The sequence below is a fragment of the Phyllobates terribilis genome, unplaced genomic scaffold, assembly GCF_046119375.1.
Source record: "Phyllobates terribilis strain yellow unplaced genomic scaffold, ASM4611937v1 Scaffold_5__5_contigs__length_657084704, whole genome shotgun sequence".
In the NCBI taxonomy this organism is placed as follows: domain Eukaryota; kingdom Metazoa; phylum Chordata; class Amphibia; order Anura; family Dendrobatidae; genus Phyllobates; species Phyllobates terribilis.
The window spans coordinates 417226606-417477109 of record NW_027362765.1 but is presented as its reverse complement, the minus strand read 5'-3'; the positions used below and the strand labels follow the sequence as shown (position 1 = coordinate 417477109).

At 45.2% G+C, this 250504-nt stretch overlaps 1 protein-coding gene across 1 annotated transcript; it reads right to left on the bottom strand.

Annotated features, from left to right (window-relative positions):
- Nucleotides 1-37161: 37161 nt before the first annotated feature.
- On the bottom strand, nt 37162-175119 carry LOC141273403 (alpha-2-macroglobulin-like protein 1). Its single transcript, XM_073685172.1, has 36 exons — nt 174811-175119; nt 171419-171602; nt 168281-168440; nt 167258-167310; nt 166285-166305; nt 165768-165921; nt 156942-157026; nt 154672-154792; nt 153657-153771; nt 149070-149188; nt 146156-146323; nt 143264-143494; nt 143005-143068; nt 139812-139957; nt 136482-136631; nt 134261-134428; nt 132328-132433; nt 101395-101536; nt 101041-101266; nt 95278-95404; nt 94674-94795; nt 88792-88843; nt 85837-85920; nt 74601-74777; nt 73886-73967; nt 73443-73602; nt 72404-72478; nt 67863-68025; nt 65137-65351; nt 64833-65051; nt 64596-64720; nt 62664-62754; nt 46824-46892; nt 46633-46735; nt 43454-43495; nt 37162-41172 (listed from the first exon to the last, which is right to left on the bottom strand). The coding sequence occupies exons 1-35, from the start codon at nt 174876-174878 to the stop codon at nt 43455-43457; spliced, it is 4386 nt and encodes a 1461-aa protein (XP_073541273.1). The 5' UTR covers nt 174879-175119; the 3' UTR covers nt 37162-41172; nt 43454.
- Between the last annotated feature and the right edge of the window lie 75385 nt (nt 175120-250504).

Sequence of the window (250504 nt, the reverse complement as noted above, 5' to 3'; positions counted from 1 at the left end):
TAAAATTATTAATGGGGGTTATTGTGACGAGGGGCAGTGTGGGGAAATATAGAGAGGGGCAGTGTGGGGGATATGGAGAGGGGCAGTGTGGGGGATTTTATGGAGGGGGCAGTGTGGGATATGGAGAGGAGGAGTGTGGGGAAATATAGAGAGGGGCAGTGTGGGGAAATATAGAGAGGGGCAGTGTGGGGGATTTTATGGAGAGGGGCAGTGTGGGGGATATGGAGAGGGGCAGTGTGGGATATGGAGAGGGGGAGTGGGGGATATGGAGAGGGGGAGTGTGGGGGATTTTATTGAGAGGAGCAGTGTGGGGGATATTATGGAGAGGGGGAGTGTGGGGGATATTATGGAGAGGGGGAGTGTGGGGGATTTTATGGAGAGGGGCAGTGTGGGGGATATGGAGAGGGGCAGTGTGGGAGAGGGGGAGTGGGGGATATGGAGAGGGGGAGTGTGGGGGATTTTATGGAGAGGGGCAGTGTGGGATATGGAGAGGAGGAGTGTGGGGAAATATAGAGAGGGGCAGTGTGGGGGATATTATGGAGAGGGGGAGTGTGGGGGATTTTATGGAGAGGGGCAGTGTGGGGGATATGGAGAGGGGCAGTGTGGGGGATATTATGGAGAGGGGGAGTGTGGGGGATATTGTTATGATAGGCTACAAGCACTAAGGAAAGACAGGAGATCTGTCCCTACAATAGAACTAAGCTAGATCCCTACGATGTAACGGGGAACCTGATCCTGCGACCCGCTAAAGTCCTCAGCTAGTCTGAACGAAGACCTATAGATGTGAAGGAGGGATCCCTACAAGAACTAGGGACTGGGTGAAAGATGGACACCTCCTAGCAGAAATTGTAGCAGTAAAAAGACAAACACACAACAAAGAACATAAAGGTCAAAAGACCTAGCTAAACTGACTGAGAAAGGTTACAAATCACCTGGCTAGCTTAAGAGTAGAAATTACAATGAAGTCCAGCATGGCCAGAAGGGCGGAGCAGGATTAAATAGGCAAAAAGGTCATGTGACCAGCAAACTAGAAAAAAACTAACAGGAGAGTTCTAACAGTACCCCCTCTTCTAAGAGGATCCTCCGGATCCCCTAGGCCCAGGCTTATCAGGAAACCTCTTGTGAAACGCTCTGACAAGTCTGGAAGCAGAAACATCATCCGCCCTCACCCATGAGTTATCCTCTGGACCGAAACCCTTCCAAGCGACGAGATACTGCAAACTCCCCCTATACCGTCTAGAATTAAGGATGGGGGAAATTTCATATTCCCCGTCCTCCACCCCCGGAGGAACAGTGGCAGTGGCGTCTCTATCTGATACATCAGCTTTTTTCAATAGAGAAACATGAAACACCGGATTAATCTTCCAGGAGGTAGGAACCTCCAACCTAACAGCAGATTGGTTAACTACCTGAAGCACCTTAAAGGGCCCTACAAACTTGGGACCCAATTTTTTAGAAGGAATCCTCAACCGCAGATTCTTAGAGGACAACCAAACCATGTCACCAACCGTAAACAAAACCTCTTGACGTTTCCTGTCAAAGTACCTCTTAGATTTTTTGTTAGCCTCCTGAAGATTACCACGCACATCCGTCCAAACTCTCTCCAAATCAGCGGAAAAATTCTCCTCCTCAGGCACAGCCGATACCAATTTGGAGAATGACCCAAAAGACGGATGTCTCCCAGAACAACAAAAAAAAGGCGAACACCCAGCAGAAGAGGATGTATGGTTGTTAAGAGCAAATTCAGCAAGCGGCAGAAACTCAGACCACCCCTCTTGATTGTCTGCCACAAAACAAGGCAAGAACTGCTCAACATCCTGATTCTTCCTTTCTGTCTGGCCATTAGACTCAGGATGATATCCAGATGAAAACGACAAATGAACTCCCAACCTGTCACAAAAGGCACGCCAAAAACGAGCCACGAACTGAGGTCCCCTATCAGAAACAATGTCAGTAGGAACACCATGGAGTCTGACAATTTCCTTGACAAAGGCCTTAGCGAATGTCTTAGCGCAGGGCAGTTTGATGAAGGGAACCAAGTGACACATCTTGATAAAACGGTCCACGACCACCCAGATGACCGTGAAACCCTCAGAGGAGGGAAGGTCAGTAATAAAGTTCATAGCCAGATGTGTCCAAGGTGCACTAGGAGCCTCCAGAGGGCAAAGCAACCCCGCAGCAGGAGTATGAGAAGACTTAGATCTAGCACACACAGTACATTGATGCACCCACTTAATGACTTCCTTCTGCCATCCAGGCCACCAAAAACTGCGACCCACAAGTCTCTTGGTCTCAGAAATTCCTGGATGACCTGCCAACCGAGACTTATGACACTCATCAAACAAATCTCTCCTAAAGGTCCTAGGCACAAACAACCTCCCATGGGGAGTGTTAGATGGGACATTCTCCTGTGCTTTAAGAATCTCATCTTCCAAAACGGAGTCCAATGCAGCAATCACAACACCTTCTTGTAAAATGCTCTCCTCCTCCTCAGCACCGACCATGGGAGAAAAGCTGCGAGACAACGCATCAGCTTTAACATTCTTGGTACCCGGGATGTAAGTAACGGAAAAATTAAACCGCGAAAAAAAAAGTGCCCACCTAGCCTGACGGCCATTCAAGCGCTTGGCAGCATCAAGATAGATCAGATTTTTATGATCAGTGAAAACCTGAATGGGAAATTCAGCACCTTCCAAGAGATGACACCAGTGTTCAAATGCGAGTTTAATAGCCAGCAATTCCCGATTACCAATATCGTAATTAAGTTCAGTCTCAGAAAATTTTTTTGAAAAAAAGGCACGGGGATGTACTCCATCCTTGTTTTCCTGAGACAACACCGCACCGACCCCCACAGAAGAAGCATCAACCTCAACCAAAAACGGCTTAGTCACATCAGGCTGCATAAGGATGGGGGCAGAGCTGAACCTCTCCTTAAGAAACACAAACGCTTCAATGGCCTCAGTAGTCCACTGAACCGTATTAGCACCTTTCCTGGTGAGATCGGCCAGTGGTTTAACAATAATTGAAAAATTTTTAATGAATTTTCTGTAATAATTGGCGAAACCCAAAAACCTCTGTATCGATTTCAAACCAATAGGCCAAGCCATTCCTGCACAGCTTGAACTTTCACCGGGTCCATCTCAAAGCCCTCGCTGGAGATAATGTAGCCCAAAAAACTAATTCTCTGTACAGCGAACTCACATTTCTCTAGCTTAGCAAAAAGCGAATTGTCAATTAATAACTGTAATACCTCACATACGCTCCGCCAATGAGACTCCAGATCAGGCGAATAAATCAAAATGTCATCCAAATACACAACCACATTTTTGCCGATCAAAGGTCTAAGGATGTCATTAATAAGATTCTGAAAAAATGCTGGTGCATTGGTAAGACCAAAAGGCATAACCAGATTCTCAAAATGACCCACAGGAGTGTTAAAAGCAGTCTTCCATTCATCACCCTCCTTCATGCGCAACAAATTGTATGCCCCCCGGAGATCAATTTTAGAGAACCACTTGGCCCCCACTAACTGGTTAAACAAATCAGGAATCAATGGCAGTGGGTAGGGATTACGTACAGTAATTTTATTAATCTCGCGAAAGTCCAGACAAGGACGTAAACCGCCGTCCTTTTTTTTAACAAAAAAAAATCCAACCGTCACAGGTGACTTAGAGGGTCTGATATGACCGGCGGCCAAGCTCGTCTGTATGTATTCCTCCAAAGCCTTTCTCTCAGGAATAGTAAGATTAAATAAACGACTTTTAGGAAGAGTCGCTCCAGGGACTAATTCAATGGTACAATCATAGTCTCTATGGGGAGGCAAAATTTGCGACTCCTCCTCAGAAAGAACTTTCCAAAAATCCTGAATAGGTACAGGTAATTCCCCTTTATCCACAGCAGCAATGCGCCCGTTACAACACTTGTCATAACACTTAGGGCTTCAGGACTTAATTTCATTAGTAGACCAATCCAGTACAGGATTGTGCAATTTTAACCAGGGTAACCCCAAAATTACTGGAGAAGGCAAATTATTTAATACTACCAAATCCAAATTTTCTTAGTGAACACCATTAATAGTGAGGGGAAATTCATAAATCTTGTGAGTAACACATTTCAAGGGAGAGCCATCGACAGAAACCACGGCAATAGGGGATGACAAAGGTTTGGGTTTTAATTTAAGTTTTTCCAAGAATCCCCCATCAATCACATTCAGAGTAGAACCACAATCCACAAATACCCGAAATTCAATTAATTCTTCCTGAGCTGCAGTAGTGGCAGAAAGAAATACCACCTTAGTGTTTAAACAGGCTATACGGGCGTAACTGACCTTTTTTTTTTCTTTGTTCATACGAAGCACACAGTTCTTAATGAAATGGTCAGATTTTCCGCAATAAAAGCAGAAACCTTCAGAAAACCTGCGGTCTTTTTCCTGAGAGCGGGGTGACATCGCCCCAATCTCCATCGGCTCTCCAATGTCAGTACAGACCCTCTCAAGACTAGGAGCTGACATGGCAAAGGATTTACTCTCATTAACCCTTGCACGCAGTCTTCTGTCCACCCGTATAGCTAATTGCATTGCCTCCTGCAAGTTTCCAGGTGTAGGATAAGCAATAAGCAGATACTTAACCCTTTCACCTAGCCCAGCAAGAAACAAACTTTTCAGAGCTGAATCGTTCCACCCCACCTGAGCAGACCACCGACGGAAGTGAGTACAATAATTTTCCACATTACCTGATCCCTGTCTCAGAAGTCTCAGTTCGGTCTCAGCTGATGAGACACGATCAGGATCATCATACAACAACCCCAAAGCAGAAAAAAAACTATCCACTGATCTAAAGCACGGATCACTAGGTTGGAGAGAAAAGGCCCATCCCTGAGGTTCTTTGCGCAAAAGTGACATTATGAACCCTATGCGCTGTGATTCATCACCAGAGGATCTGGGTCTCAAACGAAAATACAATAAACAAGCATTTTTAAAGGAAAAAAAATCTTGTTGTTCACCAAAAAATAAATCAGGCAATCGTACCTTTGGCTCCACAAAATGCGCTCCAGAACAGCTATTCACGTGTTGTTGGAGCTCGGCCACCTCCAGAGAGAGTCCCTGCAGGCGTTGAGCCAAATCCTGAACCGACACCATGATGGAAACTGGAGGTCTTTCCTTAGAGATATTTTTTGGCTGGGCTTACTGTTATGATAGGCTACAAGCACTAAGGAAAGACAGGAGATCTGTCCCTACAATAGAACTAAGCTAGATCCCTACGATGTAACAGGGAACCTGATCCTGCGATCAGACCCGCTAAAGTCCTCAGCTAGTTTGAACGAAGACCTATAGATGTGAGGGAGGGATCCCTACAAGAACTAGGGACTGGGAGAAAGATGGACACCTCCTAGCAGAAATTGTAGCAGTAAAAAGACAAACACACAACAAAGAACATAAAGGTCAAAAGACCTAGCTAAACTGACTGAGAAAGGTTACAAAGCACCTGGCTAGCTTAAGAGTAGAAATTACAATGAAGTCCAGCATGGCCAGAAGGGCGGAGCAGGATTAAATAGGCAAAAATGTCATGTGACCAGCAAAATAGAAAAAACCTAACAGGAGAGTTCTAACAGATATTATGGAGAGGGGGAGTGTGGGGGATTTTATGGAGAGGGGCAGTGTGGGGGATATGGAGAGGGGCAGTGTGGGTGATATTATGGAGAGGGGGAGTGTGGGGGATATTATGGAGAGGGGCAGTGTGGGGGATATTATGGAGAGGGGGAGTGTGGGGGATATTATGGAGAGGGGCAGTGCGAGGGATATTATGGAGAGGGGCAGTGTGGGGGATATTATGGAGAGGGGGAGTGTGGGGGATGTTATGGAGAGGGGGAGTGTGGGGGATATTATGGAGAGGGGAAGGGCAGGGGATATTATGGAGAGGGGCAGTGTGGGGGATATTATGGAGAGGGGCAGTGTGGGGGATATTATGGAGAGGGTGGAGTGTGGGGAATATTATGGAGAGGGGCAGTGTGGGGGATATATTACGGAGAGGGGGAGTGTGGGGAATATTAAGGAGAGGGGCAGTGTGGGGGATATATTACGGAGAGGGGCAGTGTGGGGGATATTACGGAGAGGGGGAGTGTGGGGGATATTATGGAGAGGGGCAGTGTGGGGGATATTATGGAGAGGGGCAGTGTGGGGGATATTATGGAGAGGGTGGAGTGTGGGGAATATTATGGAGAGGGGCAGTGTGGGGGATATATTACGGAGAGGGGCAGTGTGGGGGATATTACGGAGAGGGGGAGTGTGGGGAATATTATGGAGAGGGGCAGTGTGGGGGATATATTACGGAGCGGGGCAGTGTGGGGGATATTACGGAGAGGGGGAGTGTGGGGGATATTATGGAGAGGGGCAGTGTGGGGAATATATTATGGAGAGGGGCAGTGTGGGGGATATATTACGGAGAGGGGCAGTGTGGGGAAATATTATGGAAAGGGGCAGTGTGGGGGATATATTATGGAGAGGAGCATTGTGGGGAAATATTATGGAGAGGGGCAGTGTGGGGGGATGTTATATGAGTGGTTGGGTGTGGGAGTTATTATGGAGAGGGGCAGTGTTGGGGGATATTATGGAGAGGGGCGGTGTGGGGGGATATTAAGGAGAGAGGCAATTTTGGGGGGATACTATGGAGAGTGGATATATGGGGGTATGTTAGAGAGAGGGGCAGTAGGGGGGGATATTATGGAGAGGAGCAGAACCTTTTGCGGTATAGAAAGTCAAACATCTATATGTCTGTTTGGATGGCGCCGTCCACAGCTTGCTAGATTCTGTATACATCCAGCAGAAGAGGTAAAATACTTCTAAGGTAGACTTTGTGCAGCTTGGATCAACACACTTTTCAATCCTACGTATTTCAGAGAACCAGAGAACCTCTGTCTGTCGGGGATATCGTCTGCATAGCTCTCCTCTTTTCAATAAGAGCTGTTCTGCAGTACTAGTAGTAATCATTGCACATTGTATGGAGTTGTGCGGTTCCTCTGTGTATACCTCTCACAAGTAGCCGCCACTTAATGCTAACAGCTAATTAGTGGAGGTGTCAGTTATTGGAACCCCACCAATTTGACACTGATAACTTATGCTTTAGATAGGTCATCAATATAACATTACTGGACTGCCCATGTAAGTATTCCCTTTTCAAAATGACCACAGACTATAGTGATACAGAATGTAATTAAAACAATTATCTTTATTAATTATATTAAAATTAATATCTACTAATAGGTTTGATTCAGATCATTTGCTACAGCAAAGCTTCCTGTACAGTACAGACCAAAAGTTTGGACACACCTTCTCATTTAAAGATTTTTCTGTATTTTCATGACTATGAAAATTGTACATTCACACTGAAGGCATCAAAACTATGAATTAACACATGTGGAATTATATACTTAACAAAAAAGTGTGAAACAACTGAAAATATGTCTTATATTCTAGGTTCTTCAAAGTAGCCACCTTTTGCTTTGATGACTGCTTTGCACACTCTTGGCATTCTCTTGATGAGCTTCAAGAGGTAGTCACCGGAAACGGTTTTCACTTCACAGGTGTGCCCTGTCAGATTTAATAAGTGGGATATCTTGCCTTATAAATGGGGTTGGAACCATCAGTTGTGTTGTGCTGAAGTCTGGTGGATACACAGCTGATAGTCCTACTGAATAGACTATTAGAATTTGTATTATGGCAACAAAAAAGCAGCTAAGTAAAGAAAAATGAGTGGCCATCATTACTTTAAGAAATGAAGGTCAGTCAGTCCGAAAAATTGGGAAAACTTTGAAAGTGTCACCAAGTGCAGTTGCAAAAAACATCAAGCACTACAAAGAAACTGGCTCACATGAGTACTGCCCCAGGAAAGGAAGACCAAGAGTCACCTCTGCTTCTGAGAATAAGTTTATCCGAGTCACCAGCCTTAGAAATCTCAGGTTAACAGCAGCTCAGATTAGAGACCAGGTCAATGCCACACAGAGTTCTAGCAGCAGACACATCTCTACAACAACTGTTAAGAGGAGACTTTATGCAGCAGGCCTTCATGGTAAAATAGCTGCTAGGAAACCACTGCTAAGGACAGGTGACAAGCAGAAGAGACTTGTTTGGGCTAAAGAACACAAGGAATGGACATTAGACCAGTGGAAATCTGTGCTTTGGTCTGATGAGTCCAAATTTGAGATCTTTGGTTCCAACCACCGTGTCTTTGTGCGACTCAGAAAAGGTGAACGGATGGACTCTACATGCCTGGTTCCCACAGTGAAGCATGGAGGAGGAGGTGTGATGGTGTGGGGGTGCTTTGCTGGTGACACTGTTGGGGATTTATTAAAAATTGAAGGCATACTGAACCAGCATGGCTACCACAGCGTCTTGCAGCAGCATGCTATTCTATCCGATTTGTGTTTAGTTGGACCATCATTTATTTTTCAACAGGACAATGACCCAAAACACACCTCCAGGCTGTGTAAGGGCTATTTGACCAAGAAGGAGAGTGAGGGGGTGCTACGCCAGATGACCTGGCCTCCACAATCACCGGACCTGAACCCAATCGAGATAGTTTGGGGTGAGCTGGACCGCATAGTGAAGGCAAAAGGGCCAACAAGTGCTAAGCATCTCTGGGAACTCCTTCAAGATTGTTGGAAGACCATTTCCGGTGACTACCTCTTGAAGCTCATCAAGAGAATGCCAAGAGTGTGCAAACCAGTCATCAAAGCAAAAGGTGGCTACTTTGAAGAACCTAGAATATAAGACATATTTTCAGTTGTTTCACACTTTTTTGTTAAGAATATAATTCTACATGTGTTAATTCATATTTTTGATGCCTTCAGTGTGAATGTCCAATTTTCATAGTCATGAAAATACAGAAAAATCTTTAAGTGAGAAGGTGTGTCCAAACTTTTGGTCTGTACTGTATATATTATACTAATATTATAGATACGTAGATAGAGATAATGGGGAAAAAATAGACAGCAAAGAGCTACCAAGAGTTAAAGAGTTAAGTAATCCCTCCATCATCTGTCACCTACGCTATTTTCAGTTTCCGCTGTTGGGTTTATTCTGTACTAGGAAGATACACTAGTTCATCTATCCTACTAATATTATAAATGCGAAAGTTTGTGAGTATGTATGTTTGTTACTCTTTCACGAAAAAACTACTGGACGGATTTGCATGAAACTTTACAGTAATATAGATTATACATCGGAATAACATATAGGCTACAATTTGTAATGATTTTATGCAATTTTGGTCGTAATATAACGATACATGTCAATTAAGTCGGAAAAAAATCTGGCCTCTGAGAGCTCTCTTATATACACACATACACAGGTGATATTTAAATGGCTGATTTACAGCAGTCAGAAGAGATTGATCATACAATAATTTGCCCATAGTGGATCATTGTATAGTGAGGTCACAGTTGCCGCCTGTCCACAGTCAGAATACAGGGGTGATCATATACCGTGGCTGTTAGAACCTTGCTGTTAGGTTTTTTTTCCTTTGCTGGTCACATGACCTTGTTGGCCTATTTAATCCTGCTCCGCCCTTCTGGCTTTGCTGGACTTCATTGTATATCTACTTTCTAGCTAGCCTGTGCTCTGTATCTAACTCTGTTAGTTTGCTTGGTCTACGGACCTCTATGTTCTATCTATTTTGTTTGTTCGTCTGTCTGCTACTATTTCTGTTAGGAGGTTTTGTTCGCTGTTGGTGACATGGTTTGGTTGTCCTCTAGGAATCTGCGGTTGAGGATTCCTTCTAAGAAATTGGGTCCCAAGTTTGTAGGGCCCTTTAAGGTGCTTCAGGTTGTCAACCAATCTGCTGTTAGGTTGGAGGTTCCTACCTCCTGGAGAATTAATCCGGTCTTTCATGTCTCTCTGTTAAAAAAAGCTGTTGTGTCGGATGGTGACGCCTCTGCCTCTGTTCCTCCGGTGGTGGAGGACGGGGAATATGAAATTTCTCGCATCCTTGACTCTAGACGGTATAGAGGTAGTTTGCAGTATCTTGTGGCCTGGAAAGGTTTCGGACCCGAGGATAACTCTTGGGTGAGGTCAGATGATGTTTCCGCGTCCAGACTTATCAGAGCGTTTCACAGGAGATTTCCTGATAAGCCTGGTCCTAGGGGATCCGGAGGATCCTCTTAGAAGGGGGGGTACTGTTAGAACCTTGCTGTTAGGTTTTTTTTCCTTTGCTGGTCACATGACCTTGTTGGCCTATTTAATCCTGCTCCGCCCTTCTGGCTTTGCTGGACTTCATTGTATATCTACTTTCTAGCTAGCCTGTGCTCTGTATCTAACTCTGTTAGTTTGCTTGGTCTACGGACCTCTATGTTCTATCTATTTTGTTTGTTCGTCTGTCTGCTACTATTTCTGTTAGGAGGTGTCCCATATTCCTCCCAGTCCTTAGTACTTGTAGGGATTCCCTCCCCACATCTATAGGTCTTCGTACAGACTAGATTAGGACTTTAGCAGGTCTGATCGCAGGATCAGGTTCCCTGTTACATCGTAGGGATTCAGCTGAGTCTTATAGTAGGGACAGATCTCCTCTCTTTCCTTAGCTTTGGTAGCAGAACATAACAGTGGCCAGGTACAAGTGTGGCACAGGGGGTTCACACACGACCCCCAGGGACTGACATTTCCTAGAAACTTTGGCAGCTGTCAGTCATGAGCTCACCCTGATACATTACACTCTGGAAACAGCTGAAGGGAGAAGGATAATTTATGACATTTTCTCAGACTTAAAAAAAAAAAACACAGAAAACAGCCCATATGTCAGGAACAGGTTACTAGGGAACTACACGTCCCAGCACGGCCTGCCCGCGCCCACAGCCCGGGGGGGAGTGTGAAGCTTCCTCCTGCAGGTTGCCCAGGGGCACCGGGCCGTCATTGTCCTCACACAGGGGGTCCCCGCCGCCATTGTCCCTCCACATAACACCGTATAATAAAACATGCGCTCACCTGCGCCAGCTGCTGCACCCGGGAAAGTTCCGAGCGCCTCACCTGGGCGGAGGGGAAGTGACTCACACACGGGGAGTGGCAGTAACCTGAGCGCGGCTCCATGGAGGATGCACACACTGCAGCCTGACAGCACCGGCAGCAGCGCTACACAAATGGTGTCCTCCCCTCCTGTGTGCAGCACAGCCCTGTGTGTGTGCAGCGCAGCATGTCACCCACAGCACCAGCAGGCTGCGCTCAGCTCCCACAGAGCACTGGGAATGGTTGCTATGGGTAACCGCGCCACAGCTGCTCCTCATAGACCAGTCATATACAACTGATATCGTCTGTACAGCGATCGTAATATAACTAATTAGATTGTTTTAGTATTTTGTTTGAACTTTACTAAGTACCTATTTTGTAATTAGTACTTATAAAAATGCAGCGAAAGCGCAAGTCTAACATTTCGCAAAGCTCTAATAAAGCCCGAGCTATGAAAATAATGAGACGTGATGAGACGGCTCAACAAGCCGAGCAACGAAGGCTTGAGCAGGCGGTGCGTTGTGCAGCACATAGAGCTGCAGAGACTCCAGAACAATCCCAAGCCCGACGTGAACGGAATGCGGAGTTTTTGGCATCTCAACGGGCGGCTGAAACTCAAGAACAGTCCCAAGCCCGACGTGAACAGCATGCGGAGTATCTGGCATCTCAACGGGCTGCTGAAACTCCAGAACAGTCCCAAGCTCGACGTCAGCAGCAAGCGACTTACATGGCGTCCCAAAGAGCCACTGAAACTTATGAAATGGCCAAATCTCGCAGACGCACTGTTGCTGAAAGGGCAGCACAGCGACGTCAAACATTTACAAGAAATACATGGATATTGTTTAATAAAGCTGCATTTGAGTATGACGAGACTCTTGATTATGAAACTCACAAGCTTATAAAAATAGAAGCAATGACCATAGATTGCAAATATTGCGGAGCTCTTAAGTGGAAAGAGGAAGCAGCCGGTATGTGTTGTTTGGGCGGGAAAGTAGCTCTTCCTTATATAGACGAGCCAGTTCAGCCTTTAAAAGAGCTTTTCTCTAATGAAACTGATGAATCTCGCCTTTTTCTAAATAATATAAGAAAATACAACATGTGCTTTCATATGACATCTTTTGGAGCAGATCAAATTGTCTCAATGCCAGGGTTTTGCCCGATCTTTACAATACAAGGACAAGTATACCACCGTATCGGTTCTTTAATTCCTACGTCCATTTCGCAACCACAATTTTTACAAGTTTATTTCATAGGTGACGAAGAAGAACAAATCAACAGGCGCACTGAGTGCGTGCAAAGCGTAGATAGAAACATAGTTAAAAAATTACAACGAGTACTTCACGACCACAACATTTTGGTGCATGAATTTAAAACGGCTAGAGACAGAATGATCAATGACGATCATTTCAAAGTAGTGATTCACCCAGACCGTGTACCACGTGGTCAACATGAGAGACGATTCAATGCCCCTACTACAAATGAAATAGCTGCTGTAATAGTTAGTAGCGAACAAACTATGTCTCGGGACATCGTTGTGCAGCCGCGCGATGGCATGCTCACTAGGGTTCCCGATACACATAGATTCTATGACGCTCTCGAGTACCCAATAATTTTTGGGAAAGGACAAGAGGGGTACAGCATTGATATTCCTCAGATAAATCCAATTACCAAACAAGCAATGCCAAGCAAAAAGGTGTCCTGCAAAGATTTTTATGCCTTTCACTTGATGGTCCGTCGCAGCGATTTTAATTTGATGCTTAAGTGTAGGCTTCTACTTCATCAGTTTCTGGTCGACATGTATGTAAAGATGGAAAGTGAGCGCTTAAGGTTCATTTCTTTAAATAAAAAAAAACTGCGCGCAGAAAATTATATTCACTTGCAAGATGCAATAAGAAATGATGCGGATTTGGATCCCAATAACTTAGGTCAGATGGTGATTCTCCCGTCATCATTTGTAAATAGCCCGAGATACCTACACGAATACACACAAGATGCGTTCACATACGTACGTAATTATGGGATTCCTGATTTATTTATTACAATGACTTGCAACCCCGCTTGGCCAGAAATCACCAAAGAGCTTATGGCTGGTCAAAATTCAACGGACAGACATGACTTAACAGCTCGAGTATTTAGAATAAAAGTACAGAAGTTGGTAGCTCTACTTACAAAAGGTAACATATTTGGTGATATGCAATGCTTCATGTACTCGATCGAGTGGCAAAAGTGAGGTTTGCCTTATGTGCACTTACTGCTGTGGTTAAAGGAAAAATTGCATCCGAACCAAATTGACGAAATCATATGTGCTGAGATACCAAACCCAGAAACCGATCAAAAGCTCTATGATACAGTGACAAAGAATATGATTCACGGGCCATGTGGTACATTCAATTCTTCATCGCCATGCATGAAGGAAGGAAAATGTACCAAAAAATATCCGAGGAAGCTTTTAAAAGATACTCAAACCAATGACAAAGGTTATCCTTTGTACAGGCGCAGAGCACCAGAGAATGGTGGACGCACGACGATTATAAAAACCCGTAGAGGAACACAGGAAATATTGGTGGACAATAGCTGGGTGGTCCCATATTCTCCACTCTTATCAAAAAATTGTAATTCTCATTTAAATGTAGAGTTCTGTAATACGGTACAGGCGATAAAATATATTTGTAAATATATTAATAAGGGTAGCGACCAGGCTATTTTTAACATCCGCCAGCAAGGGAATGTTAACATTGACCCAAGAGATGAGGTGCAGACCTTTAGAACCGGCCGATATGTTAGTAGTAACGAAGCAGCGTGGCGGATCTTAGGTCTGCCTCTGCACGAGAGACACCCAACCGTCACTCATCTCGCGATTCATTTACCCAATGTCGAGAGGGTTTACTTTACGGAAAATAATTTTAGAGAGAGATTAGAAGCACCACCTAAAACTACACTAACTGCATTTTTCCTGTTGTGCCAAAGTGATACGTTTGCAAAAACATTACTTTACATTGACGTGCCTCGCTACTATACTTGGAATGTGGCACGGAAGCAATGGAAACGTCGTTTACAAGGAACACCTGTCGATGGCTGGCCAGGTGTGAAGGCAGGAGACGCTCTAGGTCGCATTTACACGGTGCACGTTAGCAATTTTAAATGTTATTGCTTGCGTATGCTGCTGAATGTAATAAGGGGTCCCACCAACTTCTCGGATTTAAAAACATTTGAAGGTCAAGAACTTGCAACTTTTCGGCAGGTGTGTGAGAAGATAGGGTTGTTGGAAGATGATAACCACTGGGATACCACCTTAGAAGAGGCCGTGCTATGTCGCTCCCCGGCGCAAATAAGAGAGCTGTTTGCCATATTGATATGCACTTGCGGTTTATCCAATCCTCTACAACTCTGTCACAAGTATAAAACTGCGTTATCAGAGGATATCATGCACAGATTTGAAAGAATGGATCACATTAACGATGATCTCTGTTTCATTGAGGCGTTGGGGCTTATCGAGGACAAAATATTAATAATTTCTGGAAATAAATTGTCCAATTTTTGTCTACCCTCACCGCGGCGTAGAGGAGAGCTGTCGAACGAGTTGATAAAAGAGCTAAGCTATGATACCAACCAGTTAGACGCTCACGTTTGCGAAACTGAGCCACGTTTGCTACATGATCAAAGACACTTTTATCACAAAATAGTAGGACGAGTTGAGAATGGTGAAGGCGGACTTTTTTTCCTTGATGCCCCGGGTGGTACAGGAAAAACTTTCTTGCTTAATTTACTTTTAGCAAAAATTCGTAGCAGTCATAACGTTGCATTAGCTGTGGCTTCCTCTGGAATTGCTGCAACATTGCTAAGCGGTGGACAGACGGCACATTCAGTCTTTAAATTACCTCGTAATCTGGTGAACGAAGAAACCCCATCGTGTAATATCAGCAAGAGCAGCGCCCGTGGCCTCCTGTTGCAACAGTGCAAACTAATCGTGTGGGACGAGTGCACAATGTCACACAAACGCGCCATCGAAGCTCTTGATCGTTGTCTACAAGACTTACACAGTAAACAAACAATAATGGGTGGTGTGGTTGTTTTATTGGCTGGGGACTTTAGGCAAACTTTTCCTGTCATCGAGCGAGGCACTGCAGCAGACGAAATTAACGCATGTCTGAAATCCTCATATTTATGGACCAAAGTTGAAAAGCTGCACCTCACCACCAACATGCGTGTCCAGTTATTCAGTGATCTAGAGTCGGGCGCGTACGCTGAGAAACTGCTCGAGATCGGTGAAGGTCTAATCGAAACTGACGAAGAAGGTATGGTTCTATTCACTAACCAATTTTGTCATGTTGTGGATTCGGAAGACGCACTTATTGCTCAAGTTTTTCCAAATTTGCAACAAAACATCCACAATGAAAATTGGCTATGTGAAAGAACTATACTAGCACCAAGAAATGAAACAGTTGCGAAAATCAATAAAATTATCTTGGACCAAGTAACCAGCGATGCAACAACCTACAACTCCATCGACACAGTCATGTCATCTGAAGACTCTACGAGCTACCCCGTGGAGTTTCTTAACTCTTTGGAGCTATCCGGGGTCCCATCTCATAAGCTCGAATTAAAGGTCGGTATACCCGTTTTGTTAATGCGCAACTTGGACGCCCCGAGATTATGTAATGGCACTAGATTGCGAGTCACTGAACTAGGCAGGCACATTGTAAAGGCCACAATTTTAACTGGAGAAGCTAAGGGTGAAAATATTCTTATACCACGCATCCCAATAATACCCAATAACTTACCCTTAAATTTCAAACGTTTGCAGTTCCCACTTAAAGTTGCATTTTCAATGACCATCAATAAATCGCAAGGGCAAACTTTGAAGATAGCGGGGATACATTTAGGCACGCCCTGTTTTTCCCACGGTCAGCTATACGTAGCTTGCTCACGTGTTTCTAAATCGCAAAATCTACATATTTTCGCTGAACGAAAGAAATCAAATAACATAGTTTACAGGAGTATATTGCAGTAAAAACACATAGATAAATTACCTGCAGATGTCCATTATTCCAATTACATACTAATTCTTTACTAACACGAACAATATTAAACACAAGTAACTTCAGTCCGTCCTGTTTATTAACCGGTTCAGGACCGCCCACTGTACATAAACGTCGGCGCTGCCCAGGCTCTGTGCAGCGCCGACGTTTAAAAACGGTGGGTGGTCCCGCAGCGCTCAGGACCCCCAGGGTCCTGCTAGCGCTGCGGTACCGGTTCAGAGCGATAGCTCTGACATGTGGCATCATGGGGACCTGAATGGATCAGGTCCCCATGATGCTAACCTGTTCCTATCTTCTAGATGCCGCGATCCATAGCGATCGCGGCATTTAAAAGATAGTAACAGCTGGTGGTCGGCGATCGGGGCCCCCCACATACCTCAGGAGCGGCGGGGATCCCGGTGCTGTGACCTCTGACATCATTGAGACCTGATTGGCTCAGGTCTCGATGATGTCAGCGTCACACCAGCCAATCAGAGAGATCACCAGGGAAGTTTGTTTTAGCAACAAACTTTCCCGGGCGATCTGCCTGATAAATACACTGTTTCTCCTCCGATCTCAGTGAGAGAGCAGAGGAGAAACAGTGTGACAAGAGCTGTCAGCCTTGCCACAGTAAAAGTAAAAAAAAAAAAATAAAATAAAAAAGAAAGTAAGAGTTAGGGTTAGTGAGTCTGTCAGATCAGTCAGTCCTGTCAGATCAGTCCTGTCAGATCTGTCAGTCAGTCAGTCCTGTCAGATCTATCAGTCAGTCCTGTCAGATCAGTCAGTCAGTCCTGTCAGATCTATCAGTCAGTCAGTCCTGTCAGATCAGTCAGTCAGTCCTGTCAGTCCTGTCAGATCTGTCAGTCAGTCAGTCCTGTCAGATCTGTCAGTCAGTCAGTCCTGTCAGATCTGTCAGTCAGTCAGTCCTGTCAGTCCTGTCAGATCAGTCCAGTCAGTCAGTCCTGTCAGATCAGTCCAGTCAGTCAGTCCTGTCAGATCAGTCCAGTCAGTCAGTCCTGTCAGATCTGTCAGTCAGTCAGTCCTGTCAGTCAGTCAGTCCTGTCAGATCAGTCAGTCAGTCCTGTCAGATCAGTCAGTCCTGTCAGGTCAGTCAGTCCTGTCAGATCAGTCAGTCCTGTCAGATCAGTCCCGTCCGTTCAGTCCGGTCCGTTCAGTCCAGTCAAAAAATCTAAAAATAAAATGGCCCGTCAGACTTATACCGCAGAGGAGGTGTATGCCCTGCTGTGTTCTGACACTGATGACAGCGCAATCTCAGATGGAGATGTGGATTTTGAGGGCTTTAGTAGCGGCGACACTGAGAGCTCAGAAATGAGCAGTGATTCTGGTCCATCCTCAAGCCCAAGGACCAGTACAACAATAGGGGCAAATAGCGCTACTGGAGAAACGTCTCCAAATCAGGGAACACTGCCCAGTACAAGCGCTGTCCCTGCTACTAGTGAATTGGCGCACGCCAGTGTACAAGGGGCTTTGCCACATGATCTAGCATTTCCCAGATGGGAGGCTTCGGATTCGGCTGCTCCATTCAGCCCTGATTTCAACGCCACTCCTGGTATAAATGTGGAGGTGGAAGATTTTGGACCAATTCATTTTTTTAATTTGTTTTTTACAGACAGCTTGCTAGAGCATATTGTCGTGCAAACAAATTTATATGCATCCCAATTCATAAGCCAGAATCCCCGATCTTACTATGCTAGGGCAAATTTATGGACACCAACTAATGTCCCGGAAATAAAAAAAATTTTAGGACTTACATTTGCCATGGGGCTTGTTAAAAAACCGAGCATTCGATCCTACTGGTCCAACCACCCTGTTCAAGCCACCCCTATGTTTTCAGTCATTCTGCCTAGGACCCATTATGAAATGCTCATGCGGTTTTGGCATTTTAACGACAATAGTCAATGCCTGCCCAGAAATGCCCCAGAACATGACAGGTTATATAAAATTAGACCCATCATTGAAAATTTGTCAGAAAAATTCTTAAGCCTCTACACCCCAACACAAAATATTTCTATAGATGAGTCCCTTGTAAAATTCAAAGGAAGACTGCACCTCAAGCAATTTATCCCATCTAAAAGGGCAAGGTTTGGAATAAAGATCTATAAAATGTGCGAAAGTTCAACCGGATACACATCCGCTTTCCGCATATATGAGGGGAAAGATAGCCAGCTAAACCCACCAGGATGCCCTACTTATCTGGGGACATCTGGAAAAATTGTTTGGGAGCTGATAAATCCATTTTTTCAAAAAGGCTACAATCTATATGTGGACAATTATTACACCAGCATACCCCTATTTAAAAGTCTGGTTGCACACAACATCGGGGCTTGTGGGACCATCCGTAAAAACCGTCAGGGGTTTCCACAACCATTGGTCAACCAAAAGTTCCAAAAGGGGCAGTCAGGGGCTGTACGCAACGGAGAGCTGCTTGCCCTGAAATATAGGGATAAGAGGGATATTTTTGTCCTCAGCTCGATCCACACAGATGCCACAAGGGCCACTGTAGAACTAGGATCCACCACTCCGAAGCAAAAACCTGTGTCAGTCATTGACTACAACAAACACATGGGGGGTGTGGACCTTGCAGACCAGGTTCTACAGCCATACCAGGTATCAAGAAAGTCCTATACCTGGTATAAAAAGTTGGTTATCTATTTGTTTCAGGTGGCCACATACAATTCTTTTGTGTTGTACAAAAAAGCAGGAAATTCAGATCCTTTTCTTGATTATCAAGAAAAGGTAATTGAAAATCTTGTCTTTCAAAGTGTTAGCCCCGCTCATCCATTAGAATCTGAGGATGTGAAAAGACTCACTGAGCGACATTTTATTGCACTTATTCCAGCAACGGAAACAAGAAGGAACCCCCAGAAAAGATGTCGTGTATGTACTAAGAGAGGAATGAGGCGTGATACCCGCTACTATTGCCCACAATGCCCATCATTGCCAGCCTTATGCGTCACTGACTGCTTTAAAATCTACCACACAGAACCACGTTTTTAAACTGTAAAAATGTATCCCAATTTGTCATTCAAACATTTGGTTCATTTAGTGAATGACATATTCGAGTAGAGCTCACTTAATTTCCAGGGGTGTGGGGGGGGGGTTCTCCAGAATCTAAACCTTCCATTGCGTGCTTGTTTCTGGAAATCATCCATCGAGTTAAAATGGTCACTAAACCCATAGATGAATTCCCAGAGGGGTGTCATTTCCAAAATGGGGTCACTTCAGGGGGGATTCTTTAGCTCTGGTACTCTGAAAAGTGCCAGAACAGCATAATCCCCCCTGAAGTGACCCCATTATGGAAATGACACCTCTGTGGGAATTCATCTATGGGTTTAGTGACCATTTACCTACTTATTTTCCCACCACTAGATTAATTTATACAGAGGAGTAGATTGTAAAATTCGGTCACTTGTTGTGGGTTTCCTCTGTTTAGGCACCTCAGGGGCTCTCCAAATGCAACATGGCGTCCGCTATCCATTCCAGTCAAATTTCCATTCCAAAAGTCAAATGGCGCTCCTTACCTTCCGAGCCATGCCGTGCGCCCAAACAGTGGCTTTGCACCACATATGGGGTATCAGCGTGCTCAGGAGAAATTGCACAACACATTTTGGGGTCCATTTTTTTCTGGCTGCCCTTGTGAAAATTAAAAATTTGAGGCTAAAGTAGCAGTTTTGTGATAAAAATGTGTTTTTTTATTTTCACCCTTCAACATTATAAAATTGTGTGAAGCCCCTGGGGGTTCAACGTGCTCACCACACATCTAGATAAGTTCCTTGAGGGGTCTAGTTTCCAAAATGGGGTGACTTGTTGGAGGTTTCCTCTGTTTAGGCACCTCAGGGGCTCTCCAAATGCAACATGGCGTCCGCTATCGATTCCAGTCAAATTTCCATTCCAAAAGTCAAATGGCGCTCCTTACCTTCCGAGCCATGCCGTGCGCCCAAACAGTGGCTTTGCACCACATATGGGGTATCAGCGTGCTCAGGAGAAATTGCACAACACATTTTGGGGTCCATTTTTTTCTGGCTGCCCTTGTGAAAATTAAAAATTTGAGGCTAAAGTAGCAGTTTTGTGATAAAAATGTGTTTTTTTATTTTCACCCTTCAACATTATAAAATTGTGTGAAGCCCCTGGGGGTTCAAGGTGCTCACCACACATCTAGATAAGTTCCTTGAGGGGTCTAGTTTCCAAAATGGGGTGACTTGTTGGGGGTTTCCTCTGTTTAGGCACCTCAGGGGCTCTCCAAATGCAACATGGCGTCCGCTATCGATTCCAGTCAAATTTCCATTCCAAAAGTCAAATGGCGCTCCTTACCTTCCGAGCCATGCTGTGCGCCCAAACAGTGGCTTTGCACCACATATGGGGTATCAGCGTGCTCAGGAGAAATTGCACAACACATTTTGGGGTCCATTTTTTCTGTCTGCCCTTGTGAAAATTAAAAATTTGAGGCTAAAGTAGCAGTTTTGTGATAAAAATGTGTTTTTTTATTTTCACCCTTCAACATTATAAAATTGTGTGAAGCCCCTGGGGGTTCAAGGTGCTCACCACACATCTAGATAAGTTCCTTGAGGGGTCTAGTTTCCAAAATGGGGTGACTTGTTGGGGGTTTCCTCTGTTTAGGCACCTCAGGGGCTCTCCAAATGCAACATGGCGTCCGCTATCGATTCCAGTCAAATTTCCATTCCAAAAGTCAAATGGCGCTCCTTACCTTCCGAGCCATGCCGTGCGCCCAAACAGTGGCTTTGCACCACATATGGGGTATCAGCGTGCTCAGGAGAAATTGCACAACACATTTTGGGGTCCATTTTTTCTGGCTGCCCTTGTGAAAATTAAAAATTTGAGGCTAAAGTAGCAGTTTTGTGATAAAAATGTGTTTTTTTATTTTCACCCTTCAACATTATAAAATTGTGTGAAGCCCCTGGGGGTTCAAGGTGCTCACCACACATCTAGATAAGTTCCTTGAGGGGTCTAGTTTCCAAAATGGGGTGACTTGTTGGGGGTTTCCTCTGTTTAGGCACCTCAGGGGCTCTCCAAATGCAACATGGCGTCCGCTATCGATTCCAGTCAAATTTCCATTCCAAAAGTCAAATGGCGCTCCTTACCTTCCGAGCCATGCCGTGCGCCCAAACAGTGGCTTTGCACCACATATGGGGTATCAGCGTGCTCAGGAGAAATTGCACAACACATTTTGGGGTCCATTTTTTCTGGCTGCCCTTGTGAAAATTAAAAATTTGAGGCTAAAGTAGCAGTTTTGTGATAAAAATGTGTTTTTTTATTTTCACCCTTCAACATTATAAAATTGTGTGAAGCCCCTGGGGGTTCAAGGTGCTCACCACACATCTAGATAAGTTCCTTGAGGGGTCTAGTTTCCAAAATGGGGTGACTTGTTGGGGGTTTCCTCTGTTTAGGCACCTCAGGGGCTCTCCAAATGCAACATGGCGTCCGCTATCGATTCCAGTCAAATTTCCATTCCAAAAGTCAAATGGCGCTCCTTACCTTCCGAGCCATGCCGTGCGCCCAAACAGTGGCTTTGCACCACATATGGGGTATCAGCGTGCTCAGGAGAAATTGCACAACACATTTTGGGGTCCATTTTTTCTGGCTGCCCTTGTGAAAATTAAAAATTTGAGGCTAAAGTAGCAGTTTTGTGAAAAAAAGTTAAATGTTCATTGTTTTCTTCCACATTCCAAAAATTCCTGTGAAGCACCTGAAGGGTTAATAAACTTCTTGAATGTGGTTTTGAGCACCTTGAGGGGTGCAGTTTTTAGAATGGTATCACTTTTGGGTATTTTCTGTCATAAAGGCTCCTCAAAGTCACTTCAAATAAGATGTGGTCCCTAAAAAAATGTTTTTGTAAATTTTGTTGTAAAAATGAGAAATCGCTGGTCAACTTTTAACCCTTATAGCTTCCTAACAGAAAAAAATTTTGGTTCCAAAATTGTGCTGATGTGAAGTAGACATGTGGGAAATGTTATTCATTAACTATTTTGTGTGATATATCTCTCTGATTAAAGGGCATGAAAATTCAAAGTTTGAAAATTGCAAAATTTTCAAAATTTTCGCCAAATTTCCGATTTTTTCACAAATAAACGCAAGTGATATCGAAGAAATTTTACCACTATCATGAAGTACAATATGTCACAAAAAAACAATCTCAGAATCAGGGGGATCCGTTGAAGCGTTCCAGAGTAATTACCTCATAAAGTGACAGTGGTCAGAATTGAAAAAATTGGCCCGGTCACGAAGGCAAAAACAGGCTCTGGCGCGAAGTGGTTAATCAGTGTTTAGTAATCCGTTTGTGATGAAATTTGATATGGATAATTTCAAGCCTGGGGAAGGACATAGGGCTACTTTTTATAAACACACCATACAGGCGAAGATTATATAAAACTGTAAACCTGATTGACTGACACACCTAGCGGTCAACTCACAGCCGAAACCACTGAACTTAGCATCTTGAAATTTGCAGATAGGTTCTATTATAGCTTAAATGAGCACTAAGAAAGGAATTTTGATAATTCCACCCTCAAGAGTTTCCCTCTTCATATTATAGGGGTTCAAAGATTGTATGGAATCTGTCAGTTTTGAAGTTAGACATCTGAAATTTTGGATGTACGAGTAACTAAATAAGATTATTTTTTTTTACTATTAAGATTATTTTTTTTTTACTATTAAGATTATTTTTTTTACTATTAAAATGATCTGTCACGAAACTTAATGAGGCAGACCAAATTCCACGCGAGCGAAGCCGCGGGTAAAAGCTAGTAGATCATATTGTAACAATGCACTGGCAGTGAAGGATGGTGGCTCTTAAATAGGCGTCTAGAAACAGGCTTTGAACAAGCCACTCTGTTAATCCCTGGACTTGGTCTTCACCCTTTAATAAGGATCTGGATTTACGCATGGTCCCCTGGGTTGAGTACACAGAGTGTCTGCTGGCCGGTGGAGTGGGCTGGCAGAGGATAGTCAGAAACCTGCGTCAGTACAAAGAGGTTAAAGTCAGGAGCAAAATCCAGATGCAGTCAGATAATCAAAAAACAAGCCGGGGTCAAATATAGTAATTAAACGGTAAGTCAGAGCTGAGAAGTCGGCGTGAACCAAAGTGAAACTTACAACTGGCAAGTGGAAGGCAGACTTGCAAAGGCTCAAATCAAGGTGCTAATAATATGACAATGCTCAAGTATTAACAAACAAGCTCCCTGCCTGGACAGCACCACAAATACCAGAGCTTCTTTAGTGTCACCCAGCATCTTCCGCAATGAAGGAGCGCTCATGCTTAGCACCAGATGCAGAAGTACAAGGAGCGAGTTCGGATATGGATGTAACACAAATATACTCCTATCACCTGTCACAACGCATTTTGCCCAGTCCCTAAAAATTAGACATATGCACTATGTAAGTGTTACACACATGTCCCGGGCTTTGCTTTCCTCACCCCGGTTCGCTTACCTCTGTTGTGCTCCACGTTGGGTTTTGTAGATGGCCCATGTGATCATAAGCCTGGGCCTATATAAGGCCCACCAAGACACTCACCTGTTTGTTGGTATTAGGACTTTTAGTTTGTCTGCACAGTTACCTGTCTGCCTGCGGCTTCCAGTACCTCAGCAACCTGTCTGTCTGCGTCTTCCAGTACCTAGAAGTTACCTGTCTGCCTACGGCTTCCAGTACCTCAGCTACCTGTCTGCCTGCGTCTTCCAGTACCTCAGTTACCTGTCCTCCTGCAGCTTCCATTACCTCAGCAACCTGTCTGCCTGCGGCTTCCAGTACCTCAACTACCTGTCTGCCTGTGGCTTCCAGTACCTCAACTACCTGTCTGCCTGTGGCTTCCATTACCTCAGCTACCTGTCTGCCTACGGCTTCCAGTACCACAGCTACCTGTCTGCCTGCATCTTCCAGTACCTCAGTTACCTGTCTTCCTGCGGCTTCCATTACCTCAGCAACCTGTCTGCCTGCGGCTTACAGTACCTCAACTACCTGTCTGCCTGTAGCTTTCATTACCTGTTACCTGTCTGCCTGCAGCTTTCAGTACCTTAAAGACCCGTCTGCCTGTGGCTTCCATTACCTGTTACCTGTCAGTCTGCGGCTTCCAGTACCTCAATTACCCGTCTGCCTGTGGCTTCCATTACCTGTTACCTGTCTGCCTACGGCTTCCAGTACCTCAACTATCCATCTGCCTGTGGCTTCTGTTACCTGTCTGCCTGCGGCTTCCAGTACCTCAGTTAGCTGTCTGCTTGTGGCTTCCTGTACCTCAGCTATCTATCTGCCTGCGGCTTCCTGTACCTCTCCTATCTGTCTGCCTGTGGCTTCCTGTACCTCAGCTACCTGTCTGCCTGCGGAATGCTGTACCTCAGCAACCTGTCTGTGGCTTCCTGTTCCTCTGCTACCTGTCTGTCTGTGGCCTCCTGTACCTCAGCGACCTGTCTGCCTGCGGCTTATTGTACCTCTGCTACCTGTCTGCCTGCGGCTTCCTATACCTCAGCTACCTGTCTGCCTGTGGCTTCCTGTACCTCAGCGGCCTGTCTGGGACTTCCAGTACTTCAGACACTTGCCTGCGGCTTCCAGTTGCTCAGCTACCTGTCTGCCTGCAGCTTCCTGTACCTTAGTGACCTGTCTGCGGCTTCCTGTACCTCAGCTACTTGTCTGTGGCTTCCATTACCTTTGCTATTCGTCTTCAGCTTCCAGTACCTCAGCTACTTGTCTGTGGCTTCCAGTACCTCAGGTACGTGTCTGCCTGTGGCTTACTATACCTCTGCTATCTGTGTCCTGCATGCGTCACACTTCTGTTGCCCGTGTGCCCACCTGAATCCTGGGCTTGGAGGATCCACCTCACCAGGTGAGCCTAAATGTAATGAGGTATTGAAACCTGATGGATGACTTCCGCAGCTTTGATGTGAAACGAATGCTGTGACTTTCACACCAGACATTTATAGATTTGAGTCCGTCCTCCAACAATGATGTCACTTCTACTACCTCCTCACTGGATCAAACATGGACATGTGATCGGGAGGTAGAGGCACGTTCATTGTTGTAATGTAGGAGACTTAACTCAGTGATACGGAAATAAGATGCTCTGTACAAGAAGTAAAGTATGAAAACCTAAATGTTGTGAATGAGGTAAACTGCTGCTCCCATTGAAGGTGAATATCAATAGTGTATGTCATGAATATATGATAAGGTGATAACAACTATCTTATCCTTAAGACAGATCATTAAAATAAAAGTAGTGGACGACCCCTTTTAAATAGCTCCTGGACAGTTGTTTGTTCATCAGACAACTCTCTCTCAAATTCCCTGTGCACTTGAGCGATTGGTTAGACTGAGTGTTGATATGGTTTCAATGGGGAGAGAGGAGAAAGGTGCTACCAGACACCTCTTACTTCTCCTGAAAACACAAGGATTGGTCGCTTAAATTCCAACTGCACAATCATCTCCTCCCCCGCTCCCCTGATAACTTCTTTTTGGTAAGAATCAGAAGGCCCACATACACATCAGATGGTTGGCCGGTCCTGCTGCAATTTGGCAGGTTTAGAATTAGACAATGTTAGAGTTGGAAGAGACCTCCAGAGTCTTCATGTCAAACCCCCTGCACAATGCAGGACTCACTAAACCATCTCAGACAGATGTCTGTCCGGCCTCTGCTTGAAGACTTCCATCGAAGGAGAACTTGCCACCTCTCGTGGCAGCCTGTACCACTCATTGATCGCCCCCACTGTCAAAAAGTTTTTCTAATATCTAATCTGTATCTTCTCCCTTTCAGTTTCATTCCATTGTTTCTCGTGTTTCCATGTGCAAATGAGAATAAGGATGATCCCTCTACACTGTGACAGCTCTTCAGATATTTGTAGACAGCTATTAAGTCTCCTTTTAGCCTTCTCTTTTGCAAGGTAAACATTCCCATATCCTTTAACCGTCCTTTGTAGGACATAGTTTGTAGTCCGCTCACCATCCTGGTAGCTCTTCTCTGAATTTGCTCCAGTTTTTCAATGTCTTTTTTAAAATGTGGACACAGTACTCCAGATGAGATACGACCAAGGAGAAGTAGAGGGGGATAATTACTTCACATGATCTAGACTCTATGCTTCTCTTAATACATCCCAGGACTGTGTTTGCCTTTTTTGCTGCGGCATCACACTGTTGACTGATGTGCAGTCTGTGATCTATACCCAAGTCTTTTTCACTCAAGCTGTTGCTTAGTTCTATTCTTCCCATTCTGTAGATGTAATTTTTGTTTTTCTGCCAGATGTAGAATATTGCACTTCTCCCTGTTAAATACCATTCTAATAGTCGCTACTAGTGATGAGCGAGCATGCTCGCTACTGCTCCGTGCTCGCCCGAGCATCTCACTGCTTGAGATGCTCGGCGCTCGCCGAGTATTTCCGGGTTGCTCAGGCGGGAACTCGGGTCCCCTCCCTGCATGTTTGGCGCTCTTTTGCCATGCACTGTAATGCCGTAGCCATGTTGGTTGTGGGTATTACAGTGATTGGCTGGCCGCACAGCGCCATCAGGTCTATATCAGACCTGGCGTCGCCATGCTCGTCAGAGTCACTCCGGATCAGACATTGTAGGGAGAGCTGCTGCTGTGTCAGGGAGAGATTTGATCGTGTATTAGGTAGTGTAGGGAGAAAAACCGTACATTACACATATCCATCTTAACAAACCGTCCTTCTGAGGACTAATCCATCTGCAGAGATATCAGGCAGGCAGGGTGTATAGGCAGGCAGTGTATATAGCAGACTGCAGTGCATATAGCACAAGAGGCTCCATTCCAATTCTGCCTTCTGCTGCTGTTAGATATTTCTATACAAAGGCCCAGGTCTCAGGGGCCAGGAATACTTTTCTTTGGATCTTAATCCTCATTATTTGCTTAAAAAGCAATCCAGAGAACACCGGTTTTCTGCACCATTTGCTTGTTTTGGGAGAGGTGCTGCTGCGTCAGGGACAGATTTGCTTGTGTATTAGGTAGTGTAGGGAGCAAAACCGTACATTACACATATCCATCTTAACAAACAGTCCTTCTGAGGACTAATCGATCTGCAGAGATATCAGGCAGGCAGGGTGTATAGGCAGGCAGTGTATATAGCAGACTGCAGTGCATATATCACAAGAGGCTCCATTCCAATTCTGCCTTCTGCTGCTGTTAGATATTTCTATACAAAGGCCCAGGTCTCAGGGGCCAGGAATACTTTTCTTTGGATCTTCATCCTCATTATTTGCTTAAAAAGCAATCCAGAGAACACCATTTTTTCTGTGCCATTTGCTTGTTGGCACTGCAGAATACAGCCAGGTCCTTTCCAAATTAGAGCGCTAGAAATCCAGCTATTTAAAATTGTATTTTCTCTGTCAAACGGATCACATATACGTTGTCAGAAAATACTGCCATTTCTGGCCTCCATTAAAAATTTCCTTTAGTGTGTCATTGAAGCAATTCACCGCAGTTTGCTGTTCAAACTACTTACCTACAGGCCAGGTATTTACAACTGTGTTTTCTCTGTCAAATGGATCACATATACGTTGTCAGAAAATACTGCCATTTCTGGCCTCCATTAAAAATTTCCTTTAGTGTGTCATTGAAGCAATTCACCGCAGTTTGCTGTTCAAACTACTTACCTACAGGCCAGATATTTAAAGCTCATTTGTAGTGAGCGTGGAAGATACTGTCCTCCATTTAAAATGGGCAAGGCACGTGGCAAGGGACGGGGAACTGGACTTGATGGTAATGGTGCATGCTGAGGCCGAGGACAAGGCCGTGGGCAAGCCGAAATTGTGCCACAACAAACTCCCACATCTTCTCGCCTGACCTTCCTGTCCCAATTTCTAGGGGACCACAGCACACCACTATTGAACCCAGAGCAGTGTCAAAAGGTTGTTGGTTGGATGGCGGATAATGCTTCCAGTCACTTAGCCACCACCACCACCCTGTCTTCCACACGGTCAAGTCTCAGTAGCCGTGAGTCTGGACCGCATATTCCTCACCCTGATCTTCCTTCCTCCCACCATGCCGAGCACCCAGAGACAACTGATCCCACACTTGGACATTCTGAAGAGCTGTTCACTTTTCCATTTATAGATTTGGGCCTTTCGCCCGGTCCACTTGAAGCGGGGCAAGAGGAGATCGCGTGTAGCGATGCCCAAATATTTGAGCAGCAACGGTCACACGAAGGCGACGGTGGGAAAGTGTCACAAGAGGTGGAGGATGATGATACACAATTGCTAGAAAGTCAGGAGGAGGACCAGGGTGCGGAAGTGGGAGACGAGGTGGTGGATGATATAGTAACTGACCCAACCTGGCAGGAGGACATGCAGAGCGAGGACAGCAGCACACAGGGGGAGGGAGCCAGAGCACCCCAACTGGCAGGAAGAAGCAGTGTGGTGGCCGCAGACAGAAGGCAGGCAACCGTTCCCCATAACACCAACACAAAGGAAGTTGCCAGTACAACTGTTAGGTTTTCTCGAGTCTGGTTGTTTTTTAAAGACTCTGCCGATAACTCCAAAAAGGCCATTTGCACCACTTGCCAGGCCAGCATCAGCAGGGGTGGCAAAACGACCAGCCTGACCACCACCAGCATGATCAGGCACATGGCAGTAAAGCACCCGACTTTGTGGGCCGAACCACAGGGTCCAGGAACAGTGTCTGCGGGTGGCACCATTGCTTCTTCCACTGTTGTGCATGCAAGCCAATCCCCTGTCCATGGTGCATGCGAAGACGCCTCCTGCTCTGCACCTGTCATTGCACACTCTCGAGTAGCAGCATCAGGAAGCATGTCCATGTCCTTGTCCCAGCGCAGCGTTCAGTTGTCCATACCCCAGTCCTTGGAACGCAAGTGCAAATATGCAGCCAACGCCTCACAGGCCACACTACTAAATTCTCACATTTCATGACTGTTTGCGCTCGAAATGTTGCCTTTTAGGCTCGTGGAGACGTAAGCATTCCGCAACCTGATGGCGGCGGCCATCCCTCGGTACTCGGTCCCCAGCCGCCACTATTTCTCCCAGTGTGCCGTCCCCGCATTACACAAGCACGTGTCCCAAAATATTAGCCGTGCTCTCAACAGCGCAGTTACCGGTAAAGTCCACCTAACCGTGGACAAGTGCTTATGGGCAGGGACGGTACATCTCGCTGACGGCACACTGGGTTAACATAGTGGAAGCCGGTACCCAGTTGGACCTTGGGACGGAACACGTCCTCCCGACGCCAAGGATTGCAGGCCATAGGTCAATCAGGGTTGCCCCGACAATCTACAGCTCCTGCACCTCATCCTCCTCAGCCTCCTCCTCCTTTTCAGCCTCCATCTCCGAAATGACCACATCAGTCACAAGCTGGAAGCACTGCAGCACTGCCTCGGCCAAGCGGCAGCAGGCTGTGCTGAAGCTAATATGCTTAGGTGAAAAACCGCACAATGCTGAAGAGTTGTGGACAGCTCTGAAAGAGCAGGCAGATCTGTGGCTCACACCGCTGAACCTACACCCAGGCATGGTCGTGTGTGACAATGTCCGGAACCTGGTGGCGGCCCTGAGGTGAGGCGAGCTGACACACGTACCATGCTTGGCCCATGTGCTTAACCTCGTGCTTCAGCTTTTTCTCAAATCCTACCCGGAGCTACCGGATCTGCTTGTTAAAGTACGCCGCCTGTGTGCCCATTTTAGAAAGTCAGCTACAGCTTCTGCCACCCTTGCAGCTTTTGCAGCTTTCGGCTCACAGACTGGTGTGTGATGTCCCCACGCATTGGAACTCTACACTGCAGATGTTGGGAAGGATTTGTGAGCAGAAGAGGGCAGTTGTTGAGTACAAGCATCAACAAGGCCGTCGGTATTCAGTTTAGACTCCACACATAAGACCTCAGGAGTGGACATGGATGTCAGACATATGTACCATCCTCCAAAACTTTGAGGACTCCACCAAGATGGTGAGCGGCGATGACGCCATAATTAGCGTCACCATCCCGTTTCTCTGTCTTCTGAAACGCTCTCTGCTCACAATCAAAGAGTGTAAAAGGAGCTAACAGAAATCAGCCATATACATAGTTTACTTACACACTGTAAGGTGGCTACCAGACAGGTCGTGGACGGGAGGTATGTGTCCCCGAAGTGCCAAGCTTCGGTGATGTAGGACCCGGAGAAGCAGGCACCAGCACACATAGTGCTGAGAGAAATTTAATAGGCCTGGATTACAGGGCCGGGTTTTACAAGCAGCTGAAAGAGCTGGGGGGGAACAGCTGCTCACTTACCTCCAGTCCAGGTCTTGGAAGGCTAATTTAAGACAGCTGCGCCTGTCTCTGTCTGTCTGTGTTTGTTGGGCAAGGTGAGCAGACCTTGCAGGTGCTTCTTAGACTCTGTAGGAGGCCCAGAAAAGCACCTTGTTTAAACGGCTGAAGCTGTGCTGCTTGGACTTGTTATTTTGAGCTTTATTCTGTTATTCCTTTTTGTGCCAGGAAAAGGCTGTTACTTTTGTTTCTTAACTGGTGTATGGACACTAAATAAACCACCAGTTTGTTTGAACCCGTGGACTGCACCACTGTTTGAACCCGTGCCTACCTCCAACGTGGCTCAGTGAGTACAAATCCCTACAATTGGTGCTAGAAGCACGGGCACAGATCCCAAGCGGCAGTGTGACTGCTACAAGAAGACGTATATGTCCTGGGTGAAGTCGGCCATAAGCCAGCAAGTGTCACCGGACAAGATGAAGTACCTGCTTAAACATATGTTGCAGGCACAGCAGGCGCAATAGCGCAGCAGCAACTTCAGCAACAGCAGGCTCAGCAGGCGCAGTTCCAGCAGCAGTGCCTGCAGAGCATGCAGCAGCAGCATCAGGAGCAGCTGCATCAGCAACGGGAGCAGCAGCAGGAAACAAATAAACTTCTGATGCAGCAGATCCAACAGCAGCAAAGACAAATGGAGATCTTGGCAGAGCAGATCCGTGGCAGGACGACCGCCACATCCTCAGATCCAGGTGATGACTCACACGTCAGGAAGACTGTAAGAAGAGCATTACAAAAGATGACCCCGGTTGATGACGTTGAGGCGTTCCTGACGGTCTTTGAGAGGATGGCAGAGCTGGAGAAATTGCCTCCAGAGCAGTGGGCGGAGGTACTGGCGCCATATTTGACAGGCGAGCCGCAGAAGGCCTATTATGACTTGGCCTTGCAGGACGCGAAAGAGTATGCTAAGTTGAAAACTAAGATTTTGGCACGCTTGGGCGTGACTCTGACTGTCAGGGCGCAACGGGTGCACCACTGGGCCTATTGCAGTGACAAACCTCCCCGGTCCCAGATGTTCGACCTCCTACACCTGGTCCAAAAGTGGTTGCAACCTGAATCTTCCTCCCCAGTACAGATGGTGGAGAAGGTCGTTATAGACAGGTTTATACACTCTCTCCCGAAGTCGGTGAAATCCTGGGTTGCCCAGGGAGATTCCCATAATGCCAATGACTTGGTGGGGTTGGTGGAAAGATACCAGGCGGTTGAGAGTCCGTTGGGAAAACAAGGGGTCGTAGTCTCTCAATACTGGGGTTTCCAAAAGGCGGCGGACACCCAAAAGAAGGGAGCTAGCGCCACACCTGGAGGGCGTCCTAGAGTTCGGGAGGGGTCTGAGTTGCTGCCCAAGGTCCCACCCCATAATATAGTGTGTTGGAGATGTTATGCCCCTGGCCATATTGCCGCCCGGTGTCCCATAAACTCTGAGCCAATGGACTGCAACATGGGCCGGCGTTGCTCTTATTTTGCCTACCCCGCCTGCAGCGCGGTTCCTCAACATGGCGAGGGCCCTCAGGCATTCTCAGTGTCAGTAAACGGGGTACAAGTCTCTGGACTATTGGTCTCAGGAAGTTTGGTGACCCTGATAAGGGCCACACTCCCTCATCGGCTGGTTCCTGGGAAGGTGGTGAGTGTCCGGTGTATCCATGGGGACGCTAATAACTATCCTGTGGCCCAGGTGGATGTAAACACGGACTGTGGCACCACATCTCATGAAGTGGCGGTCGTTAAGGACCTATTGCATCCCATAATAATTGGACATGACTTTGCATTATTCTGGGAAATGTGGGGGAAAGCGGGGACACCTGGTTGCTCGGACGACAGCCAGATCGCCCCTAAGGAAACTTACCCGCAGAACATGGTAGATGAGTTTTCCATGTGTGTGTTTGTGGGCGATGAGGATGAGGCAACATCCCCTGAGGCCAATATCCCTGAGCTGGAGGTGTTCGAGGGAAACTTTGGAACTGCCCAACTCAGGGATTTAACTCTGAAAGGGGCCTTTGAAAATGTTACTGTGTTAAATGGGGTGCCTCAGGAACTGGGGGCTGACAATTGGTTCCCTCATTTTGCTGTGATTGGGGATTTGCTGTACAGAGTAACCAAGCCAAGGGGTGAGGTAATAGAACAGTTGCTGGTGCCAGGGCCCTATAGACGCATGGTGTTAGACATGGCTCATTCTCATGTGTTGGGTGGTCACCTGGGTGCAGACAAGACTCAAGAACGGATCCTCCAAAGATTCTACTGGCCAGGTTGCTATAGAGAAATAAAGAGTTATTGTCGTTCCTGCCCCACATGCCAGATAACCTCCCCAGTGGCCCACTTCCACAGTCCCCTAGTGCCCCTACCCGTCATCGAGGTTCCATTCGAACGCATAGCAATGGATCTAGTGGGGCCTCTGGTCAAGTCCTCTGAAGGGAATCAGTATATCATGGTGGTATTAGATTATGCTACATGGTATCCGGAGGTCGTACCACTACGAAACTCCTCCGCCAGGTGTATAGCCCGGGAGTTAGTCCACATGTTTTCAACAACGGGGTTGCCTAAGGAGATCCTAACAGACCAAGGAACTCCATTTATGTCGAAGGTCATGAGGGAATTGTGCAAGACACTGCAGATTGCACAACTGAGAACCTCCGTGTACCATCCCCAGACGGACGGACTGGTCGAGAGGTTTAACAAAACCTTGAAAGCAATGTTGAGGAAAGCAGTGGAAAAGGATGACTGAGACTGGGACTATCTGCTTCCCTATCTGTTGTTCGCCATCAGGGAAGTTCCCCAAGCTTCCACAGGTTTCTCCCCGTTTGAACTACTCTATGGACGACACCCTCGAGGACTCCTGGATGTGGCGAATGAGTCTTGGGAAGCTGAGACCTCTCCCTATAGGAGCGTGGTGGAGCACGTTGCCCAGATGCAAGAGAGGATTGCCCATGTGATGCCCATTGTGAGGGAGCACCTCCTCAAGGCACAAGAGGCACAGTCCAGGGTGTATAATAGGTCGGCCAGGGTGAGATCGTTCAACCCAGGAGATCGAGTGCTTGTGCTAGTGCCCACAGTGGAGAGCAAGTTCATGGACAAGTGGCAGGGCCCCTATGAGGTGGTAGAGAAAGTGGGAGAAGTCAACTATAAAATCCACCAACCAGGGAAGATGAAGCCCTACCAAATTTACCATGTTAACTTGATTAAGCCATGACAAGATAGAGAGCCCGCGGAAGGTCCCTGTTTAGTGGCTGAGGTTGAGGCCGATGTGAAAGAGGTCAAGGTGGCAGAGTCACTGTCACATGCCCAAAAGCAACAGTGCAAAGAGTTGTTACAGCGAAATAAAGACCTGTTTTCGGAGTTGCCAGGTCTCACTCAGGTCATAGAGCATGAGGTTCTCACAGAGCCTCATGTTCGCGTCAATCTAAAACCATACCGGATCCCTGAAGCCCGCAGAGAGGTGATCTCAAAAGAAGTAAGGCGGATGCTTAACCTGGGAGTCATTGAAGAGTCCAAAAGTGGATGGTCCAGTCCTATAGTCTTTGTGCCGAAACCAGATGGGGAATGGCGGTTTTGCAACGACTATAGGAAGCTGAACGAGGTCTCAAAGTTTGACGCCTACCAAATGCCTAGGGTAGATGAGCTTATCGAAAGGCTAGGACCCGCTCGGTAAATCACCACTCTGGACCTCACCAAAGGATATTGGCAAATTCCCCTGTTCAAAGAGGCCAAGGAGAAGACAGCCTTCTCAACGTCAGACGGATGTTATCAATACATCAGGATGCTGTTTGGGCTGCAGGGAGCTCTGGCCACCTTCCAGAGAGCCGTGGACCGGATCTTAGCAACCCACAAAAAGTATGCAGCAGCCTACCTAGATGACATCATCATACATAGCCAGGACTGGGAAAGTCATCTGGACAAAGTTCAAGCCATACTTGATGCCCTAAGGAAGGCAGGCTTTACTATCAACCCAAAGAAATGTGCCATGGGGATGGAGGAAGCCAAGTTTCTAGGCATTGTGGGCTACTATCGAAGATTTGTCCCTAACTTTGCCCTGATAGCAGCCCCGCTGACGGATCTTCTGAAAGGGACGAAGTCAGCTATGGCCAAGTGGTCCCTGAAAGCAGAAGTGGCCTTCCAGGAATTGAAACTGGTCCTCTGTAAACAACCAGTCTTGGTGGCGCCCAACTTCTCCAAGGAGTTTGTGCTCCAGACGGATGCATCGGATGTCGGGCTGGGAGCAGTCTTGTCCCAGGAGATTAACGGAGAAGAACACTCTGTAATATACCTCAGTCGGAAGCTCTCCGCTTGTGAAAAGAACTACTCCATTGTAGAAAAAGAATGTTTGGCCATTAAGTGGGCGTTAGACACTCTGAGGTATTACATGTTAGGTAGAAGGTTCAGGTTAGTGTCAGACCATGCCCCACTGAGGTGGATGCGAGAAAAGAAGGGGAACAATGCCAGAGTGACTAAGTGGTTCCTGGCTCTACAAGATTTTAGTTTTCGGGCAGAGCATAGGCCTGGGAAACAACATGGGAATGCTGATGCCTTGTCAAGGGTTTATTGTATGGTGACAGAAGGTGCCAAGCCCCCCAGCTTTGGGCAGAGGGGGGGTATGTAAGGTGGCTACAGGACAGGTCGTGGACAGGAGGTATTTGTACCCAAAGTGCCAAGCTTAGGTGATGTAGGACCCGGAGAAGCAGGCTCCAGCACACATAGTGCTGAGAGGAATTTAATGGGCCCGGATTACAGGGCCGGGTTTTACGAGCAGCTGAAAGAGCTGGGGTGGGAACAGCTGCTCACTTACCTCCAATCCAGGTCTTGGAAGGCTAATTTAAGACAGCTGCGCCTGTCTCTGTCTGTCTGTGTTTGTTGGGAAAGGTGAGCAGACCTTGCAGGTGCTTCTTAGACTTTGCAGGAGGCCCAGAAAAGCACCTTGTTTAAACGGCTGAAGCCATGCTGCTTAGACTTGTTATTTTGAGCTTTGTTCTGTTATTCCTTTTTGTGCCAGGAAAAGGCTGTTACTTTTGTTTCTTAACTGGTGTATGGACACTAAATAAACCACCAGTTTGTTTGAACCCGTGGACTGCACCACTGTATGAACCCGTGCCTACCTCCAACGCGGCTCAGTGAGTACAAATCCCTGCAACACATATTAACATACATTACAGAACAAAAGTTTGGACACACCTTCTCATTTAAAGATTTTTCTGTATTTTCTTGACTATGAAAATTGTACATTCACACTGAAGGCATCAAAACTATGAATTATCACATGTGGAATTATATACTTAACAAAAAAGTGTGAAACAACTGAAAATATGTCTTATGTTCTAGGTTATTCAAAGTAGCCACCTTTTGCTTTGATGACTGCTTTGCACACTCTTGGCATTCTCTTGATGAGCTTCAAGAGGTAGTCACCGGAAATGGTCTTCCAACAATCTTGAAGGAGTTCCCAGAGATGCTTAGCACTTGTTGGCCCTTTTGCCTTCACTCTGCAGTCCAGCTCACCCCAAACCATCTGGATTGGGTTCAGGTCTGGTGACTGTGGAGGCCAGGTCATCTGGCGTAGCACCCCATCACTCTCCTTCTTAGTCAAATAGCCCTTACACAGCCTGGAGGTGTGTTTGGGGTCATTGTCCTGTTGAAAAATAAATGATGGTCCAACTAAACACAAACCGGATGGAATAGCATGCCGCTGCTAGATGCTGTGGTAGCCATGCCGGTTCAGTATGCCTTCAATTTTGAATAAATCCCCAACAGTGTCACCAGAAAAGCACCCCCACACCATCACACCTCCTCCTCCATGCTTCACGGTGGGAACCAGGCATGTAGAGTCCATCCGTTCACCTTTTCTGCGTCGCACAAAGACATGGTGGTTGGAACCAAAGATCTCAAATTTGGACTCATCAGACCAAAGCACAGATTTCCACTGGTCTAATGTCCATTCCTTGTGTTCTTTAGCCCAAACAAGTCTCTTCTGCTTGTTGCCTGTCCTTAGCAGTGGTTTCCTAGCAGCTATTTTACCATGAAGGCCTGCTGCACAAAGTCTCCTCTTAACAGTTGTTGTAGAGATGTGTCTGCTGCTAGAACTCTGTGTGGCATTGACCTGGTCTCTAATCTGAGCTGCTGTTAACCTGCGATTTCTGAGGCTGGTGACTCGGATAAACTTATCCTCAGAAGCAGAGGTGACTCTTGGTCTTCCTTTCCTGGGGCGGTCCTCATGTGAGCCAGTTTCTTTGTAGTGCTTGATGGTTTTTAAAACTGCACTTGGGGACACTTTCAAAGTTTTTTCCAATTTTTCGTACTGACTGACCTTCATTTCTTAAAGTAATGATGGCCACTCGTTTTTCTTTACTTAGCTGCTTTTTTCTTGCCATAATACAAATTCTAACAGTCTATTCAGTAGGACTATCAGCTGTGTATCCACCTGACTTCTGCACAACACAACTTATGGTCCCAACCCCATTCATAAGGCAAGAAATCCCACTTATTAAACCTGACAGGGCACACCTGTGAAGTGAAAACCATTTCCGGTGACTACCTCTTGAAGCTCATCAAGAGAATGCCAAGAGTGTGCAAAGCAGTCATCAAAGCAAAAGGTGGTTACTTTGAAGAACCTAGAATATAAGACATATTTTCAGTTGTTTCACACTTTTTTGCTAAGTATATAATTCCACATGTGTTAATTCATATTTTTGATGACTTCAGTGTGAATGTCCAATTTTCATAGTCATGAAAATGCAGAAAAATCTTTAAATGAGGTGTGTCCAAATTTTTGGTCTGTACTGTATATAATAATATTAATGGCTGTCAGATATAGGACTGTCCACGCGACGAATCATCGTATATAACAGTAGGGGGGGGGAGAGATGACGAGGTCGCCTAAATGATAATAATGACATCCATAATGTACAAAAGAAGTTGAATAAGCTTTATTGGTTAAAATTTAGACAGATTAATGTGGAATAAAAACATCAACAGCAATTGCCATATGAAAGAGAGCAATAATGGGAACAACAAAGCATAGCCGGCTGATGGTTCTCTAACAATAGCTAGGGCCGACTGCTGGCCTTGGGCCGTCTGATGTCCCTATAAAAATAGGCTTTATGACTTTCAGAGTCCCTCCATCATAAATAAAAAAGGATGTGTCTGATGATGTGTCACACACCACATTGCCAGATAAGGTTGTAAAATGTTAAAATGACATTTCCCGGTGAATGCATTTGTCTTAAAAAATAACGTAAAAAAAACAAAACAATAGGATCTTTCTTTAGTATAAAAAACAGCATCACCAATTTAACCTCAATGTAATCACATTGTTCAGCTCATACACCTCCTCCTCCATCTCCGAAATGACCACATCAGTCACAAGCTGACAGCACTGCAGCACTGCCTTGGCCAAGCGGCAACAGGCTATGCTGAAGATAACATGCTTAATGCTTAATTGACAAACTGCCCAGCTCTGCAGAGTTGTTGAAAGCTGTAACACAGCAGCCTGATCTGTGGCTCTCACCGCTGAACATACAGCCAGGCATGGTCGTGTGTGACAATGGACGGAACCTGGTGATGGAGAAATGACTGCCGGGGTAGATACGGTTTCCCTCTATGCCAGTCCTTTCACCGAGCTAAAGAATATGGCTGTGGTGAAATACAACTCCCACTGAGAAGCTGTTTCAGATTGAAAAACATTGTGCCCACCAGAGGATTTGATTCTGAGGGCTAACCTTTCTCACCCGCTCAAGAGCCCCATAGCAGCTGCAAAGTAAGCGCTATCATGAACTCTCCTGAGGTAGAAGCCAAGGCACACCAGAGGATTCTCTGGTGGGACCGTCCAACCCTGCTGAGAAGCAGTCCTGGCTAAGAAAAGTGTGTGTGAAGGTTCCCGGACACTCTATGACTGCTTTTTTACTGAGGAGGAAACACACGCAAACACGGGGAGAACATACAAAGTCCTTGCAGATGTTGTCCTTGCTGGGATTTGAACCCAGGATCCCAGCGCTGCAAGGCTTCAGTGCTAACCACTTATCCAATGTGCTGCCGTTCACCCTCTAATATCAGGGTGGAAAAACTTGCACCTACTGCCACTCTATCTTCAGCTCCTTTGTGAGAAAATGTATTTGGGAAGCCACTCAGTCTACCAAATAAAATTCCTGAGAAGGAAATTGGGGATGGCTTCGCTACTGGTACTGGGGGCAATGCTAATACCATGGCGTCGTACCATAGTTTGCTGGAAATATTCCAGGCTGGTAGGAGGCAAGCAAATTCCCACAGAAAAGTACCAGCAGTAATGTTCAGGCCACATTTCAAGTGCAAGCAGCTTTAGAGGACTTCCTGGGAGAAATGACACGCAGGGTAAATACAGTTTCCCTTTATGCCAGTCCTTTCACCAAGCTAAATACAACTCTCAGCAAAAAAAGTTGTGGACTGGCTCCGTACCGTCCCTGGCCACATTCACCTGTCCACGTGTTTGTGGTTAGGCGGTCCTCCTCAGTAAGTGCACTGGGGAGGGCACGGGTAATGCTGTGGGACCCGTGCTTGTGGAAGGCGGAGGCGATACCGGGAAATATAGTGGTGGCTGGGGACCGAGTATGAGGTTGTGAAAAACTTCCGCCTCCACGAGCCTAAAAGGCCACATTTCAAGTGCAAGTAGCCGTCAAAAATTTGGCAGTATAGTATTGCAGCCTGTGGGTGGGTGGCTGGCTGCATACTTGCTCTTGCATTCCAAGGAATGAGGTAGGGACAACTGAACGCTGCACTGGGACAAGTCTGCAATGACAGGTGCATGGCGGGAGGCATCTTCGCATGCGCCAAGGATCACTTATGATGGGCACATTTTTAGGCAGTGACCTGGGAGTCAGAAATGTTTCCAGAGGTCTTCCCCATGCTGTTCCCATGTCTTTTCCGCACTGTATGCATGTGTCTGATGATGTGTCACACACCACATGGCCAGATAAGGTTGTAAAATGTTAAAATGACATTTCCTGGTGAATACATTTGTCTTGGTTGAAAGCAATTCAAAAGTGCAAAAACGCATCAAAAACGCTATGTGTGAACATAGCCCAAAGTGTGGAGGAGTATGTTTGTTTTTGGTTATTTATTTTGCCTTATATACAAGTCATTACCCTGGAAAGGATGTTCCTTAACATATTTCCCAGGAAAATCCATTTTGGTTTAGTTATTGTATGTTTTATTGTGAGTCCATAAAAGTGGCGTAATACTCTGACCACGTTGCTGACAGCAGTGATCTGGGAGTCAGAGATGCTTCCAGGGGTTTTCCCCATGCTGTTCCCATGTCATTTGAGCACTGTTCCCATCGATTTGGGCAATTTTTAGGCCCTCTGCAGACCACTGGAGGGGAGCCGCCTGAAAAATGCTCGAGTTTCCCATAGACTTACATTGGGCTCGTTGCTCAGGTTGAGCACCCGAGTATTACAATTTGCTCAACCCGAGCAACGAGTACCCGAGCATTTTTGTGCTCGCTCATCACTAGTTGCTACCCATTGTTCAACCTTATCTAGAATCCTTTTTCTTGTCTTCTCTATTGTCAGTTATCCCTCCTAGCTTTCCATCATCTGCAAATTTGATTAGTTTACCTTCAGTTCCCTTATCTAGATTATTTATAAAAATGTTGAACAACACTAGGGCCAGGACAGAGCCTTGTGATACCCCACTTAACACACTCTTTTAATTGGATGTCCAACCATTTATTACCACTCTGTGAGTACGATCACTGAGCCAGCTATGAATCCACCTAACCATAGCCTTGTCAATTATATACGTGGTCATTTTTTCAATAAGGATGTTATGAGATACTTTATCAAATGCTATGCTGAAGTCTAGATATACTATATCTACCGCATTTCCCTGATCCACGCAGTCAGTGATTCCAGTTTGACTAATTTTCATGCAGTGTTGTATGGAGGGCTTTATTGCAGCTCTTGGTAATGGTGTAATCTATCAATGTGACCCTTGGACTGAAAAAGTTTCAGCACCTCAGCCATAGACATGAGGTATTATGAAAATGAGTATAGACAGCTGTCACGGCATTAATCTAAAACATACACGGTGGTTCACATTTCATGAACTATATGAATGTTCAATTTATGATAAGCAGCATGGGCTTTATTATAAAACTGATGCTGATGAAGAACAGTTTATTTAGATATACAATTTTGCAATTATACAATTTTTCAATCTATTTTATTTATTAATTCTGCTGGTTTTCAAGATCTCTGCTTGCCATCATTTACAGAGAACCTGTCACTTGCTACAAGTATGTATTTTTTTTTTTTACATGATGTAAAATCAGAGTTCTTTTTCTTTTGTTCCTCTCCATTCCTGAGATATGGCCACCTCATACGTATATGTACATATAGTCTTTGTAGCCAAGTGGGTGTGGTCCTTAACTCTTCTCTATGGGAGTTTATTTGAAGACAGCGCGCCCGCTTGGTCAGCACGACTAAATTTATCTACAGGGAAGATGGGGGGGCATATCTCAGGAATGGAGACACGTAGGACCAAAATAAAAGCAACAACAACTATAGATTCAGGAGGACGGTGGTATTTACAACATGTAAAAGGAAATGACGTATTTATGGCAAGTGATGAATCCTCGTAAAAATATTGTAATTCCAAAAGCAATGTTAAGAAAAGCAAAAAGTATGGCCGCGTCATAAAGTCCAGTGAAACAGAACACATCACACTATACGAACATAAAAGATATTGATGACAGCACACTTTACTAGATTATTATGTTCACTACGTAAATAATATTAGTTCCTGTATGCACAATATGCACATAATCCTGGTGTGTGGTGTCGGGCTATAGAGCGCTTGTAATCTTCATGGCACTGCATCTCATATAAACATATATGATGGAGCAGCCGTATATGAGCCACTCTTCGTTCTTCTTTCTTTCCACCTGCAGATAGAGTTAGTAGGTCAGTCCTTTCATTGAAAAGATTCTACTTTTACCTGGCAAGTGAACCGAAAAAAAAAAAATGAACTGGAGTATAAGTTGGTATGCCTTGAAAATAGGAGCATGTTCACACTGGCCATTAAACAGACAACACCTGAGATGGAAATAAAATGAACATATTCCCTGCTGTAAGTAAAAAATTTAAAGCAATTGTGCATATAAATAAATAGGGTACTGCGTAAACAAAAAAAAAGCGTAAAAGCCATCCCATAAGCGTCAAGGTGTACCCAAATTTGGGATGGTCATAATCTCTAGTATTAAAACCTTACCATGTGTTATAGTGACATCAGTGTGAATAAGGGCAAAGTAGGACCGGGTCCTGAACTTGGACACACAGCAAATGGGAAGCTATAAAAGTGTAATATCCTGCTCAAAGGAAAGGAGGCCGCACCAATACCTGCGCTAAATGCTGAAATCTGAAACTTTGTTTCTGTCTTAGGTTTTGTCTGTTTAATGGCCAATGTGAACACGCTCCTATTTTGCATTCACACCAACTTATATTCCAGTTCATTTTTTTCGATATAGTTCCAGGTTTCTGCATTTTGTGCAGGTAAGGGTGTGGCCTCCTTTAAGCTGGACATTACTCTTATATAGCTTCCCATTTGTTGTGTGTCCATGTTCAGGACCCGGTCCTGCTCGGCCCTTATTCACACAGACGTCACTATGACGCATGGTAAGGTTTTAATACTAGAGGTTAGGACAATCCCGAATTTGGGTACACCCTGACGCTGGTGGGATGGCTTTTTTTTGAGTGGGTCGGTCTGAAAAATGTTTAGAATTGCTCAGAAATTGCATTCATAAAGGGTAATACAGCTATTCTGACATGGATTTTCAAAAGTAAATACACAAGCCTCATCAGGTCTAAGAGTCCTGTTTAATGCATGCAGTTTGTATTGTGAAATCTGGTGACAGATCCACTTTAACTCCAAATTCCACTATCCCCTATCAGACTCTCGATTGGCTGAAAATCACACAAAACATCCAATTAAAAATCCTCACAAAATCCCTAATTAATTTTGCTGCAACATAGATATTCTCTCTGTGGAGTGTCTGTTGTGGCGGATCTGTCGCTCAACCAACATGAGAGGCGAATTCTATTGCCTTTTAATCAGGTCCACCGGGTTTCATAGTGGAGTCATCATTTTAAAACCAAAGGAATCTGTAACAGAGGCTATATTAGGCAGCAAATGTGAACAGAGCCTTATTCACAGTAGTTCCTCTCTGCCATTCTTCTCACAAGACTCCTCTAGTGCTTTCTCTATCTTCTGGAATTTTCTTCTTTAGTCCATTCTCCAGCATTTTAAAGCCTTCAAATGCCTAATGAAAACATATCCTGTCCAACAAGTCTGTAACCCGTCCTAAGAGTGCCCTGAACAATATTCCATCAGTACCTCCATCTGAAATGTCTAGAGCTGCTTACTCCCTTCCCCGATCTCTTGTAACTTTTATTTCCCGTACACATTGTGATTTTGTAGGGCCAGACTCCAATCTAATAAGTAAGTAACAATAATGAATCCTCACTTGTAATGAGTGTATCACTTTTGAGATTTGTTTCAAAGGTTTTTTTCATTCCATATGCAAATTGCCTCTTCAGAGGTAGAGGACTAGAACTCTGTAGCGCCACAGGAGGAGTTCTAGAGTTCTAGTCCTCTTCCTCTCTGCAGAGGCAATTTTCATATTTAATTTCCCAGAGGAGTATTGCATGGCGAATAAGCCTCCTTACTTTGGTATGCCAGGGCCTGTATGTCACACTCCACAAGGAGAAACGTTACCCCTTAGACCTTTTTCATTCCAAACTTTCTTATAAAATTAACTCTTCTCCAGAAAAAAGAAAACTGACTTTCTTATGCCTCCTATAAGTCACTACCCAGTATGTCAAGGCCTGGCCCATTAAAGAGCTTCACTGAGGATATCAGCCAACTCAGAGACACCCACCCATCTATATACAGCTGTTTTGGGGCTTTTTCTGTTCACCAGTAATCAGGGTACTGTTTTTCCATAGGGAGATCTAGCTGGTGTAGTGTAGGGATTCTTGCAGGCAATGCTTTCTGGGAAATAAAGTATGCAAATGAGCTCTATAAGGAAGATAACTGTCTCTCTGGGGCCACCTATGGGTAGTTCCCAATTATGTCACCAGCTTGCATGATTTGAGATGAAAACAAAAGATCCTACACAGTTACTTCTTGCTCGACGACAAAAATACAGATTACCTTTACCTACTCACCTTATGAGCTGGGTAGATTATATATCGCATAGCTTTCTTCTCCTGTGCAAAAAGACAAAAAAGTAACACACAGGATGTCATTGGCACTTTTTAAAAAAAGTATTGAAGCCTGTGCTATTAACACAGTAGGTTGGACCAATTAGATCAGACAGGAGGATTTTATCATACTGATATATTTACAATGAATGTCCCTTTAATAGTGACAGGCATAAATCATGACCTAAAAAGCATCAAGATAACCTCCTTGGAAAAGGAGCAGGCAATATCACATGGCTAGATGTTTGAAAAGGGCAATATAGCCCAAATATACAAAAGAATGTATAAAGACGTGCAAATATATGCAGTTATAAAAAACGTAGAAGTCAAGCAGCCATTGTGGAGAAGGTATATACTTCCTTCCCCTGATGAAGCCATATTAGAGGTGGCGATATGCGTGGGGCCTCCAGCTCCTCCAAACCTATTGTCTACCCTCAGGGATCCTTCCCTGCTTTCATGACCTTATCCACCATGCCGGTTTGACTTCTATGTTTTTTATAACTGCATATTTGGACTTCTTTATACATTCTTTTGTATATATGGGTGCTTTTTAGGTCATGATTTATGCCTGTTTACAGCATATTCTGTGTATTGGGTGACTTCTACTATTATCTTAGTCTTAGATGACATTGGAGGAAAGGCGTTTGTCCCATTATGGACGCATCTGATGGAATGTATTTACTATAGCATATTCTGCTTTTTTAAATGTTTTTAATTGTTCATGTTCATCTTTTTGTCTAATAAAATTACAATATAGTTTATTGTGGTGATCCCAATCTTCTTTGCACACCTCTTTTCCTTTTTTTTTGCCTTCGCATTATCTTTGGTGTGCTATTGGTTGATCCTGACTTTTATTAAGGTTGTGCCCTCAGTTCTATAACTATTATAATCAGTGCATCAGGGGCTCAGCCTGGTGCTTCCTCCATGCTTGACACCCGGGCCACTTCTATACTAATAGGTTCCCTTTCTCTTTGTTCAATTGAAATAGTTTTTAATACTTTTAGGCTAAGTAATACGGTTACAGATCACTTTGTTAATGCTGCCATTAAAGCCCTCATACCACCACTATATGGTGACAAAATAATGTGCCGTATCCAAATAATACTCCATAAGGGCTCGTGCAGACATATTTTTGGTTCGAGTGATTCGACAAAAACATTAAATGTTATTCTATGGGGCCGTGCTCATGTCCGATTTTTTCCTTGGACAGAGTCTTTTTAAGGAAAAACAAAATTGCTGCATGTCCGAGCTTGATCCGATATTCAAATTGCACTGGGCCATGTAAATCAATGAGTCCGTGGAAAACATCGGACTGCACTCGGATGACATCTGAGTGCAGTCCGATTTCTGCACACTCACGGATGGAGAAGATGGAGAAATTTTTTTTTCTCCATCTTCTCATTCAAAAGAATGAGAGAACACTGTGATCACACTCTGATCAGTGTGATTAGCATAACTGATCCGATTTTCTCAGATGCACCTAGCCTATAGTACTGAGAAATAGAGATGTAGCTGCTGCCAAGCTGATGGCTGCCGTGCTGCATTGACCACATAGGTCATCCATTTGTGTAGTGTGGTGGCTCCTATTCATTCTGAATGAGCAGAATGCAGTAAAAATAGCATGGATGTGCTGCCATATACCACTGCCAGAGCTCTCCGCAGTACAGGAAGAGGGCAGCCGCTGTCATTACTAGCCTCATACCTAGTACACTTCAGCTACCAAATTATAGTACCATATAATGGGAGGTTTTAGGTGCTCCTATAGGTTCCAGCTTATTTATTAAGCTTATATAGCGCCATCATATTCCGCAGCGCTTTACATACATCATCATCACTCTCTGCAGGAGACCCCTGCGCTTGTCATTGCCGGATGCTATGAGCTCTGCCCAGCGGTCGGCACCTAAAGCAAGTGAGCACTTTAGCTACATTGTGTGTAGCAGAGGAGATCGAATGATCGCAGCTTCTATTCTCCCATGGAGACTATTGAAGCCAGTGAAAAGTAAAAAAAAAAAAAATGTTTTTAAAAATATTCAAAAATTTAAAAAAATATAAAAGTTCAAATCACCCACCTTTCGCCCCATTCAAAGTAAAACAATTAAAAAACAAACAAACACACATTTGGTATCGCCACCTTCAGAATTGGCCGATCTATCAATATATAAAAAAAAGAATTAACCGATCGGTAAACAGCGTAACAAGAAAAAAAATCAAAACTCCAGAATTATGTTTTTTTTTTTGCTCTATGCAACATTGCAATAAAATGCAATAATGGGTGAGCAAACGATAGTATCTACCCCCAAATGGTATAAATAAAAATGTCAGCTCAGTGCGCAAATAATAAGCCCTCACCCGGCCCCAGATCCCGAAAAATGGAGACGCTACGGGTCTCGGAATATGGCAACTTTTTAGTTTTTTTTCAAACTTTGAATTTTTTTTTTCACCACTTAAATAAAAAAAGAACCTATACATGTTTGGTGTCTGCGAACTCATAATGACCTGGAGAATCATAATGGCAGATCAGTTTTAGCATTTAATGAACATGTTTAAAAAAAAACAAACAATTGTGGAATTGCACTTTTTTTTGCAATTTCACCACACTTTGAATTTTTTTTCCCCATTTTCCAGTAGACGATATGGTAAAACCAATGGTGTGGTTCAAAAGTATAAATCGTCCCGCAAAAAAACAAGCCCTCACATGGACGTATTGACCTGAAAAATAAAAAAGTTATGGCTCTGGGAAGAAGGGGAGCAGAAAACAAAAACGGAAAAACACAAAGTGGTGAAAGGGTTAAAATCTGATCAAAGTCTGATCAGAATAATTGGACCGTTTTTCTCGGATTGGGTCGTGTCACCCTACTCTCAAGGAAATTGTTGCTATCAACTGGTAGGTCTGTTCTAGACAACAGACTCATTGAAAGGGAATCTGTCAGCACAAAATGACTGTTCAAAACAAGCACCGTTGCTCAGAGCACCCCAAGGATCACCTTCCCCTCTACTTGTTTTCCTTCTAACCCTGCCCTCCTCTTCCTTGATTGACAGCTTTGGCTGCTCTACCCAACCATGCCAAGGGAGCATCGAGCGCCTGTGCTTGGTTTGAACAGTCATTTTGTGCTGACAGTCCCCCTAAAGCAAATTGTATTTACCTGTCTCGTAATAGTCATACACCTTCACGGAGCACGGCTTCAGATCCTTCACTTCTATTTGTTGTTCAGTCGAGAACATGAACTCCTCTGTTGTTTTGCTCAACTGCCGAAAAAACCCCACAAAAGTTAAAAACTTTTAATAGTAAAGAAGTAAGGTCAATAAATTCTAAAAATAAATAAAAGCTTCTTACCTCTTCAATATAGAGAATTATTTTTTTGTCTTTTGTTTCTGTTTTTTTCACCAACTTGTTTTTCTCCAACTGATGATGAAAGGATAAAATATGTAACTCATCATGTCTGGGTATATAGCGGTACTATAGTACTGTATACTCAGGAAAGATGGCACGATTGCATGGGGCAATCTTTCTGGCACACATCGATCCCAAACCACGTGAGGGGTTAATAAAGATGCAGTCCCTAAATTATTATTATTTTTTAATTCATTTTTCCAAAATTTTTGACGTGGGCTTCGCCATATTTTTGTATGCCAGCCAGGTACAGCATCCAGGAACGGGCTGCCCCCAACCATCAGATGCCTATTTGTACCTGGCCGGACACAACATTATAGGGAAGCCCTTTTTCTTTTCTTTTTTTTAATTATTTCATGAATTTCATGAAATAATTAAAAAAAAAAATATGTGGGGCTTCGCCCCATTTTTGTGTCCAGCCAGGTACAACTAGGCAGCTGGGGGCTGGAATCCGCAGCGCAGGGAGGCCCAAGCTTTCTGGGCCCCCCTGCTGCAAATTGCAGTCCGCAGCCACCCCGGAAAATGGCGCGTTCATAGAAGCGCCATCTTCTGGCGCTTTACCCAACTCATCCAGGACCCTGGTGTGGTGGCTCACTGGGTAATAAAGGGGTTAGGGCCAGCTTGGCATTATCAGCTGGCCCTAAGCCCGAAATTGATGGGGTCACGCCAATATTAGAAGTATTTAAAAAAACACAACACCCAGAATAAAGTCCTTTAATTGAAATAAACACACAATTTTTTAATGTTCTAAATTAAACCATACTTACCATCACGCCCATTCCAGCTGAAGCCAACGATCTCCTGCAATAAAAGTAAAATAATAAAGCAACCTCATCCTTACCTTTCCATGGTTCCCAGGACAGCTTCAGCTCTGCTACATTCACATGACAGGCTGGATCGCAGCCGAAAGCTGCCATCCAGCTTGCCATGCCGCAGACACTGAGAAGCACAGGCATGCTTGCGCTCCTCAGTGTCTGGCTGTGACGGCATCCAGATGAGCCGAGTTCATGTCCAATGAACTCAGCTCACCTCATGCAGGTCACTGACAGCGTGGGAGAATTCTACTGCGCATGCGGTGAGCGTGAGAGAATTCTCCTGCGCATGCGGTGAGCACAGGAGAATTCTCCCATGCTGTCAGTGACGTGCATGAGGTGAGCTCATGTCCAATGAACTCAGCTCACCTCATGCACGTCATTGACAGCGTGGGAGAATTCTCCTGTGCTCAGCGCTTGAGCAGGAGAATTCTCCCATGCTGGGATGGCATTGAGATGACAGGCTGGATAGCAGCTGAGCGCTGCCATCCAGCATGCCATCCTTCATAGACACTGTAGAGCGCAGGCATGCTTGCGCTCTGCAGTGTCTCTGAAGGATGTGTACTCTGACCCGGCTGGGTCCGATCTGTCCTGCATCCTTACATCCCCGCTGCCCTGAGGCCTAGCTCCACCTGTGGGGAGCTATACCACGCAAGCTGCCTTAACACCGGCCTCAATGAGCTGCCGCAGCGCTGGTGATCCTCACCAGACACTACGGGTGGCGTCACAAACTTTTATATCATTTCCATCACCCTTTTAAAAGAGAGGCCCAGGGTATGGGCCTGGGAGCCGACTACCGCGACATCCCCCAAAACTAACAACAAGGCCCGGGCGCCGAGTCCTCCCCACCCCCTGGGAGCGACATTCTATTTCCTGGTGTCACAAACAGGATTCCGTGCCCGCTGCAACGACGGAGTGTTATGCCCGTTGCCACCGGGTACTGTGCGCCTTTAATCAAAAACTGTTTATTAAACTGTGGTGAAGATTGCCGCCATTGTTGGGCCGCCGAGCGGGAAGAAGGGCGTAACCGCGGGAAACTGAGAGGCGTACCTGCAAAAGCGCGTGAAGCCCCGGACACGCCCCACGCCTCGACGTCAAACCAGGAAGAGCCAGGTCCTGGAAGGAGCGTCGCTGAACGCTCTGACGTAGGACGCAAGCGACGCAAGGTCCTGAAGAAGACCGTCACCTGCGGAGCTGCGGCCTACCGGAAGAAAAGAAGGTAGGCCACGGTTCGCTAGGGGGGCGCCAGAATGTCCGAGGAACATCACAACGCCGGAATACCGGTTAACCGCCCTGATGTTCAACCTGAGCTCGGCGTCGAGCAGGCCGAAGCAGCCGCTCCACCAGCAGGGCTTGTAACTTGACGCCGAAGCAGCCGCTCCACCAGCAGGGCTTGTAACCCCTGTCATACCCATGGCCCTACCGTACATCCCTGGAGCGAAGTGGCTCCCCCAGTACTGCGGCAAACCAGATACCCTGTCTGGATTCAAAAGGAAAATATGCGGTATACTGAACATGTACTCTATGACGGGCAAGCAAAGAGCCGCTGTGGTATTAGGGCAATTGACTGGTGCTGCGGAGCGAGAAGTGGAAACCTGGTCGGCCGCAGACCAGGAGTCAGTGTCCGCAATCTTTAAAAAGTTACAGACTGTCTTTGAAAATCGTACTGAGACAGACCTCCGGATGAGGTTCTACAACTGCTCTCAGCAACCGGAGGACAGTGTTCGGGACTATGCCTGGCGTTTGCAAGGGGCCCTGCGGGCTCTGAAACAGGTTAGTCCAACCAGCATCAATGATGAAAATAAAATTCTGAAAGAACAGTTTATCTGAGTACTGAGGTCCCAAGAGGAGAGCAGGACTGTGCGTTGGTGGTCTCTGGATCATCCAGATGCCACCTTTGACACCCTTAAGGACATGGCTATAAAAGGACTGCAGCCCCTGGAAACAACTGCTGTCCAATGTTACCAGGGTGGGGCCACCCCAGTGCCTGTAGCGTCCACCTTTTCCCCGGTGGCTGCTGAAGCCAAGGTTCCAGCAACGTCCCCTATTGAGCTGGACAGCCTGCGCTCTGAAGTGCGTCAGTTGAGCAAAACCATGACCACTGTACTGAGTGCCCTGCAGCTGCGGACGGAGCCCGAGGAGGAAGGAAGGATCCTGCTAGCCGACAGCCCTGAGGATGTCCCCTGGATGAGAAGGAGGAAGAGGACAACGCCACCCCCTGGGAGGATCAGCGACCAACGCCGTCCACCAAGGGACCCTGTCTGCTACCGCTGCCACAAGTCAGGTCACAGCATCTAGAGCTTTCCCTTAAACGAGAAAACCCTGGGTCCGAGGGCCAACACCCAGGAATAGACTCAGCAGGCCCCTCAGACTGGCACAGCAGGTACGTGGGAAGAAGACCTTTCCTGTCCATACTCGTGGACGGCGTTCCGATACCGGCCCTGCTGGACACTGGATCTCAGGTAACAATTATGCCTGACGTCCTTTACAAGAGATACTGGTCCATGGACAGTCTCCAAACCCCGAACCCAGATTTTTCGGTTTATGCCTCTAACGGCCTCCCTCTTAACCTAGTCGGGGTTAAGGATGTGACGGTAAAGGTGGGGAGAGTGGAGCTGAAGGATCAGGGACTCATTGTAGTAGAGACTGTCTGATGACTCTGGAATGAATATGGTACTAAGCACTAACATTGTTGGTAACTGTTTGGAGGAAGTGGTGTTTTTGCTCCAACAGCTTGCTAACGCCGCCAGACCAGGGCAGAGAAGAGCGATCCAGAAGGAGAGCCGAGCCCTGGTGTACCAGCAGCAAGTAAAGCTATCCGGTGGTGAGATTGGTAATGTGCGGGTAACAGACCCCATACCCATTGTGATTCCCCCAATGAGTGAAATGCTTATCTGGTGTAGAGCAGCAATAGGTCTTAAAGGACAGAGCTACCAGGCGGTAGTAGACCCCCTTAGCTCAGAGCACAGACCTACACTCTTAACTGCCAGAGGGGTAGTAGATGTACGCAACGGGAGGGTGACCGTCCGTCTTCTCAACTATGGGGAAGATGAGGTCAGATTACCACGCTGTGCCACGGTTGCCAAGTTACACACTGTAAATAACAACTCCATTCACATGGCGGAGTCTTTGACCTCCCCAGACCAGGTGGAGGATAATGACCCGGCAACCTAGGTGGAGGATTGGTGTCAGCAGATCCATGTTGGGACAGACACCACTCCTGCCCACCAGAAGCAGGGTGTACATCGGGTGGTTCAGGAATACGAGCAGGTATTCAGTAAGCACCCACATGACTTTGGGAGGATTAAGGGGGTTCAACACCATATCCCCACAGGTGACCATCCACCCATCAAAGAACGTTACAGGCCTATACCACCAGCACACTACCAGAAAGCCAAGGAGATGTTGCACGACTTGAAGAAGGCAGGGGTAGTAAGGGATAGTTGTAGTCCCTGGGCAGCTCCCCTAGTGCTAGTCAGGAAAAAGGATGGAAGCATGAGAATGTGTGTAGATTACAGACAAGTAAATCGCATTACACATAAAGATGCATACCCTTTACCACATATTGAGGAATCCCTGGCAGCCTTAAAGTCTGCAAATTCCTTTTCCACCCTTGACCTCACTAGTGGGTACTGGCAAGTAGCTGTGGCTGAGGAGGATCGGGAGAAAACGGCCTTCACCACCCCGATGGGACTCTGCGAGTTCAACAGTATGCCGTTTGGACTCTGCAATGCCCCCGGAACGTTCCAGAGACTGATGGAGTGCTGCCTGGGACACCGCAACTTCGAGACTGTGTTACTCTACCTGGATGACGTGATAGTGTACTCCAAGACATATGAGGACCACTTGAAGCACCTGGCAGAGGTATTTGAGTCACTGCCCCGGTACGGGATGAAGCTGAAGCCCTCAAAGTGCCACCTGCTCAAGAGAAAGATACAGTACCTGGGGCACATTGTCAGCCCAGAAGGAGTGGCACCAGACCCGGAGAAGGTCACTGCCATCCAGAAGTGGCGAGAGCCGAAGAGCCTCAAGGAGGTGCGTCAGTTCCTGGGACTAGTAGGATACTACTGGAGGTTTGTGAAAGACTACACTAAGAAAGCAGCCCCTCTACAAGACCTCCTGGTAGGACAGTCCCCCAAAGGCAGAAATCCCCCGTTCCACTGGGGTAAGGAGCAAGCCGAGTCGTTTCAGGAGATGAAAGAGATCCTGACAGGTGACGAGATCCTGGCCTACCCTGACTACAGCCAACCGTTCCTGCTGTATACTGATGCCAGCAACGAAGGATTGGGAGCTGTCATAAATCAGAAGCAGAATGGCCAAGAGAAAGTGATCGCATACGCAAGCAGGAAGCTCCGCCCGACCAAGAGGAACCCAGAGAACTATAGCAGCTTTAAGTTAGAGTTCCTGGCCTTGGTCGGGGCCATCACTGAAAGGTTCAAGCACTACCTAGCCTCCAGCAAGTTCACTGCCTACACAGACAATAACCCCTTGACCCATCTTGAGACAGCCAAGTTAAGGGCCTTGGAGCAGTGATGGATGGCTCGGCTGTCAAACTACCAATTCACAATTAAATACCGGGCGGGCCGCAAGAACGCCAACGCCGATGCCCTGTCCAGGATGCCTCACCAGTTAGACACAGAAGAAAAAGTGGATGACCTGGAGGAGATTGAGCTACCTGCCTTTCACCGGAATGGGATGATCCACGAGCAATGAGCCTCCAGGAGGCAGCGTGGGAAGACGTTAAACCCTTTGCCTCACTACAGCTGGAAAGAGACCCAGGACAGTGACCCGGTTGTCAGATGTATCAAGGAGCTGATAACCCAAGAAGGTTCCTCCCTGGAGAAGGAAGCGTCTCTGCAAGCAAAGCAGCTGTGGAACGAGAGAAGCCGGCTGTTTATCTACCGTGAGAAGCTGTGCCGGAGGTACGTCAATCCAAAACCCCATGAGATGGTATGGCAGATAGTGGTCCCCAAGACAGACATCCAAATGGTGTTGGAGGCCTACCATGATCAGGCGGGGCACTTTGGCTGGAAGAAGCTGGAGACCCTGCTGAAGTGTCGATTCTACTGGGTAGGAATGCGCAGCTCAGAATGCGCCTCAGAAAAAAAGACTACAGCAGCCAGAAGGCACCCCTGCAACCCCTCAAGACGACTTGACCACTGGAGATCGTGGCCTTGGACCATGTCAAGCTGTCATCCAGCAGGTCAGGGTACTCCTATGCCCTGACCATGGTAGATCACTAGTCACGTTTCCTGGTGGTCGCCCCCGTCAAAGACCTGACGGCAGAGACAGCAGCAAAAATGTTCCAGGCGTGTTTCTGCAGACCCCATGGATACCCTGAGCTGGTGCTGACGGACCAAGGCCCGGCCTTTGAAGCTGAGTTGTTCAAAGAGTTCTGCCATCTCTACGGGTGCAAGAAGATAAGAACTACACCGTACCACCTCCAAACCAATGGTCTCTGTGAAAAGATGAACAACATCATCATCAACCTGCTGAAGACCATACCACTAGAGGAGAGAAATCAGTGGCCAGACCTACTACCTGACCTGGTAGATCTGTACAATCACATCCCTGTAAGTTCCACCAATTGCACTCCAGCATATCTCATGCGAACAAGACCAGGAAAGTTGCCCATGGACCTGGAGTTCGGTGTTGTAGAACCAGAAGCAGATGGGACCACTGAGGACTGGGACATGACCAGACAGGAGCAGTACAGAAGAGTACAAGCCTGTGTCGAAGACAGTCTCACTTGGGTGAGGGACAAGCAGGAAGCTCAATACAACAGAGGTGCCCCAGCAGAACTCTTCACACCTGGTGAAGTAGTGTTAAAAAGGAAGAGAAGAAACCACAAGCTTGATGACCAGTGGGAGAGAGAACCCTACACTGTGTTGAATTCAAAATTTGATAATAAGAAAACCTGTTTGATTAGCAAAGACGGAGGAAGAACGACTGCAACAGTATCCTGGGACCATCTGAAGTTGTGTCCAGGTCTGCTAAAGCCCCAAGAACAAGTGCCTCTCATTATCCAGGAGCAACCTAAAGAAGCAGTAATCCATACTGACTTAGGAGACTTCCCGGCAGATTGGCCTCAACTAGGAGGAGCAGTAATCATACCTGTAATCACCTTCTACCCACAGCAAGAAGAACCTGTAGGTGCCCCAGAAGAGCCTGCTCAAGAAGGATCCCCGGGTGGAGAAGAGCAAGAAGGCCCAGCTAATGGTATACTTGCCAGTCCCGCAGAGAGGCCAAGGCAGTCTTGTAGCCCCTCTACACCTAGTGCTTACAGAATGGGATGTAGTGCAAATACTAGTGCCTCACGTATCCCAGTACCACGAAGGTCCATACGTAGTACCAAAGGTCAGATCCCTGTCAGATACACTGAGTAAAATAGTTGAACTTCTGACAAGTGTAGATAGTTACCCCTGGGGTATTGTATAATATTGCATAGTATTGTGTATTTTTATGAATATGTATTAACTTGTGTTTTGCCTTCTAATGGACAATCTAAGTGATACGGACACTTACTTCCCTTGTTACATACAGAACTTTGTGGCTGATGACTATGTGCAGCCCAAAAACTGCCTCTTGGAAATATTTGCACTCCCTGGAGTGCCCCTTTAAGTGACCTCAGAAGAAAAACCTGTCTGGAGTGGCTCTCCTGGAGGTCCAACTCGGGATCTTCATGCCCTGCAGCCACCCAGGGCCTACGTTGAGGATTTGGGACAGGTCCCTCAAGCTACCAAGTACTCTGCCCTGTGAGATGGACATCCTATCAGGGAACCTCACCAAAAGAGACTTAAATTCTGAGGTTGCTTATTGAATTGTATATATCTAATTGTTATTTATAATGATTTATTATGTAACGTTCAAGCAAGTGCCTCCCACAAAGGGAAGATTGTTATTATTGTTGTTATAAAATGTACTTCAGCCCGGGAGTGCTGAGCTTTGCTAGGGGGGAATGTGGCGCCCCTGCTGTGTATTAGTGCCACAGATCCTAGAAGGGTGCATGGACGGATTCCTCCACAAGAGGCCCTCATAGCATACACACACCTCAACCTTCCACCTCAGACCACCAGAGGGAGCCCGTTAGGGATATAAAAAGGGAAAGTGGAGCTAGGCAGTGGAGTCTAGTCCAGTCTAGTCCAGAGAACACAGCTAAAAGTTCAGCAGTGGAGCACGAGGCTCCTGCAAGCTAGACTCAGGGAGCTCAGTTAGAGCCCAAGGCGTGCCGACGCCATAAGAGCGATGAAGCGCGGCAAGCTGCCGCTGGTGTGTATAGCCTAGTGAGGGCCTCGAGCGAGGCCGAAGGCTAGAGGAGTGAGTAGCATTGGGGGCAGAGGAGCTGTACAAGCTCACCCCAGAAAACATATACCGGACACCGTGTCTGTGTCTACAGGGCCGTATATCCCCCTCTAGAGACAACTGGAGACCCCTGGAAGACTTCAGGTCCCAGGATCACCTAAGAGCTGATACGTACCAGAGCCAGGAGTCACGGAGGCTCCGCAAGCTGGGAGCGTGAACTCCAAGAGAAGGCCCTACCACAAAGTCAGCCGGTGCAAGACAGAGACAAAGTTAGGCCTAGCTCCAGGCAGGTCAGAAACTTACTACACAAAGGCAAGAAACAGGAGGCCCTACACCCGCTCACTGGGGCGGATCCTGATATGCACCCTTCACCCTACAGTGCTCCAGATTGCACCTTGAATACCACCAGTAAAAGGTACTGAAGTGACTATCGTGTCTGTCCCTGTTCTCCAATCTGTCCTGCATCCTTACATCCCCGCTGCCCTCAGGCCTAGCTCCACCTGTGGGGAGCTATACCACGCAAGCTGCCTTAACACCGGCCTCAATGGGCTGCCGCAGTGTTGGTGATCCTCACCAGACACCACGGGTGGCGTCACGAACTTTTATATAATTTTCCATCACCCTTTTAAAAGAGAGGCCCAGGGTATGGGCCCGGCAGCCGACTACCACGACATCCCCCAAAACTAACAACAAGGCCCGGGTGCCGAGTCCTCCCCACCCCCTGGGCGCGACATTAGCAATTGACGCCAGCATTTAAACAGTTAAATTGTGGTTACAGGCAGATGCCGGCTGTGTAACACAGCTGGCATCTACTTGGAATGGAGCGGGCTTAGCTGTTGTGACATATGATGAAAATGGAGGTGACAGTTGGCTAATGGGTTAAATATAACATGTATCATGTGAACAGGACTTTTTAAAATGTTCTTTTTTAATATAGCATTACACAGCCATTCTGGCATGGATTTCACGGTAAGTACACCAGTTTCGTAAGGAATAAGAGAGCAGTTTAATATTATATGCCTTTTGCATTGTGAAATCTGGTGACAGATCCCCTTACAGAAAAATATGTCACCAGTTTTTTGCTAACCTGTCTGAGAGCAGCATGATGTAGGGGCAGAGACCCTGATTCCAGGGATGAGTCACTTACTGTTTTCTCTGCTGCAGATCTAGCAGTTCTCTGATTGCTGAGCTGTGTATAACCCCGCCCACACCACTGATTGGCTTCCTGTGTAGAAAGCTGCCAATCAGTGGTAGGGACAGGGTTATACAGAGCTCATGAATATGGAGGACTACATGGCAGCATGGTTTACTAGTCCTCTAGTGATAAAATCACTGTTTTATCAGGAGGAGGTTATCAAAACTACAGCAAGCTGCCCAGTAAGTAACACATCGCTGGAATCAGGGACCATGCTGTAGGGAGGAATATAGTGTTTCTCCTTGTTAATACATACAACACAGACTTTGATACAAAAATCACTTTCAGAAAGCAGCTCACTTTTGTTTAAAAGTATATTCCCTCTTACTGAAAATTACTTCACTGAATAAGGAAAACTCAGCATCTGGTCTCCATTAAAATGAAATGTAGCTTCAGAGTCAAGTGACTGCGCTGCGCAATGTCAAGCACAGGTCATTAATGTGGCACAATATTCACGCCCCCCCTCCCCGTCTGCCCTCCATAGTAATATAAGACCTCACGGTCTCATATGATGACTACACAAGTGTATTACCAGCGCTCCAGGAAATAAGGGGGTTGTGCGCTTCGGAAAATCACTTTTGTTAGAAGTTACACCTTGGATCTGCTTTATTCTAAAAGGAAATCTGCCTGCAAGTGCAGCCATCAGCAACTTTCTGGACCTTGTAAGGAAAAAACTCCTTTATAGCAGCCTAATCTACATTCTGGTGAATGGATTGATTGTTGCGAGAGGTTTCAGAATAATAATATGTGTGCACATAGATTTTTTTCAAGGCGTTTTTGGAGCAGAAACTTATCATAAAGGAAAAGAAGATGACCTGTCCAGCGATGATATTGTTAATAAAAATCCATTTATCTTTATTGAATAAAATTTAAAAGATAATCCAGTGGATACAATCAAGAGCAACTACCATGCGCCCTCCATTGGGATCCAGATCAACGCGTTTTGACTTGTTAGGTCTTAGTCATGATCTGGTCCAGATGAGTCGAAATGCGTCGATCTGGATTCCCATGGAGGGCGAATGGTAGTTGCTCTTGATTGTATCCACTGGATTATCTTTTAAATTTTATTCTATAAAGCGAAACGGATTTTTATTAACAATATCATCGCTGGACAGATCATCTTCTTTTCCTGCTGTGTATATGGTCGACCCGGACCAGGTCGGTTCTGTGCGATGACTCTCCAAGGAAGATTGACTCACCGGTGAGCTGACCCTCCCTACCCCTATTTTCCTTTGTGTTTCCATAACTTTATCATAAACTCTCCAAATTCTCCTCCAAGTCTCAAAACTCCTGAAAAACAGTTTCCGCTCCGAAAACTCAGCAAAAAGACTCACATAGCCTAAGAACATCATGGAATTTCTATATCAAACAACATCTACAGTACATGGGCTTATACAGCATTAGACAAAGCTGTCCATAAATTGGTGCAATATTGCAGCTAAAGGTGGCCATACATAATAGGGGGCAGACAGACGGCTGTATCACTTGTGAGAGGATCACATCGCAATCCTCGGACTGGCCGTTGGCTCTGCAGACCTGAGCGTGACAGCTGCATAGAAATACAGGCTGTCATGCTCAGGTCAGGTGAGCCGACAGCCAGTCCGAGGATTGCGATGTGATCCTTGCACGAGTAATACGGCCGTCTGACTGCGCCCTTTGTGTGAGGTCAGCCAAACCTCACAAATTTATCGAGATCATCCAGTCATCTAATGTTTATTTGATGTTCACCTAATGTTCGTTTTGCAGGGAAGACAAGGATCGGGCATGCATCAGTTTTCCACTGTTTTTTTCCCTTGACTGAGCATAAATGCCTGCGCTCAACCCATCACTGGCCGATGGGGTATTGGCCTCAGCTGGATATTTTCTGATTGGATACTTATGGGCATTACTGGTACGTTAACCCTCATCTGGCTAAAAATAACAAAAAAAAAGTTAGGGCTTTTGGAGCAAAAGAAGGAGAAAAAAATGAAAGAGCAAAAATGAAAATTGACCCGGTCACCAAGTCTATTGGCCAAATTTGTGCCAACAATCGCTCTCACTAGACCTGTTAACCAGGTGTTCAGATGCTTATCCTGTACTTCCTCCATCACAATTTCCGCAAGTTCTCGGTAAATCAGATATTTAGTATAATACAGTTTCATGCAACAGCTGACTATTTAGCTGCTATATATGTTAAGTCCCATCAGGTGCTGGGAACTTCTGAGTCAGTTTTGGCTTGTGAAGCGAGAAAAGCTCATTACAGTTAACCCCGAGATGACACTTTTGCTGCTCCAAGGGACAGTGAGAGGTGCGAGGATTTGGGAATGTGTTTAGTATAGACCTGGTATTCACTACTCGATGATTATTTTCATCCCCTGATCTACTGAATTTTTCATCTATAGGATTAAATAAGCTTCCATTTTCCTGAATTTTTCATCTGTAGGGTTAAATAAGCTTCAATTTTCCTGAATTTTTCATCTGTAGGGTTAAATAAGCTTCAATTTTCTTGAATTTTTTGACGCGCCCCCTGGGCCATGGGGTACCCGGTGCCGGGCCGGTGGATGCTGGGGAATGTCACAGTGGCGGTGACCCGGTCCGTAACCCAGGGCGGTCAATAAAAGGGGTTTATGAATAGGGGATTTATAGTGTTTTTATAGAGTTCATGACGCCACCTGTGGATTGCGGCTAAAGGGAGCCGCCGCTGCGGAGCAGTCCTCTGGAGCTGATGTTACTGCAGCAGGGATGGTGTGGCTCTCCACAGGTAGAGCTAGCTCCAGGGCAGTGTAGATGATGTTGCAGGTTGTGCTGGGCGTTGTAGTGCAGGGGTTGATGGCGCAGCAAGAAACACAGACAAGGAAGTGCAGTCCCAGGGTCTTTACTGGTGCTGATTAGACAAGCCGGGACTAGGGTACTGGCTAGAAGTGGAAGTCCGGGCTGCCTGGAAGCAAGTAAAGAATCCTCCTTGCCAGGTAAAAGTTGGAGGCCTTCCCTTTCCACTTAAGTCTTTGGCCCTGCTGCTTGTAGCTGTGCGGTGGTCCTCGTCCCTGAGTGTAACGTTTCTGTGCTCACCAATATGGCAGGCAGCTCGGGCCTTGCTGGTGCGTCGCTCCCTCGTGGCGGTGCTGGACCCTGCGGTGCTGCTGAGCCTCCGGGCGTCTGATGGGGCCAGGAGACCTGCCCTCCAGTTTCTGCTGCTGGGCCTTCAGTGCCCCACAACCTCGGACTCCCGTGTCCGGTTCTTCTGTGCGGTACTTCTGGGGTGAGCTGCCACGCAGCTCCAGTCCCCAGCTCCTCTCTCTCTTCGACGTCCTCTCTTCAACTCCTCACACTAAGACTAACTAACCCCGCCCCCAGATACCAGCTGCCAAAGGGAGTGGGCTCCCCTTGCTGTTCATGAGCCAGGAAAGTGTTGCATGTTTAGTATACCTGACTAGGGGACCCCTGCCTGCTTCCAGGCATGGCATTACATCTTTTGAGGGAGGCAATGCCACTGTGGCAACCGGACCCCTGGGGTGCCACATTTTCATCTGTAGGGTTAAATAAGCTTCAATTTTCCTGAATTTTTCATCTGTAGAGTTAAGTAAGCTTCCAATTTACTGAATTTTTCATCTATATGGTTAAATAAGCGTTCAATTTTCTCCACACATTGCTGAAGATTGACTACAGTGCGTTGATTGATAGAAGTCCCAGCTATTTAGTTTGATAAACCGAACCTGGATCCCTGGATTATGCAACGGAAGGATGTTTCATCAGAATAACCCGATTTTATTTCATATGAACATCACGAGCCTCCTGAAAGCCATCCTCCTGCTCTGTTAGCCAGCACCTAGAGATACAGTGGCTTCCACCTATTTAAATGGTGGCCTTGTAATACCATATTTCTCCACTAGTGACCGCTTGCAATGATTTCAGCTTCAGCAACAGTTGTAAGTATAATGAATAGAAAGCCCTTGTATTTTTTTTTTTTTTTTTACAGGAAATAATAATTTAAGAAAAGGATAATGTAATTAAACTGACAGCCTGATTAAGAAAACCTATTGTGATACACTCAACTAGGATATTTTGAGATAAAAAAGGGGAGGTTATCTGTTTGAGAGCCTTATTTCTTGGCTAAAGTGGAAAGAGATTGTCTCTCGCTCTGGAGGACTTTCCCCAAATTGCTGACAATCTATTGGGCTCTAGAGGACTTGTCCCAAATTACAGACAACCTATTGGGCTCTGGAAGACTTGCCCCAAATTACAGTCAACCTATTGGTCTTTGGAGTACTTGTCCCAAATTACAGACAACCTATTGGGCTCTGGAGGACTTGTCCCAAATTTACAGTCAACCTATTGGGCTTTGGAGGACTTGTCCCAAATTACAGACAACCTATTGGGCTCTGGAGGACTTGTCCCAAATTTACAGTCAACCTATTGGGCTTTGGAGGACTTGTCCCAAATTACAGACAACCTATTGGGCTCTGCAGGACTTGTCCCAAATTACAGGCAACCTATTGGGCTCTGGAGGACTTGTCCCAAATTACAGACAACCTATTGGGCTCTGGAGGACTTGTCCCAAATTACAGACAATCTGTTGGGCTCTGGAGGACTTGTCCCAAATTACAGACAACCTATTGGGCTCTGGAGGACTTGTCCCAAATTACAGTCAACCTATTGGGCTTTGGAGAACTTGTCCCAAATTACAGACAACCTTTTGGGCTTTGGAGGATTTGTTCAAAATTACAGACAACCTATTGGGCTTTGGAGGACTTTTCCCAAATTACAGACAACCTATTGGGCTTTGGAGGACTTTTCCCAAATTACAGACAACCTTTTGGGCTTTGGAGGATTTGTCCCAAATTACAGACAACCTTTTGGGCTTTGGAGGATTTGTTCAAAATTACAGACAACCTATTGGGCTTTGGAGGACTTTTCCCAAATTACAGACAACCTATTGGGCTTTGGAGGACTTTTCCCAAATTACAGACAACCTTTTGGGCTTTGGAGGATTTGTCCCAAATTACAGACAACCTATTGGGCTTTGGAGGACTTGTCCCAAATTACAGACAACCTATTGGGCTTTGGAGGACTTGTCCCAAATTACAGACAACCTATTGGGCTTTGGAGGACTTGTCCCAAATTACAGACAACCTATTGGGATTTGGAGGACTTCTCCCAAATCACAGACAACCTAGTGGGCTCTGGAGGACTCTTCCCAAATTAAAGGCAACCTATTGGATTTATTTTACAGTAGGCTATGTACTGCTTAATTTTCCCTGTGGTTACACATCAGAGACTGAATCTATGGTCCAGATTTATCCAGCAAAATTCTGTTGTAAAACTGCTTGAAAGGTTACCAAAAATTTTTGTACAAAAATTTGCAACCTTTGGCATTTTTACATCCGCTACACCAACTTTTTTAAAAGAGGGTCTGTCAAGACGTGCATGCCAAGCATGACAGGCAAATTTATCATAATTTACGAATAAATTACATCAGAAATGTGCACCAGCTCCTTGTTCACATACATACACATTGGGCTAATGTCGGCTGAACCCGCCGATATTGATGGGTTTGGCCGACTGTCTACTGTGTATGGGGGCGCCGGCTGACTCATCATCAGGAGAAATGTCGATCAGGCATGTCCAATTTCAGACTGCAGATCACATTGCTCTCCTGGAGATATGCCGCCGGCCAATGTGTCAGTCATTGGCTTTCTCATGGAGAACACAGGAGCGCTCGACTGAATGAGTGTTCCTGTATATGAGAGAATTAGCTGAGATGGCTGAGGGCCTAATGATCGGCCAAAGCATTGTTCAGCCAACAGCCATCTAATGTGTATGGCGGCCTTTGTCTTCTTTCACAGAAACCAATGACGTTTTCAGCTAATTGCCTAATGCAATAGAACTTTAAAAAAAGAGATGAGACAAAGCAATATCTATAGCATATACAGATCTAGCAAAGGTTACTTTGACCCAGATAACCCAGCAACGGCATATAACAGCATAGAAAACTGTAATTCACAACGGTCAATGGCTTTTGCAATGTTATCTTAATCCTCTTAAGTGAGATGACCTTCTGTGACAGATATTCTAGATGGTACATTGTGAGTAGAGATGAGCGAACCCAACCTTACAAGTTCGGGGCGGCAAAACTCCGCACACGGTCTTCTCTCGGAAGTCCGTTTTAATGTTCTGAGTTCCGGGGAAAGTCAGAGAGAGAGAGAGATTTTCCAGATACAAAGTTCGGGTCTCTATTGTTTTCAATTGGGTTCTGGTTCAAGTTCGGGTACTGTTCTGGTACCCAAACTGAACTTTGGACTAAAGTTAGGGTCAGGTTCCAGAACTCGAACTTCCACCAGTCCGCTCATCCCTAATTGTGAGTAAAAATAATCTTTGCTACATCTGTCTATAGAATTTTTATATTACTGTACGTTATGACAATTTACAGAAACTGATTTTTTTTTGGTCCAGGAAAGTGAAATACTAACCTCTATCTGTCAATAATGCTTTACTTACCATTTCCAAAGAATCTAGATTTGCTCTGAAACCAGAAGGTAGCTCTGTCTCTATGAGGACCATGTTTGTTTTGCTTCGTTGACCTACATACCTGAACCAATATAAATTACTAGTTACCTTTTATATAAATTACATCTATACCAGTTTTTTTTATTAACCTGTATAAAATCCTGAAATATTGCCATTTTCACACTAGTCACATTTCCTGTTTTCTGCAAAATCCTCTGCATCTTTTTAATGTTGACTTGTACACAGTCATTTCTTTACCATCAGGAGTGGGGAATTTAAAGGGAATCTAGGTTTTTGTTCCCCTATCTGAGAGCGGCATGATGTAGGTACAGAGACCCAAATTCCAGTAATGTGTCACTTACTGAGCTGCTTGCTGCAGTTTTGATAAAATCATTTTTTTCTCCTGCAGATCTACCAGTTCACTGAATGCTGAGCTCTGTGTAACCCCGCCCCCATCACTGATTGGCAGATTTCTGTGTACACTGTGCATAAACAGAAATCTGCCAATCAGTGTTGGGGGCGGGGTTGGACTACCAGGTTTACTAGTCCTCTATTGATTTTATCCTGTTGTTAAAACAGTGATTTTATTAAAACTACGGCAAGCAGCCCAGTAAGTGACACATCACTGGAATCAGGGTCTCTTTCTCTACTTTATGTTGTTTTCAGATTAGATGGTAAAAGATTCCCTTTAATTACAGCTTTATTGTACTGCTGGGGACACAGACAAGGCAAGGTATAAACACAATATAAAGGGGTATCTCTTTTGAACGATTTTCTGTCCATTAACTCCCATACATTGCTGCTTCCATAAACCCACACTCCCTGCTGCTCTGTCAATAGATAATATAGGAAGGAAATGCGTGTTTCTAATATACATCGAAAAAACAGAGCGCTACAACATAGTTCAACTCTATGGTCAATGATGTAATTGAAGGGGACGTCCAAGAGGTTTTCAACTAAGATAATGATGATTTAATCTTAGGATAATCTTAGCATTAACATTAGACAAGTGGGACTTCCCCAGCTAAAAACTGTTTGCTGGTCCCACAATATAACATAGGCCAGATTCATCATTTGCGTTTTTTTTTAAAGTCACTTTTCATTTCTGTCTTGTAGCATTTGTTGTTTTTTATCCGCCACATTCTTCAAGATGGTGCACACAGTTCATGTTTTTTTTTTTTTTTGCGCAAAGTTGAAAATCATCTTCTGCTCTAAAAAGTCACAAAACAGTTTAAAACATTTTGCAAAATGTCACTAAAAGATCCCGGAGTACATAAAATCACTCCGCGGAAGACCGAAGTACATTTGCACAAAAAAAAATAAATTATAATATATATATATATATATATATATATATATATATATATATATATATATATATATATGGAGACTTTTCGAAAAGTTGCAAATGATAAATCAGGTGAAAACATTTGGAAACTCCAAACCCTGCCCACAAAAAAAACAACAACGGAATAAAGAAGTGACTGTAAAAAAAAAAGTGCAAATTTAAAGAAGAATTAGGTGCAAATGAAAAACAGGCATAAAACACGAAAAACTAGACAAATGTAAAAAATGAATGGGGCTCATAGTGTTTGAATAGTGACCACTCTTGGGTTCTGCAGCACGGCTCCTATTAGAGTGTACGGAAACTGAGCTGCAGTACCGAGAGTGGCCACTACACAGTATATGGCGCTGTGGAGTTCCAACTCTATACACAGCAAGACCTTAAAACAGCTGATCTTTGGGAGGTGGGGGGGGTACAGTTGGACATCTTCAATCTAATATTGATGATCTATCCTAACAATAGGTCATCAGTATCTCAAGTACAGTCTCTCAGAGGACAAATATTATAATGTATGCAATCACCTCCCCCCAAAAAAAATTAAAGAAATTGCAATTTTGGCTAAAGTTAGTCCAACTCACCTTACAGAAATAGAATAGTTTAACATCAGTTTAGATTTATTCATGCTGTCTCCTAGAGTCAGGTTCACTTGGATATGAAAGAATGAATCGGCTTGATTGGGGTATATGTTGTACTTTAGTGTCACCTGTTAAAGGTGAGAATTTACATATTAACTATTGCATTCATTATATTGGATAACCCTATGAAGAATAAAGCACTGTAAGAAGTTTTGAGTGCACAGTTAAGCCTGCCTTTACCTTTAAGAAGGCACATCCTTCACCCTTGACCTGCACCGTGTAATCTCCTGGCAACTTTCCAAATTGTTTCTTCTGAAGAAGGAACCGAGAGCTTTCATCTACATAGAAGCTGTGCATCGTGTTTTCTCCATCTAGACCAAATATAACCTCCAATCCTTCATGCTTACAGTAGGTTAACTTGGAAAACAAAGCAAGACCCTGAAGTCCCACCACCGTATCCTGCCCGGAAGGAAAAAACATAATCCATGTTGGAACAGAACAGAACATGAATTCTCATTGCCTTATTCTAGGCCAAACAGATTACCTGTGTGGACACAAAACCTCCATATGGATTCTGTTGTTTTCCTATCCAGGAGGCGATACTAGAAGCCTTATCAATGTCCGTCTTTGTTGGGTTGTCCTTAGAAAGATGAGCTAAAAGCACATATGAAGCCAACTCCACCTCATTGGAATTGGGTTGAGACCACAAAGGATCTTTGGTAGGATTGGATGGGCTTGTTGGCCAGTAGGTATCTCCACCTAAGAAACAACAGAATCAATGGCCAATTATTTTTAAGCATGATCACCGGTGTCTTTAAGGGGTCAATTAATATACGATTGGTAAGGGAGAAGTTTGTTTTAGAAGCAACGACATTCTCTACTTGGGTCTACATGAAGTTGAGTGGTGGCACTGGCAGTATGGGGTAGATCAGCGAAGCTGGCACACCACTCCAGGTCATAGTATATCTAGCTGTTTTATCTACACCGCATTCCAAATTATTATGCAACTGATATTTTTCTCTGAGTTTCCTAAATGGTCGATGAAAATGAGTCAGTATAATGTTCAAATCATCAACCGTTGGAGTATAAATCAAATTTTATTGGATAATCCTCCCAATAATAACAGGATTTTTTTTCAAAACTAAAAAATCTCATAATGCACGGTTTCAAATTATTATCAGGTGTCTGAGATTGATTTCATTGATCCAAAGACCCGTCAATGAGTTTATTTGAAAAACAAAAAAATGGCATCTTTATTACACCTAAATTCAATTTGCATAACAATTTGAAACGCGGTGTTGTAGCAGCAAAGCCTACTAAATATTACAGTAATGATGTCTAAATCCTCCAATTTCAGCAGGATTGGATAGAACTGCCATCTAATGTGTGTAGGGGTCTTCTGAAAGACAGATCAGGCATGCCAAATTTCGAGTACCGATGCTTTTATCACCATTTGGCAGTGGTTTATGGTGCTCATACATGTTCAGCTGATTTTTATCACCTCTACTATATATGAACACTGCCAAGACTGCAAGCGTTTTCAGAAGGGAAAGGGTAGTAAAGCTGGCCATATACCAGCTAATTGTAAAGTGCTGCAGAATATGAGGGCGCTATTCGTGAAATTACTATTATATTATTATTATACATCTGACTCCAGAATATGACGGCGCTATATGTGAAATTACTATTATGATACTTCTTATAGATGTTAGCTAAAAATGGGCAGATCGTTTCGTGGGACTCTTGTCCATGAGCCAAATCGGTAGTCTCTGAAAGAGGCTCATAAATCTCTTATCTTCCGAGATCCCCGACATAGCTTTTGATTAGCTAGGCATGGGCGATGTTATCATTGCAGCGTAACACAGATGACGTTGCGTCGGCTCAGTTAATCACGCTAGGGAACTCGGAAAGGTAAGAGTCGCAAAGCTCCTGTCCAGTGGTCACAGGGCACTGATCTGACCTGACCATAGTCCCAAGAATCAATCCGTCCATCTCTACTGTCAACCAAATGATCCCTCTCAACTCCTACATACACAGGAACTCCCGTGAGACCCCATTTTCCCTTGACTGCTCTGGTAGCAGCCTTTTTCTCCGCCGAAGAAATTCCAATGGTAAGATCCTTCTCTGACAATGTGATAGATGATATTTAGGGAGAATTAGGAGGCTCCCATTCACATTAGATGGTTGGCCAATCCTGACTAAATTAATGGATGGGACCTTGAGTCATCAGACCCCTATGGCAGTAGCCCCTGACAACCAAAGTATCGAGCTTTGAAGAAACTTCACATGGCCAATCCTGCTTACCACATAATTGTCACTGGAAGGCTATAGACCCTACATATATCTCATTGACAGGGGTGCCGGGAGTCAGACTTATTGCATATTGATGAGCTATCCTAAAATTAGGCCATCAATACTGAGAACTGGAAAAATCTCTTTAAGGCTATGTGCCCACGTTGCATTTATGAAGCAGAAAATTTCTGCTGCATAAATGCAAGTCCTCTCCCGGAAAAACGCATGCGGAATTCCGCACGCGTTTATCGCGCTTTTTTCGCGCGTTTATCACGCGTTTTCCACATGCGGAATTGCCTTGCGTTTTTTATGCATTGGACAAAGGCAATTCTGCTTGCGGAAACGCAAAATTAAATGACATGCTGCGGATTTTTGAACGCAGCATAAACGCTGCGGAAAAATCCGCAGCATGTGCATAGAACTTGCGGAATCCCATTGGGGACCATGGGGTGCGTGTTACCAAGCGTTTTACAAGCGTTTCCGCTGCGGAAATTCCGCATCAAAAACGCTTGAAAAATGCTACGTGGGCACACAGCCTCAGGCTATGTGCCCACGTTGCAGAAATGAAGCAGAAAATTTCTGCTTCATTTCTGCAAGTCCTCTCCTGGAAAAATGCATGCGGAATTCCGCACGCGTTTATTGCGCGTTTTTCGTGCGTTTATCGCGCGTTTTCCACATGCAGAGTTGCCTTGCGTTTTTTAATGCATTGCACAAGGCAATTCCGCTTGTGGAAACGCAAAATTAATGGACATGCTGCGGATTTTTGAGCGCTGCATAAACGCTGCGGAAAAATCCGCAGCATGTGCATAGAACTTGCGGAATCCCCTTGGGGACCATGGGGAGCGGATTACCTAGCGTTTCCCAAGCGTTTACGCTGCCGAAATTAAGCAGCATATACGCTTGAAAAACGCTACGTGGGCACGCAGCCTAAAAGTCTTTTTTAGCTTTCTTCTTCTGTGGGGAAAATCTGAAGACTACCTGCATTTGTAGCCTCATCATGCAGTTCATCCAGGAGTGTGTCTAGTAGCTCATAATCTCTGGATAATGTAAAGGCATAAGCAAGGAGAGCCTTTGTATACAGGCTGTCTACTTTGGAAACACTGTCCCGAAGATACTGAAGTGCCGTTTGTACCATTTCATTCTGCAAAAGATAAAAAAAATGTTAACATTTACCAAAAAGAAGATACGCATGATGTTGTGTGATTCACCTATAATAAGTGCATGGACTGTATTTCCAAACACCAAGGTTGTAATATGCTTCCTTGAGTCAGGAAATGTACAACCTTCAACATTGCAAGACCAAGAAGGAAAAGTCGTGAAATTCTGTAAATCGCAGGATGAATAGACATGTTAGTGATCTTCAAATTATGGAAAAATGGAAATAACATTTTCAAAACGTCTCGATTTATTCAGTATCGAGTCTGCGTGCCACATGCAGAAATCTCCACACGTACAAGACTTGGCTGCTATCAATGAGGTTATTAATGGGTGTCTGAGGAATGTTCTGCCAGGCTGAATGTTGTTGTGAAGACCTGGTGAATGGGTGTAGGTTTTACTTAGAAGAGTTATATTATGAAAAGTATTATTTAAAATCCAATAGAGAAAGTGAAAAAGAAGTACATTTCCAATATATATCAATTCTAAATTGTTATTTGTAAATGCACTACATTATGACTTGTAATAGTCCTCCTTGTTCTCTCGCCTGTCTGGAGTGTAGGTCCACCTTCAGTGGTGGACGCACATGCTCAGGAGCTTCCCTGCCCTGTAACTGCCCATGCTTCATGGTGATCTGATGGTGAAGAGGGCGATGGGCAATGAGAGGAGAACTACCACATTTAACAAGCAGGGACGACAGAGGTAAAATATAAGGATACATACAGTAGTGTTCAAAATAATAGCAGTCCATTATGACTAAGCAGATTAATCACTGTTTTTAGTATAAATTATATTACCAAATGCAAACAATTTACCAGTTGGTGCAGTAGATTCTAAGAAAACCACCAGACTCAGCATTCATAATCAGCATGTTTTTGAGTCTGTGTCTTTGAATAATTAATTGAAAGGGGGTTTGTTCAAAATAATAGCAGTGTGGAGTTCTATTAGTGAGGTCAATCATTCTGTGAAGAAACAGGTGTGAATCAGGAGGCCCTTATTTAAGGGTGAAGCCAGCACATGTTGTACATGCATTTCTCCTTGAAAGCCTGAGAAATATGGGTCGTTCAAGACATTGTTCAGAAGAACAGCGTACTTTGATTAAAAAGTTGATTGGAGAGGGTAAAACTTATAAAGAAGTGCAGACAATGATGGGCTGTTAAGCTAAAATGATATCCAATGCTTTACAATGGAAAACAAAACCAGAGAGACATGGAAGAAAATGGAAGACTACCATTTGAATGGATCGAAGAATAGCCAGAATGACAAAGGCTCAACCAATGATCAGCTCGTGGATGAATAAAGTCAGTCTCAAGTTACCTGTGAGTACTGTGACAGTTAGAAGACACCTGTGTGAAGCTAATCTCTTAGCAAGAAGTCCCCAAAAGTCCCACTGTTAAAAAAAACATATGTACTGAAGCGGATGCAATTTGCCAAAGAACATACCAACTTGCCTAAAGTGAAATGGAGTAACATTTTGTGGACTGATGAAAGTAAAATTGTTACTTTTGGGTCCAAGGGCTGCAGACAGTTCGTCACACGACCCCCATACTCTGCATTCAAGCCACAGTATGTTCTGAAGACAGTGAAGCATGGTGGTTCAAGCATCATGATATGGGCATGTTTCTCTTACTATGGTGCTGGACCTATTTAACGCATACCAGGGATCATGGACCAGTTTGCATATATTAAAATACATGAAGAGGTCATGTTGCCTTACGCTGAAGAGGATATGCCCTTGAAATGGGTGTTTCAGCAAGGCTACGACCAGTAAACAAGCGAAATCTTGGTTCCAGTCCAATAAAATTGAGGTTATGGAGTTACCAGCCCAATCCCCGGACCTTAATCCGATAGAACACTTGTAGGGTGACATCAAAAATGCAGTTTCTGAGGCAAAGCCAACAAATGCCAAAAAATTGTTGTATGTATTCAAAGCATCCTGGGCTGGAATAACAGTTGACAGGTGCCAGAAGTTAGTTGACTCTATGCAACATAGATGTCAATCAGTTCTAAAAAACTGTGGGTATACAACTAAATATTAGGTTAGTGATTCATAGAAATGCTAAATCTTCAAAAAAAAAGAGTACATATTATGAGTTTGTAAAGGCAAATGCAGACAATGCTATTTTTTAGAACAGCTCAATGTTCATTTTTTGGTATTTTCTGTAAAAGTAGTTAAAAATGATATACATTTCTCTTCATGTTTTGAATTAGAAACCCGTGTGTAATGTTCCCAATGCATGGAAATAAAAACTAGTATAAAGATTTTGTGCCTAACTCATGTTTTTGATCACACTGTTATTTTGAACACAACTGTATATGATAGATAGATAGTCCAAAAATAGAGGCAGCACACCATTTTAAAAAGTGAAAAAATTACTTTTTTAATGGCCCATATTAGCAACGTTTCAACTCTAGGTGTGAGCATTTCTCAAGCTTGAGAAAGGCTTGAGAAAGGATCTTACCTAGAGCCAAAACGTTGCAAATATGGGCCATTAAAACGTAATTTTTTCACTTTTTCAAATGGTGTGCTGCCTCTATGTTTTGGATATACTCCAAATATAGCAAAAAAAAAGTGAAAATATTTATTTCATGCCAAAAGGTACACAACATTTCAGCTCAAGGTTAAGCCGAAACATTGTGTACCTTTGACATGGAATACATTTTTTTCACTATGTCTGGAGTGCAACCTCTCTATCTCCTAGATAGATAAGTACATAGATAAAGAAAGCATTTGTTATTGCTGTGTATTAGGGATTATAATCTCTCAGGTCAGGAGAGGAGTGCAGGAGATGAGGGGTTAAGAGACACTATCTGGAATGCACTCTTGGAAATTCTATTTCTTTTTGCTCAAATATGTCAAGACACTGTCTGCCATAAGAAGAGAAGAGACTAAAATTGCAGAGGATTGAGTAAAGAGGTTAAAAGGAGTGTTTATTTTACTGGAGAGAGAGATTTTTCGTGTATACCCCATGGTTACAGGAATGATGCGCATTATTCTAGAAAAACATTTTCCAATTAACAGCAAACAAAGCACCTGTACAATAATTGCTGTCAGTGGCGTAACGTGAAGCTCATGGCCCCCAATCCAAAATTTTCAACAGGATTCAAACTGTCACTGATCTTTAATTTGGGCACCCGTAGGCACATGTTATGGGTGTGACAGACAGTCGCTCTGGATCCGGCTGTAGAAGGACACAGCGCTTGGCATTGCAGATGCCTTCTTGATCCTCTCGTCTCTGTAGTATAGTTATGTCCTCCTCCCTTTAGGACCTAGCAGCGACTTCCACCTACTGCTTCTGATTGACACACCCTTGCTTGGTAGTTATAAACTCTCAGTTTCTCCAGAAAGTCACCGGTGATAGTTTTATGTACCTCTGTGCAGGCTTGGAGTACTAGCAGTTGGCTAAATCTCATCTTTGGGGCCCTTGGAGGACAGTTGGCATTATCTCTCTGGTGTCTGCTCAAGCTAAGTGTATCTCCTTTGTTTGTTTACCTTGTTATCTTTAGTTTGTAGTGGGGCCTGACTAGCGCTCACCCTGTCCTCTCCCTATCTAGGGCCTAGCTCTAGGGACATTCAGAGCTAAGGTTCCAGCTTGGCGATAGGTGCAGAACCTATATATGGACGATAGGGTAGGCAGGGTGATATTAGATCTGCCTAGAGTCTCCACTCCCCCTTTCCCTAGTTGTTGGGCTACCTTCCCCCCTCTTTCCGTCGTTGTATACTTATTCCTTCCCTCACCTTGCGTGACAGCACAAGGGACAAAGTCCGACTGCAATTGCTACACCTTATTTTTCCGCCTTCAACTGCTGTTTTACATTAAATTGATGCAGTTACAGTATAGAACAAAGTAAAATATATAAGCTGAAAGAAGATGTTATCTGAAAATGTTATGCAGAAAGACAACATAAGACAGTGCGGAACCAAAAGGGTTGCAGCCTAAAGGTGCTTTCACATTGGGTTCAGGCACCAGTTCAGTGGTCCCATCAGGGCTTACGTCCGAACCCCCCACAAAACGGTATTTGGGCATATGCGCCGACTGGCCCATATACTATAGTGGTGCCGACAGAGAGAACATGCGGTCTGACGTGCATAATTTTTAGGCTTGTACGCCTACTGGAGGAGGACACCCAGACGTAGATGTACACGCCCGAAAATTATGCTTGAATGCACGTTCACTCTGCTGGGACCGTTATAGTCTATGGCCTCGTAAGCGAATACGTCTGAATCCCGTTTTGCGGGGTTTCGGACGTAAGCCGCACCGGGACCACTAAACGGGTGCCAGGACGGAGTATGAAAGCATCCTAATACGAGATATCAGATAACGAGAATGTAAAGGTTCATTGAGAATTGCTATAAATCAAACCTCCAGATGTTGCATAATTTCCAGGAGAGCCACCGTGACATATGCAGTTAAAGAAACTTCATCATTTACTCCTCCCTGGTGAACACAGAAAAATTTCATATTACTTTAATTCACAATTACATCTGCGATTCACCATCCATCACTCATTGTCTAAATACTATCCCAGGTACAACACTACGGACCAAATGCACATTGGACTGACAGCTGTTTCTCTCGGTATCCCTCCAGGGGTGCCAATCGTCTAGAAATTCCAGGACAGTCTAGAAAAATAGGGAATTTTTTTGCCCTATACATAATTTTCTTTAGAAGAGGTTTTACTGCATATAACTATTAGTACAAAGACATAAAGTTGCTGTATGGTCAGCAGTCAAGTGAGGTCAAAAGATTAGGGGTGAGCCATTGTTGGAAACTATTGGGAGGTCCAGTGTACAAGAAATGATTATTATCAGTAAGAAGGTCTAGGGACTTGAGAAAAAGGTAAGGTGCCATTATAGGGTCATGGTGGCGTTTATTAAAGTTTTTCTGTATACCCTAATTAAAAAGGAATTGTCCAGGTTTAGTACAAAAGTCTGCAGTCACTCTATATGACTGCAGACACGTAAATCCTCACATTATGTACAATGTACACTGCCAGGATTCTCCAGTGCTGGTGGCAATACCTGGGTGCCATGTGACCGAAAGTAGGCAATATGCATACTTCTGTCCACACTATGACTAGACGTGCACTGCCTGGCTCAATTCACTTGCATTGAGTGAGAGTTAAAACTGGACACGTCTAGTCGGAATGTTTCTGGAGTATTCATATCATATACTTGGGGTCACATGACTGCCTACTCCTGGCACTCGCACCAGAGAATCCCGATAGCGCGCACTGTGAGGATTCACAAGTCTGTAGCCACATAGAGTGACTGCACACTTTCGTGCCAAATCTGGACAACCCATTTAATGATTGTTCTGTGTGGTCTATCATTCCTGTTTTTCACTACTTTTCTCCAACTGTGTGAACCACTGCTGTGAGGGCACAATAGTCACATCTCACCTTTATAGAGGCCCTAAATAGCTTTCCCCTGTTTTGAAAACATCCACTGGGAAGTTGATTTTCTTTCAGCCATGCAATGATCTCCTGAAAGTATTTCTTGTCCACAAATGGAATCCAACGAGAAGATGCATGGAAAGACTTCATGACAAAGGCTGACAACCTGATACAAAAAGAAATGGGGGAACAAGGAGACAGGGCAGAAGATGTAATCTCTGATGATGATTTAGGGCTCCTTCAGACAGCCGTGATCATCAGTCCGATCTTGGATACCAATGAACGAACTGGTCGCGCGTCTCACAACCTCGAGCGTGCCCACTGCATATATTTTTATTAGGCTGTCACACTCAGTATCGGGAGACGCGCGGCTAGTCTGCACATTGTGATCCGAGATCGGACCAATGGTCATGGACATCTTAAGGAGCCCTTACAGTTTCGATACTCACCATGTGTTACCCTCTTCATCTTTTTCCCCAAAAGTACTAAAAGATCCATCAGCTCTGTGGTAATTTAGCTCCCTTTGATAACCTGGTAGAATTTGATAAAGGTAAATGGTCATCTCATCACTTCATCAAACTTTGCATGTTCAAATAGTGCGAGCAAATATAAATAACTTTGCAGTATATACAACCCCTGGCAAAAATTATGGAATCACCGGGCTCGGAGGATATTCATTCAGTTGTTTAATGTTGTTGAATAAAAGCAGATCACAGACATGGCAAAAAACTAAAGTCATTTCAAATGGCAACTTTAGGGCTTTAAGAAACACTAAAAGAAATAAAGATTAAAAATATGGTACTCAGTAAGGGTAATTTTTTTCAGACCATGCAGAGGGCAAAAATTATGGAATCACTCAATTCTGAGGAAAAAATTATGGAATCATGAAAAACAAAGCCTACACCTACAGAAAATTAGAAATGGAGCATGCAGAGTGAAAAATACAGGAAACAAGTCATAAAATGACCAGCAATAATGGTATTCCTTATGGACACAGACATGATGGCTTATTCTGAAAAGTCAATGGAAACAATGAACTGATAACTTTTTACTTAAAGCCTAACACTGTTGATCCATATGGATATTGATGTTTCACATCATAACTATGGTTTATTGTACTTTCTACTTCCTATACTTCTATCCAACCTATTTATTCTAACTTACCATGTAAAATGTAACCAATTCCCGCTTTCTTAGTTTCTTCTGAGAGAAGGTTTGCACTTGCCATGTAGTCCAAAATGTAGATATTAGGCACAAACCTGACCATATTCTGCTCTCCGCAGCCACATGGAAGTTGAAGCAGTTGTTCAATGCTTTGAAGTGCAGACCCCATTAGATCTCCTTTGATTAGAAATATGACATTACATGATACATTTAGGATTGAAATATGAGCATTTGAGCAGTAAAAATACTTCTGCTTAAGAAGACACAGTCGACAGTGATTAATATTATTTGCAGACTTTCTTTGCAAATATTTAAGGACTTGATTATACTTGGTAATGCTGCAGTCAAGAAGGTCACCACTATGATCTCCAAAAAAAAAAAAGAAAAAAAGTCTAACATGCAACATGCATGTAATTGTACCCCCCTCCCCAAATATACAGCCCTTGTTCTATGCATCTGTAAGGTGCCGAAGCGAGGCAGTCGTAGGGGGGCTAGAGGCCCTGCTCCCTTTGGCACCCTACAGACAAAGTGTGTCCTCGCTTTGGGGTGCTTCTGTGTATGTGGTGTCTCCCACTTACTTCTGGCCAGCCGGCCTCTTCTGACTCCAGGAATCTTTCTGGAACCAGGGCAGCAATCAATTCAGAGGACACAGGGTTCATAAAAACAACCAGAACCTTACTTGGTAACTGGCAGTATTTGCAGTATTTACTGGCAGATATAAAGGATAAGGCCTAACAGGTTGTCATCTTTCCCACAGGCACAGGTTATAACTTTAGCCCTGGTTCCCGATCTAGGTGAAGCATCTCTGTAGCTTTCTTCTCTAGCCCTAAAAATTCTTCCTCACCAATGACAGTACATCTGGATTCCATTTCACTCCACCTCTAAGAGATTGAGTCCTGACTTCTTTTGCAGCCTCGCAGACAGAATGTGCCCCCAGGCCCCCGACGACTATCTTGAGGTTCATAGGCTGGCTAAGGGGACTCTTGCGGAGGGATTCTCTGGCGATCCACTGTCCAGGATACTAGGCCCATGTCTACCCTACAAGCCCCTACAGAGTCTACTGCTTTCTGCTGTACTGCACAACTACTGACTGCACTTGATACTAGCACTCAGTTCCCCCTCCCTCTATAGTTAATGCTATCTATGCCAAACTGCAGCCCCCAGAGCGTTCTATCTTCAGGAATATACTTTTAACCCTTTTTAGTATCAGGGCAGACTATCACCTTCACCACTACTACATTCCCACACACTTTAATTATGGTCGCCCTCGACCATACTAGACAACCATTGAAAGTGATAATCTTCACAACATTTTAACACATTACTAACATATTTAAATGGAAGACTGGTCCTGACATCTTCTTCTTGGTGGGAAACCGACCCTTCTCGGTTAAGGGCACTGGAACAGCAATCAGGACAGTTCATAGTTGCAACATTCAAAACTTCTCAGTAGCACCAGTCCTTCTCGGTAAGGACCCCGGAAACCCAGTGTCCATATCCATTTTATTAACATGGGCCCTTAGGCCAATTCAACCACAGTCCTCCATTTGCTTAAAGGGTAGAGTCCGGGAAAAATGCACCGTCTTAGTGGTAGAGGATATTAATCCTCAAGGCTTGCCACAGCGCCTCAAATTCCATCAGAAAAAGGCACAGCAAAAATAAACAAAAAGAAAGCAGCAATAAAAAAACACTCACCTTCGCTGCTTCAGGCCTCCTCGGCCTCGAAGATAAAATAAGAGTCCTTCAATTGGCTTTCAGAACGATCTTCTTAACTCAAAACATGGGGCGGTTCACCCTCAGCAGGGATTTTCTAGTTGTCTCACCTCAACAGTATGGGACAGGTCCCTGCAGAACTTATAACTCAGTACTGATCAGCCCCCCTCTCTCTTGGCACTTTACTTCTTTTTTCGGGATTTCTTCCTCTCCTACATAAAAGCAGCCCAAGCTGAGGAGGAAGGTGGTTTCCTCCACTTCCAGGGCTGATCAGGGTACCTGCTGGGCCCGGGGTCCTCTTCCGCCGACATGACGCTCCCACAGCCGAGTTGGGTGGGACCATAACTGGTCACTCGCAACTTCTGGACCATTTGGCCCGCTGTGGCTGTGTGGTCTTCCACAGGCCCCTAACCAGCAGAACTAAGCTTGTCCTGTGAAGATAACAAACCTGATGCCTGCACCTTACAAGGAGATTCGGCCGCACCGCGGCTCTCAAGGGGACCACAGATTTCTTCCTCAAACTTATCACCCATCTGATGAAGTGTCATTCCCTCCTCATAAGGCCCACTGGCCTTCGACACTGACAGGAATCCCTTGGGGGCCTCCCTAGCCCATCTTTGCTTTGCCTCCTGCCTGGCCCTTCTCTCAAAGACTTCCTTGTCCCTCTCTAGGATGTCTTCCCAGGTGTACGGCCGTACCAGGGCCTCGGCGTACCAGCCCCGTTGACATTCACACTTCACGAAGTCTACAATTTCTCCCAGACGCAGGCTGTGGAGCCGGGTAGGTAGGTACTTTCACTTGATTACACAGCGGCTGACATAGACCTCGTCTCCAGTCCATTCCTCTACCAGGAACCCATACCCCTTCTTTAGGTGAAACTCCACCAAGCACCCAGGAGTCTGGGACTCCTCCACCAACTCACACCAGCAGCATCGGATCCCTCCAGCCATCCTCTCAGAAAGGTGTTGGTCCACTTCCGGTGTTCTAGCAAGGTTGTTGGGGGAGGGTGCTCAGCCAGCCACATAGGCTGATAATCTGGGTGGCTCTCTGCAGGGGGAATATTCATGCGGTCTCTCTCTATTCCCCACCAGTCAATACGAGAGGCCTTCCTCTTAGTCGCCTTTACCCTCGTCCAGGGTCGGTCTGGGCTGGCGGGATACCGGGAATTTTCCCGGTGGGCCCTGCCCCCTGCTGCAGAGTAGAGGAGGAGAAGAGAACAAAAAAAAATCCTGCAGTTTTAAGGGGCACGGGCCCTTTAAAAGCGCAGGCACAGAGTATGCAGGGACGCGCGCACGCGGCGTTCATTACCTGAACCAACGCGGCGCACGTCCCAGTGAAGCAGCTGAAGTGGCGTGTCTCCCTTCGCCGGCCGGCGTATGACGTCATCGTCATGCGCCTGCTGTGAAGGAGGCGCGCAACTCAGGAGAAGGAGGACACCGCACGGGAGCGCAGGAAGGTAAGAGGTGTGTGTGTGTGTAATGGTCTGGACCCGCTGGCTGGACACACAAGGGGGGGCCCAGCTGGACACACAAGGTGTGGGCCCAGCTGGACACACAAGGGGGGGCCCAGCTGGACAGACACACAAGGGGGTAGCCTGGCTGGACCCACAGGGGGGGAACCCTGGCTGGACACACAAGGGGCAACCCTGGCAGAACACACAAGGGGAGCCCAGATGGACACACAAGGGGGTAGGCTGGCTGGACACACAAGGGGGGAGCCAACTGGACACAAAAGGGGGGGTCCTGGATGGACACACAAGGGGGGAACCCTGGCTGGACACACAAGGGGGGGCCCAGCTGGACACACAAGGGGGGAGCCGACTGGACACACAAGGGGGGGCCCTGGCTGTACACACAAGGGGAACCCTGGATGGACACACAAGGGGGGCCCAGCTGGACACACAAGGGGGGGCCCAGCTGGACACACAAGGGGGGGCCCAGCTGGACACACAAGGGGGGCCCAGCTGGACACACAAGGGGGGTCCAGCTGGACAGACACACAAGGGGGTAGCCAGGCTGGACACACAAAGGGTTAGCCTGGCTGGACACACAAGGGGGTAGTTGACTGGACACACAAGGGGGGAACCCTGGCTGGACACACAAGTGGGAACCCTGGCTGGACACACAAGGGGGGAACCCTGGCGGGACGCACAAGGTGGGAACCCTGGCGGGACACACAAGGGGGGAACCCTGGTGGGACACACAAGGGGGGAAGCCTGGCTGGACACACAAGGGGGGAACCCTGGATGGACACACAAGGGGGGAACCCTGGATGGACACACAAGGGGGGGCCCTGGCTAGACACACGAGGGGGAACCCTGGCTGGACACACGAGGGGGGCCAAGCTGGACACACGAGGGGGGAGCCCTGGCTGGATACGCATGGTGGTCCCTGGCTGGACACGCAAGGGGGAACCCTGGCTGGACACGCAAGGGGGGGCCCTGGCTGGACACGCAAGGGGGGGCCCTGGCTGGACACACAAGGGGGGAGCCCTGGCTGGACACACAAGGGGGGGAGCCCTGGCTGGACACACAAAGGGGAGCCCTGGATGGACACACAAGGGGGAGCCCTGGCTGGACACACAAGGGGGGGCCCTGGCTGGACACACAAGGGGGGGCCCTGGCTGGACACACAAGGGGGAACCCTAGCTGGACCCAGGCAAAGGGGGGTGGGCAGGATGGGTATATAGGGGGGCAGGCTGGACACATGGAGGCCAGGATGGATATATGGGGGGCAGGATGGATATATGGGGGGCAGACTGGACACTTGGAGGCCAGGATGGATATATGGGGGCAGGCTGGACTCATGGAGGCCAGGATGGATATATGGGGGGGGGGAGGCTGGACTCATGGAGGCCAGGATGGATATATGGGGGGGGACAGGCTGGACACATGGGGGGTTAGGATGAATATGTGGGGGGGGGCGGGCTCGATACACATGGGCTAGCATAAATATATGGAGGGGCACGCTGGATATATGGGGGGTGTCAGGATTGATATATGCAGGGGGTAAGGGCAGTATGGATATATGAGGGGGAGGCTGGACACATGGAGGCCATGATGGATATGTAGAGGGCAGGCTGGACACATGGAGGATATATGGGGGGGGATATATGGGGGCGCAGGCTGGAAACATGGAGGCAAGGATAGATATGTGGGGGGGGCAGACTGGCCACATGGGGGGGCTAGGATGGGTATATGGGAGGGGGCAGGCTCGATACACGTGTGCTAGGATAAATATATGGAGGGGTCACACTAGACAAATGGGGGCCAGAAGGGACATATGGGGGTGCCTGGCTAGACAAGGGACTTAATTACTGTTTGGGGGCCAGATTGAGGAACATACTTTATTAGTTTATGGTGACCAGTGGGGAACATTATTACTTTAGATTCTAATTATTATTATTACATTATTACTTCTGTAATATAATTAACTTTTTAGGAAATTGTTTTCCATGGGATGGGACAAAAGAGGGGTCCTGTTACTGTGCAGGACGGCACTATGTTGCTTTTTTTCTTCAACTGGTGTAGTGTAGAAGTCGGGGGGAAAAGTGGGAATATTCTCTAGAAGAGATCAGTTATTGATAACTGTGTGTTATTTTCTGCAGAGATGATTCCTGGCTGGAAGAAGTGATGGCTGTCTGTACCAGATGAAGAAGAAAAGCGAAGATGAAGGACTTCACCTAGAGACATCACTGGTGAGTCAGTGTATTACATGTACACTTACACTACACACGTGGTCAAAATTGTTGGTAGCCCTCGTTTAATGAAAGAAAAACCCACAATGGTCACAGAAATAACTTGAATCTGATAAATTACAAATTTTTGAAAATGAACAAATGAAAGTCAGACATTGCTTTTCTGCTTCCACAGAATTTAAAAAAAATTAAACTCATGAAATCGGCCTGGACAGAAATGATGGTTCTTCTTAACTTAATATTTTGTTGAACAACCTTTTCAGGCAATCACTGCAATCAAATGATTCCTGTAACTGTCAATGAGACTTCTACACCTCTCGACAGCTATTTTGGCCCACTCCTCATGAGCAAACTGCTCCAGTTGTCTCGTGGTTGAAGGTTGCCTTTTCCAGACGGCATGTTTCAGCTCTTTCCAAAGATGCTCCATAGGATTTAGGTCAGGGCTCATAGAAGCCACTTCAGAATAGTCTAATGTTTTCCTCTTAGCCATTCTTGGGTGTTTTTAGCTGTGTGTTTTGGGTCATTATCCTGTTGCAAGACCCATGACCTGCGACTGAGACCAAGCTTTCTGACACTGGGCAGCACATTTCTCTTTAGAATCCCTTGATAGTCTTGAGATTTCATTGTACCCTGCACAGATTCAAGACACCCTGTACCAGATGCAGCAAAGCAGCCCCAGAACATAACAGCCTCCCCCATGTTTCACAGTAGGGACAGTGTTCTTTTCTTGATATGCTTCATTTTTCCGTCTGTGAACATAGAGCTGATGTGCCTTGCCAAAAACTTCCATTTTTGTCTCATCTGTCCATAGTGCATTCTCCCAGAAGCTTTGTGGCTTGTCAACATGTAGTTTGGCAAATTCCAGTCTGGCTTTTTTATTATTTTTTTTTTCAACAATGGTGTTCTCCTTGGTCGTCTTACATGAAGTTCACTTTGGATCAAACAACGGTGGATAGTACAATCTGACACTGATGTTCCTTGAGCTTTAAGTTCACCTTTAATCTCCTTAGAAGTTTTCCTGGACTCTTTTGTTACCATTCATATTATCCGTCTCTTTGATTTGTCATCAATTTTCCTCCTGCGGCCACGTCCAGGGAGGTTGGCTACAGTCCCATGGATCTTAAATTTCTGAATAATATGTGCACCTGTAGTCACAGGAACATCAAGCTGCTTGGAGATGGTCTTATAACCTTTACCTTTTAACATGCTTTTCTATAATTTTCTTTCTAATCTCCTGAGACAACTCTTTCCTTGGCTTCCTCTGGTCCATGTTGAGTGTGGTACACACCATGTCACCAAACAACACAGTGAGTATCTGTAGCCCTATATACAGGCCCACTGACTGATTACAAGATTGTAGACACCTGTGATGCTAATTAGTGGACACAACTTGATTTAACATGTCCCTTTTGTCACATTATTTTCAGGGGTACCATCATTTCTGTCCAGGCCTATTTCATGAGTTTAATTTTTTTAAAAATTCAGTGGAAGCAGAAAAGCAATGTCTGACTTTCATTTGTTCATTTTCATAGATTTTTAATTTATTATTACTTTTGTCAGATTCAAGTTATTTCTGTGACCATTGTGGGTTTTTCTTTCATTAAACGAGGGGTACCAACAATTCTGACCACGTGTGTGTATATAGTATATACAGAACTCATGTGTATGTTACTGGTGATCACTGTATTATGTATACACTATATACAGAGCTTCTGTGTATAATGTCACTGGTGACCACTGTATTACCTGTACACTATATACAGAGCTCCTGTGTATAATGTCACTGGTGACCACTGTATTACCTGTACACTATATACAGAGCTCCTGTGTATAATGTCACTGGTGACCACTGTATTACTTGTACACTATATACAGAGCTCCTGTGTATAATGTCACTGGTGATCACTGTATTACCTGTACACTATACACTATGTACAGAGCTCCTGTGTATAATGTCACTGGTGACCACTGTAATACCTGTACACTATATACAGAGCTCTAGTGTATAATGTCACTGGTGATCACTGTATTACCTGTACACTGACACTATATACAGAGCTCCTGTGTATAATGTCACTGGTGAACCCTGTATTACCTGTACACTGACACTATATACTGAGCTCCAGTGTATAATGTCACAGGTGGTCACTGTATTACCTGTACACTGTACACTATATACAGAGCTCCTGTGTATAATGTCACTGGTGATCCTTGTATTACCTGTACACTGACACTATATACAGAGCTCCTGTGTATAATGTCTCTGGTGGTAATAACAGTGTTGTTAGTATTGTGGTTTGTATTCATGATCAGTATTGTAGTATTTGGTCACTTTGGGGTGGTAATATGTGGTCTGGTCATGGTATGGCCATATTTGTTCCTTGTATGTGGTATTATTCGGTCACTATGTGGTGGTAATATGTGATCTAGTCATGGTGTGGCGATATTTGTCCCTTGTGTATGTGGTATTATTGGTGTTGATATAGTGGACTGTGTTGTGTATGGCGGTCATTTTGTTCTTGCTGATATTAACTAGGAAAAGATTTTTTTCCATTAGGCCACAGCCCCACCATTAGTATTTGGTTAGTATTTTTTCTCAGGAGTCGCTGCCAAAACCAGGAGTGGGTGATAAATGCAGAATTGGTGACTTGTTTCTATTATACATTTTCTCTGATTGTTCCTCACCTGGTTTTGGCTCCCACTCCTGAGAAAAAATACTGACCGAATACTGACCAAATACTGATAGTGGGGCCGTGGCCTTAGAGATTAAATACTTGGACCAGAGCACAGGGGTTCTCTGGTGAAAACAAGTAATCACCTCTCCACAGGATCAGTGATGATATTGATTGGTGGGGGTCTGACTGCTGGGACACAATTGGCAGAATGTGGAGCTTTTCTCCCCATTAGACTGGAGTGGCATGTGAGATGCGACCACTGATCCATTCATTCCCTCAGTGACTGTGAGCGCTGCTCTTTTTTGGAAGGTGCATTTTAAAATGGGGATAAGTGTCCTGACAGGGATAAAGCTTCCCCATTCTTCTGATAGCTGCGTTTTCCAATGTTCGGACCCAAACGATCAATAAGTGATCACCGATCCTGTGGATCCCATGGATCAGTGATAACTTGTTTTAACCAAAGAACCCCTTTAATGCAAACTACCGTAATTGTACATCCCAGTTAGTGTCGCACAGTATATGTGCAGGAGCCGCCAGTCAATGCTCCACTATAACAGGGATAGCGGATAACAGATATTTGCATATGGCTGTAGGTGGGCCCCTAGAGTCAGTTCTCCCTGTGGGCCCCAGACACCCCAGTCCGACCCTGCCCTCGTCTCACCGCCTTCGGGTCCAGCTGCGCTCACTGCATCTCCAGGGATCGCTGCCTCTCGCATCGGAATTGGGATCAGCCATGATGGAAAGCGCTTGCCGTCCTCTTCCGACGGCGCTGCTGCTGTGCCGGCTCCGCCTGGAGTCTCTCCTCCCTCAGCTGAGGGGGTGCCTCTGCCTGGCATCTGGCTCCAGCACATCACCTGGAGCTCGTGTACCAAAAGACCCACATCTGGTTGTGGCACAGTCGTCCACTGCACTGTGACTGGTGGCAGAGGTGGCGGTCCATGAGCAGCGCTCGTCCCCAGTAACTTCTGGCTGCGGCCCTTTGGGTGAAGATCTCCGGCATCTCTTCCCCGTCACTCACCTCCATCGGGCACTCTGATTCGCTGTTCGCCATCTTCACTGGAGACTTGCTGCTACGCACCTCACTCCTTTCATTCAAGGCAGAAAATGGTGCCGGCGCTTACCGGTGACGCGCTTCCTGCCCGCCAAACTCCACCTCTTTCTGGGCCAATCTTCTAACGCACCCACAACGTCACACTTCCCTTTCTGTGGCTCCACCTTCAGCCACGCTCTCTTTCATGGTGGGCTGCCACTTGCTGGGCCAGGGTTTACGCTGTGCCGTGCCCTCTTCATCTATGTACCTCCCATTCCAAGATGGATCTTGGCTGCTGGGCCCATCCTTTTTTAGGCTGACACTAGTGGGGGCTGGACACATTTTCACGCCTTCAAGCGCTGTCCATGCTCATGATAGGCTGTTCTTCTCCTTCTCTTCACCGCCGCCATCAACATCTTGTAGTCCATGATTCTGGCCGCCATCTTGGGCCGTATGTCTTCTAGCACTCTTCTATCTGTACTATAGTCGGCTCTTTCCCGCTTTCTTTGTGCGATAAGCTCGCATCCTGCCGACTAAGCCAAATGTATTGGTGCCAAAGCGAGGTATCATGGGCAAGCTGTAGCCCCTGTTCACTTTGGCACCCTACAGACAAAGTGTGTTCTTGCTCTGGTGTGCTTCTGTGTATGTGGTGTCTCCCACTTACTTCTGGCCAGCCGGCCTCTTCTGACTCCAGGAATTCTTTTTCTAGAACCAGGGCAGCAATCAATTCAGAGGACACAGGGTTCATATAAACAACCAGAACTTTACTTGGTAACTGGCAGTATTTACAGTATTTATAGGCAGATATAAAGGATAAGGCCCAACAGGTTGTCATCTTTCCCACAGGTACCGGATACAACTTCAGCCCTGGTTCCCGATCTAGGTGAAGCATCTCTGTAGCTTTCTTCTCTAGCCCTAGAGATTCTTCCTCACCAATGACAGTACATCTGGTTCCTATTTCATGCCGCCTCTGAGAGCTTGAGTCCTGACTTCTTCTGCAACCTCGAAGACAGAATGTGCCCCCCAGACCCCCAACGACTATCTCGAGGTTCCCAGGCCGGCTAAGGGGACTCTTGCAGAGGGATTCTCGTGTGATCCATTGTCTGGGAAACTAGGCCCCTACAGAGCCTGCTGATTTCTGCTGTACTGCACAGCTATTGACTGTGCTCACTTCCTGCACTTGACGCTAGCACTCAGTGGACCCTTCCTCTACAGGGCCGGCTGTTACAGTTAACCCTATCTAGGCTAAACTGCAGTCCCAGAGGGTTCTAACTTCAGGAACCTATTTTCAACCCTTTTTAGTATCAGGGGCAGACTATCACCTCCACCACTACTACACACCCAAAAGGCAGGCTGTAATAAGAACAATTCATCTATAGATTACACAAATGGACTTTTTGGAGCAAATTTACTATTAGAAAGGCATTTTGAGTCAGAATTCTGGTCATATTCTACAGTTAAACTACTTAGACACTTTTTCTGCCGCAATTGACTCTGGAATGTAGCTTACGGGGTAGGAAAGAAGTATGGCTCACAAGGGCATGGCTTAACATGCCAAGATTTTGCTGCAATGTTCAGGCACAAAGTAAGTCAAGTAGTGGGTGGGGTGTAGTTAGACCAGACGGTCTAAAGATTTTCCAAATGTATCAAACAGTATGAGCCTCTGTGAAAAATTTGATGGCTTAAATTGGAAAAGGAGGGTATAAGTTGGAAATTGGGTGTGGCGCCAATTTCACCAAATTTTAGGCATAATAAAGTGCCAAAGTAAGCCAACTAAGCAGTGGTGTAAAATAAGATAAAGGGTCTAAGGATAAACCAAATCTATCATCCAGTACAGCTACTGTGATAAATTTGGAGCATTTTCATACTGTCTGGTCTAAGGGGGAACTTAGTTTTCAATAACACCATTTTGACACAAATCACAAATTTTTACATAAATCCTTTGCTTGAAAGGTTTTGCCAAATTTCCAGTAAAATACATGTCTGAGCGGTGGGTTTGAGAATGGTCTAGTGCCCTTTCATTGTTAATCAGTCTTTTCTTAGAGCAACAATGCATTAATGTAGACAATGTTGAGTTAATTTCCGCTCAAAATATTGGTGATTTACTATTTTTTTGCCTTACCCGCTACAGAAAACACAGCAACTGCAGAGTCGGGGACCACTTCAGGTGGTAATGTAATAGAAATGGTCTCACTGGAAAGGTTTCCTGCAAAATCAGATGATGGGGAAACGTTAGTTACCGATTTTCTTAACTAAATATGACGTGTGAATGAAGATAGAATAGTCCTTTAAAATATCTAACATTATTAATGTGGAGGAAAAGTGAGCAGATAATATGCACATTTTCCCTCTAATGAACTGTCCAAAGTGCTGAACCATTCAATTGTCTTGTACAGTGATACAGCCATTAAAGGGTTATTCCCAGAATCACATTATTTTTCACAAAGCACAGTAAACACATACTTATTATTAATATACAATGAAAAGCCCAACATAAAGATTCCTTTTAACTACTGTATGTATTTTTCTCATCTTCATCTTCCCCTTGTTCTTTCCAGCTTCAAGTAGCTGAATGGACAGTTCTATTCTTACACTGCTAAAACTACATTTCCCAGCAGCACCCTGCTTCTCCTCAGTGCTGCAGACCCCTCCCTATCATGTGTGCCCTTGATTACAGCCACCTCTCTGAAATGATATCTAAAAACTGTGCTGGAAGTTGGATGACTGATGAATGTGTAAACTAGCACTGGCTTCCAGCACAACTCAGCTATACTGTTCTCAGCTCTGCTGGGCCTCCATCACCAATATGTGGCACATCCACAAGCGTATCTACATTTAGAATATACTTTATTCTTCTGTGCACTGTATGGTCCTGTACACTAGTCTGTCTGCCCGATTTTAGTTTCTATTATCTGTGGCGCCCCTGCTTCACATGGTGCCACAGAACCCAGAAGGGTGCACGGATGGGTGTCTCCACAAGAGGCCCTCACTACATGCAAACACCTCCACCTTCCACCTCATACCAGCAGAGGGAGCCCGTTAGGGATATATAAAGGGAAGGTGGAGCCAGGCAGCTCAGTTAGTCCACAGAGAGCTTACAGTGTGCTCAGGATGTAGCAGCACGCAGGCAGCTGTGTGAGGCAAGCTAGGCCTCCAGCAGCCCTGAAGCCTAGTGAGGGCCCCTAGCGTGGCCGAAGGCGAGAGGAAGGAAAGAGTGATTAAGGGGGCAGAGGAGCATAACAAGCTCACCCCGATATACATACCGGACACCGGGTCCGAGCCTACAGGGACCCTTTACACCCAGTAGGGACAACCGGAACCCCTGGAGAACTACAGGTCCCAGGAACACCAAGCTGAACTCATATACAGGACTAGGAATCACGAAGGCCCCAGCGTCCAGGGAGAGTGATTGCCAAAAGAAAAGTCCTACTACCAAGTCAGCAGGTGAAGGAGAGATCTAGCATAGAAGCCAGGCCTAGCTCCAGGCAGGTCAGGAGCTTACACAGAGGCAGACACGGATCAGGAGGCCTTATACCCCCTCCCTGGGGAGAAGTCCAAAAGTGCGCCCTTCACCTAGAGTACCCTGGACCGTATCTACCAGCTGTACCAGTAAAGGTAACGAAGCAAAACCCCCTGTCTCTGTCTGTTACTCCTGCTGCGTTCTCTACCTGCACAACAATGCCCAGCGCACCCACCATCTATCTATCTACACTGCCCTGAGGCCCGCTCCACCTGTGGGGAGCTGTACCATCTTTAGCTGCCTTGTCACCTGCCTCAGAGGACTGCTGCAGCGCTGGTGACCTTCACCAGACACCACTGGTGGCGTCACGAATTTCTCTGAACTTTGTTAGTAATCGCTACCCCTTTTGTGCACTGTCCGCCCTGGGCCAGCCACTGTGATATATATATACTGTTCCCCAAACAGTAAGGCCCACAGGGGCGCAACATATCTATATTAATATATCTGTCTTTGTGCTTTTACATAATTGCTCTGTTAGCTGGTTTCCAACAGATATTAACAGTCCTGCACTCTGCTTTGCTGTGTCCCTACAACAGAGCTTGTAATAGCTAGGCACAGCAGAGCTGACACAGGGCTTAGCTGTGTTTGATGCCTTCTGTTAACAGAGCAATAATGTAAAACTGCAAATGCCTGTTGATACATAAGGCAAAAGGTTATCTTCTACCTAATGCATCAACAGCATTTGCAGTTTCATATTGATCTGTCAGTAGCAGCCATGTCTGGATCAGCCCTACAGTACAATCACAACAGAACAAAGTGCAGTACTGTTGAGCTCTGCTGGAAATCAGCTAACGGAGCAATGATGTTTTTACATACATGCAGAGTTGCCTACAGGGACAAAGGGTGTGTTGAAGATTAGAGTGTATTCTAAATGTAGAATAAATGCTATGTCATTGGTGGAGGCAGCAGAGCTATGCTGTCATGTAGCCAGCTGAGAGAGACTTCACTGCACATGTTTGATAAGGAGCACGGAACCTACAGTAGTACGGATCCAATGCCAACTGGAGAGTAAATAGAGACTTGAGGGGGGTGGCATCTTTAGTAGGGTGATATGTGTAAAATACAAAAGATTTAACATTATTACATTATAAGACTGCAATGAGATTTGGTGAAATAACCCTTTAAATACCACTAGTGTGCCATGGTGTAAATGCAGGTGTGACACCAGAGGTCTTAGCACTGCAGATGGCTTTGCAATGAAATAACCGTTTAGCCTCTCCGGTGCACATAAGAAGCAAATAATAGATGTATGGACTCCGTACCACAAATCTGATATAATGCAAACTACAATCCAAGTGGATGGAAGTTTTGAAACCCCATCTACATAAACTGGAAAAAAAAACAGTAATTTTCAAACCTGCAGCATTCCAGTTCTTGTGCTATAAACTCTTGGATTTCCACCTCAGATTTCACACTTTGCAATGCATGGCGTGAAAATCCTCAGTGGATCAGAAGCTAGAATGCATTTCACAGTGGATTCTCTTATATGACTTTCGTCCTGCCGTGCTCAGTTACAATACAAGTAAAGATTATTAGTGAGAAGAAGAAAAATGGTACCTCCACCACAGAGAATGGAATTATGGAAAATCTCTATCGGTACGCCCTCCGCCTGTGCAAATGGATAGAATGAATGGGGATTAGGAAATTATAGAGATAAAGAAATGCAAACACAGCTAATGCCTTTGGTTAGAAAACCATTTTAGTCACCAAAAAAAAAAAAAAAGTCAGATATCTCAAACTTCAGGCTACCGCTGCAAATGTGGATTTGTCAGATGAATCTGCTATGTTACGGCCTCTCATTACAGAATCACGTCTATATATTAGCCAAAGTAATGTGCTAATACGAGTAATAACATAATAAAGCGGACTAATAATTATGAGTCACCTGTATTCAAGAGTGGAGCGCTCAACCCTTCTGCCTCGTTCCTCATGGGAAGTCACCAAAGAGAGGTCATGGGGGGGGAAGCTTCTAAAATTGCTGAAAGTTTTAGAAGTTCTTTAACCCCTTAAGGACCAGCCTTTTTTTTTCATTTTTGCCTTTTTGTTTTTGAATCCCCTTCTTCCATGAGCCATAGCTTTTTTTTTTAATATTTCCACCCACATAGACATATGAGGGCTTGTTTTTTGCTGGACGAGTTGTACTTTTCAATGACACCATTCACTTTATCATGTGATGCACTGGAAAATAGGGGAAAAAAAATTCCAAGTTGGTGTGACATCGCTCCATACACTTGTGTGGATCGAGGCCGCATTCTCTAGTCGGCACTAGACGGGGCACAACATCGCTCTATACAAGTGTATGGAGTGAGGCCACAGCCACTAGATCGGCTCTGGCCAGGAGTATGTATAACGCATACATACCCTCCGATCCCGGGTCAGAAACCGGCGAATCCCTGCAGTGCACAGTGCTTGCGCTGGGAGGATTCATAAGTCTGCAGTCACACAGAGTGACTACAGACTTATTGATTTGGACCGGACAACCCCTTTAAGGGACTTGAACCTGTGATTATCCATTTGCTTGTACAATACTCAGATATACTACAGATTAGCTATATATATAAAAAATCATTGTCTATGAACGCCAACGAGAAGCTGGTGTTCACAGGAGTACCATCAAGACAGGCACAGGGATCTTCAGCAGAGCCCTGTCCATCACAGCAACCCACTGGCACCCTGCGATCTTGCCCCAGGGGCACTGATGAGTGGTTAGAACAGTGTTTTCCCTGGGACACATTGACAGCGGCATTTAACAGGTCAACAGCCGTGGGCAGAGCTCTGCTCCACTTGCGGCTGTTAGATGCAGATGATGACTGAATGACACCGCCATCATCTGCCAAGAATGGAGTGGGCTCAGCTCCTGAATCCTCTCCATTCATCCTCTCCCAATCAGCGCAATACATGCTTTCCTCTGGTTATTCCTCCTAAAAATTATCAAATTGACAAACTTACAAACTCTGACTGCAGACTTTTGAATCCTGACAGCGTGCAGTTCGCACACGGTCAAGATTCACCAGCATTGCCGGTGAGAGCAGGCGGTCACGTGACCACAAATATGCGATTTGCATACACACCAACAAATGCCAACTAGACATACTCGGCCTCTCTCACTTCACTTGTATTGAGAGAAGCCAGGTACATCTAGTCTGAATGTGACCGGAAGTATATTTGTGATCACGTCATTGCCCACTCTCACCGGCAATGCTGCTGAATCCTGACAATATGCCCACCACACGCTGTCAGGATTCAAAAGTCTGCAGTCACATAGAGTGGCTGCAGACTTTTAATAGAAGACCAAACAATCCCATTAATTATTTAATTATTTTGTATGATTTTAATAATAATAACAATCATTATTATTATGTATTGTTATTATTACGTAAATATTACTGGTTTATTTCAGTTCTCTTAGGTTAACCTGGTACATTGCAGGAAAATCTGCTGCAAATCCACAACAAATCTGCCACGTCTGAATGAAGCCTTGTTCTTACAAGTTTGCAGCACATTTTGTGTTCATTATTTTTGTTGTATATTTTGGGTATTTATACTTGTTTTACTTTATTTTGAAATCATTTCCCAATGTTTCTTAGTGCTATAAATGCTCAGGGCACCGTATTGCATCCAGTCAAGCAGATGGTCTGTACATTTTAGTGCTAAACTGTCGGCGTGTGACCGTCTCTGGCGCCCTCCTTATGAGAGTTGCTGACACAGAGTGAGATCAGGATAGCACAGAGTGTGACAGGGACACTGCGAGCCTGAATTAAGCATTAATCTTGTAACAACTAGGGCACAGTCATAATCTCATTCACAGGAGTAAATCAGGGGCAGATGAAGATTCTGTTGAACTGGCCCAGATTTCCATCCTAGTGTATTTGAAAAACCATAGTGCTTCTTTCAGACTCTTTTTGGTCTTCCTATGTTCATGTATTGTGATGTTAAGAAGACACTTAAATATAAAATATACATACAGTACAGACCAAAAGTTTGGACACACCTTCTCATTTAAAGATTTTTCTGTATTTTCATGACTATGAAACTTGTACATTCACACTGAAGGCATCAAAACTATGAATTAACACATGTGGAATTATATACTTAACAAAAAAGTGTGAAACAAATGAAAATATGTATTATATTCTAGGTTCTTCAAAACAGCCACCTTTTGCTTTGATGACTGCTTTGCACACTCTTGGCATTCTCTTGATGAGCTTCAAGAGGTAGTCACCGGAAATGGTCTTCCAACAATCTTGAAGGAGTTCCCAGAGATGCTCAGCACTTGTTGGCCCTTTTGCCTTCACTCTGCGGTCCAGCTCACCCCAAACCATCTCGATTGGGTTCAGGTCTGGTGACTGTGGAGGCCAGGTCATCTGGCGTAGCACCCCATCACTCTCCTTCTTGGTCAAATAGCCCTTACACAGCCTGGAGGTGTTTGGGGTCATTGTCCTGTTGAAAAATAAATGATGGTCCATCTAAACGCAAACCGGATGGAATAGCATGCCGCTGCAAGATGCTGTGGTAGCCATGCTGGTTCAGTATGCCTTCAATTTTGAATAAATCCCCAACAGTGTCACCAGCAAAGCACCCCCACACCATCACACCTCCTCCTCCATGCTTCACGGTGGGAACCAGGCATGTAGAGTCCATCCGTTCACCTTTTCTGCGTCGCACAAAGACACGGTGGTTGGAATCAAAGATCTCAAATTTGGACTCATCAGACCAAAGCACAGATTTCCACTGGTCTGGTCTCCATTCCGTGTGTTCTTTAGCCCAAACAAGTCTCTTCTGCTTGTTGCCTGTCCTTAGCAGTGGTTTCCTAGCAGCTATTTTACCATGAAGGCCTGCTGCACAAAGTCTCCTCTTAACAGTTGTTGAAGAGATGTGTCTGCTGCTAGAACTCTGTGTGGCATTGACCTGGTCTCTAATCTGAGCTGCTGTTAACCTGCAATTTCTGAGGCTGGTGACTCGGATAAACTTATCCTCAGAAGCAGAGGTGACTCTTGGTCTTCCTTTCCTGGGGCGGTCCTCATGTGAGCCAGTTTCTTTGTAGTGCTTGATGGTTTTTGCAACTGCACTTGGGGACACTTTCAAAGTTTTCCCAATTTTTCGGACTGACTGACCTTCATTTCTTAAAGTAATGATGGCCACTCGTTTTTCTTTACTTAGCTGCTTTTTTCTTGCCATAATACAAATTCTAACAGTCTATTCAGTAGGACTATCAGCTGTGTATCCACCTGACTTCTGCACAACACAACTGATGGTCCCAACCCCATTTATAAGGCAAGAAATCCCACTTATTAAACCTGACAGGGCACACCTGTGAAGTGAAAACCATTTCCGGTGACTACCTCTTGAAGCTCATCAAGAGAATGCCAAGAGTGTGCAAAGCAGTCATCAAAGCAAAAGGTGGCTACTGTGAAGACCCTAGAATATAAGACATATTTTCAGTTGTTTCACACTTTTTTGTTAAGTATATAATTCCACATGTCTTAATTCAGAGTTTTGATGCCTTCAGTGTGAATGTACAATTTTCATAGTCATGAAAATACAGAAAAATCTTTAAATGAGAAGGTGTGTCCAAACTTTTGGTCTGTACTGTATATCAGGTTTAAATGTAGCTGTTTTCCTGAATCTGGTGTTGTTTTTCTTTCGTTCCTGCGTCTCTCCTTTACAGAGAATATGGCCCCCTCTTCCCTGTATATAAATCTAGTCTTTATAGCCAAGTGGGTGTGATCCTCAATTCTTCTGTGGGTGTCTTCTTTAGGACAACACCCAGTTGCCAAGTACCATGAGACCCAGATATTATGGCTACATTCTCACATCCATGTGAGTTTTTACAGACTTTTTCCACCAATGTAGCATCCGTTTTGCATCCGTGTTCCATCCAGTTTTTTTTCACATACATTTTTTAAAACTAAAGGAAGTAGACTGAATTTTTATTTACCCACTGACTCTAAATGGATCAGTGAAAAACGAATGAAACTCAGATGTCGGCCTTCTATGTGTCATCTGCTTTATGTGCATCCCCTTAGACTTAAAGGGAATTTGTCAGCAGGTTTTTGCTATTTTATCTGAGAGCAGCATAATATAAGGCAAGTGAGTCTCATTATAGTGATGCATCACTTACTAGGCTGTGTGGTGTAGTTTCAATGTAATCAGTGTTTTACCAGCAGGAGATTATCTCTGCAGGACTAGGTCTCATGTACACTGCAGTCCAGATAATCTGTGTAACCCCGCCCCCACCACTGATTGGCAGCTTGCTGACAGTGTACAGAGGAAGTGTCATGGGTGTGTCAGATGTAACAGACAATCACTCTGCAGCTGGCTGCAGAAGGTCACTTCGTTTGGCATTGCAGACGCCTTCTTAAATCCTTCTTACTTTAGGACACGGTGGCTACCTCCCTCCTGCTCTGATTGACACCCTGTTCTGGGTGTTTAAATACTTTCAGTTTGCTGCAGGGAGTCACCGGTGATATTCACGTATTCCCTTGCGAAAGCTTGGAGCTACTGCAGTCGGCTTACTTCCTCTCTGGTGCTTTGGAGGAAGTTTGGTGTAATCTCTCTGGAGTTTGCCCAAGCTAAGTTTCTCACCCTTTGTTTGTTTCCCTTGTTGTCTTTAGTTTAAAGTGGGGACTGACCAGTGCTCCCCCCCTTCCCTATCCAGGATCTAGCTCTAGGGATTTACAGGGCTTAGGTTTCCTGTTCAGCGATTGGTGTGGAACCAATATAGGGACAGAAGAGGAAGCAGGGTGATATTAGATCAGCCTAGGGGTCTCCACTCCCCCTTTCCCTAGAGTCTGGTCTCCCTTCCCCTCATCCCTTCGTGTTGCACTCAGTCTTTCCTACACTGTGCGTGATAGGAAGGTGCCAATCAGTGGTGTGGGCGGCATTACACACATGCTAAATCTACAACAGAGAAAACAAGGATTCCTACAAAACTGCACTAAGCAGCCTAGTAAGGGACACATCACCAGAATCAGGGTCTCTGTCCTTACATTATGCTGCTCTCAGGTTACATAGCACACAGTTGCTGACAAATTCAGTTTAAATAGCAGAGTCTGATCCACAAAACAGATGAGAATGGGACCTGCTCTAAGTGTCTGAGACTGGACACATGGATCCAGTTTAAAACCGTGCATCATAGAAACTCTATGGGTCAGTGTATTGTCCAAGAGAAAACGGACAGCAGCACTCGGACATGTCATACAGATGTGTGATGCAGGCTAATGGGTAGGGGAAACTTGGAGTTTTTTTTTGCATATAAGAAAAACAGATACTACACTGAAATGGACACAGGCCAAAAATGGATGAAAGTGGAACCAGCACACTGATGAAGAACGGTCCGTTTTATTGATATACGTGTTTAAAAAAGATGTCTGAATGGGACCTAATGAAGATGTCAGTCTTCTCCGTATAATTGTAGCATCATGTACAGACTCACAAACCTTAATAAGCACAGTCTTCACGAGGCTGTCTGAAGATCCAGTGTCCGGGACGATTGGCTGTTGTCCGTTACATAACTCTTGTGTAGAAATGGCTTCTGTCCTTAGCTGGATTTCTGCAAAACCTTGAGAGAGCAAAATTCCGTATGTGTATATTGCAAGGAAGCACGTTCTACTGACATGTGCATTTCAGTAAATACTTGTATAACCCATTACAGAACAATCCGCGTCATCGTTTTTAAGGTTCCTCACTGTGCCCTCCCTCTGTTACTCCTCCTTGCAATCTGTGATTGTTAGCATTCTTGTTGTAAATGGTTCACACACTTTGGAGCTATGCAATCAGTGCCAAAGTGTGAAGGGACAGATCCTATCGATGATGGAAATGGTAGTACCCAGTTATTATGTCATTCATACATTTCCCAGAGGAGCAACATTAGAATAGCACAACTCAAGAAAAGAGGGAAGAGAAACATTTACTAGAACGTGTCAGAAGAGCTGTCGATTCCTCTATATAGAAGCATGCTACTCTCATCAACTCCGCTGCGGTTGTCTTTTCTTGCTTTTGATCATCAGGAACCCTTGTAGTAGTAGTTTGAGACATAATCACCTATGTGCAGAGCTTTGGCTTCCCACGCGAACACCACAGTCTGCAGCGGTGGCAGACACTGAGGGATGCTGCATTTGGGACAGTCATACATCTGCAGATCTTCAGATTCCTCAATATGGAATTTCACCTGTGCATTGGACAGAGAAGATTAACAGCTCGGACAATCTGTCACTAATATCACAGTCAGCGTGCTACCCTTAGCCTATTTCAGCAGTAATCATCATGTGTCGCATTGTGCTAAATATTAATTACTATATGGTGGCACGATTCTAACGCATCGGGTATTCTAGAATATGTATGCGGCCGACCGGCGCAATCAGCAGAGCGGTGTTTAAATTTGGCGCCAAAATCGCTGATTGGTCGTGACTGCCGGCCGCGACCAATCAGCAGAGTGGTGTTTAAATTTGGCAGCAATATCGCTGATTTATCGCGGCCAGGACCAATCATCGAACCCTGTTCGTGAGGATCGGGAGCGTGTTTAAATTTGGCGCCAAAATCGCTGATTGGTCGCGGCCGGCGGTCGCGACCAATCAGCAGAGCGGTGTTTAAATTTGGCGCCAATATCGCTGATTGGCCGCGACCAATCAGCGAATCGTATTAGTGAGGACCGGGGAGCAGCGCTGCCTGTGCGGGTACTTCCGCTGCGAGCAGCCGGGAGATGAGCAGCTGCTCACAGCAGAAGTATCCCTACCGGCGGCGCCGCTCCCCGGTCCTCCCTTCACACTTGCCTAGCCGCTGATCTCCCAACGGTAGCCGCATGGAGGTCAGCGGCGCCGCCGGTCGGGGTAGTTCTGCTGCTAGTGCCGGTCATCTCTCGGCTGCTTCACCGCTGACCTCCATGCGATAGATGAGCCGCTAACGGCCGCCATCTTTTTCTGAAATCCTGCGTCGCTGATTGGCCGCAGCCAGACCAATCAGCGACGCGGGATTTCCTGGACAGAAGGACAGACAGACGGGATAAGACGATTATATATATTAGATGGTTATTCATTTTCACTCTCAGCTCTGTATTTGGTATATTTGCTGACATGACATTTAGGTTATTCTTTTACATTTTGCTCAGGGTAGATGGTAGAGCCATATATATAGGTGCTATATGAGACATATATAAACCACGTAACACACAGAGGGAGTCGCTTTTCTCTTACTTCATTCATTAGAAGGATCTGCGTGCAATAGCTGAGATGTGCTTCTCTTGGTACCAGAATTTGAACATTCACTCATGGATAAAGGTCTGACACAGTTGCAACATCTCCGGCCATGATATTGACACGGACAGGTGCAAAGTTCCATTCCGTACCCCAGGAAAGATGGGGAACAAACTTTAATCTAATGACCTGATTATGGACAAATGGATAATCTCTTTGTTATTAGTTCACCTATTTTATGTTTTGCTGCAACTATTCTCTTTGGTGGACAATCCAATAAACCACTACATTTTTTTTTATAAGAAATATCGGAACATTTTCTTTGGAGTTTCACATCTGATAAGAAGTCCTGAATAAATAAATATACAAAATAAGTATATTTAACACATTGATTCCCCATATATTAGCCGTTACATCCCAGCCTACATGGTTGGTTTCACTGGACATCAAGTATTCTTTTCAAGCTAGCTAAGTTCATACCATGGTCCAAAACACTCAACCCATATATTGGAGGATTCGGAAACATTGGTGCTGATTGAAGCATTGGAGACCTTGGCATGTGGTTAGCGCATCATCATTCATCAGAATTATTTGTGATCATGTAACTTCCGATGTCAGAGTATTTTGGAATGTCGGTGGTCTTCACCCATACCCATTCTAACTCCATGATATAAAATATTCCTACCACTATATAACGTAATTTTATATTTCAAGCACAAGTCCACTTTTCAGATCAGCACTAAGAAGAGTGAAAATTGGCATTTCATTTTACATTCACCATCACCATGAACCTTATGGTTCTACTAAATCTGACATAGAAAGTAAAGGTGGGAGACTGAGAAAAGTGATGTAATCAGCACCTTATTATTATGCAGTAAATTCATTGTGGCTTTTTTACTACTTCTGCCTACATTTTTAAACCCCCCAGTGACGATATAGCGTAAAATCTTAATTAGCCAGACGATTAGATTCGTTAATCCAAGAGAAATAACTTATTGTTTTTTATTAGAGATTGCTGGCTGTGTTTTATTAATGTTCTGCTTGCTCGTCAGTTTATGTACACTAATTTAACTTGTAATGTGTCCAGCATTCCACTAATCTCATTATTATCTCAGGAGCCTCTAACCATTGTTCAAAAATCATCTAGGCCACTTGAGTAAGTGTTGAATGAAGATCCGGCGGAGCCTTCACCACTGGGAGTCTCACATGTAGACCCAGGTGATGTGGTTGACCTGAGAAAGATACTTCCACTAATGCACAATTAGCTTTGGGGCGAGGGGCGAGAGTAGTTCTGCCATTCAGGGATTTGAGCCCAGAGAAGCAGAAGGGACATATGATTTTATAGCAGCCAGACTTGGGAGACAGAATCAAAGCAGAATCAAGGAGAGTCAGAAAGACTTTACAAGGAGAATGAGAGACATCCTTCAGGACAGTAGATGGATTGCATGGCATTACCCAAAGAGACACAGATTTGAATTCTATATGATTCTAGCCTGAGGGTACGGCCTTGACTGGAAAGATTCGGATCTGCTTCATTGACCATCAAAGAGACATGGATACATTTTGGGGAGACCAGAATAGGACGAATAAGTCACTTTGCCGCATGGATATGTCGTTTTGGGGTTGCTAGGAGGGACCCACCAGTTGCATAGAACCAATGGAGACATTTGGAGTTGCCAGGAGGGTCGCCTGGCCCCATAGAAACTCTCGAAGAGGCCAGGTTGGGACCCTCAGGTTTCCTGGCCTTGTACCTTGATGAACTGCTAACTTCCTAAGCTTGTCTATGTGTTTATTGTCCGCTTTGTGGTTCAATAAGGTATTGCCACGATGTTTTACCCTCAACCTGTGTTGTCTGAGTAGTGTTACGCCCACGGAAGACCTCGGGTCTTCACACCCCTCCCCCCATACGTTTTAGATACTGTCGGTCAAACTATGGTGTGGCTGCTATCTAACTCGCCCAACTTTGCCATACACAGGAGCGGTCATTCTGCAGAGCATTCCTGTGTTATCCTTGAGAAAGCCGCTGCTAGACATCTCAGGGGTGGCTTATCTGTTAGAGAAAAAAAGGATTGGAAGTCCGAAATCGGACATGCCAGATCCTTATCTACCCAGACATTAGACTGTCGGTTGACTGATATCGGCTGACATTAGTCGGGTTCCTCTAGACAGTGCAAACTTAGACTAGACTATCAGAGTAAGGGTAGGTTCACATGAGCAGATAAAAATTGTTCAGCGTTTCATCTAGAAAACTCGGATGATTTTTTTCTCACTTGTCATCCGTACACAATCTATTTTTTTTTTTTACAGAAGCAGCTATAAAATCATTTACAGGACCATATACAGTTTCCTATGCTACAGAGTTGTACTGCATATGGAAAAAAACGGATGCTTTACTGTGGCTCCGTATAGAATCCGATTTTTTTTTTTTGCGCAACCATAGACTTGAATGGTTGAGTCTCATCCAATTTATGGAAGAAACTGAGATGCTGAGATTTTTTTCACACGCAGATTCGGTTAGTGAGAAAAAAAAAAAAAAATCGCTCATTTGAACTGCCCCATTGAATAACATTGGTCCGAGTGCTGTCCGTTTTTTCACGGACAGCACTCGAACCAAAAATATGGTCTTGTGAACGAGCCCTTAGAGATATCTGGAGGGAGAAGGAGGGGGTTGTACTCAGATCTGAAGTGAGGAGAGGAGAAAGTATCTCAGGGAAAGCAGGCTATAGACAAGGAGGAAAGCACTTGGAGAGAAAATAATTAGTGAAGAGCGAGTGTGCTCGTCTAACCCTTTCACCGAGGACTCCCTAACAAACAGGCAATCTCTGGATGTGTTTAGGCTGTCTTACATCTATAAATCATGCAGATGCTGGGACTAGAACATAATATACGAGCACGCCAAAGATACTCGGTAAGCACCCGAGCGTGCTCGGTGAAAGAGTTAAACGAGCACACTCGCTCATCACTAAAAATAAGTGCAGGACAGAGGTTGTACTGATACATAAAAGCTAGTGAAGACATCAGTACCCTGGATATAAATAGATCTCATATCCAGCCTACTTTACTGGCAGAGATACTCTCATAATAGAAAAAAAAATCTGAAACTAGGATCAGGCTGCTAACTGCATAACAGGGGGTCTGAAAATCAATGAAGGAATGACTATTGCAGACTGAAACCTGGAATAATTGTATTAATTGAAGGTGACGTCTTGCATATGTTTGTTATTTTTCCATGTCCATAGCTTTTAAAGGAATTTTCCAATTTGGGAAAACAATTCTCCCGGCTGCAGTTTGTTTTTTTAAAAAACAAAAAGTCACATTTAATAGGTGCGGCCAATTCATAATTACTTTGGTTACAAAATAAAACATATCACTCTGTCTTTTTATCTCTGGATTGAAAAGGTTAGTGAAATATTTAGGCTTGAGGAGCTGTCTCTTTGGCTTGTTAATGAGTACATCAAAGAGACACCCCTCCCTTTCCTCTCCTTGATCCCTCTCTTTCCTCCCTCTCTCCCTTTCCTCTCTCCCTTTCCTTCCTTCCTCTCCTTCCTTCTTCCCTCTTTCCTCTCCCCCTCTTTCCTCTCCTTCCTCTCTCCTCTTCCTTCCTTTCTCCCTCCCTTTCCTTCCTCTTTCCTCTCTCCTCTCCTTCCTCCCTCCCTCTTTCCTCTCCTTCCTCTCTCCCTCTCTTTCCTCTCCTTCCTCTCTCTCTCCTCTTCCTTCCTTCCTCCCTCCCTCCCTTTCCTTCCTCTCTTTCCTCTTTCCTCTCCTTCCTTCCTTCCTCTCTCCCGCTCTTCCCTTCGAAAATTGATATGATACCTGTACACATTGTCATTTCTCTAACCTTTGATGAATATTTTGCCTTTTTTTTGTGTATGTTATTCTATGTGCAATTTGCTCTTAAAACTTTAAGCAGGTTTTTTTTCTTTTATACAACCTGTGCTTTACTCTCCCCTTTCCTTGTCCTTCACCGAGCCTCCATCGTTGCTTCCAGTTTTATTGGTTGCAGCGCTGATGTCAAAGGCTCTGAGAGTCTTGTTCCATCAACTCGAGCAGAGCCACTGAGATCACCGACTGGCTGCAGCGCTGTCGATGTGACATCAGCAATGCAGACTCAGAGAGGACGAGTAAAGCACAGAATTAAAAAAAATAAAAAACACAAACTGCAACTGGGGGGAGAGGGGTGTAAAATCCCTTTAAGATAAGATTATTTTTCTGTTGTGCCAATTATGGCTTTTAACACACAACTAATAAAAGGGAAAAAAAAGATAAAAAATAAAAAAAAGTCAAAAACAATGCAAAAGAGACCTTGAGGTGCTCGGGCTAATAATATATTTTTACAGAGCTTGGTAACTTTTTTTTTTATGTTGCTACAAAGACTTAAATATAACGTATATTAATAAAAAGTTTTTCTTAAGAAGTTTATTAGATCAAATTTTCTCCACTTTTCTTTTCCCCTCTTCTCTTACTTTATATCTGTGATATCTAATTATTATGACTCAAATTCCTAGGGTGACACAGGGTTTACTGAACTAGATGTAGATCATTATAGGATTGTATAGTAATCACAGGGTTTATGGTTTTATTTTTTTAAAGCTACTGACCCATGTGCTGTACTTACCATCATTGGGCTGGCCAGATAGTTGAACACAGTAGCAGAAAGCGAGAAAATCTCTCCTTTGATGACAGAATATGGATGTGTTAAATCAATAAAGAATGACTGGAAGGACTGTATAGAGGTTGTGGGTGCAATTCCCAGACCTACGTCTCCCATACAGAATGCGGTGGTTTTCCACTCAGTAATGGAATCGGGTAATTGCATTGATATTTCTGCCTGACCCGTTGAGCTGAAATTGCGTAACACAAACATCAGAAAATAAAATTTGTGATTAGGCATCCATCACTTCCTTTAAAAAAAAAAAAAAAAAAGTTATGCTTATATAATTACTATTACCATTAAAAAACAAGGATTTACCCCATTGTCAACAATTGAAAGATCCAGGTCTCAGGAAACATTGTCCGAATTTTATTTGTGAGCTCAGCGATAGTGAGAGTTACACGTGAGTTGGAGTCATCGTAATCATCCACATCAACTGAGCTTGGGAAATCAGGAACATCTATAAAAATAGAATCCTTGAATCAGTAAGAAGGAAAAGTTGTGGAATTATGAAAATCACTAAAGAATAGACATGTTAATGATATGCAAATGGTTACAAAATGGAAACAAAAATTTTCAAAACTTAATTTTTTCAGTATTGAGTATTGACGCGCCCCCCGCGTGTGTGTGGGGATACCCAGAACCGGACCCGTTGTGGATGCTGGGGGTTGTAGTCCTTGCGTGGCGGGGACCCGGTCCCGTGGCTCAGGGTGGTCAACCCAAATGGCAGTCTAATTGTGTGGTTTTATGATATTTAAATGTCCGACTACGCCACCCGTGGATTGCAGTCAGAGTGTACCGCCGCTGCAGGGCAGACCGCTGAGGCTGGTATTGGAAACGCAGCAGAAAATAGTATAACTCCCCACGGAGGAGTATAGCCTCAGGGCAGTAAGTAGGGATGTTGGGGGTGATGGTGCGCGGGAGCAGCAGTAACCACACGGAGTCTGTCATGCAATTCAGGGTCTTTACTGTTGGTGGTGATAAGGGACTCGTCCGGAATACAGGTTAACAATGGAGGCCTGGTCAGTCTGAGAGCAACTGGGAGATCCTGCTGGTCAGGGGGAGTTTGTAGGCCTACCGTGCTGACTTCATTCTTTCTTGGCTATCCTGCTGTAGTGTAGTGGTAGCCCACGTCTCTGAGTGTACCGTGTTGTTCTCACCCGTATGACTGGCGACTCGGGCCTTCCGTACTTCTCACCCCTCCAGGGCAGTAGTGGTCCCTCTCGTGTGGCTGAGCCTCCGGGTTTCCTTGGGCCAGAGGACTTGAGGTCCCCTGCGTGGTGGTTTTCTGTTGCTGGGCTTATAACCCTCACAGCCTCGGACTCCAGTGTCCGGCTTTGTAAATCTCTAGGCCGGACGAGCTCTTCTAGCTCACCTCCTGGCCTCGTGTTCTTCCTCTGCCTACAGGGACTCCTCAGCCTGCTGCTGACCTGTCCCTATCTGCAACTTGTCTGGAACTTGTCTCTGGCTGGTCTCCCTAACCCCGCCCCAGATCCAGTTTATAAAGGGCAGGTTTCTCCCCTCCCTGGACTGAGGCAGGAGGTGCTGCATGCTAATTGTCCCCAACCAGGGAACCTCCCACCTGCTCTCAAACATGACATTGCTGCCACTGTGGCGACCAGACCTGGGGTGCCACATTCCCCCCTAGTGAAATTTAGTACTCCGGGACTAAACACATTTTGCAAAAACACTACAGGTAATAACAATACAGTAACATATATACAAGAAGTTTAGTCTTTTTAGGTCACGGCTCTCCCGTAATCAGGTGTCCTTGTCACCCATGATGCAGTTTGAGGGACCCGTCCTAAACCCTCCACGTAGGCCCTGGGGTGGCCACAGGGCTTTGACGATCCGGAGTTGGACCACATCTTCAGCCACCTCCACGGGTTTTGTGTTCTGTGGTCGTCTTCAAAAGAGGGCACCTTACCAGGTGCAACTATGTACAAGGTACAGTTCCGGTTATTCATTGTCCATAACCTGTTAGTCCATGAACCCTGTCGGGCAACTAGAAAAACATAATTAGTAACCAGGCAACAAACATTAAACATTTGCAATATACAGGTAGATATATACTTTGCATTTAGATTCTCCAGCAAGTGGGCATTTGACCCCTAGTGCTCCTGGTGGACCTACGCAACCCACTGTCTGGTGGTACTCTATGCGTGTCCCGTTTCCACCCCCTGTGTACTTGGTGTGCTTGTGTCTGCACTAGAGGTGTTTGCAGATGTTACGGGTAGGTTGGGCAGCTTTCTGCATACTCTTTGGCTCACCATGGGCATGGCAGGTTCACTACTAACAGAGGGTTGATTCTCCTGAGCTGCTGGTATGTACGCTTCTGCCTCTGGGGTCACTTGCTCTTCCAACACTACTGGCTCTTCTGCGGGCTCTTGAGGAGTTGGCTGGAGGAAGGTAAGGACGGGTACCACTATGGTGTTGTTGATTTGTGTCCAGGACCGGGGAAATTCTCCGAGCACTGTACTGACCATTTCTTCCCTTTCCTCTGCGGGTTGAGGGCTATCTTGGTCTTCATCAGCAATTTGCAGCTGCTCGGGACACCTCTTCAGGTGGTCTCTGGAGACAGTGGCTGTGGTCTCTCCTCCATCCTTACTGATAACACACACCTTTGGGTTTTCATGGCTTGACGGCAGTACGGTGTACGGGTCTTTCTCCCACTCATCATCCAACTTGTGGAGCCGTCTCTTCCTCTTCAAGACCTGCTCTCCAGGTGCCAGTGGAGCAGCAGCATGCTGGTTGTAATCCCGCTCTTGCCTCTCTCTGGCTTGAGACAGACTTCGCTCCACGCTCTCCTGTACTTTCCTGTACTGCTGTCGTTCTGTGTCCCAGTCTGCTTCTGGTGAGGTGTCCTCAGGTGTCAGGACTCCCATCTCCAGATCAATTGGCAGCTTACCAGGTCTTGCTCTCATTAGGTAAGCCGGGGTGCAGTTGTTAGAACCCACTGAGATATGATTATACAAGTCCACCAGATCCGGCAGTTTCTCAGGCCACAGGCTGCATTCCTCCAGAGGCAGCGTCTTGAGCAGGTCTATTACTACCTGATTCATTTTCTCACACATCCCGTTGGTTTGGGGGTGGTAAGGCGTTGTCCTTATCTTCTTGCAGCCATACAGGTTACAGAATTCCTGGAAGACTTCAGCCTCGAACGCTGGACCTTGATCAGTCAACACTTGCTCTGGATACCCGTGTGGATGGCAGAAATGCTGCTGAAAGGCTCTGGCGGCCGTCTGAGCTGTTAAGTCTTTGACAGGGGCCACCACTAGGAACCGGGAGTAGTGATCTACGATTGTGAGGGCGTAGACGTATCCCGATCTTCTTGGAGCCAGCTTTACGTGGTCCAGGGCCACCAGCTCAAGGTGCGGCTTTGTGATGATGGGCTGCAGGGGAGTCTTCTGGCTGGCGCGGTCCTTCCTCCTTAGGTTGCACGGGCCACAGTCTCTGCACCATCTCTCGATAGCCCCTCTAATGCCTACCCAGAAGAACCACTCACGCAACAGGAACTCCAGCTTCTTCCATCCAAAGTGCCCTGCTCCGTCATGGTATGCTTCTAGGACCATAGCCGCATCCCGCCTTGGGACCACTACCTGCCAGATCAGCACGTGTGTTTGAGAGTTGACGGTCCTGAGGCACAGCCTCCCCTCGTAGAGAAACAGCTTGCTCCTCTCCTTCCACAGCTGTTTGGCTTCTTCTGGAGCATCCGGATCAAGGTGGGCATCAGCCTGGGTCAGCATCTCTTTTACCAGACGGACTGCGGGGTCACTATCTTGTGTCTCTGCCCAGCCGTGGTGGGGTAAGGGATTGAACGTAGCGGTGGCAGAGCACCTCTCCTTTATGCAGTGGGAACACTGGGTGATCGCATGACGGTGGAATGCAGGGAGTTCAATTTCTTCCAGTTCTTCTGGATCCCCTCCCCCGTCCTGCAAGTGAGGCATTCTGGAAATGCATCTGCGTTGGCATTTGCGCGCCCTGTCCGATATTTGATGGTAAATTCATAATTGGACAGCCGGGCCATCCATCTCTGCTCTAGTGCACCAAGTCTTGCAGTGTCCAGGTGTGTCAGTGGGTTGTTGTCCGTGTACACAGTGAACTTAGAAGAAGCCAGGTAATGCTTGAAGTGTTCGGTGACTGCCCACACCACTGCCAGGAACTCTAGCTTGAAGGAGCTTTAATTCTCAGGGTTTCTCTCTGTGGGTCTCAGCTTTCTGCTAGCATAAGCAATTACCCGTTCTCTGCCCTGCTGGATCTGGGACAGTACGGCTCCTAGCCCCACGTTACTGGCGTCGGTGTGGAGGATAAAAGGCTGGCCGTAATCAGGGTAGGCCAGGATCTCATCCCCCGTGATGGCCATCTTCAGCTGGCGGAAAGACTCCTCCTCCAGCTTGTCCCACTTAAAGAGCGGCTTCTGACTTTTAGTCTTTGACTGTCCTAACAGGAGGTCCTGCATTGGGGCTGCCATTTTGGTGAACCCGGAGATGAATCTTCGGTAGTAGCCTACCAACCCGAGGAACTGCCGCACTTCCTTTATGCTGGAGGGTCTTGGCCAGCCCTTAATCACTGTGACCTTGTCAGGGTCTGGGGCTACTCCGTCAGCACTCACCACGTGTCCCAGGTACTGTACTTTTGGCTTCAGTAGATGACACTTGGAGGGTTTCACCTTTAGGCCGAAGCCTGCCAGGGCATCGAACACCTCTGCCAGGTGCTTTAGATGGTCCTCATAGGTCTTAGAATACACGATGACATCGTCCAGGTAGAGTAGGACCGTCTCGAAATTTCTGTGCCCCAGACAGCATTCCATCAGCCTCTGGAAGGTCCCTGGTGCGTTGCAGAGCCCGAACGGCATACAGTTGAATTCACTGAGACCCATCGGGTGGTGAAGGCGGTCTTCTCCTAGTCTGACTCTGCTACAGGAACCTGCCAGTACCCGCTAGTGAGATGCAAAGTAGAGAAGAAGTTAGCAGATTTTAGTGCAGCCAAAGACTCCTCTATCCTAGGTAAAGGGTACGCATCTTTGTGTGTTATTCTGTTGACCTTTCTATAATCTACACACATCCTCATCGTGCCATCTTTTTTTTTACAAGAACTAGAGGAGCTGCCCAGGGGCTACAGCTATCCCTGATCACCCCAGCCTCCTTCATCTCTCGTAACATACCCTTGGCATTCTGATAGTGTGCAGGGAGTACAGGCCGGTATCTCTCTTTTATGGATGGATGGTCTCCTGTGGGGATTTGGTGTTCTACTCCCTTTACTTGCCCAAATTCTAGCGGGTGTTTACTAAAGACTAGTGTTGAGCATTCCGATACTGATATATCGGGTATCGGCCGATATTCGCAGTATCGGAATTCCGATACTTAATTCCGATACTTTTACAATATCGTATACCGGAATCGGAAGTTCCCATAATGCAATGAGCCAGTTTCATTTTATTCAGCCAATGAGGATACTAAGAAGTGTGGGCACATCCTGTTAGGCATGTAGGCATCTTAACTAATGGCATGGCTGTGATTGGCTGCTGAAATGATGTCATGATGCACTATAAAAGCCGCCGCCGCCATTTTCAGCTCACTCTGCTGTGAATTCAGTTAGGGATAGGACGCTGTTGTTCTGAGGGACAGTTTTAGATACCTATTTGGTCTATTCTGCTTTACCCAAGCTACTTTATAAATCGCTGTGCCTTGCAGCGCTAGTGCACAGTTCTCTGTGCTGTTCACTGCTGTCTGCAAGGTCTGTGTGTGTGAGTGCAGCTCACCCTGTAGTGTGTGCTTCAGCCACGTCTGGTTGTAGTGCACTCAGTGTGTGTCACTGCCTCATACATTGTCCTTTTTTGCTAATTCATAATTTTTCCTGATATCTCCTATTAGTGTGGTGGTTCCATCCGTATTTAGCTAAATTGGTTCCAAACACAATATATAGGAGTAGATAGAGAATTTTTTTTTGTCTTGCAGCGCTAGTGCACAGTGCTCTGCATCTGTACTGTTCACCGCTGTCTGCAAGGTCTGTGTGTGAGTGCAGCTCACCCTGTAGTGTGTGCTTCAGCCACGTCTGGTTGTAGTGCACTCAGTGTGTGTCACTGCCTCATACATTGTCCTTTTTTGCCAATTCATAATTTTTCCTGATTTCTCCTATTAGTGTGGTGGTTCCATCCGTATTCAGCTAAGTTGGTTCCAAACACACTATATAGGAGTAGTTAGAGGAGCCTTTCTGCAGCATTGTGCACTGCAGCCCCAGCCAGATAAGTATTAGCCTATTTTTTGTAGCCTCATCTATTGCATTGTAGGTTACCTTCCTACATTGTAATAGCTACAAAAAGTCTGTGATACTATCGGTATTACATCTTTGGGCACATCCAGTGTCTTTTTGTGACAAAAAAACCTAAATAAAGTTCACCAAACACTCCACTTTACAGTTGTGTAGGCCATATTAGCTCATATTAAAGTCTAGTCCACACTTTATAAAATTAGTGTTTCTTATACCTGTTAGCAGCTGTTCAGGAATAAGCACACTAAGCACTTAGTACTTTTCTGCCTATCTTTATCAGTCTACCAAGATGAAGAAGGCAGGGAGTAAGGCATGTGGTCATGGTCGTGGTCGTGGGCATGGAGTTAATGCAGGGAGAGGACGTGAGGATTCTGTGCCTGCAGGGAGAGGACGTGGGGATTCTGTGCCTGCTGCGGGCACCAATGACTCAGCATCCCACAGTTTTACCAGGGAACAGTCCTTTATGCGCAGCTTTGTAGGAGCTAGTCATACCCCACTGCTGCGGGAGGACCAAATTGAAGCCGTTGTCGGATGGATGGCAGCTAACACATCGACTTCAATTAGTTCCAGATCCTCTCAGGTCCTGAGCACTGAAGAGCACCTATCTGTCTCTTCACCACCTGCCAAATTGGCCAGGCAGTCAGAGAGCCCTGGACAGGAGCCATCTCTACTTCTGTTCTCTGAATCTCTTGGCTTGGAAAGAGGGGGCCAGCCAAGCAGAATTCTAGAATTTGAAGAAGAGGTAGTGTGGCACCCCAGGGGTCTGGTTGCCACAGTAATAGAAATATTATGTCTGAGAGCAAGTGGGAGGTTCCTCTGGTCAGGAGCCCTAAGCATGCAACACCGCCCGCCCAGACCTAGGAGGGGAGGAATCTGCCCTTATAAACTGGGTCTGGGGCGGGATTAGGTGAGTCAGAGCCTGGAGAGGGAAAGTAAGAACCCGGAGCTCTGTAGGAGCAGGAGTGAGTGCCAGAGGCTGGAAGCTAGATAGCTCGCCTTGGCTGAAGCACTAAAACCGGACACCAGAGTCCGAGGCTGTGGGGACTGATATACACCCAGCAGCAGAAACCAGCCGGCAGGGGATTCCAGGTCCTCTGGCCATAGAAGCCCAGAGGCTCAGTCACAAGGAAGGGACCAGCGCCGCCATCCAGGAGCGGAGGCTAACAGAAGGCCCCAAGTCACCAGCCATACGGGTGAGCACCACACGGTATACTCAGGGACGTGGGCTACTTGTAACCGCTTACAGCAAGGTAGCCAGGAAAGAGAGCAGATAGACGGGGAGGCATACAACTCCGCCTGGCCAGGGGAAATCCTGCTTGCTCACAGACTGACCAGGCCCCTTATACTAGCCAGTACTCCCGGGAGGGTCTGCCTTCTTGTCACCAGTAAAGACCCTGAACTGCACTGCAAAGACTCTGAGTAATTCCTGCTGCGCTCGTGCACCATCACTCCGATCATCCACACTAACTGCCCTGAGGCTATACTCCTCCCGTGGGGGGTCATCCCATTCTAAGCTGCACACATAATACCAGCCTCAGCGGTCTGCCCTATAGCGGCGGTCCCCACTGACAGCAATCCACGGGTGGCGTAGTCGGACACTTATTATAACACTAAGACTGCCACTGGTTTGACCACCTTGAGCGATGGACCGGGTCACCGCCACACGGAGACTACATCCCACCAGAGGCCCGGTTCTGGGTTCCCCATGCGGCCCAGGGGGCGAGTCAGTAGTATGCAGTGATGCGCAACCGTTTTGTCTCTCTGAATCTGAAGAGGCGGGTGGGCCAGTGCCTATGGTCAGCAGCACACCTCAGTACGCATCTGATGATGAGACTCAGGTGCCACTTTCTGGTGCGTACTGTGCTGTCGAGACTACCCAGGAGAAGCAGTTGTTTGAAGAGGGTGGTGTAGATGATGAGGTCCTTGACCCATCATGGCGTGAGGGACAGGAAGGTGGTGGGAGCAGCTCTGAGGAAGAGATTCCCCGAACGGCCCAAAAAGGAGGGAGAGGGAGGGGGCAGACTTGGTTGCCTGTAGCCTCCACTTCGGCACCCATTAGGAGCATGGCTCTTCCAAAATCCAAAGCGGGCGCTCCCAAGACTTGCAGTGCCTGGTCCTTTTTTGACACAGTTGCAGATGACATTTGCTTTGTCAAATGCAAGCTGTGTAATCAGAAGGTGAAAAGAGGGAAAAGTGTCAGCAAGCTCAATGCCACAAATATGTGGAAACATGTGCGGACCAAGCACGTGGTGGAGTTACAATAACACACTGAAGACCTAGGCCAACCTACAGCGCCACCTACCACCTCTTCAGCTCGTGTTGTAGCCTCTTCCTCCAGCTCACACACAGCTGGTTCGGCTTCCTCACAGGATCGCCATGGAAGAATCTCTGGCACTGTTGTACAGAGACACAGTGTAATTTCACCCACAGCACCACTTTCCCTGTCATCCTCACACTCCCAGGCTAGTCTACAGCCATCGTTAGCACAGGCATGGGAGAAAAGGCGCCCATACTCGGCAAACCACCCTCGAGCACAGGCTCTGAATGCTGGCATTGCTAAACTACTGGCCCTTGAAATGCTATCATTCAGGCTGGTGGAGACTGACACCTTCCGTAACTTTATGGCATTGGCAGTCCCACAATACAACGTGCCCAGCCGCTTTTATTTCAGCAGGCAAACCATCCCTGCCCTGCAACAGCATGTGGAGGGAAAAATTAAACATGCGCTACAAAACGCCGTCAGTAGCAAGGTCCACCTGACCACCGATGCGTGGACCAGTAAGCATGGACAGGGACGATACCTTTCCCTCACTGCCCATTGGGTAAATGTTGAGCAGCCGGGTACAGATCTTGAGAGTGGCGCTGTACGTGTTCTGCCAACTCCAAGGATTGCAGGAATCCAGTCTGTACACATTGACTCCTCCTCTAACTCCAGTTCCTCTGAATCAGGAGCCGTCACGGTCTACCTCCACATCGACCCGTGAACGGTTACTTGTTATGGTGACCAATATGAGCACAGCCGTGGCCAAACGTCAACAGGCCATATTAAAATTAATTTCTTTGGGGAATCAAAGCCACACAGCACAGGAGCTCTGGAATGCCATCAAGCAGCAGAGCGACGTGTGGTTTGTTCCAGCGAATCTCTAGCCAGGCATGGTAGTGTGTGACAATGGCCGAAATCTGGTAGCAGCTCTGGGCCTAGGCAACCTCACTCACATCCCATGTCTGGCACATTTGCTCAACTTGGTCGTGCAGAGTTTTTTGAGGGACTATCCGGATCTTGATGCACTGCTTCACAAGGTCCGCATATAGTGCGCTCACTTGTGGCGTTCCAGCAACGCAAGATCGCGCATTGCTGCTCTGCAGCGCCGATTACGTCTTCCGGAACATCGCATCATATGTGACCTACCCACCAGGTGGAATTCAACGTTACATATGTTGGAGAGGTTGTGTGAGCAGCAGGCAGCAGTAATGGAGTACCAGCTGCAGCAGGCGCAAACAAGTCGCAGTGCGCGCCGTTCACACTTCACCACCACTGAGTGGGCCTCTATGAAGGACATTTGCCACGTTTTGCATGCCTTCGATTATTCCACGCGGATGGCGAGTGCAGATGATGCACTAGTCAGCATGACTATCCCCCTTATCTGCCTGCTTGAAAAAAACACTGCAAGCACTAAGGGACGAGGTTTTGGAAGAGGTGGAGGATGAGGAGTCACAAATGCCATCTGCTTCTCTACAGTCTGCACAACGTGGTTCCTCACAAAGGCCTAGGCAGGGGACACTTTGTGAGGAGGATGAGGAGGAGTCAATGGAGGAGGAAGACATCTGTCTAGAGGAGGGAGGTACACAATGCTCTAGTAGTTAGTATCTAGAGCGAGGGTGGGGTGATGCAGAGCAGGCAGAGATCACGCCTCAAGCAGGGGACAGCGTTTCTTGGCCAGTTGGCAGTCTGCAGCACATGGTTGATTTCATGCTGCAGTGCCTGAGAAACGACCGCTGCATCGCCCACATTCTCAACACGGCTGATTATTGGGTGTCCACCCTCCTAGATCCTCGCTACCGGGACAACTTACAAAGCCTCATAACACCGTTGAACCGGAAGCGTAAAATGCGGGAATACCAAGACGCACTGGTGAATTCCGTCATGTTCTCCATTCCAACCGAGAGCAGTGCTGCTAGTGCTTTACAAAGCAGCTCAGTGCGTCGAGGCAGTGGAGGAAGCTCTGCACAAAGAGGGAGCAGAAGCAGCACCTCAGCACAAGGCAAGACCAGTATGGCCCAAATGTGGCAAAGTTTTGTGTCCCCGCCGCCACAAATATCTACACCATCACAGACGGCACCAGTCAGCAGGAGGCAACGTTTCCGTCAGATGGTGACAGACTACATGTCTTGCCCTCTCAGTGTACTCCCAGATGGCTCTTCTCCCTTCAAGTTTTGGGTCTGTAAGCTGGATACATGGCCAGAGCTTAGCCAGTATGCATTGGAGGTGCTAGCTTGCCCTGCTGCTAGTGTATTATCGGAACGCGTCTTTAGTGCCGCAGGTGGTGTACTAACAGACCGTCGCATGCGACTATCCTCCGATAACGTTGACCAGCTTACTTTTCTCAAAATGAACAAGGCCTTGATCTCGCATGAATTTGCCAGTCCTCTTCCAGAATAAATAATTGGTTGGCAACAGTATCCAGGTCTCCTGTTGTGTTCATGTTTCTACCACCTGAACTGTAATCCTTGAGCTCCAACACCACCAGTTGCTGCTCAGAAGTGCTGTCTGCACAGTCAACACTTGCTGCCATGTTATTGGGGTTCAGTAAAGTCAGCTGTTCCCCTGCTGTGCGGATGGCAATTTCTCTTGCTCTGTCCTCATTCACACTACTACAGATTTTAAACTTGCTCCAAATACACCTCTGGCTCCTCTGTTTTTAGCATTCACCCTGGGCTCCAATACCGTTAGTTGCTGCTCAGAAGTGCCGTCTGCACAGTTAGCACTTGCTGCCGTGTTATTGGGGTTCGGCAACGTCAGCTGATCCCCTGTTGTGTGTCCGGCAATTTCTCTTGCTCTGTCCACATTCACACTACTACAGATTTTAAAGTTGCTCCAATTACGCCTCTGGCTCCACTCTGTTTTTAGTATTTACCCTGGGTTCCAGGACCGCCAGCTGTTTCCCAGCAGTGTCTTTGGCACGGGTACTCCCTCCTGCCCAGCCTGGTTCCAGCATGCCAGCTGTTTCCTGGTAGTGTCAACGTCACTTTGCCTCCAATGCATTGTCCTGTCGTGTTGCGGTCGGGTTAGCCGACTCTATGGTGCCTGCAGTTTAAGTGACTCCTATGTTGGCTGCGGGATCTGGCAATGAAGGCTGGTTCCATAGTGCCAATAGGACAAGCACCCCCTGTAGGACTATGGGTTTTGGTAACTGCGGCCGGCTCGCGGCCTTGCAACTTTTTTTTACATGGGTACCTTCTGCTACCCATCCGGGTTCCAGTACCGTCAGCTGGTTCTCGGCAATGCCTTTGGTTTAGGTGTCTCCTTCTCGGTATCCATGTTCCACCAACGTCTGCTGGTCCTTGGTAGTGCTTTCTGGCACAGGTACCTCCTGCTTAGTAACCAAGTTCCAGTACCGTCAGCTGGTCCTCGGTAGTTCCATTGGCTCTTGTACCTTCTGCTACCCATCCGGGTTCCAGTACCATCAGCTGGTCCTCGGTAATTCTATTTGCTCTTGTACCTTCTGCTACCCATCTGGGTTCCAGTACCGTCAGCTGGTTCTCGGCAGTGCCTTTGGCTTAGGTGCCTCCTTCTCGGTATCCAAGTTCCACCAACGTCTGCTGGTCCTTGGTAGTGCTTTCTGGCACAGGTACCTCCTGCTTAGTAACCGAGTTCCAGTACCGTCAGCTGGTCTTCGGTAGTTCCATTGGCTCTTGTACCTTCTGCTACCCATCCGGGTTCCAGTACCATCAGCTGGTTCTCGGCAGTTCCTCAGCCTTCTTGTACCTTCTGCTACATTTCCAAGTTCAAGCTTTCTGAAATGGTTCTTGGTAATCACTCTGGATCTCCCTGACGAGGACCCTGAAGACCACCCCGAAGAAGACGAGGACCCAGAAGACGAGGACCCTGAAGACCAACCAGAAGAAGACAAGGACCCCGAAGACGAGGACCCTGAAGACGAGGACCCTGAAGACCAACCCGAAGAAGACGAGGAACCTGAAGACGACGACCCTGAACACGAGGACCCTGAAGACCACCCCGAAGAAGACGAGGACCCCGAAGACGACGACCCTGAAGACGAGGACCCCGAAGATGAGGACCCCGAAGACGACGACCCTGAAGACCACCCCGAAGAAGACCAAGAAGATGACCCTGAAGAAGTTGACCAAGAGGACAAAAGAAGAAGACAACCACCAAGATACAGAAGAACAAGAGACAGAAAACTAAGAAGCAGAAGTATAAGAAGCTGCAGAACAAAAAGCAGAAGAACATTAAGCATAAGACTAAAAATCAGAGCAAAAGATAATATCTAAATTATAAGCAGTAGATGACTAAGCAGTGTATGGGGATGAGTCCGTTCCTCCTCGTGGTGCCCCTGGAAAAGACCTGCTGCTGCAGGCCAAACTGAACGCGGACAAATCCTGTTGTAAATCTTTTGTGACGGGCAGAACAAAAGGTGTAATGTTCAAACTTTTATAGATAACAACTACAGGAATGCCTGTCACAAATAAGAATATGATGAAGAAGAAAAATATGAAGAAGTTGAAGAAGTAGAATATGAAGAAGAATAATAGTTGAATAAGAAGAATATGAAGAATGTAAAAAAAAAGAATAATACGAAGAAGGTGAAGAAGAAGAAGATGAAGAAGGTGAAGAAGAAGTTGATGAAAAAGATGCTGATGCTGAGGATGATGAAGGAGAAAGTGTGGGAGAAGTAAAAAAGAAGGTGAAGAGCATGGAAGTAGTGAAACATAAATATCTGACAATATATAAAAAAAACTTAACATAGTCAATATTTCCGTAACTCAGAACGTCTTAAAAAAAATATTAATTCCTGCTATTCCATTTGATTGGCCTAAACCTCTATGCCTTTATTGTCTCCCCCACCTCCCCCAATACATTCTACATTATTCTTAGTTGTTTTCCTTCATGTAGAATTAACCTATAAGGAAAGAAAGGGTTTATTTTTATTCCGATATTTCTGTCCCATTGACTTGCATTGGTTTCCGGTATCGGAATCGGCGATATCCGATACTTTTTGGGTATCGGCCCGATCCAATCCGATTCGATATTTCCCGATATCGGAAGGTATCGCTCAACAGTACTAAAGACTCTTTCGTACTCCTGAACCACCCGGTAGACTCCCTGTTTTTGGTGTGAGGGAGTGGAGTCGGTGCCCACATGCAGTTTCTGACACCAGTCCTCCATTTGTTTCTTGGAGCCGTTACCCTCCTCTGGTTGAGATGGAGGCAAGGGTTCCACGGCCTTTATAGAGTTCTGATTAATGGTGAACAATTTGACTAGAGTGGCATACCGGGGCAAGTGTACTTCTCTTTCCCCAATATTTAGGATGCGGACTGGTACCCTCCCATGGCGGACATCAACCACCCCCCGTGCAGTCAAATTGTTGGTCCTACTGTCGGAGTAAACGGGTTCTACCATAGCTTGGTAGTCTCTACCTCTTAACCCGATTGCAGACCGGCACCAGATCATCATTTCACTTTTTGGGGGCATGGCGATAGGGAATGGGTCACTCATCTTAACGCTTCCAATCTCACCACCAGACAGTTCTACCTGTTGCCGCTTCATCAGGGCTCTGATCTCCTTTTGTAAGACATGCTGCTGGCTGGAGCTGGCATTCATTGCAACCTGCTGTAATATAACAATTATCTCTGAAAGACAATTTTCAATTACGTTAGTGCCCAAGGTTATTTTAGGGTGACTTTCACGACGGTCAATGTCCACAATAATCAGTCCCTGCACCGGCAGTTCAACTTTACCAATTTTTATGGTCACCTCCTTGAACCCCACCTGCGGCACGGGCTGACCATTGCTGGCGATGATGCTCAAGTCATTATCTGGGTAGCGGGTAATATCCGTGTCATCCCAGTACCGCTTGAAAAGTACATAGGGGATGGTGGTTACCTGTGACCCGGTGTCCAACAGTGCACTCATGGGAATGCCATTCAGTACCACAGGCAAGACCGGTCTTCCCCCCACATACTTGTCACGCCAGTTTGACGGGCCTGATGATCTTACACCTGAGGGTTGGCCCTCTGCCCCAGGTTGGGCCCGTTTAAATTACAGTACCTCGCAATATGTCCTGGCTGGCTGCAGCGGCGGCAGATGGGTTGTCCATCCTGGTCGTAGCGGTCCTTTGGCTTCCCTCTGAACGGTGGGATCCTCTTCTGTCGGCGCCATGGGACGTCCTCCGGACTGGTAGCCAGCTGGATCTTTCCTGGAGAGGATACCTGCAACGCCTGCACAGTCCTGGTTAGTGCGGCAACGCTTTTAGTCAGTTCTTGGACCTGATGGTGCAGGTCTGTAGACGGGGTACTATTCTGTGCGTTGGCTCCTGCAGATTCTGTAGACTGGGGCGCCACCTCTTGGTGATAAGTGATAGCAGGGCGCCTGGAGGCCGCAACGCCACCGGGTGTGGGTTCTCGGAGTACCCGGATGGCTCTGTCCTTAAACTGTGCAAAGTCTAACTCAGGGTTCTGCAGGGCCATCATGCGTAACTGGGTTCTGTGGGCGCTGGACAGCAGACCCTCTATAAATTGTTCAGTCAGCAGTTCATCTGCATTCCTCACACTGTCAGGGTCTGCCTGCTTGATGGCTCTCAGGGCCTCTTGCAAATTCAAAGCATAGTCTCTAATACTGTCTTGGGCCCGCTGTTTGCACCCATAAAATCTCATTTTGATCTCTGCTGAGGTGCGGGTATCAAAAGTGTCCTTTAGATGGGCTAAAATCTCCTTCACGGTCCCCTTGTCCCTGACTGACCAGGACTTTACTTCTCGTTGGGCCGCGCCGGTTAACTGGCCTATCAGTATGGTCACTTTTTGTTCCTCCGTCAGGGGGTATACTTTAAATAGGCTATATAGCCTCTCTTTAAAGTCGCTCAGGGTATGCGACTCCCCTGAGTACTGAGGCAACCAGGCCGCTCCGGGGATGTAAGGCATCGTGAACGGCATTACTGCGGCAGCGGCCGCGCTGGCGGTGGCAGTTCCCTCCGCTTCCGTCATCTTCTTCCTCCCTAGTCAACCGTGGCCTACCTTCCGTTGCTTTTCTTCTGTAGGTCACGGCTCCACAGGCGATCGTCGGGGTTGAGGACCTTGCGTCGCGTTCTGGTGACGTCAGCGTCCGCTCGGCTCCTTTCAGGACCTTGCGCAGCATCCGTGCGTAAGGCGGGGCTCCAATTCTCACGCGCTTTCGTTGTCCACGCCCCTCTTCTTCCCGCGCGGCGTCCCAAAGATGGCGCCCGATGGCGGGAAAATGGCCGCGGATGGCGGGAAACGGCTGTGGATGTCGGGAAACTTCACCAAAGTAAGTTTTACAGTCTTTCTTCAGGCACGCAGTACCCGTTGGTGGCGGGCACGAAATCCTGCCGACTATGCCAAAAGTTGACGCGCCCCCTGGGCCGTGTGTGTGTAGGGATACCCGGAACCGGACTCGTTGTGGAAGCTGGGGGTTGCAGTCCTTGCGTGACGGGGACCCGGTCCCGTGGCTCAGGGTGGTCAACCCAAATGGCAGTCTAATTGTGTGGTTTTATGATATTTAAATGTCCGACTACGCCACCCGTGGATTGCGGTCAGAGTGTACCGCCGCTGCAGTGCAGACCGCTGAGGCTGGTATTGGAAACGCAGCAGAGAATAGTATAAATCCCCACGGGAGGAGTATAGCCTCAGGGCAGTAAGTAGGGATGTTGGGGGTGATGGTGCGCGGGAGCAGCAGTAACCACACGGAGTCTGTCATGCAATTCAGGGTCTTTACTGTTGGTGGTGATAAGGGACCCATCCGGAATACAGGTTAACAATGGAGGCCTGGTCAGTCTGAGAGCAACTGGGAAATCCTGATGGTCAGGGGGAGTTTGTAGGCTACCGTGCTGACTTCACTCTTTCTTGGCTATCCTGCTGTAGTGTAGTGGTAGCCCACGTCTCTGAGTGTACCATGTTGTTCTCACCCGTATGACTGGCGACTCGGGCCTTCCGTACTTCTCACCCCTCCAGGGCAGTAGTGGTCCCTCTCGTGTGGCTGAGCCTCCGGGCTTCCTTGGGCCAGAGGACTTGAAGTCCCCTGCGTGGTGGTTTTCTGCTGCTGGGCTTATAACCCTCACAGCCTCGGACTCCAGTGTCCGGCTTTGTAAGTCTCTAGGCCGGACGAGCTCTTCTAGCTCCCCTCCTGGCCTCGTGTTCCTCCTCTGCCTACAAGGACTCCTCAGCCTGCTGCTGACCTGTCACTATCTGCAACTTGTCTGGAACTTGTCTCTGGCTGGACTCCCTAACCCCGCCCCAGATCCAGTTTATAAAGGGCAGGTTTCTCCCCTCCCTGAACTGAGGCAGGAGGTGCTGCATGCTAATTGTCCCCAACCAGGGAACCTCCCACCTGCTCTCAAACATGACATTGCTGCCACTGTGGCGACCAGACCTGGGGTGCCACAGTATGAGTCCAAAAATCCCCACACTTACATGCCTTGATCCTACTCCAATGAGGTTATTTATGGGCACCTGTCAGGAGGTTTTTACTGTTGATTAAATCCATACTTTTTTTTTTAGAAATCCTTGACTCTGTTTTTGAGATATCCATTGGAGAACTTTTATGTAATTGAGCCACAAGTGCAGCTGGATTAGCATTGCACTTATGCTCTGACCTCTCTCCCTATTTACCCACCCACCACCTGCCTCTTGTCAGTGACTGACAGGTCACTCTCTTCTCTTCCCTGCTTGAGATTTTGCGCAGGCATCGTCATTCCCTGGGGCAGGGCATCCTCAGATGAATTATCCAGCTCTCGCTATGTCATCATGATCTTACTCTTGTTTGTGCAGGATCTCGTGACATTGGCTGCAGTTGACACATAACCAAACAATGAGCAACTAACTGTTGGCTGCAGCTGAAAGAAAACCGTTACGGTAAATATATTGCAGAAAAGTGCAGCCGTTCTTCCAGGCTGTGCGACTGGTGGCCTTTTCTGCAATATATCTTATTATCTTAATGTAAACTGTTAAAGATATGTCAGCTGAGCTCACTGAGCTGGAACACTTTGGAAGCTGGGGAGGGAGGATGAGGAGAGGAGGTTGATGGAGGCTGATGGGTGGTGGGGGTTCGTCAGTCTGCAGAATCAATCACAAACAGTGTGATTAGTGAGGGGGCAGCATTTGGAGCAGTTTATGTTTGTTGGAGGGGTCCTGTTTATTATTAATTTATTATTACTGTGCTAAATACTCAGTTAGGTAGATTTGGTATGTCCTGGGATGGTCCTTTATCTTCACAATAGCCAGCTGACTTGAGCAACCAATAGTTGGGGGTGAGGAGGAGGAGCGCAGGACCACTGTGCAGAAAGCAGGAGACCGGCCACTGAAGCAGCATTTCTCCAAGGCTCGCAAAGAAAAATCTTGTATTTTGCTGTGTCATCAGGGGCGTAATGATCGCGGTTGCAGAGGTTGCAACCCAGCCCATGTGGGAGGGGGTCCCATCGACGCCAGTGCCTATTCCAGCTAGATAAGTGTTCGCTGACGCACATTCAGCTGAAATGTATTGTGAAGCAAAGACCTGCTGGGTCCCTGTGCTGTAATACACGCCGCTGGCCAATCAGAGGCCAGCAGCTGATGTCGGCGAGCGAGTCACAGGCTGCGCATGGCAGTGACGTCATGCACTGCCTGTCGCTTGCATGCTGAAGTCAGAACAGGAAGCTGCACAGCGGGGGAGTGGAGGGAAGGTGAGTAGAATAGTTTATTTTTTTTGATACATTAAAGAACAGCAGCAAAACAGGGGACATATAGGATAGGAGACTTATATACCAGGATAAACAGCTTATATACCAGGATTGGTGACATACAATATATACCAAGATGAGGGACATACAGTATATACCAGGATGGGAGACATATACCAGGATGAGGGACATATATTTCAGGATGGAGGACATTACTACATAATGGGGGAGGGGGGCAACACGTGTCCTGATAGGATTTAGAACCATACAAGGGTCCATACATCTGATCAACATGCGGAGGGGGTGGGGGCCCAGGTCCAAATTTTGCACCAGGCTCCATTGGACTCTAGTTACGCCACTGAACACACTGCACTACATCCTTCACAACCTGTGTCTTGTCCCTCCTACTGACTACTTCAGATGTGTCTGTGTTTTATTTTTCTGTTGTAGAAATGGAAGTTAGTATGCAATGTTATGCTGCAATGAAACTCCTTTTATACAGTGTATGGGCTAGGAGCACCATGTGCAACCTACAGGTAGCTGACCTGTTATCTCAACTGTCATATGCCTCCATTTTCTTCTTTCCGGCTGACTGTTTACCAGTTTACATCCCTGCAGGCAGGCTGGCTCACCTACGTCTCAAGCTCTCTGTTCTGACGCAACTTGTCGTGCTGCATATTTAAAACCGGGATTTGGGATTTCTAATGTGAGATGTAAGGTTAGAGCCATTTTTATAGGCTCAGCTTTGGAGGTGGATCCTCTAAGCTCAGGTCCGGGTGAATGTGGCGCCCCTGCTGCGCATGAGTGCCACAGATCCTAGAGGGGTGCATTAACGGATTCCTCCACAAGAGGCCCTAACAGCACACACACATCTCCACCTTCTACCTCAGAACTGCAGAGGGAGCCCGATAGGGATATAAGTAGGGAAGGTGGAGCTAGGCAGTTCAGTTCTCCTCAGGAAGTGAGTGGAGACAGAGAACAGAGTTCCTGCTGACAGGCAGAGAGGAACAAAGTCTGCTTAGGGAACAGAGTCAGTTCCAGCAGCAAGCTCAGGTTAGTGAGCTAGGAGCGTGCCGACGCTCAGAGAGCGGCAGAAGAAGCAGCCAGCTAGCTGTCAGTGTGTATAGCCGAGTGAGGGCCCCGAGTAGGCCGAAGGCTAGAGGAGTGAGTAGCATCGGGGGCAGAGGAGCTGTACAAGCTCACCCCAGAAAGCATATACCGGACACCGGGTCCGCATCTACTGGGCCGTATATCCCCCTGTAGAGACTACCGGAGACCCCTGGAAGACTTCAGGTCCCAGGATCACCCAAGAGCTGATACGTACCAGAGCCAGGAGTCACGGAGGCCCCGCAAGCTGGGAGTGTGTACTCCAAGAGAAAGCCCTACCACAAAGTCAGCCGGTGCAGGACAGAGACAAAGTTAGGCCTAGCTCCAGGCAGGTCAGAAACTTACTACACAAAGGCAAGAAACAGGAGGCCCTATACCCGCTCACTGGGGAGGATCCTGATATGCACCCCTCACCCTACAGTGCTCCGGATTGTGCCTTGAATAACATCAGTAAAAGGTACTGAAGTGACTATCGTGTCTGTCCCTGTTCTTGCTCTGACCTGGCTGGGTCCCATCTGTCCTGCATCCTTTCTTCCCCGCTGCCCTGAGGCCTAGCTCCACCTGTGAGGAGCTATACCACGCAAGCTGCCTTAAAACCGGCCTCAGTGGGCTGCCGCAGCGCTGGCTGGTGATTCTCACCAGACACCACAGGTGGCATCACGAACTTATAACCATAATTTTCCACCCTTTTAAAGAGAGGCCCAGGGTACGGCCCCGGGAGCCGGCTACCGCGGCATCCCCCACAACCAACAACAAGGCCCGGGCGCCGAGTCGTCCACATCCCCTGGGCGCGACAGTTCTCTTTCCTGGCATCACGAACAGGATTCCTTGCCCGCTGCAACGACGGAGTGTTATGCTTATTGCCACCGGGTACTGTGCGCCTTTAATCAAAAAAACTGTGTATTTAACTGTGGCGAAGATTGCCGCCATTGTTGGGCCGCCCAGCGGGAAGAAGGGCATAACCGCGGGAAACTGAGAGGCGTACCTGCAAAAGTGCGCGAAGCCAAGCACACGCCCACGCCTCGACGTCAAACCAGGAAGCGCCAGGTCCTGGAAGGAGCGTCGCTGAATGCTCTGACGTAGGACGCAAGGTCCTGAAGAAGACCGTCATCTGCGGAGCTGCGGCCTACCGGAAGAAAAGAAAAGAAGGTAGGCCACGGTTCGCTAGGGGGGCGCCAAGATGTCGTAAGAGCAGCACAACGCCGGAATACCGGTTAACGGCCCTGATGTTCAACCCGAGCTCGACGCCGAGCAGGCCGAAGCAGCTGCTCCACCAGCAGGGCCTGTAACCCCTGTCATACCCATGGCCCTACCGTACTTCCCTGGAGCGAAGTGGCTTCCCCAGTACAGCGACAAACCAGATACCCTGTCTGGATTTAAGCGGAAAATCTGCGGTATACTGGACATGTACTCTATGACAGGCAAGCAGAGAGCTGCTGTAGTATTAGGACAATTAACTGGTGCTGCGGAACGAGAAGTAGAAACCTGGTCGGCCGCAGACCAAGAGTCAGTGTCCGCAATCTTTAAAAAGTTACAGACTGTCTTCGAGAATCGTACTGAGACAGACCTCCGGATGAGGTTCTACAACTGCTCTCAGCAACCGGAGGACAGTGTTCGAGACTATGCCTGGCGTTTACAAGGGGCCCTGCGAGCTCTGAAACAGGTTAGTCCAACCAGCATCAATGATGAAAATAAAATGCTGAAAGAACAGTTCATCCGGGGACTGAGGTCCCAAGAGGAGAGCAGGACTGTGCGTTGGTGGTCCTTGGATCATCCAGATGCCACCTTTGACACCCTTAAGGACATACCTTTTCCCCAGTGGCTGCTGAAGCCAAGGTGCAAGCAACGTCCCCTAGTGAGCTGGACAGCCTGCGCTCTGAAGTGCGTCAGTTGAGCAAAACACTGACCACTGTGCTGAGTGCCCTGCAGCTGCGGACGAAGCCCGAGGAGGAAGGAAGGATCCTGCTAGCCGACAGCCCTGAGGATGTCCCCTGGATGAGAAGAAGGAAGAGTACAACGCCACCCCCTGGGAGGATCAGCGACCAACGCCGTCCACCGAGGGACCCTGTCTGCCACCACTGCCACAAGTCAGGTCACACCATCCAGAGCTGTTCTTTAAACGAGAAAACCCTGGGGCCGAGGGCTGACACCCAGGAGTAAGTTCCCCAGGCCCATCAGACTGGTACAGCAGGTTTGTGGGAGGAAGACCTTTCCTGTCCATTGTGCTGGACGGCATCCCGACACATGCTCTGCTAGACACAGGATCTCAGGTAACCATCATGCCTGACGTCCTCTACAGAAGGTTCTGGTCCATGGACGATCTACGTCCGCCAGCTCCAAATCTTTCAGTTTATGCCTCAAACGGCCTCCCCCTTAACCTAGTCGGGGTTAAGGATGTGGCAGTGAAGGTGGGGAGAGTGGAACTGAAGGACCAGGGACTAATTGTAGTAGAGACTAATCCTGATGATGCCAATTTGTATATGGTACTTGGCACTAATATTGTTGGTAACTGTTTGGGAGAAGTTGTGTTATTGCTCCAACAGATAGCTGACACCGCCAGACCAGGGCAGAGGAGGGCGCTGCACAAGGAGATCCGAGCCCTGATGTACCAGCAGCAAGTAAAGCTATCCAGTGGTGAGATTGGTAATGTGCGGGTAACAGACCGCATACCCATTGTGATTCCCCCAGTGAGTGAAATGCTTATCTGGTGTAGAGCAGCGATAGGTCTTAAAGGACAGAGCTACCAGGCGGTAGTAGAGCCCCTTAGCTCAGAGCACAGACCTACACTCTTAACTGCCAGAGGGGTAGTGGATGTACGCAATGGGAGGGTGCCCATCCGTCTTCTCAACTGTGGGGAAGATGAGGTCAGATTACCACGCTATGCCACTGTTGCCAAGTTACATGCTGTAAATAACAACTCCATTCACACGGTGGAATCCTTAACCTCACCAGACGAAGTGGAGGATAATGACCCTGCAACCCAGGTGGAGAAATGGTGTCAACAGCTCCATGTTGGGAAAGACACCACTCCTGCCCATCAGAAGCAGGGTGTACACCGGGTGGTTCAGGAATACGCGCAGGTATTCAGTAAGCACCCACTTGACTTTGGGAGGATTAAGGGGGTTCAACACCATATCCCCACAGGTTATCATCCACCCATCAAAGAACGTTACAGGCCTATACCACCAGCACACTACCAGACAGCCAAGGAGATATTGCATGACATGAAGAAGTCAGGGGTAGTAAGGGATAGTTGTAGTCCCTGGGCAGCTCCCCTAGTGCTAGTCAGGAAAAAGGATGGAAGCATGAGAATGTGTGTAGATTACAGACAAGTAAATTGCATTACACATAAAGATGCATACCCTTTACCACGTATAGAAGAATCCCTGGCGGCATTAAAGTCTGCAAATTACTTTTCCACCCTTGACCTCACTAGTGGGTACTGGCAGGTAGCTGTGGCTGAGGAGGATCGGGAGAAGACGGCCTTCACCACCCCGATGGGACTCTGCGAGTTCAACAGTATGCCGTTTGGACTCTGCAATGCCCCCGGAACGTTCCAGAGATTGATGGAGTGCTGCCTAGGACACTGCAACTTCGAGACGGTGTTACTATACCTGGATGACGTGATAGTGTACTCCAAGACGTATGAGGACCACTTGAAGCACCTGGCAGAGGTATTTGAGTCTCTGTCCCGATACGGGATGAAGCTGAAGCCCTCAAAGTCAACCTGCTCAAGAGAAAGGTACAGTACCTGGGGCACATTGTCAGCCCAGAAGGGGTAGCACCAGACCCGGAGAAGGTCACTGCCATCCAGAAATGGCCGGAGCCGAAGAGCCTCAAGGAGGTGCGTCAGTTCCTGGGACTAGTAGGATACTACCGGAGGTTTGTAAAAGACTACACTAAGAAAGCAGCCCCTCTGCAAGACCTCCTGGTAGGACAGTCCCCCAAAGGCAGAAATCCCCCGTTCCACTGGGGTAAGGAGCAAGCAGAGTCATTTCAGGAGATGAAGGAGATCCTGACAGGCGACGAGAACCTAGCCTACCCTGACTACAGCCAACCATTCCTGCTGTATACTGATGCCAGCAATGAAGGACTGGGAGCTGTTCTAAGTCAGAAGCAGAATGGCCAAGAGAAAGTGATCGCATACGCAAGCAGGAAGCTCCGCCCGACCGAGAGGAACCCAGAGAACTATAGCAGCTTTAAGTTAGAGTTCCTGCACTTGGTCTGGGCCATCACTAAAAGGTTCAAGCACTATCTAGCAAGTTCACTGCCTTCACTGATAACAATCCCTTGACCCATCTTGAGACAGCCAAGTTAGGAGCCTTGGAGCAACGATGGATGGCTCGGCTGTCAAACTACCAATTCACAATTAAGTACCGAGCGGGCCGCAGGAACGCCAATGCCGATGCCCTGTCCAGGATGCCTCACCAGTCAGACACAGAAGAAGAAGTGGATGACCTGGAAGAGATAGAGCTACCTGCCTTTCACCGGAATGGGATGATCCACGAGCAACGAGCCTCCAGGAGACAGCGTGGGAAGACGTTAAATCCTTTGCCTCACCACAGCTGGAAAGAGACCCAGGACAGTGACCCGGTTGTCAGCCGTATCAAGGAGCTGATAACCCAAGAAGGTTCCTCCCTGGAGAAGGAAGCGTCTCTCCAAGCAAAGCAGCTGTGGAACGAGAGAAGCCAGCTGTTTATCTACCGTGAGAAGCTGTGCCGGAGGTACGTCAATCCAAAAACCCATGAGATGGTATGGCAGATAGTGGTCCCCAAGACAGACATCCAAATGGTGTTGGAGGCCTACCACGATCAGGCGGGGCACTTTGGCTGGAAGAAGCTAGAGACCCTGCTGAAGTGTCGATTCTACTGGGTAGGTATGCGCAGCTCCATTGAGCGATGGTGCCGAAACTTTGGACCCTGTAGCCCCAGAAGAAAACACTACAGCAGCCAGAAGACACCCCTGCAACCCATCAAGACGATTCGACCCCTGGAGATCGTGGCCCTGGACAATGTCAAGCTGTCACCTAGCAGATCAGGATACTCCTATGCCCTGACCATGGTGGATCACTACTTCAGGTTCCTGGTAGTCGCCCCCGTCAAAGACCTAACGGCAGAGACAGCAGCAAAAATGTTCCAGGCGTGTTTCTGTAGACCCCATGGATACCCTGAGCAGGTGCTGACGGACCAAGGCCCGGCCTTTGAGGCTGAGTTGTTCAAGGAGTTCTGCCATCTCTACGGGTGTAAGAAGATAAGAACTACACCGTACCACCCACAAACCAATCGTCTCTGTGAAAAGATGAACAACATCATTATCGACCTGCTGAAGACCATACCACTTGAGGAGAGAAACCAGTGGCCAGACCTACTACCTGACCTAGTAGATCTGTACAATCACATACCAGTAAGTTCCACCAACTGCACTCCGGCATATCTCATGCGGGCAAGGCCAGGAAAGCTGCTCATGGACCTGGAGCTTGGTGTTGTAGAACCAGAAGCGGATGTGACCACTGAGGACTGGGACACGACCAGACAGGAGCAGTACAGAAGAGTACAAGCCTGTGTCGAAGACAGTCTCACTCAGGTGAGAGGCAAGCAGGACGCCCAATACAACAAAAGTGCGCCAGCAGAACCGTTCACACCTGGTGAAGTAGTGTTAAAAAGGAAGAGAAGAAACCACAAACTTGATGACCAGTGGGAGAGAGAACCCTACACTGTGTTAAAATCAAGGTTTGATAATAGGAAGATCAGCCTAATTAGTAGAGACGGAGGAAGAACGACTGCAACAGTATCCAGTGACCATCTGAAGCTGTGTCCAGGTCTGCTAAAACCCCAAAAAGAAGTGCCTCTCACCGTACCGGAGGAGCCTAAAGAAGCAGTAATACACACTGACTTAGGAGATTTCCCGGCAGATTGGCCTCAACTAGGAGGAGCAGTAATCATACCTGTAATCACCTTCTACCCACAGCAAGAAGAACCTGTAGTTGCCCCAGAAGAGCATGCTCAAGAAGGATCCCCGGCTGGAGCAGAGCAAGAAGGCCCAGCTAATGGTATACTTGCCAGTCCCGCAGAGAGACCAAGGCAGTCTAGCAGCCCCTCCACACCTAGTACTGACAGAATGGGAGGTAGTGCAAGTACTAGTGCCTCACTCATTCCAGTACCATGCAGGTCCATACGTAGTACTAAAGGTCAACCCCCTGTCAGATACACTGAGTAAAATAGTTAAACTTCTGACTAGTGTAGATAGTTGCACCTGGGGTATTATATAGCATTGTGTTGTATTGTACTGTATTATATGGTGTATTTTTATGAACATGTATTGATTAATATGTGCTTTGCCTTCTAATGGACAATTCAAGTGAAACGGACACTTCCCTTGTTACATACAGAACTTTGTGGTTGAGGACTATGTGCAGCCCAAAAACTATTCCTTGTAAATAATTGCACTCCCTGGAGTGCCCCTTTAGGTGACCTCAGAAGAAAAAACTGTCTGGAGTGGCTCTAATGGAGGTCCAGCTCGGGATCTTCATTCCCTGCAGCCAACCCAGGGCCTACGTTGAGGGTGCGGGACAGGTCCCTCAAGCTACCAAGTACTCTGCCCTGTGAGATGGACATCCTTTCGGGGAACCTCACCAAAGGAGACTTAAATTCTGAGGTTGCTTATGGTCTATATGTATATATTTGTTATTTAAAATGTTATATGCAACGTTTAAGAATGTGCCTCCCATAAAGGGAAGATTGTTATTGTTCATGTTTATTCAAAATGTACTTCAGCCCGGGAGTGCTGAGCTTTGCTAGGGGGGAATGTGGCGCCCCTGCTGTGCATGAGTGCCACAGATCCTAGAGGGGTGCATTAACAGATTCCTCCACAAGAGGCCCTCACAGCACACACACATCTTCACCTTCCACCTCAGACCAGCAGAGGGAGCCCGATAGGGGTATAAGTAGGGAAGGTGGAGCTAGGCAGTTCAGTTCTCCTCAGGAAGTGAGTGGAGACAGAGAACAGAGTTCCTGCTGACAGGCAGAGAGGAACAAAATCTTCTTATCGAACAGAGTCAGTTCCAGCAGCAAGCTCAGGTTAGTGAGCTAGGAGCGTGGCGACGCTCAGAGAGCGGCAGAAGAAGCAGCCAGCTAGTTGCCAGTGTGTATAGCCTAGTGAGGGCCCCGAGTAGGCCAAAGGCTAGAGGAGTGAGTAACAGTGGGGGCAGAGGAGCTGTACAAGCTCACCCCAGAAAGCATATACCGGACACCGGGTCTGCGTCTACAGGGCCGTATATCCCCCTGTAGAGACTACCGGAGACCCCTGGAAGACTTCAGGTCCCAGGATCACCCAAGAGCTGATACGTATCAGAGCCAGGAGTCACGGAGGCCCCGCAAGCTGGGAGTGTGTACTCCAAGAGAAGGCCCTACCACAAAGTCAGCCGGTGCAGGACAGAGACAAAGTTAGGCCTAGCTCCAGGCAGGTCAGAAACTTACTACACAAAGGCAAGAAACAGGAGGCCCTATACCCGCTCACTGGGGAGGATCCTGATATGCACCCTTCACCCTACAGTGCTCCGGATTGTGCCTTGAATAACATCAGTAAAAGGTACTGAAGTGACTATCGTGTCTGTACCTGTTCTTGCTCTGACCCAGCTGGGTCCCATCTGTCCTGCATCCTTTCTTCCCCGCTGCCCTGAGGCCTAGCTCCACCTGTGGGGAGCTATACCACGCAAGCTGCCTTAACACCGGCCTCAGTGGGCAGCCGCAGCGCTGGTGATTCTCACCAGACACCACAGGTGGCGTCACGAACTTATAACCATAATTTTCCACCCTTTTAAAGAGAGGCCCAGGGTAAGGCCCTGGGAGCCGGCCACCGCGGCATCCCCCAAAACCAACAACAAAGCCCAAGCGCCGAGTCGTCCCCATCCCCTGGGTGCCACATGAACACATGGTCCTACAGGCGAAGGTGCAGAAGGCAAGTAAGGCACACGGGAGCCAAGGACTAGTAGCACTGGAGGCCGCAGGCATACTGGACACTGGACACAGGGAAATGACACGTCGAAGGGATGGGGACTTGGCGCCCGGGGCCTTGTTGTTAGTTTTGGGGGATGCCGCGGTGGCCGGCTCCCGGGGCTGTACCCTGGGGTCACTCTTAAATGCAAGGCATAATGGGGAAAAGGTGTATGGGAGAGGGGAAAGTTCGTGACGCCACCCGTGGTGTCTGGTGAGGATCACCAGCGCTGCTACAGTCCTCTGAGGCCGGTGTTCAGGCAGCTATAGATGGTTCGGCTCCCCACAGGTGGAGCGGGGCCTCAGGGCAGCGTAGGAAAAGGGATGCAGGACAGAGGGGACCCAGCCGGGTCAGAGGAAGGGTAGAAGAATAGGCACGCACACCAGAGTTCACTTCAGTACCTTTACTGGTGGTGTTTCAGGCACGATCCAGGGCACTGTAAGGTGAAGGGTGCATATCAGGACTCTCCCCAGTGAGCGGGTGTGGGGCCTCCTGTTTCTTGCCTTTTCCTGATAAGTTTATGACCTGCCTGGAGCTAGGCCTAACTTGGTCTCTGTCTTGCACCGGCTGACCTGGTGGTAGGGCCTTCTGTTGGAGATCACACTCCCTGGTCTCTTGGGCCTCAGTGACTCCTGACCCTGGTATGACAGTCAGCTTTTGGTGTTCCTGGGACATGTAGTTTGCCAGGGGTTCCGGTAGTTTCTGCTGGTCCTAGAGATCCTTGCAGACACGGACCCGGTATCCGGTAAATGGTTGTGGGGTGAGCTGGTTAAGCTCCTCTGCCCCCTATGTAGCTTGCTTACTCCACTTGCCTTCGGCCTCGCTCGGGGCCCTCACTAGGCTTCACACTGGAAGTAGGCCTCGCTTCTCTTCACCGCTCTTATGGCATCGGCACGCCTTAGGCTCACTAACCTGAGCTCCCTGATTCTAGGCTGGACTGGCAACTTCTCTGGCTGCTGCAGACTGACCTCCTCACAGACTAGACTCTCTGTGGACTCCAGACTTAGACTGTAACTGAACTACTTACAGACTGAGCTGCCTTGCTCCACCTTCCCTTTTTATATCCCTATCCGGGCTCCCTCTGGTGGTCGGAGGTGGAAGGTGGAGGTGTGTGGATGCTACGAGGGCCTCTTGTGGAGGAATCCATCCATGCACCCCTCTAGGATCTGTGGCACCAATGCGCAGCAGGGCGCCACAGGAAACAGGTACTTGAAGCACTGGAGGCCGAAAGTAGACAGGAGACTGGGAAGCACAGGTACCAGAGGTACTGGAGGCAGCAGACAGGTACCAGAGGTCCTGAAGGCAGCAGACAGGTACCAGAGGTCCTGGAGGCAGCAGACAGGTACCAGGGGTCCTGGAGGCAGCAGACAGGTACCAGAGGTCCTGGAGGCAGCAGACAGGTACCAGAGGTCCTGGAGGCAGCAGCAGGTACCACAAGTCCTGGAGGCAGCAGACAGGTACCACAGGTCCTGGAGGCAGCAGACAGGTACCAGCATAGGTGTGTGTTTTGGTGGGCCTTATATAGGCTGAGTTAGATGATCGTGTGGGAGCACAACGGGCTACTTGCAAAGTCTGACGTGAAGCACAAGAGAGTTTATCGGACTGGGGTGAGGGAGAAGAACCCGGACCCAGGATAGGTGTGTAACAGCCATGTTAATGATGAATCTAATGATTGTCCCTACCATGCAAGACAAGCAAATTATGAGTATTTGAAGGTATTTGTGATTTTATTTGTAATAATGTATTTTAATTAATCTTCTTTTGTTTTCATGATTAAAACATATTTGTCGTTTAGAACTAATTTTACTATTGCATCGTTTGAAAACTAACAGTTTACTTCTCCTCCATGAGTCTCCTTTATTTAGAAATTTAGTTGTCACCGGAAAGATCCACCAGTGGCCAATCAATATCGTAGTCACCCATTACTGGTGCATCTACAGATATGCAAGCATAAGTGTTTATACATAGGAGGGTAGCACTAAGGGAATTGTTGAAGATCGCTGCTAGATTCTTACAGTGCCATAGAATTGCAGGGGGGGGGGGCTAAAACAACATCTTGAAAATTGTGCCTTTACATTTCTGTCTCATACAGTGGGGAAAAAAGTATTTAGTCAGCCACCAATTGTGCAAGTTCTCCCACTTAAAAATATGAGAGAGGCCTGTAATTGACATCATAGGTAGACCTCAACTATGAGAGACAAAATGAGAAAACAAATCCTGAAAATCACATTGTCTGATTTGTAAAGAATTTTTTTCAAATTTTGGTGGAAAATAAGTATTTGGTCAATTACAAAAGTTCATCTCAATACTTTGTTATATATCCTTTGTTGGCAATGACAGAGGTCAAACGTTTTCTGTAAGTCTGCACAAGGTTGGCACACACTGTTGCTGGTATGTTGGCCCATTCCTCCATGCAGATCTCCTCTAGAGCGTTGATGTTTTGGGGCTGTCGCTGGGCAACACAGACTTTCACCTCCCTCCAAAGGTTTTCTCTAGGGTTTAGATCTGGAGACTGGCTAGACCACTCCAGGACCTTGAAATGCTTCTTACGAAGCCACTCCTTCGTTGCCCTGGTGGTGTACTTGGGATCATTGTCATGCTGAAAGACCCAGCCACGTTTCATCTTCAGTTCCCTTGCTGATGGAAGGAGGTTTGCACTCAAAATATCACGATACATGGCCCCATTCATTGTTTCATGTACACGGATCAGTCATCCTGGTCCCTGGGCAGAGAAACAGCCCCAAAGCATGATGTTGCCACCCCCATTCTTCACAGTAGGTATGGTGTTCTTTGGATGCAACTCAGCATTCTTTCTCCTCCAAACATGCCGAGTTGTGTTTCTACCAAACAGTTCTACTTTGGTTTCATCTGACCACATGACATTCTCCCAATATTCTTCTGGATCAGCCAAATGCTCTCTAGCAAACTTCAGATGGGCCCGGACATGTAAAGGCTTAAGCAGGGGGACATGTCTGGCACTGCAGGATCTGAGTCCCTGGCGGCGTAGTGTGTTACTGATGGTAGCCTATGTAACGTTGGTCCCAGCTCTCTGCAGTTCATTCATTAGGTCCCCCTGTGTGGTTCTGGGTTTTTTGCTCACCGTTCTTGAGATCATTTTGACCCCACAGGGTGAGATCTTTTGTGGAGCCCCAGATCGAGGGAGATTATCAGTGGTCTTGTATGTCTGCCATTTTCTAATTATTGCTCCCACAGTTGATTTCTTCACACCAAGCTGCTTGCCTATTGCAGAATCAGTCTTCCCATTCTGGTGCAGGGCTACAATTTTGTTTCTGGTGTCCTTCGACAGCCCTTTGGTCTTCACCATAGTGGAGCTTGGAGTGTGACTGTTTGAGGTTGCGGATAGATGTTTTTAATACTGATAACAGGTTCAAACAGATGCCAGTACTACAGGTAATGAGTGGAGGACAGAAGAGACTCTTAAAGAAGAAGTTACAGATCTGCGAGAGCCAGAAATCTTGCTTGTTTGTAACTGACCAAATACTTATTTTCCACCAAAACTTGAAAAACATTTCTTTCCAAATGAGACAATGTGATTTTCAGGATTTGTTTTCTCATTTTGTCTCTCATAGTTGAGGTCTACCTATGATGTCAATTACAGGCCTCTCTCATCTTTTTAAGTGGGAGAACATGCACAATTGGTGTCTGACTAAATACTTTTTTCCCCCCACTATATTTGTGGTTGGAACTGCTGACACAGCGGTGGCTCATCCTCTTGGCGGTTTCTGTAGTTCGGATCAGTTTTGGACTGTACATAGGGACAGATACTCGTGTTGCACTCATGAATGGTTGAGTTTGGAATACCCCTTTAACTTCATGTCTCTACTTGGATTTGGAGTATTTCATTAGAAGAAATGTGAACGTTTACTTTAAAGTGGTTTGTAGGTTTGATGTCTCGAGTATCATAAGAGCCATGTTTAAAAAAGCAATAAACGTTTTAGAAAGATTATCTTACCAATGATAGGTGAACCATAAACATTCAGTGCAGAACCTGGTGGAAACTCAAGACACTCTGGTGGCTTTTTCACCTGGGTATTTGTGATGACTTTCAATCCAAGATGCTAGGGGAAAAAAAAGAAGAAAACAACTCCTTTTTCTGTTTACTGCTCTCCTGTTATTATCTGAACTAGAAAAGTGCTGGTTGCCTATGGTTTTGGCCATTTGGTGCATGTTTTTGTTTTTGTAGCAATGTGCCATTGTCTGTAATTCTTATCTACATTGCTATGTATTAAGGCTCTGTTCATATGAGTGTCATACCTTCTTTTCTTAAATATGAAGTTTTCTTTTTCGGCAAGGGAGAGGACATTTACTCTAATGTCACTTATTGGAAGTAGCAATCCTAAAAGTCAATATCGACCCTTTAATGAGCCTTGCTACAGAATTTAGGATAAAAGTCAAACCAGAATCTCTATTTCCAAAAACATGTTTCAGGTTGTTGCCCCTCTTCAGTGCAAAGCAAAAGATTTGATTTGGCTGTATGGGACTAGGGTATAAGCATTAATGTCTATTCTTAGGAAGAGTGACATGCCAGGGCAAGGAGTCATATAGGCTGTGCAATGCTCAGGCATGTCACTCTCCATAAGGAGAGACATTAACTCTTAAACCCCAGTCAGAGGCCTCTTATACAGCCAAATCAGAGCTCTTGCTTTCTACTGAGGAGGGGGTAACACACCGAAACACATGTATGAAAAATAGAGATTCTGGTTTGGCTTTTATCCTAAGTCATGAGGAAAGGATATGTGGAGGGTCGATATTATATTTTAGGATTGTTATTTCTAATAGGTGGCACTAGTTTTCAAGTCCTCTTTCTTTCTGAAGAGGCAATTTGCATATTTAATTTTCTAGATTAGCATTGCATGACTTTTAAGTCTCCTTACACTGGCCTGGCGATCTCAATAAGGAGAGATGTTACCTCTTAGATCCCTGTTTTTTTAAGAGACCCATATAGATCAATTTTCAAACACATCTCAGCAAATCCTGATGAGTTATCACTAACTCATGATGAGTCCATTATGGTTCCAAATTTTTTGATGACATTAATAGGGCTGTGGTCAGTGCTGTTCTTGCCATCAAAACAGAGTGTTGATCGAGCGTAAAAATTATTTTTTTACTGGGCCTATTGGATTTGATGGACTTTTGGATCTCTAATTGATATTATACATTACATAGATATAACTATGTTAGTGAATGTAAGTATATACTGAATGGACAAAAGTTTGGGGCACACCTCTGAATTCAGGTTTTTCACTCAGTTCCATTTACCACAAGTCTACAAAACCATGCTCCTCGTCATACAGTCTGCTCTTACAAGCATTTGTCAAAGAACAGCTACAGTAAATCACTTTAAGAGGTCACCAATATCAGCATGGTCCTGATATAGGGTGCTGAGGGCTCGAAAATCACCAATGCTCTGCTGACTCAATGACCTTGTGGGCACAGTTTGGGAAAGTCCATTTTCTGTTCCCTATGACTATGCTCCAGTGTACAAAGCAAGGTTCATGAAGGCAGGATTTGGGGATTTTGGGGTGGAAAAACCTGACCGACAGCACAGAGCCCGGACCTCAACCCAATTCAACACCTGGGCAATGAACTAAGCCAGAGATTGTGAGCCTGGCCCTCTTCTCTAACACCACAAATGCTCATCTGGATGAAGGGCAAAAATTTCCCCAAACATCTCCAAAATCTTGTAGAAAGCCTTCCTAGAAGAGTGTAAGATGTTATAGCTGCAAAGCGGTCGACTCTATATTAACATCTATGGATGTAGAATGGCAGCTTATAAAAGTTCCTGAAGGTGTCATGTGGAGGGAGGCACAAAATTTCTGCCATATATTGTAAGGAAAATTATTCAATAACATAAATCTACAACATGGTAAAATGGTCCTTTATACCTTGATTAGAGTGAACACATCAGGAGAGGATGGTGCTGGCCAGTTATAGGATCTCTTTCTGCGCTTACTGTATAGAAAGCTTACACGCGGCTTCCAACATATCGGATCCTCTTCATGTACACGATATGGGTATCCAAATTGATTTCTTCTTTTAACAAAATTGTAGACCTAGAAAGAAGAAGCAGAAAAATAACAATGACCATATATTCTTCATCTAACAAGTTCAAGGACTTTTCCAACCATGCATAGGTCGGATCCCAAAAGCCATAATAGAATACATGAACATGTAAAAAATTATTTCAAGCGATCACATCAATTCCTACACCCAACAGGACATAATCTAATTTCCCTATGTCAGATTTGCACATGCAAATACAATAATTCCCTGAAAAAGGGACTAAAGATCGATTAAAAACATCACTGAAAAAGAGAAATAGCAGCCATACTTGCAATACCATGTCCAGACACAAATGCACAACATACCCCTATGATAAAGGCAGGGGTAGCACAGGTGCAAAATACCAATATAACAACCACTTACTAACCCATCTAACATCCATGGGGTGGCGGCCCAGTATTCCAAATCCACACAGGTTTTCCTAGGATGTCATTCACACCATTATGTGAGATGCACATCAGTTCGTATAACAGCCTATTACCAACGCCTCTACTATTACATCAGGCGGGCTGCCAATACCATATGTGCACCCCACATTACACAGCCACCACTGGAGAGACCCGGCTTGCACCCTGCATAAAAAATGTGCAAAAAAGATGTATATAATGCACGAGGTATTGGTTGATGGCATGACCAAACAGTTCAGTGCACCTTCCTATCTGCTTGTTTTCCATCTATTCTCCCTTCCTCTTCTTTGACTGACAGCTCTGGCTTTAAATGAGCCAGAGGATGGTAGAGATACACGGAAAACATGTAGGTGGGAAGATTCATTGAATTGTTGAGCCAAAAACCACAGCAAAAGACTCCGTATGAACATACCCTTAGAAAGAACATTGATTTCAATTATTTAGTGTGTTTTCCAAACACAAATCACAATAAAACATACCCTTTTACTGCGTTTTATTTAACACTTTTTATTGCATTTTTTGATGTGTGTTTTTGGTATGGAAACACACCCAAAACATAACCGATCGCTTCACCTCAAATGAAAATTAAAAATTCATACACAAAAAAAAAAAATATATATCACACTGGAAAAACAGCTGCAAAAAAAATAAATAAATAAAATAAAAACCTTGAAAAAAAACAACACATATTTTTCCATGATTTATGCACAGAAAAAGTGTCAAAGAATTGACATGACTCTTTTTTTTCTCTTTAACACGCTACCGAAAAAACCCTGACGTGCTCTATAGGTGAGTTTTTTTTCATTTAAATGAATGGAAAGCTTGTTGAAACATGTATGTGGATTTTAGAGCTGAAAAAGCGCATCCAAAAACTGTTAACATACCCTTCAGGGTTGTTTTTTTAAGTCAACTTGTGCAGCTTCCGCTTTCTCTGGGGACAACAGATGATCATCAGTGGCGTTCCCAGCAATCAGCTCAATGTTGATGGTATCTCAAGAAAACAAGGTAGTCCCACTTGTAGCTTATATAATGAACGAACTATGGATATTCATATATACAGAGTAGACTTTACAGTTAAAACTTGCTCCCTCGATTTCATAGGTCACCAAAGTAGTAAAAATGTTCGGTAACTTATTTCATGGACAAACATATACAGGTTGGCTTCTCCCAACACTCTTTGTGGAGCATCTTTGTAAGATGTGGATGACAAAGATCATCAGTAGAGACTAGTGCTTCTAGTGAAAGAAGATACAGAAAGAGTAACTCAGGCCATGGACACACGTATTTAGTGAGTTTTTAACCTCAGTATTTGTAAGCCAAAACCAGAAGTGGAACAGTCAGAGTAAAAGCACCATTTCTGCATTTTTCCCCACTCTTAGTTTTGGTTTGAAAATACTGGAGGTAAAAAATATACCATATACTCAACGTGCGCACGTGGCCTTAGGTTCCTATCTGTATTCTTTCACATCATCACTTCACCCTCATCCATTTCTTATTAAAATTAATTACCAGATATGACGAATTGTTCAATGTAGGGGTATTCATCAATGATGGTCCTATTTCCAACTCATGGACAGTGAACACTTTTTATAAAAAAAAAATCAACATGGTGCATAAGTGTATGAGCAAAACTCACCGTATCGTCAGAGATATCTGCTTCTGGTCTCAGTAACAGAACACCCTTATCCACCGCTCTCACCGAACACAAAGATCCTGGATCGGCACTTACACGTAAAGTAACATCAGACCCTGGCAAAGCTTCCTTCTTGGAAAAGTCCAAAGTAACCTGGAATAGAGAGAGAATAGCACTAGTTTCAGATAACAGCTAGTCATAAACCACCACACTTCGGTCAAGGGGACAATTAAGAAAGATCCAGACCACAGTTTTTAAAGATCGTAGACTCTTTGTCAACCACTATAACCATGATACGCCTGGTTTGCAATTTAGAAATACCTAAAACTTGTGAGGAATCTTTTGGAGCAGTTCCACTCTGAAAAACACCTGAAAAAAATCATGTAAAAAACACTTGAAATACACTTTCAATTCAATTTTAATATAGATCGAGTTGCTGTTCATATGTTCAGTTTTTTATGCTTTTCTTCCACTTCTTCCTGGTGGGAGAAAAGAAAGTGCCACTTGACTGAAGTGGCTTCTGAAGGAAAATGCTTCAAAACAAGGTGTGAAGAAAATGCAAGGTAATCCCAATGTCATTCACTGTGCACTGCTGGCAAGGGGGGGGGGGTCTACAGAGCTCTTCATATGCAAATCCGACACCACTGCAGCTCAAGCAAAGGGGAGGGGGGCTGAGAAGCAGGAGTGACACAGCAGCTGTGAGTGGCACAGGACAGCCCATCCCTCGACCATGTGCTTGCTTTGTGTGAGGAGCTTAATAAACAGCAAATTATGAGAAAACGATATATCCGAGTGATACACAAGATAGATTTTTGGAAACTGGAAGGAAGAAGGAATCCCATCAGCCCTTTCTCCACAACCCAGCTAGGAAGGATAGGGAGATAAGCACAGCCTTTCAGAAGCCCTGAGGGCCACTGTGTTTGGTCTCCACGCGTAGCAGTGGCCCAGCTGGATCCAATGACTCCAGAACCGGTTCCTTGGGACCATCCAGTAAGGAGTTATAGCCCATTTTAGTTTGGAGCCTCTTAGCTAAAAGGGAGCAGGGGTGGAGACTTGGGCTTGAGCCGGGGGCAGTAGGGAAGTAGCCCAGAGAGTCTAAAAACTCCTGCAGGTCTCCTCCCAGCATCTTTTCCTGGGGAAGCTCATGACATCCAGATGTGTGAGAGAAGTCCAGCAACCAAGCAAGGCCCACAACCTTCCCCATGCTTTCCATCTACTTGTAACTGACTTTAAGATCTGTTATTCTTGATGTACCATGCTTTTGTATTTGTAACTCTGACCACTGTATATGTATAACCCTGATGTATATAGTAGATTATTTAATGAGCCCTTATGGGGATTAAATATCTAATTTAATCTTGGGCTGTTCTTTAATCTCGATCCCCGAACCTTACGTCTAGTGTTCGGTCCAACGAACACGCTACCGGGCTGGATTCTAGCCCGATATAAGTCTGTTATATCAAATAGAAACTGGTGGCAGCTCTATCAAGGCCGACCGGGTTCTGCTTCACTGGAGTAGTGAAAGAGCCTCTCAGCCTGTCAGGTGTGTGAAAAGTGTGGAGGCCATGGCAGTGTCTGCGTGGACCACCTTTTCTCACTCCCTGGTGCCTCTCTGTACCCCTGTGGACAGGAGGTGACGGTGTAGAACTGTACCAATCTGACCTTACGCATCCTCAAGGGGGGTGCGGAACGTCACGTTGGTGCAAAGGGTAGATCCGTATCGTGTGCTCCGTCTGGCGTAGTGTGACGTCAGGCGGGTGGCGGGGTGTGGATCCACCGGAAGAAGTGGCATCCATGGGATTCTGTCTGTAGGACCCCCCTGGTTCCATTTCTTCACACAAGGCATTTGTGAATCAAAAGGCTGGAAAACTCTGCAAAAAAGACTTCAAAACTCTTACAAAAAAAATTGATCAGGAAACGTAAAAACTCTGCCAAAAAACTCCTCAAAGAAGGAGCATTTCGTAAAGCGGTTTCCACTAGATAACTTGCTGCTGATGAATGCATAAAAAAACCTCTGTGTGCGTATAGCTTAAATGTCTGAGCTGTGTGTCTGATCTCTGGGAATGGCGTCTATGAAGAGGACAGGGATCCCCACACCCACCTGGTGAGGTGGCAGCTGGACGCCACATCCAGTGGGGAACAAATGGAGAAGTGGCTGCTTATGTGCTCATCTCTCATGATTCTGCATGTTGGAAATATGTGGGGTTATAAAACCTTCCTGTCACAATGAGTGGTGGGTACCAGACGTTAGTCCCGTGGGAATAATCCGATTGCAAGTGTGGTATCCCACAAATTGACCATCTCCATGGGATACCAGATGTATAGTGTGTTCCATGCAAATACTGTGATTTCTGTGTAAACTGTATGTTGTAACATATTGTGCGACTTGCTGATAGGCAGCGCAAAAAGGATTAAGCTTGTTCACGTGATTCAGCTCTGCTTGTTGTGCAGAAGTTTCCAGAAAGAGCTGGAACAAGGTTCCCCTGGGTAGTCAGCCAATGACTGCAGCTGAACAGAGTCACCTGGAAGAAGAGGAGTCAGTTGAGGAAAGCAGACTAGAAGGGACTGATGAAAATGAGGGGAACTGACAGCCTTTAGATTGGAAGGATTCCTATTGCACCTCCAGGAGGGAAAAACATCTCAGAGGAGAAATACAGCTCAGTACGAAGTAAGGAATATTGAGTGAGTATTACTAGAGGGACAGCCTGGGAACCAGCGAATTGTATTGATTAAATAAATATTGCACAGAGATCTGCCTGTCTACATGTATGGGTCAACCTTCAACTGCGAGTGTACTTGACCACCAATTACCTACTGTTTGTATATAGTCATTTACCCCGTTATTAGTAAAGAGACTGGTCTTTTCAAGTTAATACTGTTTCTATGTGATTATGGATTAACTGCACAAACAAACACCACCATCATACTCTACTTTAAGAGGAAGCAACTGTGCAAATCATCATTCGTTACCTTATCCTTTCTGATGTGCACAGATTTGGGATTCGTTATCAGCCCTGTGCTCAGAGGCCCATCTCCAACTATCTGATACGCACTTGGCGTTGTGACAAACTATTTCCCACTGTTACATTTTTTTTATATACATTTTTATTGAGGGAACTTCGTGTGTGTGTAATTGGAGAGGGGGAAAAGGCTCATTGTGACAGAAAGTTTGGCCACCGTGACGCAGATTATAGACTGTCAGGAGCACAAAGTCCCCTTCTGCCGTACTCCACATGAGGTTACCGCACAAGAGAAACTTTGGTTGACTTGGTGAAACAATCCTTGCAACTTAACTTAAAAAAAATCTTTTACTATAGAGATGCATCTAGTTACCTTGTTATTGAAGCACTTAACCACAGAAAATTTTTCAGTGTCTGCGGCTATTCTGCCATTGCTGAGTATTGCGTAAGCAAAAATTTTGGCTAATGGGGACATCTCCACTGTGACACTGAGTGGGAGTATAACGGTGCCCATCATCACTGGAAATAGAGAACAGAGAAAGTTTATAATAGATTGTAGTTGTGTCAGCTGTCACATATTAGGTCGGTTTCTTACATTAGTGCATTGTAATAGGTGGCCTGACCTCCAGGTGTCCTGACATAAGCCAACTGCCTCATAATCAATCTGGGCCTCGAAAAAAAAGATATTAGGATACGATCATGGTTCATGTTTTTCGGACATGTAAAACCGGCTTATACAAGTACTCGGTAAAATGACACTTGAGTCATTGTTAGGGATGAGCGGACCCATGGAAGTTCGGGTCTCTCTTCTCTCTTCCCCCAAATCTCCGAACTTTGCAATGGACTTCCACGAGAAGTCCGTGTTTGGCATTGGTTTGCTCAGCTCTAATCACTGTTGTATATTTTCACAAATGTGTCTGCTTGGCCTTCACATGTTCCTTGATCATAATTCATACAAACAGATATTTCCCCACAACTCCAAAGCAAATGTGACGGCTGAAGGTATGGACCCATTGCGCCACTGGCCAGATTTACCCTGGAGGGGTGTGACTAAGTGGCTGCCTGGTTGTCAGTAAAGCCTCTGATGGTGAGAATAGGCTTGGCGATTAGGATAGCCACCAGGTGCCACTCAAGGGCAGTACCTGGACCTGCAGCAGCTTACCGAGGGGTCAGAGGCAGAACATGAGGTACCAAAGGTGTTGGCAAAGATGTGGGCAGGAATGCCGAAGTTGGGGCAGGTAACACAGGTTCAGAAGACACAGCCGGAGTCAGGAGCAGAGAGGTTAGATAAAACGAGGGAACAAGCCGGGTCGGTAAGAGGAAGGTCAAAACAATTCAACACCTTCACAGAGCACTAGAGCAAATGGCAACTTGGAACTAAGCTCAGGCAAGGTGTGGAGGGAGGAGCTGCCTAATATGCCACCTGCTGGCAGGGGATAGGCCAGGGAAGCAAAACTCTGTAGGACACAGTGATTATAAATTCCTTCAGAGTCTGGCCGCTCCTCCCTATAGTTGGGTGGGGACTCTCAGCAACAGGAGGGAGTAGTAGTGCAGGAAGTGTCTGCAAGAGGCAGCACAGCGAGAAGGTCAGACCCTGGGAGGAGCAAAGCGGTGCATGTGGTGAGTAGAGTGGCTCTTACAAGCCATGCAAATCACTGGCGTGACAGTAAACATGAATACTTTGCTCAAGGAGTTGTGTAATTAGCTGCCGCTGACCTCCATGGCAGCAGCTCATCTCTCATGGGGAAAAAGCATCAAGCATGTTGAAATTCAAAATGTCTGAATCCTCTTTACCCCAACATCTACCATTAGGGGAGTTTAGAGGCCTCCATACTCATGAGATTGTTTGAAGATCCTGACAAACTCAGATGATTGATTTTTCTCTCAAAGGGAGAAGAATTGTTCAAATGCTGTGACCGTCAAACTTTTACACTGCGAGGATCAAAGAAACCCATGATGGGCTGTGATCAGTGGTGATGACAGTGCTGACACAGCGAGGAGTTTCCTTTGTCCTGTTCCTCTCTTAGATAACCAACTTACAACCTAAGTAAATGGGCGTGTATAAATACATATAGATCCTATGGAGAGAGACACACCACAAAAATAAAATATATAATTTATTAATTCAAATGAAAAACATAACAAAGATATATTAAAAAATCAGGAAAATATCAGGACATATAAGCGGACTTGCAAGGGAAAGCATTTCACATTCTGCTTTCCACTTTCTCAAGGGGATCATCCCCTTGAGAAAGCGGAATGCGAAACGCGTGTCGGGATGTGGATACTTTAAGTGTCGGCTTGGGTAACATTTAGGTATTATAACTTTGATCATGCTACAGACTGTATTTTTATATTATATCATGTCTATAATCTATTTATATGCAACTTTTGCAAACTATTCGATATGGATCTTAATGAATTCACTCTGATGATATGTTTTCATGAATTGTATTCCCATTCATTGATTTTTAGATATTATTCATTATAATTTAGTTTACCCTTCCCCTTACAAGTCCGGCTATACGTTCTGATATTTCCCTGAATTTTTAATATATGTTTATGTCATGTTTTAAATTTGGATTAATACATTATATGTTTTATTTTTTGGCGTGTGCCTCTTGTTGTAGGATCTGTCTTTCTTTTAGGCTACATTCTCACAATTAACTTTTGGTGAGTTTTTGATGTTGCAGAATTTTTGTACCATTTCTGCACTTATTTTGTAAATTAGGTTACTTGTGTTTTTTCATTGCGTTTTTGAGTGAGTTTTTGACTTTGCATTTTTTGTCTCTTGTTGGCGTGTCATGCTTTAAATAAAGCTGCTTTGTTTTTGATACTTCCTGGTATTTGGCTTTGACAAAACTTTATTGACATACTTAGGTGTGGATTACATGTGCTTTTGATGCTTTTTTGCCGTGCATGTGCGTTTCTTACCTGTGGATTTTCCACATCTAATACAAGTCTATGGGAAAATCCGCACATAAAACTCAGCATGCCCATAAGAGAAATTGACATGTTGTGGATTTGAAACATGAACTGCAGGTCAGTTTACGCTGAGTAAAAAAGAAGCACAGTCAGCATGAAATTTCTATAAATCCCATCCACTTTGCTGGAACTGTAGGACGCTGCGTTTTTGACTCAACGAATATACATATCGTTAAAAACTCACCAAAAGGTCATCATGAGAACGTAGCCTTAATCCCAGCAATGTGATTGCTGGCGTGATCCATGACAACCCTAGACTTTATAAAAGCCCCTACGGCGGTCTAGTTATAGTGACTGTTAGAGGAAACCTAAATTATCCCCTATCAGATGCTGGCACATTTTATTTTGTATAGAACTGTGCATTATATTAACACAAAAGTTGTTTATTTGAGCCAAAAATGTGTTCAAAATGTACAAAAAAAATTACAAAAAGCTGACAATACAAAAAAAATATCAGTTTTGTAAAATTAAAGTCACAAAAATGTACATAAAATACTATGCATTTCCTAATAGCTTAAGACATAGTTCCTAAAAGTCATGGATTTTTATTTTACTTCACATAACTGAATACATATATTTACCAGATGTTTTTTCCATTTTTACATTCATTTTTCCATTCAAAACAAGGCTTCCTTTAGCCACAACCTAGAAAAAACAACAACTATAAAGTTAAACAGCAACAAACTGTAAGCCTTTAAGACTTGAGTAATCAATATGTGGTCATAATGAAGAATGGGTGGATTATCTCTCCCACTTTATAACATTTTACAACTAACTCCACAGCATAGGTGTTAAATATTAGACTGTTCACATCTAACACCTCAACTAATATTTTCTTACCAGGTAATGGAACTCTAGACTGTCTTCTTCGGACAGCATCTCACTGCTTCTTATAATGTAGTCAATCTCAATCTCATGCACCTTCCCACATGTCAGGGGGGAGTCAAGAGGTTGGACTTTTAAGAAGCTGTTTGTAATGGTGGTGAACGGCTGCAGGTTTCGATAAGCATCAACGTAGTAAGGATTGAGCTCTCCGTAAGTTCTTTCCACCTTCTCCTTTTTATAAGTGGCCTTCAAAATGGTTAGATTAATAAACTGATTAATTATATGCAAATTTAAACTTCCATTTATTGAACAAGGGAACAGACAATTGAGAAAGGATAGCTGATCAAATATGATCATCTTCATGCTTTAATGTCTTGCTATACCAAGTTGTATTCTGTGCGTAATCAATAGACTCTAGATTATGGCCTACAGCACCCAATGGACAATATTTGAATTCTTTCTGGAAAAAGTCTCAATGAAATGTTTATGGCATGACCATTGGTATTTTTAGTTTATATAAATACTTAACCACTGGACAGATGAAAATTGTAAGATAGTTAGGTGTGGGTCCCAATGGTGAGACCTACACCGATTGCCAAAATGAAGAGACTTGAATTTCCAGAAGACGGGAGAAGTTGTATGTAGCGGGCTCAAAAGCTGAGCCTGGCATTTGCTGACTATTTTACAGAGCAGCCACCCTCCAATAACTGCTGCTTTTGGTGCTAGCCCTGATCAAAGCTGTTGAACCTCTTATATGCAGTGGTAAACAGCGACAACGGCATCTATGTGGTTGGACAAACCGGAGCTTCTATCAACCTCAATGGGCCCCGGAGACACAATCGTTGGAACCCAATGAGTTGTTGTGATTCTCCCATTTCTTCCCTGGACACAAGACCTTAGCTAGAAAAAAAGTGAACACAGTGCTCTATTGTGCATGCTAATTCCCACTCTATTCTAAAGGCCCCCATACAAATTAGGCAAACGTCGGTATGAGTCTTAGGTAAGAGCCCCACTATCAGTATTTGGTCAGTGTTCGGTCGGTATTTTTTCTCTGGAGTAGGAGCCAAAACCAGGTGAGGAACAATCAGAGAAAAGGTATAATAGAAACAAGACACCAATTCTGCATTTATCACCCACTCCCGGGAAAAAATACTGACCAAATGCTGATAGTGGAGCCGTGGCCTTAGCAGCTAAATCCTCACTGATCTAACAATTATCACCTCCAGTGGGTTAATAAGAATATGTAGACCATATTACCCCTTCAAAGAGGTTGTCATATTTAAAACTGAGTGTAGGGAATTCCATGTTCCTATTAAGTGACAACCTCATCTATCAACTAGAGAAGAGAATGGCTATAATAGGAGTTAGAACATCCATGCATTATAAGGACAGTCATAGATGTTTCCTGTTTCCTGTGGTGGCGCTGCAGGAAGACTGAACACTTGCTGCAAGATTTCTTCACAGATTGCAGATGATTAATGGGTTCCCAGCAGCAGAATATCCTGTGGTACTCTTAGGGTTCGCTTAGAAGGGACGATCGGCAGCATGACTCAACTGCTGATCGGTAAACTTTTACCAATCCGTGGTTGTTTGAATACCTGTTTAAACAGGCAAACCAAAACAGACGATGTGCACTGACTGATCTATAGTAGATCACTCAGTGCGCATTGGCTGCTATAGTTCTCAGCAGCGCGATTTCTGTTTACACATGACGATGAACCACGAGAATGATGATTTTTTTATGCCGCATAAAAGATCATTTCACCCAACGAACAAGCAATTTGCTCATTCATTGGGCGATTGGCAGCCTGTTTACACAGCAAAATAATCGTGTAATGATTGCTTTTAGCAACACTTGTTCATGATTATCTTGCAGTATAAATGCCCCTTTAGTGTCAAAATAATATGTTGGGAATTACTTTGTTCATAATTTGTATTTATTTTAGGGCCACTTAACCCCAAACAAGCCCCCCCATAAAGGAATTAAATACATTGATTGTAGTTAAGGATGAGTGAGTTCCCAAAATTCGAATTCAACCCTTGGCTCAAGAATGGCCAGGAACCTTATTTGCATCCAATTTTGTTCGACGAGAATAAAATGTACATTGCTATGCTCTGAGGTCTCTCCAGACATAAGAACATAATAAACATATGTAGAAAAAAAAAATTACATTCACCTGGTCCTAACGTGTTTAACCGCAGAAATCAGCTACACATCTACAGTAGGTGCTGTCTTTGTTCCGGTCACTGGTGCGGTCTCTATTGGGCCATCTTCAACGACATCTGCTCTGACCAGGCCATGATGGTATGACATCTTGCATCCTGTTCAGTGCAGGAGGCGCCAGAGATAGCAGGCACAGGAAGATGCCAACGATGGCCCAGTGAAGACACACAGCGTTTGAAGAAGACCCGCTACATAGGGTTGAAACGTGGTGATTTTTGGATTGCTTCACAACATTATAATAAAAGTATCTTTTGTCTTAAGTTTTGGAGTACTGAGTATCTTATATAGATTGTATACCCAGTGAAGACCCCAACGGTGACTGGAACAAAGAAGGTGACAAGTGTTTTTTTAACCCCTTTGAATCCAGCAAAATGGTGGCCGGCTGCCATTTTGCTGATTTCACATTAATTGAATCTCATCAGAAATTTAGATTCTGGAAAATCTAAATCTTTTGGAAAAATCAACGCAAATTGAATTTGCCTAGAAGTAATTTGTTCATCTCTATTTGTAGCATTTTTAATATTTTAATATAGCATTTCATTAAAAACATGCCATGAAAAATGTGAGTAACAAAGCATTTTTCCAGGGAAAAAACACCCTAAATGCTGTTATATTGAGGCATAATAACTTTAAATTGCCAGATTATACAAATAGGACTATCCCCCTCTTCTATAGTTACACACGGTTAGATAGACTGGATTTCCATTCCATGCCCTGGTGTTCAGGGTAATATAGGCTTCTCCATGCTCATTTGTCTCATACTCATGCTCCTTTATTGTCTTGCCATATTTTTCTGTTAAATACAATATTTGGGATTTCATTGTAGATCCATCAGCACTCTCCAATATCATCTAGAAAGAGAAATTAAATTATTCTAGATTTTAATTTATCTTTAGAAAAAAAAATTGCATGGAATTGATAGTGTGTAAAAGCATTCTAGAAAATATAACAATCTGAGCAACCTAACAAAAGTAATATAGCTGAAATTGCATTGAAGGGAATCTGAAACAATACAAACCAAATTCTTTAATAAATAAATCTCTTAGACCCGATGAGACTGGTGCACTTACTTTGAAAATAAAATGTCAGATTGGCTTAAGAAAATGAGCATTTTAAGAGTCCAACTAGATGCTCAATACCAGGCAAAAAAAGGATTAAACAGGTATTCTGGCAGCAGATCTAAAAGATCTATCTATATATATAATCGTCTTATCCCGTCTGTCTGTCTGTCTTTCTGTCTGTCTGTCTTTCTTTCTGTCTGTCTTTCTGTCTGTCTGTCCAGGAAATCCCGCGTCGCTCATTGGTCCAGCCGCGGCCAATCAGCAACGCGGGATTTGAGAAAAAGATGGCGGCCGTTAGCGGCTCATCTGCCGGACGGAGGTCAGCGGCGATGCAGCAGGGAGATGACCGGCGCGAGGCGCTCATCTCCCCGCTGCTGGCAGCACAAGTACCCCGACAGGTGGCGTCGCTCACCTCCATGCGGCTAACGTCGGGAGATCAGCGGCTTGGCCCGCTGATCTCCGGAGGGCAAGTGTGAACGGAGGACCGGGGAGCGGTGCCGCAAGTCGGGATGCTTCTGCTGCGAGTAGCCGCTCATCTCCCGGCTTCTCGCAGCGGAAGTAGCCGCACAGGCAGGTGCCGCTCCCCGGTCCTCACTAATACGATGCTGATTGGTCGCGGTTGACGCCCGCGACCAATCAGCGATATGGGCGGAAAATTTAAACGCCGCTCTGTTGATTGGTCACGGGGGCCGGCCGCGAACAATCAGCGAGATTGGCGCCAAATTTAAACAACGCTCTGCTGATTGGTTGCGGCCGCCAGCCTACCGCGACCGATCAGCGAGATTGGCGCCAAATTTAAACAACGCTCTGCTGATTGGTCGCTGCTGCCAGCCGACCGCGACCAATCAGCGAGATTGGCGCCAAATTTAAACAACGCTCTGCTAATTGGTCGCGGCCGCCGGCCGGGAACAATCAGCGAGATTGGCGCCAAATTTAAACAACGCTCTGCTGATTGGTCGCGGCTGCCAGCCGACCGCGACCAATCAGCGAGCTTGGCGCCAAATTTAAACAACGCTCTGCTGATTGGTCGCGGCCGCCGGCCGACCGCGACCAATCAGCGAGATTGGCGCCAAATTTAAACACCGCTCTGCTAATTGGTCACGACCGCCGGCCGGGAACAATCAGCGAGATTGGCGCCAAATTTAAACAACGCTCTGCTGATTGGTCGTGGCCGCCGGCCACAACTAATCTGCATTATTGCCGCCAAATTTAAACACCGCTCTGCTGATTGGTCGCGGTCGCCGGCCGCGACCAATCAGCATTATTGGCGCCAAATTTAAACAACGCTCTGCCGATTGGTCGCGGTTGCCGGCCGCAACCAATCAGCATTATTGGCGCCAAATTTAAACACCGCTCTGCTGATTGGTCGTGGTCACCGGCCGCGACCAATCAGCGATATTGCCGCCAAATTTAAACACCGCTCTGCTGATTGGTCGTGGTCACCGGCCGCGACCAATCAGCGATATTGCCGCCAAATTTAAACACCCCTCTGCTGATTGGTCGCGGCCGGCTACCGCGACCAATCAGCGATATTGGCGCCAAATTTAAACACCCCTCTGCTGATTGGTCGCGACCGCCGGCCGCAACCAATCTGCATTATTGGCGCCAAATTTAAACCCCGCTCTGCTGATTGGTCGCGACCGCTCTCCCTGTCTGAGCATGGGGGATGGAATCGAAGAAGCTCACACAGGAAAACTGTGTCTAAATAGTGTTTGAGTAGGGATTCTCTCTAGAGCAACGATTGAAAGCAACTTCTAAGAAGAGTAAAAACTAAGCAGCTAAACAGCCCTTTCAGCATGGTGCTTCAGAAAGAAGGAAGCAAAATAAGGTAATAGAGAATATTACAAAGGTTCATAATTTTGCAAAGACTGATAATTAAATTTAAAGAAAAGTTTAGTTACTTTTTAAGGAAAGGAGAAGACACATTGTACAGATTTAGTCAAAAAAGCCATAGACTTTTTATATCCTAAACCTAAAATTATCATTCTAGATTTTTTACTAACGATCCTCTTGCTTACTTGTAACACCCGGCCTGATGCTTTGCAGAAAGCCATGATAAGGCTGTGTGCCCACGTAGCATTTTTCAAGCGTATATGCTGCGGAATTTCCGCAGCGTAAACGCTTGAAAAACGCATGTATATCCGCACCCCATGGTCCCCAATGGGATTCCGCAAGTTCTATGCACATGCTGCGGATTTTTCCGCAGCGTTTATGCCGCGTTCAAAAATCCGCAGCATGTCATTTAATTTTGCGTTTCCGCAAGCGGAATTGCCTTTGTCCAATGCATAAAAAACGCAAGGCAATTCCGCATGTGGAAAACGCGCGAAAAATGCGCGATAAACGCGTGCGGAATTCCGCATGCGTTTTTCCGGGAGAGGACTTGCATTTATGCAGCAGAAATTTTCTGCTTCATAAATGCAACGTGGGCACATAGCCTAAAAGAGATCACAAACCTATGTTCGCATGTTCTGATTCCGATTTTGATGTGTACATTTCAACAAATATTGGATGATAACTTTCAGCTGTCATCTCTCACCTTTGTTTTGTATCTCAATCCCATCTTGTAATAAGAATCTAATAACTCTTTGTCATCCAAGATCACTGTAGCAATCTTAGCCGAAATACGACAACTGCCTGTTCCAGTCATTTCAACACCTATGAAAAAAAGGTAATTCTTCATGTGTTTCATGGATTGAAGTGAATGTTTACTAACAGAAATAAGTTCAAATTAATCTCCTCATACGAATGTGCAAGACATTTTTTCCTGATGCAGAGATCTAAATCCTTTGCATAAATAAAGGGATAAGTTATAAAATTCCTCCATCATCATCAGAGTAGAAGAAAGCGTGACTGCAATCACATGACTGCAAATAGAACGAGTCTTAGGAGGTTAAAACACTAAGACAAGTTAATGTAGATTAGATCTTCATTATGTCTTGGATTTAAAAGTTTGTAGCTCTGTATTAGAAAGCTGGAGCTTTGATCTCTGTACAGATACTTCTCTCTCTCTGATCCATATAGTGTAAGAGAGGGAGAAAGAAGAGAGAGAAAAGAGAAAGAGGGAGAAGAGAGAGGAGATAGAATAGAGGGAGAGTGAAGAGAGAAAAGAGAAAAGAGAGAAGAGGGAGAGAAGAGAAAGAGAAGAAAAAGAGGAGAAAGAGTGAGAAGAGACAGATAGAAAAGATAGAGAGACAAGAAAGCAAAAAAAGAGAAAACAGAGGAGAGAAGAGGGATAAAGGATGGAGAGAAAAGAGAATGAGAAATAAGAGAAGAGAGAGAAGAGAAGAAGGAGAAAGAAGAGAGAGGAGAAGAGAGAAGAATAGAGATAGAAGAGAGACAGAGGAACGAGAGAAGAGAGGCAGAAAAGAGACAGAAGAGAGAGAATAGTAAGAGGAGAGAAGAGCTGTACGTCTGCAGTACATGTTGTCTGCCAGTGTACCATACAAATGTAACATAGAAGTTTACAGCTCTGAATTAGTCCTGAATTGGAACTGAAGGGAACTGGATACTTAGTCACAGTAAACAATGTTCTTGTTTGTTTTCACTCTCTCCTCTATAATCCTTCACTTTCTACTAACCCCTCCAATCCCTACACCTAGTAAGGAACTGGTTATCTCTTCCTCCATCCTCCCCATCCACCTCACCTCCTCCTCAGAACTATTCCTCAACATACAATCCTGCATCTCTAAGCACAGACAGCCACATCATGCCCTCTCCTGCTCCCACCTGCTAACACTTTCTCTGCTCCTCCTCACTGCTGGCGATATCTCTCAAAATCCCAGCCCCCCCCCCACCACATCCCCAAAGTCATTTCTACCTTTCATCCTAGCTCTAGCACACATTTCCACAACCTCTCTAACCTTATACCCATCCGCCCAGCCCCTGCTTCCCCAGTCCCACTAGCAGGAGCTCTATGGAACGCTCGCTCCATCTGCAACAAACTTTCCTACATCCATGATCTTTTCATCACTAACAAACTTTCCTTCCTCGCCATCACCGAAACCTGCTCACCCCCTCTGACACAGCCTCACCAGCTGCACTTTCGTATGGCGGAGTCCACCTTTCCCACACCCCCCGCCCTAGCGTCAAGCATGGTGGAGGAGTTGGCTTTCTCCTGTCAGACAATTGCTCCTTCTCACATATCCCACCACAACCCTCCATTAATCTGCCCTTTTTTGAAGTGCACTGTGTGCGCATTTACTCCCCGCTAACCTCCAACTGGCTGTCATCTACTTTCCCCTAGGGTCAGCCACCACCTTCTTAGACCACTTCTTCACTTCCTTTCCACTGACATCCCCACTATCATCATGGGTGACTTCAACATCCCCATTGACACTTCCCACCCATCAGTCTCTAAGCTTCTATCCCTCGCTTCCTCCTTTGGCCTTGCTCAATGATCTTCAGCCCCACTCAGAAAGATGGCCACACTCTGGATCTCATCTTCACCCGCCTCGGTTCCCTATCCAACCTCTCTAACTCTCCTCTCGCACTTTCTGAAAAAAAATTACTTACATTCTCTCCCCTCTCCTCTCCAGGTCCACAATCCCCCATCCAGAAACTTGCACACCCTCGTAGAAATCTCAAACAACTCCACCTACACTCACTCTCCGAATCCCTCCTCCCTCTTACAGAAATAAATTGCTTACATGATGCAGATGCTGATGCCGCCTTATATAACACCACAACAGCTGCAGCTCTTGAATCGGTCTCCCCCCTCATACATACCAAAGCTCGCACAATCAACAGGCAACCCTGGCACACCAGCCTGACTAAAGAACTGAGATGGGCTTCCAGGGTTGCTGAGCGGAGATGGAAAAGGTCCCATTCCAACGAGCACTTCATCACATAGAAACAGGCCCTCACTACTTTCAGGTCCACACTCACTGCAGTGAAACAAACATACCTCTCATCTCTCATATCCTCCCTGTCTCAAAACCCTAAACAGCTATTCAGTACTTTCAATTCTCTCCTCCATCTCCCAGCACCTCCTCCCTCTCCACTCATCTGAGCTGAAGAATTTGCTTCATTCTTCAAGCAGAAGATTGACACCATCAGACAAAGCTTTTGCCATAAGTCCCCACAGTCCCTCCTCATATCTACGCAACTCTCCTCCTACAAAACAAGCTTCTCCACCATCACGGAAGATCAACTTTCCTCTTTATTCTCCAAGTCACATCTCACCACATGCAAACTTGACCCAATCCCGTCCCACCTCATCCCAAACCTTACCGCAGTCTTCATCCCAACCCTAACCCACCTCTTCAACCTGTCACTAGACACTGGTGTCTTCCCCTCATTCTTCAAACATGCCTCGATTGCACCCAACCTCAAAAAGCCATTCCTTGACCCATCCTCTCTGTCTAGCTATCGCCCCATATCACTTCTCTCCTACGTCTCAAAACTATTTGAACAACACATCTATCTTAAGCTGTCTTCCCACCTCTCCTCCTGCTCCCTCTTTGACCGCCTCCAATCTGGCTTCCGACCGCACCATTCTACTGAAACTGCCCTGAGTAAAGTCACCAACGACCTACCTACTGACCGCCAAATCCAAGCGACACCACTCTGTCCTTCTCCATCTGGACCTGTCATCTGCCTTTGACACAGTAGACCATTCCCTTCTACTAAAGACTCTCTCATCTCTCGGCATCACAGACTTGGCCCTATCTTGGATCTCCTCATACCTAACAGACCAGACATTCAGCATCTCCCACTCACACACCACCTCCTCACCTCGTCCCCTATCTGTCGATGTTCCCCAAGGCTCAGTTCTAGGACCCCTGCTCTTCTCCGTCTACACCTTCGGCTTGGGACAGCTCATAGAGTCTCACGGTTTTCAGTATCACCTCTACGCTGATGACACAGATCTACCTCTCTGGACCTGATATCACCTCCTTACTAACCAGAATCCCACACTACCTGGCCGCTATTTAATCTTTCTTCTCTGCTAGATTCCAAAAACTTAATATGGATAAAACTGAATTCATCATCTTTCCACCATCTCGCTCAACCCCCCCATCTGACCTGTCTATCAAAGTCAATGGCTGTCCACTCTCCCCAGTCTCACAAGCTCACTGCCTCAGGGTAACCCTGGACTCTGATCGCTCCTTCAAACCTCATATCCAAGCTCTTTCCACTTCCTGCCAACTCCAGCTCAAAAATATTTCCCGGATCCGCACATTCCTCAACCGCGAATCTGCAAAAACACTAGTGCACGCCCTCATCATCTCCTGCCTTGGCTACTGCAACCTCCTGCTCTGTGGCCTCCCTTCTACCACTCTTGCACCCCTCCAATCTATCCTTAACTCAGCGGCTTGACTAATCCACCTGTCCCCCCGCTATTTCCCGGCCTCTCCTCTCTGTCAATCCCTTCACTGGCTCCCCATTGCCCAGAGACTCCAGTTCAAAACCCTAACAATGGCATATAAAGACATGACCTAGTCTCCTGGTACTTACCTCTACAGAACCTCCAATCCTCACAAGATCTCCTTCTCTACTTCCCTCTTATCTCCTCTTCCCACAATCGCATACAAGATTTCTCCCATGCATCCCCACTACTCTGGAACTCTCTACTCCAACACATCAGACTCTCGCCTACCGTGGAAACCTTCAAAAGGAACCTGAAGACCCACCTCTTCCGACAAGCCTACAACCTGCAGTAACCCTCGCTCTACCATAATGTTGATCGACTAGCTCTACCCTCATCTACTGTATCCACACCCATCCCTTGTAGATTGTGAGCCCTCACGGGCAGGCTCCTCTCTCCTCCTGTATCAGTCGCTAACTCATTTTTGTTCAAATTATTTTACTTGCTTGCCATTGTTTGCCATGTATACCCCTTTTAAACATGGAAAGCGTCATGGAATTAATGGCGCTATAATAATAAATAATAATAATAACGATAATAATAATAAAAAAGAGAGTTGTATCCTTTGAGACTGTGGATGGGGCAGTGGGAATTCACTGAAAGTAAGAAGGTTGTAGTGATGCTGATGAGTACCAACTTATGGCTTCTTACTGTACACTAGTAAGTTGTGGAAATTCCAATTTTTCAAATCAGAGACCCCAAAAGTGTAGATGATATAGATATGTACACATTATTTATAAGAGTTAGTAATCTTACCTGTCCCGTTTTCTACAAGAGTAGCCTTAGCATCAAAGGTCAACTGGTAGTTATATGAGCGGAGATTATATGATTCGGTAGATACTTCCACTTCTATACAGCCATTCTTTTCAGTCTGGTTGAGGAAGGGAATGTATAATTACATACATAACATATACTGTGCAATATACCATTATTATTCATACATTGTGCAATTTTGTTCTACTGTATTTCAATTTATGCTGCGCCCCCTCTCCTGGAAAACAATGTCCCTTTTCTATTATGTCACAAGACATGTAAGACATGTGCTTCAAGGCATGAGCAATCTTTGGAACAACTTTATTTCCATTTTAACAAATAGAGATGGGCTGGCTTGATGTGATTTTTGATGTAATTTTTGTAGTGTTACACCTTAATGATGTCGCATTGGGCTCATCAATCAGAAAAGGAGCTGCAGATGACAGGAGGTTGGAAGAGGTTTGCAGGACTCCAGCACTGAGGCCATGGACCGCCAATGTGGCAGCTAGACCAGTTTCCTGAAAATCTTTGTGCTCAGCTCTAATATTGCCTCAACCTGGAGATCCATGTAATAAAATGAAAATGTTATTTGTACTTTGTGTTGGACGGCGAAAAAATCCTCCAAAACAACCCTAAATCAGTGATAGAATTGCTTTTATCCCCCCATCCTTATATTAAAATAATAGATAACTAATAAATGATATATTACCAAAAATGGCGCTTTTACAAAACCATACAGATACACTGATTCAAAACAGATTGCATCATTAGGCTCATGTAAAAGTTAATGAAGTTTGTCAGTGCTGGCTTGTGTATTTTTGGCTAATTAAGTGAGTGTCAAGATCTATAAGATTTACTTAAATATTACAAAGCCTGGAAGGTGCAACTTCTCCACTTTAACTTTGCATAATTTTTCATAAATTTCCCTGGAGTATTTTCTTTTATCCAACAATGAATGGGGATACAGAAGTAACTTTTTAATATCTTCATTTCTTTAAGACTTGCCATTATTGCATACCTGGCCTTTGTATTCTGTGCATATATCCTTCGGGCATGATGATCTCATCCAGTAATAGCAAATAGCTTCTCGGCATATTGTTGCAGTAATCTCTCCCTGGACTGGTTTTCCAAATGTATATCTGAAAAGTAAAGAATAATGTTCAGCACAGAGTAAGTAAGGAATGGATGCACTAGAGTAGGGGTCCCCAAACTTTCTTACATTGAGAGCCACATTCAACTCTGAAAGATGGTTGTCAGCCACATTCTTTGTGCAGAAATTGTATAAACCTCTTGTTTGTCCCTTTTGAAGGTTATAATTCCCCGAGTGCCCCTTTGTAAAGCAATAATGGCACAAACCCTCCTTATAAAGTACTTATGCCCTTAGTGTCCCTTTACAGAGTAACAATGCCACAAGTTACCTTTTATACAGTAATAGCCCAGAGTACCCCCTAAAAAGTAATAATGCTCTTTTGAAAGTAATCATATCCTAAGCACCCCTTTAAAAAGTAGTATTGATCTGAGTGCTGCTTATATAGTAATTATGCCCATTCAGTACTCCCTGTGAGGCCGTGATGGGAATCATGTACAAGTGTCGTTCCTTGTCCCTGTTACGTGTCCCTCAAGATGTGTGTGGAAACATACTGAACTTGCTGGTGAGCATTGTAATTACACTCACAGATGTGATTACAACACAAAATAAAAGTAACTGTGGACTGGGTCAAGCTATTTGACCAAGTCAGATTTAGGAAAACTTCACTTGGCTTTATTTTTGGAGAAATCTGTAGGAAGGTAGTGGGACGAATCTCTTTTTCCAGTCCGGGTCTTGGAAGTAGCCAATGTCCATGATTCCCAATTAAACTTTCAGGTAAGGGTTGGGTGTGTCAGTGTTGGTTTACGAGCAGCATAGCAGGAGGATCTGTGTATGCCTGTCTATGTGAAATTGAACACAGACCAGAGCCAGAGACTTGAGCAAAGCCATTACCGCACCCGTGAGTTATACAGCGGTGCAGACGCCAATGGCAACAGACTGATATAGACTAATAAGGACGTTCAGGACATTATCCAGATGATAAAGCTTGGATACATTTCGTAAGTTGGCAAATAAAGATATTTAAGTTTAACTTTCTTCGGTCACTGCCCCCATATCACATGGATGTGAAATCTGCTGCATTAACCCCTTAAAAGTAATAATGCCTGGAGAGCCCCTTATCAAGTAATACTGTCCTGAGTGCCCCTTAAAAAGTAATAATGCCCCCGGTGGATTTCCCACTCACCAGAGCAGACAACTGTGAGTCACCTTTAGGGACTGTGGGCCACTGGTTGGGGACCCAGGTATTAGACCCACAAGGTAACTTTATGAATACTGAGGCCTAGAGTTGAATCATAGAGGCAGGTCTGGATATTGCTATAAAGTTTTGTAAAGAGAAACCATTAAACCACCATGCTTCTAAGAAGGAATTGGGACATTGAGACATCTAATCCTTATGCCAAATTTGCCAAACTTGAAATTGCCATAGTAACATTTTTATTTATGCCCCTGCCCATACAGGCTAGTGGGATTAGAGAGTATAATCATCCAGCAGAAGGCTCGGCTACTCCATTCAAAGTCTATGGGATTGACAGAGATAACCAAATGCTTTCCCTCAGTCCCATAGACTGTGAATGGATTCCCCTCCCACCAAAATAAGTTATAATTTCCCATAAAGTACAATGTGGGGATCACTCACAAATAAAGATACCAACAAAACCTTAAAGGAATTGTCTAGATCATACATATTAATAACTTAGCTTAAGGATAAAATAAGTGGTGCACTGACAACCGGCACCCTTACCGCTCAGATGAAAACAGTCCAGTGGACATAAAGTTTAATACTTCGCAGTGGCCACTAAACAATATACAGAGCTGCAGCATTCTGCTCCGAACAGTGTTTAAAACTGGCCCCATCGACATGAGACCAGTGTCAAACCCCCATCCATCTCATAACCCTTTAATTTAATTATGAAATAAGTTATAAATAAAAAGTTGAATAGTTCTATTTAGTAAGACCTGATATCCAATTATGCTGTTATACAAAGCAATCGGATCTATTTTCTCATTACTTGGATAACAACAAAAAAAAATGTAATAACCGAGCTTTGGACTGTAGAAGTAATTTCTTTTTTCATTCTAGGATGATATGAGTGTGGGAAGCAAAAGAATAGTAACATCCATAAAGAATGAGCCTTCGCCATAAACATTTCCAAGCTAAAAAGCTCGAGTCAATAGGTGAGGGTATATAGAGTACCTACCTTCCACATGTTTTCACAGGGAAGGTCTTCTCCAGGAGAGTGACTACAGAAGGAAGATCAACAGTGACTTCGAAGGTTGGTATCACTGGAAGATACAATGGAGCCAAAAGTCATCGTTAAATTGAAATAATTGCAACTAGAGATATTTTTTAGTAAAAACGGGGGAATGCAGTATATCGGGGGAATATAAGGTACATTTTTATGACACAGTTTATACCGAGAGTTCTAAGGGTGAACGTTTCTCCTTGTAGAGAGTGCCAAGTCGGCGTAAGGAGACTTATAGGCCATGCAATGCTCCCTTGGGAATGTAAATCTGCAAATTGCCTCTTCAGAGAGGAAAAGGCTATTTTTTTTAAAGAATTCCCTTTATCTTTATATAAGCCACATTACTTAAGATAAGAAACCAAACTAGACACTTAATTTGCAGACATGTGTTTTGGAGGGTAACGTAAGTTGGTGTAAGTAGACTTTTAGTCCATGCAGTCTTTATTCTAGGTCTAGTGGCTGTTACGGGTCTGGGTGGTGGAACCTTTGTGCTTCGGTGCAAGGAGGGACCAGAGGGGCGTGACTAAGTGCCTACTCGGCCTGACCCAGGTCACTTGGCGGCTTAGTCGACTCAGTGAACCAGGGAGGGATCGGGCAGGTGAACCAGGTGCCACTCTGGGACCGACCTTGTGTGAGAGCAGGTGACTCCCACGGGTCAGATGACAGGAACTGACCAGTACAGCGGATGAGCACGGCAGGAAGGCAGACGGGTGGTCCAGGTAGAACAGCAGGCTGGTACGGCAGATAGTCAGACAGGTGCTCCAGGTAGGCAGGCTGGCGGGCACGACAGGTAACTGGCAGGTGCTCCAGGTTGGCAGGCTGGTGGGCACGACAGGTAACAGGCAGATGCTCCAGGTAGGCAGGCTGGTGGACACGGCAGGTAACTGGCAGGTGCTCCGGGTAGGCAGGCTGGCGGACACGGCAGGTAACTGGCTGGTGCTCCAGGTAGACAAGCTGGCGGACACGGCAGGTAACTGGAAGACTGGCGGGCAGAACTATTAGACAGACTGGCGGACTGAGCTGTAGACAGACTGGCGGGCTGGACTGTTAGACAGACGGACAGGACTGACTGACAGCGGAACCTGAGGGCTGAAGCAAATGTTGGCACACGGAACAACAACCTTGCACAGGCACCACCATTTTGGAGGAGGTGCCTTATATAGGAGATGTCCTCCGGCCATTGGCCTAAGCACAGTGCCTGGGAAGCTGCGCGCAGTGCGCGTCACAGCAGCAGGGGAGCAGGAAGACGCCAGACCAGGACCGCGGCGGTGAGGGGAACGTCGTCTCTGCCCGGCAGAAGGCAGAGACGTGATGCTACAGTGGCAACATATGGTCGATATTGATTTTTAGGATTCTTACTTCCAGTAGGTGGCACTAGAGATCAAGTCCTCTTCCTCTCCGAAGAATCTGTTTGCATATTTACATTCTCAGAGGAGCATTGCATGGTCTATGAGTCTACTTACACCAGCTTGATGCTCTCCACGTTATCCCCTGTTAGAGGCCTATCACCCAGACAAATCAGACCTTCAGCTTTACACCGATGAGGGGCAAACACCCTGAATTATGTGACTGCATATGGAGCATCTGGTTTGGCTTCTTATCCTAAGTCATATGGCAGGGCTCTTTAAAGGGAGGAGAGGTGCCAGATGACTTTGTTGGGTCTACACTGATGTATGTGTAAGACTATTTTTTTTTCCCAAAAGAATATAACCAGGGGTGTAGTTATAGAAAATGCAGAGATTGCAGAAATATCTGGACTATTATAATGTGTCATCAGAAAATTTACCTATTTTTTAATTCACGTTTTTATGCAATTTTTTTTTTTCTCTGATGTTTTTTTTTCAATGTTCCATACCATAATCTTTATAAAAGATAAAATGCTAGGGAGAAAGTAGTGCAAATAGGGTCTGACATACATTCAGAGTTATTTATCAGATTGTACTAACCTGATTTATGACTTACAAGGCGTTTTTAAATCATTGTACAGCTGGTTGCAAAACCGACAAGCATGAAGATAGGAATAATTTGTGGATGTCTCCTGAAGAAGAAGTGTTTGACACTTTGAAAGGCGTTGAATAAAAACCACATGTTTGAATAAAACCCTGAGAATTGATGTCTTCCATACACAGCAGTGCAGCAGGTATCCACAAATTATTCCTATCTTCACCATTTTCTCCTCCTGTAGATCACATTTCCTGTTCTGTACAGATGACTTTTCAGCAGTCTCATTGTAATCCTGTCTGTGATGGTAATGACTGATAACACTTCTATATACAGTAGATAACACAGGATCCACCATTCACAACAGAGGATTTCACAGCTCACCTCCTCCTCCTTTACAATAGTAACATAGTCTTCCTTCAACCTTAAAAACTATGTTACTAAGTCCTTCTTGTTCAACCCATAGCCTAACATTTTGATCCAGAGGAAGGCAAAAAAAAAACCATGTGGCAAACACTAAGCTCCACATTGGGGAAAAAAAATTCCTTCCTGACTCCATATGACAATCAGACTAGTTCCCTGGATCAACGCCCTATCAAGGAATCTAGTATTTATAACCTGTAATATTATACTTTTCAAGAAAGGCATCCAATGCCCCGTCTCATGCTGCACATAACACATCTGCATCTCTGGCTGATATGGGCATAAAAGGGGACAAACTTATGGTGTGGCACCCATGCTCCCCTGACCTCAACCCCATTGAGAACCTCTGGAGCATCATCAAAAGGAGTGTCTATGATGGCGGGAGGCAGTTCACATCTAAGCAACAGCTCTGGGAGGGTATTCTGTCCTCATGCAAAACAATTAAAGCAGAAACCATCCAAAACCTGACAAATTCAATGGACGAGAGAGTTCAGAAGCTCCTTTCGAACAAGCGGTCCTATGTGCAAATGTAACATCACCTAGAATAAAGTTTTGAGTTGAAAACTGTTTGATTTCAGTTTGTAATAACCTGCTAATGCTTATAATTTCAAAAATGACCATTTTTTTGTTCTTTATTAAAATGAAAAGGTTGAAAACTCTGCTGTGCATAATAATTTGGAACATGCATTTTGAGTACAGTTTGAGTGTTTTATTTTTTTAAAAATATCCTGTTATCATAGGCAGTTTGTACAAAAACCTTTCAATTGTACTCTAATAGTTATTTGACTGGAAAATTACAATGACTGCAATTCATATAGGTAATTTGGGAAAGTCTGAGAAAATATTATTTGCATAATAATTTGGAACACAGTGTAGAGACCAGAACTGTACACAGTATTCTAAGTGTGGTCGCACTAGTGACTTGTATAGAGGTAAAATTATGTTCTCCTCATGAGCATCTATGCCTCTTTTAATGCATCCCATTATTTTATTTGCCTTTGCTGCAGCTGCCTGACACTGGCCACCAAACGTGAGCTTGTCATCCACCAATACACCCAGGTCTTTTTCAGTTACAGTTTTGCCCAGTGTTTTACAATTAAGCATATAATTATACATTTTATTTCCTCTGCCCAAGTGCATTACCTTAGATTTATCCCCATTAAAGCTCATTTGCCATTTATCAGCCCAAGCTTCTAGTTTACATAGATCCTCCTGTAATATAAAATTATCCTCCTATGTATTGATTACCCTGCAGAGTTTAGTGTCATCTGCAAATATTGAAATACTACTCTGTATGCCCCCTACAAGGTCATTAATAAATATGTTAAAAAGAAGCGGGCCCAATACTGACCCCTGTGGTACCCCACTGTTAACTGAGACCCAGTCTGAGTGTGTTCCATTAATAACCACCCTTTGTTTCCTATCACTGAGCCAGTTCTAACCCACATACATATATTTTCCCCTATCCCCATTGTTCTCATTATATGTATCAACCTTTAGTGTGGAACCGTATCAAAAGCTTTTGAAAAGTCCATATACACAACATCCACTGCATTTCCTTGGTCCAGTCCGGAACTTGCCTCCTCATAAAAGCTGATCAGATTAGTTTGACAGGAATGGTCCCTCATAAACCAATGTTGATATTGGGTCATGAGGTTATTCTTCTTCAGATACTCTAGTATAGCATCTCTTAGGAAACCCTCTAGGATTTTACCCACAGTAGAGGTTAAGCTTACTGGCCTATAATTTCCAAGTTTGGTTTTTGTCCCCTTTTTGAAAATTGGCACCACATTTGCTATACGCCAGTCCTGTGGTACAGACCCTGTTATTATGGAATCTTTAAAGATTAAAAATAATGGTCTATCTATGACGTTACTTAATTCCTGCAGTACTCGCGGGTGTATCCCATCCGGGCTCGGGGATTTGTCAACTTTAGTGATTTTTAGACGCTGCCGTACATCCTGCTGGGTTAAGCAAGTGACATTTACTGGAGAATTTTTGTTATCATCACTGATCATGTTTTCTGTCATGCGATTTTCTTGTGTAAATATGGTTGAAAAAAAATCATTTAGCATATTGGCTTTTTCCTCATCCTCATCCACCATTTCACCCAGACTATTCTTAAGGGGGCCAACACTATAATTTTTTAGTTTTTTACTATTTATATAGTTAAAGAATATTTTGGGATTATTTTTACTATCTCTGGCAATGAGTCTCCCTGTCTCGATCTTTGCTGCCTTGATTTGGTTTTTACAGAATGTATTTAATTTTCTGTATTTATTTAATGCCTCATCACTACCTACTTACTTTAGTTCTCTAAATGCTTTCTTTTTGTCACTTATTGCACCCTTTACAGCTCTATTTAGCAATAGTGGTTTTCTCCTATTTCTTGCATGTTTATTCCCATAGGGTATGTATTGTGCACAAGTCCTATTCAGGATGTTAATAAATGTCTCCCATTTGCTTTGTGTAGTTTTATGTCTCAGGATATCGTCTCAGTTTATTGCACTAAGATCATCTCTCAACCATTGGAAATTTGCCTTCCTGAAGTTTAGTGTCCTTGTAACCCCTCTACTGCACCTCTTATTAAAGGATACATGAAAACTTATTATTTTGTGATCACTATTACCCAAATGACCCCCAACTTATATATTTGATATGCGGTCTGGCCTGTTGGTTAATATTAGGTCTAGCAGTGCCCCCCTACTTGTTGGGTCCTGAACCAGTTGTGAAAGGTAATTGTCTCTCATAGTTGTCAAAAACCTATTACCATTACTTGAACTACAGGTTTCTGTTGCCCAATGTATTTCAGGGTAGTTGAAGTCCCCCATAATAATGACTTCTCCTTGAGTCGCTGCTTCATCTATTTGCTTTATGAGGATATTCTCCGCTGCTTCCATTATTTTTGGAGACTTATAACAAACCCCTATCAGTAATTTATTATTTTTTTCCCCTCCCCTTATCTCCACCCACAGGGACTCTACATTTTCATTAGATTCACATATATTCTCATGCAAGATGGGTTTTAAGGATGATTTTACATATAAACACACACCCCCACCTCGCTTGTTTGTATGGTCATTTCTGAACAGACTATAACCCTGTAAATTAACTGCCCAGTCATGGCTCTCGTGCAGTCATGTCTCAGATATCCCCACCATGTCATAATTATTTTCCAACAAAATTAATTTTAATTCCTCCATTTTGTTGTTGGGGCTTCTTGCATTAGTGTACATGCATTTTATGTATCTCTCTGTACCTCTATTCCTTCTTACTATATTGACTGTTCTAACCCCACCCCCAGTTTCTTTATTTGTGCCCAGTTCACTATCTGCACTATCTTCCCCACCTATAAAATGAATACCCTCCCCCCCAATCCCTAGTTTAAGCACTCCTCCAACCTTCTAGCCATTTTCTCCCCCAGCACAGCTGCACCCTCCCCATTGAGGTGCAGCCCGTCCCTAGCGTAGAATCTGTAGCCAACTGAGAAGTCGGCCCAGTTCTCCAGGAACCCAAACCCCTCCTTCCTACACCAGTTCCTGAGCCACTTATTTAGCTCCCTAATCTCCCATTGCCTCTCTGGCATGGCACGTGGTACAGGTAGTATTTCAGAGAATACCACCTTGGAGGTCCTTGCTTTAAGCTTGCAGCCTAATTACCTGAAATCATCTTTAAGGACCTTCCACCTACCTCTAACTTTGTCATTTGTGCCAATGTGCTCACCAGCCCATCCCAGTAATCTGTCAACCCTATCAGCGATGTGCCGGACTCGAGCGCCAGGTAGGCAGCACACTGTTCAGCGATCCCTGTCTTTGTGACAGATTGCCCTATCTGTTCCCCTAATAATTGAGTCCCTCACTACCAGCACCTTCCTGGCCTGCCCTGCTCTCCTATTTCCCCCCTTACTGGAGCTGACACTCCTCCGGCTTTCAGAGGACATGCCTTGCTGTAGCACTGCTACTCCTGTACCGACACCCCCCTCGTCTGCCAACTTTGCAAACTTATTGGTGTGCGCCAGATCAGGTCTAGCCTCCCTGGCACTCCTCCCTCTATCCCCCTTCTAACTGTCACCCAGCTAGCTGCCTCACTGCCCTGCAGCTCCCTACTACCACTCTCCCCCACATCTACCCCAGTGAGCAGCTGCTCAGTGAGCAGCAGACTCCTTTCCATATTGTCAATGGATCTCAGTGTTGCCAGCTGCTCATTTAGATCCAGTACCTGGACTTCCAAACGCACAACGTGCACACATCTCGCACAGCAGTATGCACCCACAACCGTCCGTTCAAGGATTGCATACATGTGGCAAGATGTACACTGGATAGAACTGTCAATAATGGAGCTCATTTCCTAATGGGGATTGCAGTAGACAGACATGGTAGGTAAAAAGAAATGTAAAGAATTAATAAAATATAGACAGCAATTCAGTCCAAATTCCTCCCTTCTAAACTCCCTGAATCCAAAGTCACTGAAAAACAAGTCACACACTTACTTCCGTTTGTACTCACACTCCAGTCACACTCAGTTCGTTTACACTCGCTAAGGAAGAAGATTTAAACAGTTTTTGTTGTTTTTTTTTTCCCTTTTAGCAGCAACCCAACCTACAGCTCAATGCACTGTTAACACAGGATCCACCATTCACAATAGGTGATGTCACAGCTCACCTCCTCCTTTTGTACAATGAGTTTTGCCCAGATTGGAGTATGTTCAGATAATTTTTCTATACAGTCAAATAGGGTCTGAGTTGCTGCTAATGTCCATGTGACCAACAAGAAGCAAGAGCCTAGTAATAGTGTGAAGATTGCAATATATTTTTTTATTTTTTAATTTAGATAGGAATATTAATATTAGAAAACATTTAGAATAGACTATTTTTCAATGACAGATTTATTTTGGGTTGTCCAACTAACTACATTTATCAACTATCTACTGGTAAGGTAATATCTGTATAATTTATTTAGGTATGACTACAACAACCTCCACCAATTCATGGAACTGAGGCTGTGGCGCCCCTGAGGGTTCGACCGCCACAGGGATGCTGCACTTCTCTAATGGAGTGTAGTGTTCCTCCTCTGAGGTAAGAACAGTGTGATGGTCAGGACCCCACCTCCACATCCAACACCACACTTCTCCCACCAGAGGGAGCTAGAATGCACTAGGTGCTGCCCCTGCTGGAAGTGGGAGACTGGGGAACCAAGAGATAGGGGAACCATTTAGTGGGTGAGGGTGGAGGACTCACATTTTAGTGACACTTAATAATTCATATTTAATACACAGCCATCTTGGTTCATGGTCTTTTGTTGTCCTTTTGATGTCTTTTGATGGTTCCTCATCGTGACCTCCCTCCCTGAGCGTGGATCCTGTGTGGACCTGCAGAGGACGGGGACACGGCCCTCGTACCCCGGCCTTTGGGTCGAGGGGCAGGCTGCGGATAATGTATGTCTCAGCCCGGTCAAGGACCATGACCAAGAAGGCCCGGAGCTTAAGAGTGTAGCTCCACCGCCCAGGGAGGATGCAGACGGAGCGGAATACGCCACCTGTCCTCGCCAACCTGATATATTCAGAGGGATTCCGGCTGCAAGAGGGGACCGGCCCCCGACACCCAACCTTGCTACTCCATGTCCTGGTCGGGAAAGCCCGGTAGGCCCTGAGGATCCCACCGGGTAACGGAAGGAGCGGAGCTGCCACCCGTACCTTTTTCTGAGAGAAGTTCAGAGGGAGACCCGGCCTATCTACACACACACAGACAGGAAATGACCCGGTCTGAAGTCTAGGAACACTCTGGTGCGGGGTCCTGATTGAACGCTGGACATACTCGGAGGTTGTCGGACCCCCCCGTCTCTGGTGACCACAGAACTCCGCGAGGAGCAGGGAGACGCCTTCCTAATGCCATCTCTATCGTGAGTAAAAACCCTGGAAGTTAACCCCTATGGCCTCCGGACTCTTTATTCTGCATTACACCGCGCTACGCAGCACCAGACCTCTTAGACTACTACCCCCTCCATCCTGTCCCTCTGCCCTGAGGCCCTGCTCTGCCTGTGGGGAGTAGTAACAACGACGGCTGCCATAACATCATGCCTCGGCGGACTGCAGCAGCGCTGGTGGCCTTCACCAGGTGCCACAGGTGGCGTAGTCGAGATCAGCCACTCAACCCAGATAAGCCCATACCATCCTTTTAAAGTGTGACGGCCCTGGGCATGAAGCGGGTCCGGGCCACGGCTGCACCCCATCGACAACAACAGGACCCGGCTCCGAGTCCCCATCTCCCAGGGTAGGGCTTTCGAGCGTCACACAAGGCCATTAAGTGAGTAAAACCCATGTGTATTGATCCATTTTCTTTTGTGGGACTCAAAATCACCTAAAATGTCAATGTGATTTCAGTATATAAAACAAAAAATAACCAAAAAATTATTCCCTAACCATATTCAGCCACATGGAAATCCTCGCGAGCGTGAGGAGCAATGATGGTGTAAGCTCCCAGTGGAGCCTCAAAATCAAGGGAGAAGAAAAGGTCTATGATGCCGTTCTGAGGTTTGAGATTCAACCATTGACCAATACGATTTTTATTAGGATCCTTGTGAGAGAAGAAAAAAAGAAACAAGAATTAATGGCATATTGGGAAGCTAACACCACATATAAATAGAAGACATGTAACCTTGGATTTCCTTGAAACTTTAATTTTAAGACATAATTACTATTTTTGACCATGATCCAGTGGCATCTCGCCCAGCCAGAATGTGCAGCAATGACTTTCATGGCCAATCTGGTAGAGATGTAAGATGGTATGTGCGTAGATCATGCAACCACCTGGCCCCTTGAAACTGAAGAACAATCTCCATACCGAATGTACGTAACACGATGGGCCAGTGATTTCTTTTATTATACACTCATGACATTTTTGAGTAGACTATTTGAGGTGCATTCTACAATCACTCACCTGTATCTCCACCATAGGACACTGAATTAAAAGAAAGAGATAAGAATTAATTTAAAGATATATAAGGGGGTCACTGAATGTATATATGTATTTAGTTTAGATGTCTGATATTTAAAATGTCCATCTTCTCCTTAACGGCACCCACACATTTCTTCCCATGTATTCGAAGGTTAGGCTTAATCTTCGGGTGAACAACCTGCGACCCATGACGCCATTTTGAGTGGCACTCAACCTTCTTTACACTGACATACTTGTGTGTGTCTTGTGGCTTCTCACATGTTGTGTCACGACTTTGCTGTTGGGTATCTTGGGATCAGGGGCTCCTTCTCTGTCCCTTATGCTAGGGTCGCCCTAGCTAGCCCTGTTCCCTGGATTACTTCTAAAGGCGAAGACGCCGGGGCCACGTGCCTTGTCTGAGCTCCTAAATCCACCTTCAGTCTGTTCCCTCCTCCCCACCCAGGCAAGAGGGGAGTAGTAGTGTATGGCAGTACACCAACCAAGGTAATACAAACAGGGATAAAAGGAAAATACCAATCATACAAATATACTCACACAAAAAACAGAGGTAAACACCTCGATTTTCAAGGTCTGAATTTAGACCATGATGTCTGGACCAGCTGTGGGTTCTGCTGAATCAACTCAGCAATCTCATAGACATATATGAGGCTATAGAGTTCCAGTGGTGAGACCCGTGAAGGTTGCAGGTATGAAGCCATCCTGCATTTTAATGTGGCTCTTGGGAAATGTATAACCATTTGGACCTTGGATTAAAATGAGTTGTGCACCTCTGATCTTATCTGTCATCTGGTCACTTAGGAGCAGAATTTGGGACATAATAAAGCTATATTTATGATGGCACTGTTGAGTACTTTGACTTTGGAAGGAAAAGGTGACTGATGGAATTGCCTTTTTATCTGGGAGAATTAGGAAATATTTCTGTCGTATATCAATGGTGTAACACGATCTTACTTACAATGTCTTCAACAGCCAAGAAGTCTCTATTAAAAATCAGGATTCGAAAATTCACTGGAAATAATGGTAGATATTCAGTATATCAATCTAATTCCACATTTTACAGAGCACATTATGTATGAGGCAATCGGCATTGATTCTACAGAACCATGGCTATGGGACGTAGCAACTACACCTCGGTCTGCGCTTCTCTGCCACATATTAAAAGGACTGGCCACCTTTGGGAGCATTTTTTTTAACACTCTTGCATTTATTTTGAGCTAAAAATCATTTTTGAAATTGGGTATTTTTTACAAATATTGCACAGTTTTGCTTTTACAGGCTTGCTTGTTTCCTTGCAAGTGCAGCTTTCCTCACAAACTTACCAGAACAATGGCTGCTGGCGGAGGAGCATGTGACCAGACCTGTGAATCAGTCTCCTCCAATAAGAAAACACCACATGGGAATGCTGTTCTCCTATTAGGGGAGGCTGATAGACTGGTCTGGTCACATGCTCCTCCGCCAGCAGCCATTGTGCTGGTCAGTTTGGGAGGAAAGCTGCACTACCAAGAGAAAGTGGCCGATCTCTAACTGAGAACCCGTCAGTGAGCTCGTCCTGTCAGTCTAACAGGAAAGTTTCTAACTCTTTTTTAATATGTCTTTTTCTGAGCTTCTCTAACCTGATTTCTGGACATAGACGACATTAAACTTGAATGTGAAGGGAAACAAAGGGCCTCTAAGAGCAAAATTTGTAAAGAAACCCAATTGCAAAAATTATTTTGAACCCCAAATAAATGAATAAGTAGAAAAAAAAAAAAAAAAATGGCCAAAAAGTTGACCAACTTCTTTAAGTCACTAGTATTGTGAATAGCCCTGTTTAGATTATACAACTTTCATCTCTGCGATCGTAAATGCTATGTAACGCTCTATAATGATCATTTTAGTCCTTCAGTCCTAAGCCCTGCAAAGGTTAGAAGAGCTCAAAATGGGAGCAAAAGAGGGGACATTACTTTTTTTTATTATGCCCCCACAAACCACTACTCACCGGTCTGTCCCCGCTTGTACAGGGGCTTGTCGGTCTGAATAAGTGTTGCGTGTCCTACAGCTCGGACCAGAACTTTTTTACTGTCTGACATCTGTGTGGTTGGTCCAACAAGAGACATAAAAACAGTCACAACCTCTTTGCCTCCTTCTGGAGGAGGTGTCTGTACAAGAGAAAGATCGGAAAGAAATATGGACCCATGAATGGTATGGATAGGGGCTAACTTAATTTTTTGAGGAAAAATTATGTTAAAACACGCATCCGGCTCAAATATAGTCTAATAGATAAATTTGGCAATTTTCACATGTATTACATCATAGACTTATGGACAAATTGCATCATCTCCTTTTTGTACGTGGGGCCCCTCCAAACTTTTTAGTAGAAAAGAAACAGAATATATGCTGGTGCGGCTAGCACCCCGCCCCGGAGGGGAGTGACCGAGCGCAGAATTACATAGTTACATAGTTTGTAAAGCCGAATAAAGACTTGCGTCCATCAAGTTCGACCTGTTAGTTCTGTAATTGCTAAAGTTGATCCAGAGGAGGGCAAAAACCCCAAATGATTTAGCCAATCTTCACCTGAGGAAAAATTCCCTCCCGACTCTGAAACCAGCAGTCAGAATAAATCCCTGTATCAACCTACTATTTTATTTTATTTTTAAGTATATGCTGAAATCTGCCTGGTATCTAGAAATGCATCCAGTCCCCGCTTGAACTGGTGTAGTGAATCCGACATTACCGTCTCCTCACTCAGTGAATTCCATATTCTCACTGCTCTTACCGTAAAGAACCCCTTCCTATGCTGGTGCTGAAACCTTTTCTCTTCCAGTCTTAGTGAATGCCCTCTTGTTACCGTAATATCCCTCCTTTTGAACAAATCCCGGGCAAGGTCTCTATACTGTCCCCTAACATATTTGTACACATTTATTATGTCCCCCCTCAACCTTCTCTTTTCCAGGCTGAATAGTCCTAGTTTTGCCAACCTCTCTGGGTATTGCAGTCCCTCCATTCCCTTTATTAATTTTGTTGCCCTCCTTTGTACCTTTTCAAGCTCATTTATATCCTTTCTATATATTGGGGCCCATAACTGAGCACAGTATTCCATGTGTGGTCTGACCAGTGCTTTGTACAGTGGAAGAACAATGTTCTCATCCTTTGCAGCTATACCTCTTCTGATACATCCCATTACCCTGTTTGCCCTTACAGCAGCAGCCTGACTTCGGGCACTCCAATTTAGTTTGCTATCAATCAAGATGCCCAAGTCCTTCTCCATCTCTGAATTCCCCAATGATTTCCCATTCAGTGAGTACTGGTGACTTCCATTTTTCCTTCCCATATGTATGACCTTACATTTCTCCTCGTTAAACCTCATTTGCCATTTAATGCTCCACCTACCCAGCTTATCCAAATCCCTCTGAAGGTCTGCACTGTCCTCTTTTGTATTAATTGTTTTACATAACTTTGTGTCATCTGCAAATATTGATATTTTACTATTTATCCCGTTGACTATGTCGTTAATAAAGATATTAAATAACATTGGGCCTAGTACAGACCCCTGTGGTACCCCACTAGTGACGCTTACCCAATCTGAGTATATTCCATTTATAACCACTAGAATACTAAATGGAAGATGTTGGTGACATGTTTATCTAGTAATTTTAAGTTTAGGGAATAAAAGCACTGTGGGGATAGGCTGCGTGGATGGAAAACAGTCTCTTGTTGCAAGGTAGTTCAATGAGGGTTCCTTTATTCAGACAACGCGTTTCAACCCCGTACCGGCGTCTTTTTCAAGTCATAAGACAGATGGGGTTTACAAGTACAGAGGGATATTTAAAGCTAAAATGGGAGCCAAGCTACATGTGGACCACCCATTTAGGGGTGGGTACAGAAATGTAAAAAAAAAAACCCATAATGGAAAACATGTTTATAAGTTGTTGGAAAATAAAAAGTTGAGAATGAACCAATTAAAGAAGTAGTTAATACAAAATGCAAGAAAAGGAGTAAGAAAAGTAAGTAAAAAAAATGTGTAAAAGTAATGTATAGAGTGAGAGGGAATCGAACTGGAAAAGGGTAGAGGAAGAAAAGGGTAAAAAAAAGTCATTTATCAGGTAGAGCCTCAGACTGTTTAGAGGGACACTGCAGCAGAGTAGGATTGTGAAAAAGACAAGGAAGAAATAAGAGATAAGGTAGATAGGAGGATAAATGGACGGGAACTAAAATGGTGCTGAAAAGAGTTTGTCTAGTGCCGTGGTCAGTAGAAGTATTGGGTGTGAGAGGAAGAAGTGATATTTTGTCAAATAGAGTATTAGAATATGTGGTTTCAGGTTCAGGTACTGCCATAATGGTTACAGCTTCAGGTACTGCCGGAGAGGTTACAGGTTCAGGTATCACCATAATGGTTACAGGTTCAGGTACTGCCGGAGAGGTTTCAGGTTCAGGTACTGCCATAGCGGTTTCAGGTTCAGTCAAGACGAGTGACAAGAACAGGTTCTGGTTTAGACATCACGGTTAACTAGAACAGGGAAATGAACCTGGCAACAGACTAGTTGCACCAACACTAACTAACCAAAGGGGAAGCGCGCATCGCCGGGACACCTGCGCAGCAAGCCATAGCAGAAGAAAAGCACACCACAAAGCGGTCAGGGTGGTGAGTATGTTGGCTTCCTTCCAGGAGGAGAGAGAGGGACTATGCAAGGATGCCGACATTGGCGTTACACAAGGTTCTCGACCAACCCATGGTATGTTTTTCCCAGGGGTACATGTTAATGCATTTAAGGCCACGTTCACACGTCCAGTATTTGGTCAGTATTTTACATCAGTATTTGTAAGTCAAAATCAGGAGAGGAACAATCAGAGGAAAAGTATAATAGAAACACGTCACCACTTCTGGATTTATCACCCACTCCTGGTTTTGGCTTACAAATACTGATGTAAAATACTGAATGTGTGAACGTGGACTCACTCCGTCCTTTCTCATCATTTTATTGACATAGTTTTGCTGTACTTTGATGCCATTTCTTTGGGTAAGGAGCGCTTTGCTTAGGAACATGGAGAAACATTGCCCTAGATGGAACACAATTAAGTCTAAACCTAAATTTGATGAATTGAACAGTGGATAATTAGCATAATATTGGATGAATACCTTAAATTGCACACACTTGAATAATTGGGATTCTGTCATCATCTCCTGGAGAAGGATACTGTCCTCTACGCCATGCTGTAAGGTGGCAGTGACCCTAAGGGCCTCTGGAGCTCCCCGGATATCTACACAAAGTGTTTCATTGGAAGGAAAGTGAATCTCGGCTGGAATCAGTAGTAAGTAACCTCTGTGGAGGACAAAGGAGCACATTGACATTGCAGTTTATTTACTCCTCCCCACGAATCACTCCGTACTGTTAATATTTTCATCCTTTCATTCATCATTTCAGTTAATATTCCTGTTTGCCTCCATGTCCTGTTGTTACGGCTGGTGCCTAGCTTTCTCTGCCAGAATTTAATTAAATAGTCTGCTTCCATTCCTAAGCCATGGGCTTTCATAACACTCTGGTTCTGCCTTGCATACATGCACTTGTCAGATAAACTGTACGAAAAATAAAGCTTAAAGGGATTTTCCGTGAATAAAGCATAAAACTCATTTAGCAGAGCGCAAGACACAATCTATATTCCTAATGTAGTATGTAATGTAGGTTGGTCTCTCAGCGCCGCTGTTGGAGATGGCGATGTGGACATCACATGAAATTTTAGACATTGTCCATATCCATAGGATTATTGTAAGCAGGCTTGGACTGGCCCACAGGAGAACAGGAGGATCCTCCGGTGGGCCCCACCACCCTCTTATATGAGCAGTACTTGGCACACTATACTTGAATCACTATGTACAGATAAAGGCAGCATCTTACTCATTTAACAATCTACCCAGTTCACTGTTACATAAATTTGTGATTGAGAATAATGTCACATTTGCAAGTAGCTGAAAAGTGGGGCCCTGGAGTTGATTACTGGTGGGCCCTTGGCACCACAGTTCGACACTGCTTGTAAGTAACCAAAAGTCACATCCCTCTGAGATCAAATTGACAGATCAATTATAACTTATGGATACTACATTTGGTAATTAAAGTATATTAGGGCTCACTCATACCACTGTATTATCGGTCCAAGTGCGATCTGACAAAATATTGGATCACACTCTGACCAATGATACTCTAGGGGGCATATGTCAGATTTTTTCCTTGGACCGAGCCGGTTCGAGGACAAAATCACGGCATGTCCGAGTTTAATTCAATATTTGGATCACATTCGGCCATGCAAGTCAATGAGCAAATGGAAATAATCAGACTGCACTTGGATGACATCTGAGTGCCATTCGATTTCTGCGCACTGACACAATATAGAAAATGGAGAAATTTTGTTCTCCATCTTCTCACAACGAGCTCCAATTCTCTCATCTGAGAGAATCAGATCACACACACTATGCTGACACTCTGATTAAACCCTGAGCAGAGTCTGACCAGAGTGTCATTAGCATAATCGGCCTTGATGAAAGAATCTATGGTTGTGTGACCCTCGTCTGTCAAATCCTACAAAAAAAGACCAAAAGAATCAATGCGTACAGAATGTGTGGATGTTCTGAAACTGTAGCAGAAAATCCCAGTAGACCAGGGGTGGGCAAACTCCTTAAGGTCACCGCAGTTCACAGCTGGTGGATCACACAGAAGTTTCTGTGAAAACTGCCGGCTGTACTTTCAGTGACCTTAATGACGTCACCGCTCCTAACTGCAGCCAGGTTCTCATGCTACTCTCACTATGCTCCAGCGGCCGTGGTAAGCGGTCACGTTACTGATGTCACCGCTCATCACAGCCTCCGGATATACAGTACAGACCAAAAGTTTGGACACACCTTCTCATTTAAAGATTTTTCTGTATTTTCATGACTTTGAAAATTGTACATTCACACTGAAGGCATCAAAACTATGAATTAACACATGTGGAATTATATACTTAACAAAGCAGTCATCAAAGCAAAAGGTGACTACTTTGAAGAACCTAGAATATAAGACATATTTTCAGTTGTTTCACACTTTTTTGGTAAGTATATAATTCCACATGTGTTAATTCATAGTTTTGATGCCTTCAGTGTGAATGTACAATTTTCAAAGTCATGAAAATACAGGAAAATCTTTAAATGAGAAGGTGTGTCCAAACTTTTGGTTTGTACTATAGCAGAGTCGAGGATTGTCGTGGAACATCAATCTGGATTACGACGGACCTGCTTTGGTGTTTTTTTGGCAGATAAATGGGTAAAAGAGGAGGTCACTGATACGGACAGCATACGCACACACGGATGGCACACGGACAAGGACCCCGGATCTCACCGGTACTGTTTTTTCCATTACCGGAAACACCAGGACGTGTGAAGGATGCCTAACATTGCAGAGTGTAGGAGAAGCTTTGTAATTTTTTTCTCTCTTTATCCATTCTTGAAAAACACTGATGGTAAAAACGGACCCACGGATGACACACAAATGACACACACATGCAAGACACTGATTACACCAGCAGTATTTTTTCACAAATGTGCTAAAACACGAATGTGTGAATGAGGTCTAAAAGTAATGTGACTAACAAGCATGTGTAAAAAAAAAAAAAAAAATCGGGCATGGTTGGACCTTTATTGGGCAGCGTAGTGGCGCAGTGGTTAGCACTATCACACTGCTGACATCTTGAGTTCACATCCAAGGAGTGTAGGTTTGCATGTTTTCCTCATGTTTGCATAGGTTTCCCGCAATGTATATAGGGATAGATCATTTGGATTGTGAGCGCCAATGGGGACAGGGATGATGATGTCTGTAAGTGCTGTGGATTTATTGGTAGTATTTAAGGGAGTAAAATAAATAGACTTTTTGTGTTTCGCTTGTTACAGTATCCTCAGGGGTTGCAATGTGACTCTATTCATTAGTATTGCACTGCAATGTAGCAGCAACACCGAGCAAACTCTGGCCGTACGATGAGTGTTGCCCACCAAAGTCACCATGTGCCCCAGCCTTGTTCTGCGCATAGGTGAAAATGTTTTGAATTGGGACAGTATCTTTTAGTAACTAAGTATAGTGTAAACTATTATCCCCTAACCGATGCTTTGCAGACCCCATGTGGATCTGGGACCCCTGTCCTTCACACCCAACTATTGGTAATCCTATATTTTATTGGAAATCAATGAACCTAGGAATGTCATAGTATTAATGAAACATGCCATGGAGTGAAAATCTTGCACCCGAAGTCCCTTTTGTGCAGACAGGCTCTCTCTATAACATGAATGGCCTCATTATGATCTCCTCCAACCCACATTTAACATGTCATAAAAGTAATTTTTATGTAATTTTTTTTACAATATTATTTCTAAGCTCTTTCTTCCATTTGTAATGTGACCCCACAATACCCACATTGACATGGATGTATAGGTTTATGGAAGATCTTCCTACTTGGTTTTTGCTCTTTCTGATTTTTTTGAAATACAACATAATAAAAAGTTTTGCTTACATGGATGAACTCTTTCCGATGGTCAAAGGGATCAGGCCGTAAGTGAGTAGTAAAAGCTGGTGCCACATCTTCTGGGAAATGAGAAAAGTTCTATTATTCTGGACAGTTCTTTAGTAGAGCCGGTCTCGTCCACCTCACGGTGTGACCGCGGTTCTTATCTTCATTGGTAGTTTGGTGACTATCCACTTAAGGTTCCAAGAATGTCACCAGAGGATCTGTGTCCCAGCCTGCTCCCTAGTAATCTGTCCTTGTGTCTGACTTGGCTGCTCACCTGCACTGGAGTTCGCTCTTATTCCTCTGCACTTATTAATGCTATGACTCCACCTCCTCTTATGTAAGGGAGTGAAAGGGTTAAAGACATACTACAACCTTTATACTAATGTGCATGAGACACAAAGAATAAAATAAAAGACCATAGGATGGAGGAGAAGCTTCTGGGCACTATAGGCGATACCAGCAATCTTGAGACTTGTAGTACTCAAGGTTTTTTTTGTGTTTTTTTTTTTTGGCATGCAGAAATAATTCTTTTTCAGTTAAAACACAGACAGACATGGTGGTTTCTACGAGCTCGCTGACTTATAAAGAGGAGACGAGCACCAAACCACACAGCTGATCTGCAGCAGGGTCAGGATGGTGCCAAATTACAGGGTGTAAGGCTCATTAAGTCGTCAGTGACTTTTCTGCTATGAGAAAATCAGCCCGAGTTTCATCAGTTTGGTCAGTGTCAGTTTTTACCATCAGAGTTTGGACAGAGTTTCATCAGTTTTTCTCCAATGGCAAATAAAAGAAAAAGAGCTTCCTCCGGCTTCTTCTATCAAACACTCTGTAAAAATCGGACATCACACAGATGGCATCCGAGTGCTGTACGATTTCTTCATGGATTCATAGACTTCCGATACTGGACAAGTGTCTGTGACTTTGTGCGAACCACTCGGTCCTAGGAAAAAAGTAAGATGTGAACTACTCCATAGACTATAATAAGATCTCATTCACATGTCCAATTTTTGCATACGAGCGATGATCTTCGCAGCTGTCACTTGTACCTGTTATAGTCTATAAAACCTACAAAAGACAAAAAATATATCACATACCCTATCATCATTATATATAAATGTAAAGCAAAGGTTTTTAATATAGACAGTGTAGGACTGTCCCAATTAGGGTCACCTTGTCGCTGGTAGGACGGCTTGTATACTTTTTTTGATCAAAAATAGTTCACTAAGTACCCTATATTTCATATGCAACTTTGCTTTACATTTATATATAATGATGGTAGGGTATGTGTTATATATTTTTTGTCTCTTGTAGGTTTTGTATCTTTTTGCTAGTGTGAACATGCTCTTATTTCTTGCATGTGTACCATCTTAGACCTCAGTTCACATTGCTTGGTTTTCTGTTATAGTCTATGCAGAAAATAGGAAGACATCTCCAGCAATCCGGAAATAAAATGTCCAAAAACTTTATTTATGAAAATCCAATAAAACCATAAATATGGAAATCGGCAACCTCCAAGTGTCCAATATTAAGATCGACGAGTTTCGACTGCACCAGTCTTAAATACACTGCTCAAAAAAATAAAGATAACACTTAAACAACAGAATATAACTCCAAGTGAATAAAACTTCTGTGAAATCAAACTGTGGAGAGCGATCTGCTGCCTGCAACATCCTTCAGCATGACCGGTTTGGCAGTGGGTCAGTAATGGTGTGCGGTGGCATTTCTTTGGAGGGCCGCACAGCCCGCCATGTGCTTGCCAGAGGTAGCCTGACTGCCATTAGGTACCGAGATGAGATCCTCAGACCCCTTGTGAGACCATATGCTGGTGCGGTTGGCCCTGGGTTCCTCCTAATGCAGGACAATGCCAGACCTCATGTGGCTGGAGTGTGTCAGCAGTTCCTGCAAGATGAAGGCATTGAAGCTATGGACTGGCCCGCTCGTTCCCCAGACATCATGTCTCGCTCCATCCACCAACGTCACGTTGCACCACAGACTGTCCAGGAGTTGGCGGATGCTTTAGTCCAGGTCTGGGAGGAGATCCCACAGGAGACCATCCGCAACCTCATCAGGAGCATGCCCAGGCGTTGTAGGGAGGTCATACAGGCACGTGGAGGCCACACACAATACTCAGCCTCATTTTGACTTGTTTTAAGGACATTACATCAAAGTTGGATCAGCCTGTAGTGTGTTTTTCCACTTTAATTTTGGGGGTGACTCCAAATCCAGGCCTCCATTGGTTAATAAATTAGATTTCCATTGATGATTTTTGTGTGATTTTGTTGTCAGCACATTCAACTTTGTACAGAACAAAGTATTCAATGAGAATATTTCATTCATTCAGATCCAGGATGTTTTATTTGAGTGTTCCCTTTATTTTTTTGAGCAGTGTACATTGTTTCCCACCCGGACAAGGGCATCTCTGTGCAATGGCTCCTTAGAAGCAAGGTGCATATACTAATTGGTGAGCTGACTTTTCCTTTCCCCTCTCTCCCTCTCTCTATGTTACATGTTATAGTCTATGGGGCTGTAGCATGTTTGCATGTGTTCCTAGTAATGATTTCATATTACTGACAGCATAAATTTCTCCTGCAGTAAATTAGTCCGGCCATTAGGGGTCAGCAAGAGACAAGTGAAGAAAAGCCCGGGGATCTGTGAAAAAGCCCGGGAATCTGAGATCCAGGAAGACCTCTGAGGGGAGGAGACGTGTCTGATGTCCAGGGCGCTTGGAGCTTGCAGAGACTTGAGCCGAACAGTGTGTCCAAGAATACAGTGTCCATTTTAGGACATGATCAGATATCAAAATCAAACATCAGAATGATGTCAGTTTGAGGCTAAATCCCCTGTCTGAGAAGTGATTCTGACAAGTGATTCTGTCAAATGATTTTGACAAGTGATTTCGATGAGTGATTCTGACGAATGATGCTGACGAATGATTCTGACGAGTGATTCTGACGAGTGATTTTGACAAGTGATTTTGATGAATGATTCTGACAAGTGATTTCAATGAGTGATTTTGACGAATGATTTTGACGAGTGATTCTGACAAGTGATTTTGATGAATGATTCTGGCGAGTGATTCTGACGAATGATTCTGACGAGTGATTTTGACGAATGATTCTGACGAGTGACTTTTACAACTGTAATAACAATAATAATAATAAAAAAAAAAAGTCACTGTTCACTGATGGGACTTGAACCCAATAGTCTGTGTTCCAAAGCCAGTGCACTAACCACTAAGCTATTAATTTAGCTGTAAAAATCTAGGAGTTCTATTTGATTATATGATTTTTTTTTTTAATATTTTTAAAAACTTTTTTTTTTTTACTTTTTGCATGCTTCAATAGTCTCCATAGGAGACTAGAAGCAGCAACTATCCGATCGCCTCTGCTACATACAGGGGACGAGCAGGTCTCCTGCATGCAGCAGAAATGGTCCTGTGCTATGAGTGCCGACCACTAGGTGGAGCTCATAGCGACAAGATCATGACAACCACAGGCGTCTGCTGCAGACCCTGGGTTGTCATGCCCACCCATCGGTGACCCGCGATCACGTGACGGGGTCGCCAATGGGAGGGGCTTATGACGCGCTACCCGGAAGCGCGCGTTAAATGCCGCTGTCGGAGATTGACAGCGGCATTCAACATGTTAACAGCCGCGGGTGGATCGCGATTCCACCCGGGGCTGTTGCGGGCACATGTCAGCTGTAATAATCAGCTGACGTGCTCGGTTCAGTGAGGGCTCAGCGCAGCAGCCCTCACTGAACGGGCAGTGCGCAAATATGCGTACTAATACGGCACCGGTAGTTAAGGGGTTAATATCTGACACTCTGATTGTCATCCTGATGTGTTAAGAGTTTCAGACACACTGTCTATTTGCATGGTAAATTACATAGCCAAAGTAAATTGGGAGTTTGCAGACAGTACTTGGGCGGATGGAAATAAAAATTTACAATAAAGACATTTTATCATTAGACCCCTTTAAGAAATTATGCAAATATAAAGTCACTTGGAAATAGATATGTAGTAAATTATTGCCTCCCAATTTACTTTGGCTATGTAATTTACCATGCAAATAGACAGCATGTCTGAAACTCTTAACACATCAGGATGACAATCAGAGTGTCAGATATCAAAAGTAAAACACCCCTGTAGTTTGTGTGCTAAATAGGTGTAATTATAATAAATAAAAAAAAAAAAACAACTCTTATTGCAATCAGGGTTTGAACTCTGACAAAGTAGCTTCAGAAACTGATGCTTTTCCATTGCGTGATCCAGTCAAGTGATAGTACCTAACAACTTTTCTTGTCTTATGAGATCAACCATGAAAATACTCAGGGTGACTAAAAGTCATTATGATTCTGATGTTTGAAGAAAGTCACACATCAGACTCACACATCAAAATCAAACATCATTTGAATTTGGCTTGCTTGCAGTCTGTGCATAAGTCCCAATGAGTTTTAGACAAGTTTGCACTGAAAATCATATAACCAAATAGAACTCCTGATTTTAAGTTAATAGCTTAGTGGTTAGTGCACTTGCTTTGGGACACAGGCTTTTGGGTTCAAGTCCCATCAGTGAACAGTTACTTTTTTTTTTATTATTATTACAGTTGTCAGAATCACTGGTCAGAATCGCAGGTCAGACAGGGTATTTAGCCTCAAACTGACATCATTCTGATGTTTGATTTTGATATCTGATCATGTCCTAAAATGGACACTGTACAAGAAGAAGCTGTGCCTTGTGAGTAACTGAGATATGTGACCAGTCACCAACTGTGTAGTTAGCTAGGGAAAGCTAGTTAGTAATCCCAGTAGTACCGAGAACTGCCTGGTGTATATCACTGCTGATGGACTGATCAGGCTTGATCCAGAGATTTTGAAAGATCTGTTATAACAAGATTCTGTGTACGTGGATACTACAAAGGAGCCCTGTTGTGAACTATACATTGAGACTGAGATCAATTTTGATTCCTGCCTGCACCGGGATGTGCTAGAAACTTGGTGAGAAGGAGAAGCTGATTAAACCCTGTGGCCAGAGATTAGGGTTTAATAAAAGGTTTAGAGAGATTTTTCTTTGCTCTTGTAGGAAGAGAAACTGTACACTGTATAGACAACGCGTTGGATAAACATATAATTGTTTATTAAGGGGAAAATCAAGGGTACCCAGATCCCATTGTATTAGTGTGGGAGGGGGGTGTAAGGTTATATTCCTGGGAAGACCACGTGACACGCCCACGGTAACATCCTGGGTAGGCCTTGTACTAAATAAGAGTGGGAGCGGCGTAGCCCTGGGGTAGTTTGGCTCATTCCCGCGAGATTGGCACTTGGGGCTGCATAACTTATATTTTGTATTCGTGGCTGTTGTGGCCCATACTTTGTAGAAAACTTCAACCATGTTATTTGTTTGACAAGTATAAAGAAAGTTGATTTGCCACTACACTGAGGTTGGAGTCATTCATAGCACCGCCGTATCCCTCATACACATTCGACCAGCGTTCCGGTTGTACATCTTGGCGTAGTCAAGCTATGGATGGTGCTAGTAGCGCAGAAGGTGCTGCCGCGTCTGCTGTAATAATCCACCCCCCTTCTCCCATTGTGATCGGTAGAGACCGGTTAGTTGGTTGTTCCACATCGGGAGCACTGCTTAACCACCTGGCCAAGTTTGATGGGTATAACTTGCTGTTCAGTAGTGTTGAGCATTCCGATACTGAAATATCGGGTATCGGCCGATATTCGCGGTATCGGAATTCCGATACTTAATTCCGATACTTTTACAATATCGAATACCGGAATCGGAAGTTCCCATAATGCCTGCGCTCTGCCGTTTCTCTGAAGGATGACAAGCTGGATGGCAGCGCTCAGCTGCGATCCAGCCTGTCATCAGAATGCCATCCCAGCGTAGGAGAATTCTCCTGATTGTTTAAAAGCCGGCGCGCGGTAAAAAGCCGCCGGCTTTTAAACAATCACACAGCCCCATACTGCTTCCCCGCAGCCTCCCACCCCGATCCTCCGCTCCCCTCGCCACCTCCCATCCCGATCGTAAGTTAGGACCGGGCGGGGAGCGCAGCACCAAGGAGCGGGGAGCGAAGGACCCGGGCGGGGAAGCCGGCAGTGAAAAGACTTCACCGCCGGCTTTCCCGTTCTGTGCTGCGCTTTCCCGCCGGTTATTTCAAATGAACAGCTGCGGTATCAGGTGATGCCGATCAGCTGTTCATTTGAAGTCGCCGCGGTGCCCTCAGAGGGTTCATGTGAGTTCATGCTTGACTGCATTGCATGAACTCACATGAACTTTCCCACGGTCGCACAGGTCAGCCTCACCTCCCAGACCCGTCATGATTGGTGTGTGTGGGTGTCTGTGCGATGTGTGCGGGTGTGCGCGGTGTCTGTGCGATGTCTGCGGGTGTGTGCGGTGTCTGTGCGATGTCTGCGGGTGTGTGCGGTGTCTGTGTGATGTGTGCGGGTGTGTGCGTGCAGGCAGACATAGGCCGATGTGACACTACTACTCCCATCGGCCTATGTCTGTCCCCCGTCCACTCGTGCCAGCAGGATCAGCTCGATGGGAGCAGTAGTTCCCATCAGCCTGATCCTGCTATATAAATGGCCCTACTGTGTCCCCAATAAATGTTAAATACATGTCATTGGTGGCCAGTGGTTGCCTACAATAAATTAATTCATACATTACCTGTCCCCGCCGATCGCCACCTAAAATAAAGTAAAAAATAAAAAACTACACCTATACTCACCTAGACACCTAATTCCCCGAAGCCATCGATCTCCTGTAATAAAATATAAAATAATAAACCACAACCTTATCCTTACCCCTCCGTAGTAGTCCACGAGTGTCCCACGAAGATCTCCAGTTCAGAGCAGCCACATAGAATGTGACCGCTCTGAACCGCTGCCGCCGCTAGAATGACGGGGCCGTAAAGCAGCCCCGTCATTGCATAAGCGGGTTCACCGGAGTTCAGGCAGCGCTGCTCCGGTCAACTCCTTTACGGCCCTGCTGTAGCGTGAGAAATTCCCACGGTACAGCAGTGCGGTAAAGGAGGTCTCCGGAGCTGCGCTGACTGAATGCAGTCCGGTGACCTCAGTCAGTGGCTCCCGCTGCCGGGAGCGGACGTGTTCCCGGCAGCGTGAGCTTACAGCAGCCATGCACAGCTGTCATCATCTCCAGATGTGACAGCTGTGCATGGGAGATCAGCGCAGGAACGTGGACAGGTAACTATTTTTTTTTAGTAAACTAAGAATTTAATAAAATTGTGTGTTTTATTTCAAATAAATTATTTTTTTATGGGTGTAGTGTGTTTTTTCTTTTTAACACTTTGTAGGTTAGTAATGGGGGTGTCTTATAGATGCCCATCATTACTAACCTGGGCTTCATGGCAGCTGGCGCTGACATGAACCCCAGCCCTATTACCCCCTGCCAACGCACCAGGGCAGCGTGGAAGAGCGAGGCTAAGTGCCAGAATTGGCGCATCCTATGGATGCGCCATTTCTGGGGCGGCTGACGGCTGGTGTTTCTAGCCTGGGAGGGGGCCAATATTCATGGCACCCTTCCTGGGCTATTAATATCAGCCCACAGCTGTCTGCCTAGCCTTTGCTAGCTATTAAAATAGGGGGGACCCCACGTCATTTTTTTGGGGGGGTCCCCCATTTTAATAGCTAGTAAAGGCTAGGTATTCAGCTGGGGGCTGATATTAGTAGTCTGGGAAGCTCCGTGGGTATTACCCCCTTCCCAGGCTTCAAACATCTTCCCCAGCCGTCTGCTTAACCTCGGCTAGAGACTAAAATTATGGGGGATCCCACGCCAATTTTTTTTTTAAATAAATCCTTTATTTTAACACTAAATGACATTTGAGGAGTTAATAAAGATGCAGTCCCTAAATTATTATTTATTTTTTAATTAATTTTTCCCAAAAATTTTGACGTGGGCTTTGCTATATTTTTGTATGCCAGCCAGGTACAGCATCCAGCTTCTATGAACGCGCCATTTTCCGGGGTGGCTGCGGACTGCAATTTGCAGCGGGGGGGGGGGGGGCCCAGAAAGCTTGGGCCTCCCTGCGCTGCAGATTCCAGCCCCCAGCTGCCTAGTTGTACCTGGCTGGACACAAAAATAGGGCGAAGCTCCACGTATTTTTTTTTAAAATTATTTCATGAAATTCATGAAATAATAAAGAAAAAAAGGGCTTCCCTATATTGTTGTGTCCGACCAGGTACAAATAGGCAGCTGGTGGTTGGGGGCAGCCCGTTCCTGCCTGCTGTACCTGGCTGGACACAAATATAGTGCAAAGCCCCACGTCAATTTTTTTTAAATTATTTCAGGAAATTCATGAAATAATTCATGAAATAATTGACGTGGGGCTGCGTCCTATATTTGTGTCCAGCCAGGTACAGCAGGCAGGAACGGGCTGCCCCCAACCACCAGCTGCCTATTTGTACCTGGCCGGACACAACAATATAGGGAAGCCCTTTTTTTAAAAAATTATTTCATGAAATAATTAAAAAAAAATTGACGTGGCGCTTCGCACTATATTTGGGTCCAGCCAGGTACAGCAGGCAGGAACGGGCTGCCCCCAACCACCAGCTGCCTATTTGTACCTGGCCGGACACAACAATATAGGGAAGCCCTTTTTTTCTTAATTATTTCATGAATTTCATGAAATAATTTAAAAAAAAAATACGTGGGGCTTCGCCCTATTTTTGTGTCCAGCCAGGTACAGCAGGCAGGAACGGGCTGCCCCCAACCACCAGCTGCCTATTTGTACCTGGCCGGACACAACAATATAGGGAAGCCCTTTTTTTCTTAATTATTTCATGAATTTCATGAAATAATTAAAAAAAAAAATACGTGGGGCTTCGCCCTATTTTTGTGTCCAGCCAGGTACAACTAGGCAGCTGGGGGCTGGAATCTGCAGCGCAGGGAGGCCCAAGCTTTCTGGGCCCCACCCGCTGCAAATTGCAGTCCGCAGCCGCCCCGGAAAATGGCGCGTTCATAGAAGCGCCATCTTCTGGCGCTGTACCCAACTCATCCAGGGCCCTGGTGCGGTGGCTCACTGGGTAATAAAGGGGTTAAGGCCAGCTTGGCATTATCAGCTGACCCTAAGCCCGAAATTCATGGGGTCACGCCAATATTAGACATGACCGCCATGAATTTCTAGTAAAGTATTTAAAAAAAACACAACACCCAGAATAAAGTCCTTTAATTGAAATAAACACACAATTCTTTATTGTTCTAAATTAAACCATACTTACAGTCACGCCCATTCCAGCTGAAGCCAACGATCTCCTGCAATAAAAGAAAAATAATAAACCAACCTCATCCTTACCTTCCCATGGATCCCACGACAGCTTCAGCTCTGCTACATCGAGATGACAGGCTGGACCGCAGCAGAACGCTGCCATCCAGCCTGTCATCCCGCAGACACTGAGAAGCGCAGGCATGCTTGCGCTCCTCAGTGTCTCTCTGTGACGGCATAAAGATGAGCCGAGTTCATGTCCAATGAACTCAGCTCACCTCATGCACGTCACTGACAGCGTGGGAAAATTCTCCTGCACTCAGCGCTTCAGCGTGAGAATTCTCCCACGCTGTCAGTGACGTACATGAGGTGAGCCGAGTTCATTGTCGGCTCATCTTTATGCCGTCACAGAGAGACACTGAGGAGCGCAAGCATGCCTGCGCTTCTCAGTGTCTGCGGGATGACAGGCTGGATGACAGCGTTCTGCTGCGGTCCAGCCTGTCATCTCGATGTAGCAGAGCTGGAGCCGTCGTGGGAACCATGGAAAGGTAAGGATGAGGTTGCTTTATTATTTTTCTTTTATTGCAGGAGATCGTTGGCTTCAGCTGGAATGGGCGTGACGGTAAGTATGGTTTAATTTAGAACAATAAAGAATTGTGTGTTTATTTCAATTAAAGGACTTTATTCTGGGTGTTTGTTTTTTTTTTTTAACTTTCACTATGGGGTTAGTAATGGGGGTGTCTTATAGACGCCTCTCCATTACTAACCTGGGCTTGATGTCAGCTGGCATTATAAGCTGACATCAACCCCAGCCCTATTACCCCACTGCCACCGCTACAGGGCAGTGGGAAGAGCGAGGCTAAGTGCCAGAATTGGCGCATCCTATGGATGCGCCATTTCTGGGGCGGCTGACGGCTGGTGTTTCTGGCCTGGGAGGGGGCCAATATTCATGGCTCCCTTCCTGGGCTATTAATATCAGCCCCCAGCTGTCTGCCTAGCCTTTGCTAGCTATTAAAATAGGGGGGACCCCACGTCACTTTTTGGGGGGGGTCCCCCATTTTAATAGCTAGTAAAGGCTAGGTATTCAGCTGGGCGATGATATTAGTAGCCTGGGAAGCTCCGTGGGTATTACCCCCTTCCCAGGCTTCAAACATCTGCCCCAGCTGTCTGCTTAACCTCCGCTAGAGACTAAAATTAAGGGGAACCCCACGCCAATTTTTTTAAAAATAAATCCTTTATTTTAACACTAAATGACAAGTGCAGTAATCAACACTATCACTGTACTTCATATATATGTGACTGACATGTTTCTATCTATCTAATCTATGTGTGAAGCTCTATTCCTTCTATTCTAAATTGTCGGGTACCGATGCTGAATTGCCGGCCGGCTTTCTTAAAGAGACGGTGCATGAAAACACTATTATTTTTTTTATATAAATCCTTTACACTAAATGACAAGTACAGTAACCAACACTGTCACTGTACTTCTTATTTATGTGACTGACATGTTTCTATCTATCTAATCTATGTGTGAAGCTCTATTCTTTCTGTTGTAAATTGTCGGGTACCGGTGTATGCGCTGATGAATTGCCGGCTTTTCGCGTAATACATTCTACATTATTCTTAGTTGTTTTACTTCATGTAGAATTAACCTACAAGGAAAGAAAGGGTTTATTTTCATTCCGATATTAGTGTCCCATTGACTTGCATTGGTTTCCGGTATCGGAATCGGCGATATGCGATACTTTTTGAGTATCGGTCCGATCCAATCCGATACGATATTTCCTGATATCGGAAGGTATCGCTCAACACTACTGTTCAGTGATTGGGTAGGCAGGTTGAAGAATGCCATTGCCTTGCACGGCATCAGCCCCCAGCTACAACCGGAAGTCGAGCTGAATACTCTGGAGGGGAATGCCCGCAAACTTATCTTGTTAATACCCAAAGACAAACGAAAGACGGTTGACGATATCATCCGGAAACTAGAGAAAGTCTTTGATCATGTGGCAGCGGCAGGGCAACTACGAGTACAGTTTTTCGCCCGGACCCAGAGAGATGGAGAAAGCCTGATCCAGTATGCCATAGCGCTGGAGGAACTGCATCAAGAGGTCAAAAGAAGTCGCCTGTAACCGTGGGTACTGAGGCTGATGTTGACGGCATTCTTCGGGATCAGTTCATCGAGGGGATACGGAGTGAAGCGCTAAGGAGAGAATTGTTGCTGAAGGTGCGGAGTACTCCTGGTGTCACCTATGCCAAAATACAGGAAGAGGCGGTACCACAGACTTTGGGAGTGAAGCCTACTCTGCAGTGGAGTAACCTGCAAGTGGCTAACACAAGAGAGCCGAGACCAGACCCTGTTCAGGCACAGCTGGCGGCTTTACAGAAAACCGTGGAAAGCCTGACGGAACAGGTGCAACGGATGCAAGTTCGGGAGAAGCCTCCGATATGCTTGGCCCTGACTAACCCCCCTATTACCCTATATGGGCAACCACCCTATACCTCAGGGAGGACGCCGACTGCTCCTAGACCTGAGGCAGCCGGAGGTAGGGCAAGAAGACCGGTTCAATGTTGGCGATGCCGAGAACTGGAGAATATGCAGCGGAACTGCCAGTAAAACCTGCCGACTGAAGTCCCGGCATCGGTAAAAGAGAGGCCCTCGCTGTTGTTGGGCATAGGGCGAGGCAGGAACGAAAATCAACGCCCAACGTCTGTTCCGAAGATCTGATTGCAGAGAGTCCCACGTTGGAGGTGCAGTTTGCTGGAAAGAAGGTGGCGTGCTTAGTGGATACCGGATCCGAGATGACGACGATGCCGATAGAATTTTTCAAGACGCACTTCGAAGAGACCGTAAAAACGGAGTCGGGACATCTGCTAATGCTGAAGGCCGTTAATAATGAAGAAATTCCAGTGGCAGGCTTTGCATGGATGAGAGTACAGCTGTGCGTCAGGAATTAGGAACCAAAGGAGTGGTGCTCGTGATGACACAGGCGAGGCCAAATCTTCCAGTGGTTCTGGGAATGAACATCCTGAGGGAGCTGGACTCCCTTTTATTTGAGTGCGATGGCCAAAGATATTGGAAATGAGCGACACCCGACAAAGCCACTCAGAGGGCCATGCAACAGGTGGTCCGTTTGTGCGGCATTCCGAAGAGTTCGGCTGAAGAAAGAATGGTGGGAGCAGTGCATGTCCCACGCGGGTCTGCTGTTGTGATCGCCTCGGGTCAAGAGAAGCTTGTGTTGATGCTGGTAGGGACTAGTGTTGAGCCACCCCCGTAGTGTTCGAGTTCGGTTCGGTTCGTCGAACACCCATGTGTTCACCGAACTGTTCGTCGAACACCTTCGAACACCGTTAAAACCAATGGCAGGCAAACAAAAACACATAGAAACACATAGAAAACACCTTCAAAGGTGTCCAAAAGCTGACAAACTGCTCTGAAGACACAACTAACACATGGAAAAGTGACAAGTACATATAGTCATGCAAAAAGAAAAGAGGTGGAGGAGTAAAAGAGGGGGAGACACAGATATAGGCATGTCATGCCCTTCTAAAATCCAAAAAGTGAGAAGCCGACACGTTCAGTCCGCTACTGCCCGTGCCACCTCCGTGTCGCCGGGTTTGTGCCAGAGCCGCGGTGAACCCTGACGGCCAGCCCCCCTCTCCCAATACTGGTGCCTGTCCGCTGGTGGGTCGAGCGAGCCCCCCTGTGGTGGAGGCAGCTCTAAGCTTTTTAATTTAAATTGTCTCTCTAATTTGAATGAATACACTTTAAATCCATTTACAAGGATCTATTGGAGGGCAAGTCTCATGCCAGCAGCCGCGTAATTCCAGCTCCAGTAGCGTCCACTAAAGCTGCTGCAGTTAAAAAGCTTTTATAAGGATCGAGCTCGGCTGTCCACCGCAAGGCATCCTACTGCCAGTCCCAGCCCTTATGCCTTGGGGTGCCTCCTGATGCTCTTCACTGAGTATCCCGTGGTCCCGAAGCATTTCCTTTGAAAAAATTAAGTGTCAAAACTACAGGTGGTGTAGCTTGCTTAACAGCCGGGATAATCCGCTGACTAGCAGACACTGCTACTAGGCACAAAGTATTTCCTGGGCTAGATGCAGTTAAAAATTTGTAATTAGATACTCTCGTTGGATGCTGAGAAAGCATTCCATAGAGTCTCCTGGCACGCCATATATGATTCTCTTAAAAAGCTTGGGGTAGGGTTCTAGGGGACCCTTTTATAGCCAAAATCACGGCCCTGTATCGCAATACGTCACCTAGGCTGAAGATAAATGGAACTGTATTACTCTGAGGGCTCGGTTGCTACAGAGGTATTGCACCTCACCCAGAGGTGTGATATCTCACTCTCAGGTAAGGATGGAGTGTGGATCAGGACCCGACACCTGCATGCATTACACCACATTGCCGTGGGGCAGGGCGACCAATATGCCTCTGAGATGGGCACGACAGTCCCTGTCCCTGGCTGGAGTGGGGGGAGGGAACACTGAGGAAGGGGAACCCTGTAGTGCAGGAGCAGGGAGGAAGCAGTTCCTGGGTGCATTGAGAAGGGAGTATAAAAGGTGGGCACCATCTTAGTTCAGTGCAGAGAAGTCTGAGCAGAAGTGGCAGGGAGCAGGGGCTCTGCATGAGCTCTGCTCCGGAGGCGGGCCTAGTAACAGAGGCCCAGGCCTGGAAGAGGGAGAAGGAAGGAAGAGGAGCGGAGAAGGCTCCAGGAACGAGGAATGAAGGGATCCCAGGGGTGCGGACGGGCGAGTCGCCACCGCACGCCCGAATCCACCTGCGTGGAGGGGTCAGGCCAAAGGGGGAGACCGGTCCCCGAAACTAGTGGAGGCAGGAAACGACCCTCAGCTAGAAACCGGAGGCTGTGACATTTTATGTGGCGCAGCCCCTCGCTACACCCGCTAGGAAGGCACCACATAGGGTCAGGGAAACTGGCGCCAAGTTTACCAAGAGGAGGCCAGAGGCAGCCGGACAGAAGCGTTGGTAAGAAAGGCCAGACAAAGGACACACAAAGGGGGTCCTGTGAAGCGCTCCAAAGTTATCTGGGAGTTGTCTGAGCCCCTCACCTGGTGAGCACAGTACGACGTGGGCAGCCGTTACCTGCAGACGTGGTCTGGATAATAAGAACTGTGAGTAAAGGCCCTGGACTGCATCACTGACTCCGTGTCGTTACTGCTGCTGCCCTGCACCATCACCCCCATCCTCCGCATACACTGCCCTGAGGCTATACTCCTCCCGTGGGGAGTTATGCTACGCTCTGCTGCACCCACAACACCAGCCTCAGCGGTCTGCCCTGGAGCGGCGGTTCACTCTGACCGCAATCCACGGGTAGCGTAGTCGGACATTTAAACATCAAAACCACATAAATAGTTCCGCCACTGGTTTGACCGCCCTGAGCCACGGAACCGGGTCGCCGCCACGGAGACTACAACCACCAGCATCCACCAAAAAGGGTCCGGCTCCGGGTGTCCCAAGGCCCAGGGGGCGCGTCAGAACATTTTCATCACCTTTCACAATCACCAATGGGACAAGGCAGCGATGTTCTCTGTCCCCTCTCTTATACATCCTAGTGACGGAGCACCTGCTCTCATCAATTCGCCATAACCCCAATATTAGGTGGATTGAGGTGGGAGGCACCGAGTACAAGTGCTCTCTATTTGCTGATGATGTCCTAGTATATATCACTCAATCACATATATCCATCCATGCTGTTATGGCTGAAATAGATCACTTTGTTACATGGTCAAATTTTAAAATCAATGCAGCGAAGTCTGAGGCCCTCGATGTCTCCCTCCCCAAATCCATATAGGATTCCATCCAGTCCAACTTGCCCTTTGCCTGGCCCTCACAGGGTATCAAATACTTAGGAATTCCTATTCATAGAGACCTCTCCCATCTATGTTATCTTAATTTTGGGCCCTTTATTGAACAACTCCATACAGACCACGGTTGGCAAGTTAGAACTGTAAGATTCACTACGTGAACCACTGGTGTTTTGTGGAAAAGCACATGTACACTGTGTTCCAAATTATTATGCAAAAAGTGTTTAGGAGTGATAATGGAAGAATTTGTTTGTTTGTCAGTTAAACTCATTGATGGTGATGTGTGTCAGGGCTCTTTATATCACTGTAAGCAATTGCAGACACCTGTGCTAATTAGTTTGGCAGGTGTGTCCAATGAAAGGCAAGACTACTTAAGAAGGCTGTCTCACATTATTAAGCAGCCTACATTTTCTGCCAAAATGGGAAAGAAAAAGGATGTGTCGGCTGCTGAGAAGCAACAAATTGTGGAGTGTTTAGGTCAAGGCATGACTACAATCAACATTGTGCGATGATCAGGATGAAGTGTCTTGGCAATCAAGAAGTATGTAGCTGATTCACAGTACACACGCGTGCGTGCTGATAAGGGCAAATTGAGGACTCTTTCCTACAAGCAATTACGTCAGGTTAAAAGAGCAGCGGCAAAAAAGCCTTGTCATAGCAGCAGACAAGTTTTTGAAGCTGCTTGTGCCTCCAACGTCCCCTGAACAACAAGATGCAGGGTCCTTCAGAGGTTTGCAGCTGTGCATACGCCATCCTGTCGACCTCCTCTATCCACTTCACATAAGCAGAAATGGCTCCAGTGGGCCAAACATTACATGAAGACTGATTTCAAAACTGTTTTGTTCACGGATGAGTGCCGTGCAGCGCTCGATGGTCCAGATGGATGGAGTGGAGGATGGCTGGTTGATGGACACCCCACGCAAACACGGCTACAGCGCCAACAAGGAGGAGGTGGAGTAATGTTTTGGGCTTGAATCATGGGGAGAGAGATTGTCGGCCCCTTTAGGATCCCTGAAGGCGCTAAAGATGAACTCCATAATGTATGTGGATTTTCTCAAACAGCACTTCCTGCCATGGTTCAAGAAGAAGAACCGTGTATTTCACAGCAAGATCATTTTTTGCATGATAATGCACCATCTCATGCTGCACATAAAACATCTGCATCTCTGGCTGATATGGGCATAAAAGGGGACAAACTTATGGTGTGGCCCCCATGCTCCCCTGACCTCTACCCCATTCAGAACCTCTGGAGCATCATCAAAAGGAGTGTCTATGATGGCGGGAGGCAGTTCACATCTAAGCAACAGCTCTGGGAGGGTATTCTGTCCTCATGCAAAACAATTGAAGCAGAAACCATCCAAAACCTGACAAATTCAATGGACGAGAGAGTTCAGAAGCTCCTTTCGAACAAGGGGTCCTATGTGAAAATGTAACATCACCTAGAATAAAGTTTTGAGTTGAAAACTGTTTGATTTCAGTTTCTAATAACCTGCTACTGCTTATAATTTCAAAAATGACCATTTTTTTGGTCTTTATTAAAATGAAAAGGTTGATCGAAAAGTTTGGCGGATCTAAGAGTGTGGCAACCCAGTAGTCATGATTACTTCGAATTCTGACAATATGAGGGTCATGTTGCAGGTAGTGCAGCAAGAAGGCACTTATGTGTCTTGCGCATCTCGGAGCCCCAAAATTATTTTCCGGGCTAGATGCAGCTAAAAATTATTATTAATTTTAAATCTGGTGGAGCTTAGTATAGATGGCCTAATAGGATCAGTGCTGCACACTGCTACAAAGCCCAAATTATTTTCCAGCCAAGATACAGATAAACATGATTAGTAATTTTAAATCTGGTGGAGCTTATTATAGATGGCCTAATAGAATCAGTGCTGCACACTGCTACAAAGCCCAAATTATTTTCCAGCCAAGATACAGATAAACATGATTAGTAATTTGAAAGCTTAAAACGGTTGGTAGGGTGATTTTAACCAATCATCCATTTTTTACTCTCCCCAGGATGACACAGGGGTAGAAAAGTCATTTCGGATCCATGATTTGTTCATCTTTATGAACGTGAGTCTGTCTACATTATCAGTGGAGAGCCGCATGCGCTTATCTGTCAGCACACCACCAGCAGCGCTGAACATACGTTCAGACAGAACGCTGGCTGCGGGGCATGACAAGATCTCCAAGGCGTAAGTGGCTAGCTCCGGCCATTTATCCAGATTGGAAGCCCAAAAAGAGCAAGGGTCCAGTGACACAGTCATGGCTTCAATGTTTACTTGGAGATACTCCTGTACCATCGTCTCTAGGCGTTGACTATGTGTCAGACTTCTTGTCTCCTGTGGCCTTGCAAAGGATGGGCTAAAAAAGTGGTGAAATGATTGCGCAAAATTGATGTTACCAGCAGATACTGTGGTTCTGTTATGGTTTGAGTGCTGAAGACTTGACGGTCCCACGGTTGGCAAGTTGAAACTGTGAGATTCACTACGTGCACCACTGGTGTTTTGTGGAAAAGCACATGTAAGATTCTGCAACAGTCTCTGCTGATACTCCTGCATGCGTGCATCCCTTTCTATGGCAGGAATAATTTCTGCAAATTTACTTTTGTACCGGGGATCTAACAGTGTGGCAACCCAGTAGTCAGGATTATTTCTAATTCTCCCAATTCGAGGGTCATGTTGCAGGTAGTGCAGCAAGAAGGCACTCATGTGTGTTGCGCATCCAGGAGCACCAAGTCCCTGTTGTGTTGGTGGCGAGGTAACAATCATGCTTCCTTCCTCTGTCCTCTCCCCCCAACCTCGCACAACAGAAATGTGATCAAGGTCTCCCTCATCTGATGAGTCTTCCATCAGTTCGTCCTCCACTTCTTCCTGGGCTCCTGCACCTTCCTCACTAGTTTGGCTGCTACCATGCGCCCTGGTAAAACCATCTCCCCCACCCTCACATGCCTGCCGCCTTGGTGCTGCCGACCGTCTGGACCTTGCAGATGTTAGCCCTTCCGCATACAATTCCTCCTCCTCTACTTCCTCCACCTCCTCTTGTGCCACCACCTGACTCCGAATTCTGTTTAACATGTGCTCCAGCATGTAAATCACCGGAATAGTCATGCTGATAGTGGCATCGTCAGCACTAAACATCTTCGTCGCCATTTCAAAACTGTGCAGAAGGGTGCATAGGTCCCTGATCTGAGACCACTCCTCCAGCGTGATTTGCCCCACGTCTGGATCTCGTTGGCCCAGGCTATACGTCAGAACGTATTACACCAGGGCTTGTCGGTGCTGCCACAGTCGCTGCAACATGTGCAGAGTTGAATTCCACCGGGTAGGCACATCGCATTTTAGCCGGTGAAGTGGCAGGCCCAACGACTTCTGTAGAGATGTAAGTCGCTGAGCTGCGGGATGCGAACGGCGGAAGTGAGCACACAGCGACCGTGCCCTCTGCAGAAGGCCATCTAGTCTGGGATAGTGGGCTAAAAATTGCTGGACAACCAGGTTCAACACGTGAGCCATACAAGGCACGTGTGTCACATTGCCCCGGCGAAGGGCTGCACCCAGGTTTGCAGCATTGTCGCACACGGCCTTCCCTGGTTTCAGGTCCAGTGGAGACAACCATTCATGAAATTGGTTCTCCAGAGCTGACCACAACTCCTCAGCTGTGTGACTCACATTTCCCAGACATTTCAAAGTAAAAACCGCCTGATGACGTTGAGCCCTACTGCCAGCATAGTAAGGAGGTGTGCAGGATCCCTTCTGCGCAGTTAGAAAGTTTGTGGCATGACCAGACAGGCTTTGGGTGCAAGTGGGAGACCAAGAGGAGGTTGAGGAGGCAGAAGCAGTGGAGGAACTTTGACATAAAGAGGATTGACGCACAACTCGTGGGGACGGCAAGACTTGGACAGCAGCCCCTTGTCCTGCTGTCACCATAGTTACCCAGTGCCCAGTCAGCGACATGTAACGCCCCTGTCCATGCCTACTCGTCCAAGTGTCTGTGGTGAAATGCACCCTGTCACACACAGAGTTTCTCAAAGAAGCGGTGATGTTGTGTGCGACATGCTGGTGGAGCGCAGGCACATCTTTCTTTGAGAAGTAGTGCCGACTGGGCATCTGGTACTGGGGCACTGCGACGGACATAAGGTCTCGAAAATCCTCTGTGTCCACCAGGCGGAAAGGCAGCATTTCTGTAGCCAAGAGCTTGCAGATGGTGAAATTCAACCTCTTAGCTTTCTCATGGCTAGGAGGAAATGGTCTTTTACTTGTCCACATCTGAGGGACCGAGGGCTGGCTCTTGTGCTTAGACGGGGTTGATAAGGGTGTCCCCGGCAAACTGCCGGTCTGTGAGGAAGATGCAGGCGGACATGTTAGGTTGCCTTGATCCAAAGGTGGTGCTATCGATGTCGGACAGCGCTCAACACCAGCTGGTGTTACCACCTCCAAAGAAAATGATGACCTGCCAATCACGCTGGCTGTTGCGGGTAAAGAGGTGGCAGGTCTGCGCCCCAAAACAGGTGTGACTGCTGTCCCCCCAGTCACAGAGGATGAAGAGGCCGCGGATGCACAAGATATGGCAGACGGTGGTTGGCCCGGCCGGCTAGGCCGCATTGTAGCACACTGAGCTTCCCACTGCAACTTATGCTTCATGTCCATGTGCCGGTTCATGCATGAAGTACTCAAACTATGTATTTTTTGGCCTCTACTTAGCTTTTGCTGACAAATGTTACAGATAACACGAGTTGGGTCTTCTTTATCGATCTGAAAAAATGCCCAGGCTATGCAAGGCTTAGCACCCATGCGACCTGAAGAGCCACCACGACTAGTGGTGAGAGGCAGAGTTGTGTTTGAGGATGCAGTTGTTGACGTGCTTCCAGTACTACGTCTCTGTCCAGGAAGGCGCAACCTGACCTCGTCGTCACTAGCATTTTCCTCCACCTCCTCTGCTGACCTCATCTCTTGGCTGACTGTGGGTTGACAGTAAGTGGGATCTCCAACCTCATCATCATCACCCTGTGCGTTATCACACCCGTCGTCCTCAGAGCCAACCTGTTCCTGCCCTGACAAAAAGCTAAAGTTGTCGCTCCAATCAGGTATTTGAGTCTCATCATCGTCTTCCTCATTGTCTCCACCAACAGGAGTTACAGTTTGGGAATGAGGGTCTACATTATGGTCAGAACCTTCTGCGTCTGGTCCTGGATCCGACTCATAAAGATTCTGGGCATCAGTGCAGATCATTTCCTCGTCTGGATTCACAGAAGCGCTGGAGTCGACCTCTGATTCCCAGGCTATAGTATGAGTAAACAGCTCTGCAGACTCAACCATCTGTTCTACCTCATACTCAGACGGGCAGCTGGAGATTTGGGAGCTGTGAGGAAGCAAGTGCGATTGGGGTGACACCTCTGAGGACTGGAGTATTTGTGATGTTGAAGTTGATGTGGAGGAGAGCCCACTTAAAGGAGCACTTGATATCCGTTGAAGCACCTGCTGTTTTTGTGCCTCATCTGGAATTTGTAGCGATTGGCGTGGCCGTAAGAAAGGGATCTTATCACATTGTCCGCTAAAAGAAGTAGACAATTTAGTTTGGCTGGAAGATGGTCTTTCTTCTGCAGATGTTACTGTTGCTTTAACACCTACCCCACGGACACAACCTTTTTTCCCCTTCCCAACACGCCTATTCCCCTTTCCACCAGCAGCAGGCCTTTTTCCACTCATTTTGGTGGTTAACTAATTCACAACTCTGGAGTTGTTTGCACAAAAAAACAATGGATGGGAACCGAGCAGAGCTGAGTGGCCAAACTGTGGTATTAGGCCAAAACTATTGGCTGGGTTAGATGCAGAAAAAAATTATATTCAATTTGCAACCTGATGGAGGTCAGTATAGATGGATTAATAGAACAAGTCCCACACACTGCTAGAAGGCCAAATATTTTTTCAGAGGTAGATGCAGAAAAAAAAATATTCAGTTTGCAACCTGATGGAGGTCAGTATAGATGGACTAATAGAACATAGTAACATAGTTTGTAAAGCCGAATAAAGACTTGCGTCCATCAAGTTCGACCTGTTAGTTCTGTAATTGCTAAAGTTGATCCAGAGGAGGGCAAAAACCCCAAATGATTTGGCCAATCTTCACCTGAGGAAAAATTCCCTCCCGACTCTGAAACCAGCAGTCAGAATAAATCCCTGTATCAACCTACTATTTTATTTTATTTTTAAGTATATGCTGAAATCTGCCTGGTATCTAGAAATGCATCCAGTCCCCGCTTGAACTGGTGTAGTGAATCCGACATTACCGTCTCCTCACTCAGTGAATTCCATATTCTCACTGCTCTTACCGTAAAGAACCCCTTCCTATGCTGGTGCTGAAACCTTTTCTCTTCCAGTCTTAGTGAATGCCCTCTTGTTACCGTAATATCCCTCCTTTTGAACAAATCCCGGGCAAGGTCTCTATACTGTCCCCTAACATATTTGTACACATTTATTATGTCCCCCCTCAACCTTCTCTTTTCCAGGCTGAATAGTCCTAGTTTTGCCAACCTCTCTGGGTATTGCAGTCCCTCCATTCCCTTTATTAATTTTGTTGCCCTCCTTTGTACCTTTTCAAGCTCATTTATATCCTTTCTATATATTGGGGCCCATAACTGGGCACAGTATTCCAAGTGTGGTCTGACCAGTGCTTTGTACAGTGGAAGAACAATGTTCTCATCCTTTGCAGCTATACCTCTTCTGATACATCCCATTACCCTGTTTGCCCTTACAGCAGCGCCCTGACTTTGGGCACTCCAATTTAGTTTGCTATCAATCAAGATGCCCAAGTCCTTCTCCATCTCTGAATTCCCCAATGATTTCCCATTCAGTGAGTACTGGTGACTTCCATTTTTCCTTCCCATATGTATGACCTTACATTTCTCCTCGTTAAACCTCATTTGCCATTTAATGCTCCACCTACCCAGCTTATCCAAATCCCTCTGTAGGTCTGCACTGTCCTCTTTTGTATTAATTGTTTTACATAACTTTGTGTCATCTGCAAATATTGATATTTTACTATTTATCCCGTTGACTATGTCGTTAATAAAGATATTAAATAACATTGGGCCTAGTACAGACCCCTGTGGTACCCCACTAGTGACGCTTACCCAATCTGAGTATATTCCATTTATAACCACCCTCTGCCTTCTATCCTTTAGCCAGTTAGCTACCGACTTGCAGACATTTTCCCCCAGCCCCATCATTCTCATTTTGTATACCAACCTATTATGTGGCACGCTATCGAACGCTTTTGAGAAGTCGAGATACACGACATCCACTGGTTCCCCCTGATCTACTCGAGAGCTAACCTCCTCGTAGAAGTCAATCAGGTTTGTTTGGCAGGAGCGATTCCTCATGAATCCATGTTGGTTCGGGATTAAAAGATTATTAGCATCAAGATGCTCCGTAATTGCCTCTTTAATGAAGCTTTCAAAAATTTTGCCCACAACGGACGTCAGACTCACCGGCCGATAGTTTCCGGCGTCACTTTTCGCTCCCTTTTTGAATATTGGCACTACATTCGCCTGTCGCCAATCAAGTGGTACAGACCCAGTCTCAACAGAGTCCTTAAATATAAGATATAACGGTCTGTCTATCACATTACTTAGTTCCCTTAGTACCCGTGGGTGTATGCCATCAGGTCCTGGTGATTTGTTTATTTTAATGTTACTAAGGCGTTTCTGTACCCCAGCTTGGGTTAGATTTGTCATACTTAGTGGAGGATTAAGCTTGTCACTTCTCATTTCTCCTGGTAGTTCGATTTCCTTTGTGAAAGTTGTCGAAAAAAAATTATTTAATAGATTAGCTTTATCCTCATCTTTCTCTATGATTTTGCCTTCCTCACTTTTTATCGGTCCAATATTATCCGATTTAATCCTTTTACTATTTATATACGTAAAGAACAGTTTGGGATTTGATCTACTTTCCCTAGCAATACGTCTCTCTGTTTCCTCCTTCGCTATTTTTATTTGTTTTTTACAGGTTCTCGTTTTTTCCTTGTAACACATTAGTGCTTCCTTACTGTTTTCCTGTTTTAATCTCTTGAATGCCTCTTTTTTGCTATTTAACGCCCCTTTTACACAAGTCCCACACACAGCTAGAAGCCCAAATATTTTTTCAGAGCTAGATGCAGACAAAAAATTATTTTGAATTTGCAACCTGATGGAGGTCAGTATAGGTGGACTAATAGAACAAGTCCCACACACTGCTAGAAGGCCAAATATTTTTTCAGAGCTAGATGCAGACAAAAAATTATTTTGAATTTGCAACCTGATGGAGGTCAGTATAGGTGGACTAATAGAACAAGTCCCACACACTGCTAGAAGGCCAAATATTTTTTCAGAGCTAGATGTAGAAAAAAAATATATTCAGTTTGCAACCTGATGGAGGTCAGTATAGATGGACTAATAGAGAAAGTCCCACACACTGCTAGAAGGCCAAATATTTTTTCAGAGCTAGATGCAGAAAAAAATTATATTCAGTTTGCAACCTGATGGAGGTCAGTATAGATGGACTAATAGAGAAAGTCCCACACACTGCTAGAAGGCCAAATATTTTTTCAGAGCTAGATGCAGAAAAAAATTATATTCAGTTTGCAACCTGATGGAGGTCAGTATAGATGGATTAATAGAACAAGTCCCACACACAGCTAGAAGCCCAATATTTTTTCAGAGGTAGATGCAGAAAAAAATATATTCAGTTTGCAACCTGATGGAGGTCAGTATAGATGTACTAATACAACAAGTCCCACACACAGCTAGAAGCCCAATATTTTTTCAGAGCTAGATGCAGAAAAAAATTATATTCAATTTGCAACCTGATGGAGGTCAGTATAGATGGAGTAATAGAACAAGTCCCACACACAGCTAGAAGCCCAAATATTTTTTCAGAGGTAGATGCAGATAAAAATTATTTTTAATTTGCAACCTGATGGAGGTCAGTATAGATGGACTAATAGAGAAAGTCCCACACACTGCTAGAAGGCCAAATATTTTTTCAGAGCTAGATGCAGAAAAAAATTATATTCAGTTTGCAACCTGATGGAGGTCTGTATAGATGGATTAATAGAACAAGTCCCACACACAGCTAGAAGCCCAATATTTTTTCAGAGGTAGATGCAGAAAAAAATATATTCAGTTTGCAACCTGATGGAGGTCAGTATAGATGGACTAATACAACAAGTCCCACACACAGCTAGAAGCCCAATATTTTTTCAGAGCTAGATGCAGAAAAAAATTATATTCAATTTGCAACCTGATGGAGGTCAGTATAGATGGAGTAATAGAACAAGTCCCACACACAGCTAGAAGCCCAAATATTTTTTCAGAGCTAGATGCAGATAAAAATTATTTTTAATTTGCAACCTGATGGAGGTCAGTATAGATGGACTAATAGAGAAAGTCCCACACACTGCTAGAAGGCCAAATATTTTTTCAGAGCTAGATGCAGAAAAAAATTATATTCAGTTTGCAACCTGATGGAGGTCAGTATAGATGGACTAATAGAGAAAGTCCCACACACTGCTAGAAGGCCAAATATTTTTTCAGAGCTAGATGCAGAAAAAAATTATATTCAGTTTGCAACCTGATGGAGGTCAGTATAGATTATATAGATATATATCATTGCTGGAAAAGGAAAAAAAAAAAAAAAACTCTTTAAATCTCTTAGTTTGCGAGTGTGAACAAGCTGCGTGTGTCCGGAGCGTAAGTGCGAACGAAATTTGCGAGTGTGAACGAGCTGCGTGTGTCTGGAGCGTAAGTGCGAACGAAAGTAAGTGTGTGACTTGTTTTTCAGTGACTTTGGATTCAGGGAGTTTGGAAGGGAGGACTTAGGACTGAATTGCTGACTGTATTTCATTCTTTCTTTACTTTACTTTTTACTTAATTAATCTACCTGACCTACTTATCTGATTCCCCCGTCCATACTTGATACTTAATTGATCCCCCGTCCATACTTTACTGATCCCCAGGCGATATCTAATTGATACACTTGCACATCCCTAATTGATCCCCGTCCATACACCTATATATAAATAATTGTGTTTTGTACTTGTATATATATACTGACTGTATCCCCATATTTAGAATGACGTCCATTTTGGCCGGAGCCGTGCAGTGTACATCTTGCGCAATGTATGCATTCCGTGAGCAACCGCTCGAGGATCCATATTGCTGCGAGAGATGTGAGCATATCGTGCACTTGGAAGCCCAAACTCTGGATCTAAGTGCTCAGATAGCGGTACTGAGGAGCATCGACAACATGGAACGGAGTTTGCTGCTCACCGAGCAGACACTCAATGGGTCAATACTGGGGGTGGAGCATAGAGGGGAAGTGCAGGCTGAACAGGCAGGGAGCTGGATAACAGTTAGGAGGGATAGAGAGAAGAAGTATAGGAAGGCTGGTTCAGAACCGGCATTATTGGAGCACGACAGATCCTCTGACCGCCGGAGGAGTGTATGCTCCAGTAATGAGGGGGAGGGGGGAAGTGTAGGGCAGGCAAGACAGGTTCTGGTAGTGGGTGACTCTATTATTAGGGGGACAGACAGGGCAATCTGTCACAAAGACCGGGATCGCCGAACGGTGTGCTGCCTCCCTGGCGCTCGAGTCCGGCACATCGCGGATCGGGTTGACAGGTTACTGGGTGGGGCTGGCGAAGACCCAGCGGTCATGGTCCACATCGGCACCAATGACAAAGTGAGTGGTAGATGGAGGGTCCTTAAAAATGATTTCAGGGACCTAGGTAGGAAGCTTAGGGCAAGGACCTCCAAGGTAGTTTTCTCAGAAATACTACCAATCCCGCGAGCCACACAGGAGCGCCAACGGGAAGTTAGGGAGGTGAATAAGTGGCTAAAGAGTTGGTGCAAGGCAGAAGGGTTTGGGTTCATGGAGAACTGGGCCGACTTCGCGGTCGGCTACAGGCTCTACCGTAGGGACGGGCTGCACCTCAATGGGGAGGGTGCAGCGGTGCTGGGGAAGAAGATGGCTAATAGGTTGGAGGAGTTTTTAAACTAGAGACGGGGGGGGGGGAAACCAAGGAAATAGGTGGGATGTGAGGCAAGCAAGGGGGAAGGGGAAAAGTGAATATAATGAGGGTGGAGAGGGGGGTGGGGATAGTACAGTTAGATCGTTAGAGAAGAATAGGATGCTAAATATCCCCAAAGTTTTATCTTGCATGCTGACCAACGCAAGAAGCCTGACCAATAAGGCGGATGAGCTGCAGGCGCTTATATCGGAGGAGAGGTATGACATCGTAGGTATAACAGAGACTTGGCTAGACGATAGCTACGACTGGGCGGTAAATTTATTAGATTATAGTTTATTTAGAAGGGACCGGAAACAGGGGAAAGGCGGAGGAGTCTGCTTATATGTAAAATCATGTCTAAAACCCAGACTAAGGGAAGATATAGGAGAGGGAGAAGAGGGGGTCGAGTCCATGTGGGTAGAGATAGAGGGAACTAAAAATAATAATAAAATATTACTGGGGGTCTGCTATAAGCCACCCAATATAACAGAGGAGAATGAGAATCTGCTATTAGGACAAATAGACAAAGTAGCAAAACATAATGAAGTGATTGTAATGGGGGATTTCAACTACCCGGATATTGACTGGGAAACAGAAACCTGTAGATCTCAGAAAGGAAAAAGGTTCTTGACAAATATTAAGGATAATTATCTCTCCCAACTAGTGCAGGAACCTACGAGAGGGAAGGCCGTGTTGGACTTAATATTGACTAATAGGCCTGATAGAATAACTGAGGTACAGATAGGGGGGCACCTAGGTAATAGCGACCATAATATTATCGACTTCAAAATGCCCTTCAGTAGGGTTATCAATAAGGGAACAACTAAAACATTAAACTTTAGGAGGGCGAAGTTTGATCAGCTGAAAGAAAGCCTTCAACTTATTGACTGGGACAAAGTTCTTAATCAAAGGAATACGAATAGCAAATGGGAAACCTTCAAAAGAATTCTGAATACTCAGTGAGAGAGATATATACCGTATGGGAATAAAAGGGCCAGAAATAAGAGGAAACCAATATGGTTGAACAAGAACGTAAAAGGGGCGTTAAATAGCAAAAAAGAGGCATTCAAGAGATTAAAACATGAAAACAGTAAGGAGGCACTAATGTGTTACAAGGAAAAAACGAGAACCTGTAAAAAACAAATAAAAATAGCGAAGGAGGAAACAGAGAGACGTATTGCTGGGGAAAGTAGATCAAATCCCAAACTGTTCTTTACGTATATAAATAGTAAAAGGATTAAATCGGATAATATTGGACCGATAAAAAGTGAGGAAGGCAAAATCATAGAGAAAGATGAGGATAAAGCTAATCTATTAAATAATTTTTTTTCGACAACTTTCACAAAGCAAATCGAACTAACAGGAGAAATGAGAAGTGACAAGCTTAATCCTCCACTAAGTATGACAAATCTAACACAAGCTGGGGTACAGAAACGCCTCAGTAACATTAAAATAAACAAATCACCAGGACCTGATGGCATACACCCACGGGTACTAAGGGAACTAAGTAATGTGATAGACAGACCGTTATATCTTATATTTAAGGACTCTGTTGAGACTGGGTCTGTGCCACTTGATTGGCGACAGGCGAATGTAGTGCCAATATTCAAAAAGGGAGCGAAAAGTAACGCCGGAAACTATCGGCCGGTGAGTCTGACGTCCGTTGTGGGCAAAATTTTTGAAAGCTTCATTAAAGAGGCAATTACGGAGCATCTTGATGCTAATAATCTTTTAATCCCGAACCAACATGGATTCATGAGGAATCGCTCCTGCCAAACAAACCTGATTGACTTCTACGAGGAGGTTAGCTCTCGATTAGATCAGGGGGAACCAGTGGATGTCGTGTATCTCGACTTCTCAAAAGCGTTCGATAGCGTGCCACATAATAGGTTGGTACACAAAATGAGAATGATGGGGCTGGGGGAAAATGTCTGCAAGTGGGTAGCTAACTGGCTAAAGGATAGAAGACAGAGGGTGGTTATAAATGGAATATACTCAGATTGGGTAAGCGTCACTAGTGGGGTACCACAGGGGTCTGTACTAGGCCCAATGTTATTTAATATCTTTATTAACGACATAGTCAACGGGATAAATAGTAAAATATCAATATTTGCAGATGACACAAAGTTATGTAAAACAATTAATACAAAAGAGGACAGTGCAGACCTACAGAGGGATTTGGATAAGCTGGGTAGGTGGAGCATTAAATGGCAAATGAGGTTTAACGAGGAGAAATGTAAGGTCATACATATGGGAAGGAAAAATGGAAGTCACCAGTACTCACTGAATGGGAAATCATTGGGGAATTCAGAGATGGAGAAGGACTTGGGCATCTTGATTGATAGCAAACTAAATTGGAGTGCCCAAAGTCAGGCCGCTGCTGTAAGGGCAAACAGGGTAATGGGATGTATCAGAAGAGGTATAGCTGCAATGGATGAGAACATTGTTCTTCCACTGTACAAAGCACTGGTCAGACCACACATGGAATACTGTGCTCAGTTATGGGCCCCAATATATAGAAAGGATATAAATGAGCTTGAAAAGGTACAAAGGAGGGCAACAAAATTAATAAAGGGAATGGAGGGACTGCAATACCCAGAGAGGTTGGCAAAACTAGGACTATTCAGCCTGGAAAAGAGAAGGTTGAGGGGGGACATAATAAATGTGTACAAATATGTTAGGGGACAGTATAGAGATCTTGCCCGGGATTTGTTCAAAAGGAGGGATATTACGGTAACAAGAAGGCACTCACTAAGACTGGAAGAGAAAAGGTTTCAGCACCAGCATAGGAAGGGGTTCTTTACGGTAAGAGCAGTGAGAATATGGAATTCACTGAGTGAGGAGACGGTAATGTCGGATTCACTACACCAGTTCAAGCGGGGACTGGATGCATTTCTAGATACCAGGCAGATTTCAGCATATACTTAAAAATAAAATAAAATAGTAGGTTGATACAGGGATTTATTCTGACTGCTGGTTTCAGAGTCGGGAGGGAATTTTTCCTCAGGTGAAGATTGGCCAAATCATTTGGGGTTTTTGCCCTCCTCTGGATCAACTTTAGCAATTACAGAACTAACAGGTCGAACTTGATGGACGCAAGTCTTTATTCGGCTTTACAAACTATGTATAGATGGACTAATAGAGAAAGTCCCACACACTGCTAGAAGGCCAAATATTTTTTCAGAGCTAGATGCAGAAAAAAATTATATTCAGTTTGCAACCTGATGGAGCTCAGTATAGATGGACTAATAGAGAAAGTCCCACACACTGCTAGAAGGCCAAATATTTTTTCAGAGCTAGATGCAGAAAAAAATTATATTCAGTTTGCAACCTGATGGAGGTCTGTATAGATGGCTTAATAGAACAAGTCCCACACACAGCTAGAAGCCCAATATTTTTTCAGAGGTAGATGCAGAAAAAAATATATTCAGTTTGCAACCTGATGGAGGTCAGTATAGATGGAGTAATAGAACAAGTCCCACACACAGCTAGAAGCCAAATATTTTTTCAGAGGTAGATGCAGATAAAAATTATTTTTAATTTGCAACCTGATGGAGGTCAGTATAGATGGAATAATAGAGAAAGTCCCACACACTGCTAGAAGGCCAAAAATTTTTTCAGAGCTAGATGCAGAAAAAAATTATATTCAGTTTGCAACCTGATGGAGGTCTGTATAGATGGATTAATAGAACAAGTCCCACACACAGCTAGAAGCCCAATATTTTTTCAGAGGTAGATGCAGAAAAAAATATATTCAGTTTGCAACCTGATGGAGGTCAGTATAGATGGACTAATACAACAAGTCCCACACACAGCTAGAAGCCCAATATTTTTTCAGAGCTAGATGCAGAAAAAAATTATATTCAATTTGCAACCTGATGGAGGTCAGTATAGATGGAGTAATAGAACAAGTCCCACACACAGCTAGAAGCCCAAATATTTTTTCAGAGCTAGATGCAGCTAAAAATTATTTTTAATTTGCAACCTGATGGAGGTCAGTATAGATGGACTAATAGAGAAAGTCCCACACACTGCTAGAAGGCCAAATATTTTTTCAGAGCTAGATGCAGAAAAAAATTATATTCAGTTTGCAACCTGATGGAGGTCAGTATAGATGGACTAATAGAGAAAGTCCCACACACTGCTAGAAGGCCAAATATTTTTTCAGAGCTAGATGCAGAAAAAAATTATATTCAGTTTGCAACCTGATGGAGGTCTGTATAGATGGATTAATAGAACAAGTCCCACACACAGCTAGAAGCCCAATATTTTTTCAGAGGTAGATGCAGAAAAAAATATATTCAGTTTGCAACCTGATGGAGGTCAGTATAGATGGACTAATACAACAAGTCCCACACACAGCTAGAAGCCCAATATTTTTTCAGAGCTAGATGCAGAAAAAAATTATATTCAATTTGCAACCTGATGGAGGTCAGTATAGATGGAGTAATAGAACAAGTCCCACACACAGCTAGAAGCCCAAATATTTTTTAAGAGCTAGATGCAGATAAAAATTATATTCAGTTTGCAACCTGATGGAGGTCAGTATAGATGGACTAATAGAGAAAGTCCCACACACTGCTAGAAGGCCAAATATTTTTTCAGAGCTAGATGCAGAAAAAAATTATATTCAGTTTGCAACCTGATGGAGGTCTGTATAGATGGCTTAATAGAACAAGTCCCACACACAGCTAGAAGCCCAATATTTTTTCAGAGGTAGATGCAGAAAAAAATATATTCAGTTTGCAACCTGATGGAGGTCAGTATAGATGGAGTAATAGAACAAGTCCCACACACAGCTAGAAGCCCAAATATTTTTTCATAGGTAGATGCAGATAAAAATTATTTTTAATTTGCAACCTGATGGAGGTCAGTATAGATGGACTAATAGAGAAAGTCCCACACACTGCTAGAAGGTCAAAAATTTTTTCAGAGCTAGATGCAGAAAAAAATTATATTCAGTTTGCAACCTGATGGAGGTCTGTATAGATGGATTAATAGAACAAGTCCCACACACAGCTAGAAGCCCAATATTTTTTCAGAGGTAGATGCAGAAAAAAATATATTCAGTTTGCAACCTGATGGAGGTCAGTATAGATGGACTAATACAACAAGTCCCATACACAGCTAGAAGCCCAATATTTTTTCAGAGCTAGATGCAGAAAAAAATTATATTCAATTTGCAACCTGATGGAGGTCAGTATAGATGGAGTAATAGAACAAGTCCCACACACAGCTAGAAGCCCAAATATTTTTTCAGAGCTAGATGCAGATAAAAATTATTTTTAATTTGCAACCTGATGGAGGTCAGTATAGATGGACTAATAGAGAAAGTCCCACACACTGCTAGAAGGCCAAATATTTTTTCAGAGCTAGATGCAGAAAAAAATTATATTCAGTTTGCAACCTGATGGAGGTCAGTATAGATGGATTAATAGAACAAGTCCCACACACAGCTAGAAGCCCAATATTTTTTCAGAGGTAGATGCAGAAAAAAATATATTCAGTTTGCAACCTGATGAAGGTCAGTATAGATGGACTAATACAACAAGTCCCACACACAGCTAGAAGCCCAAATATTTTTTCAGAGCTAGATGCAGATAAAAATTATATTCAGTTTGCAACCTGATGGAGGTCAGTATAGATGGACTAATAGAGAAAGTCCCACACACTGCTAGAAGGCCAAATATTTTTTCAGAGCTAGATGCAGAAAAAAATTATATTCAGTTTGCAACCTGATGGAGGTCTGTATAGATGGCTTAATAGAACAAGTCCCACACACAGCTAGAAGCCCAATATTTTTTCAGAGGTAGATGCAGAAAAAAATATATTCAGTTTGCAAACTGATGGAGGTCAGTATAGATGGAGTAATAGAACAAGTCCCACACACAGCTAGAAGCCCAAATATTTTTTCAGAGGTAGATGCAGATAAAAATTATTTTTAATTTGCAACCTGATGGAGGTCAGTATAGATGGACTAATAGAGAAAGTCCCACACACTGCTAGAAGGCCAAATATTTTTTCAGAGCTAGATGCAGAAAAAAATTATATTCAGTTTGCAACCTGATGGAGGTCTGTATAGATGGATTAATAGAACAAGTCCCACACACAGCTAGAAGCCCAATATTTTTTCAGAGGTAGATGCAGAAAAAAATATATTCAGTTTGCAACCTGATGGAGGTCAGTATAGATGGACTAATACAACAAGTCCCACACACAGCTAGAAGCCCAATATTTTTTCAGAGCTAGATGCAGAAAAAAATTATATTCAATTTGCAACCTGATGGAGGTCAGTATAGATGGAGTAATAGAACAAGTCCCACACACAGCTAGAAGCCCAAATATTTTTTCAGAGCTAGATGCAGATGAAAATTATTTTTAATTTGCAACCTGATGGAGGTCAGTATAGATGGACTAATAGAGAAAGTCCCACACACTGCTAGAAGGCCAAATATTTTTTCAGAGCTAGATGCAGAAAAAAATTATATTCAGTTTGCAACCTGATGGAGGTCAGTATAGATGGACTAATAGAGAAAGTCCCACACACTGCTAGGAGGCCAAATATTTTTTCAGAGCTAGATGCAGAAAAAAATTATATTCAGTTTGCAACCTGATGGAGGTCTGTATAGATGGATTAATAGAACAAGTCCCACACACAGCTAGAAGCCCAATATTTTTTCAGAGGTAGATGCAGAAAAATATATATTCAGTTTGCAACCTGATGGAGGTCAGTATAGATGGACTAATACAACAAGTCCCACACACAGCTAGAAGCCCAATATTTTTTCAGAGCTAGATGCAGAAAAAAATTATATTCAATTTGCAACCTGATGGAGGTCAGTATAGATGGAGTAATAGAACAAGTCCCACACACAGCTAGAAGCCCAAATATTTTTTCAGAGCTAGATGCAGATAAAAATTATATTCAGTTTGCAACCTGATGGAGGTCAGTATAGATGGACTAATAGAGAAAGTCCCACACACTGCTAGAAGGCCAAATATTTTTTCAGAGCTAGATGCAGAAAAAAATTATATTCAGTTTGCAACCTGATGGAGGTCTGTATAGATGGCTTAATAGAACAAGTCCCACACACAGCTAGAAGCCCAATATTTTTTCAGAGGTAGATGCAGAAAAAAATATATTCAGTTTGCAACCTGATGGAGGTCAGTATAGATGGAGTAATAGAACAAGTCCCACACACAGCTAGAAGCCCAAATATTTTTTCAGAGGTAGATGCAGATAAAAATTATTTTTAATTTGCAACCTGATGGAGGTCAGTATAGATGGACTAATAGAGAAAGTCCCACACACTGCTAGAAGGCCAAAAATTTTTTCAGAGCTAGATGCAGAAAAAAATTATATTCAGTTTGCAACCTGATGGAGGTCTGTATAGATGGATTAATAGAACAAGTCCCACACACAGCTAGAAGCCCAATATTTTTTCAGAGGTAGATGCAGAAAAAAATATATTCAGTTTGCAACCTGATGGAGGTCAGTATAGATGGACTAATACAACAAGTCCCACACACAGCTAGAAGCCCAATATTTTTTCAGAGGTAGATGCAGAAAAAAATATATTCAGTTTGCAACCTGATGGAGGTCAGTATAGATGGAGTAATAGAACAAGTCCCACACACAGCTAGAAGCCCAAATATTTTTTCATAGGTAGATGCAGATAAAAATTATTTTTAATTTGCAACCTGATGGAGGTCAGTATAGATGGACTAATAGAGAAAGTCCCACACACTGCTAGAAGGTCAAAAATTTTTTCAGAGCTAGATGCAGAAAAAAATTATATTCAGTTTGCAACCTGATGGAGGTCTGTATAGATGGATTAATAGAACAAGTCCCACACACAGCTAGAAGCCCAATATTTTTTCAGAGGTAGATGCAGAAAAAAATATGTTCAGTTTGCAACCTGATGGAGGTCAGTATAGATGGACTAATACAACAAGTCCCACACACAGCTAGAAGCCCAATATTTTTTCAGAGCTAGATGCAGAAAAAAATTATATTCAATTTGCAACCTGATGGAGGTCAGTATAGATGGAGTAATAGAACAAGACCCACACACAGCTAGAAGCCCAAATATTTTTTCAGAGCTAGATGCAGATAAAAATTATTTTTAATTTGCAACCTGATGGAGGTCAGTATAGATGGACTAATAGAGAAAGTCCCACACACTGCTAGAAGGCCAAATATTTTTTCAGAGCTAGATGCAGAAAAAAATTATATTCAGTTTGCAACCTGATGGAGGTCAGTATAGATGGATTAATAGAACAAGTCCCACACACAGCTAGAAGCCCAATATTTTTTCAGAGGTAGATGCAGAAAAAAATATATTCAGTTTGCAACCTGATGAAGGTCAGTATAGATGGACTAATACAACAAGTCCCACACACAGCTAGAAGCCCAAATATTTTTTCAGAGCTAGATGCAGATAAAAATTATATTCAGTTTGCAACCTGATGGAGGTCAGTATAGATGGACTAATAGAGAAAGTCCCACACACTGCTAGAAGGCCAAATATTTTTTCAGAGCTAGATGCAGAAAAAAATTATATTCAGTTTGCAACCTGATGGAGGTCTGTATAGATGGCTTAATAGAACAAGTCCCACACACAGCTAGAAGCCCAATATTTTTTCAGAGGTAGATGCAGAAAAAAATATATTCAGTTTGCAAACTGATGGAGGTCAGTATAGATGGAGTAATAGAACAAGTCCCACACACAGCTAGAAGCCCAAATATTTTTTCAGAGGTAGATGCAGATAAAAATTATTTTTAATTTGCAACCTGATGGAGGTCAGTATAGATGGACTAATAGAGAAAGTCCCACACACTGCTAGAAGGCCAAATATTTTTTCAGAGCTAGATGCAGAAAAAAATTATATTCAGTTTGCAACCTGATGGAGGTCTGTATAGATGGATTAATAGAACAAGTCCCACACACAGCTAGAAGCCCAATATTTTTTCAGAGGTAGATGCAGAAAAAAATATATTCAGTTTGCAACCTGATGGAGGTCAGTATAGATGGACTAATACAACAAGTCCCACACACAGCTAGAAGCCCAATATTTTTTCAGAGCTAGATGCAGAAAAAAATTATATTCAATTTGCAACCTGATGGAGGTCAGTATAGATGGAGTAATAGAACAAGTCCCACACACAGCTAGAAGCCCAAATATTTTTTCAGAGCTAGATGCAGATAAAAATTATTTTTAATTTGCAACCTGATGGAGGTCAGTATAGATGGACTAATAGAGAAAGTCCCACACACTGCTAGAAGGCCAAATATTTTTTCAGAGCTAGATGCAGAAAAAAATTATATTCAGTTTGCAACCTGATGGAGGTCAGTATAGATGGACTAATAGAGAAAGTCCCACACACTGCTAGGAGGCCAAATATTTTTTCAGAGCTAGATGCAGAAAAAAATTATATTCAGTTTGCAACCTGATGGAGGTCTGTATAGATGGATTAATAGAACAAGTCCCACACACAGCTAGAAGCCCAATATTTTTTCAGAGGTAGATGCAGAAAAATATATATTCAGTTTGCAACCTGATGGAGGTCAGTATAGATGGACTAATACAACAAGTCCCACACACAGCTAGAAGCCCAATATTTTTTCAGAGCTAGATGCAGAAAAAAATTATATTCAATTTGCAACCTGATGGAGGTCAGTATAGATGGAGTAATAGAACAAGTCCCACACACAGCTAGAAGCCCAAATATTTTTTCAGAGCTAGATGCAGATAAAAATTATATTCAGTTTGCAACCTGATGGAGGTCAGTATAGATGGACTAATAGAGAAAGTCCCACACACTGCTAGAAGGCCAAATATTTTTTCAGAGCTAGATGCAGAAAAAAATTATATTCAGTTTGCAACCTGATGGAGGTCTGTATAGATGCCTTAATAGAACAAGTCCCACACACAGCTAGAAGCCCAATATTTTTTCAGAGGTAGATGCAGAAAAAAATATATTCAGTTTGCAACCTGATGGAGGTCAGTATAGATGGAGTAATAGAACAAGTCCCACACACAGCTAGAAGCCCAAATATTTTTTCAGAGGTAGATGCAGATAAAAATTATTTTTAATTTGCAACCTGATGGAGGTCAGTATAGATGGACTAATAGAGAAAGTCCCACACACTGCTAGAAGGCCAACAATTTTTTCAGAGCTAGATGCAGAAAAAAATTATATTCAGTTTGCAACCTGATGGAGGTCTGTATAGATGGATTAATAGAACAAGTCCCACACACAGCTAGAAGCCCAATATTTTTTCAGAGGTAGATGCAGAAAAAAATATATTCAGTTTGCAACCTGATGGAGGTCAGTATAGATGGACTAATACAACAAGTCCCACACACAGCTAGAAGCCCAATATTTTTTCAGAGCTAGATGCAGAAAAAAATTATATTCAATTTGCAACCTGATGGAGGTCAGTATAGATGGAGTAATAGAACAAGTCCCACACACAGCTAGAAGCCCAAATATTTTTTCAGAGCTAGATGCAGATAAAAATTATTTTTAATTTGCAACCTGATGGAGGTTAGTATAGATGGACTAATAGAGAAAGTCCCACACACTGCTAGAAGGCCAAATATTTTTTCAGAGCTAGATGCAGAAAAAAATTATATTCAGTTTGCAACCTGATGGAGGTCAGTATAGATGGATTAATAGAACAAGTCCCACACACAGCTAGAAGCCCAATATTTTTTCAGAGGTAGATGCAGAAAAAAATGTATTCAGTTTGCAACCTGATGGAGGTCAGTATAGATGGACTAATACAACAAGTCCCACACACAGCTAGAAGCCCAATATTTTTTCAGAGCTAGATGCAGAAAAAAATTATATTCAATTTGCAACCTGATGGAGGTCAGTATAGATGGAGTAATAGAACAAGTCCCACACACAGCTAGAAGCCCAAATATTTTTTCAGAGCTAGATGCAGATAAAAATTATATTCAGTTTGCAACCTGATGGAGGTCAGTATAGATGGACTAATAGAGAAAGTCCCACACACTGCTAGAAGGCCAAATATTTTTTCAGAGCTAGATGCAGAAAAAAATTATATTCAGTTTGCAACCTGATGGAGGTCTGTATAGATGGCTTAATAGAACAAGTCCCACACACAGCTAGAAGCCCAATATTTTTTCAGAGCTAGATGCAGAAAAAATTATATTCAATTTGCAACCTGATGGAGGTCAGTATAGATGGAGTAATAGAACAAGTCCCACACACAGCTAGAAGCCCAAATATTTTTTCAGAGCTAGATGCAGATAAAAATTATTTTTAATTTGCAACCTGATGGAGGTCAGTATAGATGGACTAATAGAGAAAGTCCCACACACTGCTAGAAGGCCAAATATTTTTTCAGAGCTAGATGCAGAAAAAAATTATATTCAGTTTGCAACCTAATGGAGGTCAGTATAGATGGATTAATAGAACAAGTCCCACACACAGCTAGAAGCCCAATATTTTTTCAGAGGTAGATGCAGAAAAAAATATATTCAGTTTGCAACCTGATGAAGGTCAGTATAGATGGACTATTACAACAAGTCCCACACACAGCTAGAAGCCCAAATATTTTTTCAGAGCTAGATGCAGATAAAAATTATATTCAGTTTGCAACCTGATGGAGGTCAGTGTAGATGGACTAATAGAGAAAGTCCCACACACTGCTAGAAGGCCAAATATTTTTTCAGAGCTAGATGCAGAAAAAAATTATATTCAGTTTGCAACCTGATGGAGGTCTGTATAGATGGCTTAATAGAACAAGTCCCACACACAGCTAGAAGCCCAATATTTTTTCAGAGGTAGATGCAGAAAAAAATATATTCAGTTTGCAACCTGATGGAGGTCAGTATAGATGGAGTAATAGAACAAGTCCCACACACAGCTAGAAGCCCAAATATTTTTTCAGAGGTAGATGCAGATAAAAATTATTTTTAATTTGCAACCTGATGGAGGTCAGTATAGATGGACTAATAGAGAAAGTCCCACACACTGCTAGAAGGCCAAATATTTTTTCAGAGCTAGATGCAGAAAAAAATTATATTCAGTTTGCAACCTGATGGAGGTCTGTATAGATGGATTAATAGAACAAGTCCCACACACAGCTAGAAGCCCAATATTTTTTCAGAGGTAGATGCAGAAAAAAATATATTCAGTTTGCAACCTGATGGAGGTCAGTATAGATGGACTAATACAACAAGTCCCACACACAGCTAGAAGCCCAATATTTTTTCAGAGCTAGATGCAGAAAAAAATTATATTCAATTTGCAACCTGATGGAGGTCAGTATAGATGGAGTAATAGAACAAGTCCCACACACAGCTAGAAGCCCAAATATTTTTTCAGAGCTAGATGCAGATAAAAATTATTTTTAATTTGCAACCTGATGGAGGTCAGTATAGATGGACTAATAGAGAAAGTCCCACACACTGCTAGAAGGCCAAATATTTTTTCAGAGCTAGATGCAGAAAAAAAATATATTCAGTTTGCAACCTGATGGAGGTCTGTATAGATGGATTAATAGAACAAGTCCCACACACAGCTAGAAGCCCAATATTTTTTCAGAGGTAGATGCAGGAAAAAATATATTCAGTTTGCAACCTGATGGAGGTCAGTATAGATGGACTAATACAACAAGTCCCACACACAGCTAGAAGCCCAATATTTTTTCAGAGTTAGATGCAGAAAAAAATTATATTCAATTTGCAACCTGATGGAGGTCAGTATAGATGGAGTAATAGAACAAGTCCCACACACAGCTAGAAGCCCAACTATTTTTTCAGAGCTAGATGCAGATAAAAATTATTTTTAATTTGCAACCTGATGGAGGTCAGTATAGATGGACTAATAGAGAAAGTCCCACACACTGCTAGAAGGCCAAATATTTTTTCAGAGCTAGATGCAGAAAAAAATTATATTCAGTTTGCAACCTGATGGAGGTCAGTATAGATGGACTAATAGAGAAAGTCCCACACACTGCTAGAAGGCCAAATATTTTTTCAGAGCTAGATGCAGAAAAAAATTATATTCAGTTTGCAACCTGATGGAGGTCTGTATAGATGGATTAATAGAACAAGTCCCACACACAGCTAGAAGCCAAATATTTTTTCAGAGGTAGATGCAGAAAAAAATATATTCAGTTTGCAACCTGATAGAGGTCAGTATAGATGGACTAATACAACAAGTCCCACACACAGCTAGAAGCCCAATATTTTTTCAGAGCTAGATGCAGAAAAAAATTATATTCAATTTGCAACCTGATGGAGGTCAGTATAGATGGAGTAATAGAACAAGTCCCACACTCAGCTAGAAGCCCAAATATTTTTTCAGAGGTAGATGCAGAAAAAAATTATATTCAGTTTGCAACCTGATGGAGGTCTGTATAGATGGATTAATAGAACAAGTCCCACACACAGCTACAAGCCCAATATTTTTTCAGAGGTAGATGCAGAAAAAAATATATTCAGTTTGCAACCTGATGGAGGTCAGTATAGATGGACTAATAGAGAAAGTCCCACACACTGCTAGAAGGCCAAATATTTTTTCAGAGCTAGATGCAGAAAAAAATTATATTCAGTTTGCAACCTGATGGAGGTCAGTATAGATGGACTAATAGAATGATGCTATGCCCAAAAGATTTTACTTCACTAGGGGCAGTAACAAAATTGGTATTCTATACACAGGTGGTATATCTTGCAACACAGATAGGCTACTCCACTGACTAACACACTCTGCAATAGGCCAAAAAGGATTAGCTTTGCTAGATTCAGCCAAATGCTGTGAAAAAAACTTGCACAGCACTGGCACAGACCTGCCTGGCAAAAACTGATAGGAACTGATGTAACTCCAATTACAGTTAGTCTTTACTCCCACAACCTATCTATTTAAGAGCACAGACCTGCCTGATAAAAGTCGTAGGAAATGCTGTAACCTAGTCCTTAAAAGGACTGCAATCACAACTATTCCCTACTCCCAAGCTATCTGTAGATTTGTGCGAAAATTGGCTTGAAATTAACAAGGTATAGCGCACACAGCAACAGCGGTGCCGTCTAACACGCAGCTGCAGCAGTGAGAAAATGGTGGCGATGGGGAAAATTACTTGGTCTTATAGGGCAAGGACATGTGACATACACTGCCAATGACACATGCCCTTGCTTGTGTGAAAAAAAGCACTTCGCTCCGTGTGTGCGCTGCTGATAGGCTGACAGATTGCACCTCCCCACTGTAAATGCGGGAAAGAGAAAAAAAAATGGAGATCTTCATTATTCCTGCAGAGATCCATCCCCTGCCCCTCCCCCCAACCCGCTGTACACTCAAACTGCGTATTAACATTAATTTTCATCATTACTGAGAAAAAATCCAGTTATGATTTTGGTGCACGAACAGTTATCGAACATAACCTCGAACAGCCGAATTTTTCTCAAATCGTTCGTGTTCGCCGAACGACTCGAACACCGCCCAAAACAGCTCGAATTTGAGATTGGCGAACAGTTCGAGTAGAACAACGCTCATCTCTAGTAGGGACGCACAGGAAGCTGAATGGTGTGGAGGTGGTTCTGGAACCGGTGGGATGGTCAGAAGATACGGATAGTCCGATGATAGCTCGAATGTTGGCCATTGTGCAAATTGGAAGTGTACCAGTGAGGTGTCTGAATCTGCAGAATCATGATGTGACTCTGGCAGTGGGCACAAAGCTGGCTGAGGTATGTGTGTGTGGTGAAGGAGTCATCCCCAAAAGCCAGTTCACACTGAGGACAGACCGCTGGACCGCCTGGACCCTGTCGATGCAGATGGCAGCTAAAGAATCCCCCACGCCAGCGTGGAATGGCAGAAAGATTATGGAAATCATGGGAGTGGATGAGTCCCAGTTGGCTCCCGAGCAGGGTCGCAGACTGGAGGCTGCGCTGTGGGAATATCAGGCTGTTTTCTCCAGGTGAGATGAAGACTTTAGTTGCACAAAGGCTGTGGTGCACGAGATACCCACGGGAAACACCTCCCCCAATTGGGGAGAGATATCGCCAGATCCCACCGAGTTTTTATCATGAGGTCAAAGGATTGCTGGCGCAGATGCTGGATAATGGGGTGGTCCGGCCGAGTGAAAGTCCTTGGGCTGCACCGGTCGTGTTCTTCCAGAAAAAGGATGGAGCCATACAGTTTTGTGTTGATTACTGTAAGCTGAATGCGCACACAGTACGTGACTCCTACCTGTTGCCCCGGATCGAGGAATCCCTGTCTGCCCTGGGAAAGGCAAAGTACTTCTCCACTCTTGACCTGGCCAGCGGCTACTGGCAGGTGCCCGTGGCAGCTCAAGATCGGCAGAAGACCGCATTCATCTTGTTGATGGGACTGTACGAATTTAATCAAATGCCCTTCGGACTGATTAATGCTCCAGGAACGTTTCAGCGGTTAATGGAATACTGCTTGGGCGATTACAATTTTGAGTCCGTGTTGATCTATCTGGACGATGTGATTATATTTGGAGATTCATTCGACGACCACCAGAAGAAGCTCCAGCAAGTGTTGCACCGACTGAGGGACAATGGACTTAAGCTCAAGCCAAAGAAATGTCACTTGTTCCGGATGCAGATCGAGTATCTGGGGCATGTAGTGTCGGCTATGGGTGTGCGGCCAGCACCGAGTAAAATTGAGGCCATTCGGTAGTGGCCCCGTCCCAATACCGTGAGAAAAGTACAGGCGTTTCTCGGTTTAGCCGGATACTACCGTCGGTTTGTGAAAGACTTTGCTAAAGTAGCTGAACCACTGAATGAGTTGTTGAGAGGGGCAGTGCAGGGGCCCAAGAATCAACCGATTCGGTGGACAGACCGACAACAAGAGGCATTAGATTGGATCTGGGCCACCCTTGTGCAGGCACCTTTATTGGCTGTTATGGATCCGGGTGGTGGAACCTCTGTGCTGAGGGGCAAGGAAGGACCAGAGGGGCGTAACTAAGTGCCTACCCGGACCGACCCTGGTCACACGGCGGCTTAGTCGACTCCGTGAACCAAGGAGGGACCGGGAAGGTGGACCAGGTGCCACTCTGGGACCGACCTTGTGTGAGAGCAGGCGACTCCCACGGGTCAGATGGCTGAAGCTGACAGGTACAGCGGATGAGCATGGCCGGTAGACAGACAGGTAATGCGGGTAAGGAAGCAGGCGGGCATGGCAGGTTGCCTGACGGGTGATCCCGGTAGGCAAGCAGGCAGACACGGCAGGTAGTCTGACAGGAGATCCGGGTAAGCAAGCCGGCGGGTACGGCAGGTAAACTGACAGGTGATACAGGTAGGCAAGCCGGCGGACACGGCAGGTAGACAGGCTGGCGGGCACGGTTGATAGACACGCTGGCGGGCACGGCTGATCAACAGGCAGGCGGGCATGACTGATAGACAGGCTGCCAGGCACTGGAACCTTAGGGCTGAGGAGAGTGTTAGCACACAAACAACAACCTTGCACAGCCACCTTCATTTTGGAGGAGGTGCTGTACATAGGAGTGGTCCTCCGGCCATTGGCTGGGGACTCTTTAGGATGGTGCGTGCGGCCCCTTTAAGAGGGAGGGAGAGCGCTCGCCCGCGCCCAAGCGCAGTGCCCGGGAAGCTGCATGTGGTGCGCACAACCCGGGCAGCAGGTGGGGAGCTGGATGACGCTGGACCGGGACCGCGGCGGTGAGGGGAACGCCGTCTCTGCCGGGCAGGAGACAGAGACGCCGACGCTACATTGGCGTATGCTCGCTTTAATCAACCATTCACCCTGTACACTGACGGAAGTCTCTATGGTGTGGGAGCCGTGTTAGCTCAAGAACAAGATGGGCGTGAGTCATCGCGTATGCTGGCCGGTCTCTATGGGACACCGAGCGAAATCTGGACAATTACAGCTCATTTAAGCTGGAGATGTTGGCCCTGGTGTGGGCCATGACTGAGTTTACAGAGTACCTGGCTGGTTCGGAGATTCTCGTGAAGACGGACAATAATCTGCTTGGGCACTTGGAAAACGCTAAGCTAGGAACACTGGAGCACAGATGGGTGGTGCGGATGTCCAAGTTTAATTACCGGATCCGATTCTGTTCGGGTAAAGAAAACTCCAATGCTGATGCATTATCACAAGTGACCCGAGGCACACCCGAGCAGCTGGTGGATGAAGACCTCGAGGATACTGAGATCCCCGATTTGAGGCAAATGCCTGTGTTTGTGGATGTGGCACGTCCAAGTGGGATGGCGACACGGGTCGCCACGTTGCTGGGCAAGACTTGTCAAGAGTGGGCCGAGTTACAGGATGCAGACTCCGAACTGTCACGAGTAAAGAAATGGCTGAGTCAAAAGTCCTGGCCCGATGGGAGAGCAAGAGCCTGGCTGGGTGCAGAAGGACAAAAGCTGCTAAGACAGCGGGATCGATTGTCCATAGTGGTGGGGATACTGTATTGCTGGATCTACATAGCGGCAGAGCTGGGGTACTGTTGGCAGGTATTAATCCCAGCTTCAGTGGCTTCGGACATTGTCGGGGAATCTCATGCGTGGGGTGCACACTTTGGGCCTGAGAAGACTTATCGTTGGCTGCACCGGTACGTGTACACACCTGTCTTGGAAGAAGATGTGAAAGAGGTGTGTGGTAGGTGCCGGGCATGTGAGCTGAATAAGTACCTGGAACAGAGGGCTCCTGTTCAGACAATTGTGATGTCTGCCCCGTTGGAAGTGCTAATCGTGTATTATTTGTCAATCGGGTACGCAAGAAGTGGTCATCATTCATGCCTAGTCATGACTGATCACTTTACTAAGTTTGCTTGTCCCCACCAAGGATCAGACTGCTAAGTCCGCAGCTAAGGCAATTTGTAAGCATTTCATCCAGGTTTATGGGTATCCTCAAAAGATACATTCAGATCAAGGTGCTTGCTTTCAAGGTCAGCTCATGACGGAGTTGCCTCAAGTCTATGGGATTCAGCAATCACGGACAACACCCTACCATCCACAGGGAAATGGGGCCTGTGAATGGTTCAACCGAACTTTGCTCCAGATGCTGAGATCGCTGGAACAGAGGCAGAAGGAGTGATTGACGGAGTTCCTTCCAGAACTTATGTGGGCCTACAACAACAGGGTCCATAGCACCACAGGAATCACTCCTTATGCGATGATGTTCAGTCGGCCTGGGCGAGAAATTGAAGAACTGTGTCTCACTGTACCCGATGAGCCAGAATATCGTACAGCCAGTGAGTGGGTCCAGGATCATCGCCGAAGGTTGCTGGAAATCCACCGGATAGTAAAAGACCGTGTGCAGGATCATCCCCACCGAGATCGTAGGCCGGTGCACATAGATGAGTTTCTGGAGATCGGAGAGGAGCATAGCTGGTTTTCCCCCGATATGATATAATCCTGAGGTGTATGTGTTACATATGAGTTGTACGAAACCATTTGTCAGGACGCCAAATTGTAAGTGTGGTGGAGTGTAGCATGTTTGCATGTGTTCCTAGTAATGAGTTCATATTACTGACAGCATAAATTTCTCATGCAATGACTTAGTCTGGCCATTAGGGGTCAGCAAGAGACAAGTAAAGAAAAGCCCGGGAATCTGTGAAAAAGCCCGGGAATCTGAGATCCAGGAAGACCTCTGAGGGGACGAGACGTGTCTGATGTCCGAAGACGCTTGGAGCTTGCAGGGACTTGAGCCGGTCGGTCCAAGAAGAAGCTATGCCTTGAGAGTAACTGAGATATATGACCAGTCACCAACTGTGTAGCTAGCTAGGGAAAGCTAGTTAGTGATTCCAGTAGTACTGAGAACTGCCCGGTGTATATGATTGCTGATGGACTGATCAGGCTTGATCCAGAGATTGTGAAAGATCTGGTATAAAAAGACTCTGTGTATGTGGATACTACAAAGGAGCCCTCTTCTGAGCTATACATTGAGACTGAGATCGATAATGCTTCCTGCCTGCACCGGGATGTGCTAGAGAACTTGCTCAGAAGGAGAAGCTGATTAAACCCTGTGGCCAGAGATCAGGGTCTAATAAAAGGTTTAGTTTGTTAATTGCTTGTGTATATTAAGTTACAGAGATTTCTCTTTGCTCTTGTAGGAAGAGAAACTGTACACTGTATAGACAACGCATTGGATAAACATACGAGTGTTTATTAAGGGGAAAAACAAGGGTACCCGGATCCCATTGTATTAGTGTGGGAGGGGGGTGTAAGGTTATATTCCTGGGAAGACCACGTGCCACGTCCGCGGTAACATCCTGGGTAGGCCCTATACTGAATAAGGGTGGGAGCGGCATAGTCCAGGGGTAGTTTGGCTCATTCCCGCGAGAATGGCACTTGGGCTCTCTCGGGCTGCATAACTTGTATTTTGTATTCGTGGCTGTTATGGCCCATACTTTGTAGAAAAGTTCAACCCTGTTATTTGTTTGACATGTATAAAGAAAGTTGATTTGCCACTACACTGAGGTCGGAGTCATTCATAGCACCGCCGTATCCCTCATACACGTTCGACCAGCGTTCCGGTCGTTACAGGGCATTTCACATGTCTGTAATTTTTTGTGGACTGGGAAATCTGCAGAAAATAGTGAAGTGTCCAATTTTGATCCGAGAGTCGGATCAAAATCAGCAATGCAAGCCATGAAAAAAATCAGATTGCATTTGGATGACATCTGAGTGCGGTCCGATTTTCAGAATGGTGAAGGTAGAGAATTTTTTTTTTTACATTTCTGAATTTGTGAGAAAATTGGATGACACTCTTATCACACTCTAATCAAAGTCTGATCAGGACAATCAGTCCTTTTTTCTCGTACGTGGAAAAATAGGACAGGTCGATGAGGCCTCAGAGCTTGATCAGAGTGTGGTTTTTACTTGTTCCTCTTGGTCCTCGAAAAATCACTGATATGTGAATGGCTCCATAAGCTATCACAGGTACGAGTGCTATCCGTGAAAATCGTGGATCTGAATGAGCCCTTTGTGTTACTAAACAATGCATAAAAATAATAAAAACAAATAAATCATGAGAAATAGAAAATAACTGCACCTGTGGAGCCCCTGAGGGTTCAGTCACCACAGAGGTACTGCACCTCCCCCAGAGGTGTGGTGTCTCCCTTCTCTCAGGTAAGGAGGGAGTGCTGCCCAGAACCCCAAACACCCGAATCCAGCACTACACTACTCCAGGCCGGCTGGAGGGGCGACATGCAGAGCGCAGCTGCTGAGCCCTGTCCCTGGCTGGAGTGGGGGGAACCCAAAGGTAGGGGGAACCACTAGTGGGAGTGGATGGAGGAAGTAGTTTAGCGGAGCACTCATATAGTAAAGATATAAAAAGAAGCCATCTTAGAATAGTGCAGTTCAGTCGGTGAGAGGAGAGAGGAAGACAGTCAGGGAGCAGAGTCTCTGTCAGAGCTCTGCTCCCCAAGCAGGGCCTAGCCTCAGAGGCCCAGGAGGGGAGCAGGGAGGAAGCTCCTTTCTGAAGAAGGGATCCTAGAGGGTACGGCGAGTGCAGGCGGCACCCGTACACCCCGCACCTGCCAGGTGTCAGGAGGATCTAGGCCGCAAGAAGGGGACCGGCCCCTGGCCCAGTCGTGCAGCTTCAAGCCTCGGCTGGAAAAAGCGGAGGCTTCTGACTTCTATAGCAGAAGTCAAACTCTCACTTCAATCCAAAGTAAGGTCGAGCAGGTCTGAGCAACTCCGACGGACAGGGGGGGACCCCGCAGCACCCGAATAGGATTCACAGTGAGAAGCGCAGGGCAGGAGGGAGTAAAGACCCAGCGTGAAGTCGGTCTAAGAAGGTACATATGAAAGTGGGGTTCTGCCAGGTACACCCGAGCTGCCTGAGGAAGGACTGAACCCCTGCCCGGTGAACGCAGTGGGACGCGGGAGGCTTGCACCAGTACTGTGCACCTGAGGAACTTGAACAGAACTGTGAGTAAACTCGGATGACTGCACTGAACTGCCTCCGCTCCTTCATTTCGCCGGTGCCTTTTCCCTCCCTGCACTACAATGCCCAGCGCACCTCCTCCATCTTCGCTTACACTGCCCTGAGGCCTGCTCCACCTGTGGGGAGCCGTTCCATCTCAAGCTGCCCTATCATCTGCCTCAGAGAACTGTTGCAGCGCTGGTGATCCTCATCAGACACCACAGGTGGCATCACGAATAATCCCAAAAACCCCATATAAAAGTATTTCCCCCATTTCACTGACCGCCCTGGGTCACGGACCGGGCCAGCTACCGTGATATTCCCCAAAAGCAGCCGTAAGGCCTGGCTGCCGAGTACCCCACGGCCCTGGGGGCGCCTCACACCAAACATAAATGTCAATTATACAACATAAAGCCTCATTCAGACGTTGGTATTCTTCAAACTAGTGTCATCAGTCTTTTTCATGTATGCAATTACACTAAAAGTAAGATTAAAAAGTGTTTTGGGGTCAGTACCACAACGGAAGACACCGTGAGAAAGTTATATGGAGCATTGGTCCCATTCGCTTACGGCTATCCCTATGATCAGGGGCATACATAGGAATCATGGGGCCCCATAGCAGAAGTTCTAATTGGGCCCCCACCCCCCCAAAATAAAAATGTAAATAATTGTTGGGGGCACAGAAGAGCAGATCTCACAACTTTCCAGCCTTTGCATAGCAATTAATAAATTGGGTACAGTAGTTCAATGCTGAATAGACTGTTAGAATTTGTATTATGGCAAGAAAAAAGCAGCTAAGTAAAGAAAAACGAGTGGCCATCATCACTTTAAGAAATGAAGGTCAGTCAGTGCGAAAAATTGGGCAAACTTTGAAAGTGTCCCCAAGTGCAGTTGCAAAAACCATCAAGCGCTACAAAGAAACTGGCTCACATGAGGACCGCCCCAGGAAAGGAAGACCAAGAGTCACCTCTGCTTCTGAGGATAAGTTTATCCAAGTCACCAGTGTCAGAAATCGCAGGTTAACAGCAGCTCAGATTAGAGACCAGGTCAATGCCACACAGAGTTCTAGCAGCAGACAAATCTCTACAACAACTGTTAAGAGGAGACTTTGTGCAGCAGGCCTTCATGGTAAAATAGCTGCTAGGAAACCACTGCTAAGGACAGGCAACAAGCAGAAGTGACTTGATTGGGCTTAAGAACACGAGGAATGGACATTAGACCAGTGGAAATCTGTGCTTTGGTCTGATGAGTCCAAATTTGAGATCTTTGGTTCCAACCACCGTGTCTTTGTGCGACGCAGAAAAGGTGAACGGATGGACTCTACATGCCTGGTTCCCACCGTGAAGCATGGAGGAGGAGGTGTGATGGTGTAGGGGTGCTTTGCTGGTGACACTGTTGGGGATTTATTAAAAATTGAAGGCATACTGAACCAGCATGGCTACAACAGCATCTTGCAGCAGCATGCTATTCCATCCGGTTTGCGTTTAGTTGGACCATCATTTATTTTTCAACAGGACAATGACCCCAAACACACCTCCAGGCTGTGTAAGGGCTATTTGACCAAGAAGGAGAGTGATGGGGTGCTACGCCAGATGATCTGACCTCCACAGTCACCAGACCTGAACCCAATCGAGATGGTTTGGGGTGAGCTGGACCACAGAGTGAAGGCTAAAGGGCCAACAAGTGCTAAGCATCTCTGGGAACTCCTTCAAGATTTTTGGAAGACCATTTCCGGTGACTACCTCTTGAAGCTCATCAAGAGAATGCCAAGAGTGTGCAAAGCAGTCATCAAAGCAAAAGGTGGCTACTTTGAAGAACCTAGAATATAAGTCATATTTTCAGTTGTTTCACACTTTTTTGTTAAGTACATAATTCCACATGTGTTAATTCATAGTTTTGATGCCTTCAGTGTGAATGCACAATTTTCAAATACAGAAAAATCTTTAAATGAGAAGGTGTGTCCAAACTTTTGGTCTGTACTGTACATATGCAGACAAGCACATACACAGATACGTACATATTTGAACACATTCTTAAAAATACATAAAACAGACATAAATATATATATAAATACACAGTCATACACACTGACATACACACAATACACATTAGAAATATATTTAATATGGGGACTGGGGAATCTGGTGGCAAGCCTCACTTATCTGCCCCTTGTCCTGTGTCCGGTCCAGCTGTGCAGGGCCGCAGGCATGTCTGATGGCCATCACAGGCTCTGGACCATCAGAGGGGCCCACTCGCCATCGGGGCCCAGACCGCTCCCCCAGCATGTCCACAGGGATGACCTCCGGCGGTGTTTGATTGCCGGCTCTTAATCGGGGCCCCCCTCCTGCACCCTCTGCTCTGCCGGCGCTGCTTAATTGCCGGCACTTCATCAGGGCCCCCTCTCGAGGCCTCCCTTCATCAAGGCCCCCCACGGGATCTCCCTTGAACAGGGCCCCCATGGGGCCTCCCTTCATCAAGGACCCACCCCGGGCCTCCCTTCATCAAGGACCCCCCACCTGGGCCTCCCTTCATCAAGGACCCCCCCGGGGCCTCCTTTCATCAAGGACTCCCCACGGGGTCTCCCTTCATCAAGGACCCCCCACGAGGTCTCCCTTCAACAGGGACCCCCTCGGTGCCTCCCTTCAACAGGCCCCCCCCTCCATCGGGGCCTCCCTTAAACAGGGCCCCCCTCCACCGGGGCCTCCTTAAACAGGGCCCCCCTCCATCGGGTTCTCCTGCACCCCCCGCTCCGCTGCTTGATTGCCGCCCCCCGCCGACACTGTGTTCAGACAAGGCCATGCGCTGTGCAGCTGTGTCTGGTAGTAATGACACGGCAGGGACGACACAAGCACAATTAAAGACGCAGTGTCTCCCCTGCGTGTCATTACTACCAGACAGAGCTGCACAGCGCAATGGCCATGTCTGAACACAGTGGCGGTGGCAATCAAACAGCGGAGTGGGGGTTGCAGAAGGGGGGCGACTGCTATCGGGCCCCCCCAGCTCACGGGCCCAATAGCAGTCGCGTGGCCTGCTGCCATTGGCGGTACGCCACTGCCTATGATAAATAGGGATAGGTTCTCAGCCAGTGAGTGGAGAATACGTATAAGGATATGTGCACGCAACATTTGTTTAAAGAAGAAATTTCTGGACTATATCTTGGCAAGAAAATCGCAGCCACAAAAATGTGCATTTTTGCCCCGTTTTTACTTGCATTTTTGGTGCAGATTCTTCCCTACTCACTAGTATGGGTGAAATCTGCACCAAATCTGCAAGTCACAAATAAGCAACGTGTGCAAGAGACTTCAGGATTCTCATTAACTTTGCTGACACTAAGAAATCCTCCAAGTTTTGCGACAAATCTGCACTGAAAAAACACAGCAAAAGTGCAACATGTACACACAGCCTTCGGCTATATTCACACATTGCGTTTTTGCTGCATTTTTTTCTGCTGACAAAACCTGTTCTCTTGACAGTAAAGAAGCTGCTTACAAAAAGCAGGTTTTGCTTCATTTTTTGCTGCATTTTTTAGTTTATTGTTGTGCTGCGTTTTTCAGGATCTCAAAGTTCAGCTTTGTTTCCACCACAGAAGCATGAACTCAGGTCACCAATGCTAGACATCTGTGAAACCATAAAATTGGAAAAAAGGGCAATTTGATCAAATTATTTAGTGGAAAAAGATTTTAATGTCTGAAAAAATAGTGACAATTTTTTGAACAAAAATGTTCATATGAGTTCATGAAAAAATTCACAATTACAAATGTTACAGCCGAGGGGAAGGTGAATTGGTCAGGAATAGTTTACCTAAGACATTGTCAGAGCATTGAGTTTGTAGGACACTGTTTACTTTCACACTTTGGTCTGCCCTTGAGTTGCTCAGTTATTGTTCAATTTCACACCTTGGTCAGCTAATGTTCACTTTACACATATCACTAATTAAAATAACTGTACTAATCCTAACTGCCATTCACAGGTGACTAAATCAAGACATTATGGTTTAAACTTGGGAAAATGATAAAAATAAATGAGTTTCACATACTGCTGAACCTGTTTTTTTTTACTAAAAATGCAGCAAAACCTGAAGCCTGCATTTTTTGTTGCATTTTTGCACTTACTAATTGCTTTCTATGGGTGAAAAAAATGCTGAAAAAGCGCAGAAAGAAGTGACACGCTACAGTTTTCAAAAATGCAGACGTTTTCCAATTCAGCCAGGAAAAAAAAAACAATGAGTGTGCATGAGGTTTCTGAAATCTCATAGCTTTTGCTGGTACTGTAAAATGCGGCTTAAAATTTGCATAAAAAATGCAGCAAAAATGCAAAGTGTGAACATAGCCTAAGAGATGAGGGATAGGAGACAATATAATAATAAATATAAGAGGTACATGATGTAGAAGTAGATGACCTTATTTAACCTATATAACTATGTAACTGTGTAAGATCAGCCCTAAAAAGAAAATGATAAAAGAGTAAACATAGTAAAAAAAAAAAAAAAAAAAAAAAATTAACCCTAAAAATCCTTCAGAGATTGTCCACCTTTAGGGACTATTTTAGCTTTCCTTTTTAGTTAAATGCATGAATTTAGGACTACAGTTCGCCTCTGCAATTGAGGTTAATTTAAAAAAAAAATTGCTCTGCTTGGCTCTTACTAAATCTTTGTTTCCCTGCACATTTAAAGGGAATCTGACGACTAATATATGCTGCCCCATCCACAGACACTGACTCTATGATTTCAGCCATGCATGTTTAACTCTGACATACTGCAGCATTAAGAGAAAAACATAGTTTCATAGCCTGCGTGCTTGTATAGGGAGAGACCTGTCACTCCAGGGCACTGGGCGGAGAGAAGCTGCCGGTAACCTGCCTATCCGACCATCCAACCAGTCCCCAACATGGCTTGGATCAATCTTCAGAAATCAGCTGACGGGAGCTCAGGAAAAGACAGATGAAAGAGTTACAAACTACTCTTCAGATCCTCATATCGGGCTTACTGAGGGATTATCAGTTGATTCATAGCAATAGAAAGTGAAACAGAGATTATAGAAAGAAAAATTTGTTAATGAAGGCCCGATTGCAGTAGTGATTTCAAGCCTAAATCACATGCATTCAATTAAACATTTTTTTTTTTTTTAACAAAGGTGGAAAATCCCTTTAACCATCATTAAACATCTTGCTTGACACGAAAACATTGTGAATGGGGATCACGTACTGAGGCATTAATATATTCATATCATGTAAGAACCCTGACATATAATCACTTAATTTTTCTGCGCCTGGATGATTATTTACGTGCGGAGACGCATCTAAGCGGGGAATACATGTAACACCATCTGGGTTTGTGTTCTTCTTGCTATGATGATGTCATAAGGTAACAAATTTTAAATTGCTTTGTACATTAATTCAATTGGCATTAGGCATTATCCCCTTTCCATATTAGGATTCATACTGTAGATGTTAGAAATGAAAGGCCCCTGCTTGAGACCACCTTTAGTTAATCAGAACTGAAAACCATGTTCATGTGTGTCGGACTGCGGTGCCAAGGGCCCACCAGTAACTAACTCCAGGGCCCCACTTTTCATGCAAATATGACATTATTCTCAATCACAAATTTATATAGCAATGAACTGGGTAGATTCAAGTATATTGTGCCAAGTGCTGCTCAGATAAGAGGGTGGTGGGGGAGGATTCTCCACTTCTCCTGTTGGCCAGTCCAAGTGTGCATGTGAATGTTGATCGCCACAGAGGCTCCAATCTGAATGAAGTCATCTATGATTAGACCACTCTTTTAAGCTACTTTTCTGCATGTGCTGATCAGACACACATGTCCTGTCTGGGCAGCATGGTGGCTTAGTGGTTAGCACTGTGACTTTGCAGCACTGGAGTCCTGGGTTCAAATCCCACCAAGGACAACATCTGCAAGGAGTTTGTATGTCCTCCCCATGCTTGTGTGGGTTTCCTCTGGGTATTCCAGTTTCTTTCCAAACACATAATGATTGGGATTTTAGATTGTGAGTCCCAATGGGGACAGTGCTGATATTGGCTGTGGAATTAAAGGTGCTATATAAGTGAGTAAATAAATAAATAGTTTACACACCAAGGCCAGTCCAAACTGATAAAAAAGTTTTTTCAATCCACAAAGCAAATTAAAAGCAAAAATTCTTCATTAAATGGAATCTGTCACCCCCTGGGAGTTATCAGACCTCCAATATGGGCATACAGGTTATAGAAATGTAAATCTATACATACCTGTATGCCTCATATTAGAGGTCTGATTGCAGAGAAATGTCTTTTTATAAAATCCTTTTTCATTATTCTTCGCGCCCTGTGGACGCCAAGAAATCCCTGCTGCGCTGCTTGCTGTACAATTGTGCTGCATGTTTAACCAGTGTTTATGCTATTTTGGGATAGTTTTACCAAAAGTACAGTACAGACCAAAAGTTTGGACACACCTTCTCATTTAAAGATTTTTCTGTATTTTCAGGACTATGAAAATTATACATTCACACTGAAGGCATCAAAACTATGAATTAACACATGTGGAATTATATACTTAACAAAAAAGTGTGAAACTACTGAAAATCATAGAATCATAGAATCATAGAATGGTAGAGTTGGAAGGGACCTCCTGGGTCATCTGGTCCAACCCCCTGCTCAAAGCAGGATTCACTAGATCATCTCAGACAGATGTCTGTCCAGCCTCTGTTTGAAGACGTCCATTGAAGGGGAACTCACCACCTCTCGTGGCAGCCTGTTCCACTCATTAATCACCCTAACTGTCAAAAAGTTTTTTCTAATATCTAATCTGTGTCTCCTCCCATTTAGTTTCATCCCATTGCTTCTAGTCTTTCCTTGTGCAAATGAGAATAAAGATGATCCTTCTACAATGTGACAGCCCTTGACATATTTGTAGACAGCTATTAAGTCTCCTCTCAGTCTTCTTTTTTGCAAGCTAAACATTCCCAAATCCTGCAACCGTTCCTCATAGGACATGGTTTGCAGACCAGTCACCATTCTGGTCGCTCTTCTCTGAACTTGCTCCAGTTTGTCTATGTCTTTTTTAAAATGTGGTGCCCAAAACTGTACACAGTATTCCAGATGAGGTCTGACCAAAGAGGAGTAAAGACCGATAATGACTTCACGTGATCTAGACTGTATGCTTCTGTTAATACATCCCAGAATTGTATTTGCCTTTTTTGCTGCTGCATCACACTGTTGACTCATGTTCAGTCTTATATTCTAGGTTCTTCAAAGTAGCCACCTTTTGCTTTGATGACTGCTTTGCACACTCTTGGCATTCTCTTGATGAGCTTCAAGAGGTAGTCACCGGAAATGGTTTTCACTTCACAGGTGTGCCCTGTCAGGTTTAATAAGTGGGATTTCTTGCCTTATGAATGGGGTTGGGACCATCAGTTGTGTTGTGCAGAAGTCAGGTGGATACACAGCTGATAGTCCTACTGAATAGACTGTTAGAATTTGTATTATGGAAAGAAAAAACAGCTAAGTAAAGAAAAACGTGTGGCCATCATTACTTTAAGAAATGAAGGTCAGTCAGTCCGAAAAATTTGGAAAACTTTGAGAGTGTTCCCAAGTAGAGATGAGCGTTGTTCTACTCGAACTGTTCGCCAATCTCAAATTCGAGCTGTTTTGGGCGGTGTTCGAGCCGTTCGGCGAACACGAACAATTTGAGAAAAATTCGGCTGTTCGAGGTTATGTTCGATAACTGTTCGTGCACCAAAATCATAACTGGATTTTTTCTCAGTAATGATGAAAATTAATGTTAATACGCAGTTTGAGTGTACAGCGGGGTGGGGGGAGGGGCAGGGGATGGATCTCTGCAGGAACAATGAAGATCTCCATTTTTTTTTCTCTTTCCCGCATTTACAGTGGGGAGGTGCAATCTGTCAGCCTATCAGCAGCGCACACACGGAGCGAAGTGCTTTTTTTCACACAAGCAAGGGCATGTGTCATTGGCAGTGTATGTCACATGTCCTTGCCCTATAAGACCAAGCCATTTTCCCCGTCGCCACCATTTTCTCACTGCTGCAGCTGCGTGTTAGACGGCACCGCTGTTGCTGTGTGCGCTATACCTTGTTAATTTCAAGCCAATTTTCGCACAAATATACAGATAGCTTGGGAGTAGGGAATAGTTGTGATTGCAGTCCTTTTAAGGACTAGGTTACAGCATTTCCTACGACTTTTATCAGGGAGGTCTGTGCTCTTAAATAGATCGGTTGTGGGAGTAAAGACTAATTGTAATTGCAGTCCTTTTCAGGACTAGGTTACATGAGTTCCTATCAGTTTTTGCCAGGCAGGTCTGTGCCAGTGCTGTGCAAGTTTTTTTCACAGCATTTGGCTGAATCTAGCAAAGCTAATCCTTTTTGGCCTATTGCAGAGTGTGTTAGTCAGTGGAGTAGCCTATCTGTGTTGCAAGATATACCACCTGTGTATAGAATACCAATTTTTTTACTGCACCTAGTGAAGTAAAATCTTTTGGGCATAGCATCATTCTATTAGTCCATCTATACTGACCTCCATCAGGTTGCAAACTGAATATAATTTTTTTCTGCATCTAGCTCTGAAAAAATATTTGGCCTTCTAGCAGTGTGTGGGACTTGTTCTATTAGTCCATCTATACTGACCTCCATCAGGTTGCAAACTGAATATATTTTTTTCTGCATCTACCTCTGAAAAAATATTGGGCTTCTAGCTGTGTGTGGGTCTTGTTCTATTAATCCATCTATACTGACCTCCATCAGGTTGCAAACTGAATATATTTTTTTCTGCATCGACCTCTGAAAAAATATTTGGCCTTCTAGTAGTGTGTCGGACTTTCTCTATTAGTCCATCTATACTGACCTCCATCAGGTTGCAAATTAAAACTAATTTTTATCTGCATCTACAGTACCTCTGAAAAAATATTTGGGCTTCTAGCAGTGTGTGGGACTTGTTCTATTAGTCCATCTATACTGACCTCCATCAGGTTGCAAACTGAATATATTTTTTTCTGCATCTACCTCTGAAAAAATATTGGGCTTCTAGCTGTGTGTGGGTCTTGTTCTATTAATCCATCTATACTGACCTCCATCAGGTTGCAAACTGAATATATTTTTTTCTGCATCGACCTCTGAAAAAATATTTGGCCTTCTAGTAGTGTGTCGGACTTTCTCTATTAGTCCATCTATACTGACCTCCATCAGGTTGCAAATTAAAACTAATTTTTATCTGCATCTACAGTACCTCTGAAAAAATATTTGGGCTTCTAGCAGTGTGTGGGACTTGTTCTATTAGTCCATCTATACTGACCTCCATCAGGTTGCAAACTGAATATAGTTTTTTCTGCATCTACCTCTGAAAAAATATTGGGCTTCTAGCTGTGTGTGGGTCTTGTTCTATTAATCCATCTATACTGACCTCCATCAGGTTGCAAACTGAATATATTTTTTTCTGCATCTACCTCTGAAAAAATATTTGGCCTTCTAGTAGTGTGTCGGACTTTCTCTATTTGTCCATCTATACTAACCTCCATCAGGTTGCAAACTGAATATAATTTTTTTCTGCATCTAGCTCTGAAAAAATATTTGGCCTTCTAGTAGTGTGTCGGACTTTCTCTATTAGTCCATCTATACTGACCTCCATCAGGTTGCAAATTAAAACTAATTTTTATCTGCATCTACAGTACCTCTGAAAAAATATTTGGGCTTCTAGCAGTGTGTGGGACTTGTTCTATTAGTCCATCTATACTGACCTCCATCAGGTTGCAAACTGAATATATTTTTTCTGCATCTACCTCTGAAAAAATATTGGGCTTCTAGCTGTGTGTGGGTCTTGTTCTATTAATCCATCTATACTGACCTCCATCAGGTTGCAAACTGAATATAATTTTTTTCTGCATCTAGCTCTGAAAAAATATTTGGCCTTCTAGTAGTGTGTCGGACTTTCTCTATTAGTCCATCTATACTGACCTCCATCAGGTTGCAAATTAAAACTAATTTTTATCTGCATCTACAGTACCTCTGAAAAAATATTTGGGCTTCTAGCTGTGTGTGGGACTTGTTGTATTAGTCCATCTATACTGACCTCCATCAGGTTGCAAACTGAATATATTTTTTTCTGCATCTACCTCTGAAAAAATATTTGGCCTTCTAGTAGTGTGTCGGACTTTCTCTATTAGTCCATCTATACTGACCTCCATCAGGTTGCAAATTAAAACTAATTTTTATCTGCATCTACAGTACCTCTGAAAAAATATTTGGGCTTCTAGCAGTGTGTGGGACTTGTTCTATTAGTCCATCTATACTGACCTCCATCAGGTTGCAAACTGAATATATTTTTTTCTGCATCTTCCTCTCAAAAAATATTGGGCTTCTAGCTGTGTGTGGGTCTTGTTCTATTAATCCATCTATACTGACTTCCATCAGGTTGCAAACTGAATATATTTTTTTCTGCATCTACCTCTGAAAAAATATTTGGCCTTCTAGTAGTGTGTCGGACTTTCTCTATTAGTCCATCTATACTGACCTCCATCAGGTTGCAAATTAAAACTAATTTTTATCTGCATCTACAGTACCTCTGAAAAAATATTTGGGCTTCTAGCAGTGTGTGGGACTTGTTCTATTAGTCCATCTATACTGACCTCCATCAGGTTGCAAACTGAATATAGTTTTTTCTGCATCTACCTCTGAAAAAATATTGGGCTTCTAGCTGTGTGTGGGTCTTGTTCTATTAATCCATCTATACTGACCTCCATCAGGTTGCAAACTGAATATAATTTTTTTCTGCATCTAGCTCTGAAAAAATATTTGGCCTTCTAGTAGTGTGTCGGACTTTCTCTATCAGTCCATCTATACTGACCTCCATCAGGTTGCAAATGAAAACTAATTTTTATCTGCATCTACAGTACCTCTGAAAAAATATTTGGGCTTCTAGCTGTGTGTGGGACTTGTTGTATTAGTCCATCTATACTGACCTCCATCAGGTTGCAAACTGAATATATTTTTTTCTGCATCTACCTCTGAAAAAATATTTGGCCTTCTAGTAGTGTGTCGGACTTTCTCTATTAGTCCATCTATACTGACCTCCATCAGGTTGCAAATTAAAAATAATTTTTATCTGCATCTACAGTACCTCTGAAAAAATATTTGGGCTTCTAGCTGTGTGCGGGACTTGTTGTATTAGTCCATCTATACTGACCTCCATCAGGTTGCAAACTGAATATATTTTTTTCTGCATCTACCTCTGAAAAAATATTTGGCCTTCTAGTAGTGTGTCGGACTTTCTCTATTAGTCCATCTATACTGACCTCCATCAGGTTGCAAATTAAAACTAATTTTTATCTGCATCTACAGTACCTCTGAAAAAATATTTGGGCTTCTAGCAGTGTGTGGGACTTGTTCTATTAGTCCATCTATACTGACCTCCATCAGGTTGCAAACTGAATATATTTTTTTTCTGCATCTACCTCTGAAAAAATATTGGGCTTCTAGCTGTGTGTGGGTCTTGTTCTATTAATCCATCTATACTGACCTCCATCAGGTTGCAAACTGAATATATTTTTTTCTGCATCTACCTCTGAAAAAATATTTGGCCTTCTAGTAGTGTGTCGGACTTTCTCTATTAGTCCATCTATACTGACCTCCATCAGGTTGCAAATTAAAACTAATTTTTATCTGCATCTACAGTACCTCTGAAAAAATATTTGGGCTTCTAGCAGTGTGTGGGACTTGTTCTATTAGTCCATCTATACTGACCTCCATCAGGTTGCAAACTGAATATATTTTTTTCTGCATCTACCTCTGAAAAAATATTGGGCTTCTAGCTGTGTGTGGGTCTTGTTCTATTAATCCATCTATACTGACCTCCATCAGGTTGCAAACTGAATATATTTTTTTCTGCATCGACCTCTGAAAAAATATTTGGCCTTCTAGTAGTGTGTCGGACTTTCTCTATTAGTCCATCTATACTGACCTCCATCAGCTTGCAAATTAAAACTAATTTTTATCTGCATCTACAGTACCTCTGAAAAAATATTTGGGCTTCTAGCAGTGTGTGGGACTTGTTCTATTAGTCCATCTATACTGACCTCCATCAGGTTGCAAACTGAATATAGTTTTTTCTGCATCTACCTCTGAAAAAATATTGGGCTTCTAGCTGTGTGTGGGTCTTGTTCTATTAATCCATCTATACTGACCTCCATCAGGTTGCAAACTGAATATATTTTTTTCTGCATCTACCTCTGAAAAAATATTTGGCCTTCTAGTAGTGTGTCGGACTTTCTCTATTTGTCCATCTATACTAACCTCCATCAGGTTGCAAACTGAATATAATTTTTTTCTGCATCTAGCTCTGAAAAAATATTTGGCCTTCTAGTAGTGTGTCGGACTTTCTCTATTAGTCCATCTATACTGACCTCCATCAGGTTGCAAATTAAAACTAATTTTTATCTGCATCTACAGTACCTCTGAAAAAATATTTGGGCTTCTAGCAGTGTGTGGGACTTGTTCTATTAGTCCATCTATACTGACCTCCATCAGGTTGCAAACTGAATATATTTTTTCTGCATCTACCTCTGAAAAAATATTGGGCTTCTAGCTGTGTGTGGGTCTTGTTCTATTAATCCATCTATACTGACCTCCATCAGGTTGCAAACTGAATATAATTTTTTTCTGCATCTAGCTCTGAAAAAATATTTGGCCTTCTAGTAGTGTGTCGGACTTTCTCTATTAGTCCATCTATACTGACCTCCATCAGGTTGCAAATTAAAACTAATTTTTATCTGCATCTACAGTACCTCTGAAAAAATATTTGGGCTTCTAGCTGTGTGTGGGACTTGTTGTATTAGTCCATCTATACTGACCTCCATCAGGTTGCAAACTGAATATATTTTTTTCTGCATCTACCTCTGAAAAAATATTTGGCCTTCTAGTAGTGTGTCGGACTTTCTCTATTAGTCCATCTATACTGACCTCCATCAGGTTGCAAATTAAAACTAATTTTTATCTGCATCTACAGTACCTCTGAAAAAATATTTGGGCTTCTAGCAGTGTGTGGGACTTGTTCTATTAGTCCATCTATACTGACCTCCATCAGGTTGCAAACTGAATATATTTTTTTCTGCATCTTCCTCTCAAAAAATATTGGGCTTCTAGCTGTGTGTGGGTCTTGTTCTATTAATCCATCTATACTGACCTCCATCAGGTTGCAAACTGAATATATTTTTTTCTGCATCTACCTCTGAAAAAATATTTGGCCTTCTAGTAGTGTGTCGGACTTTCTCTATTAGTCCATCTATACTGACCTCCATCAGGTTGCAAATTAAAACTAATTTTTATCTGCATCTACAGTACCTCTGAAAAAATATTTGGGCTTCTAGCAGTGTGTGGGACTTGTTCTATTAGTCCATCTATACTGACCTCCATCAGGTTGCAAACTGAATATAGTTTTTTCTGCATCTACCTCTGAAAAAATATTGGGCTTCTAGCTGTGTGTGGGTCTTGTTCTATTAATCCATCTATACTGACCTCCATCAGGTTGCAAACTGAATATAATTTTTTTCTGCATCTAGCTCTGAAAAAATATTTGGCCTTCTAGTAGTGTGTCGGACTTTCTCTATCAGTCCATCTATACTGACCTCCATCAGGTTGCAAATGAAAACTAATTTTTATCTGCATCTACAGTACCTCTGAAAAAATATTTGGGCTTCTAGCTGTGTGTGGGACTTGTTGTATTAGTCCATCTATACTGACCTCCATCAGGTTGCAAACTGAATATATTTTTTTCTGCATCGACCTCTGAAAAAATATTTGGCCTTCTAGTAGTGTGTCGGACTTTCTCTATTAGTCCATCTATACTGACCTCCATCAGGTTGCAAATTAAAAATAATTTTTATCTGCATCTACAGTACCTCTGAAAAAATATTTGGGCTTCTAGCTGTGTGCGGGACTTGTTGTATTAGTCCATCTATACTGACCTCCATCAGGTTGCAAACTGAATATAGTTTTTTCTGCATCTACCTCTGAAAAAATATTGGGCTTCTAGCTGTGTGTGGGTCTTGTTCTATTAATCCATCTATACTGACCTCCATCAGGTTGCAAACTGAATATATTTTTTTCTGCATCTACCTCTGAAAAAATATTTGGCCTTCTAGTAGTGTGTCGGACTTTCTCTATTAGTCCATCTATACTGACCTCCATCAGGTTGCAAATTCAAAATAATTTTTTTCTGCATCTAACCCAGCCAATAGTTTTGGCCTAATACCACAGTTTGGCCACTCAGCTCTGCTCGGTTACCATCCATTGATTTTTTTGTGCAAACAACTCCAGAGTTGTGAATTAGTTAACCACCAAAATGAGTGGAAAAAGGCCTGCTGCTGGTGGAAAGGGGAATAGGTGTGTTGGGAAGGGGAAAAAAGGTTGTGTCCGTGGGGTAGGTGTTAAAGCAACAGTAACATCTGCAGAAGAAAGACCATCTTCCAGCCAAACTAAAATGTCTACTTCTTTTAGCGGACAATGTGATAAGATCCCTTTCTTACGGCCACGCCAATCGCTACAAATTCCAGATGAGGCACAAAAACAGCAGGTGCTTCAACGGATATCAAGTGCTCCTTTAAGTGGGCTCTCCTCCACATCAACTTCAACATCACAAATACTCCAGTCCTCAAAGGTGTCACCCAAATCGCACTTGCTTCCTCACAGCTCCCAAATCTCCAGCTGCCCGTCTGAGTATGAGGTAGAACAGATGGTTGAGTCTGCAGAGCTGTTTACTCATACTATAGCCTGGGAATCAGAGGTCGACTCCAGCGCTTCTGTGAATCCAGACGAGGAAATGATCTGCACTGATGCCCAGAATCTTTATGAGTCGGATCCAGGACCAGACGCAGAAGGTTCTGACCATAATGTAGACCCTCATTCCCAAACTGTAACTCCTGTTGGTGGAGACAATGAGGAAGACGATGATAAGACTCAAATACCTGATTGGAGCGACAACTTTAGTTTTTTGTCAGGGCAGGAACAGGTTGGCTCTGAGGACGACGGGTGTGATAACGCACAGGGTGATGATGATGAGGTCGGAGATCCCACTTACTGTCAACCCACAGTCAGCCAAGAGATGAGGTCAGCAGAGGAGGTGGAGCAAGATGCTAGTGACGACGAGGTCAGGTTGCGCCTTCCTGGACAGAGACGTAGTACTGGAAGCACGTCAACAACTGCATCCTCAAACACAACTCTGCCTCTCACCACAAGTCGTGGTGGCTCTTCAGGTCGCATGGGTGCTAAGCCTTGCATAGCCTGGGCATTTTTTCAGATCGATAAAGATGACCCAACTCGTGTTATCTGTAACATTTGTCAGCAAAAGCTAAGTAGAGGCCAAAAAATACATAGTTTGAGTACTTCATGCATGAACCGGCACATGGACATGAAGCATAAGTTGCAGTGGGAAGCTCAGTGTGCTACAATGCGGCCTAGCCGGCCGGGCCAACCACCGTCTGCCATATCTTGTGCATCCGCGGCCTCTTCATCCTCTGTGACTGGGGGGACAGCAGTCACACCTGTTTTGGGGCGCAGACCTGCCACCTCTTTACCCGCAACAGCCAGCGTGATTGGCAGGTCATCATTTTCTTTGGAGGTGGTAACACCAGCTGGTGTTGAGCGCTGTCCGACATCGATAGCACCACCTTTGGATCAAGGCAACCTAACATGTCCGCCTGCATCTTCCTCACAGACCGGCAGTTTGCCGGGGACACCCTTATCAACCCCGTCTAAGCACAATAGCCAGCCCTCGGTCCCTCAGATGTGGACAAGTAAAAGACCATTTCCTCCTAGCCATGAGAAAGCTAAGAGGTTGAATTTCACCATCTGCAAGCTCTTGGCTACAGAAATGCTGCCTTTCCGCCTGGTGGACACAGAGGATTTTCGAGACCTTATGTCCATCGCAGTGCCCCAGTACCAGATGCCCAGTCGGCACTACTTCTCAAAGAAAGGTGTGCCTGCGCTCCACCAGCATGTCTCACACAACATCACCGCTTCTTTGAGAAACTCTGTGTGTGACAGGGTGCATTTCACCACAGACACTTGGACGAGTAGGCATGGACAGGGGCGTTACATGTCACTGACTGGGCACTGGGTAACTATGGTGACAGCAGGACAAGGGGCTGCTGTCCAAGTCTTGCCGTCCCCACGAGTTGTGCGTCAATCCTCTTTATGTCAAAGTTCCTCCACTGCTTCTGCCTCCTCAACCTCCTCTCGGTCTTCCACCTGCACCCAAAGCCTGTCTGGTCATGCCACAAGCTTTCTAACTGCGCAGAAGGGATCCTGCACACCTCCTTACTATGCTGGCAGTAGGGCTCAACGTCATCAGGCGGTTTTTACATTGAAATGTCTGGGAAATGTGAGTCACACAGCTGAGGAGTTGTGGTCAGCTCTGGAGAACCAATTTCATGAATGGTTGTCTCCACTGGACCTGAAACCAGGGAAGGCCGTGTGCGACAATGCTGCAAACCTGGGTGCGGCCCTTCGCCGGGGCAATGTCACACACGTGCCTTGTATGGCTCACGTGTTGAACCTGGTTGTCCAGCAATTTTTAGCCCACTATCCCAGACTAGATGGCCTTCTGCAGAGGGCACGGTCGCTGTGTGCTCACTTCCGCCGTTCGCATCCCGCAGCTCAGCGACTTACATCTCTACAGAAGTCGTTGGGCCTGCCACTTCACCGGCTAAAATGCGATGTGCCTACCCGGTGGAATTCAACTCTGCACATGTTGCAGCGACTGTGGCAGCACCGACAAGCCCTGGTGCAATACGTTCTGACGTATAGCCTGGGCCAACGAGATTCAGAGGTGGGGCAAATCACGCTGGAGGAGTGGTCTCAGATCAGGGACCTATGCACCCTTCTGCACAGTTTTGAAATGGCGACGAAGATGTTTAGTGCTGACGATGCCATTATCAGCATGACTATTCCGGTGATTTACATGCTGGAGCACATGTTAAACAGAATTCGGAGTCAGGTGGTGGCACAAGAGGAGGTGGAGGAAGTAGAGGAGGAGGAGTTCTATGCGGAAGGGCTAACATCTGCAAGGTCCAGAAGGTCGGCAGCACCAAGGCGGCAGGCATGTGAGGGTGGGGGAGATGGTTTTACCAGGGCGCATGGTAGCAGCCAAACTAGTGAGGAAGGTGCAGGAGCCCAGGAAGAAGTGGAGGACGAACTGATGGAAGACTCATCAGATGAGGGAGACCTTGATCACATTTCTGTTGTGCGAGGTTGGGGGGAGAGGACAGAGGAAGGAAGCATGATTGTTACCTCGCCACCAACACAACAGGGACTTGGTGCTCCTGGATGCGCAACACACATGAGTGCCTTCTTGCTGCACTACCTGCAACATGACCCTCGAATTGTGAGAATTAGAAATAATCCTGACTACTGGGTTGCCACACTGTTAGATCCCCGGTACAAAAGTAAATTTGCAGAAATTATTCCTGCCATAGAAAGGGATGCACGCATGCAGGAGTATCAGCAGAGACTGTTGCAGAATCTTACATGTGCTTTTCCACAAAATACCAGTGGTGCACGTAGTGAATCTCACAGTTCCAACTTGCCAACCGTGGGACCGTCAAGTGTTCAGCACTCAAACCGTAACAGAACCACAGTATCTGCTGGTAACATCAATTTTGCGGAATCATTTCACCACTTTTTTAGCCCATCCTTTGCAAGGCCACAGGAGACAAGAAGTCTGACACATAGTCAACGCCTAGAGACGATGGTACAGGAGTATCTCCAAGTAAACATTGAAGCCACGACTGTGTCACTGGACCCTTGCTCTTTTTGGGCTTTCAATCTGGATTCTGGATAAATGGCCGGAGCTAGCCACTTACGCCTTGGAGATCTTGTCATGCCCCGCAGCCAGCGTTCTGTCTGAACGTGTGTTCAGCGCTGCTGGTGGTGTGCTGACAGATAAGCGCACGCGGCTCTCCACTGATAATGTAGACAGACTCACGTTCATAAAGATGAACAAATCATGGATCCGAAACGACTTTTCTACCCCTGTGTCATCCTGGGGAGAGTAAAAGCTTGATAATTGGTTAAAATCACCCTACCAAACGTTTTAAGCTTTCAAATTACTAATCATGTTTATCTGTATCTTGACTGGAAAATAATTTGGGCTTTGTAGCAGTGTGCAGCACTGATCCTATTAGGCCATCTATAATAAGCTCCACCAGATTTAAAATTAAAAATAATTTTTAGCTGCATCTAGCCCGGAAAATAATTTTGGGGCTCCGAGATGCGCAAGACACATAAGTGCCTTCTTGCTGCACTACCTGCAGCATGACCCTCATATTGTCAGAATTCGAAGTAATCATGACTACTGGGTTGCCACACTCTTAGATCCCCCAAACTTTTCGATCAACCTTTTCATTTTAATAAAGACCAAAAAAATGGTCATTTTTGAAATTATAAGTAGTGTTGAGCGATGCCTTCCGATATCGGGAAATATCGGATCGGATTGGATCGGACCGATACCGAAAAAGTATCGGATATCGCCGATTCCGATACCGGAAACCAATGCAAGTCAATGGGACATAAATATCGGAATTAAAATAAACCCTTTCTTTCCTTGTAGGTTATTTCTACATGAAGGAAAACAACTAAGAATAATGTAGAATGTATTGGGGGAGGTGGGGGAGACAATAAAGGCATAGAGGTTTAGCCCAGTCAAATGGAATAGCAGGAATTACTATTTTTTTATTATGTTCTGAGTTACGGAAATATTAACTATGTTAAGTATTTTTATATTTTGTCAGATATTTATGTTTCACTACTTCCATGCTCTTCACCTTCTTTTTTACTTCTCCCACACTTTCTCCTTCATCATCCTCAGCATCTTTTTCATCCACTTCTTCTTCACCTTCTTCTTCTTCACCTTCTTCGTATTATTCTTTTTTTTACATTCTTCATATTCTACTTCTTCATCTTCTTCATATTCTTCTTCTTCATCATATTCTTATTTGTGACAGGCATTCCTGTAGTTGTTATCTATAAAAGGTTGGACATTACACGTTTCGTTCTGCCCGTCACAAAAGATTTACAACAGGATTTGTCCGCGTTCAGTTTGGCCTGCAGCAGCAGGTCTTTTCCAGGGGCACCACGAGGAGGAACGGACTCACCCCCATACACTGCTTAGTCATCTTCTGCTTATAATTTAGATATTATCTTTTGCTCTGATTTTTAGTCTTATGCTTAATGTTCTTCCGCTTTTTGTTCTGCAGCTTCTTGTATTTCTGCTTCTTGGTTTTCTGTCTCTTGTTCTTCTGTATCTTGGTGCTTGTCTTCTCTTCTTTGTCTTCTTGGTCAACTTCTTAAGGGTCATCTTCTTGGTCTTCTTCGGGGTGGTCTTCAGGGTCGTCGTCTTCGGGGTCCTCGTCTTCTTCGAGTTGGTCTTCTGGGTCCTCGTCTTCGGGGTCCTCGTCTTCTTCGGGGTGGTCTTCAGGGTCCTCGTCTTCTTCGGGGTGGTCTTCAGGGTCCTCGTCTTCTTCGGGGTGGTCTTCAGGGTCCTCGTCTTCAGGGTCATTGTCTTCGGGGTCCTCGTCTTCTTAGGGTTGGTCTTCAGGGTCCTCGTCTTCAGGGTCCTCGTCAGGGAGATCCAGAGTGATTACCAAGAACCATTTCAAAAAGCTTGAACTTGGAAATGTAGCAGAAGGTACAAGAAAGCTGAGGAACTACCGAGGACCAGCTGACGGTACTGGAACCCGGATGGGTAGCAGAAGGTACAAGAGCCAATGGAACTACCGAGGACCAGCTGATGTTACTGGAACTCGGTTACTAAGCAGGAGGTACCTGTGCCAGAAAGCACTACCAAGGACCAGCAGACGTTGGTGGAACTTGGATACCGAGAAGGAGGCACCTAATCCAAAGGCACTGCCGAGAACCAGCTGACGGTACTGGAACCCGGATGGGTAGCAGAAGGTACCCATGTAAAAAAAAGTTCAAGGCCGCGAGCCGGCCGCAGTTACCAAAACCCACAGTCCTACAGGGGGTGCTTGTCCTATTGGCACTATGGAACCAGCCTTCATTGCCAGATCCCGCAGCCCACATAGGAGTCACCTAAACTGCAGGCACCATAGAGTCGGCTAACCCGACCGCAACACGACAGGACAACGCATTGGAGGCAAAGTGACGTTGACACTACCCGGAAACAGCTGGCGTGCTGGAACCAGGCTGGGCAGGAGGGAGTACCCGTGCCAAAGACACTGCCGAGAACCAGCTGACGGTACTGGAACCCGGATGGGTAGCAGAAGATACAAGAGCAAATGGAACTACCGAGGACCAGCTGACGGTACTGGAACCCGGATGGGTAGCAGAAGGTACAAGAGCCAATGGAACTGCCGAGAACCAGCTGGCGGTGCTGGAGCCCAGGGTAAATACTAAAAACAGAGGAGCCAGAGGTGTATTTGGAGGAGGTTTTAAATCCGTAGTACAGTGGATGTGGACAAAGCAGGAGAATTTGCCGGACACACAGCTGGGGATCAGCTGACGTTACTGAACCCCAATAACACTGGAGCAAGCGTTGACTGTGCAGACGGCACTTCTGAGCAGCAACTAGCGGTATTGGAGCCCAGGGTAAATACTAAAAACGGAGGAGCCAGAGGTGTAATTGGAGCAAGTTTTAAATAAGTAGCACAGTGAATATGGACAGAGCAGGAGAAATTGCCGTGAACACAGCAGGGGAACAGCTGACGTTACCGAACCCCAATAACACCGCAGCAAGTGTTGACTGTGCAGACGGCACTTCCGAGCGCCAACTGGCGGTGCTGGAGCCCAGGGATAAGAATGAAAACAGAGGAGCCAGAGGTGTAATTGGAGCAACTTTAAAATGTGTAGTACAGTGGATGTGGACAAAGCAGGAGAAATTGCCGTCCGTACAGCAGGGGAACAGCTGACCTTACCGAACCCCAATAACACGGCAGCAAGTGTTGACTGTGCAGACAGCACTTCCGAGCGCCAACTGGCGGTGCTGGAGCCCAGGGATAAGAATAAAAATAGAGAGGAGCCAGAGGTGTAATTGGAGCAAGTTTTAAATAAGTAGCACAGTGAATATGGACAGAGCAGGAGAAATTGCCGTGAACACAGCAGGGGAACAGCTGACGTTACCGAACCCCAATAACATGGCAGCAAGTGTTGACTGTGCAGACAGCACTTCCGAGCGCCAACTGGCGGTGCTGGAGCCCAGGGATAAGAATAAAAATAGAGAGGAGCCAGAGGTGTAATTGGAGCAAGTTTTAAATAAGTAGCACAGTGAATATGGACAGAGCAGGAGAAATTGCCGTGAACACAGCAGGGGAACAGCTGACGTTACCGAACCCCAATAACACCGCAGCAAGTGTTGACTGTGCAGACGGCACTTCCGAGCGCCAACTGGCGGTGTTGGAGCTCAGGGATAATACTGAAAACAGAGGAGCCAGAGGTGTATTTGGAGGAGGTTTTAAATCAGTAGTACAGTGGATGTGGACAGAGCAGGAGAAATTGCCGTCCGCACAGCAGGGGAACAGCTGACGTTACTGAACCCCAATAACACGGCAGCAAGTGTTGACTGTGCAGACGGCACTTCCGAGCGCCAACTGGCGGTGTTGGAGCTCAGGGATTACAGTTCAGGTGGTAGAAACATGAACAGAACAGGAGACCTGGATACTGTTGCCAACCAATTATTTATTCTGGAAGAGGACTGGCAAATTCATGAGAGATCCAGGCCTTGTTCATTTTGAGAAAAGTAAGCCGGTCAACGTTATCGGAGGATAGTCGCATGCGACGGTCTGTTAGTACACCACCTGCGGCACTAAAGACGCGTTCCGATAATACACTAGCAGCAGGGCAAGCTAGCACCTCCAGTGCATACTGACTAAGCTCTGGCCATGTATCCAGCTTACAGACCCAAAACTTGAAGGGAGAAGAGCCGTCTGGGAGTACACTAAGAGGGCAAGACATGTAGTCTGTCACCATCTGACGGAAACGTTGCCTCCTGCTGACTGGAGCCGTCTGTGATGGTGTAGACATTTGTGGCGGCGGGGACACAAAACTTTGCCACATTTCGGCCATACTGGTCTTGCCTTGTGCTGAGGCGCTGCTTCTGCTCCCTCTTTGTGCAGAGCTTCCTCCACTGCCTCGACGCACTGAGCTGCTTTGTAAAGCACTAGCAGCACTGCTCTCGGTTGGAATGGAGAACATGATGGAATGCACCAGTGCGTCTTGGTACTCCCGCATTTTACGCTCCCGGTTCAACGGTGTTATGAGGCTTTGTAAGTTGTCCCGGTAGCGAGAATCTAGGAGGGTGGACACCCAATAATCAGCCGTGTTGAGAATGTGGGCGATGCGGCGGTCGTTTCTCAGGCACTGCAGCATGAAATCAACCATGTGCTGCAGACTGCCAACTGGCCAAGAAACGCTGTCCCCTGCTTGAGGCGTGATCTCTGCCTGCTCTGCATCACCCCACCCTCGCTCTAGATACTGACTACTAGAGCATTGTGTACCTCCCTCCTCTGGACAGATGTCTTCCTCATCCATTGACTCCTCCTCATCCTCCTCACAAAGTGTCCCCTGCCTAGGCCTTTGTGAGGAACCACGTTGCGCAGACTGTAGAGAAGCAGATGGCATTTGTGACTCCTCATCCTCCACCTCTTCCAAAACCTCGTCCCTTAGTGCTTGCAGTGTTTTTTCAAGCAGGCAGATAAGGGGGATAGTCATGCTGACTAGTGCATCATCTGCACTCGCCATCCGCGTGGAATAATCGAAGGCACGCAAAACGTGGCAAATGTCCTTCATAGAGGCCCACTCAGTGGTGGTGAAGTGTGAACGGCGCGCACTGCGACTTGTTTGCGCCTGCTGCAGCTGGTACTCCATTACTGCTGCCTGCTGCTCACACAACCTCTCCAACATATGTAACGTTGAATTCCACCTGGTGGGTAGGTCACATATGATGCGATGTTCCGGAAGACATAATCGGCGCTGCAGAGCTGCAATGCGTGATCTTGCATTAGTGGAACGCCGCAAGTGAGCGCACTCTATGCGGACCTTGTGAAGCAGTGCATCAAGATCCGGATAGTCCCTCAAAAAACTCTGCACGACCAAGTTGAGCACATGTGCCAGACATGGGATGTGAGTGAGGTTGCCTAGGCCTAGAGCTGCCACCAGATTTCGGCCATTGTCACACACTACCATGCCTGGCTGGAGATTCGCTGGCACAAACCACACGTCACTCTGCTGCTTGATGGCATTCCAGAGCTCCTGCGCTGTGTGGCTTTGATTCCCCAAATAAATTAATTTTAATACGGCCTGTTGACGTTTGGCCACGGCTGTGCTCATATCGGTCATCATAACAGGTAACCGTTCACGGGTCGATGTGGAGGTAGACCGTGACGGCTCCTGCAGCGCTGATTCAGAGGAACTGGAGTATGAGGAGGAGTCAATGTGTACAGACTGGATTCCTGCAATCCTTGGAGTTGGCAGAACACATACAGCGCCACTCTCAAGATCTGTACCCGGCTCCACAACATTTACCCAATGGGCAGTGAGGGAAAGGTATCGTCCCTGTCCATGCTTACTGGTCCACGCATCAGTGGTCAGGTGGACCTTGCTACTGACGGCGTTTTGTAGCGCATGTTTAATTTTTCCCTCCACATGATGTTGCAGGGCAGGGACGGCTTGCCTGCTGAAATAAAAGCGGCTGGGCACGTTGTATTGTGGGACTGCCAATGCCATAAAGTTACGGAATGTGTCAGTCTCCACCAGCCTGAATGATAGCATTTCAAGGGCCAGTAGTTTAGCAATGCCAGCATTCAGAGCCTGTGCTCGGGGGTGGTTTGCCGAGTATGGGCGCCTTTTCTCCCATGCCTGTGCTAACGATGGCTGTAGACTGGCCTGGGAGTGTGAGGATGACTGGGAAAGTGGTGCTGTGGGTGGAATTACACTGTGTCTCTGTACAACAGTGCCAGAGATTCTTCCATGGCGATCCTGTGAGGAAGCCGAACCAGCTGTGTGTGAGCTGGAGGAAGAGGCTACAACACGAGCTGAAGAGGTGGTAGGTGGCGCTGTAGGTTGGCCTAGGTCTTCAGTGTGTTTGTGTAACTCCACCACGTGCTTGGTCCGCACATGTTTCCACATATTTGTGGTATTGAGGTTGCTGACACTTTTCCCTCTTTTCACCTTCTGATTACACAGCTTGCATTTGACAAAGCAAATGTCATCTGCAACTGTGTCAAAAAAGGACCAGGCACTGCAAGTCTTGGGAGCGCCCGCTTTGGATTTTGGAAGAGCCATGCTCCTAATGGGTGCCGAAGTGGAGGCTACAGGCAACCAAGTCTGCCCCCTCCCTCTCCCTCCTTTTTGGGCCGTTCGGGGAATCTCTTCCTCAGAGCTGCTCCCACCACCTTCCTGTCCCTCACGCCATGATGGGTCAAGGACCTCATCATCTACACCACCCTCTTCAAACAACTGCTTCTCCTGGGTAGTCTCGACAGCACAGTACGCACCAGAAAGTGGCACCTGAGTCTCATCATCAGATGCGTACTGAGGTGTGCTGCTGACCATAGGCACTGGCCCACCCGCCTCTTCAGATTCAGAGAGACAAAACGGTTGCGCATCACTGCATACTACCTCTTCTTCAAATTCTCGAATTCTGCTTGGCTGGCCCCCTCTTTCCAAGCCAAGAGATTCAGAGAACAGAAGTAGAGATGGCTCCTGTCCAGGGCTCTCTGACTGCCTGGGCAATTTGGCAGGTGGTGAAGAGACAGATGGGTGCTCTTCAGTGCTCAGGACCTGAGAGGATCTGGAACTAATTGAAGTCGATGCGTTAGCTGCCATCCATCCGACAACGGCTTCAATTTGGTCCTCGCGCAGCAGTGGGGTACGGCTAGCTCCTACAAAGCTGCGCATAAAGGACTGTTCCCTGGTAAAACTGGGGGATGCTGAGTCACTGGTGCCCGCAGCAGGCACAGAATCCCCACGTCCTCTCCCTGCAGGCACAGAATCCTCACGTCCTCTCCCTGCAGAAACTCCACGCCCACGCCCAGGCCCACGCCCACGACCACATGCCTTACTCCCTGCCTTCTTCATCTTGGTAGACTGATAAAGATAGGCAGAAAAGTACTAAGGGCTTAGTGTGCTTATTCCTGAACAGCTGCTAACAGGTATAAGAAACACTAATTTTATAAAGTGTGGACTAGACTTTAATATGAGCTAATGTGGCCTACACAACTGTAAAGTGGAGTGTTTGGTGAACTTTATTTAGGTTTTTTTTTGTCACAAAAAGACACTGGATGTGCCTAAAGATGTAATAACGATAGTATCACAAACTTTTTGTAGCTATTACAATGTAGGAAGGTAACCTACAATGCAATAGATGAGGCTGCAAAAAATAGGCTAATACTAATCTGGCTGGGGCTGTAGGGCCCAAGGCTGCAGAAAGGCTCCTCTATCTACTCCTATATAGTGTGTTTGGAATCAATTTAGCTGAATACGGATGGAACCACCACACTAATAGGAGATATCAGGAAAAATTATGAATTGGCAAAAAAGGACAATGTATGAGGCAGTGACACACACTGAGTGCACTACAACCAGACGGGGTTGAAGCACACACTACAGGGTGAGCTGCACTCACACACCAGACCTTGCAGACAGCGGTGAACAGTACAGATGCAGAGCACTGTGCACTAGCGCTGCAAGACGGAAAAAAATTTCTCTATCTACTCCTATGTAGTGTGTTTGGAACCAATTTAGCTGAATACAGATGGAACCACCACACTAATAGGAGATATCAGGAAAAATTATGAATTGGCAAAAAACGACAATGTATGAGGCAGTGACACACACTGAGTGCACTACAACCAGACGGGGTTGAAGCACACACTACAGGGTGAGCTGCACTCACACACCAGACCTTGCAGACAGCGGTGAACAGTACAGATGCAGAGCACTGTGCACTAGCGCTGCAAGACCAAAAAAATTTCTCTATCTACTCCTATATAGTGTGTTTGGAACCAATTTAGCTGAATACGGATGGAACCACCACACTAATAGGAGATATCAGGAAAAATTATGAATTGGCAAAAAAGGACAATGTATGAGGCAGTGACACACACTGAGTGCACTACAACCAGACGGGGTTGAAGCACACACTACAGGGTGAGCTGCACTCACACACCAGACCTTGCAGACAGCGGTGAACAGTACAGATGCAGAGCACTGTGCACTAGTGCTGCAAGACGGAAAAAATGTCTCTATCTACTCCTATATAGTGTGTTTGGAACCAATTTAGCTGAATACAGATGGAACCACCACACTAATAGGAGATATCAGGAAAAATTATGAATTGGCAAAAAAGGACAATGTATGAGGCAGTGACACACACTGAGTGCACTACAACCAGACTTGGCTGAAGCACACACTACAGGGTGAGCTGCACTCACACACACAGACCTTGCAGACAGCGGTGAACAGCACAGGGAACTGTGCACTAGCACTGCAAGGCACAGTGATTTAGAAAGTAGCTTGGGTAAAGCAGTATAGAGCAAATAGGTAGCTAAAACTGTCCCTCAGAACAACAGCGTCCTATCCCTAACTGAATTCACAGCAGAGTGAGCTCAAAATGGCGGCGGTGGCTTTTATAGTGCATCATGACATCATTTCAGCAGCCAATCACAGCCATGCCATTAGTTAAGATGCCTACATGCCTAACAGGATGTGCCCACACTTCTTAGGATCCTCATTGGCTGAATAAAATGAAAATGTCTCATTGCATTATGGGAACTTCCGATTCCGGTATACGATATTGCAAAAGTATCGGAATTAAGTATCGGAATTCCGATACCGCGAATATCGGCCGATACCCGATATTTCAGTATCGGAATGCTCAACACTAATTATAAGCATTAGCAGGTTGTTAGAAACTGAAATCAAACAGTTTTCAACTCAAAACTTTATTCTAGGTGATGTTACATTTTCACATAGGACCCCTTGTTCGAAAGGAGCTTCTGAACTCTCTCGTCCATTGAATTTGTCAGGTTTTGGATGGTTTCTGCTTCAATTGTTTTGCATGAGGACAGAATACCCTCCCAGAGCTGTTGCTTAGATGTGAACTGCCTCCCGCCATCATAGACACTCCTTTTAATGATGCTCCAAAGGTTCTGAATGGGGTAGAGGTCAGGGGAGCATGGGGGTCACACCATAAGTTTGTCCCCTTTTATGCCCATATCAGCCAGAGATGCAGATGTTTTATGTGCAGCATGAGACGGTGCATTATCATGCAGAAAAATGATCTTGCTGTGAAATACACGGTTCTTCTTCTTGAACCATGGCAGGAAGTGCTGTTTGAGAAAATCCACATACATTATGGAGTTCATCTTTAGCGCCTTCAGGGATCCTAAAGGGGCCGACAATCTCTCTCCCCATGATTCCAGCCCAAAACATTACTCCACCTCCTCCTTGTTGGCGCTGTAGCCGTGTTTACGTGGGGTGTCCATCAACCAGCCATCCTCCACTCCATCCATCTGGACCATCGAGCGCTGCACGGCACTCATCCGTGAACAAAACAGTTTTGAAATCAGTCTTCATGTAATGTTTGGCCCACTGGAGCCGTTTCTGCTTGTGTGAAGTGGATAGAGGAGGTCGACAGGATGGCGTATGAACAGCTGCAAACCTCTGAAGGACCCTGCATCTTGTTGTTCGGGGGACGTTGGAGGCACAAGCAGCTTCAAAAACTTGTCTGCTGCTATGACAAGGCTTTTTTGCCGCTGCTCTTTCAACCTGACGTAATTGCCTGTAGGAAAGAGTCCTCAATTTGCCCTTATCAGCACGCACACGTGTGTACTGTGAATCAGCTACATTCTTCTTGATTGCCAAGACACTTCATCCTGATCATCGCACAATGTTGATTGTAGTCATGCCTTGACCTAAACACTCTACAATTTGTTGCTTCTCAGCAGCCGACACATCCTTTTTCTTTCCCATTTTGGCAGAAAATGTAGGCTGCTTAATAATGTGAGAGAGCCTTCTTAAGTAGTCTTGCCTTTCATTGGACACACCTGCCAAACTAATTAGCACAGGTGTCTGCAATTGCTTACAGTGATATAAAGAGCCCTGACACACATCACCATCAATGAGTTTAACTGACAAACAAACAAATTCTTCCCTTATCACTCCTAAACACTTTTTGCATAATAATTTGGAACGCGGTGTACATGTGCTTTTCCACAAAACACCAGCGGTTCACGTAGTGAATCTTACAGTTCTAACTTGCCAACCGTGGTCTGTATGGAATTGTTCAATAAAGGGCCCAAAATTAAGATAACATAGATGGGAGAGGTCTCTATGAATAGGAATTCCTAAGTATTTGATACCCTGTGAGGGCCAGGCAAAGGGAAAGTTGGACTGGATGGAATCCTATATGGATTTGGGGAGGGAGACATCGAGGGCCTCAGACTTCGCTGCATTGATTTTAAAATTTTACCATGTAACAAAGTGATCTATTTCAGCCATAACAGCATGGATGGATATATGTGATTGAGTGATATATACTAGGATATCATCAGCAAATAGAGAGCACTTGTACTCGGTGCCTCCCACCTCAATCCACCTAATATTGGGGTTATGGCGAATTGATGAGAGCAGGTGCTCCGTCACTAGGATGTATAAGAGAGGGGACAGAGGACATCCCTGCCTTGTCCCATTGGTGATTGTGAAAG

Excerpts from the sequence above, each read along its gene's own strand:
- LOC141273403 (XM_073685172.1), bottom strand. The coding sequence starts at position 174,878 with ATGTGGCACCAGCTTTTACTACTCACTTACGGCCTGATCCCTTTGACC. Across the intron at positions 74,778-85,836 it reads TGCTGTGTTTTCTGTAGCGG|GAGATCTAATGGGGTCTGCA; the intron begins GTAAGGCAAAAA and ends TTCTAATCAAAG. Across the intron at positions 64,721-64,832 it reads AAGGATGTGCCTTCTTAAAG|GTGACACTAAAGTACAACAT; the intron begins GTAAAGGCAGGC and ends CACCTTTAACAG.